This window comes from Microtus pennsylvanicus, chromosome 7 (genome assembly GCF_037038515.1).
Source record: "Microtus pennsylvanicus isolate mMicPen1 chromosome 7, mMicPen1.hap1, whole genome shotgun sequence".
Classification (NCBI taxonomy): domain Eukaryota; kingdom Metazoa; phylum Chordata; class Mammalia; order Rodentia; family Cricetidae; genus Microtus; species Microtus pennsylvanicus.
Genome location: NC_134585.1, coordinates 111486697 through 111730489, shown reverse-complemented (window position 1 = coordinate 111730489; position 243793 = coordinate 111486697). Strand labels below are relative to the sequence as shown.

General features: G+C 43.7%; 6 protein-coding genes and 1 pseudogene across 14 annotated transcripts; 6 read left to right on the top strand and 1 right to left on the bottom strand.

The window, feature by feature from the left end:
- Window positions 1–5387: 5387 nt before the first annotated feature.
- Window positions 5388–17623, bottom strand: LOC142854055 (uncharacterized; annotated as a pseudogene).
- A 7268-nt stretch (window positions 17624–24891) lies between these two features.
- Sike1 (suppressor of IKBKE 1) lies at window positions 24892–36983 on the top strand. 2 transcript variants are annotated; one of them, XM_075981770.1, is made up of 5 exons: window positions 24892–25130; window positions 25334–25439; window positions 26423–26565; window positions 27640–27753; window positions 36114–36983. In XM_075981770.1, exons 1-5 carry the CDS (start codon window positions 24972–24974, stop codon window positions 36255–36257), a joined length of 666 nt encoding a protein of 221 aa, XP_075837885.1. In that variant the 5' UTR covers window positions 24892–24971; the 3' UTR covers window positions 36258–36983. The 2 variants fall into 2 exon arrangements, with proteins under 2 accessions (XP_075837885.1, XP_075837886.1); XM_075981771.1 differs by lacking the exon at window positions 36114–36983 and adding an exon at window positions 29658–31540.
- Window positions 36984–51666: 14683 nt separating this feature from the next.
- Csde1 (cold shock domain containing E1) lies at window positions 51667–90087 on the top strand. Of its 5 annotated transcripts, XM_075981765.1 has the most exons (21): window positions 60815–60948; window positions 65416–65509; window positions 68928–69068; window positions 71219–71417; window positions 72429–72538; window positions 72931–73023; window positions 73635–73732; window positions 75877–75958; window positions 76280–76408; window positions 76511–76636; window positions 77249–77461; window positions 79180–79320; window positions 79409–79573; window positions 82413–82520; window positions 83111–83286; window positions 84007–84119; window positions 85765–85884; window positions 86652–86830; window positions 87278–87441; window positions 88267–88399; window positions 88811–90087. In XM_075981765.1, the coding sequence occupies exons 3-21, from the start codon at window positions 68937–68939 to the stop codon at window positions 88856–88858; spliced, it is 2529 nt and encodes an 842-aa protein (XP_075837880.1). In that variant the 5' UTR covers window positions 60815–60948; window positions 65416–65509; window positions 68928–68936; the 3' UTR covers window positions 88859–90087. The 5 variants fall into 5 exon arrangements, with proteins under 5 accessions (XP_075837883.1, XP_075837882.1, XP_075837881.1 ...); XM_075981767.1 differs by lacking the exons at window positions 65416–65509; window positions 68928–69068 and adding an exon at window positions 51916–52013 and having other exon boundaries at window positions 60545–60948; XM_075981766.1 differs by lacking the exons at window positions 65416–65509; window positions 72931–73023 and adding an exon at window positions 51916–52013 and having other exon boundaries at window positions 60545–60948.
- A 144-nt stretch (window positions 90088–90231) lies between these two features.
- Nras (NRAS proto-oncogene, GTPase) lies at window positions 90232–101169 on the top strand. The gene is made up of 7 exons (XM_075981769.1): window positions 90232–90342; window positions 90812–90939; window positions 92124–92302; window positions 95660–95819; window positions 96937–97060; window positions 97551–97592; window positions 97668–101169. The coding sequence occupies exons 2-5, from the start codon at window positions 90829–90831 to the stop codon at window positions 97054–97056; spliced, it is 570 nt and encodes a 189-aa protein (XP_075837884.1). The 5' UTR covers window positions 90232–90342; window positions 90812–90828; the 3' UTR covers window positions 97057–97060; window positions 97551–97592; window positions 97668–101169.
- A 6846-nt stretch (window positions 101170–108015) lies between these two features.
- On the top strand, window positions 108016–130200 carry Ampd1 (adenosine monophosphate deaminase 1). 4 transcript variants are annotated; one of them, XM_075981760.1, is made up of 17 exons: window positions 108016–108112; window positions 109459–109470; window positions 111799–111876; window positions 112970–113150; window positions 113713–113878; window positions 117107–117272; window positions 119419–119638; window positions 121394–121523; window positions 123065–123259; window positions 123517–123648; window positions 124383–124546; window positions 126003–126129; window positions 126310–126473; window positions 127234–127354; window positions 128949–129122; window positions 129285–129395; window positions 130024–130200. In XM_075981760.1, the coding sequence occupies exons 1-17, from the start codon at window positions 108091–108093 to the stop codon at window positions 130180–130182; spliced, it is 2322 nt and encodes a 773-aa protein (XP_075837875.1). In that variant the 5' UTR covers window positions 108016–108090; the 3' UTR covers window positions 130183–130200. The 4 variants fall into 4 exon arrangements, with proteins under 4 accessions (XP_075837875.1, XP_075837874.1, XP_075837876.1 ...); XM_075981759.1 differs by having other exon boundaries at window positions 111796–111876; XM_075981761.1 differs by lacking the exon at window positions 111799–111876.
- Window positions 130201–132878: 2678 nt separating this feature from the next.
- Window positions 132879–209458, top strand: Dennd2c (DENN domain containing 2C). The gene is made up of 19 exons (XM_075981758.1): window positions 132879–132982; window positions 169167–170164; window positions 171074–171204; window positions 171577–171689; window positions 173843–174013; window positions 177815–177911; window positions 186441–186485; window positions 188738–188925; window positions 192039–192148; window positions 195645–195714; window positions 196521–196598; window positions 198291–198431; window positions 199382–199530; window positions 200250–200427; window positions 202319–202360; window positions 203293–203398; window positions 205225–205461; window positions 206153–206239; window positions 207522–209458. The coding sequence occupies exons 2-19, from the start codon at window positions 169353–169355 to the stop codon at window positions 207551–207553; spliced, it is 2787 nt and encodes a 928-aa protein (XP_075837873.1). The 5' UTR covers window positions 132879–132982; window positions 169167–169352; the 3' UTR covers window positions 207554–209458.
- Window positions 209459–210837: 1379 nt separating this feature from the next.
- Bcas2 (BCAS2 pre-mRNA processing factor) lies at window positions 210838–220630 on the top strand. Its single transcript, XM_075981757.1, has 7 exons — window positions 210838–210993; window positions 211076–211168; window positions 214293–214363; window positions 214833–214994; window positions 217092–217142; window positions 218859–218939; window positions 220146–220630. The coding sequence occupies exons 1-7, from the start codon at window positions 210901–210903 to the stop codon at window positions 220270–220272; spliced, it is 678 nt and encodes a 225-aa protein (XP_075837872.1). The 5' UTR covers window positions 210838–210900; the 3' UTR covers window positions 220273–220630.
- Window positions 220631–243793: the final 23163 nt, after the last annotated feature.

Here is a 243793-nt window from a genome sequence, read left to right as displayed (position 1 = left end):
TGAAATCACTGATTAACAGAGGTGGGAAAATCTGTGTGACCCACACAGGCAGGTGGAACAGGTGTAGAATGATCAGCCCCAGATTTAGGGTGTAGTCAAAAGACCTAGATATCTAGCCGCGTGGTCTGCTTCTGCCTTGACTGTATGGTTTCTTCATACGCACCACCTCAAGGGCATCATGAACCCTGCAGAAGCAAAATGAAAACACAGAGGATGGAAAATGCTGGACTTCTTTTCCCAGGGAAATAAAATATACATATAAATAAAATGCTTTGTCAGAGACCAACTTCGACAAAAATACCACTTACCAGGGTAGGGGCTTGGGGATTGGAATAAGAAGACATGAGTGAAAAATAATAAAACAGAATACTGGGGCTGGAGAGATGGCTCAGAGGTTAAGAGCATTGCCTGCTCTTCCAAAGGTCCTGAGTTCAATCCCCAGCAACCACATGGTGGCTCACAACCATCTCTAATGGGGTCTGGTGCCCTCTTCTGGCCTGCAGGCACACACACAGACAGAATATTGTATACATAATAAATAAATAAATATTTATAAAAAAAACAGAATACTGAGTCTGCCACGTTTAATTTTCCGTACACTGGGCTGGAGAGATGGCTCAGTGGTTAAGAGCATTGCCTGCTCTTCCAAAGGTCCTTAGTTCAATTCCCGGCAACCACATGGTGGCTCACAACCATCTGTAATGAGGTCTGGTGCCCTCTTCTGGCCTGCAGACATATACACAGACAGAATATTGTACACATAATAAATAAATATTTAAAAAAAAATTTCCGTACACTTTTATTTGTAGTAATATGAAGCTGCAGCGGGGTTGCGGCCCCAACCCCCAGCCGCCTGCCCGGCTAGCTTATGCCCCGAAATAATTACACGGACACTGTATTCTTTTAAACACCGCTCTGGCCCATTCCTATCTAGCTTCTTCTAGGCTAATTCTGATATCCCAATCAACCCATCTCTAATAATCTGTGAGCACCGGTCTTACCGGGAAGATTCTAGCCTAAGTCCATCCTGGGTTGGAGCTGGGGCATGGCGTCTCTCTGAAGCGTCTGCTCCGGAGAGGAGAGCTGCGGAGTCTGACCCTCACTTCCTCTTCCTCCCGGCATTCTGTTCTGTTTACTCCTCCCACCTATCTCCTAACCAATGAGAGCCAAGCAGCTTCTTTTATTTTAACCAATGACCTTCCTCCATCATTTATACCCCAACACAAAAAGGGAAGAAGACAAAAGATAGCCTTAACAGGATACAAAGGGCAACTAGAACAGTTATTTGCTTCAATACTTGAGACATCAAGTCATTAAACCGTGGGAAAAGCATTCTGTTGTTTAGGCAGTGAACCCACCCTAGACCAAGTATCCTAAAGGCAGCCATTCCCTAGGTCAAACCGCCTATTTCAAAAGAAGGAGAAGAGGTAAGACAGAATTTCCTGACCTTTGGTCAGGGTGGAGTGGATCTACCTGTGTGGGCCATCTTAATGTCAAAAACACAAAGCAACTACACCCTACCCAGGTCAGGGTGTGTAGCCACTCCAGTCAACGACTTTGAACCAGCTGAAACTCTCTGACCTTTAAACAAGGTAGAAACAGGCTCAATTTTTGGACCTCCACAATGCCTCAATGGATACCTAACATTGAAAAAAATAACGAACTTATAGTCCTTGGTTTGCTTTTAAAACAATGTCTAATTTCATAAATATTTATTTATATTGATTCATTCCCATTTTGTTTGTCGTTTGTTTTAGACAAAGTCTAGGCTGTCCTTGAACTCATGATCTTTCTGTGTCGTCCTCACTGGTGCTAGGATTATGTGTGAGCCTCACCACATTCAACAGGAACACTTCTTTGTTGAACAAAATTATTTTTTAAAAGGAACTTTAATTATTAATACAAAAACATAAGTATTAACTTCCAAATTATTTTATTTTGGTAATTATCAATTTCAATCTCTACTGAGAAGAATTGTTTGTTTTTGTATGAAGGTAATACAAAGTAATTGTAATGGTCTGTTCTGTTCCTTTAAGGGACAAGCCCTACCTACCCACTCCTTCCTGCTTACAGCCCAAGTCTTTTCCTTTTCTTTGTTTTTTATTTATTTATTATGTATACAATATTCTATCTGTATGCCTGAAGGCCAGAAGAGGGCGCCAGACCTCTTTACAGATGGTTGTGAGCCACTATGTGGTTGCTGGGAATTGAACTCAGGACCTTTGGAAGAGCAGGCAATGCTCTTAACCACTGAGCCATCTCTCCAGCCCATCTTTTCCTTTTCTTGAAGAGGTATCTGCTGCCATGACTCCATTCCTCCACCCCCTCCTCCCTCCCTCCCTCCTTCTTTCCCTCTCTCTCTCCCTCTCTCTTCTCTTTTCCCTTCTCCCTTTCCCTTCCCTTCCCTTCCCTTCCATAACCCACTAAATAAGTACCCACTTACTCTGCATGGTGTGCCTATCCATCAGTCTCTTACCTGCCAAGGCTACCACTTTTCATGCCGAGGTCTCTCACCCACCATGTGCCTCTGTGCCTGGGATCTGCTGCCTCTCGTGACCCACAGCCCACTTGGGGGCTCATTGCCTGGACTGGCTGCCTTCGCTGACCACTGCTGCCACTTGGGGACCTGCAGCATTTTATTTAAATCATTACAACAATGACACATGTCTGTTATCTCCTATCACTCAGAAGGTGAAGATGGTAGAAGTACAAATTCAAAGACAGTCTTTAAATACATACATCATACATACATACATACATACATACATGGCTGGTAAGATGGTTCAGTTAGTAAAGGTGCATACTACCAAACCTGATGACCTAAGTTTTATCTCTGAGACTTACATGGCAGAGGGAGAATGTTGACTCCCACAAGAAGCCCTTTTTATACATATGAACTTCATATACAGTCATATTTGAATGAATTCCTATTCATATGCATGCATGCATACACACAGAAATAAGAATATGTAAAGGAAGCAGGGCAGTGGTGGTGCATGCCTTTTAACCCAGCACTCGTGAGGCAGAAATAATTGGATCTCCATGAGTCTGAGGCCAGCTGCCAGCCTGGTCTACAGAGTGAGTTCCAGGACAGGCTCCAAAGCTACAGAAAAACCCTGTCTCGGAAAACAAAAGCAAAAACTAAACAAAGCAATATATATGGGAAGGATCTGGATGTAACAGCTGAAGGCATGGTTGGCACACAGCACCTGGACCTGCTTCTCTGCGATTTCCTGTGACTTAAAATTTGCTCCTGACTCAATCCCTACACAGCAAAAAGGTATAGATCCAGTACCTCATGCTCTCTTATCGTATGTAACAAAGCTTGAGGTGAGCCCAAGCAGAGCCACGTCTGCAGATGTAAGTGGGACCCCAGGGCTCCTCTTCCCTGAGGTTTCCTGCAGGGGTGGGGTGAGTATAGCACCGGAGCTAAGGCTCTAAGAGCGATCAGAGCCTGACTGGAAGTGAGCGGCTGAAGATTGGGCACCGGGACTGTTGGGAAATAAGTCCAAGGGAGCTCTTTTCTCTTTCTTTATTTTTTTCCAGAGACAGGGTTTCTCTGTAGCTTTGGAGCCTGTCCTGGAACTAGCTCTTGTAGACCAGGCTGGTCTCAAACTCGCAGAGATCTGCCTGCCTCTGCCTTTTGAGTGCTGGGATTAAAGGTGTGTACCACCACTGCCCTACAGGAGCTCTTGGAAAGCTTGAGTAATCATACAGAGTAAAGTTATATTACCAGAGACTGGCTAAAATGGCAGGTTGGAGACACTGGGCACCAAAGCTGAAGAGTCTCGAACAACACACGGAGGAAGCACACAGCTGTACGATGTGAGAGGTAAAGAAGCCTCGGGAGTATGACAGTCAAATGGGTATAGTTAGGGGCCAGGTGAAAACCAGGAATGCTGGGCTTTAAATCTGCATAAGGAACAACAAGCTTCGAGGGGAAACAGGAGAGAAGAGGGTCCCTGCCACCATGCAAAAGGAGAGCCAGTCCATGCACACTGCAGGATGGCGTTTGAGTAATACCAGCACGTAGGAGACTTAGACAAGAGGATGTCAAGTTGTGGTCTGGTTTAAGACAAAAGATCTTGTCTCAAAAAACAACAAAACCAACAAGACATCGGTGATCTGTTCAATAGAGACAGATGAGAACCCCTACACACACACACACACACACACACACAAACATCCTGGCTTGCTCTGTGTCACAGAGGGCACCCATCTTCAGAGAATCTCAGAGTCAAACTGTGCCTGGCAGAAACCCCTGTGATTTTTACATCTCCAAGCCCCAAAGGCCTCTACTGGGGCTTGAGACTGGTGAAGTGATCGTCCACACTGAGAGTCAACATGCTTGTAACTTGGACACAGAGTTACAGCCTTAGCTAAGTCCACACAGTGAGAGGCATGGGGACACTGAAGAGGGAAGCAGAGGTGCCTTCAGCAGGAAACTGGTCCTCACCTCCGAGAAGGGAAGGGGGACACCGGTTGTGCACATCCAAAACAGAGCCGGGATAAGAAACCTTAGGCCTTGGGCTGGAGAGATGGCTCTAGTGGTTAAGAGCATTGCCTGCTCTTCCAAAGGTCCTGACTTCAATTCCCAGCAACCACATGGTGGCTCACAACCATCTGTAAAGAGGTCTGGCGCCCTCTTCTGGCCTTCAGGCATACACACATATACAGAATATTGTACACATAATAAATAAATATTAAAAAAAAAAAGAAACCTTAGCCCTAGGGCAGCAGGCCAGCTGAGTGCCCAGGCCTCATCTCACCCCTACTGACTACAATCTTCACTCTCTTCACTCTCAGGGTTCCAGGGACACTTGATGACATAAAGCTGCGGCTCGGGCATTTCTCACGCCCACAGGCCCAGTGGCAGCACACCTCTGCCCAACCCGCTAGTCCACAGGCTTAGTAGGCACAGACAGTTTGAGGGCAGCTGCTACACCTGCCGCACTGTAGGTCCTACAGAGTCAACGCTGGCAGGCTTCCATCCCAGCAGCAGCCACAGTAGCACAAGGGCTCTGGCTGGAAAAGTAGGGCAGGGCAGGCTTAGCATACCAACAGTCCTTTCTGGTCTGGCCTGTTTGGACTCTCTATTCCCATCCCACCCACCACCCACCCCCACGCACACATCAGATAAACTATAAGCCTGAGAGGAAAAGGTGAATCAGCTCCATCTTCTATCTCCCCAGCAAGGATGGAATCGCCTGCATTCCAGACGTAATCTTCCTTCCACTGCAGAAAAGCAATCCAGTTTCCCCGTGGTAATCTGGACCAATTACCCCTCCTAACACTGTTAATCCTTCCCTAGCCTGTTGGCTTGGAAGTCAATGGAAAGTTTGTTGTGGCTCCTAGCAGGAGCACTCCCTGCTCTGAAACCAAAACTTCTATGGTCGTGGGAACAGGAAGCCAAAGTTTCCTAGTGGGTCCCTAGGGGTGATAGTGAGTAGAACGATTCCCTTTTCCACCCCTTGATTCCTGGACCCAAGGACCCTGGCTATTGGAGAAACCACACCATATACTGGACATTGATTCAAAACATTAACCACCTTCTGGCACTCAGCAGCAGTTGTAGCCAGGTCAGCCGTGGTGAGCAGAAGTCCATGTTGTCGAGCCCATGCATGACTTCATCTCTGCCATGATGGCCACTTTGTCCATGGGCCTTTTGGGCAATGACCGGAATGATTGGGGAAAGAGGCTGACTGTCCACAGAACGGGTCATCCTATCTACTTGATTAGTGAACGCCTCCTCAGCTGAAGTCACTTTTGATGGGCATTTACATGGGATACAGTATCTTCACATCATTTGACCATTTGGAGAGATCTAGCCACGTACTTCCTCCCCAGATGTCTTTCTCCCCGACTTTCTAGTAATGCTCTTTCCAAGTCCCTGACCGTCCAGCCAATCCATTGGCTCCAGTCATGGATCAGTGAACAACTGCATATCTGGCCATTTATCCTTCCAAAGGAAGCGTATGACTGTGTGTACCGCCCGAAATTTGGACCCCTGTGAAGATGTCTCTTTGCCAGTATCCTCCAGGGTTGTTGCAGAAAGGGATTGGAATGATGCAGCTGTCCACTTCTGGGTGGCAACTGCATAGCGTGCAGAACCATCAGTCAAACCACACCTACTCTTCTCTTTCTCAGTGAACCGATCATAGAGAGCACCCCAGGGGGACCGAGGTGCCTACTTGGCAACAGACAACATTGTAATGGGGGTAGAAACCATAGGCATCTGGGCAACTTCTTCACGTAACTTGCTTGTGCCTTCGGGACCTGCTCAGACCCGATCACATATATACCACTTTCATTTGATAATAGATCGCCACTGTGCATGTCCTATTTGTTTTATTTAATGGGTCAGATAACACCCAGCTCATGATGGGCAGCTCAGGTCGCCTGGTAACTTGGTGGCCAATTGTCAAACATTCAGTTTCCACTAAGGACCAATAACAAGCCAAGAGCTGTCTTTCAAAGGGAGAATAGTTGTCTGCAGATGATGGTAGAGCCTTGCTCCAAAATCCCTGTGATCTCCTCTCTGATTCACCAACAGGGGCCTGCCAAAGGCTCCAAACAGCATCCCTAGCTGCCACTGACACCTCAAGAACCATCAAGTCTGCTGAATCATGTGGGCCAAGTGGTAGAGCAGCCTGCACAGCAGCCTGGACCTGCTGAAGAGCTTTTTCCTGTTCCAGGCCCCACACAAAGCTAGCAGCTCTCACAGTTACTTAGTATATGGGCCAAAGTAACACACCCAAGTAAGGAATGTGCTAGCTCCAGAACTCACGCAAGTCCACTAAATGGTGTGCTTCTTTCTTGGTGGGAGTGGCCAGGAGCAATGACTTAGCCCTTCACATCAGAAGCAATGTCTCTGCACACCCCATACCACTGGACTCCTCAGAATTTCACTGAGGTAGAGGGTCCTTGGATTTTGGTTGGATTTATTTCCCATCCTCTGATGTACATATGAGTGTTGGCGATGAGTCCAAAGTGGTTGCTACCTCTTGCTCGCTTGGTCCACTCAGCATAATGTCATCAATATAGGGCACCAGTGTGACATTTTACAAAAGAGACAGATGATGGAGATCCCTTCTAACTAAGGATACAGGGCTGGAGTGTTAATACATCACTGAGGCAAAACTGCAAAGGTAAGCTGCTGACCTTGCCAACTGAAAGTTGGTTGCTTCTGGTGGTCCTTGTGGACAAGTACTAAGATAAAGGAATTTGCTAGATCAATTCTGTGTACCAGGAGGTGTGGTAATGTGCTCAAGTAAGGACGCCACATCTGGTACAGCAGCTGCAATTGGAGTCACTACCTGACTGAGTTTCCGATAGTCGACTGTCATTCTCCACAATCCATCTGTCTTCTGCGCTGTGCTGGCCAGATAGAAGAGGTAAAGGGAGATGTGGTAGTAACCACCACCCCTGCATCTTTCAAGAGACACCAATTTCTGCAGTTCCACCAAGGATGCAATAGTGCTTTGGATTCAGTATTTTCTTCGGCAGAGGCAATTCTAAAGGCTTCCACTTAGCATTTTCATCAGAATAGCCCTCACTCCACATGTGAGGGAACCAGTGTGAGAATTCTGCCAACTTCTAAGTGTATCTGTCCCATTTTACATTCCAGGACTGGAGAAATAAACACAGGATGAGTCGGGGACCCACTGGACCCACTGTGACTCAGACTAACCAAAACTCCATCAATCGCCTGACCTCCATAAGCCCCTACTTTAACTGGAGGATCACAGTGTTTCTTGGGGTCTCCTGGAATCAGTGTCAATTCAGAACCAGCATCCAATAGACCCTGGAAAGTTTGTTTGTTTCTTTTCCCCCTGTGTACAGTTGTAAAAAGCCATAGATCCCTCTGGGGAAAGACTGGAGAGAGACTAACTGTAAAACTTTTAGGTGTTTTATCAAGGTCCTTCCTTAGAGGAACCTGGTTGTCCCTTCATTCAAAGGGTTCTGGGTCTGCACACTGGTTCACATCTGGAAACTGATTCACAGACTGAGATTCCCTTTTGCCATGAACCAGTGTAGCCTTTCTTTCAAAGAGCAAATGCTTCCTTCTTCGCGTCCTTACCTAGGCTTCCAGCAGAAGGCGTGGTCTAGATTAATGTCTTCCCACCTCAAGGTCAGGACTAGAAGCAGACATTCCTACTTAAAACTGAGCCAAAACCCTCACAGCTGTGTCCTTCAGTTTGGGATTTTAGTTAGTTCCAGATATAGCCAAGTTGCCAACCAGAATAGTCATCACAAATACATTCTAAACCATAAAATAAATCATTATAAATATAAAACAAATGGAAGAATTCATTATATCTTATCAGATATTAATAATAATGTCAGATAATAATCAGAAGAAAAACTAAAATTCAACAGTAAGAGAATCAAATATATGAAGCTATAACAACATATTCTGAGGGGAAAAATTAGTGGACATAGAACTTTCTAGAACCAAATGAAAATACCACTTTCCACAGTCTGCGGGACACAACCCAAGAGGAATGTTTACAGCAAGAGGTGCTTACATTAACAAATCAGAGAGATCTCAAACAAATAATGCAGAAATGCAGCCCAACTTCTTAGGAAAGCAAAAACAAAGCCTTGCTTGGTGGCTCATGCATTGAATCCCAGAACTCAGGAGACAGAGGCAGGCAGATCTCTGTGAGTTTAAGGGCAACTTAGTTCACACAGTGAGTTCCAGGCTGGCAGAAAGGAAGAAAGAAGGGAAAGAAGGAAGGAAAACAAGAATAAAGCAAACCCGGGCTGGAGAGATGGCTCCTTGGTTAAGAGCATTGCCTACTCTTCCAAAGGTCCTGAGTTCAATTCCCGGCAACCACATGGTGGCTCACAACCATCTGTAATGAGGTCTGGTGCCCTCTTCTGGCCTGCAGACATACACAATTACAGAATATTGTATACATAATTAATTAACTAATAAAAAAATCCATGGCCTTAAAAAAAAAGAATAAAGCAAACCCAAGACTAGTAGATGGGAAGAAAGAATAAAAAGAGCTAGAATTAATGAAATGGAAGCCAAATAAAAAATACAAAAGATCAGTAAAAAAAATATGGTTGTTTGAAAAGACAAACAAGATTTAAAAGCCTCTACTTAAACTAAAAGGAAGATCAACCAATAATACTAGACACAGCACAAACTGAGTAGAGCCAACTCCCAGAGGGTAGACAAGGTGCCTGCCCCATGCCTTCCTCATCATGATGGACTGTATCTCTTCTTAAACTGAAAACCAAAACAAACTCTTCCTTCTGCCTGTGGTAGTTTGAAAGTGAATGAGCCCCGTAGGTTCCTATGCTTGAATATTTGGTTCCCAGCAAGCAGAACCATTTAGGAAGGATTCGGAGGTGTGGCCTTGTTGGAGGAGGTGTGTCACTGGGGTGAGTTTTGAGGCATCTGAAGACTGATGCCATTTCTCATCCCTCTCTGCCTCTTGCTTATAGATCAAAATGTGTCCTCTCAGCAGTTCCTGCCACCGTGTCTTTTCTCTCCCACCACGGACTCTGAACCTCTGAAACTGTAAGCCCTATTCAAATGCTTTCATTTCTGAGTTGCTTTGGTCATGGTGTTTTGCCACAGCATCAGGAAAGTGACTAAGACAGTCTCCCCCAGAATGAGATTGAACTGATTTCTACCAGGTATTCTAAGACCACTCACCAGAGAAAGAGTAGTTGCTTTAACACAGTGCAAGGACCAAAAACCAAGATTGGAGCCCACCTCATAGTTATTAAAATTAAGAGCTAAACTGTGGCCCTCTTAGAAGAAAAGACAAAGGTGCTCTTGTATGTGCACATGGTTTCTTGGTTATACAATTAAAATGTGAACAACAAAGGTAAGCGTAGAGAGAATGAATGTCATCAAAACTGAAAGCCTAGGCCAGAAAGATGGCTTATCTGGTAAAAGCGCCTGATCTGCAAGGCTGATGACCTAAATTAGATCCTCACAACACACAGGGGGAGAATTAACTGCAAAAGTTGTCCTTTGGCCTCCACATGCACACCATGGCTCACACACACCTGAACTCATGCACACAAAGAAAGTAAAATAATGAGAATAATACGTAAAATAAAAACAAAAATTAAAAACCAAAACATTTAAAATATGATAAAGAGAAGAGACGATATAGGTACTAAGAGAATATTTGCAAATAATAATATTCAGAATATTAAAGAACTGTCAAAAACAAAGACAATCTAATTTTTCTTTAAGATTTTTATTTATTTTTATCTATGTATACGAGAGCCACATTCACACAGTGCCTGAAAGAGCTAGAAGAGGGTGTCAGATCCTCCAGAGCTGGAGTTACAGACAGTCGTGAGCCACCTGGTGTGGATGCTGCAGATCAAACCTGGTTCCTCTTAAAGAGCAGCCAGTGCTCTTAACTTCCAAGCCATCTCTCCAGCCCCAAGACAGCCTAATTGCATAACATGGTTAGAGAACTTTCATAGATATCTCTCTAAAGATATACAAATGGAAAAATGCACACCCGTAAGAATATGCTCAGTACCACTAGCAGCTAGGGGACTCTAGATCAAAACTACAGTGAGGTTCCTTTATAGCCCATAGGATGTGCACCAGGAAAGAATAAAGACAAATTACAAGCTCAGTGTTACTGATAGGAATGCAAAATGTTCAAAAGCAATTTGGAGGTACCTCAAACAACTAAACATAGAATCTCTCTATGATTAAGCAGTTCCACTCCTAGAAATATAACCAAAAAAGCTTAAAATAGATGCTACATGTTCTTAACAACACAATTCAAAAGATGGAAACCATCTCTGGATAGAAAGAAACAGGCCAGATTGGATTCACAACACCCACATGGCAACTCCTAACCATCTGTAACTCCAGTTGAAGGGGAGCCTTCTTCTGGCCTGCAAGGGCTCCAAGCATGCACATGCATAGTAAAAACAGGCAAAACACCCACACATGGCAAACACTCATACACAGAATAAAAATAAAGACACTTTTTAAATGGTTAATTTTATATTTTATAAATCTTAGTTGAATTTTTTTTATTGTGAGCCAGGCTTTGTAGACAGTTCATATTAAGTAACCAGAAAGGACGTATCTAACAATACTGGTTCACCTTTTGTTCAACTCAAGCAGATTCCATTTTGTTTCAAAGTTATTTCAGTGGACTTGAAAACAAAACTAGATGCAACTTCCAATGCTAAACAAAACGCTGTGAATCAGAGTTAAAGTGATTTAGCTGGCTTTTTCCTTAAGTGTTTTGAAACATATCAGAGGATTTTAATAGTGAAAGGAAACCATATTAAATACAGCTGGATCATTTCTATATAATTGGCTTTCCAATCTTAATCTGAGTCTGAGCTGTTTATTCCACTTTAGTAATTAACCATTATCAACCTCATTAATGCAACAGAAACCACCAATCATTAATAAAAAGCTTGTCACACAGAATTTAAACAAAGAACAAGATTTGGGCAAGCCATAGACTGTTAGAAGTGGCTTCTCCTAATTACATGAGTATTTAAGTTATTTTGTGTTGTTTTCTGGAAACCCACAATGTTTCTTTTGGCATAACTGTCCAGCAGTCTGTCTGAGTTCTTTTATACAAGAATAATAATTTGACAGAACCTTTTTACGCAATACGTGAAAGGCTGCATTTCTGGCTGCTTGTCTACATATGTGAGCAACAAAAATGGGGTTCCCTACTTAATCAAGCCACTCTCAAGACCTTGTTTTCTACGCAGCTAATTTCCAATTAAAGTTAAAGAAAACCTAAAAGATATATTTCTTAATCTAAGATGTATTTCTAAGATAAAAAACAGAAAGTCACATTTCTCATGAGATTACACGGCAAAATTGTTGTGTATACACTAGAAAACAAAACTAAATTTTCAGTTATAAAATTTTGTTTGCTATATCTGGGCGGTAATGATGCCCACCTTTAATCCCAGCACTCAGGAAGTAGAGGCAGCAGATTTCTGTGAGTTCAAGGACAGCCTGGTCTACAAAGTGAATTCCTGGACAGCCAGAGATACACAGAGAAACTTTGTCTTGAAAAACCAAAAACCACAAAAAAAAATTATTTGCTTGGATTTGAGAATGCTACCAAGTTTTAGTAATGAGTAAGAAAATAAGCTTCACTACTGTGATTATTTTCCCCCAAAGTTTAACATCGTATAAGGTTAAGGGCATTAGTATTTTAAGATAAGGGAAAATATTGCAGTGTAGCTCAGAACACATGAGATAATAAGGAGAGGCGAGCTCTGTCCACGTAGCAGTAGGGACTGATCACCAGCTTAGTGTGACCTTTGAGCTATTTTTTTTAAGTTCATTATCACAGTTGGCTGGCTTAAGGGACAAATCTGTAACCAGAGAGTAAGAAAAAGGCATGAGATGGCTCAACTGGTAAAGACACTTGCTGCCAAGCCGGATAACTGAATTTAATCCCCAGAGTCCTCATAGTGGAAGACAGAACCAGCTCCTACACATTATCTTCTGTCCTCCATGTACAACACACACCATGATGTGCAGATGTGCGCGCATACATTAATAAATGTTATTTTAAAAAATGTTTTTTAAAAAGAGATAAGCTCCAATATATAGATGGAGATCAAATCATGCTCCTTTTTTTCATTGTTGTTTCATCAGTCTCTTGGTTTCTATCTTCTTCATGACTGACTGAGTTTCCAGGACCTACAGGGCCTGCCTCATGGTGAGCTCAAAGTTGTAAAAAGGAATAGATGTGTGCCAGGCTTTTTCTCTTGGGTCAACCAGCTCCCAAATTATGACACGGATACTTAATATTAGTTATCAATGGTTGGCCTTATCTTATGCTTGTTTCTTGCTAGCTCTTATAACTTAACCTGTTTCTCTTCATCTATATGTTGCCTCTGGGCTTTTTAGCTTTCGTTCCTTCTGTATGTCCGACTCCGTGTAGCTGGTTGGCTGGCCCCACAGGTCTCCCTCTCTTTCTCCCTTGTTTTCTTCTTTTTCTTTTTAGATTTCTCCTCCTAATTATTCTCTGCCTGCCAGCCCCTCCTATCTTCTCCTGCCTAGCTATTGGCCGTTCAACCTTTTATTATGATTCAGGTGCCTTAGAGCAGGCAAAATGAAACAGCAACAGATCTTACATAGTTAAACAAATACAGCATAAACAAATGTCACATGCCTTTACACAGTTACAGTAATATTCTGCGGCATAAACAAATGTAACACATCTTTGCCTAGTTAAAGTAATAGACCACAATATATATGTGTGAATGAGGAAGAATGGTCACTGTGACACCCAGCTGAGCTGCCTCTAGCACCCTAGAAGCAACACTCAGTTAAGGAGTTCATGACCCAGCTCTTCCATTTGGAACTCAAGGTCTATTTATCCTAGTTGTACAGGAGAACAACTGAACACTAGCAGTTAGCAATTTGTTTGTGCAATGTCTCCATTTACACTTGTCTAAACTAATGAGTTATGTGTATTTTATAAAGGAGACCATCTTTATTTCCCTGGCACTTACTACAAAAACATTTGTGTAAATAATAATCAATAAATGCTTGTTGAATCCACAACACATCTTCTGAAATATTTTCCTCTTCTTCAATTTTTCATTTTATTAATTATTCTTGTTGGAGTGTGAGTGTGTGCTTGCCACAGCATGAGCCCCTATGTTTTTTTTTTTTTTGTTTTTTTTTTTGGTTTTTCGAGACAGGGTTTCTCTGTGGTTTTGGAGCCTGTCCTGGAACTAGCTCTGTAGACCAGGCTGGTCTCGAACTCACAGAGATCCGCCTGCCTCTGCCTCCCAAGTGCTGGGATTAAAGGCGTGCGCCACCATTGCCCGGCCTGAGCCCCTATGTTAGAATTTGTTCTCTCCTCTTATCATGAGGTCCAGGAATCAAACTCAGGTCTTCCGGGTGCATGAGAACCACTGCTACCTACTGAGCCGTCTCACCAGCCTCTTCCTCTTCACTTCATCTTGTTCCTACTACATTAAAATAATAAAGACTTTTCAGAATAATCAATGGAAATGTCAAGGATGTTTCTACCTGATTTCTTCTTGACCAAAAGCAGCTTGGGGAGGGAAGGGTTTATTTGGCTTGCATTTCTCAATTCCAGTCCACATTGAGGAAACTCGGGGCAGAGACTGAAAAGGGGCAAGAGTCGGGAGGCAGGAACTGAAGCAGAGACCATTGAGAGGTACTGCTCACTGACTTGCTTTTTTTATAAACCAGGATCATCTGCCCAGTGATGACACCATTCATTGTGGTCTGGACCCTCTCACATCAATCATTAACAACAACAACCAAGAAAAAAGCCACCATTTACTTGTCTACAGTCAAGTCTGATGGAGGCATTTTCTCAACTGAGATTCCCTCTTCCCAGATGACTCGCAAAAACCTAACCAGCACATAATAGTTTTCAAACTATTAAGGGTTACTTTGTTTGATTTACGCTAAGTGGAATGTTGCTGTTGTTATTGGGGAGTGGCTTTTGTAGTAGTAGAGATACAATCCAAGGCCTCAAACATACTAGGCAAGTGCTCTATCATCAAGTTATGTCCCCACCCTCAAAAACTGTCTTCATTTTCAAAATGACTCAAAAGACTATGGCTTCTAAATAACATGAGATGACATTTTAATGAAATTGATCTAGTGGTTTTTTACATATATATTCCTAACATATCAATGAAATCAGCGTGAAGACTGGAACTATGACCTAAACTCAAATCCCCAGTGTTGGATGAAGCCAGCATCATGGTACCTATAAGGAGAACTGTGTCCAGACAGTTTAGCCAATCCGTGAGCAATGGGGCCAGTAAAAAACACTGCACCAAAAAAACGAGGTGGAGCAAGCCAGATGGTAAGTGGGTAAAACACTTTGCCTTGCAACCCTCCCAACCTGGTTTGTGTTCCATGGACATAGATAGGGATGGGAGAAAAGAACAGATTCCAAAAACCTGACTTCTGACCACCTCATATGCATGGTGGCATGCTCCACACAGCACACACACACACACACACACCATGCATGCACAATAATAATAAAAAGAAAAGTGGAGAGTGTTACAAGACACTCAAACACCCACTTCTGGCCTACACACACACACTCATACACACACCTTCACAAAAGGGTTTTGGAGGTTTTTTTGTTACATGTATGAGTGTTTTGCCTGTATGTATGTGTGTGCACCACAAACATGCCTGTTGACTGTAGAAGTTAGAAGAAGGCATCAAATCTCCAGGAACTGTAGTTACGGATGGTTGTGAGTCACCATGTTAGTGATGGGAACTTAAGCAGGGTTCTCTGCATTAGCAATACGTGCTTTTAATCATGGAGCCATTATTACACCCTACACACACACACACACACACACACACACATTTTAAAATAAAAAGATTTTTAACCACCACTTGTCCTGGAACTTGCTCTATAGACCAGGCTGGCCTCAAACTCACAGAGATCCATCTGTCTCTGCCACCCGAGTGCTGGGATTAAAGGTATACACCAGCACCACCTGGCTAGTAAATTTTCTAATGTAATCGCAGTACAGTTTTTCCATCTATAGAATTAGGAAAACGAATACTGCCTTTTTCAAAACAGTAGTCAAAAGTATATAAGCACTTAACAGGGCTGTAACAATAGCTCAGCTGTCAAAAACACTAGCTGCCCTGGCAGAGTACTGGGGTCCAGTTCCCAGTATCTACCTGGCATCTAACACCCATCTGCGACTCCAGTTCCAGGAAATCCAACACTCCCTTCTGACCTCCACAGGTACAGGCACGCACGTGGTGCACACTCACACGCAGGTGAAACACACAGACAAAAAGAAAAAATAAAATCGAAATATAAGAGCACATATTAAGAGAATTCGCCTTAGAAACAAAAGCCACGGGATGAAATGACCAAATAAACTGCTTTTGTGTGTTTTAAAGAGCTGAATAGTATCAGTGAGAATTTGAGATCCTGACATTTTACTTAGAAATCGCATCTTCGTTTTTAGACTATGAGATCTTTTGTATACTTTATAGAAAGCTGGTTACTACTGCCGTTTCATTGTGTTCCCTAGTCAATCGTGTGTTTGGCAGAATGGTGTAGAAATGCACGTGATTCCTGGTTCAGGCAGCATTCTCTCTTTCCTTTTGTGTCTCTGCACAGCTGGGAGCTTTCTTTTGGGGGCACTGACAGCTTGCTTTGTGTGATGGGCAGGGCTGGATCAGCCTAGGCTCTGAGTCTCAGGGGGAGAGTGCTCACATTTTGAATGCACTGTTTATAACAACCAGGCACTTTTATTTATTCTAATGCCAGAGTCTGAATGGGCATTTCAAAATTATCTACGGAGACGAACGCTTGCCTTGACTGTTCCTATTTTTTTTAACTGAATCAACGGATCCTCTCTAGGAGCACTTCTGGCTCCTGCCACACTGGGTGAGAGGCACTCTGACGAGACGCAGGCGTGCTGCTGATAGTTATTAAAAGCATTAAGGCATTAACCTTTAGCAACCTCATTTTTCACTTGGTACACACATTTAAGTATTTTTATCAAGCTGAAGCTAAACACTAAGAATTCAAGTTAAAAAAACGATCTGTTCTCTTTAGTCTAATAGAAAAACATATGATAAAGAGTGAAGGCACTGGAAAGCGAGGCAGGGTAAACAGTTGTTTCAGGGTCCCTTGTGACTGTGGAAACGAAAATGCCAGTGATGAACTGACTTAGAAAATCCGCAATTATTTAATCTTCAGAATTCAAGATTAAAGAATTGTAAACATCAAGAATTTCTTTGTTATGTATTGAATATGAACGCCCTAGTTTTAAATTTCTCTTTTTTAAAAAATTTTTATATCACAATATTTAGAATAGAAAGATCCATTGAAAATGTAACTTAGTAGAACATGCAGTTATTCATAGCATTTCTCAACAGTAGGCTCTTAACAACAGATATTAATGTCTAGCCCAAAGCCCTTCCCAGTTGATAATAAACAAGGAATTTTATTGGTTACTAAAGGAATGCAAAGATAAATAAAACATAATTCCTTTCAGGGTGAAAAGTAAAACATGTATACATACATACTACACAGGGTGGAGTGGGATAACCAGTGTATAAACAAAGACTCATAAGGACTGAGCCAAAGAAATCATTGGTATTTCCCACAATAAATGTTTATAGCTGATATTATTCACTTTATCTACTTAGTATCAGATCTTTTGACTATTTTCATAAAAATTTCCCTGCCTATTATTCTTTTTTAAAAAATATTTATTTATTTATTATGTATATAATATTCTGTCTGTATATATGCCTGAAGGCCAGAAGACGGCACCAGACCTCATTATAGATGGTTGTGAGCCACCATGTGGTTGCTGGGAATTGAACTCAGGACCTTTGGAAGAGCAGGCAATGCTCTTAACCTCTGAGCCATCTCTCCAGCCCCATTGCCTATTATTCTTATACAGTATGGCCCTACATTCTCTATAGAATTTTAACTCTCCTCCCTTCCGGCTGAAACACAGGCCTATGACTTACGTTCAGCTGATCAACGTCACCACCCTCCCCCCAATCCTGTCCAGTGACAAAAGCTGTGCAAACTCTGCCCATCACACTAGATGCAACTGCACATAAGGTTTGGAAGTGGGCATTGCGCATGCGCTTGACCACTGAGCACAAGAATGGCGGCTGGAAAGTCCTTACTGGACAAAATCTAAAAGAAGATTTTGAATGTTCCTTTGGGTCTCAGAATTTTTTGTTGTAAACTTGATCTTTCAGCTTTCCTAGCCATTGTGTAGGTGATACATAGCCTTGAAGTGAATGATCCTCCACCCCAACCAGAGGTAGTTACTAGCCATTAACAATGGCGGCTGGGTTTTCTTCTCCCATAGCTCTACCTGTTGACCCAAGCCAAGATGTTAAACAGCACCCTCTGCCACACCTATTGGAGTCACGTGAATTACCTCCAAAGTAGACTCAGCTCCAAAACAAGGAGCTTTCGAATTCAAGCTATAGGCATTTACTTAGAAGGTCCAGGGATGACAATCCGTTCTTGGGCAATGTTAATTGAGTGTCTACTACTTTCCAGGCATACTGCAGGTGCTAGAGATCAACGGTAGTACATCTTCTCTTGTATTGCACTGTTTCTCCTTTTGTGTAAATCGTTATCTCATGTGGAAAATTAACCTCATAACCATCCCGATAAAAAGCGTGATTATAAACAAAATAAACATTCTAAAAGCACAATTGATGACAGTTGGCAATAAAGTAATTAATCAGAACTGCGGGTGTCAGGGTTTTGTTTCCTGGTACTATGATAAAATACCTTGACAAGAGCAACATGGGGAAAGATTTAGTTTAGCACACAGTTGGACCACAGCCCACTATAGCAAGGAAGTCAAAGCAGCAGGACTTTGGAAGCAGCTAGTCACATCCACACTCAAGAGCAGAGCGACAAGTAATACACACATACTTGCTGGTGCTCAGTTCACTACCTTCTCTCCTCTTTTTTTTTTAAATTTTTAAATTTGAGTATATGCATATTTGGCTTGCATGTATGTCTGTATGCCTGTATATCCCCTGTGTGCCTGGTGCCCACAGAGGCCAGAAGATGGCATTGGATCCCCTAGAACTGGAGTTACAGATAGTTATACAGATGTGTACACTAGAAGTTGAACCCAGGTCCTCTGCAAGAGTGGCCCTTGCTCTTAACCTCCGAGTCTTCTTTTCAGTCCCTCCTCCCTCCACTCTTATACAGCTCAGGAGTCCCTGACTAGGGAATGATGCTACCCACAGTGAGTGATTCTTCCCAACTCAATAAATGCAATCAAAGATACTTCCTCACAGACATGTCTGTGGGCCAAACTGAACTAGATCACCCTCCTTGGGACTCCCTGGATTTTTTTAGATTTTGTCAGTTGACAATTAAGATGATCACAGTGGGGTTACAAAAGCTTTCTCCGATGAAAGATGTTTGGATTGTGGTTTAAAAATGAGAATATTTGAGTTGGGCTTTAAATGGATCACAGTCATAAATAAAAGAATACATCAGGGTAGCATGCAGAAAAAAAATGTATTATTTCCTGAAACTGTAAGACAAAGAAAAAAATCTGCTGGGCATGGTGGCACACACACTTAATCCAAGCTTTCAGGAGGCAGAGGCAGGAGGATCTCTGTGAGTTTGAGGTCTACTGTTGTGAAATATTAGTTAAAGATGTGTTACATCTGTTTATGCTGTGGAATATTTATTTAATGATGCAAAGATGAGTTGCATTCTTTTATGTTGTATTTTTTTAAATATTTTTTATGGTTTATTTAACTTTATTTTATGTGCATTGGTGTGAAGGTGTCAGATCCCCTGCAACTGGATCTTCAGACAGTTGTGAGCTGCCATGTGGGTGCTGGGAATTGAACCCGGGTCCTCTGGAAGAGCAGTCAGTGCTCTTAACCACTGAGCCATTTCTCCAGCCCCTATGTTGTATTTGTTTAACTCTGAAGCTGTGTTACTTCACTTCACTTTACTTGAAGCTGTGTTAAAACACCTGATTGATCTAATTAAAAGCAGAACAGCTAATAACAAGGCAGGAGAAAGGACAGGTGGGTCTGGCGGGCACAGAGAATAGATAAGGGGAAAATCTGGGAAGAGGCGATTGAGGAACAAAAGAAAAAAAAGGAGAAGAGGACATCAGGGGCCAGCCACCCAGCTACACAGCAAGCCACAAAGTGAGAAGTTAAGAAAGGTATATAGAAAGAGAAAAGCCCAGAGCTGGAGAGATGGCTCGGTGGTTTGGAGCGCCGGCTGCTCTTCCAGAGGTCATGAGTTCAATTCCCAGCAACCACATGGTGGCTCACAACCATCTGTAATGAGATCTGGCGCCCTCCTCTGGCGTGTGGGCATACATGGAGGCAGAATGTTGTATACATAATAAATAAATAAATCTTTAAAAAAAAAAAAAGAAAGAAAGATAAAAGCCCAGAAGCAAAAAGTAGACAGGATAACTTTGTTTGTTTGTTTGTTTTTTGTTTTTCGAGACAGGGTTTCTCTGTAGCTTTGGTGCCTGTCCTGGAACTAGCTCTTGTAGACCAGGCTGGCCTCGAACTCACAGATATCCGCCTGCCTCTGCCTCCCGAGTGCTGGGGTTAAAGGCGTGCGCCACCTTTGCCCAGCTAGACAGGATAACTTAAGAAAAGCAGGCTAGAAATAAGTAAAACTAAGGTCGAGCATCGTAAGACTCTGTCTACAAAGTGAGTTCCAGAACAGCCAGGGCTACATGAAGGTGGGGACAACAGCCTCCTCTTGATATTTTAAAGAGAAATATTTTCAAAAGAGAGAGAGATGGAAAATATATTTGAAGAACTTAGAAAGCCAAGATTCACAATAGAAAGATGATCTTAAGAGAACAGTGCACAGTAATCTCCAATCTGATACCAACCCTGGCTGTTTAACACATGCCTAAAACACTGAAAATAGTCAAAGGGTACCAAATATTGCTGTGATGGTGATGACAAGGATGATGATAAAAGATACTTTAGGGGATGGAAGGATGTCTCAACTGTCAAGACCACTTGCTGCTGTTCCAGAGGACTTGGATTCAGTTCCTAGCACCATATAGCAGCTCACAACTATCAGCAGCTCCAGCTCCAGGTGGATCTGATGCCCTCTTCTGGCTCTGGCGGTACTGCAGGCCCATGGTACACATACATGCATGTAGACAAAACATTCATAAAGTTTAAAACTGAAAAGAAAAGGGGGGGTGGCACACACCTGTAATCCCAGCATGTGAGAGGCAGAGGCAGGTAGATCTCTGTGAGTTCGAGGCCATCCTGGTCCACAGAGCAAGTTCCAGGACAGTCAAGGCTATACAGAGAAACTAACAAGCCAGGCGGTGGTGGCGCACACCTTTAATCCCAGCACTCGGGAGGCAGAGGCAGGCGGATCTCTGTGAGTTCGAGACCAGCCTGGTCTACAAGAGCTAGTTCCAGGACAGGCTCCAAAACCACAGAGAAACACTGTCTCAAAAAAACAAAACAAAAAAAAAAAAGAAACTAACAACAGCAATAATAATAAACAATAATTAAAAAGGTACTTTGGTGCTTTGGGTACATACACTCAATTTAAGCTTTAATGCTACTTTTCTACTTTTAAGTTTTTTTAATATTTATTTATTATGTATACAATATTCTGTCTATATGTATGCCTGCAGGCCAGAAGAGGGCACCAGATCTCATTACAGATGGTTGTGAGCCACCATGTGGTTGCTGGGAATTGAACTCGGGACCTTTGGAAGAGCAGGCAATGCTCTTAACCTCTGAGCCATCTCTCCAGCCCTACTTTTAAGTTTTATTAATATTTATTTTCTGTTTGAACACACGTTGGGGGACACAGATGCCACAAAGTGCACGCTGAGGTTGGAGGATAGTTTGCCAAAGTTCTCTCCAGTCACATGGATCTCAGGATTGAATTCAGGTTGTCAGGCTAAGGAGCAAGAGCCTTCACCCTCTGAGACTCCTCACCAGCCCTGCTTTTATTCTGTTTAATAAAGATGACACATAGTCACACCTACCAAAAAATCCCTCCTTTACTTTTACTTTTTAAAGGGGGGGAAGATGTTAAAAAAAAAAGATACCCCAAATGCTCACATTGTGTAGGAGTCATTTGACATTCCTTAACTTTTACTAAAAATACTGACAGTCTTGAAACCATGCAGAAACATTGGCAACAGTCCAGAAGTGGAATTCAACTACACAGCCGCTGAAGAGCCGCATGGGAATAGCAAAGCTGAAGTCATAACCCTGCCAGCATGCCCCACATGTACATATAAGCAGTCACAATTCCGTAAAGTTTATTTATTTATTTATTTATTTATTTATTTATTTATTTATTTAATGAAAGAGAGGGGAGAGAGAGGGGGAGAGAGAGAGAGAGAGAGAGAGAGAGAGAGAGAGAGAGAGAGAGAGAGAGAGAGCGCGAGCGAGCTCAAGTGGCTGCATGGAGGTCAAAGAAAACCTCCTGGGTATGGTTCTCTCCTACCAATTTATAGGATCCAGGATTCAAACTCAGGTCGTCAGCCTGTGTACAAGAACCTCTATCTGGTTGGTGGCGCACGCCTTTAATCCCAGCACTCGGGAGGCAGAGGCAGGCGGATCTCTGTGAGTTCGAGACCAGCCTGGTCTACAGAGCTAGTTCCAGGACAGGCTCCAAAGCCGCAGAGAAACCCTGTCTCGAAAAACCAAAAAAAAAAACCTCTATCTGCTGAGCAATCTCACTCATCTTATTTTTTTTTATCATTTATTGATTTATAGGGGTTTGGGGACAGAGGACAACTTATGAGTGCATCCTTATGATTGCGATAGAACTCAGACAAGCGCCTTTAAGTTAAGCCCTCTTGCTGACCCCAAAAGGTTTTTATAAAAGAATAAAATAAGTGAATAAACTTATTCAATGCAATTTTCCAATTTATTAAAAGTTAAAGTTGAATTTGTTCTTTTCATGGAAATTGTTGTTTATATTGGGTTTTGTTTGTTTTGTTGTTACAGTTTTAGATTATTGTTTTTCTTTTGAGATAAGGTTTCTCTTTGTAGCTTTGGCTGTCCTGGAACTCGCTCTGTAAACCATGCTGACCTCGAACTCACAGAGATCTGCCTGCTTCTGCCGAGTGCTGGGATTAAATGTGTGCACCATCATCACCCACCTGTCTGTTTATATTGTATACTGAATTAAAAATTTAGCGTATCTCTCTGGCTTTGTCCTCACTTACTCCCACAAGTCCCCTGCCTTCTGCACTCATATTTATGGCCATCCAAAACAACAAAAACAGCCGGGCGATGGTGGCGCACGCCTTTAATCCCAGCACTCGGGAGGCAGAGGCAGGCGGATCTCTGTGAGTTCGAGACCAGCCTGGTCTACAGAGCTAGTTCCAGGACAGGCTCCAAAGCCACAGAGAAACCCTGTCTCGAAAAACAAAAACAAAAACAAAAAAAACAAAAACTAGTAAAAGATGATCTGGAGTCCATATTGTTTTTTTCTTCTATCCACTACAGAGTAACAGTTCTTGGGTGTGTTCTACTAGATAAGGGAACTGCCACCCTCAGCTGTGTGTCATTATATCCCTAGGTCTCACATTCCTGAGTCCAGTGCCACCTGGGAAGTGTACTCTTCCGGAGTTTTGCATACAGTCTCAGAGCTCTACAATAATAAATCTAATCTAATCTTAAGGCGTTTACAGCATCCCAAAACATAGTGTGTGTGTGTGCGCGTGCGCGCGCGTGTGTGCACCAAACCCTTGAAAGAAGGCAGAGTTCAACAGGTACAACCACAAATAGAAATATAGTGCCAAATACATAAGAAACAAATCAACTAGCCTGTCCCCAAGTTTGATATTATCATACATTGCAGTTGGCATCAAGGAAATTCCTCACCTTCAGACCTATACTGTTTGTTGGCAAACTGAAAACCTGTCCCCAGACAGGCAGTGATAGTGCACACCTTTAATCCCAGCACTTGGAAAGCAGATCTCTGAGTTCGAGGCCAGTCTGGTTCTTCAGAGTGAGTTCCAGACAGGCTCTAAAGCTACAGAGAAACCCTGTTTCGAAAAGCCAAAAACCGAAACGACAACAAAAAACTACTGTCCCCATCTCAGCCCTTTCAAATGTCCTAAGCTATGCTTTTATGCCTTCATTAAGGTCTTTTAGGCTACTTGCATAACCATCAAATGTTCCCCCAACTTCTCCAGAACCAAGGGAATCTTTATCCCTTAATATCCAACTCACATGATCTAAGCCCTCATTTCGTATGACTTCAAGGGAGCTGTCCACTCCTCAAGTATTTCTAAGAACCCTGGGAAATACTCCCTACAAAAATATACAAATATATCCTATTCTTTGTTGCAAACTTATTCGAGACTATTATTGCTTCTTAAAAGTTCTCTTCCTTCTGCATGAAAATTATTCATGAACTCATTTTCCCAGAGACAACCTCTTTACACATTTTTACAAGTGTAAAAATTTTGCAATAGGCACCCTCCCAAATCTCAAAGTATAGCTAACATCACGTTTGTAAATTTCACTGCTGAACTCGAGATAACACTGGGGGGGGGGGGGACGGAGACAAAACATTACTATTATTCTATTTTCTTAGAATTTCTGCTGAACTTTATCCAAGAATTCTCCTCCAGCCACGGTGCTGCTCCTTCCTCAAGCCAAGAGACTTCTCCGCACTGCATTAAGCAACGCTTTCCCATTTGTGTGTGCGTGTGAGAGACTGTGCCTATTAGAATACACGGTGCAGGGGGCTGGAGAGATGGCTCAGTGGTCAAGAGCATTGCCTGCTCTTCCAAAGGTCCTGAGTTCAATTCCCAGCAACCACATGGTGGCTCACAACCATCTGGAATGAGATCTGGTGCTCTCTTCTGGCCTGCAGACATACACACAGACAGAATATTGTATACATAATAAATAAATAAACAAATATTTAAAAAAAAAGAATACACGGTGCAGTTGTGTATGTGGAGGTCAGAGGACAACCTCGGGGGCCAGTCCTCGGTTACTGTTCACCTTTTAACGGAAGGAGAAGCGGGGAGGGAAGACGAGAGCAAAGCGGTGGAGGAGAGTAAGAAGGGAAAGGGCGATGGGAAGAGGAAGGACACAGAGGAAGGGAGGCGGAAGTGAGAGCTTCAGTGTATTTTATCGCTTTGTTGGAGGTGTTCGTTTCATCAACTTGTTGAAATCCCATGGCCAAACAAACCACATCAATCAACTCAGAAGAAAAGGAGAACTAAGACCGGAACAGCTGTAACATCGTGAAGAACCAGGATGTGGCACCGAGCCGAGCTCTGCTACTCCACCCAAGAGAGGCTGTCGCGAATCCAGGACTGCGCAGGCGCCGACAGTGCTGCCGAGGCGCCTGTAAAGTGTGCCCGGAAGTGACGCGAGTCGTGCTGGTCGCAAGCTAGGGAAGGGTTGAGCGAATCGCTGAGGCTAGCGGGCCCGGCGGGCGTCCTCGGCCACTATGAGCTGCACGATCGAGAAGATCATGACAGACGCCAAGACGCTGCTGGAGCGTCTGCGCGAACACGATGCGGCGGCCGAGTCCCTGGTGGACCAGTCGGCCGCGTTGCACCGGCGGGTGGCGGCGATGCGGGAGGCGGGCGCCGTGCTACCCGAGCAGGTCGGGCCGGGCCGGGCCGGGCCGGGCCGCTCCCTGGGGTGGGCGCGACAGGGCGCGGGAGGGTGGGGTCGCCGTCTGATTTATCCTGGTCCGGAGGGCAGGGCGGGCGTGAGAGCTTCCTGTGCGATGGGTGGGACTGCGGCCGCCTCAGCAGAGCAGTACCTGCCCTTGTTTGCAAAGGCTTAATCTGTCTGTCTGTCCAGTATCAAGAGGATGCACCCGACGTGAAGGACATGTCTAAATATAAACCTCACATTCTGCTGTCCCAAGAGAATACCCAGATTAGAGACTTACAACAGGAAAACAGAGGTTAGTCGGGCCTCTGTGTGTGCGTTTGTGTACGATTTTTTTTTTCCCGTGTCTGGTAATACTTTGGACGTTCTTATACAAGGGCCTGAACAGTTCACAAGCGTGCCTATCTCATGTCTATATCTAGGGTCATCTGGTAACAGTAAAATCTATTCGATTATTCCTTTTTAAGTCTTCTGATGACTTTGAAAGAGTTGTTTAGTAGAGTTGAGTTGTTAGATTCTAGGAGCGGGGTACATACCCGATGAAGGCTTACATAACTAAAGTACAGAGTCTTAAATGTAATATTTCAATATTAATTAGAGTGAACACTAAAGTTAAGATTGGGGTTTTTTTTCTTTTTTTGGTTTGGTGTTTTGTTTTCTGTTCCTGTGCAAGACAGAAGGCTAGAACTTTGTCTCCAAAATATCCATTCTTAGGGTTGGTAGTGACAACAGTGTGGCAGTTGTCTTACGGAGACCTTTTTACATCTTCCATCCCACTATATTCCCCTGGCATCATTTTGAAGTCGACAACCCGAGAGTATTTACACAACGCAATTAAGAAACAGGTTCACAGGTGCCAGCAAGATGGCCCAGCAAGTCATGGCCCCAACCAGGAGGCCTGAAGAGCCAGGCCTGAGGACCCAGGTGGTGTAAGGAGAGAATCGGCTCCTGGAGGTTGTTCTCTGACTTCACATCTAAATCAACAAAGTGTAATCATTTTTATAATAGGCTTGTTTTGCTTCTGAATCTTAAGCAAGTAAATTAAAAACCTGAATTCAAATCCGTGTTTTGTGATTACGTATCCCATGTTACTGCTACAAAACTCTACCACCCAGAGCGTTTTTCAGGTGACGTCACCCACTTCTGTGGGCTTGCATACCGATTCCCCAACTTTGCAGTCACCGGATCCCGTGGAGTCTCAGCAAGCCCCAACTATTAGGAGGTTTGCCTTGAGATCTGCTATACACGTCATTGCCCAGATGTTTGCTTTTTTGTTAGAGCTGTGGGTTTCCTTGGAGGAACACCAGGATGCTTTGGAACTCATCATGAGCAAGTACCGGAAACAGATGTTGCAGTTAATGGTGGCTAAAAAAGCAGTGGATACCAAACCGGTTCTGAGAGCTCACCAGTCTCACTCTGCAGTAAGAACACGCTGATAAATAAATTCCGAATAAAACAAACCGAAACCTTGAGGTTGTTGTTTTGTTTGCAGAAAAGCATGTTCCTCTTTCGTGGGTTTCATAGTCACTCTGTCTGCCAGAGGCTTTGTGAAGATAGGAATGAAAGGGGATCAGAGGCCTCACATCCTTTTGAGCGGCATCACCTTCCGCACCACGATCTTTTTCAGCCTGAGACAGGAAAGGTTAGAGTTCTAGGCCAACCTGGGCTACATAGCAGGCTAGATAGCAAGCATGATAAGAGCTAGCATTGAAGGCATTCAGTGAATAGTTGGCTGGTTATTACCTGTATATTCTACTAAGCCCTAAGTTTGCAGTTATGGGGGCATGAGTCCAGTTTCATCCATATCTTCCACGTAGCCAGCGCTCACTAACTTGATTAAATTACTCACGAAACGTTACTAGGAGTGTGGAGGATCTAGTTTGTTTTATGGCCGTTCCTATATTTTAATTACTATTTAATTTGGAAACCCGGTAGCTATTTTTCAGTTTGTAGAGTGCTTCCTTGTTACCTATTTGCATGAGTTATGCATTAAATCTCCAGTGCTGACGTCGGAAGCTGCTGCTAACTGCAGTGGAAAAGGCCTTGTGTCCCACCTTCCGTTCCATCGGGGGCACTTTACTGACTTACAAGTCTTAGGAAACTGGGATGTTTTAAATAGTTGAATGTTTTTAATCTCCAGATGTTTGGGTTATTGTCTTTTTTGTTTTGTTTTGTTTTTGTTTTTCTTGAGTACAAGCTGGCATTTTAACTCCTAATCCTCCCTCCTCAGTCTCCCAAGGACTAGGATTACAGATGTGTGGCACGTGGATAGCAACTGCTCTTTGAAAGATGGAAATTATTTGAAATACCACAGATTAATATTATTATGACTCAAAGTATAGTGTAATTGAAGTGTAACTAATATAACAGCTACTAATCGAACTCCTCCCCGTTTATTTCTGCAAGGTTTTTAATAGTCGTAAAATTCATAATGCACATGCTTTTTGTGGTCTTCATAACGAAAACCTATTTTTCTTTTCCTCTTGTTTCCTCAGGAAATTGAAAGTCAGATTGATCGAATCTGTGAAATGGGGGAAGTGATGAGGAAAGCAGTTCAGGTGGATGATAACCAGTTTTGTAAGCTTCAGGAGAAACTAGCGCAACTAGAGGTAAGGTGGTTGCTGTGTTAAGTTCACCCTTCTTTTTCTCTTTTATTTATTTTGTTGATTTACCATTTTTTACACAGTTCTTATAGGTCTCACATATGTCATCACTATACTATCACTACAGTTTATTAATATAATCCTTTTTACAAGAATGTCTCAAGCCAGGCAGTGGTGGCACACGCCTTTAACCCCAGCACTCAGGATACAGAGGCAGGCGGATCTTTTGTGAGTTTGAGGCCAGCCTGGTCTACAAGGGCTAGTTGCAAGATAGGCTCCAAAGCTACACAGAGAAACCCTGTCTCAGAAAAAAAAAAAAATGTCTCAAAAAAGAGGAAGGGAGCTGTCTCAGAATGTGGCCTGGTCTGGCCTAAAATGCAAAATTTTCCTGCCTCAGTCTCCTGTATTGCCTCAGTAGTATTATGCTAGCAGTAATACTAACAGTGTTGATGTTCTCTGTGTCCTAATGATTTAAAATCACAATTTCTGCTTTATACCCTTTTCTGGAAAATAAAAAAGTGGAGTCAACAGCAATCAATGGAAATGTCAGTTGTGTTTGAGACAGAGCTCAGTCGGTAAAACCCTCAGGTTTGACTGCTTATTTCAAGTGCTGTTGTGGGACCTTTAAGAAATTTTGAACGGAAAAAGAGAAGGTCCCTGTCCAAACCTAGTGAAGGAAGGACAGAGCAGGGCTGGTGTCTGAATGTCCCAGGAGATTCAGAAGACCGAGGCTGAAGAGACAGCTCAGAACTCAAGAGCACGTACTGCTCGTGCAGAGGACCCAGCTCCCAGCAGCCAATGGTGGTTCACAACCATCCAAAACTCCAGCTCCAGGGATCTGATGCCCTCTTCTGACACTCAGATGGTGCGCATACATAGGTGCAAGCAAAACACACACACACGTAGGTAACCCCGACTCCAGAGTCCCGAGAGAAGCAGTTTATGTGATGGAGGGTTTGTTGATCATGTTCTTCAATCTTTTGGTGAAACTAGAAACGTTGTAGTTTGTCAGTTTGTCCTGCAAAGAGCTGGACATGATGGCACACACCTGTAATTCTAGCACTTAGGAGGTAGAAACAGAAGGATCATCCAAGTCAGCCTCCATGACATCAGACCCTATCTCAAAATAGAAGAGAATTGTCTGCAGAGATGGTAAAGATGGAGTGTAAGGTGGCCTATCCAGATAGAAATTAAAGGAAGTGATAGGTGTCAAAAAGTGCTAGCTGAATTATGGAGTTAGGAGCACTTGTTGCTCTTACAGAGGCCCTGGGTTCAATTCCAAGCACCCACATGGTGACTCACAACTCATGTAACCCTAGACCCAGGGTATCCAGTGTGCTCTTCTGACTTTCTAGGGTATTTACGTGGTACACAGACATACATGCAGGCAAACATCCATATATATATATGGATATATATATATATATGGATATATATATATATGGGTATATATATATATATATATAAATAAATTTAAAAAGAAATGTTTTTGATCTTTCAAGACAGGGTTTCTCAGTGTAATCTTGGCTGTCCTGAAACTCACTCTGGAGACCAGACTAGCCTCAAACTCCCAGAGATCCACCTCCCGAGTACTGGGATTAAAGGCATGTACCACCACTGCCCAGAAAAAAAAAAAAAGTTGTAATTGTTTAAGATCTAGGTGTGGTGGTGCATGCCTCTAATCTCAGTACTCAGAAGGCAGAGACAAGTAGTTAATCTGTGAGTTTAAGGCCAGCCCAATCTACATATCAAATTCTAGGCCAGCAAAGTCCATTTAGTGAGAATCTGTCTCAAAAATATTTTTTTTAATCATTTAAAACTTTAAAAATATTTTTCTTCCTTCTGGCCCTAAATAATATGTTCTGATACAGTTTAGCATTTAAAATACAGAAACTATCTTTTTTCCCCAGCTTGAAAATAAGGAACTTCGAGAATTATTGTCCATCAGCAGTGAGTCTCTTCAGGTCGGAAAGGAAAGTTTTGTGGATCCTGCTTCTCAGCCCATCAAATAACTGAACTTCTGAACGCAGGCTGCAGATGGTCCGTCCAGGAGAGAAGTGACGACCTCTCCGTAGGACGTGTCCCTTCAAGAGTCCTGCCACAGACTTGACTTAGTGTTGATTAGAGGTTTGAGATGGCAGTCCAAATTTGCCACTTGCTAGTCATTGTCCACAGAACAGTTTGGGGTATATTAGTGAACACAGAGGCGTCTCCCATTCCTTTGTCAGAGACTACATTTAGTTTTGACTCTGGGACCTGAATTTATATAAACTGTTGTTTTCAGTTCATGTTTGTTTTCACATCTCTGAAATCTGAACATTTTATTATAAGTCAGTGATTTTATTTTATATAGGATTATAAAATTGACTTCTAGGAATTTTTAAGAGATCGAATTTTTTAAAAGTACTTGTTTGGCATAAACCTGATTTCATTTCCTTTTTCCACTTGCAAAAGTGACATGATTCCCAGAAGCAGACTGGCAGCCCCTCTGAGTTGAGCCACTCATCTGTGGAGTTTGAATTCTCTCTGGTGCTAGGAGCTGGCACCTCGTGGTCGGGTGTCTTTACTCTTAATTTGAGAGAATCTATTCCTAATCGCTGGGAAGTATACTTGAAATCAAGTCATCTGGGTTTGGGTTGTTTCTCCTCCTCCCCCAGGATCACACAGTCATTCAGAGAGTGCTGAGGAACTTGGACCTGCCCTGTCACGTGCGGTCCCATGTGAGCACTTGATTTAAATGCCAAAAGTAGTTTTTATTTATTTGATCAAGTAGTCAGTTTCCCATCTTGTTTGACTAAGGAATCTTCGGCTCAGGTAGTTTGCCGGCTATGAAGAACACATCAGAGTTTGCAGGCACTGTGCCCACTGTTGAATTGATAGGGCTGCGGCGGTGAAGAACGGCTCTGCTTGGCTGGCTCACGCTGGCAAGTGTGGTCTGCTGTCTTAGATGTGTTTGGTTTTTACATGGAAGCACTTTTATCACTGACAGAAAGTTACTCCATTCCCGGTGCCACGCAGGCAGTTGAGAACAGCACTAAGATCTGGCTGCATAGGGAGGAGGCAGAAATCCTTAAATAAATAAATTAATTAAAAAAAAAAAAAGATCTGGCTGCATGGAGGCTCTGCTAGTTGCCTTGTCGGCCTTTCCCTGTCCTGGTTTGCTCTAATTTATACATAATTTCTTCTATGCTATTTGTTTGCCCAGAGTGGCTGAAAAACCTTAACCTTGTCAATATTTGTCACAACTCAGCCCCATACCACATGAGAAAGGTGGTATTAAAAATCTAGTGTTTTATATGTCATAAAGCTTCTTTTGTATCCAGAATGTTTTGAGTCCCTCGGATCCCGTTAGTACCTATTGACATAGAGCTGTGAACAGCTCCAGCTGTTGGCCTTGCAGTGTCCCCTAAGTGCCCAAAGTGTGCCCCACAAGCCCATCAGGAGCAGGTATTCTGTACACGGGACAGCTGTCAGTCAGGTTCCACTGAAAAGGGTAGTGTCAGCAGAGTCTGCTTCAGCAGTGGATCTGCCTGTGTTTCCTCTGTACATCTTAGCCACCAGAAGAATCTCTTCCTTTTAGCCCTGGGGATATACTGAGCTTTCAGTGCCCTACGCCATACACAATCTGCCTGGTGTTAATGCTGTGAAGGGAATATAGAGCTAGTGTGTTGAATGGAGAAGGAATGTTCTTCACTGTGTGTGAAGATGGTAATGTCTCTTGCAGTGGATGGAAGAATTTAGTGTATGAAATTATCTTTGCCAATAAACAAGTCTTTTGGGAAGATTTGCTAATTTTACTGAGTAATGAGTCTAACTAAGAAGTATAGAGGGCCAGGCAGTGATGGCGCACGCCTTTAATCCCAGCACTTGGAAAGCAGAGGCAGGTGGATTTCTGTGAGTTCAAGGCAAGCCTGGTTTACAAGAGTTAGTTCCAAGACAGCCAGGGCTGTTTCACAGAAAAACCCTGTCTCTTAAAAAAAAAAAGAAAGAAAGAAAAGAAAAGACAAAACAAACAAAAAAGAAGTGTAGAGGGACCGGGCAGTTGTACACACCTTTAATCCCAGCACTCAGAAGGATCTCTTGAGTTCAAGGCCAGCCTGGGCTACAGAGCAAGTTCCAGATCAGATCTTTGTACAGAGAAACCCTGTCTTAAGGAGGGGGGTGGGGAGTGTAGAAAGGTCTTTTTCACATATATAACAACCTTGTCATAGATTTCATAAGCAATTTGCAGTTAGCACAATATAGTCTCAGTATAACCCTGCTAATAACATATTAGTAAGGTATTCATTGCAGAAATACCATATGCATAATTTATTACTGAAATCTAGTTCCATGTTCCTTAAAATGTTGTTCACTCACCTACTGAAACAAATTTATGGATAGAGTCTGGAATTTACATTTTAATAATCATCCCAGAAGATGACAGTACTAGTTGAAGAATATGTCTGTTAGAGCCAGCGAGATGACTCAGCAGGAATGGGCACCTGACACGAGGCCTAATGGCCTGAGTTCCATCCCCAGAACCCATAAGGTGGAAGGGGAAACTGACTCCTGCAAGTTATCCTCTGACCTCCCACACACACAACAAGCAAATTAAGTTCCTGGTCTGTGCAAGGCCTAGACTTCACTGGGAGTTACATGAGTTGGGGAAACAGACTGAGACTTTGAAAAGCATGGCAGAGGGCGTCGAGCAAGTATGCACGAAGTGGAGATGTCACGGCTGCTGTACCTGCCTGCCGTTCACAGAGCACTTGACACTCAGCACCAGGGAAACTAGGCTTGGTGGCACATGCTTCCAATCCCAGAACTAGAGGCAAAGGCAGGAAAATCAGGAATCTACAGTCATTCTTCGCTACATAGCAAGTTCAAAACCAGCCTGGGCTACGAGAGACTCTCTCAAAATACAGAACAAAATGTTGTGCATATAGTTATGATGAATTTGATATAAGTATGTGTAGGACACAGGAAGGACTGTTATACTTGAGAAGCCAGCAGTTGACAGAGGGGTGGCTGGGAGGAGACCTAGAAAACAGCTGCAGAAGGGAAGTCTAGATAGTTCTGCAATGCTTATACTTTCTGCTGAGAGCTTTCCTGCATCAGATACTGACACCGAATCTCCATTTCAACTCTACAGTTCCTCACACACTAGAAGGTTCTTATTTGTCCAAAGTAGAGCCAAGATTCACACCCAGGCACTCTGCGGTACATTTCTTAAGCGCGAAGTTAAGGTGCCTTTAAATGCCAAATATTTTGTGGCGCTCACAGGTTTTGATCTCTTCTTATTAAACAAGGGCAAGAGAAACATCATAGCCTGTGTACTGGGAAATACCATGAATTCAATTTAGTTGAATCAACAAATAGGAATGTATTGTTGTTGCGTGTTTCCTAGAACGCTGTGCTTATGAATGTTCTTACTGTGGAGGGAAGTGGGTGCATTCCTCTACAGGGTGTCATCTTGCCATGGTGTTGTGTGATATTTTATTCTTTTGCCTCTTTGAAGGGTCCACCACCGAGCTCCCAAATAAATCACAGGCGGAGGCTTATTCTTACTTATGAATGCCTGGCCTTAGGTTGGCTTGTTTCTTGCCAGCTTTTCTGAACTGAAATTATTCTAACTACCTTTTGCTTCTGGGTTTTTATCTTTCTGTATTTTTGTACACCTTTCTTTACTTCTTTCTCCGTGGCTTGCTGTATTGCTGGGTGGCTGGCCCCTGGCGTCCTCCTCTCCTTGTTCTCTTGCTCCTTGTTCTCCTTCCTCTCAGATTTCTCCTTCTATGTACAGTCTACTCAGATTTATTTTCGCTGCCTGCCAGCCCTGCCTATCCTTGCTCCTGCCTTGCTGTTGGCTGTTCATCTCTTTATTAGGACCATCAGGTGTTTTAGACAGGCACAGTAACACGGCCTCATAGAGTTAAACAAATGCAGTGTAAACAAAAGTCACACACCTGAAAGTAATAATCCCCAACAATGGCATCTCCCCAGATTATCTGATAAAACAGGTTTTTTCCCTGATAGACTCCCGAGTTTTTACTGATAAAAATAATAATTAGATAAATGTTTCACCTGGCATCCAATGCGTGGCATTAGATCACATGGAAACAAAGCTGTACCACCTCCACCCACCCCCACCTCCACTGCAGACGCTGCTTGGGTGGCTTTTCCCACCCTCCCTCCAAGCGAGGGAGGAGCGAGTTTCTCCCACTGCAGTCTTCCTGCAGCAGTCTCGGGCTGTCACAGCCACCTGCTGCCAGCCACACCTGCTCACGCGACTTGGGCTTCTATTGCTGCCACCACTGCTCTCCCTCCGCCAACAGCTGCAGCTAGCAGCTGCAGGTGCCCTCAGTCTGCACGGAAGCAGCCCATTGCGACCCAGGCACCCAAACTAGCCTGGCTGACTGGTCACCTCCATCCCCGCCTCCCCACACAGCTCTGCCATTGATATCGTCACTGCTGTGGACAGACTAAAAACGCATATGCTCTGGTGAGGCACCTGGGAATTCCTAAGGGGAGAATTAGGTTTTATTTAAAACAAAACCCAAAACAACAAAAACTTTCCCACATTATGAATGGGAAATAGCACTCTGGAGGCAGAGGCAGGTGAATCTCTGTGAGTTCCAGGCTGGTCTAACAAGAGCTAGTTGCAGCCGGGCAGTGGTGGCGCACGCCTTTAATCCCAGCACACGGGAGGCAGAGGCAGGTGGATCTCTGTGAGTTCGAGACCAGCCTGGTCTACAGAGCTAGTTCTAGGACAGGCTCCAAAGCCGCAGAGAAACCCTGTCTCGAAAAAAACAAAAAAAAAAAAAGAAGAGCTAGTTCCAGGACAGGCTCCAAAGCTACAGAGAAATACTGTCTCAAAGAAAAGAGAGAGAGAGAGAGAGAATGAAAATATTACAATGTATGGAGTTAGGACTCTGTAGGGTTCCACAATGAATGGTTTAAAACTGAAACAAAATAAATGAATACCGACATATCTAGAATTGACATGTCGATTATAATTATTATCAGTTTGGTAATTCATGGTTTATCCTTTAAAAAGTGGTTTGATGGGCCGGGCGGTAGTGGCGCACGCCTTTAATCCCAGCACTCGGGAGGCAGAGGCAGGTGGATCTCTGTGAGTTCGAGACCAGCCTGGTCTACAGAGCTAGTTCCAGGACAGGCTCCAAAGCCACAGAGAAACCCTGTCTTGAAAAAAAAAAAAACCAACCAAACAAACAAAAAGTGGTTTGATATCCATGCCAAATATAAAAAGTTGACTGATAAGATACAAGCCTTAGAAAAACATACCAGTGAAACAAACAAAAAATTTGCCAGGTGTGGTGGCATATGCCTTTAATCTCAGCACTCAGCAGAGGCAGGCAAATCTCTGTGAATTCAAGGCCAGCCTGGTCTACAAAGCAATCTCCAGGACAGATAGGGCTGTTACATAGAGAAACCGTGTCTTGAAAAAAAAAAATATTCACACACAGACAGAGGAATTTAGATCAGAACCTACCGCAGCATATGAGTGGCCCACGGTAATTAGAAAAGGAACTTTAGTTTATCAGTTACCATACAAGAACGACCACCAGTTATGGCCATCATGGGAATACCCATATAAATTAAGACTGACAATTCTCTAATATATATCTCCAGTAATGAAACAGTACTTTGCATATTACAACATAAAGCATATTACAGGTATACTACACAATCCTATAGAACAAGTTAGAGAAAGATTTAACTGCACTTTAAAGATATGCTTAATAAACAAAAGGGGTAATAAAGACCCCCTGATAGATTACACAAAGCTTTATTAACCTTATTTTTTAAATGCTAATGAGAAAGAAATGACAGCTGGGGAGAGAAATTGAATGAAAAAAAAACTGCTGAAGTAAATATGCATGTATACTTTAAAGATCTGTTGACCTCAGAATGAAAATCAGGATATGTGTTACATTGGGGAAGAGGTTTTGCTTTTGTTTCCACAGGAGGAAAAAAATCTATGGATACCATTAAAATTGATAAAGATTAGGTATAAACAGGAAAGACCTCTTTATTAGAAGAGGTTATAGTTTATCCAACAGCATGGCCATTCAATCTAAAATAACTTATAAGACTAGCAAGTTAGCCAGGTGGTGGTGGCTCATGCCTTTAATTCCAGCACTGGAGGGGGGAGGGAGGCAAAGGCAGGTGGATCTCTGTGGGTTCGAGGCCAGCTTGGTCTACAAGAGCTAGTTCCAGGCCAGGCTCTAAAACTACAGCAAAACCCTGTCTTGGAAAAAAAAAAAAGACTAGCAAATGTCTTTTATTTGATCAGATATAACTTGACAAAAATGGAAACTTCCCAAAGTTAGGGTTGGGATAGGGTTTTGTTTTTATCTTTCCAGGAGAATGAAGGCATCAACCTAAGGAATCTGAAGCCCACTGGACAAATGAGACATCTGAAGAAAAAGGACGATTCATTCAGAGAAAATGTCCCAAGAAAAAAGAGTAAATTGGTCTATTGCTATATCACACTTCCAACAGGATAAAATGTGGGAACATCCCCCGGGCTACACTGCTGGGCTCTGGAGTGCTAGCATACAGCCGTAATCCACCTTCTGTTTAACAGATACCTTTTTATTTCTCTTTGTGCCCAAAGAAAATCTCTTTGAGAGTTTCCCAAGGATTAAAAAAGCATATGCAAAACTTAGATAGAGGGAAACCCAGAAACCTCCCCATTCTCCCCTTATCGAAAATTTGCACTTGAAATTGTCTCTTTGGAACCTTAACCGGGTTGTTTTGAGGATATGGAAATCCACTTATTTAAATATAAATATAGAGAACAGTAAGAATGCACTGGGCTAGCCAGGCGGTGGTGGGCACGCCTTTAATCCCAGCATTCGGGAGGCAGAGGCAGGCGGATCTCTGTGAGTTTGAAACCAGCCTGGCATACAGAGTGAGTCCTAGGACAGGCTTTAGGGCTACACAGAAAAACCTTATCTCAAAAAAAACAAAAACAAAACAAAAAAACGCCAAACAAACAAACAAAAAAATCCATTGGGCAAAGAAAAAGCATTTCAGTCCTTACAGACTGAATCCCACCACAGCCAAAATAGGTTATTTTGTTTTGTTTTTTATAGACAGGGTTTCTCTGTGTAACAGTCCTATCTTTCCTGGAACTAGCCCTCATAGACCAGGTCGGTCTCGAACTCAGAGAGCTGCCTGCCTCTGCCTCCTGAGTGCTGGGATTTAAAGCATGTGCTACCACTACCTAACACTAAATTCTTTTTTTTTTTTTTTTTTGGTTTTTCGAGACAGGGTTTCTCTGTGGCTTTTGGAGCCTGTCCTGGAATTAGCTCTGTAGACCAGGCTGGTTTCAAACTCACAGAGATCTGCCTGCTTTTGCCTCAAATTCATTCTTAAGGTGTCTCTGAGTCTTCCTTCCACAGACCCAGGTAAACCCAACACCCACGCTGCAAAAATTTAATAAATCTTCTCATATATTTGTTTCTGCTGTTCTCTGCAAACATATACGACAAATGGTCTTTTTGTAATCCCAATTCAATTAAAATTTAAAGCTGGCTTTGAAGCTGCAGTGTGATTCTCTTTCTCTAAAGCCAAGCATGCTTGTTAAAGAAAAAAAATCTAAAATCTCTAATGTCTCGTGTCAGAAGAGTCACCTGATATAGGACAGAGGAAAAATCAAAATTAAAGGACTATTTTATTGCCACTAGTGTCATAATCCTTTGGTTTTATTTTGACTCTTTAAAATTTACCTTAAGCCGGGCGATGGTGGCGCACGCCTTTAATCCCAGCACTCGGGAGGCAGAGGCAGGCGGATCTCTGTGAGTTCGAGACCAGCCTGGTCTACAGAGCTAGTTCCAGGACAGGCTCCAAAGCCACAGAGAAACCCTGTCTCGAAAAAAAAAAACCAAAAAAAAAAAAAAATAAAAAAATAAAATTTACCTTAAGGTTTCCTCAAAATTTATAAGATTTTTATATTTGTTTAAACTTTCTGCCATATTAATGGTCATATCAAGTACTAACTCTAGAAATAGGCTTTATCTTGCTTCCTGTTTGTGATTCCAGGCTTGAATCTAAAGCAGGTAACTAGGAATTAAGTTTGTGTACACCAGATGTATAACAAACTGTAGCCCTTTACCTCTCCAAGATCTGCTGCATACGACACTTAAAATGTTTGTTTTCTGCAGTGAACCATAACTGTGCCTAACAGCAACCTTTGACGTCTCCAGAAGGATGATGGGTCCCCAGAACTGTAAACAGAGACTGCGCTTTCTTTTCCCAGACTTCCAAACCCAAATAATCACACAAAAACTACAGGCGGTGGTGGCGTATGCCTTTAATCCCAGCACTTTGGAGGCAGAGGCAGGAGGATCTCTGTGAGTTCGAAGCTAGCCTGGGCTACAAGAGCTAGTTCCAGGACAAGCTCCAAAGCTACAGAGAAACCCTGTCTTGAAAAACAAACAAAAAAAAATATTAATTACAACACTCTTTGGCCAATGGCTCGGGAATATTTCTAGCTAGCTCTTACATTAAATTAACCCATTTTTATTAGTCTATATTTGGCCGTGTGGCCATGGCATTACCTCATTTACTACATATCTTGTTTCCTTCGTGGTTGACTGGCATCTCCTTGACTCCATCTATTCTCTACATATATCTTTGTTCAGATTTCCCATCTGGTTTTACTCTGCTGTTATTGGCCATAACAGCCTTATTCATCAACCAATAAAAGCAACACATATACAGAAAGACACCCCATATCACAGAACAACAATTCCACCTGGATCGTAGTAATGCCACTAAGTTGAAAAACCACGCAAAGATCAGCTTTGGACTACAGACTGCTCAAACACCATGAAAAGGATTAGCTAAGATGGTCCAGCCTCATAGACTACTCCAGCCAGGACATCAGATAAGCCCTGCACATTCCCATCACATCGAGACTGGACAACAGCTAACTCTCCCAGGATTTGATCATTATTTCAGTTTTTCAGGTCCCCTAAAGATGCCATCATCCCAGACAACAGGAACTAATTTTAAGAACACAACACCCACATTCCCAAGAGGTAGGGTGGGTGGTTTGTGGTTGTTTCATGGATTATGGATGATTATCATCATTTAGAGAGTATTATTTGCAAGTGTTGTTGGTCATAGTCAGGGAGAAAACTAAGCAAAGGAGATTAGATTCAGGAATCTTGTTCTGAAAAGAAAATGAAGGTATAGGAATAATAGGATAAAGGAGCAGGTTATTGAATCTACTTTTAAACTAAAAAAGCAATTACTGGTCTTAAATATTTTACATCAGTATGAATTTTGTATATTGATACAAATTTAAGGTTATTATTGTTATACTGTATATATATTTCTACAAATTTGAGGTTATTTTTGTTATTCTATATGTGTGTTTCTATTCTTGTTTAAGGTATTGTACCCATGCAGTTCATTTAACAATGTAATATAAATTTCTAGTCCTTAAAAGTTATCATTACAAACTATTTAGGATGATGAAGTAATGCAGGTTACTAATTAGTCTCCTATAACAATCAGACTTGTAGTCACATTAGGTGTGTCTTCAAGATCAAACAGATACAGTTTAGATAGACAGGTAGTCTTCAAACACTTCAGAGATCTATGTTTTAATAGCACAAGGCTTTTCTTGACAATGAGACACATCTGCTTTTGGAAGCACCAATATACTTCAAAAAAGGATGATGGGCATTGAAGAACCTCCACATGGAGTTTGCTTTCTTTATTACAAATGCTAGCCATTTGGGCAAGAAACTGCCCTTGCCTCAACTGCTGACAGTATGCTGTCCAAACTGGACCAGCACGACACACAAAAAAGTGATTGCTGGACTTTGCCAAGACAGGATGGTCCTTCAAAAATGTTTACTTCCCAGCAAAATCTGTCAGATATTCTAGGTCTGTAGACCAGAGACGGATGCCCCAACTTTACGAGGAAACTTGGCCAACTGTCCATGCAGCCAGCTGTTTTTGTTGTTTCTTTTAGTTTTGGAAGTTGCTTGTTCTCCACTTCTTTTTTACTAAGGTAATGTTATATCCTTCTGGGGTCTTTAATTGAGTTGAAAACTAGATAGTCATAGTTTTCATTAGTTATAATAGAAGATAAATTAGGTACAGAGCTTTGGACTCATCCAGATAGAATACATAATGGAGTATTTTCACACCAAATACAAATGACAAATACAAATTACAAATGATTGTAAATGTAATTCTTACCTGATAATTATTCTTATTGTTTATAGTTTTACTATGTTAGAGTTAAAACCTTATCTTCTTATTTAGACAAAAAGGAAATGTTGTGGAATAATCATTTTGTACTCTGTGAAGACGTGTCACTTTGATTGGTTTAATAAAAAGCTGAACGGCCAATAGCTAGGAATGATTTTCAGGGCAGAAAGAATGCTGGGAAGAAGGTGGAGTTGCCAGTTACACAGAGAAGGAACAAAACATCCAGGAGAACAGATAAATGTCATGAGTCACATTGTAATACATAGATGAATAGAATTGGGTTAATTAAAATTATAAGAGCTAGTAGGACAAGCATAAGCTATTGGCCAAGCTTTCATAATTGATAAGAAGTCTCCATGTGAGCCGGGCAGTGGTGGCGCAGGCCTTTAATCCCAGCACTCGGGAGGCAGAGGCAGGCGGATCTCTGTGATTTCAAGGCCAGCCTGGTCTACAAGAGCTAGTTCCAGGATAGGAACAAAAAAGCTACGGAGAAACCCTGTCTCGAAAATCAAAAAAAAAAAAAAAGAAGTCTCCATGTGGTTATTTGAGAGCTGGCTGTTGGGACAGAAAAATCCAGCTACAGGGAATGGTGGCTGCATAGTGAGACCCTGTCGTTAAAAAACAAATTCTTTTGAGTGTATGTGTACATGTGTGGAAGGGCAGGAGGCACTGTGTGCCATGATGCACATGTGGAGGCCAGAGGACAGCCTCGGGTGCTTGTCTTCCACCTGGTTAGCTGCAGCATCTCTTGTTTCCTTCTGTGTACGCCAGGATAGCTGACTCCAAGGTTTCTCCTGTCTCCTCCCAGCTCACCACAGAAGAACTGGGTTTAAAGATGTGTTGGTACCTCTCTGTCTTTTTTATGTGGGTTCTGGGGATTCGACATCAGGTCCTTGGGCTTGTGTTGTAAGCACTTTACCCACTGCTTGCTCATCTCTAAATGGCTTTCTGGGACTGGTGTGTGTGAGAGACCAGTTTAGAGAGACTCTCAGAAGCTGGGGCTTTTGCCAAAACTCTGATAACAACTTATTGTAGCTTCTCAATACAGTTGAGAGACAGGAAAAACAAGTATGAAGCTGCTGCTCAATAGTAAGCTTTGTATAAATATGAGTATGCTACCGTTCAAAAGCACAGATTACTACATGACTGGTAACAGGCATTTCTTTTCATTATCAGTTATGCACTTTACATAATTGCATTGCTGTGCTCTTACAGGACCAGCACTGCAGGTTTGTCTACACCAGCATCACCATAAAGACAGGACTAATGCACCTCCCTACAACTTCACTACCTCGTGACATCACTAGGCAATGGGAATTGTTCAGCTCCTTTGCAACACAATCACTTTCCCATGTGTGGCCTAACAGACCAACGGTCATGTGGGATAGAACTATCATATAGAATCTCTGTCTCATCAAGAGGAACTATCAGACAAACCAAAATTGGGAGACATTGACAAAATAGATGACTGACATTCTTCCAAAGAACTAGAGACAGAGGCCTAGAAAGATCACTCAGCTGTTAAGAGCACATGTTGCTTTTGGTTTGGTTTGTTTTTTTGTTTTGTTTTTTTTTTTTTTTTTTTTGGTTTTTCGAGACAGGGTTTCTCTGTGGTTTTGGAGCCTGTCCTGGAACTAGCTCTTGTAGACCAGGCTGGTCTCGAACTCACAGAGATCCGCCTGCCTCTGCCTCCCAAGTGCTGGGATTAAAGGCGTGTGCCACCACCGCCCGGCTCACGTGTTGCTTTTGAAAAGGACTCAAGTTTGATTCCCAACACACATATTAGGCAGCTCACAATTAATTGTAATTCCAGCCCTGGCTTCCATGAGCAGCCACACTCATGTGCAGTGTGCATGTAAAGGCACACTCATACACACACATATTTAGAAACATCGAAAAAATAAAGACAAAGATAAGAATGGAAGAAACTGAGGAACTACCATCGACTGAGAGCTGTGAATGGAGGCAACGGATAGTCCTACAGTGGATCCTGAGAGAGAAAGTGGGCATTAAAGAAAAGACTGGTGAAACCCAGGCTGGTTTCATTGTTGACTTTGTTATGTCAAGGTTAATTGCCCAACTTTGAAAAAAAACATTCTTTTGTTATGTAAAGGGACATAGGAGCAGCTGGTTGAAGTGTTCCTGGGAGCTTCCTGTTCTCAAAACTGAGTCCTCTGGAAGTCTAAAACTACCTCAAAACAAATGCATTCCTGATGTCTGATAAAGATTTGCATAGTTTTCTGTGTTTACTTGCCTATATTGACTGCTTTTTAAAATAGACGTGCACGCCGGGCAATGGTGGCGCACGCCTTTAATCCCAGCACTCGGGAGGCAGAGGCAGGTGGATCTCTGTGAGTTCAAGACCAGCCTGGTCTACAGAGCTAGTTCCAGGACAGGCTCCAAAGCCACAGAGAAACCCTGTCTCGAAAAACCAAAATAAATAAATAAATAAATAAATAAATAAAATAGACATGCAAGTATTTCCTCCATTTTTCCTTTGTTTGGCTTTTTCTTAGTAGTGCATATTAACTGTTAAATATTCATGTTTCTAATATATTGTTTTTTATATGTAGTTACTTTCCTAATCTGTTGGTCTTGAAAAAATAGACTTTTTTTGGCTTAAAATGTTCTTTTTTCATTTCAGTTTATGTGCATGTGTGTTTGCACACATATATGTCTACTTACCATAAGTGACCAATACCCAGAGTGGTCAGAAGAGGGTGCCAGGTACCTTGGGATTGGAGTTACAGACAGTTGTGAGCCTCCATGTAGGTGCTAGGAATCAAATCACTAGGCCAAGACAGGAAAGAGGCAATGGGTGACAGAAAGTTTTGGTAGCCCATGAACATGAATGGAGACAGATTTCAGTGAATCAGCTCAGTTTTATTCTAGAGTATAAGAAATATATGGGATTGGGGAGCCTGGGGACAAACCCTCATTTGCATTAAGTGGCATGCTCCTATCAGAAGGCTTAGTATGTGGCAGCAGGGTCCCATAGTAGAGTCCCTAGCAACAAGATCTGTACCAAGGGTCAAGCTAAAGATAAAACAGACTTCTGGTTTAGAAACAGCTTTCAGATAAGGGACATTCTCGGATCTAGATGAGGGCAGGAAGCTTTGTTGGAGGGAGGGAGTTCCATGCTGTGAAGATAAGCTGCTAGGCTTGGGGAGGCTGCAACCTCCGACCAGCCAGCAACATCTTCCAACATCTCCCCCATTGTACTTTTTAACGGAGAGGTGTCAGTTTAAACCTTGAGGAACCCGTCACCTGTGTCAGAAGGGTCCAGGGTAACTGTAGTGTTGGTGGTCTGTCACCAGAAAAAATGAATAAGGCAGGGGGCAAATATCAAAATAAAACATAGCATAATCTGATAAAGGGCAGGAGCCAAGAGAATAGGAGGTTATGGAACCAGCTAATTTGCTCTATGGGTTTCTCCGCCTGTTTTAGAACTCACTCTGGAGACTAGGCTGGCCTCGGAACTAACAGAGATCCACCTGCCTCTGCCTCCTGAGTGCTGAGATTAAAGGCATGCACCATTATCACCACTACCAGGTGAAAACTGGCAACATACTTATTGATCACACATAAATAGTGTCACACCGTCTATACAACCTTAGATTCAGTACATGTTACCCATCCTGCTAACATTATTTACTATATATGAAAGTCACTGATGAAAATGATCTTTAAGGATATAGTGATGAACCACACAGAAAGCGGAGCTTTGTGCTATAGTTCATGAAGATGGACAATAAACAAAGTCTCAGATATGTTAATTTTGGATAGTTATATTCACTGAAGACAATAAATACCATTGTGCAGAGTGGAGGTTGTAAGCAGTGAGCCGGTGGCAACCGTGCTGAGTCCTGAGTGATGAGAATAGGACAGGTAAGTGATGATGCAGGGAAGCTTCCCAGGCCGGGCAACAGCAAAGCCAAGGTTTCGGAAGAAGGAATGTACTTGCAGTGTTGGGAAGGTCAAAATGGTAGTAGAGCCAAATCACAGTGAACAAGGGTCCTAGAGACTTAGATGGGATGTAGATCATGTAGAGCCTGTAGACAGTTTATTATAAGTACAGCTGGGTTTTGTCAGGATCTAAGATGAGCTTAGTTAAAAATACGTTAGAGTTGGCTGTGAGAGCATACACATTTAATCCCAGTTCTCTGGAGCAGAAGCAAGAGGATCTCTGTGAATTCCAGGACAGCCTGGTCTATCGAGTGAGTTCCAGACATCTAGGACTATTCAGAGAGAACCTATCTAAAAAACAACCCCAAAACTATATATGTGTGTGTGTATATATATATACACATATATGTGTGTATATAAATGTGTATATACACACTCATATATATGTGTGTGTGTACACACACACACATATATTAACATACACATATATACACAATAAGTTATTATATTAATATATGACAATATATTTATAATAAATGTACTGTATGGTAAAATAATATATAATAAATAAAATCTATAATATGTAGAAAAATGTTATATTAATATCTGATACACTGATACTTTATATGTGTGTGTTTGTATATGTAAAGGGCAGCTAGATGGCTCCACAGTTAAGAGCACCCCCTGCTCTCCCAGAGGATCCAGGTTCAGTACTCCGCACTTTTCAGTACCTGCACCTGCTTTAGGTGATGCACAAATGCTCTAACGGTAGCTCTAGCGATTTCAACATGAGTCTGGGTCCCCCAGCAGGAGCTCAGGAGCACACAGACACCAAACAGATAAATAGAAACAAAATTTTACCCCACCCTCCTTCAGGTTAATTGGCTCTCTGAGCTATAATCTCACAGTGACTAAAGGTGTTAACGGTTTGTGCATTCACACAAGCCTTCCTTTAAGTACAATGCTGAGGTTTTGTGATCTTTCTCCCTCACTGTTACTTACGTTATTACTTTTGTTCTTTGAGACAAAGTCTCGTTTTGTACCCTTGGGTAGCTTTGTCACATAGGCTGCCCTTGAATGCCAGATCTTCCCGCCATAGCTCCCCGTGTTAGCATTACAGGTATACTGTACCATATTTGGTTAATATTTTCATATTAGCGTCATTCTTTGTTTGCTCTTTTTGTTTTTCCAGAGTTTCTGTGTAGCCATGGCTGTCCTGGAACTCACTATGCAGACCAGGCTGGCCTCACACTCAGAGATCCGCCTGCCTCTGCTTCCTGAGCGCTGGGATTAAAGGCGTGCGCCACCACCGCCGGGAGAGTGTCATTCTTATTATGTTACTATCAACATGACTTATAATTGGTATGTTAAGTTGGGCGGTGGCAGCAGTATGTTAAGGAATAAAAATATTTGAATTGTAGTGTTCTAGAACAAAATTATAATTACTTACATCAATTTTATTGTTTTTGTTTCTTCTCATGATGTAGCCTTGGCTGGTCAACCAGGCTGACTTTGAGCTCACAGAGATGTGCTTCTGCCTCCTAAGTGCTGGGACTGACAGCATGCATGACCACACCCAGTTTGTTTTCACTTCTTTTGAAACAGAGTCTTTGAGGCTCAGTCTGGTCTCAAACCCAGTGTGAAGATGAGGCTGCCCTTGACTTCCTGGTCTTCTGGCTTCAACCTCTCTGGTGGTGGGATGTGTTCCTGGTGTGTACTGGTCTGTACCACCGTCAGTCTCAATTGGCTTAGGGGACATTTTCCTCTAGTTTCCTCTAGTGTCTGAAACCGTCCTCTAGCAGCAGGGGTCACAAAAGAACTCCACTTTTTAACTTACCCACGTAAGAATGGCATACTGTCCCTGCAAAAGTCCTTAAAAGGTTGAGAAAATTAAACTTTATATGAAAAAAATAAAAGGGTTCGCCCCACTGACTTAATTTTTCTCATCTGATGGGAAACTGACCAAAAACCAAAGCACCTGCTATATGCTATACTCAAGAAAACCTATAATCCAGGTGTAATGCATGCACCTTTGATCACAGCACCTAGAGGCAGAAGAAGGTGGATTTTGTGAGTTTGAGGCCAGGCTGTTCCAGGATAGATAGAGCTACAAAGAGAGACCCAGTCTCAAAGAAAACCTACAGGGGCTGAAGAAATGGCTCAGTAGTTCAAAGCACCTGCTGGACTCAGGTTCTACCCACATGGGTCCAGGATCAGGGGTTATGATTCCCTCTCTAGTCCTCTTTGGGCATCAAGCATGCACTTGGTTCAAAAACATACATATGCAGGCAAAACACCAATACACACTTTTTAAATTTATAATAGAATTCATCTACACATGTAAGCAATTATGTTGTTCGTCTATTTGGCTCTTATAAAGCAAATTACTTTTGATTTTCAGATCCCAGAGCTCAGGTGCTTACTGATAACTGCAGGGACAAAAAGCAAGGGCCATAGCCAGTTTCCTTGTCTAAGTTTCTAAGAACATAAAAATGAGTCTGATAAATGAGCAAAAGCAATTAATCCGTTTTTTCTTGAGCATTGTTCCGTCCTTAGACAAAATATCTCCCCTAAATTCATGATTACTCCATTGTACAGATGATTTTCCAAGTTTCATCTTCAATGTATATTGTTTAAGAAATAATAAAAAATTGTTATTTTTTTCAGTTGACTTCAAAATTCACCTTTTAAAAAATCATTATCTCAAAATATAGTGATCTTCTGGCTAGGAAAGATACTTCCACTTATGTGTTATAATTGATTTTTTTTGTTTTTTTTTTTTTGAGACAGGGTTTCTCTGTGGCTTTGGAGCCTGTCCTGGAACTAGCTCTTGTAGACCAGGCTGGTCTCGAACTCACAGAGATCCGCCTGCCTCTGCCTCCCGAGTGCTGGGATTAAAGGCGTGCGCCACCATCGCCCGGCTTATGTGTTATAATTGTAGAAAGAATAAATCATTAAAAATTTCAAATCATATTACTTTTACTTTTTTCTTTTGTTTCTTTTTAATTTTTGCTTGTTTTTGCTTTTGAGACAGTCTTAGTCTGTAGCAGACCAGGTTGCCCTGAACTTAAATATATCTCAGGCTGTCCTTAGTCCTGCCTGAGCCTCTCTTGAAGAGTAAGTACCATGATCTTGTGGCAAAGATACCCCACTACCATCCGTCTGAGAAAAGGTATTTTTCTGTAACTCACAATCCTTCTGCCACAGAAGCTAAAACTTATAACCCTGCGTTTAGTATATCTTATACTTTGTGTTAAATACAAATTGATAAAGAAATTGGGGCATGGTCAGAGTAAGGTGAAGTGACCATTTAAGGCATAAAGCCTCCTGTAACTCTAGAAATCACATAATTATCTTATTTTATCCACGTGAATTACACCAACAGAATATAGTGCCACTATTATGTCTAACATTTCCCTTTGCTGTGATGTTTCTGAGTGTGTGCTTCCAGACCTAATTCTTTTAGTCCAGTTTCACATGACCTTGCACAAGAGCCCAAGTCGTTTCCTTTGTAAAGTTAGATGAGAATTTCTAAACTGCGTAGCCAAGGAAAGGATAAAATATATGTATTTAAAAAATAGGCAAATAAAACAAAACAGTTATTTTGAAATGTTTGCAGTCTATACTTCTCTAGGAAGGTATTGGGTTTGATTTGTTTAGTGTGTGTGTGTGTGTGTGTGTGTGTGTGTGTGTGTGTGTGTGTGTGTGTGTGTGTGCGAGAGAGAGAGAGAGAGAGAGACAGACAGACAGAGACAGAGACACAGAGAAAGAGAGTCTTACATACTCTTTGGCATGCTTGAAATTTGTTATGTAGCCTTAACTCTGATTCTCCAGATATGGAGTGCTGGGATTAGAAGCATGCACCACTGTACCCAGCTCCCAATTTCTTTTTCCTTTTTTGTTTTGTTTTTCGAGACAGGGTTTCTCTGTAACTTTGGAGCCTCTCCTAGAACTCACCCTGTATACCAAACTGGCCTCAAACTCACAGAGATTCGCCTGTTTCTGTCTCCCAGGTGCTGGGGTTAAAGGCCTGGATCACCACCACCTGGCCTTGAATCTTGGTTGAACAGGAGATATACTATTTCTTTTTTGTGGGGGGGGGGGTTGGTTTTATGGTTTTTCGAGACAGGGTTTCTCTGTAGCTTTTCCAAGTGCTGGGATTAAAGGAATGCACCACCACTGCCCAGCTCAGCTCCCAATTTCTAACACCTTCCCTGCTATCCGATGGACAACTGCCCAGTTCTATTTCTTCAAGCCTTTCAAAGATGTCTAGGTTAGGCACAGTCAGCAACCAGGGATGTAAAATGACTGGCAGCAGTCCTGTCCTGAAGTACCTATCACTATGTGGTACGAACCAATAATTACAATAGAGTATCTGTGCTTAGAAAAGTACAGCAAGACATCAAAGAGGGCACTGAGGTGGTGTTAATCCCATAAGTCTCCAGAATAATACTACCATAATTTATTTTATTTTTTTTTTTTTTTGGTTTTTCGAGACAGGGTTTCTCTGTGGTTTTGGAGCCTGTCCTGGAACTAGCTCTTGTAGACCAGGCTGGTCTCGAACTCACAGAGATCCGCCTGCCTCTGCCTCCCGAGTGCTGGGATTAAAGGCGTGCGCCACCACCGCCCGGCTAATACTACCATAATTTAAAGCCAGATTTGAAGCAAGCTTTAATTAAATACTGGCCAGGTAGATGGACTCTGGCCAGGTCCATCTTTGGTTCCCCAGAAAAATGGCCCCAGCTAGGTTGTAGCTGTTTAAGTATTTCCCATCAGGTCCAATTAGGGACAAGCGTACCTTCTGACACACATTTCCTGCCTATGAACCTCTCACCCACATGTGATCAAGTGCATCCAGTGCAGATGGGTATCGGCAAAATTTTTTAGGGGAGTGAAAAACATGTGGCTTGTTATCCCCTATAAACAACAGCCTCTAGCATTTCAGGAACTGTCTGCCCTTGGCCAAGAGGCTTGCAGATCAGAGGCATTTTTGTTTTATGGATCTCTTAGGCTTAGTAATTAAAACCTTTGTTTGTTTGTTTTTGAGACAGGGTTTCTCTGTAGCTTTTTTTTTTTTTTTTTTGGTTTTTCGAGACAGGGTTTCTCTGTGGTTTTGGAGCCTGTCCTGGAACTAGCTCTTGTAGACCAGGCTGGTCTCGAACTCACAGAGATCCGCCTGCCTCTGCCTCCCGAGTGCTGGGATTATCTCTGTAGCTTTTGAGTCTGTCCTGGAACTAGCTTTTGCAGACCAGGCTGGCCTTGAACTCACAGAGATCCACCTGCTTCTGCCTCCCGAGTGCTGGGATTAAAGGCATGTGCTACCACTGCCCGGTTTAAATTATTTTTTATTTTATGTGCCTTGGTGTTTTGCCTGGCTATATGTCTGTGTAAAGGGTTTTGGATCCCCTGGAACTGGAGTTACAGACAGTTGTGAGCTGCCATGTAGATGCTGGGAATTGAATCTAGGTCCCCTGGAAGAGCAGCCAGTTCTCCTAACCAGTAAGCCATCTCTGGAGCTCAGTAACTTAAACTTTAAATGTAACTTTGGCTCTCACAGTGGAATGGGTGGAACTGCACCAACAGTAACAGAGATGAAGAAATTTTCCAACACGGGGAAGAGACAGAAATCTTTAATAAATAAATAAATAAATAAAATAAAAAAAAAAAGAAATTTTCCGACAGAAAAAGAATACTGGCTCCTCTTATATCTCCAGATGATTTGCTCATAACTGGAGGTTATTCGAATACTGTGCATCTTTCCTTTACCACACTTACACATTTATATTTGCTTTGTGATTATCTAACGAAGTTAAGCCGGAAGTTCTTTGCGAACAGTACCATATCCATTTTTCTTTTTCCTTTTTGTGTGAACCTAGAACCATCAAGGCACATCAACTTCTTTCTTGTTTTTATTTTTATAGAAAAATCAGAGTCAGTTTATTAAGAAAAGATATGCTGATAGGAGCAGAGAGGAGTTAGCAACTCAGTCTCTTAATTTATTTATTGATTTTTAGAAAGGGTCTCTATACATTGCCCTGCCTGTTCTTTTTTTCTTTTCTTCTTTTCTTCTTTTTGGTTTTTCGAGACAGGGTTTCTCTGTGTAGCCCTAACTGTCCTGGAACTCACTTTGTAGGCCTCTGATTTAGAGATCTGCCTGCCTCTGTTTGCCAAGTGCTGGGATTAAAGGAGGAGACATGTGCCACTACCACCAGGCTGCTCTGGCTGTTCTGAAACTCACTATGAGTTCACAGAGATCCACCTGCCTTTACCTAAAGAGTGTTGGGATTAAAGGCATGCACTGACTCTTATCCATATCTATCTATCTATCTATCCATCTATCTATCTATCTACTGTCTTGAGGCAAGTTCTCACTACATTGTCCACCCTGGTCTCCCATTTTTCTCTTTCTTTTTTGTTTTTCGTTTTTTCTAGACAGGGTTTCTCTGTAGCTTTTGAGCCTGTCCTGGCACTTGCTCTGTAGACCAGGCTGGCCTCGAACTCACAGAGATCCGCCTGCCTCTGCCTCCCAAGTGCTGGGATTAAAGGCGTGCGCCACCACCGCCCAGCTTGGTCTCCCATTTTTCATACTGCTAATTCAGTCTCCTAGGTAGCTAGGATTACAAACACGTACCACAGAACCTAGCATTCCATTTTCCTTATTGCTGTATACATTCCAACAATCAAACAGACCAGATGTTGAATAAAACTGAAGGTTTGATAATTTTGCTCTAATAATAATTAATGGTAGATAAATAGAAAAGCTACATTTATTATATGCATAGAATATGGTAGCCACATACAAAAAGATAGTTGTGCAGGAAGTAATCTCAGCACTTGGAGGCAGAGGCAGGCAGATCTCTTTGAGTTCTAGGCCAGCATGGTTTACATAGTGAGTTCCAGGACAGCCAGGTCTATGTAGAGATTGTGTCTAAAAAAAAAAGGCTGGCTGGGTGGTGTTGTATACCTTTAATCCAGGGAGACAGGCAGGTCATCTTTGACTTCCAAATAGGCCTGGTCTACAGATCAAATTCCAGCACAGCCAGGGCTACACAAGAGAAACCGTTTGTCAAAAAAACAAAAACCAAACAACCAATAAGCAAAAACCAGTAAAAGCAAAAACCAGTAAGACAGCCACTGAACCTGTATAAAGTACTTCTTTTACTAGCGGGTTCTTATTATCTGAAACCTACTGATGTTTGCAGTATTCAGATTTAACCATTACATTCCTCTACTTCAATCAGAATCCCTTTTAGCGATTTCAGCCGGTTAAATATTTATTCAGACTGGCATACTACAAATATCTTCTGGTAATTGAAAAGGGCAGTTACAATGGCTTGGAGAGTTTTTTGACTTTTTTCTTTTTGTTTTTTCCTTGAGACTGGGTTTCTCTGTGTAGCTCTGGCTGTCCTGGAACTAGCTCTATAGTCCAGGCTGGACTCGAACTCAGTGATTTGCCTGTTTTGCTTCTTGAGGGTTGGGACTGAAAGCGTATGCCACCACTGCCTGGCTAGCCTTGCTCATTTTTGTCTGTTGCAAGCAATGTAGTTTCTGTAAGACAAAAGGTCTCAGTTAAAATTTATAAATTACTTTGTTAAAAACTTGCCTCTAAACCAATGAAATCCATTCTAATGTAGGAGTTAGGAGACAGAATGTCCGGTGACTAAAGAGAAGCTGTGATTTGAGGACTCCCGGATTTTTGTTGAGGAAAAGTGAAATCCTTTTTTTCATGACATTCCCGGATATGCCCTCAGAACTGTTCCTGTTCAAGGTTTACTCGAGCCTTCCTGCCTAAAGCATTCGGGCTCCCGAAGCCCAGAGACGCCTAAAGTCACTTGGCACTCCGCCCACAGCGTCCCAGCGGAGTCAGTAAACGCCGAGATTGCTCCTGGCCGTAGTCAGGAGTGAGACTATAAAAGAACAGTTATCATCTTGCTCGTGGATAAATGCTGGTCACTCGCTAGCGTCACTCAGGCCTTGCGCGCAAGCGTACTGAGAGCACGCCCCCTACCTTCCCGTGCACGCGCTCGGAGCCCGCAACTCTCGCGAGAGAAGCGAGATTTATTCCTACGTACCGGGCCGTGCTGCTTATGGCGGCGCTGGAGAGGGGGCGCTGAGCTGTTGGGGTGAGTACGACCTCGGTGTCCAATGGGGGTTAGCAAGAAGCCAGATTAAGGACAGGTGAGGAGACCCTGACTAAGGGGTGAGACTTCTGAGTCAAGGTGGGCACTCTTGGAATTCCGGGTAGAGGAGCGCTCTGTGTGAGTTCCTATTCAGGCTTCCTCATTCGTCCCCGGTTCAACCGTCCGGGCCTCATGGCAGGCCCCGGAGGCTTGGTGAGAAGTTGAGGCCCGGAGACGCGCGTGGTTGTGGTGGTGGTAGTGGTTGTGACTGAAGTGGGGGGGGGGGGAGCGAAAATGGAGGCTCCGGCCGCAGCCAAGATGGAGGCAGAGGGTGCGGGGCTTGAGCGCGGGGACTGCCGGGAGCTGTAGTCTGTCTTCTTCCCCCTCTGCGGCTTGGCTGGGAGAAAGGGAACTACAAGTCCCGGCGGGAGGGGCAAGGGGGTGGTGGCGCGGTCCTTTGTGTGCTTTTGGAAGAGGCCGGGGCGAAGGGCCTACTTTCTTCAGGACCTTGTCTTTCTTGGCCGTCACTTGCTTTGGGGATATGACTACGACTACCAGAGCGCAGTGCGGCAGTGGCGCCTTCTTTGTGTGTGGGTCGAGACCCCGTTCCTTCTAGGGAAAGTGCTTAGGGACACCTCTTTTTCCCCAGCCGTATCTGACCCTAGCGCGACAGAACTGACATCTTTACTCAGTCACTCACAGTTGTGTCTCCACTCCTAACTTTGCCCCTTGACATGTGAAAGGGGAGCGGGGTCCCAGTCTAGGCACGTGTCTCCTGCCGTTCTGTCTGGGGGCAAATGGCATGCGTTTTGAGAGTTCTGTGATGCTCTCCCTACATGGTGCAAGCACTGGCCCACGTTGTGCAATGAACGGCTTGGCTTTGTCGTGTTTGCAGTTTTAGAACCCTAGTCGGAGATAAAATGGGAGGGTTTTTATCATTGACTGTTTGGGCAGTTCGAAATCTTAGTGCTACGGCTCCTTTGCTTTAAAAGAGTTTCTCTTAGGAACACCTGTGTGGCTGGTCGCCAACTGGCCTCACAGGTGAGTGTAGAGTACTCCCTAAAACACACTCCCCACTCCAAAAAATTTGAAAATTATTAGGACATTTATTTTGCAACTAAAATGGGCAAAAAGATAGTGCTAGTTAAGCAGTTGAGGGGCAGGCAGAAAAGGACTAACGGTGGTAGTTGAATTTGGACAATTACATTCTGTTAGGCTACTGTGAACTTGAACTTGTAGTTCACAGAGCTGCCAAGTATGTTTTTCTTTCGTTTATTGAGACAGCTAGGCAGTTCAAGCTGGCCTTGAACTATATAGTGTGCGTTGGCCTTGAACTGGCTGTCCATTCTTCACCTCTGGACTGCTTGCTCTAACCTACTTTTTTAAAAAGTTCCAAATTATAGGGCATTAATTCAAGCTACCAAAATACTCGGTAAACCACCCCCCCCCACCGTCTTTTTTTGAGATAGAGTCTGTGTACCTTGGCTGGCCTTATAATTCACTTTGTAGACCAGGCAGGCCTTGAAGTCAAAGATCTGCCTGTCTCTGCCTCCCAAGTGCTAGGATTAATGGCATGCACCACCATGCCTGGTGCTCATTTTTATTTTGAGGTACGAGAATGCAAACTCAGTACTAAATTGAGTGGCAGTATAGTTGTTAATGTGGATAAGAGGATTAAGTATATAAGCAGTCGAACACCCCTGAGTCCTAGGATTTAGGTGATAACACACACCTTTGATCTCGGCACTTGGGAGGCTGAGACAGGCGGATCTTTTAAATTCAAGGCCAGCCTGGTTTACAAAGCTATAGACAGCTGTTTCAAGACAGACAAGGCTACACAGACTGTCTAGAAAAAAACTGAAGAAACAAAAACAAACAAAATTTAGATATAATATTTATCTTTGTTTCTTTTTAGTTTTAGAGCTGAAATAAAAAAAGTGGTAGGTTGATTTGTGCAGCTGCTCTGGATGTTTACCATCGAGATGAGTATTTATAGCAGCTGAGTTGAAAAGCAAAGTATTTGAAGTACAGAAGATAGGTTTTCTTGTTTTATAAGTAAGTTTTGACTTAAGTGTAACCTTTAAAGGTGTGGTTGAGAATTGTGGTAAATTTCCAGCAAATGAAAATTGTGAAAACTGACTCTCTTTTACCCATTTTCTCCCCCCCCCCTTCAAGTAGCCCCTCAGTCATCCCTTTTTTATCTAAAGTAAACCTTAATTTTGACCTTTTTTGAAGTATAGTTCAGTGGCACTGAGTATATTCATATTGCTATGAAGGCTATACTTTTTACAATAAAGTAGATGGAAATTCCTTTTGGGTGAATTTGAGTAGTAAAATAATTAGGACTGTGTTGCAAAGTCAAGTAGAAATGATGGTATTTTGTAAGACACAAAGAATTGCTGAGCCGGCCGGGCGGTGCTGGCGCACGCCTTTAATCCCAGCACTCGGGAGGCAGAGGCAGGCGGATCTCTGTGAGTTCGAGACCAGCCTGGTCTACAGAGCTAGTTCCAGGACAGGCTCCAAAGCCACAGAGAAACCCTGTCTCGAAAAACCAAAAAAAAAAAAAAAGAAAGAAAAGAATTGCTGAGCCTTTGAAGCTTTTATTTCTAAAAACAAAAGGAGAACCATTTTAAGATCTTTTGCTTAAACTTTGTTCCTGCACTTGGGAAGCTTAGAGAGGAGGATCTGGAGCCGGAAACCATTATAGGCTACATAGGGAGAGCTGTTCTCACAAAACAATGAATTCAGAACTTTCACAGTGGTTACAACTACAAGAACTTAGTTAATGGGAGTGGGTTACATGGTGAAACTGCTGTGTTGGGAGTGACTTGTGTTTCTCTTGGTTTGTGATTATTTATTTAAGTTTTTCCAGACAGGGTTTCTCTGTAGCTTTGGAGCCTGTCCTGGAACTAGTTCTTGTAGACCAGGCTGGCCTCAAACTCACAGAAATCCGCCTGCCTCTGCCTCCCTAGTGCTGGGATTAAAGACGTGTTTTTCTTCTTGAATCTTATCATTCCGGAACAGGGTCTCATTGTAAACAAGTCTGGCCTCAATTCAGAGAGATCCGCCTGCTTCTGTGAATATTAACATTTTGAATATAATTAAGTTATATAAGCCAAGATTTTTGTTTTTAATTTTATTTTGAGAAAATTATAAATTAAAAATGTATCAGATACTGGAGATATAGTTTAGTGTTTGACTGGTATGCTCAAAGTCCTGGGTTCAGTCCCCAGCACAGAGTAAAACTGAGTGTAGAGGCATAAGCCTGTAATGCCAGCACTTGGGAAGGAAGGCAGGAAAAAGTATTATAAGTTCAAGGTCATCTTGGGCTATACGAGACGCCATCTCAAACATGTAGCATTAAGTAAGTTTTTGTTGGATAATAATTTCTTCAGCTTCCCACCCTGACTGTTGAATTTAATAGCAGTTACATGCTAGATAAATAATTTTAAGTGTCCTAGTATCCAGGTCATTAACAACTCAGCACAGTTGTTATTACTAAATATATACTAAAGGATAGTTGAATCAATATCAGGGTTTTTTTTTTTAATTCCCCCTAATAGATGATGACTTAGTCGTTTTCAGTTTTGGGGTGTTTTTGTTTGTTTTTGGTTTAACCCTGTCTGTCCTGAAACTCTGTAGACCAGGCCGACCTCAAAGTCACAGAGATCTGCTTGCCTCTGCTTCCTGAATGCTGAGAATAAAGGCTTGCTCCACCATAAGACAGTTGGGCTTTTCAAGACAGGGTTTCTGTCTTAGAACCCACTCTGTTGACCAGGCTGGCCTTGATCTCAGATCCCCCTGCCTCTGTCCAAAAAGAGTCAGGTTCAAAGGCATGCAAAACCATGCCCAACGATTTAGATTATGTTGTTTGATCTAAGGTTTATCATTAATCTTAGTTCCAAAATTTAAGGGAGTAGGGGTATAACTCAAGAGCAGAGCTTTTGCTTAGCACAAGTAAGATTGCGAGTTCAGTTCTCAACACCACAAAACACATAGGAGGAAGAAAACAGGGTCAAAACAAATTAGAGCTTGGGTGCTTTATTTGTGTTATATGCGATGTATTTGAAGTTAAAAGCAGCTAATGCATCACAGCTTTGAACTGTGAAGGCAAGGATTTTATTCATAATCACACCTAAGGAAAATGTTCTAAGTATGGAATTCAGTGAAATGTCTGGCCTTGGAGATTGTAACCAATTTGGATCTTTGTTTTTTCCTCTTAAAAAAAGATGTACTTCCTTCTGGAAGTGGGTTAGGAGATGCTCTACACACTGGTTTAGTCTTTTAATTTTCCCCAAGTATATACTGTCATATACTCAGTAATTTGTCAAAATTATAAACTGAGTGGGCGCAGTGGCACAGTCTTTTAATCCCATCACTTGTGAGGCAGAGGGAGGCGGATCTCTGTGAGTTCAAGGCCAGCCTGGTCTACAAGAGCTAGTTCTACTACAGTGAAACCCTGTCTCGAAAAACCAAAAAAAAATTAACTCTTAAAATAACATTGTATAATATCGATAAATAGTGCTACTTACTGTTTTCCTGTGGAACAATGGGGGAAAGAGTTGAATATTCATCAACAAATAGACTCTTCATTTGAGTCCTGCTCTTAAATGTCTAGCTTAGGAGGAATAAAGGGAGATGAATTTGTTTTCAGAGAGTTAACGGCGTCAACACCACTGATGAATGATATTATTTGTAGTAGCTAGCTAATTTTATATAATGCTTGACCAATAAACTATGAGTTCTTCAGACTTAATTCTGTTACCTATAAATATTATAAACAAGAAGATACTATTTTATCTACTCAATTCTTGTTGTAAGTTTGTGCTTAATATATACTACCTGGTCTTATTCAAGATGAGCTCTGCAGTGCTTCTGGGGTGTAGATTGTAGGAGCCTTTCATTATTAGTTATTGACATGATTTATCACCCTAGATTGAGTTAATTTAGTTCAAATTTAAAGACATTGTTTTTGAGATAGGGTTTCTCTGTGTATACCTGGCTGCCCTAGAACTCGATCTATAGACGAGGCTCTGTTTAAACTCAGATTTCATCTGCCTCTGCCTCCTAAGTGCTGAGCTTAAATGTGTGTGCCACTACCTTTAATTGTTTTTTTTTTCCAGTAAAAAATGATTTTGTTGAAGTTTGTTCATTTTTGCTTTGGAGTTTTAGTTGCTGACAATCATAACTAGGTATCCCCAACCCCTGCTGTAGTTTTTAAATTTGAAAAATTGTTTTATGAGGCTAGGCAGTGGTGACACCTTTTTTTAATTCCACCACCTGGGAGGCAGAGCCAGGTGGATCTCTGTGAGTTTGAGGCCAGCCTGGTCTACAGAGTGAGTTCCAGGAAACCCTGTCTCAAAAAAAACTGTGTGTGTGGGTGTGTGGGTGTGTATGTAGGGATAGATGGATGCTTTGTTTGAATGTATGTCTCTATACTATATGTGTGCCTCTTGCTCATAGAGTCTAAGAGAGAGTGTAATTCCCTGGAACTGAAGTTGTAAGTTAAAGGTCATTGTGAGCCACTGTGTGTATGCTGGGAATAAATAGAACATGAATCCTCTGACTGGAAGAGCAGCCAGTGCTCTTAACAACTGCTGGTAACTGTCTCATTGCCTTCCTCAAAAGTATTCCTAATTTTCAGTTTTGGGGTTCTATAATATATAAGTAATCTTTTTGGTTTTTCAAGACAGAGTTTCTCTATGTAGCTTTGGAGCCTGTCCTGGAACTTACTCTTAGACCAAGCTGGCCTTGAACCCACAGAGATCTGTCTTCCTTTGCCTCCCAAGTGCTGGGATTAAAGGTGTGCACCACAACCATCTGGCTCTATAAATAATTATAAGGTGTTAAGATAAATCTGTATGCCAAATTTGTTTTTCTTTTGAAGATGAGATAATTTTTGATTGCATAATTAAGGCCTAATATTGTTAGAACTATTTTTACTTGAATTTTGAGGTCATTTTGTCTGTTGTGGGTTAGCTATCTTTTTATTTAAATTGCTGCTGTAGTTAAGCAGCAGTGGGTTAATTGCCTCTCAGAAAGAAATTTGAAATATAATTAGAAGAACAGGATGCATAAACATTGACATAAGCTTCAGAAATGATTTGGTACCAAAAAAAAAGATTGAAGGTGGCCCTCGATTCTTCTGTTTTAGGGGAGATTAAGGCTAAGAGGCAATGAATGGAGCTGAGACAAAGCTCAGTGGTAGAATGACTAATGTGCCTAAAGGGCTAGATTCAATCAATCCCCAGTACCACTGGGAGAAAAAAGGAATGAAAGGCATAGATAGGTGTTGGCAGATGATGTGGGATATCCTTCTGTGTATGTGTTGCTTTTGTTGGTTGATGAGTGAAGCTGTTTTGGCCAGTGGCTTGGCAGGGTACAGCCAGGCAGGAGATCCAAACAGAGTTGTAGAGAGAGAGAGTGGGCTGAGTCAGGGAAACACCATGTAGCTATCCTAGGAGACAAACACTGGAACCTTAGGCCACAGCCTCATGGTCATGCACAGATTAATAGAAATGGGTTAATTTAAGATATGAGAGTTAGTTAATAAGAAGCCTGAGCTAATAGGCCAAGTAGTATTCGAATTAATGTATTTTCTGTGATTATTCAGGTCTGGGCAGCTAGAAAACGAAACATAGTCTATGACTATATAAACCTAGCATGTGGGGGTGAAAGCAGGAAAATAATGGCCATCTAGTGCTACATAGTGGGCTTCAGGCCAGACTTCATCCTTTCTCAGAGCAAAAGGTGAATCTCGGGAGATCATGTTTGGGGGGTTAAGGGGCACCTGCTGCTAAACCTAACCTGAGTTTGATCATATAACCCACATGTTGGGAGGAAAGCTGGCTTCTGGTTGTCTGACCTATACTGCACACACACATGCATGTGTGTGCGCGCGCACGCACACACACATTCTCCCCACACAATGACAACCCCCTCCAGCAAATAAATGTAGTAATAATTTTTGTTTGTTTGTATGAGACAGGGTCTCTGTATAGTCCTGGCTGTCCTGGAATTGTGGGCATGTCCCACCACATCCAGGTTACCTTATAGTCATTCTTTTCTTAATTAGTGTATGTTGATTATGACTGTGCCAAAGTATAGGTATGGAGATCAGAAGACAACTTTGGGAGTTTTTTGTTCCATCACTTTTCTTTTTTGGAGGGGAGGTGTCAAACTAGTGTTTCTCTGTTGCTCTGACTATCCTGGAACTTGCTCTGTAGACCAGGCTGGCCTGGAACTCAGAGATTCGCCTGTCTCTGCCTTCCAAGTTCTGGGATTAAAAGCATGTATCACTACTGCCTGGCTCCATTCTCCTTCGTTGGGGCCCAGGGATTGGACTCAGGTTATCAAACTTGAGCACCAAATTAACTCTTACCAGCACCATCCTGGCACCATTCTTTCTTGTGGTAGTTTTCAAATGAAAGTATTATTTTAAGCCACGGTGGTGGCACATGCCGTTAATCCCAGCACTCAGGAGACAGAGACAGGTGGATCTCTGTGAGTTCTCAGCCAGCCTCATCTACAGATTGAGTTCCAGAATAGTCAGGGCTCCAGAGAAATCTGTCTCGAAAAATCAAAAATAAATAAATATAAAAATAAAAGATCTCATGATGACCAACCAGATGGCATAGTGGATAAAGGTACTGGGTTAAACGAAAACCTAAGGTGGAAGAATTGACTACCCCCAAAAAACATCTGATGTCTACACCTGCATGATTGCCACTCATACACCTTACACACACAATAATAAAATTCTCTCTCTCTCTCTCTCTCTCTCTCTCTCTCTCTCTCTCTCTCTCTGGGGGGGCGGGAGACAAAGTTTCTCTGTAGTTTTGGAGCCTGTCCTGGAACTAGCTCTTGTAGACCAGGCTGGTCTCTAACTCACAGAGATCCACCTGCCTCTGCCTCCCGAGTGCTGAGATTAAAGGCAGGCGCCACCACTGCCCGGCTAATAAGGTTCTTGAAGAGAAGTCATATAATACCGCAATGTTCCTGATTTCCAAGAACTTAGAATTTCGTGGCTATTTAGACTTTTTTTAGATCATGTTTATGCATAGGATACTTAGTTGTTTATTTTAGCTTTCCAGATTCTGTTCAGATTCCCTATCTTAGTCTGTACTCAGCATGCTGCTTTGCTGTTCCTACAGTGGTGAAAGGAGTGTGATTTCTAGCATAGTATGTGGCATGCAGCACCCAGCTTAGCAGCTAAATTTTGTGTCCTGTGCTCTAGTTATCTCCAGTGTAAACTCCAATGGTGAGTTATGTTATCTTTTCCTAAAACCTAACATACTGCTGGGTTTAGTTTCTGTAAGATGCTTGTCCTAACTGAATACTCTGTTGTGTAATTTGCAGGTGGTCAGGGTGGGAGTTAGCAGGACTTTGGAATAATTTGGAGTCTTGGCAGAGGATGGAGGCAGTCCTCACTTGAGCTCTCCAAATTACCTGCATCATGGGACAGTGATTCTAAGCCGCCAGCCGTCTTCCCCGGTTCTCTACTAGCTGTACTTTGTCTTTGTTTCTGTCTCCAGTATGAAGTGTAACGGAACAGACTTTACCACCTGAAACTGCTGCTTCAAGTTCAGATCAGGCAAAGAACAGACCCGGAACAACCAGCAACACCAAAGAAGAGTACACAAGTTGAAGACACAACACTTGATCTGAAACAAGAAGTTTGTGCCTACTCAACAGCTTTGAAAGAGCACTTCCCAACGCTGCTAGTAGTCTTTGTTTTCTTCAGTGCTGTACTGTGAGATTGCCCGGTGCAGCAGCAGTTGTATTCTTTATTAGCTTGATAGATCATTTCCTCTCGCTCTTTTTTTTTTTTTTTTTTTTTGAAAAAAAAAATCTAGCAACTTTCAACCTTTGGAACTTGTGCTGCAAAAGAAAGTCAGCAAATACTACTGAAAGTGCAATATTTGATTATCACTGCGAGGTAGGTTTGTATTTTCATTGGTTAAGAATATAAAAGCTCGACATGGTGGTTCATGGATGGTTTACATAGTGTATTGTTATGAATTGCTCATGCTGGAGTATGGTAGTGAATAAAGTGTTCACGGACTTGAATTTAAGCATTTTATTGCAAAATACCACTGTTGAATGTAAACTAAAAGAAAAGGTACTAAGTGCTGAGACTATAAGGGGCAGTGGACAAAGCAGCACTTTGTCAAGAGAAAGGATTCTTCCGCTAGAGTACAGAAGTAACAGTTCTCAGATTGTGAGCACAAGACTGTATTGAGCAGTCTAGTTACATACAGACTAGAGAGTACAGTTTTGCGGGGTGTCATAGAGTAACTGGACAGAGAAGCTTTTCGGATCCAGGCTGTGAAAGGTACAGTATAGTATATTGACTCTGTTCTATATGAATGGGAGCTATTGGATGACTATTAAGAGCTTTAATGAATTTTGCTTTTCAAAGGTAAGATAGCTTGATTCCTTTAGATTCATTTGAGAGATAACTTGAAGATGAGAACATCTGCTGAGAGCAAATAGATATTTAAGACAGGCTGGTGTATAGATGGAGAAACAGGCAGACAGTAGGGTTCTAATGGTCAGTGAGTCTTGTAACAGGTTCAGTGTGAAGATAAATCTAGGGAGAACAGAGTTCTTAGTTTCTAGAGTTTCTAAATGCAAAGTCTTGGAATTGAGAAGGGACCATTAGTTTATAAGTGGTAAAGGAGAAATACTGTGAAGAAATCATTAAAGAAAAGCAGCACAGCCACATAGGAAGGAGCACAGAGGAAGATGATTTCAAAAAGTTGACAACCATATTTTAAAATGTTGCAAATGAAGTTGAATGGAAATAATTTGGCTTATTTAAAGAAGCACACAGGCCTATTGTTGAGCAGTTTCTTTTTATTGTGTGTATGTGTCTGTCTGTCTGTCTGTTGGTGTCTGAGTGTATATTTATGCACTATGTGCTTACAAGATTCTTCAGAGGCCTGAAGAGACGTTGGATTCCCTGGAACTTGAGTTCCTACGCCCTTAGCAAGAGCAGCAAGTAAGTGCTCTTAGCTGCCACCACCACCACCACCACAGATATGTTTCTTTTCTTTATTTTTCTTTCCCCCAAGACAGGGTTTCTCTGTGTAGTCCTGGCTGTCCTAAAACTTGCTCTGTAGACCAGACTGGCCTTGAACTCAGAGCTCCATCTACTTCTGCCTCCTGAGTGCTGGGATTTAAGGCGTGACACACCACCCTGGCTCCTGTATTACCTTTTTTGTTTGTTTGTTTGTTTGTTTGTTTTTGGAGACAGGGTTTCTTTGTAGCTTTGGAGCCTGTCCTGGAACTAGCTCTTGTAGACCAGGCTGGCCTCAAACTCACATAGATGACCTGCTTCTGCCTCCCAAGTGCTGGGATTAAAGGTGTGCCCCACCACCAGCCGGGCTCTGTATTACTTAATTGATGACTACTCTTAGTGATAAATTTATCTTCATGACCAGCTTTAAAGTATTTGTTCTAGCATGTCTTCTGTCTTTTTCTTCCTCGTCTGATTTTAAAGAGTAAGTTTAGGCTATTGTTTGTTCTGTTGGGCTATCACAAACTGAAGCTTCTTACAAGCTAAAGGAAGAGTCTGAGTAGGTTCAGTTTCTTGGCAGGCTAAGGAAGAACTGATCCCCAAAATTGAGGACAATATGGGTAGCAGCAAGACTGTATCTTAATGACTCAGGGTAATTTATGAAAGACTTTTTTTTTTCTTATTTTCCCATTTTATTTCACTGATCTGAATTACAGAGACAGAGGTAGATGTAGATTAAAATTTTCATTTGCTACAGCTTGATCTAATCTTTGTATTCTGAATATTGCTACATGAACATTTTCAGTACATAGATAAATATACCTTATGTAGCCCCCATTAACTAAAAATTGAGCTACATTTGCAAACAAGATAAAACTCAGGTAGATAATTGCTATAAAGCATGTCCTGATTGTATACTTGTAAAATGCTTAGATGAAGTGTGTTTAAGGAAAAATTGGGTAATGTAATAGCACCCTTGGGAATTGTTAATTTTAACTTTTAGGTTAGCATACAATGAAGCAATGGGTTTAACTCTTCATTTACAGACTTGATTTATCTTTGGGACGCCTAGTGGATGTTTTTGTTGTGGTTTGGTTTGGTTGGTTTTTTCAGACAATGTTTCTCTGTGTAGCCCTGGCTGTCCTGGGACTTAATTTATAAAGAGTAGTACATATATAAATATGAGTAAATACAGGAGATGGAGAGATGGCTCCAAGGTCCTGAGTTCAATTCCCAGCAACCACATGGTGGCTCACAACCATCTATAATGAGATCTGGTACCCTCTTCTAGCATGCACATATATATATCGAATGCTAGCAGAACATGTATACCATAATAAAATTTTTTTTTAAGAATATGAGTAAATAGATACAAGAAACAAAAGGCTTGGGAAGAGATTTTGGGGGCAAGTGAAAATACACATGAATTAGTTTGAATCATTTGATTAAAGCAGTCTAAAGATAAAAGAAAAACAAATAGAAAATCCTGTTTTGTTTGTTTTTTAAGATAATTTTCATATTCAAGATAATAGCAGCGCTGGGCTGTGGTGGCGCACGCTTTTAATTCCAACACTTGGGAGGCAGATGCAGATGGATCTCAGTGAATTCGAGGCCAGCCTGGTCTACAAAGTGAGTTCCAGAACAGCCAGGATTGTTACGTAGAGAAATCCTGTCTCAAAAAAACAAGACAATAGCAGTAATATCAAGAGAAAATTGAAGCTTTTAATGGCTGAGATGGTGACAGGATAACTTGTTAACTGCTAGGGGCATGACAATAAAATAAGTGGAGACTGTGACCTGAGACTAAAGGCACAGTTTTCAAAGTCAGCACAACACGTGGCTTATTCTTCATTACTAGTGAAAACAAAGAAAGCAGTGGATAAAAATAAGGCATCCGCAAGGACATTGAAAACTGATATCATATTAGTTATATGGGAAATGGCGTTCTGATAACAACTTCTATGAAATTTAACAGTCTGATTTTTAGGAAGGTAACCAGGTATGTGTTTCAGATTCTATTATGCCCTGTTTTTCTTAAAGACGCCTAATAATGAGCAATTATGCTAGCAAAATTCTTAATCTAAACTTTTTATGTGAAGCAGCCCTTTGAATTGTCCCAACATCCTGAGATGGTCATGAATTTAGAACAATAAAAGAGTACAAACTTTAAATTTAAGCTTGACCTCTGTAAATTGAACAGGCTCATCAGCAAAGGGCACTGAAGGGTGATGAAACGATGCTTAGAGGTTAAGACTGTTTATAGCTGCTTCAGAGGACACTTTCCTCCCTAGCATCCACTTTAGGTGGTCAACTCATGGTGACCTAGTGCAGACATGTATGGCATATCCATACAGACACAAATAGATTTTTTAAAAATAATTTTTAAAAAGGTATTAATGTTTTATTTGGTTGGTTTTGTTGTTTTAAGACGGCCTCAAGTAGCCTAGGCTGGTCTCCAACTAGTGAGGATGACCTTAAGCTGATTGCCTCTCCTTCCCAAGTTCTTGATTACAGGCATATAGTGGTTACAGGGTTTTTGCTTGGTGTGTTGCTGTTGTTGTGGTTGGTTGGTTGGTTTTGGTATAAATGCATTCTAGAGGAACTAAAAGGAAAAAACAAATTTCCCTGATGTGGTTTGTTGAGAAAGTATATATATTGGTGTTTTGCCTGCATATATATGTCTGTGTGTGGATGTTAGATCCCCTGGAACTGGAGTTAACAGATAATTGTGAGCTGTAGTGTGGATGCTAGGAACTGAACTCCAGTTTTAGAAAATCCTAAAACTCCTTGGGGCTCCCTCGGATACTAGCCACTCAAATGGTACACATATACATGCAGTAAGACACTCGTGCAAAAATAAAAATGTTTAAAAAGTATGAGCCGTGGAGTCAGATTTGGATTTTCTTTTCATTTTTGCTAGTTTTTAGGCTCTTTTCATCTGTGGCATCTTTATTTCATGTGCAAGAGGTTTGCCTGCATATATATGTGTGTCTGTGTACCATGTGTGCCTGGTGTCTGAGAAAGTCAGATGAGGATTTCAGATTCCCTGGAACTAGAGTTATAGATGGTTGAGCTAATATGTGGGTGCTGTAAATTGAACCTGAGTCCTCAACAAGAGCAACAAGCACTCTTAACCACTGGAACAGCTTTCCAGTCCCAGTATAATTTTTTTTAACAGCATAAAATTTTTGTTCAATGTGTCATATAGCTCAGACTAATCACAAACTGACTATGTAGCTGAGGATGGCCTTAAATACCTGCATCCATCTCCCAAGTGCTAAGATTGCAGTCATGTATCATCACACCTAGCTCTGTGTATCCATCCATCCATCCATCCATCCTCCCTCCCTTCTTCCTGCCTCCCTCCCTTTCTTCCTACTACAGGTGTTCCTGACTGACCTGGAACTTTGCTGTGTAGACCCAGCTGATCTCCAACTCATAAATCATCCACCTTTGCTTCTTAGTGCTGAGATTAAAGGTCTGTGCCACTACACCTGATTTACATATCTTTTCTGATGCATGACCATTATTGAACTTGTGTCAGAGCCTGTGTATGATAAGACTGTAACCCAACCCTGTCTCCCCATTTTGATAAATGCTACCAAAGTGGGTATCAAAAAGCTTACACCAGTTTACTACCATGAAAGTATATGAATGTGTTAGCTCTATCAGAGGGTTTTATTTATTTTTGAGGCAGAATTTCTCTGTGTAACCTTGCTGTCCTGGAACTTGTGGACCAGGCTGGTCTCAAACTCAGCTGTCTGACTGCCTCTGCTTCCCAGGTGCTGGGATTAATGTCATGAGTCACCATAGTATGACTGTCGGAGGGTATTTTTTTAATTGATATTTATTGAGCTCTACATTTTTCTCTACTCTCCTCCCTGCCTCTCTCCCCTCCCCCCTTCAATGCTCCCAATTTACTCAGGAGATCATGTCTTTTTCTACTTTCTACTTCCTATGTAGATTAGATCTATGTAAGTCTCCCTTAGTGTCCGCAAGCTCTCTGGGATTGTGCTTTGTAGGCTGGCTTCTTTGCTTTGTTTTAAAACCACCTATGAGTGAGTACATGTGATAATTGTCTTTCTGTGTCTGGGTTACCTCACTCAAAATAATGTTTTCTAGCTCCATCCATTTTCCTGCAAAATTCAAGCTGTCGTTATATTTTTCTGCTGTGTAGTACACCACTGTGTAAATGTACCACATTTTCCTTATCCATTCTTTGGTCGAGGGGCATTTAAGTTGTTTCCAGGTTCTAGCTATGACAAACAGAGCTGCTATGAACATAAGTTGAGCACATGTCCTTGTGACACGATTGAGCATTCTTTGGATATATACCCAAAAGTGGTATTACTGGGTCTTGAGGAAGGTTGTTTCCTAATTTTCTGAGAAATCGCCACACTGACATCCAAAGGGGTAATCTTGGCCATTCTTACAGGTGTAAGATGGAATCTCATAGTTTTGATTTGCATTTCTCTGATGACTAAGGATGTCAAACATTTCCTTAAGTGTCTCTGTCAGAGGTATTTTAATCTTTGACAAAGCTCAACTTTTCTCAAAGTCTTCAAAATTAATTCATTGATTTGTTCATTTGTTGTAGAACCTTTTAATAGTTCAAACAAGTGAGTATCTACACTTTGGGCATCCACTGTTGAGACTCCAGGGATTTAGTTGAACAAAAAGTCATAGTTCTCAAAGTCATGTTCTGGTAATTTAATTCTACAGATTTATTTAAATTCTTTAATATTTCTATGAAATTAACTGCATAAAACTTTGCAAATACAAAAATCAAAGGCCTTTTGAATTTTTAAAAATTGATTTCAAATTTAGAAATTGTGATGTCACCCCCCCTTTTTAGTTTTTTTTCATTCTTTCTGAGCACTTTGCATTACATAAGTGTTGGCTTTTGTGGGTTTTTATATTGAATATTCCATTCTGTTTACTTCATCCCTCTTCCCTCTCCAAGCTAGCTATGTGGACCAGATTGTCTTTGAACTCACAGATCCTCCTGTCTCCTTCCAAGTGCTGGGAATAGGGTTTTGGCAATGTTGGTGAAGAAATAAGTGTAATTACATAAAAGTATATAATTTACTCAAATTATTAGGAGTTCTTTGAAAAAAAAAACATTTCCAAAATTGTATTTTCAGCACTCAAAAAAAGGCAGAAAGACTGCTATTTCAAGTCTAGCCTATGCTACATAGTACAAGGCCAACTAGAACTATATTACAAGACTGGTTTAAAACATCAAAACTAAATAAAGTTGAGTATATGTTTTCCTACGAGGGATTAAACAGTCTCTAAAGTGGTTAAAGGGTACAGAAAAGAGCACAGGTCAGTGGAGATTTAGAGAGAAGATCAAAGAGCAGTATAGCCTGGATCCCAATATCTTGCTACTAAGTAAGTCTTTCTAAGGACCATGTGGTAAGATTAAGATCTAAATATAAAGAAATAGGACTTTGTAGTTCATGATCTAAGTCGGTAGCCTAGAATAATGGTCCTCAAATTAATTTGATTATATGTCAGTAAGAAGCCTATGAAAGTTTATTTATGGATTGTGTTATTATACTGTGATTGTCTTGGAAGAGTACATATAATAAACATGAGAAATGTTATGAAAATAGGCTACTGTTAATGCAGATTTCTGTTATCTTCACAGATAAGTATGGTTTGTATACTCATTTGTTTTGTGGGCAGTATTTCTTGATTCTTTGTTTCTAAATTTTTTGGTAACAAGTCTTTACTTACTAGGTGCTGGGATTGAAATCATGTATTACCATGCTTGGTTTAAGTATTTGCTTTGTTTGGGAGCACTGGTTCTCTTCTGCAATCCTTTAATACAGTTCCTCGTGTTGTGGTGACCACAACCATAAAATTATTTTCATTGCTATTTCATAACTAATGGTTTTAGGTGACCCCCTCTCCCAAGGGTTGTGACCCACAGCTTGAAAACCACTGTTTTGGAGGATTGTTTTTGTTTGTGCTATTTTATCTTCTTTTGTCAAACAGGATTTCATTGTAGTTCGTGCTGGCCTTCAACTCAGTCTTCCTGCTTTATGCTGTCAAATGTTAGTTATACACATGAACCACCATGCTTGGCTTTTTTGTTTTGGTTTAAACTTCATCCTATTGTGAATTGATATCACAGGGATATTATATATGTAGTATGTTTTTTTTTCAGCTAATATAAGCCTGACATACTCATTAGATCTCATTATGTAGTCATTTCTTTCATAATGAGGTTGAATAGCTAGTACTGGGAATAGAAATGTCAACTCCCATGTGCTTATACTTACCTTCCACATAAGTTTCTGCAGAAAGTGCCTCTGCTGTGGAGTTGGCTGGATAACCTAATGTGTAGGGTCATTCAGTTGGGTATATTTAAACTGTAGTGGGCTGAGAGCAAATGAATAAAGAAATAAGGACTTCACTGTCAGCCTAGTGGGTTGTAGTTTAATTTTCAGAACATTTGAGTTATCTGTGAAATTTAACTGCTACATCAGCTTAATGGGGGCTGATCTGTAAATACAGAGAACCTACAGGAACTAATTTTTATCTCAGGCAGAAATGTAATTGCAGCATTTTTATTCTATTTCCCATTGAATTTTTTTTCAACACAGGGTTTTTGGTGTATCTCTAGCTGTCTTGGAGCTCGCTCTGTAGACCTCTGTCTGTAGGCCAGGTTGACATTGAGCTCGCAGATCCACCTTCTTCTGATTAAAGAAGAAGCACTAGGATTAAAGGCATGGGACCTCCACTGCCTGGCTACCACTAGAGTCTTATGACATTTTCAAAACTATGTAGAGCATAGGATGATAATTGTTTAATGTGTCTGAGAATACTTTTCAGTTTGACCTTTTTGTACGGATCATACTTGTTAACATTATGCTATGTTGCCACAGCTGTTTGTTATGGAGAACGTATTTACCTTGTCATCAGATCCTCAACCTATTCCTGCAACCCCTCCTTCACTTTCTTTACCCTTGTCTTCTACCTCATCTGGGACAAAAAAACAAAAGCGGAACCCCACTTACCAGAGATCTGTAAGTCAGGAAAGGAGTGATGCAGTTTGTCGTGCATCATGTTAAGCATGGCTTATAGAGGGCTGCGTGGTCTTGTTGAAATGCCTACAGACTCACTATAACTTTCTAATCATTTCGTTCACTTTGAATTTCAAAGGTAACTTTAGTAGTTTAGGCTGCTGCTCAAAGAAAGACTAAGAGTCTGAAACATTCATATTGCTTGCTTAGAACTTGTTGGAAGTGGAGGATTTCAGAACCTATCTTCACTTAATATGATTCTTGTGCTTTAATTGAATTGCCAAGTGGCTTTTGGAGAGAACTTAAAGCCCATGGTTTGAGTCATCTACCAGAGGATTTTTGGCAAATGATTCTGTTTCCTCCTTGGTAAAATGGGCATAGTATATTACTTTTATGGACTTTTGTGAAAATTGAGTTGATACACTGCAGAACAATGGCTTCTGTAAAGAAAATAGAACTTAATTACTAACAGGTGCGCTTTGATTTGCGTATTTTGAGTACCACATATTATTTTAACTGTTTATCGTGTGTGTGTGTGTGTGTGTGTGTGTGTGTGTGTGTGTGTGTGTGTGTGTTTGAGTTTGAAACAGAATTTCTGTGTAGCCCTATCTGTCCTAGAATTCTGTAGACCAGGGTGGCCTGGAACTTAGATCACCTGTGTCTGCCTCCTGAGTGCTGGGATTAAAGGCATGCGCCAGCAAGACCCAGTTTAACTGTTTATCTTGCAAGAATTTTGGTCTTTGGTGCTGGAGTGACAGCTCAGTGGTTAAGAGTGCTGGCTGTTCTGAGTACCGAGATTTGATTCCTGTACCCCCATTGTCTGTTTCCAGGGGACCAGTGCTCGTCATGAACAGTAGGCAGTGTGTGGTTCATAGATATACTGCAGGCAAAATGCTCATCGTGCACATAAAATAAAAAAGAATTTTGCTAATTTGAAGATAAAGCCTTTTAATAATTGTTCAATGTTTTTATGTAAGTGAAAATGCTTGTGTCATAATTTCAGTGAAAGGGACTTTTCTAAAACCGAATGTAAAGACTTGGAGATAGTGCTTCTGTGCTAAATTACTCAGCTAGCCTTTACTAGATTCTTTTTTCCATTTTTATGCTTCTTTTAAATTTATAATTTACTTTTATGATTTATGAAATACCCAAGGTATTTGACCTAAACCGATTCCACTGTATTGTAGTTGCTCAGTTTTTCACTGAAGAATGTTTCTTTTGCTTTGTCCGATCATAGACCTGATTATAGAAACAGATGACATTATTTAGAAATGTTGTTAGGATCTGGGTACTGCTTGGTTTCTTAGTAGGGAAAAGGTCTTGAGTGTTTAGGAATTAACATTGTCAGACAACTCTTGGCTGGGGATTTTTTTTAAATATTTATTTATTTATCATGTATACAATATTCTGTCTGTGTGTATGCCTGCAGGCCAGAAGAGGGCACCAGACCTCATTACGGATGGTTGTGAGCCACCATGTGGTTGCCAGGAATTGAACTCAGGACCTTTGGAAGAGCAGGCAATGCTCTTAACCACTGAGCTATCTCTCCAGCCCTTGGGATTTTTTTTATTAGAGTTTTTGACTCAATTTTTTCAATTATTTTTTTTTCATGGACTTGAGCATGCATTGCCCCCCCCTTTTTTTTTTAGTTTGAATTAAGCATAGAATAGAAAGTTTATTTTATTGTGTTAATCTCTACTAACTATGAATTCAACCTGCATGGCTTACTAGTGTAAAGATACCTACTTTAATATAAACATAGGTGTTAATAAATTTTAGTTTTTTTATGTTGATTACTTTTGTTCTATAATTGTTTCAGAAATTGAAAGTTAATATTAAAGTTAATATCGTTGCTTTACCTTAGTATTAAGCTTCAGGAATTGTTTGTTTGTTTCTTTTTAATAAGTGAGAATTCTTTCATAAGTGACAGCAATTACTTAAAGTTTCTTCTGAAATGTTAACTAAGTATTTTGGTAGTAAAAGTCTATAAGCTAACTTTTTTAAAAGAAATCTTTTAACTTCATTTTTTTTTACCTTTCCATAACAAAGAAAAATCTTTTAATAAGATTTAGAATGCTATGGATATTATGAACAGATCTATATATATTGAGTGGTTTGTTTGTTTTGTTTGTGTTTTTTTCTTTTTAAAACAGATGAGCTTTGATCCAAACCTTCTCCACAACAATGGACACAATGGGTACCCCAATGGTACTTCTGCAGCACTGCGCGAAACTGGGGTCATTGAGAAACTGTTGACCTCTTACGGATTTATTCAGTGTTCAGAACGGCAAGCCAGACTTTTCTTCCACTGCTCACAATATAATGGCAACCTCCAGGATTTAAAAGTAGGAGGTAACCTGTTAGTTCATCTTTTAACGCACTATTGCATGTATGCTAGTTCCTGAGGCAGCTTTCCAGTGTGTTAATAATCCATAGAAGATGGAACATTTTAGTTGTGCTTACTGAAGCGTATATCCTAATTTTTATTGTGGTGGTGTCTTTTTGAGATCTGAAAGACTTTACTGGTAAAAAGATAATTGAATTTTTTTTTTTTTTACTGTAGATACTTGGAAGATTTAAAGGGATGAAGTTACATGGTTTCTGTTTCAAAAAAAAAAAAGTCAGGCTGGAAAGGCTATAGCAGTTATGACTACTTTCTGCTCTTACATAGGACCTGCATTTAGTTTCTAGCACCCACACCTCAGCTCAAATTCCAGTTACAGGGGAACTGATGCTTTCTTCTGGCCTCTGTGGGCACCAGACACAAAATTCAATAGTCTGCATGTGTACATGCAGGCAGAACTCTCATACACATAAAAAAAAAAAATCTTTGAGAAATCTTTAAACAATTACTAACATAAAGATTTGGTGTACTGGGTACTGGAGATTCGTGCTATTTTGCATTATTTTGTTTAATCCTCTAATCGGTCTTGTGTGTTAGAAATTATTTTTATTTTACAGATAAGGCAGCCAAGTATAGAAAAGTTAAAATAAGTTTCCAAATACTGTAATCTTGTATTATCTCATTTGTAATGTGTCCAAATGCCATGGAAACTAGGACTGATTCTCTGGGTCTAAGGCAGTGACTCTGAAATGCTCGGGTGTATCAGTCACTTGGAAGGCTGGCTAAAATACATATTGCTGTACTTGATCCCCAGAGTTTGTCTTTGCCTAGGTCTGAAGTGAGGCTCAAGAATTTGCATGTCTCCTAAGCGCCCAGGTAATGTTGATGCTTCTGGCCTAGGAACCACCCTTTGAGAACCAATGGTCTAAGGCAGCTCAAATACTTGAAAGTAGAATTCAGCAGCAGAATGCCATTTTTCAAGCATTAGTCCAACAAACATAACACATTCTTTATTTTAGATGATGTTGAATTTGAAGTATCATCTGACCGGCGGACTGGGAAACCTATTGCTATTAAATTGGTGAAGATAAAACCAGAAATACATCCTGAAGAACGAATGAATGGACAAGTTAGTGACTTTGATAGTTTGTGTTTCCTTCGGGCCCCATATTTGCATATTTTTCACATTAGAAAGGAAGATTGTCCCCTGCCTCCTCAGTTTGCACGAAGAGAGTTCTAGTATATAAAGATAATTTAAAATTAGATCAGAAGCACAGGCGTTTCTTGACCTGAAATAAAAACATGGTCAAGACTCATTTGGGTTTTATACATAACCCTACGTCTTTACTTACAGTCGATTTGTATACTGTAAGTTTGAAACTTGGCAGCATGACATCCTCTTGTGGATCATATTAAAATGCATCCCTGTGTATAGTATAGAGGATATTAGAACTCATTTTATATTGCAGTGCTGCTCCTGAAATGATTAGCAATGGAAATTTTTTTTTTTTTGACTGGTAGGTTGTGTGCGCTGTTCCTCACAACTTAGAGAGTAAATCTCCAGCTGCCCCGGGTCAGAGTCCAACAGGGAGTGTATGCTACGAACGTAATGGGGTAAACTTGTGTATTTTTCTTAAACCTTTGCCTGATCCATCATGTGATCTATAAGCGTACTTTAAAATTCAAAGTAGAAAACGTAAGCTAGTTGCTAAAATCATTTTTAAAGTTGGTTTTAAGAGGCTTCAAGTGCAGCATAATAAAATTATTTTTAAAGAAAAAAATCCATAGGACTTCCAAGTGTGTTAGCTTGCCCAAGTGTGACCTTAGTTAGAACATTAAGGTAAAATGCTCCTTTAAATCACTTTTTGGTGGGTTGTGGGGCGTGGGGGTTTATACTGGTTCCTTTTAAGCACTAACTCCAGTTTTTTTTATTTGGAATGCCTTATGTAAAAATTGGTTTTTTTGAAATGTAACTACAGTCTCTGGGCAAATGCTTCCACGTGTGTAAGCTTTTTGAACTTGGATTGCTGCTTAGCTGTGGACTCAGAAGTCATCAGCACCATGGAGGGGGAAGTGTGTTTATGAATAAGACAACTTGTCATACTGCATTATAATTTTAAGAATTTTGGCTTTAAAATGCCAGTATAAGAAGTATTTAAGTAAAGCACATTGTACAGTGAACATGCATCCTGCTGGGATAATAATAATAGCTTGTTAATTCACAGGAAGTGTTTTATCTGACTTACACCTCTGAAGACGTGGAAGGGAATGTTCAGCTGGAAACTGGAGATAAAATTAACTTTGTAATTGATAACAATAAACAGTAAGTGCTCTTCAATGTTTTCCTAACCTAAATGACTTTTGTTTACATTAAATTTGAAGTGAGAGCCAGGTGTGATGGTGCGCCCTCCTCATAGTCCCATAGAGCGCTGGGATTAAAAGCTACCTTCTGGCTCAAAACATTGTCATTTTCAGGGAACTACCTACTCAGTGAAGATTTTTGAAGACTGGCCAATACTTAAGATGAGTTTTGAAAGAACAATGAAAAGTCAGATAAGAAATGAGGAAAACTGTGATCAGAGATATATCATGACAATTGGGGAAAATGGCTAGAAGTTTGACTTAGCTTTGTTGGTTGGATTATAGGAATATGAGATAAGCTTCATGATCCTTGAAAGAACTGGAGGAAATAGATTATTAGGGTTGTGTAAGTGCTAGAGATAGTAGGCTCCTGGATGCTCTAGACTTGTAGTGACTTTAGTGAGAATGGAAGATAAAAATGAGCCAGGGATTTGGATATGAATGTCAAATTACATGGGGTCAGAATCTAGATACTATTTCTTTCTGATCTGGTTTAAGAGGCAGATGGTAGACTAAGGAGTAATTGAACACTATATGGATCATAGTTGTTAGAATGCTAAAAATGGAAACTGGATTGTGGGTTTCTATTATTAATTTTAGACGAAGCATCTTAATTAAATATGAAGTACAACACCAGAGAATGGATATGGCATGGGAGAGTTTCAGAAGGGCCACTGGAAATATTATTTTATCTTTAATAATTTATCTCTGTCAAAGACTTGTACTAAATAATTTTTTTTTTTTTGCCTAGTACTTTCTTATTTGAGAATGGGTCTTTTGTCTCTTGTGGAACTCACTATATAGACTAGACTAGCCTCAAACTCACATCCTCCTGCCTCTGTTTCCTGAGTGCTAGGATTAAAGACGAGCACCACCATGTCTGATATTTATTTAATGTGTATGTGTGTGTACTGCATGCATGCATACAGTGCCTCAGGAAGCTAGAAGAGGGCAACTCCTGGAACTGGAGTTTACAAGTGGTTGTGAGCCACATCCATGCCCCCATTCCCCACATGGGTGCTAGGTATTAATCCCATGTCCTCTAAAAAGAAGCAGCAAGCACTTTTAACTTCTGAGCAATTTCTCCAGCCCCTTCACTTAATCCTCAAAAGAACATTACTTCAGTTGTCTCAATTTAGATAATTGCTCTTCTATTACAACATTGACCCCCAGCAATACTATTGTGTCTTAAACAATTTATACTATCTTTGAGATTAACTTGAGTTTATATTGCTATTGTTTTGTTCAGAGATTTGGGCAGTGTAGCCATATGGGGTATTTTAAATGTTTTCAGTTCTTTTTGGTTTTTCTGTGACAGAGCTTTGGAGCGTGTCCTGAAACTAGCTCTTGTAGGCCAGGTTGGCCTCGTACTAACAGATCTGCCTGCCTCTGCCTCCCAAGTGCTGGGATTAAAGGCGTGTGCCACCACTGGCCGGCGTGTTTTCAGTTCTCTAATAGGGTGAATATCATTTTCAAAATATGGAAAAATCTGTCTCTTGGAGGGCAGGAATAAGATGGTGGTACGTGCCTTTAATCCCAGCACTCAGGAGACAGAGACAGGATGATCTCTTTGAGGCCAGCCTGGTGTACATAGTCAATTCCAGGACAGCCAGGGAGGGCTCCGTGGAGAAACCCTGTCTCAAAAACAAACAAAAAAGATAAAGGAATAGTTACTAAATTTATCACTTACTGATAATAGACCTTTTATTCTTACGACCAATACCTTACTGTGTAACTTGTCATGCTTACCTGGCTATAAAACTAGAGTTTTTCACCTTTGATGGTATTCAAGTTTGTCTGTGTTTCAGTTCTTCTGTTAGGATTGCTAAGTAGAGTAGCACATCACATACCCAAGTAAAAGTTGTATTTCTAAGTTTAAAAAAATACTTCACAAATTCATGAAAAGAATTTTGAGTTAGATAAGATGGAGCGTTTTTTCCATATAGAAGCATCAGATATCATAAACCTTAAGTATGTTTTTAATAATAACAGAAAATTTAAAACCTAGAAAAATGGTTTCTTTCTTTTTTTTTTTTTTTTTTTTTAGACTCACTAGTTTGTAACCAACTCAAATAATACAACCTTTTTGATTTCTCTCTTCTCCAGCACTGGTGCTGTAAGTGCTCGTAATATTATGCTTTTGAAAAAGAAACAAGCTCGCTGTCAAGGAGTAGTTTGTGCCATGAAGGTAAATGTTAATACAGTTGAAAGTTTTAGATTTGCTGTTTTGTTTTTGAACTGCTTTTAAGCTTTGTACTACAAACCTGAACCCGCTTGATGTTCCTGTCTTCTGGTTTAAGATTTATTCCTCATTAACTTAAACTGGAATTTCATAAACTCCTTGATTGCTAGTTCTCTAAGTCCTAGTAAAGGTAGACTTTACCAAGTTATACTGTTTGGCCTATACTATAATCTTATGATAAAGTTTACTTTTTTTTTAAGTTATCATGCATTTGTATATTGATTGGTAATTAATATTCTTGTGTTTGGGGTCTGCTTTTTGCTTTAGGAGGCGTTTGGCTTTATTGAAAGAGGTGATGTGGTAAAAGAGATATTCTTTCACTATAGTGAATTTAAAGGTGACCTAGAAACCTTACAGCCTGGAGATGATGTGGAATTCACAATCAAGGACAGAAATGTAAGATGGTTCATTCACTAACTTGATCATGGGCCTTTTACTATTAATTAGGAAGCGCTTAAAATTATGTGACCCCTTGCCCATTCCACCCTCTTGATTTAGGGTAAAGAAGTTGCAACAGATGTCAGACTATTGCCTCAAGGAACAGTCATTTTCGAAGATATTAGTATTGAACATTTTGAAGGAACTGTAACCAAAGTTATCCCAAAAGTACCCAGTAAAAACCAGGTGAGTTGTCTTTATTGGACTAGTCAGTAGTATAGTATTTACTATATATTTATAGTAATTTAGTATTACCCTAAAATTGTAATCTGCCTGGTAAATTTTGTGTAGGGAAGTAAAAACCTAAATAGATTCTAAGGCTATCTATCGCTCAATGACAGAGGGCTGTCTTATCATGCACAGAGTCCCCAAGTGCTACAGAAAGAAAAGACAAACATACTGATGGGTGTTTTTTTTTTTTTCTGAGTGATTAAGAAAGGTCCTTACTATACTGGACTGCATTTGCTTCTCCATTTCCCCCTCTTACCATTTGTTAATTTGTTGGGTGGTAGAGTGAGAGGTGTTATTGCTGGGCAAATGTGGGCTATAAAAGGCTAAAAAAGGTTTTACCCAAACATTCCATGGTATCGTAGTACAGTCTTAACTGCAGTGTTTAATTTTATGGTTGTTATGGGACCTTAGACCATGAAGCTTTCTTACTGGGTTTTATATTGTCAGCACATTTTTTTTCCTTCAGGGTGCTATATTACAAGCTATTTACCATGTGTTCTTCTTGTTTGACTTAGAGCTAAAAAGGATGAGAAATCTCCAGCTAAAATCGTTTTTCCTTCTCATCAGAATGACCCATTGCCAGGACGAATCAAAGTTGACTTTGTGATTCCTAAAGAACTTCCCTTTGGAGACAAAGACACAAAATCCAAAGTGACCCTGCTGGAAGGTGACCATGTTAGGTTTAATATTTCAACAGACCGACGTGACAAATTAGAACGAGCAACCAACATAGAGGTTCTATCAAATACATTTCAGTTCACTAATGAAGCCAGAGAAATGGTAAGTGTTTAGTATTATTGGGTTGTTGTCTAACATTTAGGGTTTAGTGATGGATTTTGATTGACACTATTAGCTGGGAACTTCTTAGGCTGATGATATAGTGAATAAAGGTGCTTGCTTCCAAGCATGACAGCCTGCGTTCAAGCCCCGGTATACATATGATGAAAGGAGAGAACCAGTTCCTGTAAGTCGTTAGAGGAACAAGTGTGAGCTAATAACTACCTTATTAAGTAGCTAAGAACTGTACATGAATTGGTCTGGGCATTTTTCTTACTCTTAGTTATCTTAGAAATGCTTATAAATTAAGTTTAGATTGGAAATGTGAATGATTGCTAATATAAGACTTCAAGAAGTATTTTCTTAAGATTTCCTCTGTGATGTTTAGTAAGCATTATGTTAAACAATGCTAAATAGAGCTTGTTTCTCTTATAATGTTTTGCATATTCTTTTTAATGAGTATATGTCTAGGAATGGTGTACCTGACATGTTACCCAAGTATAACATTCTGTGGACTGACTTTTCTCAGATACAGTTTATAATTAGTATTGTTTGGGATCATAACATCAGTAGCATGTCTCAATGTTGTCAGTAAAAACATAGTTTTTGTAAGTTCCTTGTTTGTTAAGACAGGATTTCTCTAGAGTCCTGAAGACCAGGTAGGCCTTGAACTTATATAGATCTACCTGCCTCTGCCTCCCTAGTACTGGGATTAAATATGTATGTCTCCACAGTTCTGGCCCTTGCCTTTTTTTTTTAAACTTGTTTAATGTGTATGGGAGTTTTGCTTGCATGTATGCGTATGTATGTATGTACTGTGAGTGCCTGGTACATATAGAGGACAGAAGAGGGCATCAGATTTCCTGGAATTAGAGTTACAGGTGGTTGTAAACTGCTGTGTAAATTCCTGGGATCAAACCTGAGTCCTACACATGAACATTAAGCCCTCTTTCCAAATTCAAGTTTCTCAGATGGAGTCTCTTTTATGCTTTATGCTATAAAGTATATATCCTAGTCACCATTAGGAGTTTGAAAAGGATTAAATATCAAAACTTTCATGTCATATTCAAAACTGGTAGTTATCTATTTCTGCATAAATAATCAATGTGCAGTTAATTGACAGCTATGTTATTTTAGTAAACATGAGTGTCTTGCATGTTCCAAGTTCTGTGGATACAGTAGTCCACAAAGCCTTTGTTTTCATATAGGATGAAAGAAAACATGAGGAAGAAACAAAACAATACATTTTGTCCTTTACATCTTAAGTTTTTTCTGTGTCTAAATTTATACAAGATTTTAAAATAGTAAAGGATTGCTTTTGTCATTCATGAGGTATATCAGTAAATATTTGAAATTTTTACGTTACATTGTCATTTGGCTTTTTATTAAATGTATGTATGGTTATCTCATAATCTTATAATGTACATTTGCCACAGAGTGGCACCTGGAAATTCTTAAAATTATTAGGGTCAAAAATTTTTTTGAAGGTTGGTCAGGCTCCAGTGTGTAGATAGGTAACCCAGATTTGATGTGGGGTTTATAAAAAAAACATTTTTAAGAAAAAAATACTATGTGAAATTAGTTTATATATAAATGAAAAACTCCCAAACTGATATAATATTCATATTGGTTTTTTGAAGGAATAAATTAACTTGATGGTGATTCTGAACTTTTGTTTTTGACAAACTGCATAACCAGTAAAATTGTTATTTGGGTTTCAGGGTGTGATTGCTGCCATGAGAGATGGTTTTGGTTTCATCAAGTGTGTGGATCGTGATGCTCGTATGTTCTTCCACTTCAGTGAGATTCTAGATGGGAATCAGCTCCACATTGCAGATGAAGTAGAATTTACTGTGGTTCCTGTGAGTAGTTGTTGGGGAAGGTGTTTAGGATTGGTTTTTTTGCTGTCTTTTTTTGTAATCTTAAAGTTAGTTTTTCTTTTATTTGTAGGATATGCTCTCTGCCCAAAGAAATCATGCTATTAGGATCAAAAAACTTCCCAAGGGCACGGTTTCGTTCCATTCCCATTCAGATCATCGTTTTCTGGGCACTGTAGAAAAAGAAGCCACTTTCTCCAATCCTAAAACCACAAGCCCAAATAAAGGCAAAGATAAGGCAAGTGTTATGTGATCCAGTTGGTTTGTATATCTTTTATCTTTGCTTACAAACAAATTCAATGCAGTCCACCTAATAATACATTGTCCCCTTTTTGGAGAGGGGGAAGAGGGGCATTTGAGACAGGGTTTCTCTGTGCCTTTGCTGGAACTAGCTCTTGTAGCTGAGGCTGGCCTCGAACTCATAGAGTCTTCCTCCCAAGTTCTGGGATTAAAGGTGTGTCCACTACCACCCGGTTTAGATTGTCTTCTTTTTAAAATTCTCTATACACAAGCCATGATGGTACTGGCCTAGGATTCTGACATTTGTCAGGTAGAGACTAGAATATCAGGAGTTCATTTTCAGCTATTTAGAGCATTCAGACAAGCTTGGTTTTTAAAGTATCTGTAATATTAACATTTCTTAGCTTCAGCATCAACATTTTGCAGGTGGGATGTTTTAGTAGTGTCCTAGTTTCCTCCCAGTATACCAGATAAAATGTCTCCATGAATTGCTAAGTGAACTGTGGGAGGTAAAACTGCTTCATTTAAGAACCACTCATCAAAAGCCTTTACCTCTACATTGATCAGAGTTTTCCAAACTGTGTATAATCATATTCATGTGTTTGTATTCCCATTTTCATTTATTAACAAGTGTCTTGATTACACAGAAGTCTAAATTCTGCTTTCACAAATATGTTGAGAGTTGTCCAGAATGATTCTTATGGAGTGTAAAGTTTTCTATAGTCCCAACAGCCTCCCTCCTCCCATAAATACAAAAGCAAGTTCTTAAGAGAACTCTGAAAAAGTAAATAACTTAGAAGGTCTGGGATGGTTTTATTAAGGTATTTGCATTTAATATGTGGAGATAGAATAAAGTGCATTTCTGGCAGAAAAAGGTGTAGATAAGAAAAAGGGGGAGGGAGGTTTTCTTTAGAAAGCAGCAGATAACTCATTTGAAGAAGGTAGATTGTGTGTGGATTGGTTGAGAAAAGAGCATTGATTGCCAAGTTCAGTGACGAACTTTGGTGTGTACTTGAAGATTGTCAATTTGGGAGTGACAGTCATGTACTCTAGGACCATGATGCTAGTAGTATAACTCTAAATGAGGTAGTCAATTATAAGGTACATGAAAGAGTTACCAGAAAACAAATCATTTTAAAATAATTACCAAGGGGGCATTGTGCTGGTTTGGTACTGCGGTTTATTTTTAACCTTAAGACTTCCCGGTACCTGGAGATAGTTTCGATAATACAAATTGCTTACCTGGTAAATAGCTCATGTTTAAGAAATTAATGTATAAATAATTATAAAGAATGCGAATTGCAAAAGAACATAAGTGAGCTGGTTTTGGTTATGGAATAGCAGTGAGGTGTGAAATTTAGGGTGTCCAGGCAGTCAGCGGTTTCTGTCATTTCTCACATTGTTTTGGAAGTTGCTTGCACTTCCTGATTACTCAGTTAATACTTCCTTTTTGGGTCTCTGGTGTAATTGAAGACTAAGATAGTTAAGAGTTTTCCTTCTTTATGAGAGTCAGAAAAGAAATTCACTAAAGAAGTGTATAGTATTTAATGTTGAAAGATATCAAAAGAATAGTTTTGGATGGTAATACAAGTTATGATAGAAAGTAAATTAGGTACAAGACTTTGGACTAACCAAAATAGGATAGATATGGAGTATTTTCTCTGAATTTGTCAAATGCAAATGGATTAGACATTGCTGATGTACTTATTGCCTGTATATATTGCATAGAGTTACTATGTTTATTATATATAGTTTTCTTATATTACTTACTTTTTTTATTGTAGACTAAAAGGGGAAATATGGTGATGTTTTATTTGTGTTTTAACAAATAAAGATCAGAGTGCACAGTTAGCCACACCAGGCAACCATACAGTCCAGGCAATGGTGGCATACACCCAACAGCCACACTAGTTAGCCATAGAGGCTGAGTGGTGGTGGTGCAAGCCTTTAATCTCAGCCCTAAAGAGGAATATAAGCAGAAACAGCTCAGGGTCTCAGTCTGCAGTCTGAGGTTTGGTGGAGAGCTTTGCAGTTCACAGTCAGTCAAAGGATAGGGTCACCCCTTTGTTTGTTTGAGCCTTGATAGGAACTCCTTAGTGATTTGTCTGCCTTGCTTTTCTTTTCTTCAGCTTGCACCCAAACATCTGTCTCTGGGTTTTTATTAATTGTGCTACTGTAGGGAAGAAGACAAATTAATGATGTTGACATTATTCTTATAGAAATAGTGTTAAACCACAAAAGCGATAGTTTGTTTACAGGTTATATATAAAAATATATGTGTGTAAAAATTGTTAGTGTTGAAATTTCAATTTGTGCTAGTTTGTTGTGTTTGGTTTGGTTTTTCGAGACAGGGTTCCTCTGTAGCTTTGGAGCCTGTCCTGGAACTAGCTCTTGTAGACCAGGCTGGCCTCTAACTCAGAGAAATCCACCTGCCTCTGCCTCCTAAGTGCTGGGATTAAAGGTGTGCACCGCCGCCGCCACCCAGCTTCTGCTATTTCAGCTGCTACTTATGAATATTAAAGAATCTTCTTTATGAGAAGCCTAAGTTTTATGCTGCAAAATTTTTCTCTTGGCTAGAAATGACCTATTCAACTTAATTTCTGATAAGAGTAAAAAGGCTCAGTGATATAAGTAGATTGAGGCAGCTGTAATTAAAGGCAGTCATACCTTTTATTCATGTGTTTTATTTTGAGGGTCCTGGAATAAATTCCTATCGCTCTGCCAATTCTTTGTGTTAAGGATTTCTAAGTTCTGTAGGTAGTTAGTTCTTTTTTTTTTTTTTTGTTATAATTTGTTAGTGTTCTTAAGGATATTTATTTGTATTTTGTATTTTTTAGGAGGCGGAAGATGGCATTATTGCTTATGATGACTGTGGGGTGAAACTGACTATTGCTTTCCAAGCCAAGGATGTGGAAGGATCTACTTCTCCTCAGATAGGAGATAAGGCAAGATAATTAATTTATAATTCTTCTTATTTGAGGAAAAGTTCATGGTTGATCATAAACCCTGATGGATGCTTTACATGTCGTTAAGTTTGGCTAAACATTTTTGTACTTGAAAGGTAAAATGTATAATTAAAACAGAGTCTTGTGAGCTTAAAACATACGGAATACTAGGTTTTTAAATATGAGATATTTATAGATACAGGTGTGGTGCATACACCTGTAATTCTAGCACTCAGTAGGCAAGGTGACAGCTGTTAGATAGTTTAAATACGTCCACAAGAAAACGTAAAGTACTTACTGAAATAGACCCAGTTTAAATGATGCCGGGGATTTATACTGCTTGCCTTTTCAGACAGCCTTCTTTTGGAGACATTAAGAGTATACATCGAGGAACAAATCTTAATGCTTTATGAAAAATGACTTGACAGCAAGTTTTTCTGGAAATTACTCTATTAAAATAATTACAAAAGAGATGTGGAGTAAAAAAGCATGGTTGGGGGTGTTTTAGATTTTGTTTTTAGAATTACAGAACTTGACATGGACGTGACAATGATACTAATGACTCTCTCTCTCTCTTTTTTTTAATGTAGGTTGAATTTAGTATTAGTGACAAACAGAGACCTGGACAGCAAATTGCAACTTGTGTGAGACTTTTAGGTCGTAATTCTAACTCCAAAAGGCTCTTAGGTTATGTGGCAACTCTGAAAGATAATTTTGGATTTATTGAAACAGCTAATCATGATAAGGAAATATTTTTCCATTATAGGTAAGGTAAAGTATTGGGCAGCATACTATTTATATTCTTTTGCATTAGAGTTTCAAAAATTTAATCAATTGATACTTTTTTGTAATTGTAGTTTTTGAGACCCAGTTTTTCTGTTTGTAATTATGGCAAGATGTATGTAGAAATACACTTACCTGCCTTTTTTATAATTTCTTCTTCAATAAAAGAATACTGTTTTGTTATAAATATTGATATGAGAATGTGATTTGTTATACACAGTTATAGTATATAGTATAAAGTATAGTTGAACCAGAACTAAATAATTTAGTTTCTATTCAGGTTCTACCACTTAAATATATGTTACTTCCATCAAATGAATTAACTTCTTTGTTTCTTTTCATTATCTTAAGCTAGAGATATAAGGTACCTCCTTTAATAGGTTTTGTTTTGTTTTGTTTTGTCTGTTTAAGGATTTAATGAATCAATACCTTAAAACTGTGCCCAGTATAAGCAGAGTTATCATGGCTATTAGAGTAAAGGCTGCTGGGTGGTGGTGATGTTTTTAATTCCAGCACACGGGAGACAGAGGCAGGTGAATCTCTGTGAGTTCGGGGCCAGCCTGGTCTACAGATTGAGTTCCAGGACAGTCAAGGCTACACTGAGAAACCCTGTCTCAAAATAAAAAGAGTAAAGCTGCTTGCTGCTGTTGTTTTTAGTATTAATGGCTTCTTTTAATGTCACTTTATTTTCCTTTCCCTTTAGTGAATTCTCTGGTGATGTTGATAGCCTGGAACTGGGAGATATGGTTGAATACAGCTTGTCCAAAGGCAAAGGCAATAAAGTCAGTGCTGAGAAAGTAAACAAGACTCACTCAGGTAATGAATTGTGATTCCTATTCATCCTGTGCTTTCACTGAAAGGTAGTAAATAGGGTGAGAAAGTAGGATAAGACCTACAACATTCGCTCTCGGGTGCTCAGACCATCTCCTTGGCTGTTTGTCAGAGATCCATGTTCTTATATCCCTACCTTGGGTTTCTGAATGCTAGACATGACAGTTTATTTCCTCAAGTTTTGTGATTTGGGTAACATTTAAGAGATGGCACTTTGAATTTGAGGGCTGCTGTAGCACTCTGTAACCTTGGCTGACCTAGAACTGGCTGTGTTGATCAGACTGGCATCAGACTCAGAGAACTGCTGGCTTTACCTCATTAGTGTGTGTGCTACCTACCTAGCTCACATCTGATTTTGGAGTGGGATGGGGAATTATGCATTTCTGATAATTTTCAGGAATTGTATTGGATATCTTTATTTTTTTAAAGCACCCTCCTATTTTGTTTTTAAATCCCAGAAATATGTTCTCTATATAGATACATCTTTGCTGTTAGGAAAATAGGCATTCTCCTGATAGATTGCTTTGGAGCATCATAGGTTTAAATGTGTAAACGAAGACCATCTGAACTGTTTAGAGTCTTTGGTTTGGGAGAGAGTGGCTTCTGTGTTAGGGATGAAACCCAGGATGTAGCACTTGAGAAGGACAGCTCTGGCTACAACTCCATTTTGACTTTATCTAAATTCCCCAAATAATACTTTACCTTGAAACTATTATTTGGGGAATTTAGCTAAGACCATCCATTTTGATTCCACAGATACCTAAGTATGCAGTGTGTTTGATGCACTAGAGATATTGTTGTGAGGCAAAGCAGACAGGTCCTGGTCGTTTATGCTTATTTATTTATTTATTTATTTATTTATTTATCTATTTTGTGGGTAGAAAATAGAAGTGACAAGAACAAGAATATTTATTGGGAGGTTGGTTGGTTGATTTTTACAAGGCAGGGTTTCTCTGTGTAATTCTGACTGTCCTGGAACTCGAGATCCAGCTGCTTTTGCTTTCTGAGTGCTGGGTTTAAAGGTGTGTACCACTATGCCAGGCTCAGAAGACGTGTATAAATATGAGTATTTGTGATATCTGACAGATTGAGCTATTTGCCAAGCTTAGGCCTTGTTAATGACATTTTAGAAGCATTTATGGTTAAGTAATTATTCAAGAAATAGAGCTGGCTTCAGATTCCCTGTTTCAGTTTAAGAATTTAGTCAGCTAACTAGTTGATGGTAATTTGCATCTATAATCTCAACTGGGTAAGGTTCTAAGTCAGCCTGAACTACATAATGAGATCATTGTGGAGGAGGGGAAAATGGGATAGATGGTTCAGTGGTTGGAAGCTGCATGCATGCTAATGTATGTTCTTTCAAAGAACCTGCATTCCCTCTCCTATCCTGTGTAGCCCTCAGTTTTCTATAAACCAGCTTCAGGAGATCTGTTGCCCTCTTATAGCATGAGGTACTACAGTCATTGCAGAGATACATAATATATAATCAGAAAAAAAATTAAAATTCTTGAAAATCTAAATAAAAACATTCACCTTGTATGCATATTGGGCTTGTGTTTTTTCCACTTTTCTTCCATCAGATAGAGTTTAAAATGGCTGAGTGAAAATTATGTGTGCATTTGTTTTGCAGTGAATGGCATTACTGAGGAAGCTAATCCCACCATCTACTCTGGTAAAGTCATTCGTCCTCTGAGAGGTGTTGATCCAACACAGATTGAGTACCAAGGAATGATTGAGATTGTGGAGGAAGGTAAGCACATCCATGACACAGTGAAATCTTCCATGCTTTCTGATGAGCACTTAACAACCTTTTAATATTGGATAGGGTTCATTGCATTTTTTTTCTTTCTTTCTTTCTTTCTTTCTTTCTTTCTTTCTTTCTTTCTTTCTTTCTTTCTTTCTTTCTCTCTTTCTCTCTCTCTCTCTCTCTTTCTCTCTTTCTCTCTCTCTTTTTGGAAGCTCAATTTAGAAAGGACTCCCTTTCCATGCTTAATTTTATTCTTATACTCCTTGAAAATGTGGTCAGCCTGGATTAAACTAGTCGTTTAGCTTGATACCCATTCATTTTTATGAATACTTACTTCATTTCCTGAAGTACTGTTTCTTAGCACCCAGGTATCCACTAGGTGTTGACTCTCTCCACTTTTTACTTCTGTAATATTCTCCCCCTCTTTAAGCAGTCAAAATTTTGGTCTTTATTTTTTCCTAATCGCCACCTCACAGAAAGGCCAATTTTATTTGAAAAGTGTGCATCAACTAAGTCTAATAGAAATAGTAGGGAATGGTGCATAATTAGGATAACAGGATTAAATAATGATGGAGTAGTTGAACATTTCACTCAAATGATGACTTTTCTCATAAAGAAATCCTTGTATCATCTGTAAGTCAGAAAGAATGTAAAATAAAGGAGAACAGTTCGTTTATAGTTAAGTTTTAAGGCAAAATTTTCACATTTAAAAAATTACAAGGTTCCAAAATCATTGTGTATATTTAGACTTTATGCCACTTTGCTTACAGGGGATATGAAAGGTGAAGTGTATCCATTTGGCATAGTTGGGATGGCCAACAAAGGAGATTGCCTACAGAAAGGGGAGAGTGTCAAGTTCCAGTTGTGTGTTCTTGGCCAAAATGCACAAACTATGGCCTACAACATCACACCCCTTCGTAGGGCCACTGTGGAGTGTGTGAAAGATCAGGTAATTAAGTGCTATCTATGCCTCTGGATCTGCATCTATCCTTTGATACCCCTCCTTCCCTCATCTCATAGCACTTTTAAGTGCTGGAATTAAACTGTCGTGCCCTACTCATGTAGTTTTTATTTGGACTTTATTGTTTTGGGAGGAAGACAAGGAGAAAAAGTGACAGCATTAGCAAGGAGAAAATAAGGGTGATTGTTAATTGCTGTCACTCAGTGAGGAGTATCTTAGTCGTGCTTAAGATGAATGACAATCATTTCAAAGTTGTAACTCTACTCATGAATTCTACAATACACCCAGCTGAATTTGGCTCATCAATATTAATGCCATGTTTTATAAGTCCTTTCTAATTAGAGTTAGCGTTACCTTTCAAAATGAAGTGTGTTTCCTTTCTCTAATATGTCTTCTCCATTGCAAATTTTGTGTATGTGTGTTTTCTTTTTCTAGTTTGGCTTTATTAACTATGAAGTAGGAGATAGCAAGAAGCTCTTTTTTCACGTGAAAGAAGTTCAGGATGGCATTGAGCTACAGGCAGGAGATGAGGTGGAATTCTCAGTGATTCTAAATCAGCGTACTGGGAAATGCAGTGCCTGTAATGTTTGGCGAGTCTGGTGAGTTTATTCACTGTGGTTGGATTAGTAACTGCCCTGAGTTCATTTCCCTAATTTGTTTAGTAGTATGTGCTTTGCCAGATTTCTTACCATTTCCAATCTGTCTGTTTGGGTTTATTAGGTATGTTCCACTTTTACCTCTTATCTAGTATTGTCTTTTTTACCTCTAGTCATTGGCTTGAGACAGGTCTCAACTTCATATATTCATGACTAACTTTGAGCTTGCTTACATATGCCATCTGTCACGTCCATTTTTCTACCTTTAGTATTCATTGTATGACCTTGAGGTTTTTTTTCTTTTTCTTTTTTTTTTAAATGACCTGAGAACACACTTAGATGGTGTGATATGTTAGCACTGAATGTGCTGGCCTTCAATATTAGAAGGTTATGTAATTCTTGTTTTTAAGAAATTCAGCTTATTAACTCTTTTCTACTTAAATGTCTAATTTTTATACCTTAGTCATCATGATTCATGCTATTAGGATTTTTAGGCTCGACATTGTTCTCTTTAACGGTAGGAATCTAGAACTGTTAATGTTAGACTTTTAAAGGTTTTCCATGTTACCTTGGTTTATGTTATCTGTGGAATTAGTCTTTCTGCAGACAAGTCTGGGGTCTCACTGAAACAATTCTTCACAGCATCTGTCTGGTTGCAGCTGAGCTGGGGAAAGTATATAAAACCAAACTTGTCTGTCTTGTCTTGCTAGTTGTCTAAGTTGAGTCAAGAGTCCCCCTCATTAAAAGTGAGTCATTTGAGTAGGACACCTACCAGATGATTGCCTTCTTCCCAGCAATTGTTGGTTTTTCTCACTTTCACACTTACAGTGAAGGCCCCAAAGCTGTTGCAGCTCCTCGACCTGATCGATTGGTCAATCGCTTGAAGAATATCACCCTGGATGATGCGAGTGCTCCTCGTCTAATGGTTCTTCGTCAGCCAAGGGGACCAGATAACTCAATGGTATGATTCCTTTTGGGATTTAAGGGAGATCAACTTACTTCAGCTTAAAGAACTTAGTGAAGCAAGGATTGCTTATTATTAGTTAGGGTTCCCAGACACATTGATTCATCCCTAATAGATACTTTGTGTAAGAACCTTTTTTTTTTCTTTCGTTTTTGAGACAGGAGCATATGCAGATAAGTGGCCTTAAACTCCCCACTCTACCTTTGCTTTACCCGTGGTAGGATTACAGGTGTATGATATCACACCAAGAAGCACATCTTGCTTTCAGGCCTACTCAATAAGCTGCTTACTCTTAGGAGAGAATTTGTAGTAGATATAAAATTTTAAAGTAGTATTTTCATATTTTGTTAGGATTGTGTCTTGTGATTGTTATACACTCAGTTCATTAGCTGTTTTATTTCTTCACAGGGATTTGGTGCAGAAAGAAAGATCCGCCAAGCTGGTGTCATTGACTAACCACACCCACAAAGCACATCATTAATCCACTATGGTCAACTTGGGGGGATCTGGTGAAGGGTTCTGAATATCTTTCTCTTCATCCCTCCTAAAATCTGGAATACTTATTCTATTGAGCTATACACCAGTTTTAACACCTTCCTCGTGTTATGTTTAAAAAAAAATAAATAAATTTAAGAAACCATTTTAAAATTATGCACAGTTGCAGCCTGGGAAACTTAAGGTGGCGCCTTATAGTATCAATTTAGGAGCTTTATTTGGTGCATTTAACGCAACTGGTAATTGCAAATTCCACTTCGCCTGTGTAAATGAACAATACAGACTGTTACCTTGTTGGCCCTATGAAATTCTGCACTCTAGTCAGTATATACTCTACCTTCATTACTTAGCTCAGCCGCATTCTTTTCCTTTTCTTTCCTGTTCATTATGCTTTAATTCTGAGGACCATATGAAGGTAGACTATATTACCTTTAAAAATTGCAAAAATTTATATAGCAAACGATTTTCTTAAGTTGATGGCCAAATGTTCAAATGTTATTTTCATATCATTTATAATCTTGTCACAATCCACTTAACGAGTTTGATTACATTTCAGTGAAAATTATCTTCCAGAGTAGTTTTTTTTTCCCTGGGATGGGGTGGGGGGTAAATAACTTTACTACAATTAGTATGTATGGTGCAGAATTTCATGCAAATGAAGTGTGCCAGCAGTGTGATAATTTAAACGTATTTAAACAAAAAGACGAATGCACAAAATTGCTGCTGCTTAGATCACTGCAGCTTCTAGGACCCAGTTTCTTTTACTGATTTCAAAACAAAACAAAAAAAATAAAAAAGTTGTGCCTGAAATGAATCTTGTTTTTTTTTATAAGTAGCCCCCTGGATACAATTTCCTGTTGAATACAGGCACTTGATCCTTGGTGCAGCTTCTGTTCAACTTTGTATCACGGGAATGGATTGGCCTGATTTCTCGGCCCTCGTCTTGAATTGGCCCCAAATAGGGTCTCTGGCTAGTGGAGTGAAGGCTTTTTGTCTAAAGGTGACAAGAGTCAGCTCAGGGGTTGTGGGGGAGGGCACTTTTCATCTTCCCCGTTGTCATTTGAGTATTTGATCTCTGGGTAAAGAGGCCATTTATCTTTGTAAACACAAAACATTTTTGCTTTCTCCGTTTTTCTGTTAATGGCGAAAGAATGGAAGCGAATAAAGTTTTACTGATTTTTGAGACACTAGCACCCAGTGCTTTCATTATTGAAACCGGAGTGGGAGGGACGGGACTGGGTGCGGCCAGCCACAAGACTCCTAGGTCGCCGGCCCACGTGGCCAGGGCGGGGACTTGGGCGCTCTGGGCGCTTACTGATTACGTAGCGGGTGGGGCCGGAAGTGCCGCTCCCGGGTGGGGGCTGTTCATGGCGGTTTCGGGGTCTCCAACAGTTTTGCAGGTTGAGGTCCGAGAACCTCCTGTAGCGGGGTCAGCGGAGCTTGAGGTAAGGCTCTGGTCTGAGTAGCATCGGGCTCCGCAGCGTGCAGTTGGCTGGCGTGTGCAGGAAGAGCGGAGACTCGGCGAGCTGGAGACAAAGGCCTGGGTGGGGGACCCTGGCAGGCTGGTGCTGTCCGTGGGGTGATCTTCGAAGCCGGAAAGGGGAGTTTCGGGAAGTGGTTGTGCCAGGCAGACCCCAGAGCTTAGATTTGCAAGAGAATAGGAAGGGGGTTTCCTTTCCGGTAGGTTGAGGGCGGGGCCGAGTACGATTGAAAAGTAGACGCGGGTCTTAAAATCCAAGAAACTGGCGGCACTCACCTGCAAGTGTTTTTGTGCTTGGATCACTTTGAGAACTTAAGTGGAAGGCCATGTGTATTGAACGGATGCCTTTGAAACTGACTTTAGTAACTCATAGAAACCCTTAAAGTCTGTAGGTTTGGCTTGCTAGTTTAATCGTAATTACTGCTTTCCTACAGGTTCTTGCTGGTGTGAAATGACTGAGTACAAACTGGTGGTGGTTGGAGCAGGTGGTGTTGGGAAAAGTGCTTTGACAATCCAGTTAATCCAGAACCATTTTGTGGATGAATATGATCCCACCATAGAGGTGAGGCCCAATCCACTGGCCCTGGATCCCACTTTTGGCTTTCTCTTACACACACACACACACACACACACACACACACACACACACACACACACACACATCCTCTCTAATTCTTTGAAAGTAAAGTGGAGAGAAAGCAAGAAGGTGTTTGAGATACTGTATTCTAAAAATAAATATTAAAGAGTTTGTAGAAACAAGTTAATGCTTACTAAAGCATTTTTTATACCTTTTTTAAGGTATACAGTTTTTAGCAGTTTGTAAACTGTTGGAAAAATACCGTATGGAGTTCATCCCATTTCTTCATGTATTTGCAACTGTTAAATAGGTCACAAGGGAAAAGATGTAGGAGATCATACAGCAGAAATAGAGAGCTCAGAGTTCTGGAGAGTCCAGTTTTCATTCTTGAGCTAGTCCAAACTGAGTTGGGGTAAAAAGTTGAGATTTTGAGTCATTGTGCCTAGGAATTATATCTCTGCAGTTTAGTTATGGAATATTGAGAAAAATCACCTAAATCTCCATGAGTCTCATTTTTCTTCATGATGTTAAATTTCCATAACTCTACTGGGCTCTGGTGTATATGTCTGCAAAGCTTAGCATTCAAGAGATTGAGGGAGGAGGTTCCAAGTTCAAGACTTGCCTGAACTGCAGTTGAAACCCTGTGTACAAAATACCAAAGAATTTTTTCATGTGTAAATTCTACCATACAGGGGGGTATCTACAGAGGCTACATTTTAATATATTTATGAGACCATATATAAGCATGGAACAATATATAAGCACACTTCCAGCACCACAGATAAGGCCTTTAAAATAGTGGGAATATTATACAATAAAAGTAAGATTATTACCATAAAACCATATCAGAAGTTTCTGGAGCTAGTTGTTTTTTATTAATGGTTTGTTTCTTTTTGTTCTTAACCTCATAGGCTAGCCAGGCTGGCTTTAGGTTTTGTTTTGTTTTTGAGACAGGTCTCACTGTGCTACCCTGGCTGGCCTGAGCTTACTGATACTCATTCACCTGCCTCTGTCTCCCCGGTGCACACACTGTGTGTGTGTGGGGGGGGGGGGGTTGCTACCTGTTAGCACTTTGATGGTAAGTCACATAGTCAGGCTTGTTATCCTCTAGTTTTAAATAAAGATTGAGCTTCTCCATGCCCCACCTCCACACCCTTTCACATTCCCAGGATTCTTACCGGAAACAAGTGGTAATTGATGGTGAGACTTGTCTGTTGGACATACTGGACACAGCTGGACAAGAGGAGTACAGTGCCATGAGAGACCAATACATGAGGACAGGTGAAGGATTCCTCTGCGTTTTTGCCATCAACAATAGCAAGTCATTTGCAGATATTAACCTTTACAGGTACTGGGAATATTACTTTCTAAAAGTAAAATTTTACATGTGTTCTGAATGAGGGAACACGACTTTTAAAATGTGTGGATATTTATGGATGTGGGGACATTGTGCCATGGGGGTCAGAGAACAGCTAATGAAAAGTTCTCTCCTCAGGTCCTGGGATTTTGGCTTAGCAGTAGGCACCTTTGCCCACCGACTGAGCTAGTTCACTGACACGTCCATACATACCTTTTTCTTACAGGGAAAATTACTGTTGGCTTGTGTGATAGTGAGGATTTGGGGCTAAGGAATGGAGCTAGAGCTCAGTGGTAAAGTATTTGCCTTGCATGTGTGGGACCCCAGTTTCAATCCCCAGTATTAAAAGGAAAGAAAGAATCTGGTTATCACCGACAGTAAAAGTTATACTGTTAGTATACTAGTCATATGTAAGAGAAGCATGCTCCTGAGGAGCAGAGGAGAGAGACATCTTTATTTATTCATTTTATATTTTTGAGACAGGATGTTACTATGTATCCCAAGCTTGCCTTGAATTTACAATCCTGCCTCAGCCTCTCGAGTGCTAGCATTCCAGGTAATAGATATGCCATCATGCTTAGCCAAGATTCTTACTTTACAGAGTCAGAGTTCAGAAGCACTTTGTTGGATTTTTGGAATTGTGGTTTTCTTTTTCTTTCTTTCTTTTTTTTTTTTTTTTTTTTTTTGGTTTTCTTTTTCTTTAGCAGATCTATACCCCCAAAAAAACAGCAGGCCTCTCTTAGAGCAGTATTCTATCTTCAGGCCTTAACAAGGTTGAAACTTGATTCTGTTATTAATTAGATAAGTTTTATATAAAGATTCAAATAAAGATCTAACTTTAGAACAAATATCTTATTTAAACTTTATTTTAAAGTCTTTAAAATAAAGATTTAACTTTAGGATGAAACACTAAATCTATGTTTCTCAGTTTGTAAATTTATTATGAGATAAGAATACTTCTTTCGGGGTTAGAGAAATAGCTCAAGAGAACCCAGGTTCAGTTACCTGCACCCACATGGGACGCCCAAAAGCATCTGTTACTCTAGTTACAGGGCATCTGGTGTCCTGGCCTGGTCTGTCTGAGCACTAGGCACACATATGGTGCATTGACATACATGCTGCAGAAACACACACAAAACAAACTAAACCTGAAAAAATAATACCTCCTATAGAAAGTTGCCAAGAATAAACAACACTCAGAAGAGTGCTTGGCCCATAGTACCCACTTTGTAAGCCTGCCTACGCTCTTAAATCCAGACTTATTTCCTTGTTTCCTCAGTGTTTGATGTTCTTCGTGGAGGTAACAAAATCTTGAAACTAATTATCTTTGGTTCCTGAGGGATGACTTTATTGCTGACTGAGCACTTATTTGGGGTCAGGTAGATAGCCCAGTTGATAAGGGAACTTGCCACCAAGCCTGATGACTGAGTTCAGTCCCAGGACCCACATGCTCAAAGGAAAGACCCATCCTCTGACCTCCACATTTGCACTGTGGCATGTGTGTAGTATAGCAAAATAATGTTATTTTAGAGATAGGCTTAAAAATAAATGAAGAGGAAATTCAGCGAGCTTATTCTGTAATAGCATGATACTCCAGTGATGTTCATCAGACACTGCAGACATGATAGCTGTCTAGTCAGTTTGTGTATACTGAAAATAAGTCACTTGCTTAGAATTCGTACACTGACATTGAGAAAAAATTGTGTCTGATCCTCATAGAAGGTTGAATATTTTAGGGACAGCAGTGACCAATAGGGACATGCTCCAAGTGTTTAAGCTGGTTTGCAATATCCTTAACCTAGCCAGCTAACACTGGGCACTGGTGGTACTTGGGAAGTCAAGGCAAGCGGATTGAGAGTTGAAGGCTACCCTGTTCTAGGTGGTAAGTTTACTGCCAACCTGAGCTACAAAGTTAAGGTCCTGGTTTGTTGTTTTTTTTCTTGGGGGGAGGGGGTGGTCTTTGTTTAAAGGTTTGTTTCTTTTGTTTTGTTTTGGGTTTTTGTTTGTTTGTTGTTTTAAGATAAGGTTTCTCTAACAACCCTAGCTGGAAGGAACTTGGCTTGTTGTTCAGGTTGGCCTTGAACTCAGAGATCTGCCTCTTCTGCCTCTGCACCTTCTTGCCGGCAAGCTGGGATTAAAGGCCTGCACTTCCAGTGCCCATCTTAGTTTCTGTTTAGTTTGGGGATTGGGGCTGTGGGGTGGCAAAGGATTCTGACATTACACCAAATCAGTTCTGTAGATCACCAGTAGGCTGAAGTTGGGGTATACGACTGAAATCCAAGGATAGAGTCTAGAGTAGTGCTGTGCAGTGTAATAGCCATGACCAGCTATAGTTATTTAACATTCACACAAAACTGGAGAATTACTTCTTGGCCACAGAAGCAACTGAGTAGTGGCTGTCATGTTGGGTACCAGTTCCTGTTACCACAAAAAGTTCTTTGTCAAGAGAATCTCAAACAATAACTTCTAGAATGTACCAGGTGCTATGTTGTATGTGACACCGAAAAGAAGGCTGTCTTTGCCAGGTGTGGTAGCACACAACTTTAATCCAGCGCTCAGGAGGCAGAGCTAGGTGGACCCCTGAGTTCAAGGCCAACCTGGTCCACACGGAAAAACCCTATCTTGAGAGGGGGAGCTATCTTTGATAGTTCCGGCTCTGTGCACATGCCTGCATGCAATACATTTGTTAAGAGCAAATCTGGATTTCTTGGTGTTACATATCTTGGGCTTCCAGCTGTAATTTTGTTTGAGGAAAGTAATTAGGGCACCAGCCGTCTTAAAGAATGACTCTGTTATCTTCCGTTAAATAGTGTAAAGGGAGCTTCAAAAGTTATTTAGGGGCCAGCAAGATGGCTCAGTGGGCAGAGGTACCTGCTGCCAAGCCTGACAACCTGAGTTTGATTCCCCAGGACCCATATGGTAAGAGGAGAAAACCAACTTCCCAGGGTTGTCCTGACCTCCCCGCGCATGCCATGACACACACACACACATGAATTAAGGTATAAGTTAAAAATTTTTTGAGTCATTTAGAATCTATAAACTCTACTTTTTATACTTCTAAACTTAGATTGTTTGTGGTTTCCAATGCGATCCAGAGCCAAGCTTTTTGGAAGATCTAGGAGTCTATTCAGGACATGTGTCGGGATACAAGAGCCAGCCATTTCTAGGAAGTGAATTGGTAGACACAGTCTCGTTACAGATTCTACACCAAATCTAAACTGACATTCTTAGCTTATAGGTCTATAGCTGTATCATAAGTGTTCAGAATTTGTAAGCTGAGTAATAAAAGCTAAAAGGACTTGCCACCTTTTTTTTTTTAATGATCTACTACTGTCTTCTCTGTTGTAGGGAGCAGATTAAGCGAGTGAAAGACTCTGATGATGTGCCTATGGTGCTGGTAGGGAACAAGTGTGACTTGCCAACAAGGACAGTTGACACAAAGCAAGCCCATGAGCTGGCCAAGAGCTATGGGATTCCATTCATTGAAACCTCAGCCAAGACCCGACAGGTATGCTAGAGATTTGAGCTGTATGAGTGCTTGTTTAAGCAGAGAGGTTTGGTTGGTCAAGTGTGGTAGAGGTATATAGTCCATGTTCTTTCTAAGGGTTTTCTGATGGGTTTTGCTTGATTGGTTTTGGGTTTTTGTTAATTTTCTGTGTCCATCTGTCACCCCCTTGTCCATTAACTCTATTCTGTAGCATTTTTATTCTGTGTTAACAGGCTCAACTCTTTCTAGTGAAGAACTTCAATTAAACATACTTTTAAGCATTTTTTTTTTTTTTGGGTTTTTCGAGACAGGGTTTCTCTGTGGCTTTGGAGCCTGTCCTGGAACTAGCTCTTGTAGACCAGGCTGGTCTCGAACTCACAGAGATCGCCTGCCTCTGCCTCCCGAGTGCTGGGATTAAAGGCGTGCACCACCACCGCCCGGCACTTTTAAGCATTTTCTATCAGCATTCCCCACTATTGAGGGTGAACCTTACTGAAGGGAATCCTCATGTTTGGTAATTATAGTCTATTCTGTGCCCCTGCATTGCCCTTTTCACTTTGCTGGACCATCTTTGTATTGTTTGTTTGCTTTGCAAACTTGCCATTTTTTTATCAGCCTATCAGTGTGATCCCCTAGGAATGCTGGACTTAAGTGTCATCTTTCTAGTTGTCTGACTTAGGGTTTCTGTTACTGTAAAGAGACACCGTGACACAGCAGCCCATAGAAAGGACAGCATTTAATATTGGGACTGATTTATAGTTCAGAAATTCAATCCATTATCGTGGCAGGACATAGAGACCAGGCAGGTTCCTAGAGAAGGATCTGCAGGCAGCAGAAGGAGACTGTGTGCATGTAAGATCTCAGAGTCCACCTCCACAGTGACACAATTCCTCCAAGGCTACAGCTACTCCAACAAGGCCACATCTCCTAATAGTGCCACTCCCTGTGGGCCAAGCATTCAAACACATGAGTCTATGGGGGCCATTCCTATTCAGGTGACACCAAGTCACCCTAATTTATCGACTATTGATTTAGTATTTGAATCCACACAAAGAAGTGTGAGAGCTTACCGTTTGGACCGTGGCAGTTTTTTCTTTGTTTTCTTTTTTCTTTTCTTTTCTTTTTTTTCTTTCAATAGGGTGTAGAAGATGCCTTTTACACACTAGTAAGGGAGATACGCCAGTACCGAATGAAAAAGCTCAATAGCAATGATGATGGCACTCAAGGTTGTATGGGGTTGCCCTGTGTGGTAATGTAGTACGGTGAGTTTATGTTCTCTCCTCACAACTCCTCCTATTTAACAGTAGACTCTTCCAAACAGTGTGAGCACCACTGTCTTTGGCAAATTAAGTGAGAATTTCCATGTATTTGTAGCTAGAAAATAACTTTCCTGGGAACTGGAGACATGGTTCAGTGGCTAGGAATACTTACTGCTTTTCCAGAGGCCCCAGTTCCTTTCCCAGCATCTATGTAAGGTAGCCCACAGCCTCCTGTGACTCTGGAATCCAGTTCCCTTTCTCTGGCCTCTACAGGCACCAACATACATCACACACCCACACACACACACGAATATTTAAAAAATAATTTCCCTTTCAAAGAGTTCTAGGGTCTGATTTATTCTTTCAACATTTATTCTACAGACAGTTTCCTATTTATATTATTAGGAATTTGAGACCTGTATATACCATGTTTGTGGAATAGAATTTGAAGATTCACAATATAGAAAATAAATGTCACTGTGTTCTTTTCTAGACCCTTTGAAATTTCTGACATCAGAAAAGAGCCACGTTCAAGGTAAGACAAGTTTAAAATACTTTGGTTCACATTTAGTTTCTTGCCCTTGTTTCTCATACATCCCATCTTTTTCAGCTGCACTGATGCCCTGGTTCTGACATCCCTGGAGGAGACGTGTTTCTTCTGCTCTCTGCATCTCATCGAAGCTCTGCTTCTGCTCCCCTGACTCAGTAGATGAGCACAGCCATCTAACCTGAGACCTCCTCAGAGTAACTACCTCCTCACTCGGCTGTCCAACCAGAGAAATGTACCCGTTACTCCCCGTAGTGTTCTGACCTGGCTTTTTCCTCCTTAGAAACACACACCCCTCTGCCAACCGGGTTTGTCCTCTGAAAAGCAATTTACACCTCGACAAAGAGAACTAAACTATAGATATGCAGTTCTGTTGACAACTTTCTTAAGCTCTATGGTAGCAACTGCTGGTGATTTTTTTTTTCCTTTTCCCCTAACTGTTGAACTTGGCCATGTTAGTTTGTGGGGGAAATGTCATAAATTACTGTTTCCCCGTGAATATAACTAATGTTGCTGATTGGGTTTGTACTGTGATCAGCTATATTCTAAAATCTGGCATCTGCTCTGAGTTCCTAAATGCAAACGTGTATACTGATGAGTCCATCCTCGTCTTCTCAGCTGCATGAAATTGAACCCAACCTTCACAACAAAGTGCCTTTTCCTAAAAGTGGTCTGTAGGCTTCCTTTGCCGTTTGTAAGTGGAATGAATATTTCAAGAACCATTGTATAGGAAAGTGACTGAGCCATCTACCGTTGAGGGAAAGGTGTGTCCACCTGATGGCAGATGCCATGTCTGTGTCCATAAAGATAGTTTCCCTGTTTGGGATTCTCCCAAGAGAAAGATGATACTGAAACAATTATGAATAATTTCACTTAATTTTTATCTAATATTTTTTGGTAGAATTTTACTTATAAATATTTGTAATTTTTTCTTGTTTACTGATATCCTAGCATTCAATGAACTTCCATTATAACCAAATTTGGGTCATACCAGGAAACTCTCCATCTGTAGTTAGTCAAATACTATAAAAACTGGTGTGTTATTACTTTATAGCAATGATCAGTGATTCTTCCCACCTCAAATATAGTTTATTAGCAGACAGATTGTATCTTTGCTGCATCATTTCTTCTTGGCATATATAGATAGATAGTTAGATAGAGCTGCCCTTAGTCCCCTTCTCACTATCCCCCTTCCCTCATCCTATAGCAGTTCAAGCATCCCACAGGATCTTGAATAATTCTTTCAGTTGAATAAATCATGGTGCTAATGGACCAGGGTCATGGTTTCAAAACTTGAACAAGCCAGTTAGCATCACAGAGAAAAAAATTCATCTCTATTTGCTCCCTGCCCGTTACTTCTGCTTATAGATTTTGCCTGATGCCTGCTGTTAGCGCTACAAGGATAAAAGTGTGGTCCTGTACAAGGACTGGAAATACTCAGTGTGCAGTGGAGTAAGCTTACAAGTCTTTACATTTTCAGATCCTTATTTCTAGCCACATGGAAACTAAAGCCAGAGTTCATACCTCCATCCCTCTCTGCTGTCATATAACTGTTCTTTATATAGCTTTTTAAAAGTATTTATTTAAAACATGTCGATAAGTTAGTTTGCCAAATAACAAAAGCTGATGCGTTCATTCAAATCAAGAGATACCCTTTGCTGTTTGAGAAAAGAATGTAAAATAAGTGGTTGGTGTACAGGGGCTGGGTATTCCCATTTGCAGGTCATGCCCTGGTAATTCATCGGTGAGTTTTGTTTTTCATGGTAATACTTAAAACTCAGCCCAGTTATTCTAATGAAAAGTAAAAGATATCTTGATTGAAAAAAAAAATGAAGTTAATTCCAAAATGGCCATTTTCTTTTCTGTTCTTGTAATACCTTAAAACCTACTGAGAACCTTGGGGCTCTTTTGTTTGTGACAGGACCTTGCTGTGTAGTTCTGGCTGGCCTCAAACTCACAGCAGTCCTCTTTGCTCAGCTTTCCAAGTGCTGTGATTACAGGCATGTTTCACCACATCTTCCTGATCCTTTACTTTCTAATATGAATTTTCATTGTTAAGCAAATTCCCCATCACCTTGGAACAAGAAACATACCCTGTGCTCCTCAGTGCTAATGCTGAGACCATTCACATGGGGTTTGTGCTCCTAAACGCTGCCTTTAAGAGCATTGCTCAGTCGTCCTCCCTCAGCTGCTGAGCCCATCACCTCGGCGTGTTTTGTTTTAATGTGTCTGCGTGACTGGTGATGTGTATCCAAAAGTCTGTTAAACTTAGGTGTCCGGTTAGGGAGAAAGTTACTCCTCTTTGCTTCTTTTGACCATATCCCTCATATGTATATGTCTATAGTTGGTCTCCAGTATGTCCTGAGCACAGAAGTATACAAATGGAGCCAATTAAGGCTTCAGATGCTCTTGGTAGCTTATGTTCCACGGGGTATGAATTTTGGCACAACAATGACAAACTTAAAAGCTAAGTAAGTTGAGTTGGTGTGGTATCAAAAAGTGGATTTAGAATGTGTGATTTCTAAAGATAGTTCCGGTGTACCTCAACTGTAAAGCCCCTCCCTGAATTTAAGTGCCTGGCCAGCTGTCACAGATGAACGTATTCCTTTAAGGCAGTTAGTTATTTTAAGCTTTGTTCACACATTGGAGAGTATGAAAATGAAGTGTTCGCAGAGCTCTGATACCCAATCTTGTAAACCTGTTAGATGCGCTCTGCTCCAGCATGGAAAGTATGTGAGTTGGTAACGCAGTACTGTGTTTATTGGTCTTCCCGTAAGAGTGCTGTGTATGGAGTGGTCGTGGGTTGGTTTTATTTAGCCAGCCACCTGTAGAATCAGCCTTTTAACTGCTGTGAACTTTTTCATGACTTGAATATGAAGATAGACGCAAACTTTATAAAGAGAAATGTCTGTTTTCCCCATTTTAGAATGTGTGTGAGCTTAGTCTTGTCTTCCTTTGCGTTGAGTGATAAACCTCAGCTGGCAGCTCCGCCAAGGACTGGAGATGTGCATTCCTCCCCAGACCCCGTCTCCGCTGGGCATGAGAGGCAGAGCTAACCATGGAAAACATTTGCCTGGGTGGTTTCTGAAATAAAAAAGAGAGAGAGAGAGATGATAATTCTTAAACAGTTTTTATTTTTGCTATTTCTTTAAGCTGTCTGATGTGCCACAAATTTATTTTAAGGTGGGTTTTTTTTTTTATAAGAATTGTTTTAAGAGTGTTCTCATGAGATTAGTTGTAGATATTTTTAAAAATACAACTGGGTTTTAAAAGTCTAAGTACTGCTCTAAGCAAGTATTTGAACTCTGGAGAGAAGGGGGGTGGTGGAAGTTGTATGACTTTTGTATTTCTGTGCTGTCAAATAAAGGTCAGAACATCAACTGTGCACACCTGCTGTTCCAATGAGAACTGTTGGCCCCATGGCCTAAGTGAAGGGGCTGATACTTTTAAGTTGACTGTTATATTGTAAATTAATCCATTCTAATTTTTAAAATCTTGATTGACTGTTTTCCTTGTTAAATAATTTAAAAAAAATAAAAAACTGGAAGTTCTTTGCTTACCTGTATTTTCCTCAAAGGGTCCTTAATATATATAGAAAATGTATTTTAATTTAAGATATTCATTTGCCATTTGAACAGTGTTGGGGAGACTCAAGCTCATTTGATCTCAATACAGTAAGTGATCTCCTCGGTTCTTCACTGAGACTTCTCTTTCTGTGGTTTTGTTACTCCAGGGCCCCATTGTGTTAAAGTAGCATGATGAAGTTTGACAGGGTCCTGCTCTACCCTGCTAGACATGAGTCTTCCTTTCACACCATACAGCCACACTGTTCAGTACCTGTTCTGGGGTCCCTTGTCTCATTGTATGGATCAGTCACACAGTTTATCTAAAGGTTCAACGTGAGAGCAGTGTAGCAACACATTACTAGTTTATTGTGTGAGCTGGCAGGTTCTTAATGTGTCCACTCTACAAACTAAACGTGCTTATGTATATCTGTCCAGGAAGAAACAGTGTGCACACAGGTGAAAGTTTAGGTGTTGTTCCCTGCAATTGTATGCATCCGTGGGGAGACTTGGGTTGTAGACCACATATACAACCATATATTTGGTTATATATAAGTCAAGGTTTGCTTTGCCTGGGGGGATTATTCAAAACTATTTGTCATACTCTCATTCATGAATAAGGGGGCACACATTAATAATCCTAGCACTGGGGCGGTAAAGGCAAGAGGAGAAAAGTTTAAGTGACAAAATACGGCTGAGTAGGACCACCCAGGGTAAGGATGTTTTGGACTGACAGTGAAGGCCCACCTAAGGAAGCTAAGATTCAGCTCTGCAGCTCTGTCGTGTGGGTTTCACCTCATAACCGGTAGTACTCAAGGTCATCAAAAGGCCAGCGTAGCTGCGTGAGTTACTTGATACCCATAAATACATGAAAAGAGGCCCTGTGTGACCATTTTTGCAAGACTGCCTAAGAAGGCTTTGTAATGCTTTTAAAATAACCAAGCAATAACACATGGTCCTTCACCTTACTAAATGAAAAACCAAAATTAAGAATGTACCAAAGTAGATATAGCAAGTGTGCTTTTCAGTGTCAAAAGGAGCTGAAATGGCTGGGTCAGTGAGCGGACCTACAGTACTGATGGTTCTCACTTGGAGACTTACGTCACACAGATTACTTCATACCTCATCATCATTTTAACCCATTTGGTAATGGGAACTGGTTACTTCTTAACCCGAATGGCAGAATCTAGTCTTTGCTTAGCAAGGCTAAGTTCAGCTGCCACGGCTGTGTAGGAACCTTTGTGGGTGAAAGTGTTCTCAACGGTTCTAAAGATAGAGACAGCTATGCCTGACGGGGGCAGATGTGCTTGGAAGCTAGCAGCTGTCAGCTTTTAAAGATAGGAGCCTGAGGTCTTGCCCAGTCTAGGAAAAGCATTCTTCCAGAACGGTTGCTGTGGATGTGACAAAATTGGTATTAGCATTTTCTGTAGGCCCTTGAGTCGTGCGGATTATGTATGGTAGTTAAGTCTGAAAGAAAAGCCTTACACATTATTTTAAACAGTTTGGTATGCGTAAAATCAGCTGGGAAGCACAGGCAGAGTCCTAACCACGTGTTCCCGTTTCAGGAGAGCGTGCTGCAGCTTTCTGTCGTCGCCTGTCTTATGCCTAGGCTCTGCGCTGCTCTGGACGGGGCAGGAGGGCCCCCATAGTCCACTGGGAACAGAGACCCAAAACAAGTTTCTTCATTGTAATTTGTAAACTACTTCCTTAGCCTCTGGTTGGAGCCCCTGTCTTCATGTAGTTAGTACCCCCAGCCTCCTCTGAGTTTCCTGAGGATACTGGGAACTGTCCACGATGCCCCAAATGCACTCTACCATCACTGCCATTGTTTTCCTCTTTGGAACGGCTGCTCTTCACGGCACACGCTTTAGTCCCCCAGTGATGAATGGCTCAGACCAGACATTGGACACTACCGTGGGGCCTGGAAAGTGGTATGGTTTATAGCCCCAAGGCTTAGTTCCCAAGGTAACTGGTATTGGGATGGTGGACTCTCTTAAGAGGTAAAACCTAATAGGAGCTAACTGGGTTAGAGGGCACCACCTCCAGCAGCAATTAATGCCCTTCTCAAGGGTGTGAGTGGGGTGTTGAGAAATTGGGCCTGCTACTGACAGAACAGGTTGTTAGAAAGTAAGGTAGCCCCACCAGTTTGGCCTCTTTCTCATGCAATCCTGCGATGTTACAATGCAGCAAAAGGCCCTTACCAAACTGTCTGATCATGAACTTCTCAGACTCCCAAACCGTATGTTCATACCTGCAGAGTGTCATCTGCTTCCAGAGCCTCACCTCACAAACAAGCGCCTCTAAATGAAAGACTGTTGAACAGTACGGTATTTTGTTGTATGTGCTTGTGGGAGGGCGTGTGACTGTGTGTGAGGGTCAGAGACATGTCACAGGAGGCTGCTGCTACCGTGTCGGAGCCAGTGTTGGCAGCTAACAGCTGGGCCATCCGTTTGTGTGGGATGTGGTGGCAAGCACCTGTAATCCCAGCACGTCAGAGGAGAAGCAGGAGGATCCAAAGTTTGAGGAGATAAAAGGGGTAGGGAAAAATACAGAAAAGGGAAGAAAAAAATGTGATTTTATTATTTGGACTTCAATATGATGTTCTAAACAATCTGTAGTCCATGATATAACTGGGGTATTTCACATCAACATTTTCTGTGTCTGTAGTGTGTGCAGATGTGTTTCTATGTGTTTGGGCTGTAGTGTGTGTAGACATGTTTATAGATGTGTGGGGCTTGCCATAAGTGTCTTTACTCACCAAACCATCTTGTCAGCGGCACCTCAAAAAGCAGAAAATAATAGTTATTCTAGAAACTAGTTAGAGACAGAAGGAAATGAAGACTACTTTACCTTCTTTACACACTTCAGAAAAGCAGGTTAATTAGAGCCGAGGGATGAGCAGACAAAGGCGTCCTTTTACTAAGACGTTCTGGGAAATTTCCCTACAATTGACAGATCTTATACTACATATACATCTTTGTTATGATTTTCCCTAATAAAATGCCTTGACTATTTTCCATGTTAATACATAGTCATCCACACCAGTGCTTTAATGGCTCCTGGTATTTGTTTTATAGTATACTGTACTTCAGTCAATCCCTTACAGAGATCACGGAGTTTTCCTACATTTTGGCTATAGTTTAATGTTAAAATTAGACATGGTCATCACACCTAATCCTAGCACTTGAGAGACTGAGGGCTGAGTTTGACGCCAGCCTGGGCTGCATAGTGAGATCCTGTCTCAAAAAAGCAGATTCCTGGAATACGCCTTTGGATCCTTTTGTGTAAAAAAGAAAAATATCTAAGCTGATACAGAGTGAGACTCAGTCTTTAAAAAATAAAAATAAACTGAGCAGTGGTGGTGCATGCCTTTAATCCCAGCACTTGGGAGGCAGAGGCAGGTGAATCTCTGTGAATTCGAAGCCACCCTGGTCTACAAAGTGGGTTCTAGGACATCCAGTGCTGTTACACAGAGAAACCCTGTCTCAAAAAAATAAAAACCATGTAACCCAGAGGTTGGTATATGTAGCCAAATAACTCCCAATCCTACCAAGTGATGGGATTTACAAGGTGTGTCATTGCACGTATCCAGCTACATTAGAAATCTGTGACTCTTTAATCTCAGCATTTGGGAGACAAGGGCTGGGATCAAAGGCGTGCACCACCACCATTGCCCAGCTGTTTTGTCGTCGTTGTCTTTTAAGCCAAGCATGGAAGGCAGATCTGTGAGTTTGAAGCCAACCTGGTTTACAGACCAAGTTCCAGGCCAGACAGAGTAATAACAACAAAGACAGCTCAGTAGTTGAGAGCACTTGTTGCTTTGCGGAGGACCCAGGTTTGATTCCCAGCACCCCCTCCTGTAACTCCACTTCCAGGGGATCTGACAATGACGCCTTTTTCTGGCCTCCAAAGGCACCATACACCACCCATGGCGCACATATGTATATGCAGATAAAACACTCAATATTTCTCTTTTTTAAAAAAGATGTATTCCAACCTGCATCGGCATTTCTAACCTGCATCAGGTTGGTTTGCAAAAGGAGGCATTCTCTTGAAATGTACCCATTTGTGGTTGCTTTGATTTTACATTTTCTTACATTTTCTTACTCATTTTTAAGATTGATTTTATGTGTGTGTGTTTTGCCTGTTTGTATGTCTGCACATCATATGCATGCCTGGTGCCAGAAGAGGCAGTCGGATCATCTGGGACAGGAGTTATAAACCATTGTGAGCCATCATGTGGTACTAGGAATTGAACCTGGGTCTTCTGAGAAAGCAGCCAGTGATGGTTGTTTGTTTGTTTACTTTTGTCTTATTTTCCTGTTTAGAAACACTTTTGGATATACTGGGTGACTGGTCCTTTAGATAATCTATTTCCATGCTCATTTCTTTTTTTTATGTCTAAAAGCCACTTATGAGTGAGTACATATTATATTTGTCTTTCTGGATCTGGATTACCTCATTTTCTAGATCTATCCTTTTGCCGGCAAATTTCAAGATGTCATTTTTTACTGCTGAGTGGTACTCCATTGTGTAAATGTACCACATTTTCTTTATCCATACTTCGGTTGAGGAGCATCTAGATTGTTTCCAGTTTCTGGAAGCCAGTGTTTTTTAACCACTGAGCTGTCTCTCCAGCTCCCAAGATGGTTATTTTGTGTGTATGTTTGTGGTGTGTGTGTGTGTGTGTGTGTGTGTGAATACCACATGTGTGTCTGCCAGCAAAAGGTAATGGATTCCTTGGAGTTGTTACTACAGGTGTTATGAGCCACCCGGTATAGGTGCTGGGAACCAAATTGATCCTCTGGAAGAGCAGCAAGTGCTCCTAAAGTACCTAGCCATCTCCTAAGCTGGTGTGGAGGAGCACAGCTGGCTGACAGCTTCTGGTTGCTTCATCTTTTCATCGACAGCGCTGAGACTATGTCTGTCTCTGCCCTCTGTACCCCAGAATCATTGCTCACAGAATGTGTGCCAGCCATAGGCCAAGTCCACTCTCTGTAGGAGTTCTGTAATGGGAAAACATTTTCTGGGGAATTCCTCGTGTGACCTGGTTGGAGTCAGGGGCTCTTCCTACCTACTCAGCCCCTTCGTCATTCTCTCCTATGTCAGACCTGTACTGGGTGGCGATCTGAGAGGCCTCCCATCTTCTCTGGCTCTCTCCCTTTTTATCTGCCCCCCAGAATCTCTTGGGAGTCTGATCTAATCTGAGCATTTCACTAAGTTACCCAGACTTCCTTAGGACTAGTTCTATAGTGCAGGCAGGCCTTGAGTTTATAATCCTCCTGCCTTGGTTCTTAAGTAGATTGAATTACAGGCTCGAACACTAGAACACACTTCGTTTGTTCATCCCTTTTTATTTGTTTCTTCCTTTGAGATAGGATCTTACCATGTAGCCCTGGCTGGTCCCATGCTCATCATAGCCCCGGTTAGCCTTAAATTTGTGGCTGTCTTCCTGCTTTAGCCTCCAAGTGCTGGGATAACAAGTGTACCGACAAGCCTGACCTCCAAACACCCTGTCCTAAGAACTGTCTTCAGTCTGTTGGAGCAGAAGCCGTAAATATGGCAAACAAGCTATTGCTCTTGTCATTCCGTTCTGAAAAACAGTGGAACCCAAACTGGTGGCACATAGCTCTGGAGACTGAGGAAGGAGGAGAAAGAGTTGGAGGCTGTCCTGGACTTCATAGTGAGAACAAGTCAAAATCAATGCTGGGGCTCGGGTATAGTTTAGTGGTAGAACACTTGTCTAGTCGGCACTGAGACTCTGGGTATACACGAGTGCGTGCACCCCAGGAGGCCACAAGAGGGTGTCATGGCTGGAGCTAGAGTTGCAGGGAGTTGTGAGCCATCTACTGTGGGTGCTGGGGGTCAAACGTAGGTCCTCTGTGTGCACTGTCTGAACTCCATAATGGTAACCGTTCAGAGGGCCGGTGAGAGGGCTCAACAAGCCGCCAACCTGAGTCCATTCTTGGAACTCACGCCACAGGAGAGAACTGTGTAGTGGCATTTGACTTGCATTTTCATAAATAAAACTTGCCTGAGGATCAGAAAAGTGCTCTGAACCTCGAAGCCACCTCTAGCCCCCATTTTTCTCTCAGCACCAAAGCGTGAGCTGCTTCTGCCCTAAGTCACAGAGTGAGCCTTTTCACCGTTACAAATCCACGTTTCGTTTCCTTCATAGCACTCGCTAGACCCTGACGCTACTTCGAAACTTTGTTCTTGAGATGGTGTTTAGGTAAGGATGACCATGAACTTCGGATCCTCCTGCCTCTCCTTCCTGAGTGCACGTGGTCCCTCAGGCCCAGTTCTAAGCAGTGCCTTAGAATTTCAGTAGGAGCTTTCTTTATCTCTCTGGCTTGCTATTTGCTACTGCGCAGGTCAGTCCATGGTAGCCTTTCAAATAATGAGTCTACATAGCTAGCAAAGGTGTGTGTGTGAGAGAGAGTGATGTGAGTTTGTGTGTGTGAGAGAGAGTGTGCTGAGGACTTGATGAACATACCAGGACATTCACCAAATGCAGAAAGCTCTCCTGATGTTATACACCCCTTTTCAGAAGCCCAGCAGGCTGGTGTAAGTGGGGTCAAAAATAGATGCAGGGTCACATTGTGTACGAAAGCCCTAATGATGAGCCAGCATGTTGTCTGGTGGGTGTTGAGATTAGATTTGATTTGTGGCCACTGCAGCTACCTTTTCTAAAACCCCGAGATAAAGACCGGAGGCTTCACCTGTTTGTCGCTGTCATGGCCTAAGGCTATAAATAGGTCTGAAGCTCATCTCTCCTTTTAGCAGGGAAGGGTCAGATTACAGGGGGCAAAACAAAATAATAAAATGAGTGTCTCCGTATTTCAAAGTGCCCGTCAGCCACCCCCACAGTTCCTCTCTCCTTCCTCTGCTGTGCTCGCCTAGAATCAAGGATCCCATCCACAATGCCTCTGTTCAAACTTACAGGTAGGTGTGCAGAAAGTATTTGGAGAGCTCGGGGATTTCTCCCCCGTGTGCAACCACTCCTTTAACGGCCGTGTCAGCTTCTTTATTTAGGGTCCATAATGCTTTAGATGTACACGTTGTGGAGAGGCAAAGCATTTCCCAGTTCGCTTTCTTTCTGGTTGTGGGAGGAGGGTTATTTTCTCGACTATGCCTTTGAATCCCTTAGAAAGCGGAGCCATCGACTCAATTACTCTAAGCAAAAGCTGTGCTTTCACAGACCCTAGAAGGGTTGTCTAGAGTGTACGAAAGATCCTGAGCACGGCAGAACCCTTAACCCAGGGTGTTCCAGTGCGCTACAACCCACACACACTCAGAAGGATTTCTTTAAAAAGAAATCAGTTGTATGTGTGTTTCACTCTAAAAAGCCAGGCGTGTGAAATAAAGAGAATAATTACACCAAAAGTCAAAGTAATAAACATTCACTTAGGAAAATTAGAAAACAGTAGCTTTAAAAGTCACATAGTCTTCTCAATGGTTCCAGGATCCACTCAACATTTTGGGGTTCAGCCTCTCAATCTGTCCTATGTAAAAGTAAAGATGCCTTTAAGAAAACAGGCACATTTGTGTTATGCCAGTAAGTGTAGATAGCCTTTGGGCAGGAGAACGCTTTAGCCTACTGTTAAAATATGACTTATTATGTATTTATTCCAAACACTTTCTAAAAAGCTTTTGAAATTGCTGTGTGATATTCCAGCTTTCTTAATCTGGGTTTATTTTTTTTTACCATATTTTATATGCATAAATATCTTCTTGGCCTTATGCATCTAAAACCTTCTCTGTGTGTAAAGACTATTTCCATGAAACTGGGTCTGAGAAATGGTGGTTCAGTGGGTGCTACCAGCCGGCTTACCAATGAGCTGGTTTCGTTGACCTACTTAAAGCATTGATGGAGTGCTCCGAGCCCTCTTCATCAGGATTCTTTATTTTGTTTTCTTTTAAATTTCCACCTTACAAAAAACTACCTTTAGGGGCTAGGAATGTGGGTTAGTAGTGGAGTGTGAGCTCGACAGCAACATGCACAAGGCCCCAGGTTCAAACCCCAGCCCCACAGTCCCCCCAAAGAAGGACTTTTTAAAAGAGTATTAATGTGTGCAAGGAAGGGGATGAAAGCATAAAGCAGCCTTATGTATCCCCATGACACCCTTGGGCAGCACACAGTAGGAGACCAGAGGATGCGCTAGAGAGCACTTTGTCCCACCCCTTTCTGCTGCAGCCTTCATGCTGTCTCCCAAAGCCTGGGTTCACCGTCACACTGAGTGCTCAGAGATGTTCATGTGCTACGTCTTATTCTGCTTTACTTCACACAGGTCAAGGAAAACGTGAGTATCTTGGTCTATTTGTCCTGCCATGTGCAAGTATCCATAGAAGAAATGACAGTGTTTCCTTAACTCACAATGGGGCTTATTTCTCAGCAGTGTTTGTAGATGGAACCACCAAAGGCCAGTAGCGATTCATAATAGCTGTAGTTAGCAAGCAACCATCATGGATTTCCAAAACACAAAACCCGCTATTTTACCCCCAAAGGAAACGAGCCTGACGTGATGGTGAACACCAGTAACTTCAGCACTAGGGAGGCTGAGGGTGGAAAGTTCAAGGCCACCCTGGCCTACACAGGGAGACCTTGTCTTAAAATACAACAAGACACAAACAAACAAAGACTAACCCCCAAGTTGCTACCTCAAAATAAAGCATACAGAGGAGTCAACTAAACCTTGCCTTAGACGATCCTCAACTCTAGTGCAAAAAAATAAAATAAAATTGTTGCGAATTTTTTGGCCAGATAAAACCTGATCTTAGATAAAACTAGCTTTTGTTATGTGTCCCACCCTCTCTCAGATTCTGCTGTTCTTTTGCTGACGGATGTAGTTCTGCCTCCAAGTTCCTCTGTAAGATGAGACGGGGGAGGCAGGAAACCTGCAAGCTGGCCTCCCCACACATGAATGAACTCTGCTGGAAAATAAGCCTGGGTTTCTGGATCTGTCGGGTGTAGAAGCAAGCATGGTGATCTTTTTGTCGAGCCGTGTACTTCCTGCATTAGTAATCCCAAATGTTGGGGAGAGCACTCTGCAGATTTTAAACATGTCATGTCTGATCTTCAGAGCAGCGTTCTGGGGTTGACTTGTTATTAACTTGGTATCTGATGATGAACCACGAAGCTCCTGAGGACTATGTGGCTTGCCCAAAGCCACCCAGATGTCATGGACCCTTTCTCACCTTAATCCAGTGCCTTCCTTTGCCACTTTACCTGTCTTCTTCCTATTTGTGCTATATAGATGTCCTGTCCCCCTGATACCGCCCCTCAGGTGTCCCATGATCTCACACATGCTCAGAAGAAGTCAGCGATTATCTATAGAAACCTGAAGAGATGGCGTCTCCTTCCTGATTTGGGTTGTCATCACATTTTACCTAGTTACTTTTAAAATATTAGTTCCATTTTTTTTCCTTCCCATATAGTCACCACCATGCCCCAAGTAGTTGGAAAGGCAGAGCTCTCGAATTAGAGATCAAATTTCAGCTGTGCTTGCTTGGAGTAAAAACAGCTGTTCAATTCTGCGGAACCAAATATCAACCATATCATTTTTTTGGTCATCATGTACTTGAGATTATAATGTGTACTCTCAACTGTTGTAGTGGTTTAGAGAGATACAACCTTAGTAAAAGCTATACTCTAATATATATATATATGAATGAGACAAATAGATACGAACAGTCCCAGATAACAAACGCTGTTCTAGAAGAGCCAGGGCGTCACCAGATGGGATTTGGTTTCTGTCATCAATTCCACACTGTCCTTCCTGAGGTCTTGGGAAGCACTGCCACAGACCAGCATGACAAGCCATGGCTTCCTCACCCTCATCCTCATCATCGTAACCGACTGGTCTATTTCCATTGCCCTTCTGGTGCATGAAGCCTTTCTAACCTCTGCCTGCCACTCAGCTTTGAGGGGCCTGTGATGCGCTGGGAGGAAGGGCGCTGTTTGTAGGGATCGGCTGGTGGTGGGCTGGGCCGCATTCCCAGCCATCACCTATCTACTCACTGTTTCGTTTGTCTCACCGGACTGCTGTGCTTGCCAGAGGACCACTAATAGCATCCAAACATTCTCGGTTTCTGGACGTGTTTGTGTTTACCAAGGCAGTCAGGTGCTCGAGGTTCAAGCCACACAGTCTGCCCTGTTAACTCTGCCTTGGCCAGCCAGGATTTGAAACCAGCTTACCTGACAGCATTGGGGAAGTTATGAGTCACTCACGATCGTTGCTAATGCATGCTTCATCTCATACAGTCATAACTACATATCATCCTCAGTGGCCCAAAGCTGGCCGTGTGCTTGCCCGCCACTGCCAAATTACCTCATTCAGTTTAATCTGCTGCTTTGTTTTCCTGGAAGGGTTTCTACACACATTATCTCACTAGTATGTCACAGCCGCCTTGCAAGTGAGGCTGGGTTGGTAGTGGTGCCCCCACTTAGCACACGAGGAAACTGAAACGGGGGTGTGTGTGTGAAGGAGCTGATAAGCACAGGGCAGAAGCTTGGACTCATTATACCATGAAATCAGATTGAAAATAATCCACCTCTTGGAAGCCTGCAGAGACACTGGCAACAGAGGGTCGTTCTCTCTGTGTAGTTTGCTCTGCCATCTCCATAGCAGGTTTCTGCGCCGGGACTGTTCCAGTGGCTAGCTGCTGGCCTGTCACTGCTCGCCAGAAGCCCCAAGGAGCTCTTACAGGTGTGCAGGTGCTGATGGGGTGTGAGCTGGGCACGTGGAGCAGACAGTGGGACTCAGCAAAAACAGAGTTTGGCAGCCATCCCTGCCCCCGAATGATGAGACTGGGTGGAGGTCATCCTTGCTTATTCACTTTAAGAATGGGAAAACTTTAGCCGGGTGGTGATGGCACATGCCTTTAATCCCAGCACTTGGGAGGCAGAGGCAGGTGGCTCTCCATAAGTTTGAGGCCAGCCTGGCCTACGGAGTGAGTGCCAAGACAGGCTCCAAAGCTACACAGAGAAATCCTGTCTCAGAAAATGAAAAAAAAAAAATAGGAAAACTTATGCTGTGTTCAATTCCCAGAACCCACCCACATGATGGGAGGAGAAAACTGACACCAAAGCTTGTTCTCTCTCTCTCTCTCTCTCTCTCTCTCTCTCTCTCTCTCTCTCTCTCTCTCTCTCTCTCACACACACACACACACACACACACACACACACACACACACACACGGGGGGGTAGAAAATAGAATAGGAAAACTTAGTGTGTGACAGTGGGTTGGCTTTCTAAGTCACCCCTTGTCAAAGGTCCTACCCACAAGAATGGACCCCACCACATAGGCCTAAGTTTGGCAATTCCCTTTCTCCACATGACATGTATCACAGTTGTCAGTCTTTTGAAAAATAGAGGTGGTCGTAGAGACACTTCCCTCTGAAGAGCCCTAGAGACCACATTCCTTTCCTATATCTGCTCATTTCTCAGCCATAAGCTCCATGGGGATCGGCAGTCTTTAGAACAACCAGGAAGACCCGGACAACCCAATGGGAAGGACTGTTTTGTGTGATGGCTTTGAAATCAAACTTAGCTATGCCAGGAACAAGTAATCTCATATTAAGAGTTTGTCCCGTAAGAAGCTAGCTGAATCTTTAGGGCCCTCCAGGTGTGTGTTCCATACACAGAACCCCACTAAAGTGGGGCAGGCCTGAGCTCTGGCTAGAGATCAGCAAAGGCCCACACCATTTATCCTCATCCTTGTGCCTGATATCCAGCAACCCCTGGATGGTTTTTGGATAAGAACATCAACTAATATGTGAAAAAAAAAAACCTCTTCTAGAAATTGATGATGCAATGCGTAGCTTTGCTGAAAAAGTCTTTGCCTCTGAAGTCAAAGATGAGGGAGGCCGACATGAGATCTCCCCCTTCGATGTCGATGAGATCTGCCCGATTTCCCTCCATGAGATGCAAGCCCACATCTTCCACATGGAGAACCTGACCCTGTCCACGGATGGCAGGAGGTAAGAGCTTAAAGCAACGGTGCAGCTGCTGGGGAGAAGCAGCAGGTCCTGAACGCAGGTCGGTCTGAACGCAGGTCACAGACAGAAAGGCCTCTGCTAGGCTTCCAAGTCCTTCCTCCTCCTCACTGCCTCGGTTAGGACGAGATACCAACGACACAAGAAGAAAGCAGTGGGGCCCCCCACCCTTATCTACATCTCCTCAAGCTAAATAAAGCCTTTCTGTACCCCAGGAAGAGGGCAGAAGCCTCCCAAGTGGGCTGACAGCTGCGGCAAAGCCTCTCGACATAGACATAGCTAGCAGGTGAACCGGAAGGCAAATGCCTCCATCTTCAGATGTGGCCCCTAGTCACTAGCAGTGTTCTCTGGTGTGACCCCCCTCTCCAGCCAGTCCGAGGGCACCGTGCCCTTGGGGAGACACGTCATCCCTGCCCATGCTACACCTGTCATGCATGCTTCCCTTCCCCCAGGAGTTACCAGAGAGCGTTCATGAAAAAGAATTATTTCCCTTTCTTTCTAGCACTCCTGAGAGCTAATTCCTTTTGTTTGTTCATTGCAAACCCAGAAAAAGGCGCTTCCAGGGACGGAAGACGGTTAATTTGTCCATTCCACAAAGCGAAACATCTTCTACCAAACTGTCCCACATCGAAGAGTTTATTTCTTCATCCCCGACCTACGAGAGTGTGCCTGACTTCCAGAGGGTGCAGATCACTGGGGACTACGCCTCTGGGGTGAGTCGTGCTTGCGATGCCGAGGTCCGCCGAGGTCCGCCGAGGTCTGCCGAGCTGCTGCGTGCCATCCTCCTCCCTGTTAGGGCAGATGTGGCGTTTCCCTGCAGTCAGCACTAGTGCTGAATGTCATTGCCATGCTTCTGTGCCGCTCTACACAACGCTGTAGGTGACCCAGGCTGCAGTGGACAGGCTGGGCAAAAGGACAAAGGAGAGCAGCGACGCGCAGCAGTTTGTTCCTGCAGACTGCGTCATAAAGTAGACAGAGAAGAGGGAACGAGGGACAAGGGCACTGCTAGATAGCTGCGGAGGTAAAGGTACTTGTCACCCGGGCTGGAAACCAGAGTTCAAACCTCAGGCCCCATAAGGTGGAAGGAGGCACCCGACCTCCGCGATGGTCCTCTGACTTCCACATGCACACCATGGCGCATGCCCAAAACAAACAAATAAAGGGAAATATAATGGAGGAGGTGCTGAAGGAAGGGCAACGGAGAGCTCTTGTTGCTCTGTCGGAGGATCTGGGTTCAATTTCCAGCACCCCCATGGTGGCTCATAACTGTCTGCTCAAGCGTCCTTTGACCTCCATGGTCACAGTTGTGGCGCACACACGTATGCGTGCAAAACATTCACGCATAGTAAAAATGTTAAAAAGAAAGGGAAATTCCAACGAGCTCATTGTCTTTAGGCCAAAGTCTCTGGGTTTGTTCCAGTTGCCTACCCAGCAGATGGTGCTTGGAATGGATTCTGGTATGTCACAGGGCTACTGAACTCCAGTTACCAACACTCGGCCCTGCTGGTCGATTAATAAATCTCTGCCACACAAACTTGCAGTATCAGCATCCTATTGGTGAAGCTGCTATCAGGTCCCCAGTCTCTGCTCCAAATATAAATACTGGGCCCCCTTCTCATGTAACTGACCCAGGCAGGGTAAGGCCTAAGATGCTCACAAGGCTCAGGGTGCTGAAATGCAAGCTATTCTTGTTTATCTCCTTTGGTATGGTAACCAGGGTGTTGGGTAAATGGCAGGGGCAGGTGCAGACATTAAAGAACCAGCATGAAATGTTTAATTAAATGGTACATACATGGGAATCACAATTTGGAAAACTCCAGACTTCCAAGGGCTTAAAAATCAGGGGACAAACTCGGCGCTTCTGCATTTGGCAGACATGAGAACAGACAGAAGGGCGAAGATGCAAGGAAGGAAGGCAAGAGAGACCCTATGTTGGAAACCTGGGCCACCCGTCTTTTGCTTCACTTAGCGGCTGGATATAGCTGAGCTGCTGAGCAGTGTTCCACAGGACTGTGCTTCGTAGCCAACAGGGGCATCCTTGAAATGCAAACAGAGATGGGGAAGGTTGTCTCAGGGCTAAAGTCTCCAGCCTTTAGAATCAGATGATCAATTGACTCTATTTAATTGGCCCTTATTGAGGCCAACTGCTAAGGCTTTGAATGCTGAAGTGCTGAGGATTGGGGTCGTGAGGGTGAGTGAGTGCCTTTGCCTGCGAGCAGATAGGGCTCTGGTCTGTCACAGTGCTACATGGCTGTGAACAAGTGCCACTGGAAGCTGACCCCAGACTGAGCACTTACTTCAGGCGCTCTGGCTAAAGTTTGCATCTACTCCCCCTTTCGTTTTCAAACTGAACTCATAAGATTTTATTTTATTTTTAAAATAATCTTTTATTTTACATACCCATCCCAGTTCTCTCCTCCTCTCCTCCTACTCCCTTCCACCTTCCCCCTACCCCATTTTCCACCACCTGGCTTTTATTTTGTTTTGAGACAAGACCTTGATATATAGTTCTGACTGTCCTGGAACGCCTATGTAGATCAGGCTGGCCTTGAAATTACAGTGACCCTCCTCCAGCCTCAGTCTCTTAAATGCTGGAACTATAGGCTTGTGCCATCATTCCCAGTTTCAGAGGTTTGCACTTGGAACGCACAAATATCACGTGAAAGGAAGAATACATATACAACGTTAGAATGGGTTCTCCTTAACGATGAAATCACGGGGTCTTGGGTATGACTCAGTAAGTCCACTTACAGTGAAAGAAGGAAGGAACTGAGTTCAAATCCCCAGTACTCATGGCCACACTTGCCTGTGACCCCTGTGCTGGGGGGAGCAGAGACAGTCTCTGGGTCCTACTGGCTGCCAGACCAGCTCCAGGTTCAGTGAGAGACTCTCAAGGGAATAAGGCAGAGAGTGATGGAACAGGATACTCAGTGTCGTCCTTGGACATGCACACCTGCAGCATACATACACATGCTCACACACACACACACAATCAACTGTAAAATCAGGACAGTTTCAGAATAGATGCAATTAGAAATCATTATGTTACGTGAGATAAACCAGACTCAGAAAAACAGATACATCACATTTTCCTACATGCAGAACCTGATTTAAAATTGTGTCTATGACAAAGCCAGAAATTGGAAAAGGGACCATGAAATGGAGGAAGAGATCTTAAGAAAGGGGGGAAATAGAGGACATGCAATAGGAAAGCAGGGGGACAGGGGACTTGCTGGATGATAAAGGGGAGCAACTGCAGGAAGAAGGGGCATGGGAGAGGGCAGCAGACAAAGAAATGGATAAGAATGAAGCATATTGACACATAGGAAGACGCCATGATGAACCCACGACTTTGTGTGATAAGTTAAAAACAGACAAACAAAAACAGTGATAAAAAGCAATCAGTTCTTTTAATCACTTTTCAAAAAATTTTTTGAAGCCGGGCGGTGGTGGCACACACCTTTAATCCTAGCACTCGGGAGGCAGAGGCAGGTGGATCTCTGTGAGTTCGAGGCCAGCCTGGTCTACAAGAGCTAGTTCCAGGACAGGAACCAAAAAGCTACTGAGAAACCCTGTCTCGAAAAATCAAAAAAAAAAAAAATTTTTTTTTGATAATCACCACTATGTAGCAAAAACCAAAACAGGATGTCTGGAGACTCTGTGATAGGGTATTTGGCCTTGACTTGAGTCCTAGAACCAAAATCCTCAGAAACAAATGCAAAATTCAGAGGAAAGATTCCTATCGCAGGTAAGGAATGGTAGAGAGAAAGAAAAGAGATAGAAAAACTCCAGTAGTCAGTCTGGAGAGAGTCCCTGAGTCCCAGTCAGCCAGGCAGGAGAGGTCCAGCAGGGCCCCAGAGCCCAGGAAAGCCGGAACTAGGAGAGATCAGCCTGACCACCTCCAGCTTCTCCCAGGCGTAGCTCTGACACTTTCTTGGCAGGTAACAGTTGAAGACTTCGAGGTGGTTTGTAAAGGTCTCTATCGGGCGTTGTGTATACGGGAGAAATACATGCAGAAGTCATTCCAGAGGTTCCCCAAGACTCCCTCCAAGTACCTGAGGAACATCGACGGTGAAGCCTTGGTAGCAAATGAGAGCTTCTATCCAGGTAACTTGTTCTCTCATGAACGTAAGGAATAGAGCGTTTGGCTTACCTACTAAATATGAGTTTCAACAAATGTTCTTAGATTATCAGTGGCCCAGCCTTAAGTTATCATCGTTGCCATTGGCCCCGACCTGTGATTCATATGTCAATCACTGATTCTGTCCTTACAATACCTCTCAACCTGCTCTCTCTAGCGGGTTCCAAATCCCACTTGGGCCTGCGTGTTTCCTTGTTTCGGTGTTTATAAAAGTGTCCTAATTACTGGGCTACAGTCAGTCTCACCATCTCTTGCTTCGCCCTCACATCTATCCTGGTTATTAACAGATCCAAGCATGTTATTTTCCTGATAAACAAAAAACAAAAAACTTTCACTTCCCCCATTCCCCTACAGAGCCAGTCAGGATCGGCTGCCTTCACCAAAGGGCACCTCAGCTCTGCAGGCTCCTACCTGCTCACATAACCAAGTTTTCCTTAGTCTTTGTTATGGATGGGAGTGTTTGTTTGTGACAGGACCTCAGGCTCACCCAGGTCGGCCTCAAAGTGCTCCACGGGAAGGACGTCCTTGACTCTAATCCTGCTGTCCTCGCCTCTCAAGTTCAGGCTCCCGGGCTTGCAGGTCACCCTCAGCTTTAGTTGGAGGCTGCTCCTGCTCTCTGGGTAGCACAGCACCTCCCTGAGCTGCTAGGCTGCTCTGCATCCCTGGCTGGCCTCTCTCCTTGGTCGCTCACTCTGAATTCATGTCTGGAGGCAGCCGAAGCTTTCATGGTGCAGCTCACATTCCATTGTTTTTTACCTGCCTCTGCCTCTCTAAAAGGCGTCTACAGGGCTGGTGAGATGACCTAGAGGGTAAAGGAGGCCTTCTGCTGAGCCTAAAGGCCTGAGTGTGAGCCCCAGACCCACTAGGTGGGAAGAGAAGACCGACTCTCGCGAGATGTCTTCCTACGTGCTGTGGCACACGTGCTCATATATTCATACATACAAATAAATGTAGACGTAAGTAAAAATTTAAAAAGAATAGAATGTCCTGACTCTCCTAAAGACATCTGTTTTATATAATTACACAATTTAATAATCAGATTTCGCCCAGTTTGAGCATCCCTCTTGTATAATTGTATCACAATTGGTTTAATTAACTCCTATTTTTAGGCATTTAGATTTAGAACTTTTTGTTTTACTTTGGGCTCATGTAGTCCAGATTGGCCTCAAACTTGTGATATGGCCAAGGATGACCTTAAACTGATCAATTTTGCCTTTACCTCCCAAATGCTGGGGTTACAGAAGTGTAACGCCAACCCCAAACAGATGTGGACCTGCACGTGTGTGCTGTGGCTGCGCATACTTGTTATGTGTGTGCATATGTATGTGCATACTTAGCTACAGAACAAGTTGGAAACCAGCTTGGACTGTGAGAACCAGTCTCAAAAATCCAACCCCACTCCATCTGAACTAACTAACCAAACACACAGATGAACAAATAGAAATAAGAAGTGGTGGTGCACGCCTTTGATCCCAGCACTCAGGAGGCAGAGGCAGGCGGATCTCTGTGAGTTCGAGACCAGCCTGGGCTACATAACAAGTGCCAGGCCAACCAAGGCAACGTAATGAGGCCTCAAAAATAAATTTAAAAAATGTGTTTGTAAGTAGTATATTAATTACATTACATAAATATTACTTCTAAATAACTTGAAAAACACTCTTATACTAGATAAAATTTTTTTTTTTTTTTTTGGTTTTTCGAGACAGGGTTTCTCTGTGGTTTTGGAGCCTGTCCTGGAACTAGCTCTGTAGACCAGGCTGGTCTCGAACTCACAGAGATCCGCCTGCCTCTGCCTCCCAAGTGCTGGGATTAAAGGCGTGCGCCACCACCGCCCGGCTATCATAGTTATTTTATACTTCCCATTGAGTCATTTTAAAAAAATCGCTGTAAAAATAAGCTTTATATAAAGAACATGTTAGGCTGGGCACTGTGGCACATACCTTAAGTCCCAGCACTCAGGAGGCAGAGTCAAGAGGAAAAGTTGTATAATTACAACTGATGAAGTAAGTAAGAGATGACTAGCAAGATATTGTAGTATTTCTTATTTGGATTATGTTTACATGGTCCCTCGTCCCATATGCTGATATATTGCCCTGTGTTTCATTGAAAAAGTCTTTACCCCTCCTCCGAAGAAGGGAGAAGACCCCTTTCGCACAGAGGACCTCCCTGCGAACCTGGGCTATCACCTCAAGATGAAGGACGGTGTGATTTACATCTACCCTGATGAAGCAGCAGCCAGCAGAGGGGAGCCTAAGCCCTACCCTTACCCAAATCTGGATGACTTCCTGGACGACATGAATTTTTTGCTTGCTCTAATTGCACAAGGGCCTGTGTAAGTGTTACTTGAGATCTAAATGTCAGCAATCGGTGTTATTGGTGGATGAAAAATGCCAATAGTGTGTTAAAATACTGCACTAAACACCTTTATTCCTTGTAATGGCCATATGCAATGTATCTGTCTATCATCTATCTATCTATCTATCTATCTATCTATCTATCTATCTATCTATCATCTATCTTCTCCTATCTGTCTATTATATATCTATCTATCTATCCATCTATCTCTCTCTCTATCTCTCTATCTGTCTGTCTGTCATCTATCCTAACTATCTATCATCTATCATCTGTCTCCTATCTGTCTATTATCTATCTATCTATCTATCTATCTATCTATCTATCTATCTATCTATCTATCATCTATCCTAGCTATTATCTGTTTATTTACTTGACGTGTTTCAATATCTATCTATCTATATATCTATCTATCAATCATCTATCTATCTATCATCTATCCTAGCTATTATCTGTTTATTTACTTGACGTGTTTCAATATCTATCTATCTATATATCTATCTATCAATCATCTATCTATCTATCATCTATCCTAGCTATTATCTGTTTATTTACTTGAAGTGTTTCAAATGGCCCAGGCTAATATCAAACTTGCTCTGTAGTCGTGACTGACCTTGAACTTCTATCCTTCTGCCTTCACCTCCCAAATGCGGGATTACAGGCTCGCACCACCATGCTCAATATTTATGCAATGCTGGGGAGTGAACACAGGACTTCTTTCAGGCAGGCATTCTATCAACTGAGCTACAGCCCTACTGATACACTCTTTTTTCCCCTTTAGATTTTATGATTTTATTACTATCATTATTATTTTGCTTTGTTTTTGGAGACAGAGTTTTTCTGTGTGGTTCTGGCTGTCCTGGAACTCATTCTTTCGACAAGGCTGGCCTATAATTCACAGGGATCCACCCACCTCTGCCTCCCAAGTGCTGGGATTAAAGGCGTGCATCACCATTGCCCAACTTATTTTATTATTATTTTTTCTTTCTTTTTTTTAAGATTTATTTATTATATATACGACATTCTACCTCCATGTATGCCCGCACGCCAGAAGAGGGCGCCAGATATCATTATAGATGGTTGTGAGCCACCATGTGGTTGCTGGGAATTGAACTCAGGACCTCTGGAAGAGCAGCCAATGCTCTTAACCACTGAGCCATATCTCCAGCCCCTATTATTTTTAATTACGTGTATATGCAAGTGTCTGTGTGTGGGTATGTGCATATGAGCTCCAGGGTGGCCAGAGGCATCAGATCCCCTGGCCTGGTGGTGGCAGGTGGAGCTGAGATGGAGTTGTGAGGTGCCAGAGGTTCTGGGAACCAAGTTCAGGTCTTTCTAACTAACCACTGAGCCATCTCCCCACCCCACCCTCCCCTGACTACTTCAATTACAGTTTAACAAGCTGAAGCATCTGAAAGTGGAGGAAGGCAAGTAAGTACCTCTGTGTCACACAGTGCTGAATCAGGACGGCGTCCAGGTCTACTGCCTCCACAGCTGGGGACCTCACCTTTGACCGACACGGTCCCCATAGATTTTTAAAAGCTTTCCCACATCCTTCTTCAGTATTTTGTCCAATTTTGCTGAAAAGCTGGGTAACTGTAGAGGAACAAACAGTATTTCTTCCCACAACTGTTTCCTCCTGTGGGTGAGGCGAGTCCTAGAGACTTTGAAATTGTTATCAGTTTCCTTACCTGTCCGGATAGACTGACGAATCCCGTGTGTTGACTTTCCACAGTAAGACTTACGCCCACCGGCGTCTGAAGTTCCTCTCCTCCAAGTTCCAGGTCCATCAGATGCTGAACGAGATGGATGAGCTGAAGGAGCTGAAGAACAACCCCCACCGGGACTTTTATAACTGCAGGAAGGTGAGTTCACCGCACCCAGGGTGCCCTTAAGGACAAGAAGCTGTTTGCCGATGAACCCACCGCTGCTGCAGGATGCGTGGACTTTAGTGAAGGCAGGTAGAGCATATCTAGAAGATTCCAAGAGCCATTCTGTTGTTTGTCCAAGAGGGGGAAAGGCAGTTTATTTAAAGTCGTGTGTGAGTGCGTACTTGGGCAAGGGAGACGGGAGGGATTGGCACTTAGAGCGCAGATACTCTCAGGGTCCAGACAGTATTGGAGCTCCTGGAACTGGAGTTGTAGGCAGCTGTGAGCTACAATGTGCAGGGAACTGAACTCAGGTCCTCTGCAAGAGGAAGACACCCCCTTAACTGCTGAGCCATTCCTCTAGCTTTTCCTATTGATTTTTGAGACATGATGGCTGTGCAGCCCTGGCTAGCCTGGAACTCATTATGTATACCAGGCTGCCTTCCGACCCACAGCGGTCCTCCTGCCTGTGCCTCCTGAGTGCTGGGATTACAGCACGCATGTGTCTGGCTAATATTTATTTTATAAATCGGGCGCGATAAACTAAGTGTGGTGGCCCGTCTTTAATCTCAGTACTGGGGGAGCAGAGACAGTGGATCTCTGTGAGTTCAAAGCCAGCCTGATTTACAGAATGAAAGTCTGTCTATAGATAGATAGATAGATAGATAGATAGATAGATAGATAGATAGATAGACAAATGGATGGATAGATGGATAAATGGACTACGTGTCTGAAGTCCCAGTCCTTGGGAGGTGAGGTAGGAGGATCAGGAGTTTGAACTCATCTTTAGCCGCATTTTAACTCAGGGCCAGTCTGGGCTGCGTAAAATTGCCTTGAACAGTCAAATAATATTGTACTTATAAATTTTGTTTTTATCATATCATCAATGTACCAAGACAGTTTTCAGGAGTCAGCTCTCTGTGGACATCAAGCTTGGTAGCAAATGCTTTTACCTGCTGAGTCAGTTTCCTGCCCTAATTTTGTTTGGTTTTGCTTTTTGAAGCAGGGTCTTATGTGGCTCAGTTTGGCTCAAACTGAGTTTGAAGTTTGAAGTTGAACTTTTGAAGTATATAGTTGAAGACGACTATAAACTCCTGATTTCCTGCCTCTTCCTCCCCAGGGCTGGGATGTGGCAGGGATTACTGGCATGTGCCAGTGTAGCCAACAAGCTTCCTAATGTCTTCCTTAACTTCTCTAGGTACAAAAGCTATGATAGTTACATTGCTTCTAATTGTATTTGTGGCGTAGAGAACACGCTATAAGAATTTTGCTTCAATATGTCAGAAGCACATCAGGTGCGCTGATGCTCGGGAGGGGTGAGCATCATCCCTGCACCCAGCTAAACTGCTCACAGTCTTGGACAGGTGCAGAGAGGACGCAAATGGGTCCTTACCACTGGGCCACCTCCATCAGCTGTCAGTCCACACCACCGTCTGTTCCTTCCTCCCTCCTCGGCGAAATCTGCAGGCGCTGAGGCCACTGACAGTGGAGGAAAGAAGGCTAATTGCTGGTTTTTCTCCCTCTGAATGTGCACATAGGTGGATACTCACATCCATGCAGCTGCCTGCATGAACCAGAAGCATCTGCTGCGCTTTATTAAGAAATCTTATCACATCGATGCCGACAGAGTGGTCTACAGCACTAAAGAGAAGAATCTGACCCTGAAGGAACTTTTTGCTAAATTGAATATGCATCCCTACGACCTGACAGTTGACTCTCTGGATGTTCATGCTGTAGGTTGGGAAGATGTTTAGTTTTCTCACACAGAACCCCAGATGTCCCACAGCCCTCTTCACTACCTTGGCTACTGTGATGACCGAAAGCACCTCTGATGAGTTTTGAGGTTCACCCACTATTGCTCACACTGAGCTTCGTCCTTGGAGCCCATCCTTTTCCCCTGAGATCCACCCCGTTTCACTTGGTCATACCCAGGGTTATGTGCCCAGGAAACTCTCGTAATCAAAACTTCTGCTCTTGTTTCCTGATTCAGGGACGCCAGACATTCCAACGTTTTGATAAATTTAATGACAAATACAACCCCGTGGGTGCGAGTGAGCTTCGGGACCTCTACCTAAAAACAGACAATTACATTAAAGGGGAATATTTTGCCACTATCATCAAGGTGAGTAAAAAAAAAAATACTTAGTATGGGTTCATGAATAGGGAGGAGAGAAGGGAAGACAGAAAGAAGGAAAGAAGGAAGGCAGAGGGGGAGGGGAGGGAGGTGTCTGGGGAAATGCCTCTCTGATTCTAGGGTAGAGAAGTTAAGGTGTGATTTAGGGGGTGAAGACCGGCCTTCGAGGTTTGGGTAGATCTAAGAGCATTCCCTGTGATGCTGTGTTTTAAGAAGCAAGAGTAGCAGGGCTGGAGAGATGGCTCAGAGTTTAAGAGCACCGACTGCTCTTCCAGAGGTCCTGAGTTCAATTCCCAGCAACTACATGTTGGCTCACAACCATTTGTAATGAGTTCTGGTGCCCTCTTCAGGCATGCAAGCATACATGCAGGCAGAACATTATATACATAAAAAATAAAATCTTAAAAAAACAAACAAACAAGAGAAGCATGTGGGATAGGGGTTATGCCACTGAGGAATGGGGGTATATACAGCTGTTCTTGTCTTGCAGGCCCCATGGCTATCTCTCTCTCATTATCCTTAGCCTGACCTTTTCCCGAGGTCTCTGTCACATCTTACCAGTCTTTGTCCTTGCTCAGTCTTGGATACTTCTCTTCTCACTCCCTTTCACAGTACCACAGCTCTTTGGAGGATGTATTTCCCCTCCCTACATCTCATGGTTCTTGACCTCTGGGAGGACTTGTGGGAATTCCTGGCCTCAGACCCTTCTCTTGCCTTTACAGGAGGTGGGTGCAGACCTGGTGGAGGCCAAGTACCAGCATGCGGAGCCCCGCTTGTCCATCTATGGTCGCAGTCCGGATGAGTGGAGCAAACTCTCCTCCTGGTTTGTCTGCAACCGCATCTATTGCCCCAACATGACGTGGATGATCCAAGTCCCCAGGATCTAGTACGTATTTAGGCCTCCCTGAGGGGGCCGGGCCCTCAAGTCTGTCCTCTCCTGCCTCTCCTCTCAACCTGAACCAGAATTTAGTTTAAATAAATGTCAGTTTTGTTGAAGGGGCTACACTGGGAACTAGCTCCAAAATCATCTCTCTCTCTCTCTCTCTCTCTCTCTCTCTCTCTCTCTCTCTCTCTCTCTCTCTCTCGTAAGGTCTTGCTATGTAGCCCAGGCTGACCTAAAATTTGAAATTTCTCACTATATAACCCAGGCTAGACAATCCACCTGTTTCTGTCCCCTGCACGCTGGGATTACAGAATTGTGCCACCATGTCAGAATCCAATTATCGCTGTCTTGTAACCAAACCTTTGATGCCACTTCTGGCTGATTTTGTAGCCAGAGTGTTTGTCAGCAGTGGTACCGAGGACGTCTACCCCCTCCACGGATGTGCAGGCACTCTCTGCCTGCAGGAATGGTTTCTCTCCTGTGTGCAACATCATTGATCTTTTATCTAACTTACATGCTCTCTGCCAACCTGCTTGTGTGCCCTCTAGAAATGCCAGGTTTCGTTCTGGAAATGGAGAGATGGCTCAGCTGGTAAAGTGTTTGCTCCACAACTATGAAGCTTAGATTATGAGTTCAGATCTCTCAAAATACCTAAAAATGGGAATGAGTTGTTATGTGGATTAATGTAACTAATATTTTTTGGCTATTCAGAAAAGTTTCTGGTGCTGGATGGTAGTGGCATGAGCCTTTAATTCCAGCAGAGGCAGGCAAATCTCTGAGTTCGAGGCCAGCCATGTCTACAGAGTGAGTTCCAAGATGACCAGGGCTACACAGAAAATTCCTGTTTGTTTTTTTTTTTAAAAACGAAAAAAGAAGTTTCTGGCATATATAAAGTGGTATAATTTATTGTTACCACAGATGAAGTGTGTGTGTGTGTGTGTGTGTGTGTGTGTGAGAGAGAGAGAGAGAGAGAGAGAGAGAGACTCTCCAAGAGTGTTGAAACTATCAAATTCTAGGCATGCGCCACCACTTTTGTCTGGTTCGTGGGGTACAGGGGATTGAACCCAAAAGCTTTGTGCACATCAGGCAAGCACTTTACCAATGGAGCCGCATCCCCCTCCCCAGATAGGAACTCTTGATAGCAGCTTCCCGTTTGCTGTCTTGTGACACACGTGTGTTTGATCGCTGAGATCCCTATGGCACAATTACTATATTCCTCATAGCTGGACTCGGTTGTAAAAGTTGAGTTTTCTTGCCACAGGGAGTTTATAGAAGAGCTGGGATATGTGGTCCAATGCCCGTCCAACCTAAACTCCTCCTCATGTGTGTGCAAGGAGACTGTGGGTGCAGGGTGAACACACCAGGCCCTTTTCTGACAAGTGACAGTTGGTTCTCTGGCTCCCACAGAGTGGGAGCTATGCTTCCCCTCCTCCTAAGTTCCCTTTCCTTTCACCTTTAGTGATGTGTTCCGATCCAAGAATTTCCTGCCACACTTCGGGAAGATGCTGGAGAATATTTTCCTTCCAGTGTTTGAGGCCACCATCAACCCCCAAGCTCACCCAGACCTCAGTGTCTTTCTCAAACACGTAAGTATGACCCTTGGGGCCCTTACTCCTCTTCTGAGCCCGTTGTCCTTGCTGGCCATTGCCGACTCTCCCTATTTATCTTTATATCGATCTCCCCTTTGGAGCTGTCCGAGGAACTTCTCTGCGGACAGAGCCTCTGCCCTTGAACTGAACCCACAGTATGGCTCACTTTCCTGACAGATCACTGGCTTTGACAGCGTGGATGATGAGTCCAAACACAGTGGTCACATGTTTTCCTCCAAGAGTCCCAAGCCTGAGGAGTGGACAATGGAGAACAACCCATCCTATACTTACTATGCCTACTACATGTATGCAAACATCACAGTGCTCAACAGCCTGAGAAGGTAAGTGCAGGAGAAGTGGGGTGGAAGGGCTGCCTTTGCGTGAGTGTATTTATGTGTGTGTATTAGCACTGGAGAGCACCTGCGGGGGGAGGGGTCAGAGGGCAGATGTCGGTTCCCTTCCTCCAGGTTACTGAGGCGGGCCTCTCATTTCTACCATACTACATACTAGACCTGAGTGTCTGGTGGTTCTTGTCTCAGCTTTCCTTCTCACCTAGGGGTCCTGGGGTCACAGATGCACACCACTGCCTCTTGCTTTTCTTTTTCTTTTTAAAATTCCTTTTAAAGATTTATCTATTTTTACTTTATGTGTACGAGTGTTTTGCCCGCATGTATGTCTGTGCACCATGTATGTGCCTGGTACCCAGGGAGGCTCACACTAACACTGAAGTCCCTATAGATGTACTCATTCTCCATTGCCTCCTTGTCCCACCATATCCTCTGCTGCCTCTTTTTTGAAAAATGATTGTACTTAGTAAGAATTACAATGAAGATTTGTAGTTTATGTTTTGATGGATCTGTTTGGTGGTTGTTCCCTTCCCAAGTGTTAACTCTGCCAATGGATTTTCCTGTAAATCTCTTCATTCAGAACCTGGGGTTCCCTAGCCCATCCCTCCACTCAGAACCTGGGGTTCCCATAGCCCATCTCTCTGCCCAGAACCTGGGGTTCCCACAGCCCATCTCTCTGCCCAGAACTTGGGGTTCCCACAGCTCATCTCTCTACCCAGAACCTAAGGTTCCCACGGCCCTTTCGTTTTCACAGGGAACGAGGCATGAACACATTTCTGTTCCGCCCTCACTGTGGGGAGGCGGGAGCGCTCACTCATCTCATGACAGCCTTTATGATAGCAGACAATATTTCTCACGGCCTGAATTTAAAGAAGGTGAGTTTGAAGCTTTTTAAATTTAATTTAATTTTGAGACAGGGTCTTATGTAGCCCAGGCTGGACTTGAATTTGCTATGTAGCTAAAGATGACTTTGAATTCCTAATCTCCTTGCCTCTGCTTCTGATTGCTGGGCTTTGGGATTACAGGTGAATACCACCACATCTGGCTTAGAGTCTTTTCTCCCCCACCCCCTTTTGTTTTTTTGAGATAGGGTTTCTCTGTGTAGCTCTGGCTGTCCTGGAACTCACTCTGTTGACCAGGATGGCCTCAAACCCACAGAGATCCTCCTGCCTCTGCCTCCTGAGTGCTGGGATTATAGGTGTGCACCACCATGCCAGGCCGGAGTATATTCTTAATAGTAATAATAATTCTATATTAGAGCCTGTAACAAATGAATCATTATGGTCCATTTTCAGTATGATCTGTATTTGGAGCTCATCAGTGAATCAAGAATGAGCAGGGGGCACTCCGCCTCTGTCTTCCCTGGTAGGCAGCTGGCATCTGATAGCCTGAATGCTTTGTACTTTCTCTTTAGGGTTGAAAAGTCCAAGGTATCAGGAGAGGGGGGACAGGGCAGCTCTCAACCCCCAGGAGGATGGGGAACTTGGGGTGAGGACTAAGCTAGCCTTGTGGGAAAGACTGTAACTCCTTGGAGAACCAGCCCATGACGCAAAGGGAGCAGGACATTTTCAAATCATGATCAGGGACTAAGGAAACCACAGCCGTTGCTGTCTCTTCTCTAGGTTGTTATCCAACTTTGCAAGGTTGAAAAGGAACAGCTTCAATTTTGCTACTCTGAGTCTTTAGTACCCTTATTATGAAATGAGGGTCACTGAGCATGAATCATTTGGGAGGGGTAGCTCATTCTAGGAGAGCTGCTAAGGGTTTCTCTCAAGGTCACCTTGCTAGTCGCCCTCAGAAATGAATGAACACACATCTTCCGACTTCCATGTTAGAACTCTGGCGGGTAAAATCAGAGGTTGGCTTGGCTTCCCTGCAGCTACTTTTTGCCAGGTTTCTTGTTGTAGCTTGCTTTAAAATGTCTCTTGTGATAGTCATAACTTTCATGTAGCCAAAAAAAAAAAGTTGGTTTCGGGGAGACTCTTTTGAGCTTTAGTTGTCTAGATCAGACCATCTAACTTTGATAACTTAATATTCAAGTTTAAAGAACTGATTTTATCCAATGCTTCTGGAAGCCATACCAGAACATTTAATTTTCAGTATTTACATTGAAATTACAATCAGCCTGGTTAAGAGCAGTGGCTGCTCTTCCAGAGGACCTGGGTTCAAGTCCCGGCACCCACATGGTAGCTCACAACTGCCTGTAACTTAGGTTCCAGGGGATCTGACACCTTCACACAGATACACGCGCAGGCAAAACACCAATGCACATTAAGAAGAAAGAAAGGAAAGAAAGAAAGAAAAGAGGAAGGAAGAGAAGAAGGAAGGAAGGGAAGAAAGGACAACCACTCTGTAGGATTTAAGACACCTTTGTGAAAAGCTAAACCATAAGGTTGATCAGGGACTTTTAAGATTTCTAGGGTCTATCCCTTTTCACCATCCTCACGGTCGCTTTTCCTTTCTTTCCAGAGTCCTGTGTTGCAGTACTTGTTTTTCTTAGCCCAGATTCCCATCGCCATGTCACCTTTAAGTAACAACAGCCTGTTTCTCGAATATGCAAAAAATCCTTTCTTGGATTTCCTCCAGAAAGGCCTGATGATCTCGCTGTCAACCGACGACCCGATGCAATTCCATTTCACCAAGGTACACACCGAAGCGTGAGCAATGCAAGTGTGTTTTGCGGCGCCATCACTCCCCACCCAGAAACTGAAAGTCCAATCAAAGCACTTCTTCCTTCTTTTTACATAGGATGTGTAGTGTTTCTTTTACTAAGGCACCTCTCCTTATTTACATAAATAACTGCAGGAGCCCCTGATGGAAGAATATGCCATTGCTGCGCAAGTCTTCAAGCTGAGCACCTGCGACATGTGTGAGGTGGCCAGGAACAGTGTCCTGCAGTGTGGAATTTCTCACGAGGTAGACTGGATTGTAGCTGACTGCCCTTCTGAGCATGGGGGTCTAGCGATCTACACATTGAAAAATTAGTGGAACGCCGGGCGGTGGTGGTGCATGGCTTTAATCCCAGCACTCGGGAGACAGAGGCAGGCAGAGCTCTGTGAGTTCGAGGCCAGCCTGGTCTACAGAGTGAGTTCCTGGACAGGCTCCAAAACAACCGAGAAATCCTGTCTCGAAAAAAAAATAATAAAGAAAAGAAAGAAAAAAGAAAAATTATTGGAAATGAGGGGCGTGAGGAAATCCATGAATACATGAGGAGAAGCTGAAGCACAAGCCACATACAGTTGCTATGACAGGGACTAGAAAAGACCATCCTGGGCTGGGGATTTAGCTCAAGGAGTAGTAGAGCCTGGAAGGCTCTGATTTGAATCCCCGTGCCTCCCCCACTGAGTTCTGCCCTCTGGCCATGTCTCTCAGGAAATAATACATTTGATTTCTCAGGGAACATGCACACAGAGGCACCAAATGAATGGCTTGCTGTTTTTCCTTTGGTTTATGAGTAACGTGAAGATTACGGTGGAGGATGTGATCACCGTCTATCCCAGAGGGGAAAGGAGACATTGAGCTTTCTCCTCCCGTTGTCTTACAGGAAAAAGCCAAGTTTCTGGGCAACAATTACCTGGAGGAAGGCCCCATTGGAAATGACATCCGGAGGACAAATGTTGCTCAAATTCGCATGGCCTATCGCTATGAAACTTGGTGTTATGAACTCAACTTAATTGCTGAGGGTCTCAAACCAACAGAATAAATGAGCTGGATAACTCTGTGAGCGGGGTTTTCACTGAGTCTGAAACCTGTAGTACCAGTTACCACGACCCTACTCTTAAAATAAGGCAAGCATTGTATTAAGTGTTTCACTGATATTTCATCTACTCAGTTCCTTTCATGCCTTTGTTTTTTTTTTTTTTAAATATTTATTTATTTATTATGTATACAATAGTCTGTCTGTGTGTATGTCTGCAGGCCAGAAGAGGGCACCAGACCTCATTACAGATGGTTGTGAGCCACCATGTGGTTGCTGGGAATTGAACTCAGGACCTTTGGAAGAGCAGGCAATGCTCTTAACCACTGAGCCATCTCTCCAGCCCCCCTTTCATGCCTTTGTACAGTAGATATAATTTCTATTTTGGTGATAACGAGCAAATGTGAATTAGTTAGATAAAGTCCTCAAGATATCCTTTGTGAGGGACAGCGGTGGGGACGTAAGGTTGTGTGACTCTAGAGCGGGCACGACTTTCAGGCAGGAGAGTTATCAGAGGTAGCCAAGGACACGAGCCAGTGACCCAATGCTGAGAGATGGTGGGCTTTAGGACTATAGAAACAGAACACAGTTAAGGCACCTGGATCCACTTAAAAGTTCCTTGACAAAGCTTAAGTCCACCGGGGCTTTCTTCCACAAAGTCAGACCAGTTATGCGAAAGTTTAGAAAACCGGCATTTGTGAGCAGTACCGAGGGAAGATTTGTCCTAGCTGGAGACTTCAGCTTGCTGAAGCAGGAGATGCCTGCGAGGTACGGTGGCGCACGCCTTCAGTCCCAACACTCTGAGGCAGAGGCAGGCAGATCTCTGAGTTCAAACAATCCTGGTCTACACGGTGTGTGTCAGGACAGCCAAAGCCTACACAGTGAAGCTCTGTCTAGAGAGAGACAGAGACACAAGGATAAAGAAGCTGGGTACTTCAGGTCAGGAGATGCTCAGGTCCTCCGGATTCCATTTGTTCACACACAACTGTGTTGCCATCTAGTGGTTAGGTTGATATTTCACTCAGTTTATTTAAAAAAGTGGTTATAGACCAAACTATCAGACACCAAGAGGGAAAAGATGGTTTTCATTCTCCTTCAAGCTGATCACCCTTGAGGCTACAGGATATGTGAAAAGGGAACTCCTCAAGACATCTCAGAATGTAGTGAGAGCAAATTCATGCGTGTTTTCCCTTTCTGCACAGGTAGCCGTGAGCTTAGGTGTGTCCCTTAGGACATGTTTGTACTAGCGGTGGTGTAAGACTCCTCTTCCTGGTTTCAGAAGTTAAAAATTCGGTTTGGCGAGTGTTTATTTGCTAAGAACCTGATTTCATGTTGACTTCCTAGTCACCAAAATAATACAAATCACTTAATCTTATTCTCAGCCTTACATAGTAGTAGGACAGTTCCTATCAGAACCAGCTCCATCCTATCCATGAGAGGGCAACAGAATACACACGGGAATTCATTTTATTCTGCTTGTCTTGGAATCCCAGCTTCCTTCATTCTGCCAAAGAACCTTCCTGGATGCAAAGTTCAAAACATGAATTTCAAAAACACTCCTTCAGTTCCGAATTTCATCTTGTACAACTTATCTGGGATACTTTCCAAATCGATTAGATTCAAAGTCGGTTGTGATGGCTCATGCCTGTGCTGGCACTCCGGAAGAAGGGGTGGGAAGATAAGAAGTTTGAGGCAGGCCAGCCTGGGCTACACTGTGAGACGCTATAAAAAAAATAATGTATAAAAAATAATGAGACACACATCTATGTATAAAGACGGCATTTAGGTAAGGGAGTGATGAAGTTCAGAAAGACCAGTGTCTATAATTTATTCCAAACAAGATTCACACTATTTCCTCACTAGGGTTTTTTTTTTTTAAAAAAGGTACTGTCGTTACTTCTCCCTCACCAAATCCTTTTATTGTCCCTACCTCATGACTTCACAACGGATTGGGACATGCTGCCTTTTTTGTCTTTGCTAAATTGGCTGGTGACAGTCATCCTGATGTGTAATCAAACACCTCTCTGCGGCAGTCTTCTATTTTGGTACTTCTGTGTGAACAAGCGAGGGAAACTTGGTTGCCAGACCCAAGGTCTGATGGGGTGGGGTGGGGTGGGTGGGGCTGTTAGATAGTGCTGGGAACTAGGCTCCACTCATCCCAGTCTCGCAGAGCGAAACTGGGCTACTCTTGCAGCAGGCACCGAGCCATGTGCATACCTGAGCAAGATCGTGTTGCCGGCAGGAGCACTTAAGCGTGAGTCTCAACCGGGTGTGGCGACCTGGTCGGCACGGGGAGTGGGCATCAAAAGCATCCGGCTCGGGAGTCCAAACCCGGGGCCAGGTGCGTTATTGGCATCTCTCTACTAACTAATGTTCCCAAGGAATGTTTGCTCACTGAGTTGCTTTATGGTTTTCTTAAAGGAGGTGCTGTTTGCTCCTGATCCAACTAGGCTCTCCCTCGAGGTGCGAGTCCGTGGCGTGTGGTTGGTCAGACAGCAGATCCGGAAATAGAGTTTTGGCTCCGCTAAGCTTGGGCCAAGGTCGCAGCAGGGAGCCAACGAGCACTCTGGCGCACCAGAGTCGGGGGGCGGAGAGACCGCCAGGCGTGGGTTTTGGGCAGGGTGCAGAGACCGGGGAAGGGCGGAGCCTGTGGGTGGGCGTGGGGCGTGTCCAGGCCGAGAAGGGGCGTATCCGGGGGCGGAGACTGCGATCTGCGGGGGTGGGACGAAGAGGCCAGAGTTGGATCCCAGAGGCCACAGATGCGAGTATCGGATCCTTGCGGGAGTCGGTGTCGCGGCCCAGGCAGGTAGGCGATGGGATGCGGCCGGCCCGGGAGTGAGGCGGCGGGGCCTCGGTCTCTCAGCTGTTGGCGTTGCCCCTGGGGGCGTCCCGTGTGTCAGTGGTCTCCAGGGAGCTGGGCACTTTGGGCCAAGGGAAGGCGGGTGGCAGCCTGCGTGCGAGCCGCAGCCGCAGGCGCGGTTGGGGGCGCGGGCGGAGGAGCCGGGCGCTCGCCACCCGGAGGAAACGCGCCTCTCAGGCGGTCTTGAACTTGGACGTTCCCGGACGGTGCACTTGAAACAGGGGTAAAGAGTGTATGCGTGCTCTTTGCCTCCAAACAGTCTGGCAGGCTCAATAGTGGAAGTCGTCAAGTAGTTTTTTTAAGTAAAAAAATTCAACAGTGGGCCTGGAAGTACAACTGTGGAGTAGCCAGGAGAGAAGATGATGATTAGATTATGAGTCAGTAGGCTCCACTCTGGAGCTCCGGCCCACAAACAAAACGTCGCACCTCCGCCAGGGTAACTTTTCCCAGCTTGTTTCCCCTAAGTGTAAAACTGGGACGCCCATGGGTGTTCTCATGGTCAAAGGACAGGAGTGACCGCGTTCTGCAGATGTCAGACATTGTTTGATACACATGCACCTTGGAGCTTGTCTAGTCTGTGAAACTACTAAGTGCTTAGCGCACAGTAGGCACCCTGTACACCTTTATCTCAAAGCTGCTGATTCGCCTACAGTATGTTAGATAAGTTCTAACTTCTGCCTACTATGTAAATAAGCTATTTACGCTTCTTTTCCACACAATCACCATTGTTTGGAGAGCGGATCTATTCTTAACTGAGTCATGAACTTTTCTAAAATAGCATACTATCTGTATAGTGTTGTGGAATCATTTGCCATGAAGTTTGTACCAATCAGAGAGACTCTTTTCCTCGGCCTTAGATAAATAGTCACTGTTGAAGATATCTGACCGAGTGAGCTGAGAGCATTGCTTCAAAGCAGGACTTAAATTGTTTTTGTAAATTGAGGGGCTCCTTATAGGAAGATCTGAATCTTCTAAAGCAGTTAATACGTAGCTGTGGGTTTTGTACAGTTTTTATTATAGACGGCTGTGTCCTTTCCTTGTACAAATGAGGAGGAGATGGGAAATTAAAAAAGGGAATAGCAGGCTGTAACCAGGAGGTTTCTACTAGGGCTACTGACGGGTTCCTGGAGTCGTTTCAAAGGCAGAAACCAGGAGCTGCAGTAATTGTCTCATGGCCTTCCATTAGTCTGTCGAATGTGGCAATAGACTTGGACTTTTTTTAGACTCAGAAATATCAGTGCTTTTGATGGAGAGCCATAGGCAGCCTCTTTCCTTTTCTAATTTAAAATGTAAAATTAGGGACATGGATGTAACTATTGGTGATGTATGTACCTACCACGCACAGAGTCTTGGGTGCAGTCCCAGTACTTGGTAAACTGGGCATGGCGGTTCACACCTCCCACCCCAGCATAAGAGAGGTGTATGTTGGGGTTCAAAAGCTCAGGCCACTGACGGTATGGTGAGTTTGAGGCCAGCCCGGGTATAAGTGTGACCCCACTACCGTACAGAACAAAACAAAATAAAAAATTCCTCCTATTATAGGGTTAGCGAGATGGCTTGGGGTGTAAGGGCACTTGCTGTCAAGTCTGAAGAGCTGAGTTCAGTCCCCAGGATGTGTAGAAGGAGAGAACCAGCTCCTGCAGATTGTCCTCTGACCTCCAAATGTATCCCGCCACATTGCCTCCCCCCACAAACTAATAAATGTAATAAAAATTTATTTATTATATGTGTGGGCACACAGGGCACACACACAGGGCACATATTTAGAGGGCAAGAAACAATTCGTGAGACTTAATTTTCTTCTTCTGTCCTATGGGTTCTGGGGTGTGAGTTCAGGCTCCATGGCAAGCTTCCCTCCGTGCTGAGCTGTCTCCTTGGCCCTTCTTTTCTCTTGCTTTGCAGGTTGAATCTAGGGTCTTGTGACTACTAGAACTCTACCACTGAGCCACACCCCCAGCCCCAGCTGGAAGTCATATAGTTATTACTATTTGGTTTTTCGAGACAGGGTTTCTCTGTAGCTTTGGAACCTGTCCTAGAACTAGCTCTTATAGACCAGGCTGGCCTCAAACTCACAGAGATTCACCTGCCTCTGCTTCCCTAGTGTTGGGATTAAAGGCATGCGCCACCACTGCCTGGCTGAAATCATATTACTTTTAAATGATCTGTAGCGGTCCTTTTGCTATAGGTACTGTATACCATAGTGGAATTAAGTGGAGGTCTAGAGGGGAAATTACTAGTAAATAATTTTGTGCTCTTTTAAGAGTTTTCTTTGTGAAGCTGGAGAGAAGACCCAGTGACTAAAAGCACTTGATGCTCTTCCAGAGGACCTGAGTTCAGTTTCTAGCACACATGTCTGGTAGTATACAAATGCCTGTAACTCCAGCTTCATGGGATAAGACATATATGTAGTATATGCTCACACACATATATGTATATATATAAATATATATATTAAAATTGAAAAATGAAATTTATGCCCTGGCAATGCTGAAGCCTGTATATGACAGCTCTCTTGAACTTGTCCATGTTGGGTTTCATGGTCTAAGTTGATGAGGATGACTGACCAGGTCTCTTCCTCAAGAGAGCACCAGATCTGATTACAGATGGTTGTAAGCCACCGTGTAGTTGCTGGGAATTGAACTCAGGACCTTTGAAAGAGCAGACAGTGCTCTTAAGCCATCTCTCCAGTCATGTATACACACACACACACACATGTAAATAAAAATAAATCCTTAGTCCAGTGTAATGCCTTTAATCCTAGCACATGGGAGGCAGAGGAAGTGTATCTCTATGAGTTCAAGGCCAGCTTGGTCTACATAGTGAGTTTCAGGCTAGCCAAGCTATTATGGTGAGTTTTGTTTCAAATTAAAAAAAATTATAGAAAAAGAGTTTTATTTAAACATTTTCAACGATTCCGTGGGAAAATAGGTGTTTTGAAACTTTTGTTTTGTTTTGTTTCTGAGACAGGTTGGCCTTATGTAGCTCAGGCTGCCCTCAAACATGCAGTAAATTCTATCCAGATCTGAGTGCTAGGATTGTGGTGTTTGCCACTATGATTGTCTAAAACTATTTTTCAAACCATCTTTAAGCATGTTCTGCATAATGAATTTACTGGAAGTTTATTTGTTGATCTTACAGGTCTAACTAACACCTTGTATTTGTTTTACTTACTGAGCAACTATCAAGGCATAGTTGAGAACCCACACTGTTGGCACGCAGGGGAAGGAGGCCTCCTTCCTGGGAGCATATGTGTTCCTTCTGCTTGAGGGGGCTAAGAAAGTACTGGAAAGCCATTTGGAAAGCTCAGCGCAGGCAGCGTCCTGAATTCATTTTGTGTATTAGCTTTTTAGTCCTCACAAAATGTACCATTGAGGGATGCTGTCATCATGAGAGGCACAGAGAAGATGAGTAACCGCCTGCCACCAGGTCAGGCAGCAGAGGTGTCAGGCTACAATGATCCTGAGCTCAGTGCTCAATCTCTGCCATGTATTGAGTTCAAATTCTGTAAGACACAGTGAAATCCAACAGGTATTTAAAAGACAGAATTTTTATGAATCTCAAATCAGACAGGCAGAAAGGAGAGAGAGAGGGAGAGAGAGAGAGAGGGTGGGAGGGAGAAGAGGAGGAGGGACAGACAGAAAAACTGGTATTACAAGATATAGAGGCATGTCCAAGCTACAATTTAATTATACTTTGTATGTAAAACTTTTTTTTTCTTCTGGTGAATGACATGGGATTCTCCTTGTTTTTAAACTCCCAGCCACTTAGGGCATTATCTTACCAATATAAGATGTGTCTGTTTTCAATAAGGAGTTTAAAATACCTGTTCGCAAACCATGACTTAAATGTTAGAAGCAGGAGAAGAAATGTCCCAGTCATGGTGGTTATACCTGTACTCCTAGCACCTGGAAGAGTAAGGCAGGAACCAGGAAATTTTGTAGGCTGGCTTGGGCTAAGTAGGGAAATCTGTCCCCAAACAATAAATAAATAAAGTCACTATAGTTTTAGTATGATAATAGAGGTATAAATATAATTGAACGGGAAACAATGTGGTAGGGAGGAGGGCTGTAGAAAAGGTTGAATCAAGTACCATATTTGAATTGATTTTGAGGGATGGCTAGGAGTTTGCCCAGCTCAGGGAAGGTATGGATGAGGGCCGGAACTCTTTGTGGCGTACGGTAAGTTCAAGAAATGCGTTCTGGTTACTAAAGTAAGAGGTACAGAGGTGGGTGGTTGGGCTAAAACTAATGTAGAAAAAGAAAATTGCCGAGCACGGTTATTTATTCCATTAGATCACTGCAATTGCTAGGTGAGTGTGGGGGTAGGTCCCCTGACTTGGAATAAAGAAATGACTGATTAAGTTCAGCTCTGCAAAATCTTTCACTGTAGCATATGGTATTGAAGTTTTTTTTTAAATACTTTTTAAGTAACATGAATTTTTAACAAATACATAGTTTAAAGCTATGATTCAGCAGGGGCGGGGGGATGAGTCTGTGGACACCAGTTACTGGAGAGAATCTGTGTGAGGACTTCACAACTGAGTCTGGAGACAATGGAGAGCCAGAGAAGGGTCAGCAGTAATTAGACAAGATTACACATGATGGTTCTGTGTGGTGGCTGGATTGAATGAAGCCAGGCAGAAGGCAGGGAGATAGGTTTGGAGGCTGATAAGATAGATGGGCCAAGTTTGCTATTGAAGTACTCCTGGCGGGGCAGATGAGGATCCGGAGGAAGAGGAGAGGGCAGCCATGAAGACAGGGGATAGGGAGTGTTCAAGAATCCATTAGCGGAGGAGCAAAAAGGGCAATGACTTTGTTTCTTAGCTTGGAAAACTCAGTGACTACAGAGGCTGGCTTTATTATTTTTCATGGGATGGGATGATAATTGTCTCCGTTCTGAACCTGTTGAGTTTGAAGTGTCTGTAGAGCAACGAGATGCAGATGTCAGGCAGGATCCAGAGCCCAGGATGAGGGTAATGGGTGACGGAGATCTCAGAGGTAACCAGCTGAGGTTGACACCGGTACCCAGACTCACTCAGGAAGAGAGCTTGCCAGTTGTCAAAAAGCATCCAGATGAGCTTTAATGGAAAGTTAAACAACTTTCAGGCTGAGATGCAGCCTGGGTGCTAGAGGGCCTGTGTCGCTTGGTTGAAGCCCTGCAACCAGCCTTCACTGTCACACGTAAGACTAGGTGTGGTCCTTGCCTGGAATCTTAGCACCCGGGAAGTGGAGGCCAGGGAATCAGAAATGCAAGGTCACCCTGGACTGCACAGGAGTTCGAAGCCAGCCTGAGCCTTACCCTAGCCCCCCCCCCCGCCCTTTTTTTTTAAAAAAAAAAAACAAGCCCTTTCAAGTATTTTCAACGAGAGACTGGGTGTAGCTCAGTTGGTAGCATGCCTGCCTAGCCTGCTAGAGGCTTTGGGTTTGATCCCAGATTCACAGAAGCTGGATGTGGTGGTAAAAATCTGTACCCCTAGAATGAGGTAGGTGGAGGTAGGAGGGTCAGGAGTTCTAGGGCGTCTTCAGCTCTACAGTGAGCTCACAGCCAACTAGGGCTACGCAAACAAACACTTGGGGGGCTGGATAGATTGTTGAGCAGTTGAGAACACTCGCTGCCGCCATGGAGGACCTGGCTTCCGTTCCCAGCACCCACATGACACAACCGTCCAGGGAGTGTGATGCCTTCTTCTGGTCTCCCACGGCACTGCACACATGTGGCACATTTATATACATACAGGCAAAACACTCATACACATAAAAATAAGCCCTTTAGCTGGGCAGGGGTGGCGCATACCTTTAATCTCATCAGAAGCGGATGTGTCTCTTTTTCAAGGATAGCCTAGTATACAGAGGGAGCTCCAGGCTAACCAGGGGTACGCGGTGAGACCCTGTTGAAAAAGAAATGCTTCCTCACCTATGGCGTTGGCAGGTAATTTCAAGGTTTGTTCCAGAAGACATCAAATTCTTGAGATTGGTTCTTTATTTACTCTGAAGAATGATCGTTTTGTATTGAGACTAAAAAACTTCCACTACTGAGCGTGTTGCTATTTTTACCACTTTACGGCAGCTCATTGTTTCAGCTGGGATTTTCAACCCTCACCCAATTAAATGCAAAAGAATGAAACGGACTCCTAAGTGAACCTGATAAGCACAGAGCATTGTCCATGTGTTCTCCACACTGGAGGTAGGAGAAGTTGCCTGTGTCATTACGGTGAATCTTTTCTGATTTTAGTTCTTACATGATTTATGTCGGAATTGAAAACAATGATGAGATAATATATGATTTAAACTGTATGCCGTTCTTTATAAGGTGATGGAAGTTACTGTTTTGTGAACCTTGTGTGTGTAAAACCACAGCGGCATTCTCTTCAGCTGTTGCTGCCCTTACACAACTTGCCTTTGATTTTTCCCATCCCACATCATGGCTGCCCTGTCGTCTCCCACCCCACATCATGGCTGCCCTGTCGTCTCCCACCCCACATCATGGCTGCCCTGTCCCAGCACCCACATGACACATCATGGCTGCCCTCCGTCGTCTTCCCTTTTGCTGTTGAGTGCCTCCTTTGTGTTTGCCACTTTCCCAGAACTCGCTTTCTCACCATAAACATCCCTTGTCTTAGCCCCTTAACTGAGACTTCAGATTTGCTGTTTTGAGGGCCTCCTGTAGCCCAGGATAGCCTTAACTTTTGAGGCATCCTCCTGCCTCAGCCTCCTCCAGAGCTCTGGGTTAGAGTGTGTGCCACCACCCTGAGCCCAGACTCAGCTCTTGCTGTTATCAGGTCCTTGTCTCCTTGGCTCCCCTGACGTTCTGTGTGTACTCTTGAGAAGCAAGGGGTGGTCAGTAATTTTCCTATCTTTGGTCCAAGTTTATTTTCTTTTTACTGTGTCCAGGTTCTGAGAGAGTTTAAGAATTATATACTTCATCCCCTCTATGAATCATGTTCTCCAGCGTCAGCTAAGGATCTGTCCCCTGTCTGTTCACCACAGCTCACCACTGAGCAGCTCTTAAAGATTGTATCCTGAGGTTGAGACAGGAGGCTCAGAAGTTTAAGGTTAGCCTGTGATAATACAGTCAGGGTCTATCTCAAAGTAAACAAACAAGCAATTGAGCTATTCTCAGGTAGCCAGGCCTTTAATTCTTATCATAGATACTCCCTTTTTACTATAGTAGGGTCATATGACCTGAACAGAATCAACCAATTTGGTCTCACGGCACACACATTTTCTCATCTTCCACTTCGGTAAGAACTACCACCGTTCTTTCTTTCGCGAGCCCTTCCAGAAAGGGCTTCCACCCCTTTCCTGCATGTTCTTTCTGTTAGGAATATTCTTAAGACAAGCCTCTCTGCCGACGCAAATAATTTCAATCAGACCAAATTAGACCCAATAAAAGATGCCCACGTTTAATGCAGCGCCCCCAGGTGGCTGGGGAAGCATGGCAAGGAAGAGACAGCAGGGGAGACCACTTAAAACCCAGAGACCATGTGTTCATTCTCTTGGCAGCAGTCTAAAATGGCCTGTGGGAGTAGTCCTGACCCTCCCTGGGGAGGGGTCACTGCTTGGTGGGCTTTCTGGGAGGTGGAGTCCAGACCAAGGCAATTCCCAGGGGGAGGGGGCTTCCAAAGATGGATGCCGGGTATTACATTTTCCCTTGTTCCTCTCCTTCCTCTTTCCCCTAAAGCAGCTGTTCTCAATCTGCGGGTTGTGACCCTTTCACAGGGGTCACCCAAGACCACTGGAAAACACAGATATTCACATTATGATTCATAACAGTGGCAAAATTACAGTTATGAAGTAGCAACAAAATAATTTTATGGAAAAAAATAATTTTATGGTTGGGGTCACAATATGAGGAGCTATAGATTAAGCCGTTGCAGCGTTAGGAAGGTTGAGAACCACTGCTCTAGGGATTACAGAAACATAAGCTTTCCCCCAACTTTCCAATGTTCTACTTGAAGTCGTTCCCTTATTTTTTTGTTTTCACGGTATCTTTTACTGACTTTCAAATAAACATCATATCCATACTTTGCCCATCTTCCTCCTCGTTTGCTGTCACCAGCCCAGGTCATCTGTGTTAGTTAATTTTCTCATTGCTGTGACCAGATCTCAGGCCAGAAGCAGTGGGTGAGGCATTTTAGCTCCCAGTCTTTGGGGATAGAGTCCACTGTGCTCTGGAACATGGCTGCCAGTGTGTCAGCACATGTCACACAGGTCTGCCCTCAAAAAGCAGAGACAGGAAGTCGAGCCAGGCTTACCAAACTGTAAGGCCGGCCTCCAGTGACTCACTTCCTTCACTGAGGCTCCACCTCCTAAAACTTCCATAGTCTTCAAAACTGCACCATGGTCTGGGGATGCTCAAAACTTGAGCATAGGGGGACAGTTTACACTGAAATCACACCACCATCCTTTTGAGAACCTTTATTTTATTCCCTGTGGCCACGTGCAGGACCCTGCCTCAATCCTTAGCTGTATGACATGAGTCTTTAAGGACCTTTCCTCCGGTGACAGCTGTGACCATGGCTCCCTGGCTCACGTTAACTGAATTCTAATCTGTGACAGATGTTCTTGGAGATCCCAGCTTTTACTAATGCCCTCTGTAGGGCTGGGGCTGGAGCTCAGGGGTGGAGTACTGTGCAGGGCTGGGGCTGGAGCTCAGGTGGAGCACTGTGCAGGGCTGGGGCTGGAGCTCAGGTGGAGCACTGTGCAGGGCCGGGACTGGAGCTCAGGGGTGGAGCACTGTGCAGGACCGGGGCTGGAGCTCAGGTGGAGCACTGTGCAGGGCTGGGGCTGGAGCTCAGGGGTGGAGCACTGTGCAGGGCCGGGGCCGGAGCTCAGGTGGAGCACTTTGCAGGGCTGGGGCTGGAGTTCAGGTGGAGCACTGTGCAGGGCTGGGGCTGGAGCTCAGGTGGAGCACTATGCAGGGTTGGGGCTGGAGCTCAGGTGGAGCACTGTGCAGGGCCGGGGCTGGAGCTCAGGTGGAGCACTGTGCAGGGCTGGGGCTGGAGCTCAGGTGGAGCACTGTGCAGGGCCAGGACTGGAGCTCAGGGGTGGAGCACTGTGCAGGGCTGGGGCTGGAGCTCAGGTGGAGCACTGTGCAGGGCTGGGGCTGGAGCTCAGGGGTGGAGCACTGTGTACGGTTGGGGCTGGAGCTCAGGGGTGGAGCACTGTGTACGGTTGGGGCTGGAGCTCAGGTGGAGCACTGTGTACTGCTGGAGCTGGAGCTCAGGTGGAGCACTGTGTACTGCTGGAGCTGGAGCTCAGGTGGAGCACTGTGTACTGCTGGAGCTGGAGCTCAGGGGTGAACACTTCTGTAGCATGTGTGAAGCCCTGGCTTCAAACCCTTGTATTTCCCGCGCCCCCCTCCCAAAAAAAAGCCTTGTGCCAGTGGGACCATGTGCTCTTGCTTTGTGTTTTCACAAAGCCTAATTGAGATACTCCTACTTCTCCAAGCCTTTGCTTCTCCATCTCTTCCCTCTTGGCAGATATTCATGCTTATTATTTCAAAGCAGGGAAGCTGTAAAAGCCCTCCGCTAGAAGTTCCTCATCGTGTACCCCTTAAGCCTGCAAATCTGCCAGCATCCCTCGTCCTTCGCTTGTCCATACTCCTGCTCCAGGGGAAGAGCAGCCCTGTTCCTGGTGACCGCGCACCTCTCCAGGTCCCACTGGAGGTCCCTGCCTTCTCTCCCTTCTGGGCTTCTGTTCTCTATCCTTGTTTCTTCCCCCTTCCTTCCTGATGCCTTCCCACCCGGGTTTAAATATAACTTCTTTCCTGTGCTAACGAGAAAAGCTCTCCTGCACCCAGTGTTCCTTCCCAGCCCTCACTGTGTCGTCCCCTTGCTGCCGGCTTGGGTTAACTCCTTGAATGATTGTCTACAGTTGCTGCTCCCGAGCTTCATGGCCCCATCCACTCCTAGTTCACTGCCATCTCGCAGGCAGCATCCTCCTTACCGCTCGCCCGGGTCTTGATGACCAACAGACACTCAAGTCTCAGTCTTCCTGTCTTCTTCGCTTCCATAATTCTGAACACTCCTGTGATCTCTCTGGGCTTTTGTCTACTTTTGTGATTGAGTTACCATCTATGGTACATATACACTGAGTCAGAATGCCTGAGAACTGGCCTGTTCTGAATTGGCAGTGTTTCTGGAATTTATGAGGTACTAATTTCAACAGAGAGTGATTGCTTATAAAAGCAATTAAAAACGATTGTATTTGTATAGCAATGAAGAGTCATATAGTACAGATGAATGAGTTTGAGCCAGATGTGCTGGCGTGCACATGTAATACCAACTACTTCAGAGACTGAGGTCGGAAGATTGCAAGTTCTAGCCCAGCCAGGGCTGTGTACTGGGGTTGAGAAGTTCACACAGCAACCATGAGATACCTTTATTACCAGAGGGGCTAGAGCTCAAAGGCAGCAGATCTAAGTGGTGGGGAGATCAGGAGGGACTAGATTCCTATTTGCTGCTGAGAGTGTAACTTAGTCCAACTGCTTTGCAAAAGTACTTGGCAGTGTGTTGTAGTAATAGACCCACCCCATAACATAGCAATTTTAGATAATACCAAAAAAAAGATTATGTCTATCAAAGATATATATATATATGAACTGTTGATAACAGCTTTTTATTGTGTGATGCCAGGAATCCAGTGTGTGTCTGGCACGAGCTAGGCAAGTAAGTGAGCTCTACCCCAGCCCTGCTTGTTAGCAGGGGCCAGATCTACAGACAGTCCATATAAACATCAGCAGGACAGGAGACGTAAAAAAGTAAATGCTGGCGTTTTTACCACTAAATAGAATTCTATACAGCAACAACAACAACAAAAAAGAAAAACCCTCCTATATACAACAATTAACCATACAGATATTATTTTGTACAAAAGAAACTTTGCAAAGAAGATACATACCAGAGCTGGAGAGACGGCTCAGTGGTTGGGAGCACGTTCTGCTCTTCCAAACCATCTGAGTTCGATTCCCAGCAGCCACATCAAGTGGCTCACAATTTCCTGTGACTCCAGCTCCATGGCAGTCTGACACCTCTAGCTCCGGTGAGCACCGGCACTCATGTGCATACACCCACATAAACACACAAACACACACACAGAATTAAAAATAAATCCTAAAAAAAGAAAGATGTATTGTATTTTTTAATGAAGGTTCTCTCTGAGCCTTGGTTACTTGCCAGAGTCCAGCTCCAGTGGGGTTCAGGTCTCAAAGAGAAGGTGTGGAGTTGGCGGTGAGGGGGGATAGAGACAAGATCTGAGGGTGAATCAGGATGGCTGCCCCATCCTGATTGAAAAAAGGATACACTTTTCTTTCTCTCTCTCTTTCTCTCTCTCTTTCTTTCTTTCTTTCTTTCTTTCTTTCTTTCTTTCTTTCTTTCTTTCTTTCTTTCTTTCTTTCTTTCGTTTCTCTGTAGCTTTGGAACCTGTCCTGGAACTCGTTCTGTAGACCAGGTTAGCCTCAGACTCACAGAGATCCACCTGTCTCTGCCTCCTGGGTGCTAGGATTAACGTCGTGTGCAGCCGCCACCACCACCGAGCTAAGGCTACACCTTTTATACTCTACAATTGCACAAAGGATTAAATGGGAGAAAGGGAGAAACGAGCTGGGGTGTGGCTTGTGATCAGGGATTGAGAAAGCCAGCGTTGACCTTGACAAATTAATAGGCACCAGTCACGTGTTAAAGGAGGGCTGAAAGTTCCTCTTGCCAGAGCTTTGGCTCCCTTTTTAGCAAGCAGGAACTTTCTTAAGCCCCTGAGAGAATAGGGGGGTGTCTAAATACCTGGCCTTGGGAAAAGGACTTTCTTGGACACACACACACACAAACAAGACCAGGCACTCCATTATAGAATATTGTAGGGTTTTTTTTTTTTGGTTTAGTTTAGTTTATCCAAATAGCTTAAGTTTAAAGTAAGCAAAGACAAGGTGAGACAAATTTTTCTGTGAGCCCGAGTAGACCTTAGGAGTGTATAAATCCTGTCTATCAAATGTACCTTACTATCAAGGCTGTGTCACTTACCTAAATCTAGCAGCTTGGTGTTCACTTCTGCGGGAACAGGCAGAGTTGTCACACTATATGGTTCCACGGTGGCAGAGATTTTTTTCCAAAGAACTTTTATGTAGCTTTAAAATGAAAAAATAAGAAGATACAATTATAAATACATCCTCATTACAGCTACATAAAAATAGTCTCATAAAAAAAGACCAGGAGGAAACACCAAAATATACCAGTGATTATGTAGGCGGCTAGAAGTACAGCTGTCTCTTGGCCACCAGGACTCTGGACATTTCTAAAAATAATATTAGTGTGACTTGATGACTTTAAAAAGCATTGCACGTTATTTACTTATTTATTTGTGTGGGCACCCACGGTGTGCGTGCGGTCTGAGGACAACCTATGGGAATCCGTTTCTTCCTCCTACCGCAGGGCCAGGGGCTCTGATTCAGGTGGTCAGGCTTGGTAGCAGCACCTCTACCTGCTGAGCCATCTCTCCAGTCCTACCCTGTGACTTTTCAAACTTTCTAAATTGTATCTCTGGAGTGTCTGGGGAAAATTGCAGTCTTCCAACACAGTGGAAGTGAGGGTTTTGTTGACTTTCTAGTGTTGTGTTAAGTGGCCATGTTCCAGTTCAGGGCAGCTGGTGCTGGCTTCAGAGAAAGCTTCTTAAGGGTAATTAGATAAAAAGATTAAGATTTGCTTAATTATCTTTTCTAATATTGAGTTAATGTAATGAAATTCTAAAAGCTTTATGGTATTAAAGTTACGTTGTATATAATTTCCCACCTTGTAGTTTATAAAACTTCCTGTCTGATGAAACTTCATTTGATTGTTTTACCTAAGACAAGTTTTGTTTATTTACTTGATTTATTTATTTATTTTTGTTTTTGTTTTTGTTTGAGACCGGGTTTCTCTGTAGCTTTGGAGCCTCTCCTGGAACTAGCTCTTGCAGACCAGGCTGGCCTCGAACTCAAAAGATCCACCTGTCTCTGCCTCCCTGGTGCTCAGATTAAAGACGTGTGCCACCACCGCCCTGCTCGCTCATTTTATTTTGTCTTTAAGATAGTCTTGCTGCCTGTCCTGGAACTAGCTCTTGTAGACCAGGCTGGTCTCGAACTCACAGAGATCTGCCTGCCTCTGCCAAAACCACAGAGAAACCCTGTCTCGAAAAACCAAAAATTAAAAAAAAAACAAATAAATAAATAAAATAAGATTGTCTTGCTGCCAGGCAGTGGTGGCGCACGCCTTTAATCCCAGCACTCAGGAGGCAGGGACAGGTGGATCTCTGTGAGTTCGAGGCCAGCCTGGTCTACAAGAGCTTATCTTGCTATGTAGCCCTGGGTCACCGTAGACTTGAAATCCTCCTGCCTCAGACAGTTTCGCGCTGAGGTTACATGTCTGTGCACCGTGCCTAGCTTTCCTAAGCCATTCTTAAGATTTAATTTTTATTTATGTGTGTATGTGTGCGAGAGTGCCACAGAGACGGAGAGGTCATTGGGTCCCCTACAGCTGGAGTGACAGCCAGTTGTGAGCCTCTCAAATGCAGCAGCTAGGAACCAGACTCTGGAAGAGCAGAGTGCTCTTAACCACACAACTCCTCTAGCCACACCATTTTTATTTCTTAACTTATTGCATTCTATCCATCTATCTATCTGTCTGTCTATCTATCTATCTATCTATCTATCTATCTATCTATCTATCTATCTATCTATCTATCTATCTATCCATTCATCCATCCATCCATCCATCCATCCATCCATCCATCCATCCATCCATCCATCTATCTATCCATCTATCTATCTGTCTATCCATCTATCTATCTATCCATCCATCCATCCATCCATCCATGTATCTGTCTATCTGTCCTGGAACTCACTCTGTAGACCAGGCTGGTCTTGAACTCGCAGAGATCCACTTGTCTCTGCTTTTCAAGTGCTGGGATTAAAGCCATGCACCTCCACTGCCTAGCTAGCCCTACCATTTTCCATTTTTAAAAAACTAGCTTGAGCTGGCTGTTTTTATCTGCTGCGAAGGTGCCAGATGTCAGGTCCTCCTACTTACATATCTCTGGAACCCTACTTAAGTACAGACTGGCTATCGTGAGGTTCCCTTCCCTTGCTCTCCAGGGTTCTGGGCTAGCACAGACTCCCACCCCACCCCCCTTGTACCTTTAAAGGCTTCGCCATTGTCCCTTGAGATGATGACAGTTAGTTGATGCCCACCCCTGAGAAGGGTCACGAGTGGTGTCTGCAGAGTCAGCTGTGTCCTGTTCTCAGATATGGGCGTTTGACTCCTGTTGTTTGGGCTTCGACCTGGGAGAACCCTGCTGAGAAGACAGGAAAGCTGCACATAACATCCTGGTGTTGTTGTGTCTGCCACCAGCATTACATAGGTAGTGGTTCAGCACAGGAGCCGAGCTTTTTCAACCAGTTTACCCAGCCTTTGCTTTCTTGGCTAAACAGAGAACCAACACCGATTCAGAAATAAGATGCACCCTAGAGCTGAGGGCTGTGTGCTGGGGAAAATCACCACCGTCAGATTCCTACGGCAGAAGAGAAGGCATTCCCTACCACTCTTGCCTCTGTGGATTTTAGAAATAGCAAAACATCCTAATTTACAGCGTGAGACATCCTAGTTACACAGTGTGCTCTAATAGCGAAGATATCATACATAACTAGCTAATCTACAAGATGGTATAACTCTTTATTCATTCCTTCCTTCATTCATTCACTCATTCATTGGTTTTTCAAGACAGGGTTTCTCTGTGTAACTTTGGAGCCTGTTTTGGAACTCACTCTGTAGACCAGGCTGGCCTCAAACTCACAAGTTCTGCCTTCCTCTGTCTCCTGGGTGCTGAGACTGTGCCACCACTGCCCGGCTCTTTTTTGGTGTACCTCTTTAAAGACTCACGTATTTATGTATCTGAGTGCTCTGTCTGCACATGGGTCTGCACACCGGAAAAGGGCGTTAGATCCCATTACAGATGGTGTGAGCCACCACGTGGGTGCTGAGGATCAAACCCAGGTCCTCTACAAGAACAGTCAGTGCTCTTAACCGCTGAGTCATCTCTCCAGCCCCTCAATCTTGGGTTTTCTCTGTTTACATTTTATTTGCTGAGAATTTTGGGACAGTGGTAATTTGTTTTTATTGCTCATCAGAAATGTATGAGCTGAGTTAGTCTGAGCGCTTGCTGCCACAAGAGGACACTTTTTATGGCTTTCTCTGTGAGTGAGGAATGAATAATGTGGATAATAATACATTGTATCGTTGTATTAGCAGGAAATGATTTAAAGTTAGGGAGAGTTTTTCTGGTGACTTGGAGCCCTGGCTTGGATCCTCGGTGTCTGTCTAACTGGGCCTGGTGGGAGATAGAGGCAGAGGATCCTGAGCTCAGGACATGATCATTCTTGGCCACTGAGTGATTGGAGGTTAGCCTGACTAAGACCTTGTGGTAACAAAACAAAACAAACACACACACACCCCAACATAACAACAACAAAAACAACCTTGGGAGAATTTTTTTTTAAGTATCTTTTTTGGTATACTTAGTTGAATGTCTTTAAAACACTGGTATTTGATAAAACTTGACTTTATAGGCTTATTTATTGTGTGCGTCTTTTTATCCAGTGTAATTACTGTTTATTCCCGGGAGATGATTTGATCAGTGAATTAGCTTGTGTTGTTAGTATATATAGGGCGTCTGCCTTAGACACTTAGTTTGAATTCCTTTTAACTTTTTGTTTGTTGGTTTCAGATGGGTCTTACAAGGTAGGCTGTTTGTCTTGGAATTTGCAGAGATCCTCTTGCCTCTGCCTGCTGGGATTAAAGGTGTGCACCACCAAACTGTGTATATTTTGCATTTCTTTTACTCTCACCAGCAGGAAGAGGCACCTTAGAAGATAACTCAGTGGCTTGAAAAACCAGTGGAATATTCGATTTGAATAATAGCCAGTCATCCTGGGAGCTACTTATATCTTGACCATTAGAGTGTGCGCTGTGTAAATTAAGCCGTCTCATGCTGCGTGTTGCTATTTCTAAGACATGTCTCTCATTTTCCATGAATGAGAGATTTTTGTATCTTTTCGCATCACAAATGGAATATGTTGTGTAACTCAAGAAAACCCTTCATTTGTGAGAGACCAAGGATGGCAAGAGTGTTTGGAGCATCTTCTCCAGCTGTGGTGCTTTTTCCTACACACAAAGCCCTCTGGCTTCCCGTGAATCTAATTTCTGAAGTCTGTGCTGGGCTCTAGTTCCAGCACACTTTAGAAACCAGAATTATCTCCCAGCAGCAGTTAGATGAAGAGCCAGCTCGCATTCCTGGAGGTTTTGAAGGGTTCCCTTTGGTTTCTATCTTACAACTGCTAGAGGTTGTGCCCACGGTATCACATGTGCTGCTGAGCGCTGTCACCATCTTCCAACTCTGGTTACTCATGAAGCATGACCGTTCCTGTGTTTTCTGGCTTCCATGATATGTGGACTGAGCAGAATGTCTTTCTGAATACCATTAATGGGCAGGAGAGATGGCTCAGCAGTTAAGAGCACTGACTGCTCTTCCAGAAGACCCAGGTACATTTCCCTGAACCCACTTGGAAGCTCACAACTATCTGTAATTCCAGTCCCAGGGGATCTAACGTCCTCTTCTGACCTCCACAGGTACTGCATGTACATGGTGCACAGACACACATGCAGGCAAAACACCTGTACAGATAACAAAGGTTAAACAGGCCACTTTTCTTCCTCTAACCTATGGTAATTATCTCTTTTATTTTAAAGCTTTTTGTTACACTACAGACCAGTGGGTTTCCTTGTAACATGTTCATACTTACATGTCATCACACCTTTTAAAGATTGTGTGTGTGGACTCACAGGAACACATACATGTGGGCCAGAAGAAGGTGTCAAATCTCCTGGAGCCAGAGCTCAGGTGATTGTGTTGGTGCAGGGAACCAAATCAGCTCCCCTAACAGAGCAACAAGTACTCAAGCTCTGAGCCCTCTCTAAGCCCTTTCCCTAGGAACTGGGAGCCTTGGATGAAACTGTGTGTCTGCTCTGTGTCAGACAGTAAGTATAGACAATTGGTTCTTATTTCTTCTATGTCAATTATTTAAATGAGTAATGTTGGCATTAGTTATACTAAAATATTCTAAGATGTATTCTCATTAGTATTAGTTACTTTTTTTTATTGCTGTGATAAAACACCACAGTCAAGGCGACTTATAGAAGAGAGAGTTTATTTTGGGCTTATAGTTCCAGAGGGTTAGAGTCCAAGGTTCATGGCAGAGGTGGCAGGTGACCAGAGCAGTTCATAGCTGGTCGCCAGTCTTTTTTTTTTTTTTTTTAAGATTTATTATGTATAGTGTCCTGCCTGGATGTATGCCTGCAGGCCAGAAGAGGACACCAGATCTCATTACAGATGGTTGTGAGCCACCATGTTGCTGGGAATTGAACTCAGAACCTCTGGAAAAACAACCACTACTCTTAACTGTCTCTGCTCCCTCTTTGCCCCCTTTTCTGCCTCTTCTCTCTCCTCTTTCAGTAAACCTCCTATGTGAGCTCTGTTGCATGGTACGACTGCTTCCGCTGTTTCTTTTCTAAATTATAACAGCTCTCCCCTGACTCTGGTGTCTCCAACTTCTTGGTGTTCCAAGGCAATCCTGGCTTCACCGTCACAGCTTCATGCAATGGCCTCTCTAGGCTTCCATGTAGGGACACCCCTGCCACACATCTGACCTCAGTGGCTTTCCTTAGTCATGGGGAATATTCCATAGGCCCTTTCTTGTGTCCTTGACTCGAAAGCCAGAACCCTGAGCCGAAGCTGCTTGCTCTGCTGCTTGTGGGGCTGGAACATGGCCCGATGGTTCAAGTACATCTTCACCAGCTTTCTTTTTTTCAGTGGTTTCTTTTACTGCCTAAGCTTGACTGTCCTGAAACTTGATCTATAGGCCTGACTGGCCTAGAATTTAGAATTAGTCTCTGTCTCCTGAGTCCTGGGATTAGGGGTGTGCAGCACCACATCTGGCTCTAAGTTTTTCTTTCTTTTTTTTTTAAATATTTATTTATTTGTTATGTATACAATATTCTGTCTGTGTGTATGTCTGTAGGCCAGAATAGGGCACCAGACCTCATTCCAGATGGTTGTGAGCCAGCATGTGGTTGCTGGGAATTGAACTCAGGACCTTTGGAAGAGCAGGCAATGCTCTTAACCACTGAGCCATCTCTCCAGCCCCTCTAAGTTTTTCTTTAACTCCCTTTCATAAGTTGGAAGTTTAGCTGGGTGGGATTTTGCCCTGAGATCACCACTCCTTTTATTCCATTTAACATCAGGGTTTTTACATTTTTGCTTGTCTTCTTTTTTTCTTTCTCCCCCCGAGACAGAATATCTCTGTAGTTTTGGAGCCTGTCCTGGAACTCGCTCTGGAGACCAGGCTGGCCTCAAACTCACAGAAGTCTGCCTGTCTCTGTGCCCAGTTTTGCTTATCTTCTTGAACACAGGATTTCTCTCCATTCCATTTCCTGGTGCCCCTTTTCTCAAATTGTACATTTTGTGACTTTCTTTGCTCAGTCTGCTCCTTTTCCTTATAGATTACAATAGAGTCAACACTAATCATGATCACGGGACAGAGTCGATACTAGGCTGGTTTGAAATCTCCTCTGCCAACGCAATTAATCCAAACCTCTTCACTTTAGCCTCAGGCAGAGTCTTTGGAAAGGGCGGAAAGCAACCACACCCTTCACCAAGATTCCACAAAGGTAGTCTCTAGGCCACGTACTAATGTTGCCCTCTTCAACTTCATTAAGCCCCTTTAAAAGCATTCAACTGCTTTTCTAATGCAAGGTCTCAGGGTCCGCATTCCTCCATTACAAAAGCGAGGTCAGGCCTACCACAGCAGGACTCCAGTGTCTGCCGCTGTCTTGTCTCTCGGTTAGGGTCTTATTGCTGTGAAGAGGCACCGTGGCCGTGGCAATTCTTAAAAAGAAAGACATTTCATTGGGGCTGGCTTCCATTGTCATCATGGAGGGAACACAGTGGCACACAGGAAGACGTGGTGCTGGAAAGGGAGCTGAGAGTTCTATATCTGGATCCCCAAGCAGCAGGAATTGACAGCCACACTGGGTGTGACTTGAGCCCACCCCCTAGTGATGTACATCCTCCAGCAAGCCACACCTCCTAGGAGTGCCACTCCTATGGGAGCCATTTTTATTCAGGCCACTACTCCTGCTGGACCACCTAATCACAAACTTTTCTTTAAATTTTTTTTATAGATTTATTTATCCTGTATATATGAATGTTTTCCCCGCATGCACATATGTGCACTGTATACATGCCTGGTGCCCAAGGAGGCCAGAAGAGGGTGTAGAGTCCCCCAGAATTGGAGCCAGGATTCTTTAGAACTGAAGCCACAGATGACTGTAAGGCATTCAGGTCCTAGCAAGGTCATTAAGAACTCCACACCACTGAGCCTTTCGCCAGCCCCCTCAAACTTCTTTTTCATCATATTTGGGACTGAGCCATTTATTCTGCAGATCTTCACTGAGGAATTACTGCTTGGTGCATTCTCTCCTAAGTGCTGGGGACGTAGTAGTGCAGGAGTTTATATTCCAACAGAGACCAACAGTATGTAAACAGATGCAGCATTTGAGTGAAGACGCTGCCCTGAGATGCCCACCCCATTCTGTGGTGTACTTCCTCCCCCTACCTGGAAGGATGCCTCAAGGGCTAAGAGCACTGGCTCTTACAGCCGACCTGGCTTCTGTTCCCAGCTCCCACATGGGGCAGCTCACAGTCACTATAACTCCAGTTCCACGGAATCAGAGGCCTCCTTTTGTCCACCTCAGGCACCAGGTCCATCCACATATGGCAGACCACACACACACACACACACACACACACACACACACACACACACCTTAAGGCTTTTTTAAAACACAAATAAAATCCATGTTTATTTTTAAGTAAATATGAAATGGAGTGAGAAGTGATGGTGGCCTAGGTCAGTATGCAGATAGTGAAGATGAGGGTGGTCAGCATTGGAAATGCATTTTGAAGGTGCAGTCACCAGGAATGACCATTGTATTGTAACGGGATTAATCAGGTCCATAGCATGTAGCACCCGCTAAAATAGATGAACAGTGAAGGGGAATTGGAGTCACTTGGCAGGGCTGTATGGATGACGTGGGTTACCAGCTCTATCAGCCGCACAGCGTTGTAGACTCCTTATGGGTCAGCCCCTAAATAGAATTTTCATTTATCAACTAGCATTTTAAAATTCTTTCATTTAGGCTGGTCCGAAGGTAGTGAGTTCTTTCAGTTGATTGTTCACAGTCAGCCATTTATGGCAATTGTTAGCATTGTTATACAATTGTAAACAATTGCTAATAATTGATTACTCTGATTTCACTACTATACTTGACTAGTCTTAAAAAAATAAAATAAATAAAGTTCTTTCATTTAACAAAAACCTCAAAACAGTCCCATGATAAGCTCCAGAGACCTGACTGGCCCAGGCAAGCATTAAGTTTACACTTCGAAGCAGCTTTCATTTTTCTTACTCTGCAGTTGAAAGTCATGTACAATAACTGCGAGTTCTATGTTATGTATCACAAGCACTCATTAACATTTTTTGAAGTTTCTTTGCTATATTGGGGGCCATTTCAGTTATTTACACGGCCATTCCCTCTGACGGGAGAGAGGTAAAAGGCCGAAATCCCGCTGTGCTTCTTTGAAGATTTATGATTCAATAAGTAATAATCAGGGAGATGGAAAAAGCGTGAGAAGTTTAAGCCAATTTGACTCTGGCTTTTGTTTGTTTTTTTTCTCCAGTGATTTGGTTGTTTTTCATTTGCTAGAAAACATTTTTAGCTAAATCCAATGAGGAATTTTCTTCAAGACATATTTCTGTATACTTTATCAGAAATGGTGGCACAAGCCTATAATCCCAGGACTTGGCAGAAGCAGGTGAATCTTTGTGAGTTCAAGCCCAGTCTGGTCTACATAGCAGGCGCCAGGCTACCTGGGGCTGCATAGCGACACCCTGACTCAAAGTTATCCAGGGGCTTTACAGGTTAGATAATATATACCGACATTTCAATCAATATAAATATGCTTAATAGAAAATTTTTAAAAAGAAAGGAAGTAAAACTGTGACCCTATTTTATGTATGAACTATAAAAGCAGGGGTGTTTTGAAGGCTTTGAAATTGTGTACAGTTGGCTTTTCCATTTTCTTTTTAGTTTAGATTTACTTACTTTATTTTTAATTGTGTGTGAGAGAGAAAGACACAGACAGACAGATGGACGGATGGACTAACTACAGATATGTGCATGTAGGTGCAGTGTGCAGAGGCCAGGAGACGGTGTCAGCCCCTGGTGCTGGACTCACAGGTGGTGTGAGCCACCTGATGTGGGTGCTGGCAATGGAACTTGAGTCCCCTGCAAGAGCCGTCCAAGCTCTGAACTGCTGCGCCTTCTCTCCAGCCCTGTTTTTGCCAATTTAAAAATACTTGTTAGGTATATTTCCAATTTTGTTATTATTATGTTAGTGTTGCCTCGTACCTTGAGTCATAGGAAGGGTCAAACAATTAGATTTGTTTAGGAATACGTTAATAGAGTCATCCCTTAGCATCTTGGGGTTGTTTCAGGACCACTTCGTGGCTACCAAGATTTGTGGATGCTCAAGATCCTTATATAAAATGGTGCAGTGCAGCCTATGGTCACCTCATGTGGCGAGTCCTCTCTGGGTGGCCAGAGCAGCTGATAGAACGGGAGCGCAGCTCAGATCTCTTTTATGCTGTGCCGGGTCGGGGATAATGACAAAAGACGTCTCTAATATTTAGTACAGACACATTTCCCCTCCAAGGGTTTTCAGTCCACAGTTGGTTAAGTCCAGAGATGTAAAGCTCACGATACAGAAAGGCAGTTCAAAGATCAAATGAGTTAGTAGAACTGTGCCTGTCTCATATTAATTGAGGGAATTAAGTCCACTAACTAACTTTATTTCATATACCGGAGATGATTGGAAGGTATTAATTCAATTTCGATAGCAGAACCTTGGTTTACTTCTTTAAAAAATGTGCTGCTCATTGGAAGTGTTATAGACTGTGGAACGCCCTAGTCCAGTGGTTCTCAGCCTTCCTAATGCTGTGACCCTTTAGTACAGTTCTTTGTGTTGTAGGGACCCCAACCATAAAATTGCTTTGATGCTACTTCATAACTGTAATTTTGCTAATGTTATGAAAATAATGTAAATATCTGATATGCAGATGATCTGAGGTAATCTCTGTGAGAAGGTCGTTCGACCTAGGGGTCACGACCCATAAGTTCAGAGCAGCGGCCTTGAATCTGTGACCTGTTTAGGAATAGCAGCCTAACTACACTGAGTGGCATTGGGACAGAGGACAGGTAGGCCATTAGGGTTGGAGAGATAGGATAAGGGCATACATTAATGTCGTCATTGTAAGAGGGAAAGAGTGAGATGTTCGTCAGCATGTGTGCTGGCTCAGCCCCATAGACCGTGTAGGTAACTTTCTGTAGCAGTGTGACAGCCACCATTCTCTATAATAATGCCGTAGCGTCATCACATACTTGTGCACGCTTTACATACTATTCACTCTGTCTGTCCTCCGTGTACTGACCCGACATGTCTTACTCCCTGTAGAAGTGAGACAGTTAAGACTCTTGAGAGGTTAGAAGAGTCTGTGTGCTGGGTGGCTTAAAGGGGACTTCAGTCCAGACGTCCAGCTCGGAAGCCTGTGCTCTGGGCTGTGAGCCATGACTTGGCCCCCACACATGAAATACGGAGCTCCTTGAGTGGTATAGTATCCTTTCTTCTGTGGTTTCTCTCCTTCATTGCTGAATTGAGTGATTTATTCTACTCCCTGAGAAACAGGTCACATTCAGAGAATCATCTTGTCTCTTCACTCCTAAAAGGAAAAATATATATGTGTTTTTTCCTGAGACAGGGTTTCTCTGCATAAAACCCTGGCAATCCTGGAACTTGTTTTATAGACCAGGCTGGCCTTGAACTCACAGAGATTCACCTGTCTCTGCCTCCTGAGTGCTGGGATTAAAAGTGCTAACGTGCCCAGTGTATTTATTATTTTTTAATGTTTCTTTAAAAATACATTTATTTTTACTTTGTGTGTGTGTTTTCCTGTTTGCATGTATATGTAACGTACAAGCAGTGTCTACAGAAGTTAGAAGAGAGTGGCAGATCCCTGAGACTGCCACCATGTGGTTGCTGGGAACTGAACTCCAAGAGAAACAAGTGGTTTTAACTGCTGAGCCATCTCATGACCTTAAAAAGAGATCCTAAAGATTTTTATGGGCCATCAAAATGGCCAGAGGTCAGGGTACCTACTGCAAGCCTATGATACACACACACACACACATACACACATACACACACACACACACACGACATGGGGTGGGGGGAGAAAATATGAATGTAAGGAATGATAATCTTAAAAACGAAGGAGAGAGCCAGGCAGTGGTGGTGCATGCCTTTCATCCTAGCACTTAGGAGGCAGAGGCAGGCAGATTTCTGTGTGTTTGAGGACAGACTAGTCTACAGAGCGAGTTCCAGGACAGTCAGGGCTACACAGAGAAACCCTGTCTTGAAAAACAAACAAAAAACAAAAATACAAACAAAAATAAAAACAACAACAAAGCTAAGGAGGGGCTGGAGATGTGGCTCAGTGATTAAGAGCACTGACTGGCCTTCCAGTGGACCCAGGTTCGATCCCTAGCACTCATATGGTTCCAGGGGATCTGGCACCCTCTTCTGACCTCCATGGGAAGCAGACATACAGACAAAATGCTCATACACACAAAAAAATTAAGGGAAAATATTATCAATTCAGAATTGTATATCCAGGAAAGTTATTCCCTTCTTCAGGTTCCTACTTCGGTGCTGTTACAACAGTGTAGGATACCGAATGGAAAAGGCAAGCGGGGTTAGCACATTCATATTTGAACCCGGTGCCGCCAGCTCCAGGTCCTTTGCTCTTCATTCTGGGAACATCATTTATCTATCTCCATTACAGTGAAAAGCGTGGCAGGAACCGATTAAGATGCGCCTCTGACCGGGTGCCGCACACGGGAGACGTGGGATTCATGTTATCCCTTGCACCGTGCCACGCTGCTTCCCACAAGTGACGAGTGGAGGGCTGCTGCTTTTTTCTCTCCCCCCAGAGATTTTTATCTCTTATCTTTTTCCTGAAATGCCATCCTCAGGCGCCAACAACAATTCTCTTTCCATTTGGCCGCCTTCCTTCTAGTAGCTAAGTAGCTGGCAGCTGTTTTCTTCAGATAAACAGTTACTTTGGCTCTAAACATAAAACAAGTGTTATTATAATAGCCATCTACACCCAATTCCCCACTTTTCCCACGACCCAAGAAGAACAAGAGCTTAGGTAACCACGTCATGAATGTGAAGGTGGAGCCCTGAGCTAGAATTTACACTTAGGCCCAAGGCCGTGAGTTCAACTCCAGCTGTGTATAGAGGAGGAATCAACCAAGTATCTCTGTTCCTTGAAAGACAATGCTGGCTCTGCAGAATTTAGAGTTTAAAGAGTGACTGTTGTTTTGTTTTTAAATATCTATTTATTTATTACATACACAATATTCTGTCTGCGTGTATGCCTGCAGGCCAGAAGAGGGCACCAAACCTCATAACAGATGGTTGTGAGCCACCATGTGGTTGCTGGGAATTGAACTCAGGACCTTTGGGAAAGCAGGCAATGCTCTTAATAGCTGAGCCATCTCCCAGCCCCGTGACTGTTTAGAATAATTAATACACCTTGTCTAACACAGTTACTTCTTTCCAAGGGCCTGAATTTATTACAGATGTGAAGCCTTCTATTTCTGATTTTCTTTGTTCTCCAAACTAAGAGACTGAAAATTGAGGTTATAACGGTTTTACCAGAAGTCATCAGATGATCTCCAGGGTAGTCAGGTGTGCAAGAGATGTGTGTGTGTGTGTGTTTGAGAGAGAATGTGTATGTGTTGTTTTGTGTGTTTGTGTGTGTGTTATAAGTCTGTGGTTTGCCAGTTTATTTTTCAAGCCAACATCTTTAGATGAGCTAAGGGTTTTAAGTTTTATAAAGTCTAATTTGAAGGTTTGTTTTTTTTGTGTTTTTTTTTTTTTATTTTTTGAGACAGGGTTTCTCCGCAGCTTTTGGTTCCTGTCCTGGACCTAGCTCTTGTAGACCAGGCTGGCCTTGAACTCACAGAGATCCACCTGCCTCTGCCTCCCGAATGCTGGGATTAAAGGCATGCGCCACCACCGCCTGGCTGAAGTTTTTTTTTTTTTTTAGTTCATGCATTAAAACAAACAAACAAAAACATGCTGGGTGTTCATGGCGCACACCCTTAGTCCCAGCCATCAGAGGCAGAGGCAGGTGGATTTCTGAGTTTTGAGGCCAGCCTGGTCTACAGAGCAAATTCTAGGACAGCCAGGGTTACACAGAGAAACCCAGTTTTGAAATACCAAAAAAATTAAAAATTAAATGTAAGAAATCTTTTTCAACTTTTAGGGCAGAAGATTGGCTGCAATAAAGTACTTTGAATTAAAAGGGGGAATTTTTCTTCTTCAAAGATTTTTTTTCCTGTTTCTTTATTTCTAAAGTGTATGGCTTTAATTCTTAATGCTTAGGTTTATGATGTACTTCAAGTTAATTTCTGGAATGCTGTGTGTAACCGTGTGTTTGCTGTGTGAATTCAAGGGTTTTGAATTTGTCCAGTGCTGCTTTAAGGTTTTCTCTCCTTCTTTGTGAAAAGCCATGCAGCAGACTCAGTGACCCGTGCTGTTCTCCGGCCACCAATGCACATTGTCAGGATGGCTGTAGCTTTTTTATTGCAAATCTTATTTTAACTTGAATTTATATGGGTGTTTTGCTGATGTGTATATCTGCACCGTGTGTGTGTGTGTGTGTGTGTGTGTTACGTGCTGAGACCAGACACATGGTTGTGAGCAGCCATGTGGGTGCTTGGAATCGGACCTGGATCCTTTGGAAGAGCAGCCAGTGCTCTTGACCACTCAATCCTCGCTCTAGTCCGTTACTGTATCTTTGCAATGATGTCCCCTGAGTTTTGTCCCCTGAGCTTGTTCTTGTGTTTCTGACAATCATTTAGGCCATTATAGCTCCTTTACATTTTTAAACTGTTTAAAGTTAAATAACCGTGTGGATTTCTGCAACAAAATCTGCTTCTTTCAGATTGGGATGGTTTCAAATCTAGGAAATCAATTTTGAGAGAATTTGATGTCTTATCATGATAGAATCTTCTAGTCCACTAGTGTACAACATCTAATTTTTATTTTTTCTTAGCATTATCTTGTCATCTTCATTCTCCATGTTTTATCGCTTTCTCTTTTGTTCTCTTCTTTCCTTCTACCTTCCCTCTCCCCTGCATCTAGTCTCCATTTTCTGCTCTCTTATGCATCCCAGGCTGGCGTTAAACTATTTTAGCCTTCTGAGTGGCTTCAGCTGATGTTAAAGGCATGCGCCACCACATCTTTCCTAGGTCATTTTTTTGTTTGTTTGTTTGGCTTTGAGACAGGGTTTCTCTGTAGCTTTGGAGCCTGTCCTAGTACTAGCTCTTGTGGACCATGCTTGGCCTCAAACTCACAGAGATCCGCCTGCCTCTGCCTCCCAAGTGCAGAGATTGAAGGTGTGCGCCACCACTGCCCTGCTTTCCTAGGTCATTCTTTAAATCTAGTCGTGAGCTGGCTGCTCTCCTCCAAGAAGAAGCTAGGCACTAGTCCCTGCGGTTCTGCACTTCCTTCTTAAACACTGAGTGCTTAGCTGGTTTTATGTTTTTCTGCCTTTCATACTAATGCAGTAAGTACTCTGTGTGGTGTGTACGCATGTGCGCATGTGCACGCCATTGGTCAGCATTGTGCAGCTTCCTCTATTGCTTTCTGTTTTATTTTTATTTATTTATTTATTTTTCAAGACAGGGTTTTTCTGTAGCTCTGGATGTCCCGGAACTTTGTTTACCAGGCTGACTTCAAACTCAGAGATCTTCCTGCCTCTGTCTGCTGGGATTAAAGGCATATGCTATCACCACCTGACCCTCTGTTTTATTTCTTAAATTATTTCTATTTTGTATGTGTATGGGTGTTTTATCTACATGTATGTTTCTGTACTATGTGCATGCTTGTTATCCCTGAAGGTCAGAAGAGGGCATCAGATCTCCTGGAACTGGAGTTATAGATGGTTGTGAACCACCTTCTGGGTACTGGGAATCGAATCCAAGTCCCCCAGAAGAGCAGCCAGTGCTTTTAACCACTGAGCCTTTTCTGTAGCCTCACAATCTTATTATTTGAAACAGGGCCTGTCACTGAATCTGGAGCTCACTGATATACCTAGGCTGGCTACCAACCAGCCAACCATCTCCAGGGATTCTCCTGTGTCTGCCTGCCCAGTGCTGGGATTACATGTATGTACTGCCGTGCTCACTGCCTAGTGCTGGGATTGCATGGCTGTGCTCACTGCCCAGTGCTGGGATTCCATGTATGCACTGCCGTGCTCACTGCCCAGTGCTGGGATTACATGTATGCACTGCCGTGCTCACAGCCCAGTGCTGGGATTACATGTATGTACTGCCGTGCTCAGCTTGCCCAGTGCTGGGATTACACGTATGTGCTGCCGTGCTCACTGCCCAGTGCTGGGATTCCATGGCTGTGCTCACTGCCCAGTGCTGGGATTCCATGTATGCACTGCCGTGCTCACTGCCCAGTGCTGGGATTCCATGTATGCACTGCCGTGCTCACTGCCCAGTGCTGGGATTCCATGTATGCACTGCCATGCTCACTGCCCAGTGCTGGGATTCCATGTATGCACTGCCGTGCTCACTGCCCAGTGCTGGGATTCCATGTATGTACTGCCGTGCTCACTGCCCAGTGCTGGGATTCCATGTATGTACTGCCGTGCTCACTGCCCAGTGCTGGGATTCCATGGCTGTGCTCACTGCCCAGTGCTGGGATTCCATGTATGCACTGCCATGCTCACTGCCCAGTGCTGGGATTCCATGTATGTACTGCCGTGCTCACTGCCCAGTGCTGGGATTACATGTATGTACTGCCGTGCTCACTGCCCAGTGCTGGGATTCCATGTATGTACTGCCGTGCTCACTGCCCAGTGCTGGGATTCCATGTATGCACTGCCATGCTCACTGCCCAGTGCTGGGATTCCATGTATGCACTGCCGTGCTCACTGCCCAGTGCTGGGATTACATGTATGTACTGCCGTGCTCACTGCCCAGTGCTGGGATTCCATGGCTGTGCTCACTGCCCAGTGCTGGGATTCCATGTATGCACTGCCGTGCTCACTGCCCAGTGCTGGGATTCCATGTATGCACTGCCGTGCTCACTGCCCAGTGCTGGGATTCCATGTATGTACTGCCGTGCTCACTGCCCAGTGCTGGGATTCCATGGCTGTGCTCACTGCCCAGTGCTGGGATTACATGGCTGTGCTCACTGCCCAGTGCTGGGATTCCATGGCCGTGCTCACTGCCCAGTGCTGGGATTCCATGTATGTACTGCCATGCTCACTGCCCAGTGCTGGGATTACATAGCTGTGCTCACTGCCCAGTGCTGGGATTCCATGTATGTACTGCCATGCTCACTGCCCAGTGCTGGGATTACATAGCTGTGCTCACTGCCCAGTGCTGGGATTACATGTATGCACTGCCGTGCTCACTGCCCAGTGCTGGGATTCCATGTATGCACTGCCATGCTCACTGCCCAGTGCTGGGATTGCATGTATGTACTGCCGTGCTCACTGCCCAGTGCTGGGATTCCATGGCTGTGCTCACTGCCCAGTGCTGGGATTCCATGGCCGTGCTCACTGCCCAGTGCTGGGATTCCATGTATGTACTGCCATGCTCACTGCCCAGTGCTGGGATTACATAGCTGTGCTCACTGCCCAGTGCTGGGATTCCATGTATGTACTGCCATGCTCACTGCCCAGTGCTGGGATTACATAGCTGTGCTCACTGCCCAGTGCTGGGATTCCATGTATGTACTGCCATGCTCACTGCCCAGTGCTGGGATTACATAGCTGTGCTCACTGCCCAGTGCTGGGATTACATGTATGCACTGCCGTGCTCACTGCCCAGTGCTGGGATTCCATGTATGCACTGCCATGCTCACTGCCCAGTGCTGGGATTGCATGTATGTACTGCCGTGCTCACTGCCCAGTGCTGGGATTACATGTATGCACTGCCGTGCTCACTGCCCAGTGCTGGGATTACATGTATGTACTGCCATGCTCACTGCACAGTGCTGGGATTCCATGTATGCACTGCCGTGCTCACTGCCCAGTGCTGGGATTCCATGTATGCACTGCTGTGCTCACTGCCCAGTGCTGGGATTACATGTATGTACTGCCGTGCTCACTGCCCAGTGCTGGGATTCCATGTATGCACTGCCGTGCTCACTGCCCAGTGCTGGGATTACATGTATGCACTGCCGTGCTCACTGCCCAGTGCTGGGATTCCATGTATGCACTGCCGTGCTCACTGCCCAGTGCTGGGATTCCATGTATGCACTGCTGTGCTCACTGCCCAGTGCTGGGATTACATGTATGCACTGCCGTGCTCACTGCCCAGTGCTGGGATTACATGTATGTACTGCCATGCTCACTGCCCAGTGCTGGGATTACATGTATGTACTGCTGTGCTCACTGCCCAGTGCTGGGATTACATGTATGCACTGCTGTGCTCACAGCCCAGTGCTGGGATTACATGTATGCACTGCCGTGCTCACTGCCCAGTGCTGGGATTACATGTATGCACTGCCGTGCTCAGCTTTCATTTCTAAGTCATAAGCGCTAGGGACTGGGCTCATGTCCTCACGCTTGTGTGACAGGTGTTTTACTGTCTGAGGCCCCAGGCCCTTATTTTCTTCTGTTCTTCTATTTTCAGTTATATCACTTTTTTCTTTAAATAATTAATAGATTTATGATAACTGACTTGAAGTCTGTCCGCTAACTCTGCCATGTCTGTTGCTTTTTTTTTTTAATTTTATACGTGAATATGATCAACATTAATACTACAAATTTGACTCAATGTGCCCTTGTTTTGTTTTGGTTTTGGTTTGTTTTTTCAAGACGGGTTTTTCTTTGTAGCTTTGGAACCTGTCCTGGAACTCTCTCTGTAGACCAGGCTGACCTTGAACTCACAGAGATCCGTAAGCCTCTGCCTCCTGAAGGCGCGCGCCACCACCGCCCGGCTTCAACTTGCCATTTTTAAAAGATTTATTTTATTTTGAAATGTAAGGATGTATATGGTTAGTGTCCATGAGTACAGGCGCCCAGGGAAGCCAGAGACATTGGATTCCCCAGAGCTAAACTTACAGGTAATAGCCACGTGGGTGCCGGAAACTGAACTTGAGTCCTCTGCAAGAAGAGTATTTGCTCTTACCCACTGAGCCATCTCTCCAGCCCTGTATGGTAGTGAAACTTGAACACTTCCTGGGCCTGTGTGAACTTGGCACTGGCCAGTTTTACAGTGCCCTCCTGGCTGGTCCTTGTTCATTGGCTGTTACTGTCCAGCCACATAGGTTCCCTCGCATCTGCAGCTCAGTTCTTAGCCAAGGCTTCATGTAAACTGTGTACATTGCTGGTGCTTCACCCATTCCTCCTTCTTTTTGGGTAACTTTGCCTGGAAAGTTCTGTTTACTAATTTCGCCCTTTCAGACTCCAGTCTCTTTATCTTCAGTTTAGCAAGTTTGCCACACCCTGTTGGGGCTCCCCACTCGGTGCTGTGTAATACAATGTCACCAGGGAAAAAGCAAGGCCCAGCTTCCTTCAGGGGCCACAGTCCTGCGTGCCTGATATATAATACAGAAAGCATTCATCCTTTTCTGTATGGGTTTGGAACTGTGTAAGGAAGGCAGGTCCAATCTATCATGGCTGCAGGTGAGTTTTCCTGCTTGCTTTCATTAGTTTCTTCTCTCTCTCTCTCCTCTCTATCTTTCACTCTCCTCTTTCTTTCTTTCTTTCTTTCTTTCTTTCTTTCTTTCTTTCTTTCTTTCTTTCTTTCTCTTTTCCTAGGTTTTTTCAAGACAGGGTTTCTCTGTGTAACAGCCCTGGCTGTCCTGGAACTCTCTGTAGACCAGGCTGGCCTCGAGCTCACAGAGATCCGCCTGCCTCTGTCTAAGTGCTGGGATTAAAGGCGTGCGCCACTACTGCCTGGCTCTTAGTTTCTTTTTAATGGAGGTGAAATTTATATATCATAAAATTGTCCATTTTGCCTCTTTATCACTTAGTCAACTTTTAAGATGGTCTAAATTGGAGTTTAAAAGATGGCTCCAGTGCCCGTGTAAATGCTAGGCAGGTGTGGCATCCAGTATTTGCGAAGAGGAGACGGGATCCCTGCACAAGTGACCATGCTAGGCTAACTGAACGAGTAGACTAGCTGAACGGGTAGACTAGCTGAGTGGGTAGACTAGCTGAGTGGGTAGACTAGCTGAACGGGTAGACTAGCTGAACGGGTAGACTAGCTGAACGGGTAGACTAGCTGAGTGGGTAGACTAGCTGAGTGGATAGACTAGCTGAGTGGGTAGACTAGCTGAGTGGGTAGACTAGCTGAACGGGTAGACTAGCTGAGTGGGTAGACTAGCTGAACGGGTAGACTAGCTGAACGGGTAGACTAGCTGAGTGGGTAGACTAGCTGAGTGGGTAGACTAGCTGAGTGGATAGACTAGCTGAGTGGGTAGACTAGCTGAGTGGGTAGACTAGCTGAACGGGTAGACTAGCTGAGTGGGTAGACTAGCTGAGTGGGTAGACTAGCTGAGTGGGTAGACTAGCTGAGTGGGTAGACTAGCTGAACGGGTAGACTAGCTGAGTGGGTAGACTAGCTGAGTGGGTAGACTAGCTGAACGGGTAGACTAGCTGAGTGGGTAGACTAGCTGAGTGGGTAGACTAGCTGAGTGGGTAGACTAGCTGAGTGGATAGACTAGCTGAGTGGGTAGACTAGCTGAGTGGGTAGACTAGCTGAGTGGGTAGACTAGCTGAACGGGTAGACTAGCTGAGTGGGTAGACTAGCTGAGTGGGTAGACTAGCTGAGTGGGTAGACTAGCTGAGTGGGTAGACTAGCTGAATGGGTAGACTAGCTGAACGGGTAGATTAGCTGAATGGAGTGAGCCCCAAGTTCAAGTGAGAAACCCTGCCTCAGTAAATTCTGAAGTGGAGAACAGTTGAGGAAGACTCCAGGTGTCACCCACTGGCCTCTACTCTATGGATGTAACCATGGAAAAAAATAAGAAAAGAAGAAAGGCCTAAATTAATACGGCAAATTCATCCATTTAATTCTATTGTCATAAAGGATCTGAAGAAACTCGCTCTGTGTGAGGTGTTGGGAAACTGAGCATCCGTACTGTCCTGTCCAAAGAGAATTTGTTACCTGACTGGAGTCACGTTGGTTCCTGTCATATGTGAACACACGTGATGTGTTCAGCTGATAGCTGCATTTGATGTATTTATTTGATGAACGCAAATACTGGAGAACAACAGAAAATAAAGGCAAAGAAGCCTGGTTCAGAATCCCCTGCATGCATTGTGTCATATTTTAACCTGAGTGCCGAATCTGTGTATTTCTGCTCTCCTACGTCCTGCTGGCTACGGCTGTCTCTCCCCTGCGATCACCTACTATGACCGTCCGTGTTCCTGCCTTCTCCTTTGAGTCTGACCTGACTTCAGAGGTCTTTCATAGCGCAGAAGGCCTTGGCTCTTGTGGTTTTCAGAGAAGACACCTTGTCTAAACTGTGAGATGTGCTTCTGCAAGAACTCTCTGAGCAGCTTGCAAAAGCAACCTGTGGTAAATGTGAATACGGTGGCCTCACTCAGGGAGCTTTTAAAAAGACGGAGGTTGGCAGAAACCTTGAAAACTGACAGGCATTTATGGGGTGGAGGTCAGGACAGAAGGCTGGAGGATCAGGAGTGGGGTTTGAAGGTCAAGGGAGACCTGGGACGTGGGGAAGAGGAACTAGTGGGGATAGATTTCTGAGGTAAGTTTTGTTTGACAAGTTATGGGGGGGGGGTTGTTCTTTTTTTCCTTCTTTTTTTATGAGACCATATTAGGCAAGACATTTTACAAAGGAATGAACTGATTTGAAAACCAGGTGGCTTGCACCTGCAGGCCCAATCTAGGCCAGCCTGGGCTATACAATGAGACCCTGTCTCAAAAAGAAAAATACAGAACCTTCAGTTTGCAAAATGAAATATACGAAGTGTGAAATCTTCTCTAAAGGTGTTATTGTTGTATTACTGGACAGTCGTAAATGTATTATTTATTACCATACAGTTGTAAGTGTGGTTAAAAGTCATCAAAACTTGTGGGTTTTGAGACAGGATCTCTTTCTGTACATAAGAGATTGGCCTCAAATTCACAATCCTCCTGCCTCCATCCGAGTGCTGGGACTGTAGGCGTGTATCACTACAACCTGCCTAAACTTGGTTCACCTTTTGACAGCATGCGGTGAGAACAAGCAGGCTTTCTCTCCCGTAGCTAAGCTGCCTGCCTCCGCCTGAACACCATTGTATACTTCATTTATATTTGGGCGGAAGTCTGCAGATTGAGCTATTTGTTGCCGTTAGATTTTCAGGTTTAAGTGATTTCGTAGCTCTGAAAGTTTTCCCTTTCTCCCCCTCAGTTTTACCCGTGAGGGCCAGGGAAAAGTCAGGGAAAGCTTCATCAACAAATGGAGCCTTTCAGAAGTCAAATCCATCTTGTCCATAATGAAGAAAACCCTAGTGTCAAAGACACTCGCAAGTGTCAGTGTAAGCAAAAGGTGTCTGGAGTCTCGCTCGGCAGCAGCTCGACACACTGTCATACTGCAGTGCTCCGTCAGGCGCTCTTGCTGGGTGCAGTCAGCCAGCGCTCTGCAGGCTGAGATGGGAGGGTTGCGACTACTTTGAGGCCAGTCTGGGCTCCAGAGTGAGATTTGGCCTCAGGAAAAGAGGAGAACAGACATAAGTGCATGTACACACGTACACACACACATAAACACACACAAAATGCACACATGCGCGCACACACAACTTCTGTGAGCTTTTTATGATTTTCCTCACCCATATGTGTTTAATTTCTTAATTAAAAAAATTAATTTTGGCATTAGGCCGGAGTTTCTTTTCTGGCAATGCTAAATTTCCTACAAACTTGTAAGAATGCACACAAATCAGAATGAACACAAAGACAGACGCCACATGACTTCCTTAATGTGGACGCTAGAGGGGAAAAGAGGGCATGAAACTAAAATAGGGGAGGTGGGGGAGTCGAATAAGAGAGTGGAAGAGGGAGGGAGGAGATTCAGATACCTTAGAAGCATGTATGTGGACGCCGCAAGGACTCCCAAGTATACATGCAGCAGGAAAAGTGATTTTAAAAACTGTGGACATGGTTTACATGGAAGCTGTGGAAGTTCTGAAGAGCAGTTTCTATGGCAAGAATGAAGGGGGGGGCGCAGGGGATGGGGCAGGGGGGCTGTGTACACCAGTCCAGTTTGGTCAGCTGTACGGCAGAGCCAGGCTAAGATAGTTCCCTGCTTGTTAATCAGGGCCACGCAGATGAAGCGGGAGGAAGGATGACCCTACCTCAGGAAGTTCTGAATGGATGCTATTTATAACCACTGCAGCGGAACTTGAGAGCAGGTCTCTGCTTAGTGGCAGGAAAAGTTGCGGCCAGCCTTCCTTCACATTTGAGGAAGCGGTTTGTGGAGCTGGAGGGGGGTGCCGCCTCTGGGAAGGGAAGGATGGGAACAGTGACTGCTGAGCTGAGTCCAGGGCTCCGCAGCCAAGACATGGGAAATGCAGCCAGAGACAAGATAATGGGTGCCTTTGGGTTGTGACTCTTCAGCAGTCTGTGTGAAATCCTGTGTTGCAAACAGTTCAGCTGAAGTAAGGGTGGGTGATGGGCTAATACTACGTAGTAACAGAAGACAGGAGGAGGAAATTAGCTGCCGATGTGTTTGCGAGTCGGTTCCTGTCTAGACGTGTAAATACACCTTTTAATTACGAGGTGCAGTTCTGCTTCTGTGTGGTTTTTTTGTTTGTTTGTTTGTTTGTTTTGAGACAGGGTCTCACTATGCAGCCCTGGCTGTTCTGGAGCTCACTATGTAGACCAGGCTGGCCTTAAGCCCACAGAGGTCCTCTGCCTCTACTTCTACCTCCTGAATGCTCGGATTAAAGCCTGCACCACCATACCCAGCCTTCTGTGTGATTTTTGCAATATTGCATTGGTCCCTGTTTCATTAAGAGAGCGTTCCATAGAGAACAGATCTATGAGCTGACAGTGTGTGTTGCTCAGTGAGAGCGCTTTGCCTAGCGTGTACAAGGCCCTAGTGTTAGCGTTCAGGCGCTATGCCGGCCTGTCACCTGGCAGGATGCATTTGCCAGTACTCTGTGCTCATGTCTGCTTCCATCCCTGTCTCTGTCCCCCTGCCCGTCTCCCCAACATCCCTTCTTTCCCATTCCCTTCCCCCAATAATAAAACCCTCTGTTACTACTGAGAACTCAAGAACAATGGCAATGGGTTTTTGATCCTACTGCACGTACTGGCTTTGTGGGAGCCTAGGCAGTTTGGATGCTCACCTTACTAGACCTGGATGGAGGTGGGTGGTCCTTGGACTTCCCACAGGGCAGGGAACCCTGATTGCTCTTCGGGCTGATGAGGGAGGGGGACTTGATTGGGGGAGGGGGAGGGAAATTGGAGGCGGTGGCGGGGAGGAGGCAGAAATCTTTAATAAATAAATAAATAGATAGATAATAAATAAGTAAGTAAGTAAAGAAAGAAAGAAAGAAAAGAAAAAGAAAAAAAAGAAAAAAAACCCTCTGTTGTATGATGGTGTCTCTCACCATTTCTTAAGTTATAACATCTAGTGCCACAAAAAAGAATTGACTCATTACAGAATAATGTATGTATTTTGCAAAGTATTAAATATAGCAGAGTATTAAAGCTGACCGCTGAAGAAATAGTATCAGGAATATTTTCTTAGTAGCATTAGCTTTATGGAGTTGAATTTTTTTATTCTTACAAATTCAATGTAAATGAACTGTTTAGTGCTAGGTGGGCAGGGTTGAGTGGAGTTTAAAGTCATGAGGTTGTGCTAATATTCCTGTCTCGTTTTAATAGGATCGTTCATGGTACAGTTGTAACTGTCTCAACAAAGATCAGTAATGAGAATTGTTGTTGTTAACAAGACACCTCCAACTTGAACATGAGAGGAAATGACTGGGATCCCTTCTGTTCTGACAAGATAAGGAATACAGCATTCTCCAGCTACGTGTAATGGCACCTCTCTGAGATCCGTCGCTTGTCATGCACCCCACCGGGAACATGGATGCTGGCTTCACCCGGTCCGCTCTTCAGACCCTGTCGCGAAGCCACTGCAGAAACATCAAACAGAAGATCTCCCAGTGGGAAGGAAGGGCTAACGGTGTGACTAAGCCAGCTAGGTCTCACCCGAAGGACTTTGGAGTGAGGTATAATAACTGCCACGCAGCGCTTCCTCCTCACAAGCATCCTTCTGGTGATGGAAGGAGCGACCGTCAGAATGGGGCTTTACCACCCAGGGGTGCAGATGCCAAAAGCCACGGTCACAGTGAGCGTGAAGGCGAGCAGCAAGAGTGTAAAGACGCCCACCCCTCAGAAACTGGACCGGACTCCAACTGGGTGTGTGCTCGGGTCAAGCAGATTGAAAGCCGCAAGGACATCGCTGTGGATCCAGAGGCTTCGTTACCTCCGGGAAACTTCTATACCTCACAGATACTGTGGAAAAGAATAGAAGCGCTTCCCTCGGAGAAAGTCTTAAATTTAGCTTTAGCACCTTGTGACTCTACAGAAAAAGAACCGAGTTTCAGAGTTCTGGATAGTTCTTATGGAATAACCAAGAGCTTGGAAAATATTTATTGTGAACCCGAGGGGCAAGAATACGGACCCTCTATAAATCCTTTGCCCAAACCCCGTAGGACATTCAGGTATTTGTCTGAATCTGGCGGTGTGCCATATAAAGAAAGAAACTGTGACCCAGAGTACTGTGAGGAGAACTCCTGTGCGGAGGCTTCTTTGGCCTCGTCCCAGGATCCTGAGCCAAAGAAATACGGTGGGAAGATCAGAGGGAGATCCAAGAGGTACGCCTTCCCGTCACAGGCCATGATTTGTAATCTGTGGTTCTTGAGCTGCCCCCCCTGCACCCTCCAGCTCGATCCAGACCGTCCACTGAGCAGAGGGTTGCTGACAGCATGGCGGGCGTAGGAGGGGCAGCAGAAGTGTGGAGGTTACAGGTGACGTTCCACCACCGAGGAGCACCCAGTGCTCTGCAAGAATTCCATTTCCATTATCAGGAAGGCTGCTGAGGCAGGAGGATCACCATATTTTGAGGCTAGCCTGAGCTACATAGTGACTTAGAAACCAGTGTGGACTCCATAGCAAGACATGTCCTATCCCCCCTTGCCCAACCTCCAAAAGAGCTTTTAGATAAGCAGGTTGGTTACTGACTTCATTTAGGACGTGATGGTCTCAGCCTCGCTTTTAATTAGGGAGTAATTAGGGCTAGAGAGCTGACTCAGCAGGTAAGAGCACTGACTGCTCTTCCAGGGGACCCGGGTTTTATTCCCAGCACCCACGTGGCATCTCACAACTGTCTGCAACTCCAGTTCCAGGAGACCTGACACCCTGATCTGGCGTCTATGGGCACCAGGCACACAAGTGTTGTTCAGACATGTATGTAGGCAGAATACATAAATATAAAGTAAAAACTATTTAGTTAGTTAGTTAGTTAGTTAGTTATGGTTCTTCAAGACAGGTTTCTCTGTGTAACTTTGGCTGTACTGGAGTTGTATAGACCAATCTGGCCTCGAACTCATAGAGATTCACCTGCTTCTTTCTGCCTCCTTATTGCTGGGACTGAAGGCATGCACCACCTCACCTGACCATTTTTGTAATTTTACACACAAGTCTTTTCCATTTCTGCCTTCTCTTATCGTTTAGAGATCACAGTTTCTGAAGGTGTAACCTTAAAATGTGTCTCCTTTCTTAAGGAAATCCTTTGAATTTGAAGACATTCAGCACTTTCGGCACTCACGGAAGATTCACGAAGAACTCGGGAGAAACGCTGGTTCAGCACTCTATTACACACAGTCTGAGGATAACATCTACGAGGATATCATCTGTAGGTGTCCGTGCTTCGCAGGCACGCTTACTGTGCATTTGGTGATGCCCTCGCTGTACGGCGGGCTTTTCTTTACAATCAGACGTATCTTGCTTTAACTTAACTTTGGTTTTCTAATACAGACACATTCAGCATATAAAGGTTTGCGTCATTAATGAGTTTGACAGCTAGCGTAACGGATGGCTCAGTTGAGAAGTAGATGTTTGCAGACAGTGTTTTTACAGTTCTTCAGCGTGTACACCTAAAATGCCATTGCTCTTAGCAACCTTCCACCCCGACAAAAATGTAAAGAAAATCATTTGGCTCTTTGGCGATAGCCACTGTTCCCACTTGATCGTGCTCCCCTAAGCAGTGTTCATCTGGTTTTTAAAGATCCAGCCAAGGAAAATCCCTACGAAGATATTCCAGTGCAGCCATTCCCCATGTGGAGATCGCCGTCAGCATGGAGGCTGCCGCCTGCTAAGAGTGCCTTCAGAACACCCAAGGTACAAGAGAGGCTTCACCGCGGAGCACTCCCGACTCCTGTGTTTGTCCCCTGTGTGTGCCCGTGTGGAAGGTTGTGCTGGTTTAACCGGGGGGCCCAAATAACTAGGCTCTGACATGTAGATTTTATTGTTTTTTTTTTTTTTTTTGGTTTTTCGAGACAGGGTTTCTCTGTGGATTTTATTGTCAATGGGAGTGTTTTGTTTCGTTTTAAAGATCAGGCATGCAAGCTTCTTTTTAAAATTGCTTTGCCTTTGCTATTGGTTGCTTAATCTTAGTGTTTCAAAAATAATTTAATACAAATAAGTTTAGATTAGAGCTCCTTAAGCTTTATTGCCAACCCTTTCACCCAAGGAAAAATGTATTTTGAGATAGGGTCTCACTATGTAACCCCAGGTGGTCTGGAGCTCACTATGTAGACCAGGCTAGCCATGAACTTGCAGAGATCGCAGGCCTTGTCCTCCAGAGTGCTGGGGTTAAAGTTCTGGGCCACCACACCCATCCACCCAGGAGATTTCACATGACCACAGATAATATAGGTATGTAATCGGTGTACAGATGAAACCTTTGCTGACAGTAAATCATAAAGAGATTTATTTTACAACAGTTTTATACATAGCATATTTACCATTATTAAAGACAAAAGCAAATATGCATAGTAATGAGATGGGTGTGTTTATTTTTACAAAAGAATTAAATCCTGGCTGGGTGTGTGGTAGGTGGATACCTGTGCTTTTGAGGTCAGCCTGGGTTACTTAGGGAGCTCCAGATTAGCCAAGGCTACACTGGGAGACTCCATCTCAACCCTACCTCTACCTAGCCCCCTCCCCCGAAAAGGATTGAATCTTTGCAGCATATTTGATGTTTAGTATAGAATGACAGAGTTATGGCTGTTTCGGAAATTGAAAATTCTGTCCTAATCCAAAACCAAAGTTCATTTTATGATGCTTACTTCTTTATTATGTATATGGGTGTGCACCATCTGCCTGTGGGTATATGCACATGAATGCAGGTGCCCTTGAATGCCAGCAGGATCTGGTTGCCTGGAGCCGAGTTACAGACTGTGAGAGTTGCCCAACTCAGGTCCTCTTAGAGCAGTAACTCTTAGCCGTGGAGGCGTTTCTCCAGTCCCATCCTTTAATGAAGCTTTTTTATTTTTTCTTTCTTTCTTTTTTTTTTTCTTGTTTTGTTTTTTGTGATAGAGGTGACAGGGTTTCTCTGTATAGCCTTGACTGTTCTGGAACTTGCTCTCTGTAGCTCAAGCTGGCCTCAAACTCCGAGACCCACCTACTTCTACCTCCCAAATGTTGGGATTAAAGACATGCAACACCACTGCCCAGCTCCATTTAATGCCTTTTATTAAACTCAAATTATCGACTCAAATAGCAATTTTAAAAGCAAACATTCTAACAATAAAATCCGCTGGCTTGACCCGTGCTGAGGCACAGAGCAGGGAAATATGAAATCTTTACTTTCTGTAAGTAAACCATCATGTTTGCGCAGACAGAACCCTGAGCGTGTGAGATGAAAACACCGCCGTTTCTAACATGCAGGAGTCTCCCGTCTGAGCCAAGCGTGTAGTGGTGTCGTATGTCATGACAGCGTGTGAGTGTAGAGGGCATTGCTGTGTGTTGAAAGCAGGCTGCAGTGAGGTCATGTCACGCAGCACTCGTGAGCTCTGCCGAAAACCACCTCAGATTCTGCGTGGCCTGGATTTAAATAAATTGTTGTTTGCTGCTGCTCAGAAACCTTTTCCTGTTGCGAGTTTTTTCATGATTTCCCCTCATTCGGTTACATTATCAGGCCAACAACCCACGGTTTAAGCAGCTGTGCTTTAGACAGGCCATGAGCTTTTCAGTGCTCGGTCGGTCCCAGTGCTCTGTGTTAAGTTCATCTCAGCCTGTGGCCTTAGTTACCCACCCATTTCCTGAAAGCGTTGGGACTCTTGAGTTGGTGGAGATGGGGCACTGTTGTCCCTTGGGAAGTGGATTGGATCACAGGGATAGAGGTTTGGGTTAGAAAACAGAGAAGCAACTCACAAGATGAGAAGGAACTGCAGAATCCCCATTTGGGATGGCTTTAAAAGAAAGATAAGCGTATGAAGACAGGCATTACCAGAGACGATCTTATGTTACCAGTGTGTCTCCTGTCTTAGCTTCCTCCCAAGCCCCAGTTCCTTCAGCGGAAGACTATGGACCTGAAGAACTCTGGAGCGTACTTGCGGTCCAAGCTCACAAAGGACACCACCTTGCCTGTCACCTTAACCGAGTGGAAGCTTTTCCGAGCTGGAGAAGTGGCTAACAGGAAGGCGAGGAATCTCCCAAGGGTGAGGAGTCCCGTACATTCATTCTTAAAACTTTACCCCAGCATCTTAGTAGAGGAGAACAGATAAACGTTACAACGAGCGGAATAGGCTAGACCTTCCCTGCTTTCAGTAGATCTGGAAAGCAGCCTTGGGTTTTGAGGTTTTGCTCGTTCAAGAAATCGCACACATGGCTCTTTTGACATTCTCAGTGGATTAGAAACTTCAGCTAGAGAGCCTCACTTCGGTTATCCTGGCTCTTGTTGAAAATCGGCTGCCTATCTCAAGGAAATGCCAGACTCAAACAAAAGGGGGTCTGTCTATTCCCATTTATTTCTTGTGCCAGAATTTACAGATTTTCAGTAATGATGAAGAATATGCCATTTATCAGGATTAAAATGTCCATTCAGAGGTGGGGAAAAGAAAACCAGACTATAGCTTGGTACGAGACATTATCAAAAAACATACGAAATAAACGACCTTGCCCTCAAGGGAGGGGATCATTTACAAGCAGGGTATTTTAAAAAGGTAATTTGTAGCCATGTCTTCTTTTGGGAGAGACGTTTATGAGGTTACATGAGAATATTTTTAAACTGTTAATTCAGATGGTTTTGGGATTGACACGTACAGTAACAGACAATAAACATAATGGAGAATCGGATCATCGAAATATTTTTCCTCTCGTAATGCAAGGTGAATTAGCTCAGATATTCATTGTGCTGAACAAACGTCACAGCTGTTTCTTGGTTAGGGGTTGCCGATTGGTTCCATGGAAAATCTTGTATTCCAGAATTAATTTAATTCTTCTGGTGTGTTTCCCGCCCTTGCCTTTGGGCAGGCATCCTGCAGAAGCTCTCTCCTCAGGAAGATGGCTCTGGCACCCTAAAGCCTCCCATGTGATTCCAGAGCAGCAAAGTTGTGTTTATGGAGCAAGGACGCAGCCTGAGCAGTGGGGCTCGGAACTGCAGGGTTACAGGAGACAGGAGACGGGAGAGCTAGGCTGTGGCTCAGTGTTAAAGCAGTTGTCCTAGAGCCGGGCAGTGGTGGCGCAGGCCTTTAATCCCAGCACTCGGGAGGCAGAGGCAGGCGATCTCTGTGAGTTCGAGGCCAGCCTGGTCTACAAGAGCTAGTTCCAGGATAGGAACCAAAAGAAGCTACGGAGAAACCCTGTCTCGAAAAATCAAAAAAATAAAAAAATAAAGCAGTTGTCCTACACGTGTGAGGGTTCTGTCCTCTGCTTCACAAAAGAACAAGCAAGAGAGAGCTGAGGAGAGCCTGTGGTGTTTCCTCCTTCCGCTTCCTTCCCATCCCCTTCAGCTTTGGGCTGTTTTCTGCACCCCAAGTCTGATACACTTTCTAATAACAGATGACAGGACCAACTCTTCCTTTTCTTTTAAAAAAAAAAAAAGTTGAGACAAGGTCTTGTGTATCTCAGGCTGGTTTTTAAATCAGGTCTGTAGCTGAAGATGACCCTGGACTTTTTGTGAGTGTGATTTTGTGATTTTATGACAGGGTTTCTCTGTGTCGCCATGGCTGTCCTGGAACTCGCTTTCTAGACCAGGCTGTCCTCGAACTCACAGAGATCCACTTGCCTCGGTCTCGAGTGCTGGGATTAAAGGCGCGCACTACCACCACCTGGCTATATCCCCAGATCTGTGTTACAGAATTTTCCCCAAAGGTTTTTGGGAAGTGAAGAAAAAGAAAATGGTGTTGACTTTGTTTTGCATTGTTTTGAAGACCCTCACTGTGTAGCCCAGACTGGCTGTGAACTGCCATTCTCCTGCTTTGGCCTCCTTAGCTCACTGATGAGATTGTAGGTTGGTGTCTGCCACCATTCCCCAAACTGGTGGTGTACTTCTGAGTGCCGGGCACTACCCATGACTCTCCAGAGGGTTTGGAGGGACGCTCAGCAGCTGGGAGCCATTTTCAGAGGACCCAAGTTCACGTCCCAGCCCCCACTTAGGCTGTTCACAACCACCTGTAATTCTGCAGAGGATTTAACAGCGCTGGCCTCCTCGGGCAGCTGCACTCACGTGCGCAAACCTCTAAGTGTTTGCACACATACATTTAAAAATAATAAAAATAGCCGGGCGGTGGTGGCGCACGCCTTTAATCCCAGCACTCGGGAGGCAGAGGCAGGTGGATCTCTGTGAGTTCGAGGCCAACCTGGCCTACAAGAGCTAGTTCCAGGACAGGAACCAAAAAGCTACGGAGAAACCCTGTCTCGAAAATCCAAAAAGATAAAAAATAAAAATAAATATGACAAAAGGTTTTAAGTCCTTTTAGGGTGTCCCAGATTTAATAGATTTTTTTTTTTTAAGTATCTTCAGGGACTTTTCATTTATGTCCTCTTTGATGACTGCAGCTTTCCCTGGAAGGGAAATTGCCTTCTGATCTCGTGCACATGCCTGGTCCCCACCCTTCCTTCCTTCCCTGCTGTGGAAGCCTGTGTGTGGGGTTGGGGTTGCTAGTGCCTTCCCTGGTGCTTTGGTGTTGTGGCCGGCAAGTAAGCAGCTGTTGTCCTTTCTGTCGCTCTGCAGTGTTTGCCGCCGCAGCAAAGTCGGCGTAGGCTCCTCATCCTAGCGCATAGCCGGAATTTTAGGTTGCCACTTAGTCTGATGTTCCCAGAACAGTCGTTTCCTTCAAATATGTGGGCACACTTTTGATTCTTCTTTGTAAGTCCACATTAATATTTACCCTGTCTTAGGTGTTACTGCACCTAAAACTTGCTTGCTCCCATAAATCTTTTCTCTAGTCCGTAGCAATACCTTTCTCTTTCGGATTCTCCTGCTTACTTTTTTGTAAAGGCAACGCTGAAGAACACTGGCGATTTTTTCACTTGAATGGCAGCTACAAAGCGAGCAATTTCGTCTAGAGAGTGAAGACCTGCACGTGTTTCTTGTGTGCTTTTGCTTGTAGTGGATTGATTCAGTTTGTGGCCCTCGGGATTGCTAAGTCTACAAGGACAAATGCGAACATGAGCGCCCTCCTCAACAGTCTGGACTCTCGTCTCACAGTGTCTGTTAACAGGTCTACTTAGGCAGTGTGATAACGCAAGACGATTACTTAAGCTTGGAACCTTAAGAAAAGAGAAATTTAGGCATGGCAAAGCAATCAGCTTCTTGCTTTAAAATGTCTGTATGTCTCTCGGACTCTCTTCCACACACCCGCCTTCCCCGATATTAGGGGAAAATTCTTAGTGATGCTTACTAAAGAGAAACGGCTATAGAATGATTTAGAAATAAACGATCTGATTGCAGTTGGAGGAAAGCAGCTCGGTGTGGAGTAATTTGAGAGTCTCCCATTTTTATGACATCTCTAAAATAAGTTGCGCCCACAGTGGCAAAGCGTGTACTCCTTTTGGCAAAATCTCCATCAGCGTGATTGTCTCCTCTTGGGAGAAACTCCTGGGAGCAGAAATAACCAAGCCGCACCCTGCAGTGGGTGACTGTTCCCCTTCCTGCTCTGAGCGAGTGAAGACTTGACAAAGTCTTAATCACCGTAGGGAGTGCAGTACACATTCCCTACGTGTTGTGACACGGAGTGACACAGAATCTCTGGGTTCTTCTGGAAGGACAGGGTCCTGCAGTTTCCTTCCCTGCCTTGGAGACAGTCTGAGAACACACTTCATCTAATGATACCAGTTTAGTGCAAAATTGAAAAATGTTAAGGTTTTTATTATTCAAAGAGAATTTTACATTTTAAAAAAACATTTACTGTATTAATGCTAGTCATACAGAGAACTGTGGTGGTGGCCTTGGCCACCATCTTTGTAATTTTGTAATTATACCAGCTTTGTCATTTTCTTATCTTTTTTTTTTCTAGCTTGTTTTGAAAATAAATGATACTTTTGAATCTAAGAGAGGGAAGAAGAGGGTAAAGTTACAGCCTTACACTGGAAAAGAAGCACCCTCCTCCAAAGGTAGGAACCATATTTTCTCATCTGTTTGTAGTGTTCGTGTGTGAGTCTCCTGCTGCTGTGACCAGCTGCAGGCACAAGTTAAGGATGGGGAGATTTGCTTGGCCCACAGTTTCAGAGGACTCGTCTGTCATGTCGGTTCATGGTGTGGAGCATGCAGCAGACTAGGAGACAGCGAGGAAGAAGCCAGGGCTGGTGTCACATCCTGCTTCTGCCAATCAGACCCCACCTCCTCGAGTTTCCACAGCTGCCCTGAATAGTGCCAGCTGGGGCAAGCTTTCAAAACACGAGCTTCTAGGGACATTCTGCGTTCAGACCATAACAGCATCTGAAGGGAGCATTGTTCTGTAACGTAGTGTCTGATTGGACAGGCTCCCTCGCTAGTTCCAGTTGGCCTGGAACTCACTGTGTATCCCAGACTGGCCATGTACTTGTGATGAGCCTTCTGCGTCAGCCTTCCGGCCTGTGGGAGTAGACATGAGCCACCTCATCACACTTGGCTCTTCAAGGGCCAGCTTCCAACTCCTTCTGATTTAATTCAAAGTAAGATACATTGTGTGAATAAATAAACAATTGAAAGCCAATGAGACTAAATTTCTTAAAGTCTGAGTAATTTTTTTAATATTTATTTATTTATTATGTATACAATATTCTGTCTGTGTGTATGGCCAGAAGAGGGCACCAGACCCCATTACAGATGGTTGTGAGCCACCATGTGGTTGCTGGAAATTGAACTCAGGACCTTTGGAAGAGCAGGCAATGTTCTTAACCTCTGAGCCATCTCTCCAGCCCCCTGAGTAGTTATTTTGTAATTCCACTTTGCTCTCTAGTTTGTCCTTTTTTAAAATAGAGTCTTACTGTACCCAGGTGCCAGGGTACAGACATTCATCACCGTGGCCACAGACATGTGGTACCCTATCTCTGGACCTCCGTAATTTATCATGCTGATGGCTAGATAAAACTTACTGTAGCCGGGCGGTGGTGGCGCATGCCTTTAATCCCAGCACTTGGGAGGCAGAGGCAGGCGGATCTCTGTGAGTTCGAGACCAGCCTGGTCTACAAGAGCTAGTTCCAGGACAGGCTCCAAAACCATAGAGAAACCCTGTCTCGAAAAACCAAAAAAACAAAAAACAAAAAAAACTTACTGTAGCCTAGGTAAGAAAATTGGAATAGTCACAACAAATTATAAGTTTTTTCATAAAAACACCTGTGAAAAGGGCTGGGTGTGGTGGTGCACACTTGTAACCCTGCCCTAGGGAGACAGAGGCAGGAAGATTGAAGTTCCAGGCCAGCCCGGGCTCTCTGGGGAGACGTTATTTCTTACAACCCCCCAGGGGGGCTGGGATGCCGTGTAGATGAAGAGTTCCCACCTGCCTCACTGTGTGCCCTGGTCCAGCTCCAGTCTGCATCTGCAGGACAGCCTCATGAGAGCTTAGCTCAGCTGTCTAAGAGACAGAAAGTTCCTAAGGGAGCAGCCCTGCTGAAGGACACTGTCTCTTATCTTTAGAGAGTCACAAAGAGAAATGTCTTAATTCCCTTTACAAGTCGACTCAATGTTAAAACACTTAAGTTGTAAAATAAGATCATCTGGGTCCCAAAGACTCTGTTCTGACTGTGAAGACTGGTCTTGATCCAGTCTCGCATACACACAATGAGCTGGTTGCCATGTTTAATGTGTTTTCCAAGTTTCTTTTCTTTTTCCTCTTCTCTTTGTGATGTGTACGTGTCCGTGTGTGCTCGTTTGTGTGGGTGTACATGTGAATGCCCCAGTGAAGGCCTGAGACTGATGATTTTCTGCTATCGTTCTTCCACCTTATTCGTTTGAGGCAGGACCTCTCAATCAAACCCAGAGCTCTCCGATGCAGATAGTCTCACTTACTAGGTGAGGGGTACAGGCACACACACACACACACACACACACACACACACACACACACACACACACACGGCTCTATGTCCCTGGCTCCACTCTGAGGCTAGAGTCACCGGTGGTCTGTCACAACCACCTGGTGTTTACATGGGTTCTGGGAACCCAAACTCCTGTCCTCTTGCTTGTATGATGAGTGCTTTAACTACTGGCCAGCCCCAGCCCCAGCCCCAGCCCCAGCCCCAGCCCCAGCCCATGTTATCCTATTTGCAAAGGTAAATATTTAGACACGTTTCATTTTCTTCTGGGAATGAAATGCCTTTGTCTGTTATTATCAATAACACCTGATATTTATTGAATAAAATAATTGTTTGAAGATTTCATCTCATTTGTAATGCCACATCAAGGGTAAGGGGCTGTCCTTTCTCACAGCTGGAGAAGCTGAGCCAGAGGAGGAAGTGTGGATTTGAGTCCAGAGCCATGACCGTAGATCTTACTCTCCTCTCTCACAGTCTCTCTCAAATGTTCCTGTTAACATTGAATTTTAGACATCTGCCTCCTCTGTGTTTCCTTATCTCCAGCAAAGTCACCCCCAGAGGGTTTCACCTTAGAACAAGGTGCAGAAAATGAAAACTGGTACCAGACACATTATGTTAGAGTCTTTCTAATACATTGCTACTGACTTTTTTTTAAAGGATTTATGTATTTAAAAGTATTTTATTTATTTATTTATTTATTTTAAAGTATTCTGTCTGCATGTATGCCTGCGCACCAGGAGCAGGTACTAGATCTCATTATAGATGGTTGTGAGCCACCATATTGTTGCGGGAATTTGAACCCAGGACTTCTGGAAGAACAGCTAGTGCTCTTAGCCAACTCTCCAGCTCCTATGCATTACTATGGACTTTCTAAATCCTGTGTGGCAGATACTATTGATTTATGGATAAAGAAGTAAACTTTAAGCTGCAAATTATTTAAAATGCAAAGATGCTGGGGCTAGAATGAGTGCTTGCAAAATATTGGCATTGCCCTGGCCCAGGGAAATGTCTTAGCAGGCAAAAGTGCCAGCCACACCCCCCTGATGGCCTGAGTGTGACCCCTGAGCCCACAGAAAAAGCTGAGTGATAGAAACTGACTAAGTATATATTAAAGACAGGGTCTCTACATAGCCCCGGCTGCCCTGGAACTCACAGTTTGGACCAGGCTGGCTGCCTCTGCCTCCCAAGGGCCAGAGCAGGATGCAGTAATGTTTGTCTGTAATCGCAGCGTTCCTTCAGCGAGATGGGAGGTGGGAAGACAGGATTGGGCAGTGCTCCCAGGGTTTACAGTGCTGTGGGAAACAGCAAGACCCTGTCTCGAAAAAACAAAACCAAAAGGTGGCAAGGGAGAAACAGTTCAGAGAAAGTTATTCTTCACCACTCCATGATGTTGCAGCAGACGAACATACTCACACACAGATGAAGGCTTTTAAGTATAAAAAAGCATAAAATGATTGCCATTCTGATTAACAACAGCCTAAAATTGGTAACTACTTTCTGCATACAACACTCTGAGTGGGTTTGGATCATGTCTGCGGAGCTGACTCAGCACAGCGCTCAGGTTTCCTTCCTCTGCTTTGTCCGTGTGTCAGCAACGCCTGGTGGGCCTGGATGCTTACCTGCGCCCCTCTGCTCTCGATTCCTCAACCTGAGCGTTTCCTAACTTCCAGCCTCAGTTGTTACAGAGTGACACTGCCTTTCTTCAGCTTTGTCAGTACAGTTTCCTGTGTTGAAACCAGAGAGAGACAACCCAGGGCTTTTCATACTCCTGCAGAGTCTCAACAGATTTATTTTAAATTGGGTGACGAAATACACACCTTTAATCCCAGCACTCTAGAGGCAGGGGTAGGTGAATCTCTGTGAGTTTGAGGGCAGCCTGGTCTACAGAGCGAGTTCCAGGACAGCTAAGTCTGCATAGTGAGACCCTGTCTCAAAAAACCAAAAACAAAAAATTATTTTTAATTATGTGTATGTGTGCTACATATATTCAGGTGCCTAAGGAGGCCAAAGTGGGTGTAAGGTCCTTGGAGCTAGAGTTATAGGTGGTTGTGAGTCACCTGACATGGGTACTTGGAGTCAAATCAAACTCGGAGCCTTTGAAAGAGCAGAAAGTGCTCTTAACCACTGAGCTGTCTCTCCGGCCCCTAATGACTTTTCTTGTATAAGTAGTTTTACGTTATTGAGACTTTATTTTGTGTTTTCCTTTTAAAAAGACAATTAATGTAGCTCAACAGGATCAACCCAGAGCCCGGCAAACTCTGCTGAACTTTAAAGCTCTAGAAATGAAAGTCTCCGTTGGTGGTGTGCCAATCAGCGAGACTCATTCTGTCCCCAACACCTCAAGTTTTTAAAATATAGTTGGTAGACATTTTGGTTGTTTCTAACATACTTAACCTCTGGAGACAAACCGTCTATAAAAATATACACATATACAAATTCAAATAATACTGCGGTGCTCATCCTTTTACTTATTTTCGTGTATTGTACTTATAATCTAAGTTTCTTATAGTAGACTCCCTGGGTCAAAGAATATATGGACTTAAAACAATTCTAGTACTTGAGAGACTGAGACAAGAGGATTGTGTGAATTCAAGGCCACCCTGGGTTACATAGTGAGTTTCAGAACAGCCTGAGCTACAGAGCGAGACCCCATCTCAAAAAACTAATATTAAACGTTTTTATAGCTATTGCCAAATTGTCTCAGACAGCTGGTAATAACCTGTTTCTACAAACAACATTTGAACATACTTTCCCGTAATCCTCATCAAGTAGATTAATAATTTTTTGTTAATGGTTAAAATGTATTAACCTTTTTTGTTTTGTTTTTGTTTTTTTTGAGACAGGGTTTCTCAGTGTAGCCCCAGCAGTCTTGGAACTCACTCTGTAGACCAGGCTGGCCTTGAACTCACAGAGATCTGCCTGACTTTGCCTCCCAAGTAAAGGCATGTACCACCACTGCTCAGCCTAAAATGTATTATCTTATTTTTTTTTAATTTATTTATTTTCATTATGAACTTGGGAAAGTTTTCATATTTATCACTAATTTCTATATCTTTTCTGTGTATTACCTTTTCCTAAGTATTTATCCTTTTTTTCTGCCTTGTGCTCCTTTTTTCTTCTGTGTGTGTACCAGGCCTTCTTTTCTTTTGGGCCACCAACCAGCTCCCAGATCATGACATGGAGACTTAGTATTAGTTTTGAATGTTTGGCCTAGCTTAGGCTCTTTTCTGACTAGCTCTTTTAACCTGTTTCTCTCTATCTACTTTTTGTCTCGAGACTTTTTACTTTTCTTTCTTTCTTTCCCTCCCTCCCTCCCTCCCTCCCTCCCTCCCTCCCTTCCTTCCCCTCCTTCCTTCCTCCCTCCCTCCCTCCCCTCCTTCCTTCCTTCCCCTCCTTCCTTCCTTCCTTCCTTCCTCCCTCCCTCCCTCCTTCCCTCCCTTCCTTCCTTCCCCTCCTTCCTTCCTTCCTCCCTCCCTGCCTCCTTCCCTCCTTTTTCCCTTCCTTCCTCCCTTCCTTCCTTCCCCTCCTTCCTTCCTCCCTTCCTTCCTTCCCCTTCTTCCTTCCTTCCTTCCTTCCTCCCTCCCTCCCTCCCTCCCTCCCTCCCTCCCTCCCTCCCTTCCTTCCTCCCTCCCTCCCTCCCTCCCACCCTTCCTCCTTTCCTCTCCCCCCTCTTTCCTTCTATCTTACTTTTATTGCTGTTCGTATCTGCTGGTTGGCAGCTGCCTGACTTGCCCTGGGCATCTTCCTCGTTCTCTCTTCTCATCTCTCATTCTTCCTGAGCCTAGATTTCTCCTCCTGTTTATTGTCTCTGCTCACCAGCCCCACCTGTCCTTTCTCTGCCTAGCTAACAGCTTGTTTGCCTTAGGCAGGCAAGGTGAAACAAATGCCACATATGTTTACATAATTAAACAACATCCTTACATCATTAAATAAATGCAGCAGACGCAAATGGAACACACCTTCACACAGTTAAAGCGGTACTCTGCAGCACGTCTTTGCCTAGTTAAAGTGATATTCCTCAGCATGTGTATGTACATATGTGCATGCTTCTGTGCGTGTGAACATTTGTGCACATAGATGTGGAAGCCAGATGGTCCAGTCTATCTTGTTGTTTGGCCTAGACCTCCCCAAGTAGGCTGTGCTGACTGGCTTAGTAAGTCCCAGGGTGGGGTTATGAGCTCTTACCACTGTAGCTGACCTTTTTTATTCTTGCTTTTTTTTTTTTTTTTTTGAGATAGGGTTTCTCTGTGTAACAGCCCTCGCTGTCCTGGAACTAGCTCTGTAGACCAGGCTGACCTCAAACCCACAGAGACCCGCCAGCCTCTGCCTCCCGAGTGCTGGGATTAAAGGTGTGCGCCACCACCGCCCGGCTGTAGCTGGCTTTTTAAGTGGATTCTGGGGATCAAACTCAGCTCCCCTCATGTTTGTGCTGCGTGAATTTTATGAGCTGAGCTATTTTCCTAGCCCATGTGTTCTTTTCCATTTGATTTGTAATAGCTAGTCAAATATTAAGAAACGTAGTTTTGATCCAAACATAGTGGTGCATGCTTTTAACTTTTCTACATAGAGAACAGAGATACCCTGCTAAAAAAAAAAAGAAAAGAAAAAGAAAGAAAAGTAAAAAGAAGAATAAGGAAGAAACTTGGTTTTAAGCATGGTGGTACAATCTGTAATCCCAGCACTCAGAAGGCTGAAGCAGCAGGAGGGTTACTCAAAGCTGAGGCCAGCCTGTGCTACACAGTGTGCTAGTCTGGGCTACAGAGAGAGGCCCTGTATTAAAAAACACAACAAAGAAGAAAAAAGGTCTTGTGTCTTCAGTACACTTACAAATATTTTCCCTATTTATTTTTCAGTTTTTGAGTTTGCTCAGTTTTTTATTAGATAGAAAATTTCAGGGTTTTCTTTCTGGTCTTTGAAACAGGAGGCTGTGTAGCTCAGGCTGTCCTGGACTCACCATGTGTAGCTGATGCTGTTACTAAACCTGATCCTCTTATGCCAGCCTCCAAGTTCTGGGGTACAGGTGTGGCCAGCAGGCCCGGCTACATTTCATTGTCAAATTCACAAATATTTTTGATCTATGAATGTTAGGCTCTGATTTTCCTAACACATTTAAAGATTTTTCTCTTGTTTTGCAGTTTTTAGTTGACTTTAATTTTTTTAGACCTAATCTAGAAAGTTCCTTTAAAAAAACCTATTATATTTTATTTGTTGTTTTGTGTGGGGAGGTTGAAATGCCATGGTGTTAATTTAGAGGTCAGAGGACAGTTTTTGAGAGTTGGTTATCCATATGGTTCTAGGATTAGACTCACCAGCCTGCCTCTCTCTCTCTCTCTCTCTCTCTTTCTCTCTCTCTCTCTCTCGCTCTCTCTCTCTCTCTCTCTCTCTCTTGAGAAACCTTCACTTTTGGTATACTTTCAGAATTTGGTACAGAACACTCTGTTGGTAGCCAGAGTGCACAGCTCCTACATTCAATCCCTTTAAAAGACACACAGACACATACACACCTAACACTCCCGTGTGAAAAGAGCGTAGCCCCTATCCACAAAAGTCCTAAAATGTGCGTAGGGAAAATAAGAACAGTTCAAAGCAGTGCTGTTGCTGGAGACTGGGGGGCCAGAGAGCAGGCCGTGTGGGTGCAGTGTTTAGTAGAGCCACGGCAAAGGCAGTGTGTTGCTTACTCTCGGTCAACTCACAGTGGCCACATCTCATACTCTAAATCCACGGTATCCAGGTTTTTGTTCTTCATCCTGGTGTGAGTACTTTATTTAAAGCTGTGCAGTTATTTGAATAAAAAGTAGACCTCATTCTGAACTAGACTTAGAATTATCCGGAAAGCTGGCTGATCCCAGCGCTGAGGCTAAGAGTCTCTGCGGCGTGGAAGGAGATAGAGGTGAGTTCCTCCTCTGCTTCCAGGGACACCTTCTGTAGCTGCAGCTCTCTGTGGTCACCTGAGGTGTGAAAGTATCAAATGGAAAATTCCAGAAACAGTCTGAAAACCTTGAGGCCCAGCACTGTCCTGAGCAGCATGGCGGAGCTGCCATCTGCCCTTCTCCTTTGCCCGGGGTGTGAATCCGCCCTGTGTTCTGTGTGCTCGCTAGACTGTGCCACCCGCCTGTCGGCAACCACGCAGCCTTCAGCTGAGCTTCACTGAGTCACAGAGCTTGTGTCTAAGCCTCCCATACGTAATAGCCCGGTGCGGTCATAGTGCCTTCGTCGTCCCCTTCCTTCCAGCGCACAGGCTGCAGTTCCGATGTCATCCCCAAACTAGGCTAGGTACAATATTAAAGTACCAGGAGAGCCATATTCACATAACTTTTACTTATGTATTATTATAATTCTGTATTTTGACATTAGTTATTAATCTTTTACTGTGATTAATTTATAAAAATGCTCTTACAGACTCAATACTACAAAATCCCCGTAAGATTCCATACTGCCTGTTTCAGGTCCTCTGCAGACAAGGGGGACCTCCTGGGCCTTGCCTCTCTTTCAACAGCTGTGCTAATTTGACCTTTACTAACCTGACCCCCATCCCTCACTCGAGGCCCCGGAGTGTGGCAGTTTTCCATTGTTCTCGTTCTGGTGGACGATACAAACGGAAACTCTCCCGCTCTTCCTTTCTTCCAGGTGAAACGAGTGGGAACGAGAGTGATGCCGAGAACCTGCCAAAGAGTGAGTCAGCCGGCTGCTCCGTCCGTGCTCCTGGCTTCTGGCTGCGGGTGGAGCAAGGCCTGCCCTTGTGATTAAGCGTGGTTTTCCCCATGTGGAGTTCACTTTGTAGGCCATTGCTTCATTCCCAGCCCCTGCCGAGATCTGCGGAGCTAAGTAGTACATTCAGCTGTTTCCTGAGGAGTGAGGTAAACCAGGATGGTTCTGAGGGGGCAGGGCAGCTCCGCATGCCCAGACACGTGCGGTTTGTAGCAGCCGAAAGAGCGTGTGTCATCCTCACAACAAACACTTAGCCCCAAAGAGCTGGCTTTTCTCTAGTAACTCAAGTATGACCATTAAGTGCATTTGCTATCTCTGCCATTAAGAAAGGAGACGATGTTTACATGCAGGTTCTTCTAGTCCAGAGCAGGACGCAGTTCACGTCAGGGCTCAGAAGCCATGCGTTTCTGGCTTTTCCTGTACAAGCCCCTAATGAGCTCCGAGTCCTCATCACACGATTGTCACAGCAGGCTTTGTTTTATTTCTTGTTTAACTGGCTGACACGCAGCAACACAAAGAGCAGGAGTCACAAGTTGTCAAAGCCGAGCGGAGGGCAGCCCTGGCACTGACCGCATGAGTAATAGCCGTGTGCTTCTCCACTGACCTGAATCGCTCCAGGTTTTGGATCTGTAGCCTGACTAAAGATGAGACTTGACAGCGTCATGGGGTTCAGCAGTGATGTGTAAGGGTGACTAATTTACTGCCGTTGCTAATGAGAAGCAAGACCCGCGTGAGTCTGGACTTGAACTCAGCCCTTTGGAGGGTCAGCACACCCTTTCCCAGCACATCCGCGAAACTGGGCGTTTCTAAGAACCGTTCCTGGTTGTGTTTTTAGAGTTCTTAGCATTTTGATCCACAGTGTAACTTGTTTAGTGGCAGACGTCATCATGTCTGGGGAGGCGATGGCAATCTCAGTGTGGTTGTGATTTGCCTTTTTCTCATGGCCAAGGGTGTAGAGCGTTCTTTCACGAACTTTTTGGCCGCATGTATCTCTTGGTTTGAAAAGCATCTGTTTGGTCTGTTGCCTGCTTAACAGTTGAGTTATTATCTATTTTGTTGTTGTTTTTATGTGCTCTAGGTATTCATCTTCTGTCGGGTGAAATTCAGCAGAGCTTTTCTCTTCTGTGGCTGTCTCTTCACTTTTTCTTTTGCTGCTCAGACACTTTTTAATTTCCTGCAGTCCCCTTTATCCATCTTGCTCTTACTTCCTAACTATCTGTGTCCTATTCAAAAGTCATTGTCTGTGTCTGTATCTGGAAGTGTTTCCCCTGTGACTTCATCCAGCAGGTTCAGATTCTGTCTTACATTAAGGTCTTTGATCCATTCGAATTGGTTTTTATGGAGTGACAGGGGTCAAGCTCCGGCCTTTCTTAGGTGATGGATATCCAGATTTCCCAGCATCGTCTAAAGAGGCTGGTCTCCCCCCACCCACCCAGTGTGTATTTTAGTTCTTTTGTTAAGAATCAGGTGGATGTAGCTTCTTGACTTTATTGTTAGATCTTCTGTTCAGAGATCTACCTGTTTAGTTTTTAAAAATTATTTCAAATATTTTATTTTTAGTTATGTGTTATCATTGTGGGAGTCTGTGCGTGTGAGTGCAGGTTCCTGCAGAGGCCAGAGGGGTCAGGCGACCCTGGAGCGGCAGTTCCTGGCAGGGATGAGGCATCTGATGTGTTGGGAAACAAACTCAGGTCCTCTGGACGAACAGTACATGCTCTTAGCCGCTGAGCCATCTCTTATTAGTAATGCATGCCAGGAGAAGGAAAAGGATGGGTTCTTTGATGTGAGGTTGACTTTGGTTTAGATTTGCCCTGCCTGTACTTAATCTCTGTGTAGGACTCCATTCTTCCATTAAATCTTCCCCTCTTCTATGTCTTTACAACATTACCAGAAAAAGTGGTCAGTCTAGAATTCTTTCCTAGGCATTCTGTCTGTGTCCTGGTGCACTGCATGAAGACTACATGTAGCACATGCATAGAGTGTGTTGTAAATATGCAGAACATCAGTTAGGACGCAAATGTCCATCCCCGTGCTTGCTAGAGGTGGCATAGGACCCTGAGCACTGCCCTCTCACATGCCGTAGCCCAGGCAGCAGTACTCGTGTACTTGGCTGCATTTACCCAGCACACAACCACAAAGGGTTCTCCCTGTGAGAACCATGACTCGTGGGCCTAGAGGAAAGGGCACGGGGAACCTGAAATGCGGCCTCGTTGCAGATCGCCACAAGCGCTTGGCACAGCTGCAGCAGCCCTGCAAGAGGAACCCCCACTACCAGACCCTAGAGCGGGATCTCATCGAACTTCAGGAGCAGCAGCTCTTTGAGCTCTTCGTGGTGGTTTCCCTGCAGAAGAAGGCATCAGGGACAAACTACGTCCCCCAGGTCATACAACAGTTCCCCAGCAAGGTAGGTGGCCAGCACGCGCCCAGAAGGTTCCTGTTTGCTCCTCACGGTGACTGTTGTCGCTGCCAGGTTCACCAACATTGAACAGGCTCTTACCCAAGTTCTCCTTGAATGGGCAATCCTCCTGCTTCAGCTTCCCAGGTGCTGGGAGCCGCCAAGCCCAACCTGCCTGCCTCACAGAAGCGCTGTCTGTGGCTCTGCCCTCGACCCCCTTGAACTCTGGGCAGCCTGACATTAAATAGCAAATAAAACCCATTGCAGCTTCACAGGGCACACACGAAAGGGTTTACGTTTTAATTCGTTTACGTTTGGTATTCTTTGTTTGTCTGTTTGGTTTTGTTGGTTTCTTGTTTGCTTGCCTAGTTTGAGAAGACATTTCATTGTCCCTTTGCTTTTGAGATGAGAGTTCTCTATCATGTGGTTTCCAGTCATCGGGCTTGGCGGTAAATACCTTTACCTGCTGAGCCATCTCCCTGGCCCCATGAATTTACTTATTTTATACCTGAGTTTCTTCACTTAGTGCATGAAGAGCCTTTTCTCTGAATTACACATTCAGCGTGGCTACGATGGGCCCTTAGGGGCGAACACTCACTCTCTGCTCTGTTGCCTGCACCGTATCACTTCTTTGGGTTTTTAGAGATGAAGTTTTGTTGTGTAGCCTAGGCTGGCCTGGAACTCACTATGTAGCCTAGGCTGCCTCATGCCTTATGGTGCCCATGAGCCACCATAGCCAGGTAATACCTCTTATTCCTCGTAAGCACGTGGTCACTCTAGGACTGTGGCTCTATAACCCTGAACTACACGCTTCTCCAGAGTCACTGAAGCACCACTATCCCGGGACCTAAGAGACGTTTCCTGCCTGTGTTCCCGTTTTTAAATGGCCTCAACTCAGCTAGTGTGGGGATATGCCTGTAACCCCAGCACTTAGGAGGTGGAGGCCAGCCTGGGCTATGTAGGAAGAGTGTGTTTCAAAGAAGATCCAGGGGCAGAGAAGAGGAGAACCTTAGAAACATTCCAACAATGAGTAACTATATAAATCAAATTTCTCATGAAAATTTTCAGTGTCACCTAGGAGTGCTTTCAGAATTCGTGGTGAAATGATATTATCATATTTATCATATTCTAAATAGAGAGCCTTGAGTCATCTTTGGAACCTGTCCTGGAACTCACGCTTGTAGACCAGGCTGGCCTTGAACTCACAGAGATCCACCTGCCTCTGCCTCCCGAGTGCTGGGATTAAAAGCGTGCACCACCATTGCCTGGCCTCTTTTAAACATTCTTACACTGTAGCCTAGGTGAGCCTTCAACTCGATAGGTAGCTCAGGTGAGCTCTAACCTCATGACCTGCTTACAAGTGTTAAGATGACAGACATGTGCTACCATGTCTAGTTTAGGAAGCCCTACATACGAGAGAGAGAGAGAGAGAGAGAGAGAGAGAGAGAGAGAGAGAGAGAGAGAGAGAGAGAGAGAGATTTACTTAATTTTACAGCTAAGCTAAGCTTGAATTAATAGGTATAGTACCAGAGGAGGGCGCATTTACCCTAGCAGATGAATCAAGAATGGATCTGGAAATATGGCTCAGTGGTTAAAAGCAACTACTGCTCTTGTAGCACCGGTGTCAGATGGCAGTCCAGAGCCCTCTTCTGGCCTCCACAGACAACTGCAGTCATATTCACATACCCTCACAGGATACACAGGCACACACATAGTTAAAAGTAAAACAAACAAATGAAAAAGAATGCCCCCAGGTAAATTGCTTGCTGTGTTAGTGCCTCGGATACCCATCAATTAGGGGGTGAAGCGAGTCCTATGGAGCTCTGTCTGGATTGGTGTGGAACCCTTGGCTGAAGATGATTGTGAACACACCATGTTACACTAACAAAATGTGTTAGGTGCTTTTTTTCACATCCAGTGCTGGGATCAAGGCCACCTGCATTCTAGGCAGCTGCTCTGGGAGCTAAACTCCCCGTCCTGATGCTGTCCTGCTGAGTGGGACATCCCAGGGACACAAAATAGGTGCATTTTGTTGTTGTTGATGTTTTTTTTTCCAGGTAGGGTCTCACTCTGTAGCTCTGGCTGTCCTAGAACACATACTGTAAGCCAGGCTGGCCTCCAACTCACAGAGATCCGCCTGCCTCTGCCTCTTGGGTGCTGGGATTAAAGGTGTGGTTTAGGTGCATATTTTTTTATATTTTTGGTTTTTAGCCTAACCTTTAATGGCTGAGCCATCTCTCCAGCCCTGGTACATACTTTTAAAAGAAATAAATATACAGAGAACTTTGAATTCTCTGAAAAGCAATATACTAATGATGCTTTTGTGCTGATTTTTATAGATAGTCCCACCTACTCAATTTCTGAATGTCTTTTCATTGAACTAAATTTAGACTACATTTTGAAATACAATACCTTTTTTTTGTTGTTTTGTTATTTTGAGGCAGGGTCTTATGTAACCAAGGTTGGCCTTGAATTCCTAATTCTCTTGCCCCCATCTCCCAAGAACTGGGGTTATAGGTGGACAGCACCATGCCTGGCTTACACCACACTTTTGTAAGAGTCTTCCATGCTAAAATTTTATAGGAAGTGGCAAGCCTATAATTAGGTAGCAAAAGCGAAGGGATTAATTATATACAGGGTAACACTTAAAAATAGTGTCTTTTCTAAAAAACATTCATCTGCCTTTTTAAAGCACCCTTGATTACTAATCAGAGAATGTTTTGAGCAGCTAGGTTTTTGCTGTATAGTAGAAGGGATTTTTATTTATCTTCAATTCTGTGATTCATAAAACACTGGACTCCCACCAGTTTGAGAATCCCGAGTCTCGATCCTCCTCTGGTGAGAAGCTCTTCAGCATTGCCTCCCTTCCTATGGATCACAGGGGCTTCACCCTTCCATTCTGTGTCAATGGGATTCTTTGTACACAGCATCTGTCCACAGTGCACAGGCATGGGTTTTCTGTTTTCTCCTTCCGCACTGTCCAGCAGTACTGAGCCACACTGAGGGAACCCCTGCATGACCCCTCCAGCTTCCCCAAGACCAGACTGAGCTTTGGTTTGGTTTTGGTTTTGACTTCTCTTCCCAGTTTTCATAGGTTGATGTTCTGTGCTGTTGTTTTTCAGGGTGATCACAGCTACAAGCAATCCAAAGACACCGAAGAGAGGCTCAAAGTCATCCCCAAATTTTGTTTTCCTGATTCAAAGAACTGGGTGCCCACCTCAGAACTGAAGAGGTAAATTGGCTTCTCTGATTTCAGTCTGCTGGACCTTTGCCTAGAATCGTAGTTTGTGATGGGTGGATAGAGTCAGGAGTGGGTCTCCATGAGTAGACATGAGCACCTCGAGCCGCAGTGGCTGAGGGGGCTAGGGCAGAATTACAACGTTTCTCATGAGCACTCAGGAAACAGATATTTCAGTGTCAAAGAGAACACAGGTTTGTACATCTCCTTAGTTTACGAGTTCTGCAGAGCAAAATGGCCCAAAGCAGACGGGAACAGGAATGAGACAACGATGACTACACTTGTTCCTCGGGGTTAAACCTAGAAACAAAACAGAACAACTGTCGTCATCTTATTTCTCCTCCAAGCTGATAGAAGAAGCCCCAGCCTGGATTCTGTGCTCCCTTGTGGGCCTCGTACAGAGGGAGACTCCAGCTTGATAACTGTGGGTACCTGAAGCGTTAGGGAGTGTCGTGGGGCTAGAGGGATGGCTCCGTGGTGAAGTGTAGCATGAGGGGGCCTGCTTGGTGGGGTTTCTGTCCCGCCCAGTACCCCACAGCCAGCAAGCCCCCCAAAAAATCACACAGAGATCTCCATAAGATTATAAAACTGATTGGCCCATTAGCTCAGTCTTCTTATTAGCTCTTGTAGCTTATATTAACCTACTATTCTTATATATGTTCGCCACATGGCTCAGTACCTTTCTCAGCCAGAGGTTACATCTTGCTTCTCAGTGGTCTGGGCAGGACTGGGAGCAATGGGCTTCCTTCTTCCCAGAATACTCCTGTTCTCCTCGCCCTGCCTCTACTTCCTGTCAGGTTGACCTGCCTATACTTCCTGCCTGGCCAATCAGCGTTTATTTAAAATATGATTGACAGAATACAGACAATTCTCTCATACCAGTGAAGAGCAAGTGCTACTCTTGCAGAGGGCTTGAGTGTAGTTCCCAGTAGCTATGGTCTGGTGCCTCACAGCTGCCTGTAATCCCAGCTCCTGAAGGATCCCACACCTCAGTTCTCCATGAGCATACGTTTTCTCTCTCTCTCTCTCTCTCTCTCTCTCTCTCTCTCTCCCTCTCCCTCCCTCCCTCCCTCCCTCCCTCCCTCCCTCCCTCCCTCTCTCTCTCTCTCTCTCTCTCTCTCTCTCTCTCTCTCTCTCTGTGTGTTGTGTGTGTGCACACATGTGCGTGTGTGCACACGCTTAAAAATAATAAAAATAAATCTTTAAAAAGGAATTAAGGTATCTAGAGGAAAATACCAATTTTAGTTTCTAAAAGCATTATCACTTCCAAATCCTGCTTTTTTTTGAGACTGAAAATATTTCCCTGCCTGTCTCAGAACTTGATATGAAGACCAGGGTGGCTTCAAATTCAGAGATCCACTGGCCTATGCCTCCTGGACACTGGGATTAGAGGTGTGCACCACCAAGCTTGCCTCAAATCCTGCTTTTGTAAATAGGTATCTTCATTATTCACACCTAATGGGTATATTAAAATAAGTCTGTGCTCTTAGTTACTCAGGGGTCCTAAGACAGGAGGTTCACTTGGCCCAAGAGTTGAAGGCCAGGCTGGGAAACAGTGAATCTTTGTGTGAAAAACAGACAGACAAGGGGCAGAAAAGATGGCCCAGTGGTTAAGAGCACTGGCTGCCCTTCCAGAGGACACAGGTTGGATTCTCAGCACCCACACTCAGCTGTAACAGCCAGCTGTAACCCTAGGCCTCTTCTGGCTTCTCCGGGCACTGTGTAGATGTGGGGCGCAGACACTCATTGGGGCAAAACATCTATACACATTAAAAAAAAGCATAGAAAACTAAATTGTAATTATTAATTATGCCTTTTAGGTGAAAAAGCTTGTGTAGCTGAACCACGTCATGTGTTGATTACCTATTAGATGATAGTCTCAGCTGTTGTCCTATGGTCCCGCTTCACCTCTCAACCTAACCGCTCCCTCCCATAACCAGTTGAGCCCCATGGCAGCTCTTCATCTCTTAGCGTCAGCTGTCAACATCAGTGTCCTGTGCCCGTCACATGCACTGGTAGCTCTGGGTGCAGTCTCTCCTTTTGGCCTGCTCCATGGTTGACATCTTCCTCCGGCATTGCGTATGTTCTGGAATATTTAGGAAATGCAGAAGAGTAAATAAAAAGCAAAGGCGGAGTGACTGCTCAGAATCAGCACTGCAAATACTCCTTCCCGTTGACTTCTGGCCGTATTTGAATGCAGATCCATCAGTGCTGCATGGAGGGCCTAGGGGTAAAGAGCACTGGCTGCTCTTCCACAGCACTGGTTTGACTCCAGCGCTGGTATAGCAGCTCACAACAGCTAACACTCCAGTCTCAAGATCTAAAGCTCCTTTCAGTCTCCATGGGTGCTCTGCATAGTGCTGCACCGATATGTATGCAAGCAGAACACACATACATGGAGAGTACAGATACATCAAATACTGATTCATTGTTTATATTTGAGGTTCTTTGGTTATTAAGTGAGTTTCTTTGGGGATCCTCTTTGGGTATTTTGTAAGTGATCTTTTATTTTGGTTTTTGTTGTTGTTTGATTGATTTTTGTTTTGTTGAGATAGGGTTTCTCTGTGTAGCCTTGGCTGCCCCAGAACTCTCTGTAGACCAGGCTGGCCTTGAACTCACAGAAATCCACTTGCCTCTGCCTCCCAAGTGCTGGGTTTAAAGGCGTGTGCCACCACATCCAGTTATGATGTTCATTTTTGGCTCCTATTATAATGGGGAATTAATATTTTTCCTATTGATTTGTATATGTTCAGGATATAGTCTAGCTGGGCAATGGTGGTGAGTCTGGTCTACAGAGTGAGTTCCAGGACAGCCAGGGCTACACAGAGAAACCCTATCTACAACAACAATGAAAAGGATATAAGTTTTTTTCTTATCTCTGTGTATGTATAAGGAAGAGAACTGGCATGTGTGTTCACGTGAGGACATTAAAGGACAACATGGCTCAGTTCTTGCCTCTGCCTTTTTGGAAGACAGGATCTCTCTCTTATTGTCTGTGGTTTACATCAAGCTAGCTGGCCCTAGGACTCCTGGGGTCCTCCTGTCTCTGCCTGCCATCTCACAGTAGGAATGCTAAGATTGCAGATGCATGCTGTTGCATCCAGCTCTGTGCAGACCTGTTGGACTGTGTTCACGCCATGTTTGTGCAGCCAGCACTTTCTCCAGTGAGTCTTTCTTCTATCACTGTTCGATATGGCCTCTCAGAATTAAACACAAGAATTTGCAAGGAAGAAATGACATTGCCAAAATCCTTTCTAGCTTGATTGCCTGTGTGTTTGGCTAAACTAGATGTCCGACGAAAGGAGACAGCAATACCACAGCTTACACCCACCATATCCACTCACTCCAGGACAAGGCCTGGGTATTCTGTGGGAATGTAACATGAAATAAATGAATAAATAGTTCTACTTCCTCTTAGATTGCAAAGTGACTCTTCTTGTTCTATGGGTAATGTCTTGAGCAGCTGTTTTTTGTGTTCTTTTGTTTTCAGTGAAACATTCTCCTTCGTATTGACTGGTGAGGATGGAAGTCGGTGGTTTGGTTACTGTAAGAAGCTTTTGGTGAGTGAGAGATTAGTGCCAGAGTCGGTAAGGAACAAGAAAGGCCAACTAGGAACTTGAGCAGCACTATCTTTACATGGCTTTAAGGGCTACTTAATTATGTACACATCCAAGAAACTCCATTAGGCCCAGCATGGCTCAGTGGTTAAGAACACTGGTTGGTCTTCCAGAGGACCCAGGTTTGACTCCCAGGATCCACAGGAAATGTGACTTACAGCTGTCTGTGGTTCCAGTTCCAGGGGATCTGATATCTGATGCCCTCTTCTGATACTTCATGGGCACTGCACACACATGGTGCACAAACATACATACAGGCAAAACACCTATACACATAAAACAAAAATAAAGTCTTTTAGAAAGAAGCCATGTTAGCTTGCATAGCAAGAACGAGGTGAAGGTCAGACTAGACAGGCCATGGGTTTCACTGAGTCGTTTCTGTGCAGTAGAGAAAGGACCCCCTGACACAGAGATTGAGTGTCAGGGTGGCACCGCGGAAGAAGCCAGCTCGTCACCATCTGCTTGAGGTGTCCTTCTTGTTTAGGCAAGAAGCCTGAGTAAAACAGGCCTTCCTCATTAGTGCTTCCCACCGTTGTGTGCTCCCTGAGCAGGAAAGCCTTACTCCTGCGCTGACTAAACGATGACACTGGAAGAAGCCTGCGCACACCTGTAGTCCGTCAACCTTGGTGTCTAAAGTACACGCTTGAGCCCTGAAGTACGGGGCGAGCATCTGCCACACAGGAGGGACCTGTTAAATAAATAGCAGTTAAAATGAGTAAATCCTTGCTCTTCTTGGTTTGTTTTTCCAGCCAGAAGGCAAAGGAAAGCGGCTCCCTGAGGTGTACTGCATGGTCAGTCGCTTAGGCTGCTTCAATCTTTTCTCAAAGGTGAGTGAGTGTGGGCTCTGGGGGACCTTCTAGGGCTGAGGTGACTGTCACTGCTAGGGGGGACCTTCTAGGGCTGAGGTGATTGTCGTTGCTGGTGATTTTACTGGAGAATACTGAGCGGCGTACACTTGAACATACTATTTGAGAAAACAACCCCACAAGTAGGATAAGAACCGCAGACTCAGACTCTCAAAATGGCTCAGCAGGTAAAGGCATGCTCCATCTAGGCTGATGACCTGAATGTGATTCTTGACACCCACATGGTAGAAGGAGAGAAGTGCGCCCCACACGTTGTCCTCCTCTGGCCTGTGTATCTGTGCTGTGACAGTTGCGTGCCCCTCCCCCTTTTATTGATTCTTAGGGAATTTCACATCATACACCTCAATCCTGCTTATCTCCTAGTCCTTCCATATCCGCCCTCACCCTGCAGCAACCCCCCAAAAGGACCTCCTCCCAAAATTTAATTAAAAGCAAAACAAACAACCAAAACAACCTTACCTCCTCACTTTCCAACACCTCTTCATTCATCCTAGTGATATTGGGTGCTATGGTGTGACGTATAGTAGACCCTTTTGTCCAGTTAGCTCCACCCACAAAATGTTCATTGCAATGAGTCATTGGGCTGGTTTAAGGTCTCTCGAACACAGTCATCTCCCCAATGAATTTTAAAATGAAAAAAACAACCCATAGGCTTGAATACTTAAACATAGACCCCTGATCAGGTTGTCATTGATGCTGTATTAACAACCCATAGGCTTAAGGGCTTAAACATAGACCCCCGATCAAGTTGCCACTGATGCTCTGTGAAGATTTTGGTTTGCTAAAACTCCCAAGTTTGAGTTTTTCCTTTTAAAGATTTATTTATGTTTATTTTGTATGTATGGTGTTTTGCATGCAGATGTGTCTGTGTACAACATGTATGCCTGCTACCCATGAGGGCCAGAAGAAGGCATCAGATCCCCTGGTAGTGGAGTTACAACTGGTTGTGAGCTGCCATGTAGGTGCTGGGAATTGAACCCAGGCTTCTATAAGTAATAAGTGCTCTTAACCACCGAGTCAGCTCTCCAGCCCCCAAACTCAGCAGTTTTAAAAGAACATATCTGAAACATATCTTGCCTCTTGCTTTTTTTCTAGATACAACTTGCAGGATATCATTGTTAGTGGTGTGTGTGTGTGTGTGTGTGTGTGTGTGTGTGTGTGTGTGTGTGTGTGTGTATTTTACCCTTTTGTGAAATGAAAATGGTCTTCAGGGGTTGGTGAGATGGCACAGTGGTAAAGGCAGCACCGGTAAAGTCTAAAAACCAGAGTTCAACCCCCAGGACCCACAGAGTGGAAGTAGAGAACGGACGGCTGCCACAGGATTTCTGACTTCCACACTTTTTCATTTCACAAAAGGGTAAAATACACACACACACACACACACACACACACACACACACACACACGGAATAAAAATTGTTTTTTTTTTTTTTAATTAGTTTCTAAACATAAGTTGACCCCCGTAACTTCCGGATGTAAAGACAGCCTCGGGGTGTGCTCTGAGCTTTTTGCCAGTTGCACAGCTTGTTGGTCTTGAATCTATTGCTGTTATTTATTGATAGTAGGATTTCTTTATGTTTCTGAACTGAAGCCTTAATAAGTTACCATGGGATTTGTTTGTTTGTTTGTGTTTATTTTCGTGTCCCCGTTCAGATCCTGGATGAAGTAGAGAAGAGAAGAGAAATGTCTCCAGCCCTTGTTTACCCGTTCATGCGAAGTGTCATGGAAGCCCCGTTCCCAGCTCCCGGGCGCACCATCACAGTTAAAAGCTACCTCCCTGGGGCTGGAGATGGGGTAAGTTAATTCATCTGACTGAGGTTTAGGGGCCACCTAAAAGCAAGCCTTGTGCTACTTGGGGACTGCACACAGATTTTTCTTTGGTACACCAGCTCACAAATAACGACACACAGACTTACCTTTAATTATGAAAGCTCAGCCTATAGTTTAGACTTGTTCTTAACTAGCTCTTAAAACTTAAATGAATCCCTTCTATCAAGTGGTGTTGTCTCTCTTCCATCTTGCACTTCCTATTTCCTCTTTGTGTCTCTTGGCTCCTTTGCATACCTCAGTTCATCTACTTCCTCTGTATGCCCGGAAGTCCCACCTACCTCCTGTCTAGCTATTGGCCGTTTAGGTCTTCATTAAACCAATCACGGCAATGTATCTTTACACAGTGTACAAATATCCCACAGCAAGGTACAGTTTTCAGAAACCCATATGTGGGAGGAATACTTTGCCTTTTCAAGGTAATGTGTTTTATTTCCTTGAAACTCTGAAGAAACCCTGAATGAATATGTGAGGTAGTTGATCCTCGGCCCCAGGTTTCCTACCTGGCATAGACTGGGTCCCTCTGTAGTAGCAGTCTCAACGTGATAAATGACAGGTGTGTGTGTGTGTGTACATGTGTGTGTGTACATGTGTGTGTATGTGTGTATGTATTTATCAAATGGAATGATTTTACCCGAAATTTCCAGCAACTTCATAAACTCCTTGTAGCAGACGCCCCCTACCCCAAGACAGGGTATCACTATGTTGTTCTGGCTGGCCTGGATCTCTGTGTAGGCCAGGCTGGCCTTGAACCCATGGAGGTGCACCTGCTTCTATTTCCTGAGTACTAGGACCACTACACCTGACCCAAGTAGCAGTAGCAGACCTTTTTCAGACTCCAGGAGCAAGAAGTTCTCTTACTGCCGCCATGAGGGCCTTGTCCAACATCAGCTCTCTGATTTTCTCTTGTGTTTCAGTCTGTTGAACTCTGCCGACCACTCGATTCGCGGCTGGAACACGTGGATTTTGAGTGTCTCTTCAAGTGCTTGAGTGTGTGTCATCTCATCCGGGTCTGTGCCTCTCTCCTTTTAGAGCGGAGGGTAATCTTTGTTGCCAACAGCCTAAGGTAAGAAATAAGTGGAATAGTGTTTAACTACCATGTTGTTTTTGTTTTGTTTTGTTTTTTACAATAGGACTCTATTTAAAATATCTAGAACTGGAGCCAGAGAGCTGCCTCAGTAATTAGAGCACTTGTTACTCTTACAAAGAACCCTGTAGAGACCCTGTCTCCAAACAAACAACTAACTAACAAAACAAAAAGAAATTTAAAAATATTGGTATAGCTCACAGGGCTGAATGGGTCACACTTGGGTCCCATCTACTCAGGAGGCCTGAGGCAGAAGAATCACTTCAGCCCAGGAGTTCAAGGACAGCCTGGGCAACATAGTGAGATCCTCACATCTTCTAAAAATGTCAGTATTGCTTTCTGTGTGAACACTGGTTTTTTGGTTTTGTTGTTGTTTTTCGTTTTTTGAGACAGGGTTTCTCTGTGTTGCCTTGGCTGTCTTGGAACTTACTCTGTAGACCAGGCTGGCCTCACAGAGGTCTGCCTGCCTCTGCCTTCTGAGGGCTGGGATTAAAGGCTTGAACCACCATTGCCTGGCAAACATTGGGTTTTTTTGTTTGTTTTTTAGCATGATAAATTGTGGTGAACCAGACCGAGATGAATGAATCTGCTAGTATTTAATACATATTCATAGGGTTGTTGATCTGTGAAGGCCAGTGAGGTCACTGTGTAATTCTTTAGCATAATATTTGATTCTGTGTGCTTTTTACTCTGTCCAGCACCCTGTCAAAGTGTGGCCACGCTGTGGTAGCTACGCTGTACCCATTCACTTGGCAGCACACCTACATCCCCGTGTTACCAGCGTCCATGATTGACATAGTGTGCTCCCCTACTCCATTTCTTATTGGAATCTTGTCTTGTTCCTTACCCCACCTCCAGGACCTTCCCATTGAAGAGGTAAGAGGGAATACATTGTACCTTTGGGCGATACTAGAGCACTGGGGAAGGAAACCAAACTGTCTTTTAAGAGGGGTAGAAGTGTTATGAATATAATATTATCATGTAGGCTTCAGAAATGGCTTAGGGGTTAAGACCTTTTGTTCTTGCAAAAGATCAGTTCGATTCCCAGTTCCCTCTCGGTGATTCACAACTCCCCATAGCTCCAGTTCCAGGGTGCACATGATACAGACAGATGTGCGAGCAAAACACTCATACACATGAAATAAAAATAAATAAATCTAAACATTTTAAGAATACAATAATTGACAATTTATTGCACTGTCATATTCTATATCTTTCTGAAAGTGGAAGCAATTCCATGGTACGTTTGCATCTAATGCTCTCTTTGCAGTAGTGAGTAGTGGACCCATCTATGTATAAAAAGGAGATTTTATTTTATTTTATATTTTGAGACAGGGTTTCTCTCTGTAACCCTGGCTGTCCTGGAACTTGCTCTGTAGACCAGACTGGCCTTGAACTTGGAGTTCCACCTGCCTCTACCTTGCTGTCTCCAACTTGAGGTTTTTATCAGTAATCCTGCTGTGAATATTTTTATCCATCACACTCGATCCCTGCAGCTTGAGTTCTGGGAGTATACGCTTCCAGATCGAGTTCTGAGTGCTGGGAAGAGCACACCTTCCACTTCAGAAAATCAAATCCAGCTTCTTCAAGGAATGCTAGTTCCATCATCAGCTCGTGTGGTTTAGCCACCGAGACAGATGGCTGTGGAGCTGTGTGTATCTCTCTGTAGCTGATTTTGTGTTTCCTGGTTGCTTTTGAGGTGTGTTTATTGGCCATTGGATATCATCTATTATAAATCATATTCTATCCAGAGTGCCTACTTAGATGAATGCTCTAACCCTGAACTACAGCCCAACCCAAACGCCTCCTTTTTTTTTATTAGTTCTATTTTTTTTGGAGGAGGGGGTCTTTTTTTGGAGGTCCTTTTTGGAGGGAGAGGCTCTCAGGAAGCTCAGACTGGCCTCAGACTCACTTCATAGCCCTGGATGAGTTTGAACTTCTCGCTGTTCACCTGCTGTTCCCCAGTCCTGGAGCTCCAGGCATATGACAGCACACCTGACTTGTCCAGTGCCAACTGGGCTACATCACCATCCCTGAAGCTTGGCCTTTTGTTTTCCAGAACCATGTTCTGAACTGGTTTTCTGGGGGGAGTGGGTGTTGTTGGGTTTCAGGGTGAAGGTCACGCGTTTGTTTGATACAGGGATACAGGGTCTCACTCCGCCTCCAGGCTGGGCTAGGGCTTGGCAACCATCCTGTCACAGCCTCCAGACTGCTAGTATTGTATCTAGCATCACCACACCCAGCCTAAAGTGACACTTTTAATGCAGGAGAGTTGCTCATTGTGATGTGGTTGAGATGCCAATCTTCTCTTTTGTGACTGGCATTTTCATGAGCCGCTCACATTTTCACGTTAGTTTAATGAAGAGGAAGACTTCCTCCTGCTATCTCACTGCACTTGACTTTTTTTTCTGACCCCACCTAGAACTTCATTTGTTTGCACACAGTATGGTGTAGAGATCGTTCGGGGATTTTCCCTCTGTGTAGCTGCCCACTTCTTCAGTATCGCTTGTTGAAAGGCCATTTCCCCACTGCTCCGCCACATGGACCGGGCGAGCTGTTTAATATATAATTCTGCATATCCTTTTCTTTTTCCAACTCATGTGTTGTTTTCATGGAGTAACTTTTAAATTGACTGCGACTTTGAGTTGATTTTGTTGGAAACTATTCCCATGGCCTGAAAGAATGGAAGTGCCCATCCCAGTGTAGCAGCGCCTGGTGTGTCTGTGGATGTCTCTGGTTGAACCTGCCCGTCTCCTTTATTTCTCAGGTGCTGATCGTTGATCTCTGTGCGGACAAGTTCCTGCAGGAGGTGAGTGACAAAGGAGATGCTTACATAATGCTTGGGAGGATAGGTGTCTCTGTAGGCAATTAGACAGAAAAGAGGCGAAAGTGCTTAGAGAAATGACTCAGAAAGGATTTCTGGTTCATACCCATCTCTGAGTTGACACTGTAGCTAGCCATACAAGATTGGCCTGAAAACTTTGGCTTGCGCTTATAGGTGTCCACCCCAAAGGAGGAAACAGCATAAATGTTATTCCCAAAAGAAGTAACCATCCCTTCCACTCCAGGAGGGTTGACATATAAGCCTCTAGGTTAGTTAAGTGTATTGGGCTGAGGATGCAGCTCAGTGGAAGAGTACCCATCTGCTCACAAGCTGCCGTGTCCAAGTCAGCGCCATGGAAGGAAGAGAAGAGCAGTTAACCTGGGTTGTTAGCAGGTGCTTGCTTAGGCAGTTGGGATCTAAAGAGGAGCAAGGCAGAGTCTCGGAGACTGAGGGCAGTGGGCGTTTATGCAGTGCTTTAGAGGTTTACCAGCATCCTGGGGCATCCTGGGGCGGGAAGACATGGTCCTTTCTGGTGGATGCTCAGGGGAGAGGGGAGACAGCGATGAGTCTCAGAGCAGCTCTGTGGGTGGAAACCAGCTCTTTCTCTTCTAGATCAGTTGGCTTCTCACATTTGAGCTGCCATTTATTGGGGATGGCGTTGGAGACAAAGCATGAAGCTTGTAGATGAGAGATTTTGTAAAAAAGAAAAAAGTCCCTGGGAGTTTGATAAGGTGTCACGTAATATTTAAAAGTAAAGTTACAGTACGCTGTAACATCATGTGTTCTGAGTCTGTGTAGGTGACAGAATCTCAAATGACTGTCCAGGCAGAGTTTCCACAGAGCCACCTGTGGGCTGGGGGCTTCTAGCTGTGCATGTCTGTGCTCGCCGAAGACTCACACAGTGTGCTTCCCCCAAGGTGTCTGACGAGGATGAAATCTTGCCGCCTAAACTTCAAGCTGCCCTGGTCCAGATTCTGGAAGACCGAGATGAAGTCTTGGCCCAGGAGCAGCAGTTTTCACAAGGTGTGAGACTGGGGCTGAGGGTGGGAGGTGAAGGCACTGCACACACCACAGATCCGGCGCTGGCTCGCGGGCGTGCCAGAGGAGCGAGTCTCGAGACTCTCACGCCCTTCCTTACTGATCCCGTCTGCCTGCTTCTGCCACAGGACCACTGGAAAGTTACATTTGTTGACTGCTTTCTCCCCATAGGTCTGTCTCTTTGAGTTAAGTTCTTCATCCTGTCTTAAAAAAAAAATGGCCCCTTCTTACCAGTATTTTCTGGCTTTTCCCCTTCCCTTCCCATGACTCTATATAAAGTAGGTGTCAGTGGTCACGGTGATACTTGCCTTTATTCTTGGCACTTAGAAGGCAGAGCCTTTGGATTCTTATGAATTCAAAGCCAACCTGGTCTACACAGTGCCAGGCCAGCAAAGACTACATAATGAGATTCTGTCTCAAAAACCAAAGCAACGAAAAGCAGTGTCATCATCAACATTTTAGAGGGGAAACCAAAGCTGTTTCCTGGTGGGAACATGATGGAAGGAAGAGACCTAAAGGGGCTGTAAAGCACTGGTTTGAGGCAGGGTATGTAACATGGGCCTTTAATTCCAGCATTCTGAGGTGGTCTACATAGTGAGTTCCAGGCCAGCCCGGAAAGACCGCGTCTTTAAAAAAAAAAAAACTCAAGTATTATTTCCCCAGGCACAGTAGTTCATTCTTGTAGTCTCAGCACCAGGAGGTAGTAAGAGAACCTAAGTTTGAAACCAGCCTACGTAAAAGATCCTAAAGCAAGAGGTGTGTGTGCTGGAGTCGAAATGGATGGATGGACGGACAGGCAGACAGAGAGCAATGGAAGCATGTCTGATTATTTGTTGTCTTTGTAAGAGTGCTTGGTGTAGTGCCTGACATGCACTTAATACTCAATAGATTATTTTTATTAGAATTAAGTCATAGTGCAGTATAAGGTGAGAAAGTTGAAGCTGCAAGTGATTTGTAGAATATAGTGCGTTTGTGTTCTGATATATCTTATTTTAATTGGCTGATGCCTACCGAGTTTTGTAAAGGATCTGGATATGGTAACCTCTAGACAAATGGAATTTCTGCACTTTATAAACTAGGCAGTGAATAATGACACAGCCGAATAATGGCCTCCATAGACAGCCTGAGAGCGGAAAGGGTGAAATACTGCTCTGAAGATGACGATTGGAATTGCATAGCCAGCTCTGTCTCTGTGTTTGTTGGCTGCTGCTGCTGCTGCTGCTGTTTGAGACAGGATCTCATGCAGCCCAAACTGGCCTCAAAGCTCACTGTATAGCGCTATAGTGGATAGCTATAAGGATGGTCTTGAACTCCTGACCCTCCTGCCTGCATCTCCCAAGTGCGAGGATTACAGACATGAGCCACCAGATCTGGCTGCCAATTAGCTTTTGAAGGCGTAGACTGGTGAAGAGAAGTGGTCCGGGGACCACACTCGGGAGGGGGGAGGGCAAGAGAAAATCAAATTGTCGGTGACACAGGCAAGACAGGAATCAGGAGGCCAGGGGAGGACAGAGGGCTCAGAGGCAGCACAGAAGGGAGAGGAGCGGACAAGTAGGAAAACAGGCTGCGTTTGCATGAGTCCTGAAACCATAGTGTGGAAGCCAGGCTGCAAGGTGCAGGAAGCGTACCGCGGGAGGAAAGCACAGGGCAAGACAGCAGCCATTTGCTTTGCTCAGGCCGTGGGCTGTGCAGCAAACTAGAAATGCATGCTCCTACGTTTATCCTCGGTGTCCTTGGCTCTTTAGACATGGCTTCCATAACTACTGTCAGAGTTCACAAAACAAATCTTTATTTCTTTCCTTTTCAAACAGATGTGACACTCAATTCTCTGGTGTCTGAAGCATTTGTGAGGTTTTTTGTGGAGCTCGTAGGACATTATTCTCTGAATATGACTGTCACAGAGCGCGGGGAGCGTGTTTTCCTGAGGGAGCCATTCCGAAAGTCCCACACTTCTCGGAGTGTTCGCCACTTTCTAGATCTCTTCATGGAGACACAGATGTTTGCGGGATTTGTCCAGGACCGGGAGCTTCGGCAAAGCGGAGTTAAAGGTGGGTTCTACCATAAACCAATATCTTCTTAGTTGCTGAATACTTAGAAGGATTGACTAATCTCCAAGGGCTGGAGAGATGGCTCAGAGGTTAAGAGCACTGACTGCTCTCCCAGAGGTCCTGAGTTCAATTCCCAGCAATCACATGTGGCTCACAGCCATCTGTAATGAGATCTGATGCCCTCTTCTGGAATGAGGGCATACATGGAGGGAGAATGTTGTATACATAATAAATAAATAAATCTTAAAAAAAGAATCTATGTAGACTTACAAGGGCACATCTGAGTTACTACAGGAATTATCTGTAATACTGTTTAACTACACTGGTACATCATTGTAGTAAGAACAAGATTAGGGCTAGGGAGATGGGTCATCTGGTAAAGGCAACCTGAGTTCCATCCCTGGCTCAATGTGTTAGAAGAGAACAGATACCACTCCCTGACCTCTGACCTCTAACCTCTACATGTGTGCATATGCCAACCCCATACACTTACATAAAGGCATGAACATACACAAATTAAGTAAATAAACAAGTAAAAAGGGGTATAGCTCAGGAGTAGACATGCCTAGCGTGTGCAAAGGCCAGAGTCTGCCCACAGCACTGCCAAAAAAGCAAAAGAAAAGAAAGGTTTTATTTAATTGGTTTTTAGGATGGAGTGTTGGACGGTCTCACCACTATGCCTTCTTCATAGGTTTATTTGAAGTCCGGGCTCTCCAGTATTTGGAAACAATTCCTGAGTCAGAACCCAGTGGGGTGAATAGAATTTTGCGGAGTCTTGGTGAGTTGCTTTGTTCTCCTGTGAGATAAACGACTGTACAAGACCTTTGCAGTAAACAAACCTCATCCTGAAGACTCATAATCAATCGGCAATGCAACTTCTACCTGACTGACTGGACACTGTGACCCTGGGTCCTAATGTCTCAGAAAGCCGGTCACCTCAAATGCTGGGGATTCCCCAGCAGGGTGGGCCTGGGCTGTTTCCCTTAGTGAAGCCCCTAACTAACCTTATGGTAAAACTTTCCATTTCATGATCACGAAGCTGTTCCAGGTTACATCCTTTGGGCATGCTTTTTAAAAGTGGTCCTATTTAGCAGAAAAATTTTTACAGATAAATTTTACATATAATTTTAGGGTGTCCATCGACCCCTGATTTATAAAATACCTGATCTGGGGGACTGGGAAGCAGAGAGAATGCCTTACTCTGATTTTGCATTTCCTTATGATGTTTAAATTCCAGTACGACATGAGAACAGCGGTGTGTCCATCCAAACAATGGTATCATACTCCCCAGCTTCGAGCTTCGGCATGTGTGCCTCTGGTTAGACCCTGTCCCTAACTAGCTGAGGGACCACAGGCAAACGCCGCAGGCTATGATTTCATCTGTGCCTTGGGGCTAGATTCGATCAGATGATAATCTTTAGGGACTTTAAAAAAAAAAAGTTTCCCTTGAGCTCTGAGAAATCTCCAGAGAGCAGGCCAGGTAATTTGAAACTACAGTTCGAGCTGAAAACCACTTGTATTAGATTATGTCTTGAGTTCTTTTCCCCCTCTGCAATTAGACACTCACGGGTTTTTTAGTGGCTAAACACATCAGCTGATAGCTCTCCGTTAGTACAACAGAAACAGGTGGTGGTTAAGAACGAGGCCTTGGCCTCTGGAGGCTTATTTGGGTCCTGGTTAGGGGAGTTTCAGCCCATAGCTGATTGACCCTGATGCTTTTGGGCCTGTGGCCTGGTAATACATTGTGGCGAGACGTGGGTAGAAGAAGGTAGAAGAAGCTGTTTGTGTCATGGCTGCTAGGAAGCAGTGATGGGAAAGGGCTGAGTACCTGCAAGGGCACACTCATGACCAGCTGTGCCCCCTCTGGGTCGCACCTCCTTCAGGTTCCATTTTCAAGCTTTTACATGTAGGATTTGGGGGACACTTCTCCCCACCACAGTGCTTGACAAGGCCACTGAGCTCGTGAGTGGTTCTGAGTGGCCAGCTTGTTAGTCTCTTTGCCTCAGATGTACAACGGGTGAAGATCAAACGAGGTACTCACTCTCTTCTCCTCCTTCCAGGAAGCAAAATGAGATTTCTCCACAAGAAGTGAATGTGTCTTCATTCTAAACACAATGGAAAGTGCCAAAGACAGCATGTCTCCAGGGGTCTGGACGCACTGAAGAGTCCTGGAGAGTCCTTGAGATGGTGGAAGGAGAAAGGCTGTCAGAGGAGGACTCTCCTGTTGCTGCAGACCAACCTGAGAGCCAGTGCGCTCTCTTCTGCTTCTAATTTGGGAACTTTTCGTTTGGTTGGTTGGTTGGTTGGTTGGTTGGTTGGTTGGTTTTGTTTTCTGAGACAGGGTCTCTCTATGTAGCCCTGGGTGTCCTGGAACTCACTCTGTAGACCAGACTGGCCTCAAACTCACAGAGATCTGCCTTCCTCTGACTCCCAAGTGCTGGGATTAAAGGCAAGTATCACCATGCCTAGCCAAATTATTTTTACTGTGGTGTTTCTCTTTAGTTATTGGTGGCTACAAGAAGCTCATTTTGTGCTTAGTCTATGAAAGCAGTCGTTCCGTACAAGAAAAATACTTGGAAAGACTTGGTGCTGCATTGTTTAGAACAATGCAAAGATGAGACTAAGAGAAAATGCTGAGTTCCAGGCGCTAGAGAGATTTGGTGGGAATGGAGAACACTGGGTACACCTTATGCGGTTCTCGTCAGGAGAACATTGAGCTGCTTTAACCAGGGGCTGCTTGGACTTTCAGATTCCAGTGTTCCCACCGTTGATAACCCCCTTTTGTCCCATGGCCTGTCTTAAGAGAATTTCACTCATGTTAGTACCTTAAAAAAGGCAGACACCATGCTGGTCCTCATCACCATGTGTCCTGCAGAGTAGCTCGCCTCTCGCCTGTCAGCATTCTTACGCTGTGCGGAATAGAGCCAATGTGAAGATGTCCCTTCGAGGACGTAAGCTACCTGTTTGTTGGTTTCTGGTGTTCACAATTTGCTGCACTGTGGTACATTTCCATATGTCATTTTATTCAAGTCTTCCATCAGCTTCGTGATATTTTGCAAGAAACTGGAGTTCCGGAAGGTTAAGTGATTTGGCCAGTTATGCGCTTCAGACAAAGCTAAGCAAAAACACTTGACTGACGAACACAGAGAAAGCTAGTGAGTCCTACAGATGAAAGCTGGGGCTCTTTAGTGCTATAGCAGTGTTTAAAGTTCTCCATGGAGTATCCCAGAGCGGTCTCTAAGCTTTGTTGAGACTTCAAGCTCTGGGTGTCTTCATGAGACACTGTTCTTTGTCTGTCTTTGGTGCTGGGAATAGAACCCAGGGCTTGCTCTGTGCTCCGCCCCACTGATTATTCTTACGTCGTTGTAAGTTTTTGTTCTAATTAGACTCAGTATTTCCTAAGCCTATACCTCTTCATCTTCCAGATGCTGAAAATCTAAAGTGTGACTAGTGCCTGGGAAAAAGGAGTTTGTCAATGAAGGCGCGATTTTCATTGATAGATGATAATTGTTGTGGCAAATGTCAGTTGTTTTCCTTGGGCTTTGCTAACGGCGTTCCCTAGAATGGAAAAGATTCACTCAGACTAAAGTGCTGTACATTGGGCTAGGGTAGGACTGACACTACTACCCGTCCACGCGTGTCTGAATGAATGCAGGCAGGCTGGTGCCGTGCAGTATGATTCCTAAGTGTGGGTCCAGGGAAAGAACTGGGCCTGTGTCTTTAAATGTTGGTGTCTCTTCTCACACTCCAGTCCTGAAGGAGCCATTGGTTGTTTATGAGATGGGAATAGGAGTGTTTGCTGTGGTTGGTCTTGATTGTGCCTTGGGGACGAGAATCTTACCTTCTTACAATCTAAAGCTGCTTCCTTTCCTTGAGTTTGTCGTGTTTTGTTTTTGTAAAATGTTGTGAATATTGGACATGTTTGTAAAAAGAATTGTTCAAGATTTCTATCAAATGTTTACAGATCTTTTAATGAATAAAGACATTTTAAAAGTCCCACTGATCTCCTGGAGAATTTAAAATAAATCCACTTGGGACGTGTATTAGTTACGTTCCTGCTGCAGTGATAAAACAAGCAACTGGAAGAAAGCTTGTTTGGCTGACAGGTCCGCGGGAGAAGAGCCCATCGTGGTGAGGAAGCATGGCGCCAAGCCAAAGGCATGGAGGCAGGGGTGGGGAGCTGAGAGCTCATGTCTTCAAACAGCGATTTGGAAGCAGAGTGCGAAAGCAGTGTGAGGCTTTAAACTCTCCCACCCCTAGTGGCTGACTGGCCTCTGCCAGGCTGCGCCTCCTAAACCACCGCAACAGCGCCACCAACTGGGGACCGAGTGTTCACACACCTAAGCCTAGGCGAGGCAGGTCGCATCCAACAAGTTGGGAAGCGCTTTCACTTAAACCTATAGGCCGCACATTCACATCCTCTATCCATCTTAGCCTAACCAGGCTTATAGCTGAGAGCAACTTTCCCAAAGCCCTTAACAAACTAGCCTTGGTTGAATGCACATTAGGCAGGAAATATAGTCCCACATCATTTTTTTGCATTACCTCTTCGTCTGGGAGACACTGAACAGAGAATGTATGCCAGCTATAGCCAAGGGCTTGGGAGCCAAAGAGGAGCACTATTACCACAAACTCTAAAGGCAAATGATTGGGTTTTACATAGGCCTAAAGACAAAAAACATGACAGCTTTTTAAACGAGGCATCCTGTAGATGTAATTCCAGTCCTGGAAGGGAAGAGGCGTTCGCAGCGCTGGGGATTGAAATGCGGCTCTACCGCTGAATCACATCCCCAGCTTCTTAAAGAAGGTGGTTAGATCTGAAGACTCATTTTCATTGGAAACAGGCTCCCAATTCTAGCGTCTGTAAAATAACATTCTTAAAGGGCCTGCGAAGTGAGGATAAAGCAAAGAATGCTAGAAGCTCAATATTATGTCAGTTTAGAAAGGAATTAAAATGGTGTGGGAAATATGTTTCTCTCTTTTGGTCAAGTCCAGCGACCGCCTCTTGTGAAAGCCCCACGCCCAGAATGTTTCTTGCTTTCTCGCTCTTAAATCCCTCTCTCTTCTGCTATGCGGCTGCTAGTTTGACCTGCACTGCTAACCTCCATGCCTAACTCGGAAGACTTGGCTTTCTCTCCCTCTCCCCCATGTCTTGCCTCATGCCGGACCTATTGTTTTTCTCTTAAACTCTAATAAAATTGTCGTCGGAGCTTCAGAAACACACGCACACATACGCGGTACCCACGGAAAGACAGGCAAGGTGCCAGGCCTGCAGGAACGTCAGTGGGTGAGAGCTGGCTACAGAATTTGCAAATGTGCACGCGCCCGCATAGAAGAGTCTGCGACGTGTATGACGTCAGCTCCAGGGGCGCAGGCGCCGTGGAACGGAACTGATCCTGCGCAGACTCAGGCGGCGCTCGTGGAGCCTAGTGCCGCGCAATGGCGGGCACGGGCTTGGTAGCCGGGGAGGTGGTGGTGGATGCGCTGCCGTACTTTGACCAAGGCTACGAGGCGCCCGGCGTGCGGGAAGCGGTGAGTGCGGGGGGTGTGCGGCGGGGCCGCCCGAGGCACGCTGCCCTTTCCCGCCGCGACCCCGGCCTCTTCTCGTTCTTAGGCTGCGGCCCTGGTGGAGGAGGAGACGCGCAGGTACCGGCCGACCAAGAACTACCTGAGCTACCTGACAGCCCCGGATTACTCCGCCTTTGAAGTAAGTGCGGTGTCCTGAGCCCCGCGCCCCGACCAGGCTTCCTGCCTACTTAGATTTCGGATTGAGGGCTTTAGGTGTGTGAAATGGACATCTTCCAGGTTTACTACTGCTTAATGCTCATATTGCATGTCATGTAGGGATCAGTTGGTTCAAAATAGCCAGATGAGCTTTCCTCAGGGTTCATATTACATTAACCCCAGAAATGCTTTATTGGTTTCTTTCTACAGACTTGTTTTAAAAAAATATTTTGGGTTTTTTATTTTTAGTAGAGCCCCTAGTAAATTTCACAAAAGCATCCTTTACCCTTTATTGTCTAAGGTCTACTCCAAACAGGTAGGAATCACGGGATTTTAGTATTTATAATCTTAACTACTTGTACTCTTTGCAGTCACTGGAGGGAGATTTGTGTACCAAAACTCAGGTAGTTAGCGGGTGTGTGAATCCCGAACAAACAAGTCGAACTGCAGACCATTTTAAATGCGACAGGTGCAACCAAAATGCCACTTAGCTCCTAATCACATATCAGTTACAAACTTTCTACCCTTTTCAAATGCAGCGTGATTCCTGCCTTTATAATTAGTGTTCTGGTTAATTTAATCCTTTCTTAATAGTTGCTAATGGTGTATTGGACTGTCTTCCCTAGCTCAGAAAACAGTCCTATTTTTATTCTTCATTTTTATTCTTCTGTCAGTTAACTTTGGTGTTTTCAAGGCTGTAGCTCAAGCTTCTGGAATTCACTGGGACAGGTCAGCTTTGAACTTGAAATAATCTTTCTGCTTCAGGTTTGTGGGTGTTGGAATTACAGGCACCACATCCAGCTCTTAATGTAGAAGTGTATGTGTGTGTGGTGTGTGTGTGTGACACAGTCTCAAGTAGCTCAAAGTGGCACTGAACTCAGTTTGTACCCTGGGATAACCGTGAACTGCCAATCTCTTATCTGTACCTCCAACTGCTGGGATTAAAGGCATGGCCGCCACTCCCAGATTTGATGTAGTTTTGATTTGCATTTTCTGATAACTGTTTGGCTGATTTGCCTGTCTGCTTACTATGGTACTTGTCCTTTGATGTTTAGGTTTTTCCTAGTCTCTATAGATTGTGGATATTAATCCCCTGTGAGATGAATAGCTGGCAAAGACGTTCATTCTGTAAGGTCTCTTCACTCTGGTAATTGGGGTTTTTTGGAACATACACACACACACATACGTACATGCACACATGGTTTCTTTGTGATAACCTGGCTGTCCTGGAACTCCCTTTATAAACCAGGCTGGCCTCAAACTCACAGAGATCCTCCTGCCCCTACCTACTACGTATTGGGATTAAAGGTGCACCTGTCGTAAAAAAAACTTTTTAATTTGTTGTAATTGTATGTATGAATTATTTTTCTTTCTTTGTGTGTGTGTGTGTGTTTCAACATAGGGTTTCTCTGTGTAACAGCCCTAGCCATCCTGGAACTAGCTCTGTAGACCAGGCTGGCCTTGAACACACAGATCCACCTACCTCTCTGCCTCCCGAGCACTGGGATTAAAGGCATGCGCCACTGCCCGGCTTACACACATGGATTCTTGTTGCTCCCTAGACTGCTGGACTCCTATCAGAGAGTGCTTACCTGTGTCTGTATTTTGAAGCATCTACTCTTCATAGAAGTGATGTCTATGCACGCTGAACAGAATGTATTGCACACTTTTAATCCTAGCACTCAAGAAACAGAGGCAGGCAGATCTCTGAGTTTGAGGCCAGCCTGGTCTACAGAGCGAGTTCCAGAACAGCTAGGACTACACAGAGATGCGATGGAAGCTGGGTGGCTGTCATACGTTAATTAATGGTTGAGAGAGGCCTGTGCTGAGGTAGTTGTGATACCTTCCTCGTCTAGAACTCAGGTCCTTAAATGTGTTGTGACCCCTCGTGGCGGTCTTATGACTAGTGTGGCTAGTTCAGAAATCAAGTCCCAGATCCAGGATCCTGGCAGTGCTGGTACATGTTGCATCCTGTGATTTTGTTGAAGCTGCTGGGTTGCTTTTTTGTTTGTTTTGTTTTTTGAGACAGGTTTCTCAGTAGCTAAGGAGCCAGTCCCGGAACTAGCTCTGTAGACCAGGCTGGCCTTGAACTTGCAAAGATCCACCTTTCTCTGTCTCCCCAGTGCTGGGATTAAAGGCGTGCGCCCCCCCCCCTCCCACCGTGCGCACGAAGCTGCTATTTTAAACTGGAGCATGTGGGATTTACACTGTGTCAGACCCCACGGCACCAGGGGCTTCCTGAAACATTTGGCAGATTTAGTAGGATTAAGAACAGGGAGAAGAGGAGTTCTGAAGGGTGGTACCCAGATCTTTACTGCACTGTCAGTGACTCTGGCCAGAGGCAGCAAACTGTTCCTTATGTTTTTGAAGGTCTGTCTGAAGTTGTATTTTATCCTTTACCATCTATACTTGATTGGTTAACATAGAAGCCACATTCTTCCCCAAGAGAGAGACAAAGACCCCCTCTCTCTGCTATCAGTAAATCTAACCGCTCCGATTTTATAGTGCTGCAGTGGCCAGCGAGTCTTATCTGACCCTGAAGGGTGAGGATGGTCTGAGCTACCTGTTGGAAATCTGGGTGAACTGCGAGGAAAGCCGGTGGTAAATAGTTAGGGAAGTCGTCAGTCCATGGCTACTCCTGCACTTATGCCTAGTCCCAACAGAAGGGCTGTAATCTGCGCCCTTCAGTGGTGGGAACTGACAAGGGTTCTTCAGGTACCACCCCTAATGTAGGAAAAAGGAATGCCAGGGCACAAGTCCCAGACCACCCAGCAGGTAGGCAGGTAGGTATACTTGTGTGCAAATATTGCTATTCTTTAAAAACAGGTGGGGAGGCCGAGTGGTGGTGGCCACACCTTTAATCCCAGCACTAGGGAGCTAGAGACAGGCGGATCTGTGTGAATTCGAGGTCAGCCTGGTCTACAGAGTGAGTTCCAGGATAGCCAGGGTTATATAGAGAAACCCTGTCTCAAAAAAAAAACTTAGTTAAAAGAAGGGGGGTAGTAATTGAGAGAAGCAAAAGGATCCATTATAATTAAAGTATCGAGTCTCAGTAAACATTATCTTCAGCACGATCCTGGCCTGATTCTTTGTTGTTTGTGCACCAGACGGACATAATGAGAAATGAATTCGAGAGACTGGCTGCCCGACAACCAATCGAATTACTCAGCATGAAACGGTGAGTGAGGAAAGGTGGCTGAGGTTGGGGGGGGTCCAGCTGAGTAGGCGGTGAGGGTAGAAGATTGTGCTGTAAACATGACTACCACCTGTTTTAAACCAAAATGTTAGCAAATATAATATTTTTAGCAACTTTTTAAAAAGCTAACAGACTTTACCCAAGATGGGTCATGGTGATAAGCAGGGATGAGAGACATCAGAATCTCCGAGACGTTTTAGGTTATTTAACTAGTTCATATTTATGGAAATCTTTTTGTTACAATATGCAGCTGTGTTTTATTTGTAAATTGGTTTCTAGGGTAATGGGTTTCTTTACTGCCTCAGTCACTTTTGTTCATGTGTGGGTAGGGACTGGTAATTGGTTTCTTTGTCTTTATGTAGCAGGTGTATATCCATGGGGAGTCTAGTGGTAGGAGTGATTAAAGGCTTGGCAAGATATGCTGGTTTATTTATTTGTTGTATAATTTCAGATATGAACTTCCAGCCCCTTCCTCCGGTCAAAAAAATGACATCACTGCCTGGCAAGAGTGTGTAAACAATTCCATGGCCCAGTTAGAGCACCAGGCAGTCCGAATCGAGAATCTGGAGCTGATGTCACAGCACGGGTGTAACGCCTGGAAGGTGTACAATGAGTAAGGCGCATTGGTTCCTGCGTTTTCAGTGTCTCTTCGTACGTGTGCTGTGCACACACATTCTGAGTACTTCCCAGTGTCTCTTCGTACGTGTGCTGTGCACGCACATTCTGAGTACTTCCCAGTGTCTCTTCGTACGTGTGCTGTGCACGCACATTCTGAGCACTTCCCAGTGTCTCTTCGTACGTGTGCTGTGCACGCACATTCTGAGTACTTCCCAGTGTCTCTTCGTACGTGTGCTGTGCACGCACATTCTGAGTACTTCCCAGTGTCTCTTCGTACGTGTGCTGTGCACGCACATTCTGAGTACTTCCCAGTGTCTCTTCGTACGTGTGCTGTGCACGCACATTCTGAGTACTTCCCAGTGTCTCTTCGTACGTGTGCTGTGCACGCACATTCTGAGTACTTCCCAGTGTCTCTTCGTACGTGTGCTGTGCACGCACATTCTGAGTACTTCCCAGTGTCTCTTCGTACGTGTGCTGTGCACGCACATTCTGAGTACTTCCCAGTGTCTCTTCGTAAGTGTGCTGTGCACGCACATTCTGAGTACTTCCCAGTGTCTCTTCGTACGTGTGCTGTGCACGCACATTCTGAGTACTTCCCAGTGTCTCTTCGTACGTGTGCTGTGCACGCACATTCTGAGTACTTCCCAGTGTCTCTTCGTAAGTGTGCTGTGCACGCACATTCTGAGTACTTCCCAGTGTCTCTTCGTACGTGTGCTGTGCACGCACATTCTGAGTACTTCCCAGTGTCTCTTCGTACGTGTGCTGTGCACGCACATTCTGAGTACTTCCCAGTGTCTCTTCGTAAGTGTGCTGTGCACGCACATTCTGAGTACTTCCCAGTGTCTCTTCGTACGTGTGCTGTGCACGCACATTCTGAGCACTTCCCAGTGTCTCTTCGTACGTGTGCTGTGCACGCACATTCTGAGTACTTCCCAGTGTCTCTTCGTACGTGTGCTGTGCATGCACATTCTGAGTACTTCCCAGTGTCTCTTCGTAAGTGTGCTGTGCACGCACATTCTGAGTACCTCCCAGTGTCTCTTCGTAAGTGTGCTGTGCACGCACATTCTGAGTACTTCCCAGTGTCTTTTCATAAGTGTGCTGTGCACACACATTCTGAGTACTTCCCAGCACTTGGAAAGCTGAGGTGGGAGCTACCACAGAGTTGGGGCCTGTCTGGTTTATATATTGAGTTTGAGGCTATCGTAGGCTTATATAGCAAAACCCTGGATCCAGAATAACAGCAACAACAACTATGCTAGATTTGACTTGAGATGTGTCGACCTACACCAGTGAGATGCTGGAGTCCTAGCTCAGTTCACTAGGGCTAGCCTCGTTCACATAACTAACCCTGTTCACTGATGGTATAAGAAAATGAGCTCGGAGAGTGATTGACAGTACCATACAATGCAGTCTGGTTTTTATATCCATGTGTCGTGTTCTTTAAAGTCCTGGTCAGGATGGTCCCTGTAGTCCAGCAATGCTCAGGAGGCTGAGATAGGGGGATCACCATGAGTTCCCAGCCAGCTTGGGCTATAAAGTCAAGTCTTGCCTTAAAAAAAAAAAAAAAGCCAGATGGTAGTGGTGCACACCTTTAATCCCAGAACTTGGGAAACAGGCAGGCAGATCTTAAGAGTTTGAGGCCAGTCTGGAACAGAGGCTGAGGCAAGAGGGTTTCTCCAAGTGCAGGAGTTCAGGGCCATCCTGATCCGCATAGTGGGACACCCCCTCCAAAACACAAGCCCTGAGAATTTAAGAAGAACCACGGTGGGTGGTGGTGGCACACTCCTTTAATCTCAGCACTTGAGAGGCAGAGGCAGGTGTACCTCTGAGTCTATAGAGTGAGTTCCAGGACAGTCAGGGCTACACAGAGAAACCCTGACTTTTGTTACTAACATCAGTATCCAGAATCAAGCTGTCAGTGATGTGTTGTGTTAAACAAGCTTTATTTATGAATTATCTAACATACTAGACACGGAGATCCCAGGATGTAGTATTTCTAGCAGAAAAACCTGACTTTGAATAATAAAAATAGGTAGTTTAGTTTTCGTTGGTGTTACCAGATTTCAGAGTGTATGTGCTCTTCCTTCCTTAGAAACCTCGTTCATATGATTGAACATGCACAGAAAGAACTTCAGAAGTTAAGGTAAGTTTTTTTTTATTTGAGTGAGATTTAGATGAGCCCTGATAGAGCGGGAGAGGAAAACCACTAAGACTTCATATAGTCCTGTAAAAGTAAATAGCTAATCCACTTTGGTTAAGCAGTTAATTTTTAATTGTGTATTGCTGTCAGGGTGTGTAGAATAATTGCCTTTAAGAAATAGAAATTCAGGGGGCTGGAGAGATGGCTCAGAGGTTAAGAGCACTGACTGACTGCTCTTCCAAAGGTCCTGAGTTCAATTCCCAGCAACCACATGGTGGCTCACAACCATCTGTAATGAGATCTGGTGCCCTCTTCTGGCCTGCAGGCATGGAGGCTGAACACTGTGTACATAATAAATAAATCTTTAAAAAAAAAAAAAAGAATGAAATAGAAATTCATAAATTCTCAATGGTAGATAGCTAGCAAGAGTAGCAAAGGTCAAAGTTTATATGTCGTGTGTATTGAAGGGAAACTCGGGCTAGACTTTCTTGATGTTTGCTGTTTTATGAGCAGAGGGTTGGGAAGCCCCTGAACAGTTCATACATTGAGCCAGAAGTGTGGAAGACAGCTGTAGCCCTAATGCTGTCTAAAGGGGTTTGTACCTGAGGGTACGTGGTCAGCGGGGGTCACGTGGAACAGTTGGCAGGGAAGCCTGGGAAATTGGCCTGGCCTCCAACCAGAGCTGCCAAGCTCCTTCATAGTTGGAAAGAAGAGTTAGGAAGAGCCTGACGTGCTGCACCGGAGAGCCTGCTCTTTGGCCAAAGGGCTGGTAGACTGTGGATTGGCGGGACCAAATGGCTGGGTAGCATAGAGCTTCACATACACCGTGATATATTACAAGTGCAAGAAATTGTCTTCATTTTGGATTTATATTTTTAAGTTGATTTGGTTTTCGACAGTAGATCATTTAACAAATAGCCATTTAATATGTACTAACTGATCTACTGGGGCCAGCGTCTGGCACTGAGTTTGCTGTACCTAAGCGGAGGTAAGAATAAGCTTGAAACCTGAAAGTGTGTTTGTGTTCTACAACTCATAAATCTGCAAACTTAGAAAGAACACCTTGGGTAAGTGCAGGGTAACACACTGCACACACATGCACATACAGGAAAGAATCTAGGTAAGTCTGAAAGAGAAGGTCTTTATTTTGGCTCACAGTTGTGGAGAGCTGAGGCTGAAAAAGTGTATCTGTTGACAACCCCGTTAGGGACAGATGCCAGCCTGGTCCAAGGGATCACATGACAAGAGGCAAGGTGGCTGCATGTGTGTGTTTCAGTCTCTAAAGCCACTAGTGTTCTGTTTGTGGAATTCTGTTCTGATAACCCTCTCTAATCCAAACACCTCTGTAAAGTCCGCCTCTGGGCACGGTAATTGGACCAGCTTCCACCCCCAGCACTCAGTGGTGTGAACTGAGACGGGACATTGGAAGTGCAGTGCACTGAAACTCGCACAGCCATTGCCAGGGAAAGTGCGTGGAAGGAGGGATTTGTAATCTACATACATGTTTGTAGTTAGTTGGTATTTTGTTTTCTCCCACAATGAGCGTATTTTCTGAAATTTGTAATTGAAAAATAATTAACAGAAAGTTAGTTTCTCGGATTAGCCTATAATTGTGTGTGTGAACCCTAAAGAGTTTAAAGATACTTTCTGTATTGTTTTGTTCTGTTGGTTTTTATCATATGTTATAATGTCATTGGGTTGTATAAAATATTTTTACAGGAAACATATTCAAGATTTAAACTGGCAGCGAAAAAACATGCAGCTCACCGCAGGATCTAAATTGAGAGAAATGGAGTCAAAGTGAGTGTATAATTCACCGTGTCTTAAGTTGTTTAGTTCTAAGAGCAAGAACTAAGATTACAGTAATATTCACGTGGGTGCTGCGGGAATCAAAGAAAGGCTGTTTGTGTGCCTGCTGGTTGCTGAGGAAGGCCATACAGAGAAGCCGGGACTGCAGACAGGGCTGAGCTACTGCTGAGTGGTGCGGTCTCAGCCCCCAACCTGAGGCCGGTATTCTTATAGGAAGGGGAATCCCATAATTTGCCTAACTTGTTTGTGCTTTAATTTGTTTATCCCTGCTAAACAAATTTTTAAAATATTATTCTACATATGCTTACATATATCATTTATAGAAAGGCCTAACTAAGTTGTGTGTGGCCATGAGCACATTACTCAACATGTGAGAAATTAAGGAAGGATTTGAGCTTAAAGCCAGCCTTGGCTACAGAGTGAGAGACCCCAAAAAGAGAAATTAAATACCCTACACCCTGTGGTGTTTATATGTCATTCTGTTTTTCTCTGTTCCCCTTCCTCACCCACACCATCCCCTTGTCCTTCTTCCCGTCTTTAGTGCTATGGAGGGAGGGTGTCCATATTTTTCTTCAGGCTTGCACTTTTACATTTGCCTTGAGATATTGACAGGAAATAGTGACCTCCTTTAGTCTGTGAGCTTTGTTTTTTTCTTCAGTTCTGGAATCTTGTCCTCCATTTTCTTTTTTTTTTTTTTTTTTTTTTTTGCTTTTTCGAGACAGGGTTTCTCTGTGGCTTTGGAGCCTGTCCTGGAACTAGCTCTGTAGACCAGGCTGGTCTCGAACTCACAGAGATCCACCTGCCTCTGCCTCCCGAGTGCTGGGATTAAAGGCGTGCGCCACCATCGCCCGGCTTGTCCTCCATTTTCTGAGACTCTGCCCTGTTTTCTGTTAGTCTTATACTGTCTTCCATTACTCCTTCCTGTCTCTTCTGTCTTAATTCTTTCCTATTTTGCTATTTCCTGAGGAAAAATTGTCATGAGACAATTGTAGATTCATTTATGATAATAAAATATAATGCAGAGACATCCTGTGTCTCTTTGCTGCTTTCCCATAAGTGGGCTTCACTTTTTTTAAACAGAAAGTTAAAAATGTTAGTGCCCTGAATGAAACTATATGTTTAAGATAAACTGAAAGAAATTTTGCATGAAGTCATTTTTCCTTTTTTCTTCTCCTTTTGTTTTTTTCCCTCTCCTAGTTGGGTATCCCTGGTAAGTAAGAACTATGAGATTGAGCGGACTATCGTGCAGCTAGAGAACGAGATCTATCAAATCAAGCAGCAGCATGGGGAGGCAAACAAGGAGAACATCCGCCAAGACTTCTGACCTTAGGCGAAAGGGAGGAGAAGAGGCCCCTGCAAACCTGAGGCCTGTGGACTTCCTCCAAGCCACTGTCGTGCTTAGGTGTTTAGAGCCTGGGTTGTGTGTGCTGTTGTGTTGCTTCATATGTGTGTGTCTTAGCAAAATAAAGGTTTGCCACACGTTGCTATTTTTTTAGCTATAAAAATCTGAGTTTTCAAAGTGAGCATGACTTTAGAATGGTCTTGTCATATTTTATAGCAGAAATCCTTCTTTTAAGGCTTCAAATTTTGTAACAAAGCTTTATTTAAGGCTTCCAACGTGCTCGGGAAACTGGGCACTTTGAGTGTGTGTTTTTGTTGAATAAAGTACCGTTGTAAGCATTTTTGTGGGTGGGTACAGTGAACTCTATTAATGGTTCTCATGAGTGTGGGGTTCTACGATAGAAACAGGACATGCTTGGTGTTAGGGAATGAGTTGGGACAGGACCTTCTCAGCAACTGATGGCCTCTGTCTTCCTCTCTCTCCTTGCTGTGGTGTGTAGTTCAGGGCTTCATACTTCTCCTTGAAGACCGTGTAGGCCGCGAGGCGCACCACCCTAATGCACAGCCTTAGTCAATGTCACACCAGGAAGTGAGCTTGATGATGCTGCTGAAGTGATGCAGCCCCAGCCGCTGGTGTTCTGTGATGTGCTGACCATCAGAGAAAGAGGTCACTCCAGAGTAATCCAGCCACTGGTGTTCTGTGATGCGCTGACCATCAGGGAAAGAGGTCACTCCAGAGTAATCCAGGCTCTGGTGTTCTGTGATGCGCTGACCATCAAGGAAAGAGGTCACTCCAGAGTAATCCAGCCACTGGTGTTCTGTGATGTGCTGACCATCAGAGAAAGGTCACTCCAGAATAATCCAGCCACTGGTGTTCTGTGATGCGCTGACCATCAGGGAAAGAGGTCACTCCAGAGTAATCCAGGCTCTGGTGTTCTGTGATGCGCTGACCATCAGGGAAAGAGGGCCCTCCAGAGTAATCCAGGCTCTGGTGTTCTGTGATGCGCTGACCATCAGGGAAAGAGGGCCCTCCAGAGTAATCCAGGCTCTGGCAGCAGAGGGGAAGCCGGCCTCTGATGGACTGAACCTCCAGCCCCTTCAGAGGTGTACTTATTGATTGTAAGACACGTTCCTCATACTGAAGCCATTTAGATCTGTATGTTCTCTAAAACATCACACTCCTGCAACTTCAGTCCTTACTGTGTAGTGTTCGCAGTGCCCAACATGCAAGACGCTCCAGGTGTGCCAGGACAGCTGTGACCAGTCATGCAATGAATGGAAAACTTCAGAAAAACTACTCGGAATCATAGAAAACAGCCCCTGTTCTCTGCTATGATTTCTTCAAGGTCTAAGTACCTCCAACATAACAACTGTTAGGCAGAGGCCAGCCTGGTCTAGAAAGGGAGGTCCAGGACAACCAGAGCTGCACAGAGAAACCCTGTCTCAAGCAAAACAACAAAAAAGGCGTGTAAGTGGGCATCGCTGTTGAGGGTGCCACAGGCAGCCTGCTCCTCAGCGTGACCCTGGATGCCCTTGTCATGTTTCACCACCTTGTCACGCTTGGCAACTTGAGGTGCTGTGTCTGAGCCACAGTGGACACGGGTAGGAACACGGAAGGCGATACTAATGAGTTTCCCAGGTAGGTCAGGGATGACCATGCCCACAGCCTTAGTGTCAGCGGGTGCAGGGATGTTTCAGGCAGCCCAGTGTTTCCCAGAGGCCATCTGCAGTACTCTGGGTGGTGGTGATGACATGAACTGTAGTCGTAAGTCCCTTCTTGGTGCTAAAACTGTTAGGGATCACCTTCGTGGGGCGGGGGAGGGGAGCTAAGCAGTTAGTGGTGCAAGGGACCTTGCTGAGACTCAGTTAATTGTCCTACTTACGGTTCACACCCGTTACAAACATGAGGGGCAGAGGTGCCACTTGAAGCTCCACCCTTCAAGTGGGCCTTGTTCTCCATGGTGGTACAGATAGATGCCAGTAGACCCCACAACACAATCGACATTTGCGGTGGCATCACTGCTGGAAGATGGAGCTGGTCTTTTCGTCCATGTCAGGCTTCCCATTCTGTACTTCGACTGCTATGGGATTTGCCATGGGTAGAATTGTACTGGAACGTGTACACCATGTATTTGTGGTCAATGAAGGGGTCATTGATGGCAACAATATCCACTTTGCCTCGAGTCGAAGGCAGCCCTGATAACTAGGTGTGCCCAGTACAGTCAAATCCAGTCACCCCGACCATAACCATCGTGTGTTAGGGACTAGGCTGGACTGCACAAGAAAATGCTGTCTGGAATGGGGAAGAGCAGAGGACCTAAGCATTTTCTTTATCAGCGAATGTTTTAATTCATTTTTGATGTCAGCCTGACTTGTCCATGTGGCACCTAGAAAGCTATTGCTGAGGTGGCAGTAACTCCTTCACAAGGACTGTTCAGGCCCTGGAGTTGATTTGTGATGCTGTCAGGGCCAAAGGAAACTGATTCCCCAAACTCCACAGGCAGTGCATATGTTTGGAAGACAGCCTTGACTTAGCTCAAGCTGGACTGTAGAAGGGTTTCTGGCAGTTAGGTAAAAGCCAGCGTTCCTCAGTAATTTGTGAAACAGGTTTAGCAAAAAAAAAAAAAAATAGTTTCTGCTGGACTGTGGTGGCACATGCCTTCAATCCCAGCACTTGGAAGCAAAGGCAGGCGGATCTCTGTGAGTTCCAGGACAGCAAGAGGAACCCTTCCTGAGGAGGCTGGGGGGAGGAGAAAAAGTCATGTCCCTTACCTCTGGCAGAAGGGACATCAGGCTCTTCATGACATATACCTGAGGTTGCATGTCAAAGTCCATGCTGGCCCCCAGGTACCCTCAGTCCCCTAGTCATGCATACTTGTTACACACATCAAACCCCGTCCTGACCCTCTCACCACCTCCTCCACCCTAAACTCCCTCCAGCTTCCTCCCCTCACCCTCCTGATTTTTCCACACCCTGCTTTCCTGGCCCTGGCCACCTCTAGTCTGTTTCTCTGCTCTGGACGCTTCCAGATGCCTCTGGCCATTCTCTCTTATCCACAATAAAAACCTACCCCTGATTGTGGAGTGCCCATTCTGATGGTTTCCTTATTGCACCGCTCACACGCAGTAGGAACGGGAACTATTTGGAAAAGCAATCAGAGGGGATCAGAACACTGGAAGCCGAGCTCCGTGAGCAATCCTGATGAGGGTTTGCACAGCCAGCAGTATAAGGATCATTACGGAGTTTCAGGTGGGGATATGGACTGTTAGGAACCTGACCAAAGGCCACCGCTGCAGCTTTGTGGAGATATAAAGGTAACAGACTAATGTAGGCAAAAGTCAAGGCAACCGTGCTACAGGTGTTTCCGACTCTTTGAAGCAGGTTTTTTTTTTCAATAGGAATCAAGAACAACACACTGGAGCAGAAATACTAGGAAACCCTGTAGTTTGGCCAGAAAGCATGCTGAAAAATACTACTAAGGAGTGCACACATGCTAGAGATCAGTGCTATTCAGGAAGAGTAAAAAAAAAAAAAAGCTTAGGTGTAGTTGCTCAGTGTGAGGTCCCAGCACTCGAGGGCTGGGACTTGGTGCTTGTTTGAGGCTGGCCTAGATTACAGAGTGAGACCCTGTCTCAAAGAAAGTGCTTAGAAAAGGACAGTAGAAAACAAACTTGGAAGCGATTTCCCATTATTAGCAAGACCATCATGGGCTCAATGGAAACACGGTATATTAGTTTAGAAGACTTTAGGAAGGGTCCTTGGGCATTGGCTGCACTGAGTCATCTAGGAAATTGTTTCTCTGGGGCTTTCCTCCGTATTCAGTCATCACGGCCTTCAGAGACTGTCGAGGTTGCCATGGGCCCCAGTCCACTAGCCCTACCCCCAGCCCCGAGTGCCGCTGCCACTTGCTCTTGTCCTCGTCCTGCCAGTTTTGCTGAAGAATGCTAGAGTTAGGGTTGTAGAGATTTCAAAGAAAAAGCTGAGGCCCTCCACTGTCACTGGGTTTCGTGACCCTCAGCAGCCCCTGGTGGTGAAGCATGAAGCTGGGAGCCAGGCCAGAATTGCAGTGGAGGAAGAATGCCTGCCACGTGGAGACGGAGGCAGCAGCGGAATCAGAGACTGGCTGTGTGGCCTGCTACCAGCAAAGCCAGGGAGCGCAACTATCCAAGTCCTCGGGAATTCACGTCACACCAAGGGGAACCCCATTACGAGTCACCGAGCAGTGAGTTAATGTTAGCGCTGCTGAGTTTCTGTTTCTGAGGATTCTAGTCAAATCCTCCCTTTCTGGCTCCTATTGCGGTTGGGAATGGGAATGTTCGGCCTGTGCGGCTGTGTCTTGGAAGTAAGTAACTGTTGATTTTCAGTGTCTCAGAACTGGGAGTGCTGACTACCGGAGGGACTTTGGAGCAAGGGAACTCTTAAGACTCTGGGGACTCTTGGAGATGAACGGAGTGCATTTTTGCATTATGAAGTAGACATCTGGAGCCAGAAGCAATTGCGTCTGAATGCGCATGAATCTTAAATGTTCCCTCCAGAAGTCCACGGGTCAGAGGTTCATTCCCCTAGCTCTCAAGGATGGAGATATTAGAACCATCACCCCTTCCCTTTCTTGTTTTACTTCCTGGCATCTGTGAGGTGAGCAGCCTCCTATGCCTAACTTATCTCCACAGACATGATGGGCACTCACCATAGGCTCAGAGCAACTGAGCCAGCTGTGGACTGAAAACTATGAGCCAAAATAAATGCACTCCTTCTTACGAGCTGTTTGTCTCGGGTACTTATCGGGGCGGCAGGAAGCCGACTGACAAACCAAACAAGATGGGGAAGCTGTGCTTCTGTTGTATACCATTGTTACTGCCACGAGTGGCGCACCAAAGTGAACACGCATCGAGTCGTAACACCAACCAACCTTTATGTTCAGGGAAGATCTCTTTAAGTTGCCTGGGCTGGCCCTGAATTCACCTCCTAATTATTTATATAGGCATTTATCTAGAGAAGAGGCATGCCAATCTATGGGACACAACTTACAAGCATCCTTGATCGAAAGATACAATCAGGCCAGTGAGAAGACTCTGTGGGTAAAGGCCCACATCCACGTTCACAGGGTGTCCAGCCTCTTTTGGGTCTCCCCCCCTTTAAAGTGTTAATGGAAAACTGAAGATTTCCAGATAGATAGCTGCCACAAGCCTCCATCTTGAAAGAAGAAACAAATTAAGCAGGAAATATGGAGAGAAAACCACGTATTATGACTACAGCCATGAGCTGTTCTCTTTTTTTTTTAACTAGGAAAGGGAGGGGCATTTTATTTTATTTCTTTCAAATATTTATTTATTATGTATACAATATTCTGTCTGTGTGTATGCCTGCAGGCCAGAAGAGGGCACCAGACTCCATTACAGATGGTTGTGACCCACCATGTGGTTGTTGGGAATTGAACTCAGGACCTTTGGAAGAGCGGCCAGTGCTCTTAACCACTGAGCCATCTCTCCAGCCCTCGCTGTTCTGTCTTAAGACCTCTAAGAAACATCCAGGGGTGGGGAGGGAGAGAATTCTTGATGGGCAATGTACGGTGGTGGCACACGTCTTTAATCCCAGTGCTCAGGAGGCAGAGACAGCAGGATCTCTGGGAGTTGAGGTCAGTCTGGTCTACAGAGTGAGTTCCAGTACAACCAGGGCTACACAAAGAAACTCTGGCACTGGAAAAACTAAGGCAGGAGGATCACAATTTTGAGGTCAGCTTGAGTTATATAGCAAGAGCCTGTTTCAATGGCAGAACTTTACATCAGAGTGGAAATTAAACTTAACTGAACGAAGTGTGGCGGCAAACGCCTGTGGTCACAGCTACCCCAGAGGCTGAGGAAGGAGCACCACAGGTTAGAGGCCGGTGTAAGCAACTGAACAAGATGTCGCAAGGGAAACTGTAAAGGACTTGTGGATGTAGTTATTGGTGGAGCATTTGCTTAACATATGCAAAACTAATCGTAAATAAGTAAGCGGATAACCAGGCTGAGGCAGGTGGATTACTTGAACTCAGGATTTTAAGGCCAGCAGCAGCAATCATAACAGAACTCGATGGGAACCTCCCAAAGGGTTCCAGATTCTTCTGCCCAGAACAAGGAACTGGATAAGATACATGGATAATAGCCAGGAGAACAAGGATATTTATTTTTTTCTTTTTTTGGTTTTTCCAGACAGGGTTTCTCTGTGGTTTTGGAGCCTGTCCTGGAACTAGCTCTTGTAGACCAGGCTGGTCTCAAACTCACAGAGATCAATCAGCCTGCCTCTGCCTCCCGAGTGCTGGGATTAAAGGTGTGCGCCACCACCGCCCGGCAAGGATATTTACTGAGGGGCTAGAGAGATGGCTCAGTAGACAAGAGCCCTGGCTGCTCGTTCAGAGGACCAGGGTTCAATCCCCAGCATCCACACGGCTCACAACTGCCTGTAACTGCAGTCCCAGGTGATCTGATGGCCCCTTCTGACCTCCATTGCCTCTGTACCCATGTGGTACACAGAGATACCTGCAGGCAAACATTCATACACATAAAATGTAAGTGAAGTTTTTTCTTTTTAAATACCTATTAAGAAAGAATGCTCTTCTGAAGAAGGAGGTGGGCCCAAGATTTAGGTCAGCACTCACATTGTACAAAGGGCAGGGACCTTTTTTGTCAGGTTTCTATGGCTTTTGGGGTCATATCTATTCTTTTGTTATGTGTAGTTGGTACACACAACCTCATGAATTGCGTCTCATTAGCATATTAAATCACCAATCAGGAGGATTTTTTTTTTTTTATTACAGTGAGCCACAGGCCACCGCCAGACACAGCCTCTAATGACTCTGCGCCTATGTTAGGAGTTTCCAGGATTTTCTAGGCAGCGTCAACTGTTGGCCAACTGTTTCTCTCATGTGCTAATTTTTTTTTTTTTTGTAGAAATTTATGTTTTAGCTACATGGTGGTGGCACATGCCTTCAATCCTAGCACTAGGGAGGCAGAGGCAGATCTGTGAGTTTGAAGCCAGCCTGGTCTATGGAGCAAGTTCTACAATAGCCAGAGTTACACAGAGAAATCCTAAACCCTGTCTCCAAAACCAATATACATGTTTTAATTTTCATGATGCTGAAATATAAATCATATTTAATCTATCCCAGAAAACGTTCCATCCAGCTGCCTGTGACAAAGTTACCTGTTAGTCATATTTCCAAAGAGCAACTTACAAGGTACTTGATGCGCACGGAGCATCACCTCCCAAGCTAACTTTGCAGTCTTCCTGTCGGGCCTTCGGGACTTCACCCTCTGAGCTATTCTATGTCAACAAGACTGTCTAAAAAGGAACACAGATGAAAGGACTTGCCGATCATCCCAACACGCTAACACCTTGTCTCAAACATACAACAAAAATCTTAGCAGACTTCCAAAAGATCAAACTAAAATGCAGAATGGGAAAGAGAACAAAGATAAGAAAATAGAATCAAGTCAAGAATGTCAGTATCCAAAAGACTCTGGGTTCCAGGAAAGAGGACGCAGAGGAGAGGAACTCATGAATAAGACAGCTTCAAAACTTTTAGGTCCTCCTGCTGTAAAACACAGGTCTAACTTCAAAGGTAATAAGTGAGTGTTTTTCTGAGTCATGGATGAGTGAGAATGGACCAGAAACACGGGTTCAGGTTGCCTTGAATGTCCCAATGAGGAAGTGGCAACGTGAACTTCTTACAGTGATGGAGCAAAGACAAAGACATAAATCAGGGAATTTACTGCCTGCCTTGGTGGGGACATCACATAACTGAGTTTCCATGGAGTGGGGAAAGCCTGACAGGTGTTAGTAGTGACCTGACCTGATGACGCTCTTGACTCTGGGCTGGTGGAAGTGTGTGGCCTGGTAATGCACTTTAAAGTTCTGCCCAATAGTTGACAGAATGTCAGGTCAGACATGGAGGTGGGCAGTGAGTGGCTCTAAAGGGAACCCAGAGCCGCCCAAGGTGATTTGACCCAGGATCTGCTACATTCACAGTCTCCATGCTCTAGTGAGTCATTTAGTCTCGGAGATCTTGAACATGGGTGTGACTTTTTCTGGGAGTATTACAAACTCTCCATCATGATCTCCAGATTCGAAGGTCAAAAGCCCAGTAGATGAAAATAGACTCTGAAACATAGTTGCTTGTCAGGAGCCAATTTCCTCCTAAAATCATTACAGGAACCATCACCCTGGGGAGTCTGCAGAGAACCCCACACCCCTAATTGTGTTAGGAATCAAAGCCTACCCCACACCCAAATTGGCTGTTAATGAGAGCTATCTGTTAGCGGAACCCACCCCACGTTCCAAACTATCTAGGGAGCTAGGTGTGTCAACTTCCAGTCCTACAGTGACCTGACCGAAGATAACCTCCTGCCTATGTGACCAACGAGAACCACATGACCAACGTGAACCACGCGGCAAGAGCCCAGGCCCCTGTGCCCATCCCCCAACTCTTTACCATATATAAAGCTGTATCCCATCTGTAATAAACGGAGGCTCTGACAAACTTTGCATGGCCTTCTTCCTGTCTCCTAGCCCATATCTTACAGGCAGTGCCTCTCCGGGACCCTGGAATAACTGAACTGCCAGGCGGGCTACTAACCCTAGACTGAGTAGCCCGCCGAGGCAATCAACAGTTGCTTGAATTTTCAGAATACCAAGCACACAAGATTTTACAAGCTTTCAATAAGTGGAGAGACTGTTATATAGGAAGGACCAAGAATCAGGCTACCCTATAATTTCAGCAGTTGAGGCAGGAAGACCCCAAGTTACAGACCATCCTGGCTACATGATGAGACCCAATCTTCCTTCCTTCCTTCCTTCCTTCCTTCCTTCCTTCCTTCCTTCCTTCCTCCCTCCCTCCCTCCCTCCCTCCCTCCCTCCTTCTCTTCCTCCCTTTCATGTTTCTTTCCTTCTCCCTCCCTCCCTCCCTCCCTCCCCCTCTCCCTTCCTTCTTTGCTTTATTTTTCTTTTTTTTTGTGTTTTTCCAAACAGGGTTACTCTGTTTTGGACTCACCATGATAGGATAAATAATAGAGTATTTTTCTATTATCTGACTGTCCTGAAATTCACTCTATAGACCATGCTGGCCTGGAACTCAGAGAGATGCACATGCCTCTGCCTCCTGTGGCCTGGTGGAGACCCAGTCTTAAAAACAAAAGAATCAGGATGTCCTAGGACTGCAGCAAGCTTTCTTGTTGGGCTATCTTTGGACCACCAGTTCACAAATAATGACCCAAAGACTTCCTATTAATTATGAATACTTGGTTTTAGCTTAAGTCTTTTTCCCAACTAGCTCTTATAACTTAATTTACCCATATTTTTTTAAATCAACATTCTGCCATGTGGCTTAGTTACCTCTTTTTAGTACAGTATATCTGACTTGCTTGAGTCTGCTGGTGAATTCGCATGCTTAGATTCTTCCTCCCAATTTCTCTCTCTCTGTCCAGAAATCCCATTTAATTTCTTCTGCCTTGCTATTGACCACTTAGCTCTTTATAAACCAATCAGAAGGCACCTTAGGCAGGGACACATCTTGACAGTGTAAACAAATATTCTGCAACATTTCCCCCTTTTTGTCTAAATGAAGAGGAAAGGTTTTAACTCTAATATAATAAAATTATATACAGGGCTGGAGAGATGGCTCAGGGTTAAGAGCATTGCCTGCTCTTCCAGAGGTCCTGAGTTCAATTCCCAGCAACTACATGGTGGCTCACAACCATCTGTAATGAGGTCTGGTACCCTCTTCTGGCCTGCAGACATACACACAGACAGAATATTGTATATATAACGAATAAATAAATAAATATTAAAAAAATAAAATAAAATTATATACAATAAGAACAATTATCAAGCCGGGTGATGGTGGTGCACACCTTTAATCCCAGCACTCAGGAGGCAGAGGCAGGCAGATCTCTGTGAGTTCGAGGCCAGCCTGGTCTACAAGAGCTAGTTCCAGGACAGGAACCAAAAAACCACAGAGAAACCCTGTCTCGAAAAATAAAAAAAAAAAAAAGAACAATTATCAAGTATTGTCTAAATAAAAAGGAAAGATTTTAATTTGAACATAGTAAAACTATATACAATAAGAACAACTATCAGTTAAGAATTACATTTACAATGTCCAGTCCATTTGTATTTGGCAAATTTAGAAAAACATACTCTATTACCTATCCTATCATGGTGAGTCCAAAGTTTTATACCAAAACCACTTTCCTTCATAACTTGTATTACCATGCTAAAAATATATTTTTTAGACCTTAAAACATTTTCTTAGATGAACAACTTAAACTTTATGTCTCTCAATCTTATAAACCTTATATCACTTTTGTAAGTTCATTTTCTGAATTTGGTAACAAAGAAAAGGGTATAAGTATCCAGTCTTCAACCCCATCCGAGTCCCTAGAGGATAAAATATTGCTTAAGAGAAGAGTAAACGCAGAGCAAACAACTTATAAAAATATAGAAATGGCAGAGACATCTGGCTGCCTGAACAGTTACCCAAGTTTCCTCTGAAATGCTAGAGCATCCATCTTCAGTGTACAGGCCTAGAATATCTGACAGACTTTTCTGTGAAGCAGGAATTTTGAACTTTGTCAAAAATCCTACCTTGTCTTGGCAAAGTTTGACAGTGGCCTTCTTTTGTGTCCTACTCATCCGGTTTGGGGAGCATACTGTCAGCAGTCGAGGCCAGGGCACTTTCTTGTCCAGTGGCTAACTTAGCCACAATAAAAGCTCCCTATGAAGAGTCTTTGATGCCCATCACCTGTTTTTGATTCGAGGAGCAGACGTGTCTCAGTCATAAAAAGCCTTATGTTATTATTTTTTTTTTTTTTTGGATTTTTCGAGACAGGATTTCTCCATAGCTTTGTTTTGTTTTGTTTTGTTTCCTAATTTTCTGAAAAATTGCCACACTGACATCCAAAGGGGTCATACCAACTTGCATTCCCACCAGCAATTCAGAAGTGTTCCCTTTTCCCCACAACTTATCCAGCATAAGTTGTCATCAGTGTTTTTGATCTTGGCCATTCTTACAGGTGTAAGATGGAATCTCAGAGTTGTTTTGATTTGCATTTCTCTGATGACTAAGGATGTTGAACATTTCCTTAAGTGTCTTTCAGCCATTTTAGATTCCTCTGTTGAGAATTCTCTGTTTAGGTCTGTACAACATTTTTTTTAAATTGGATTATGTGATCTTTTAGTGCCCAATTTCTTGAGTTCTTTGTATATTTTGAAGACCAGACCTCTGAGGGTTTAGTGAAGATTATATATATATATAATATATATATATATATTATAGTACACATATATATTATATATATATAGAAAAATGAATAACAGTGGCAATATTGATGAGCAATTGTGCTGCTTCCATCCCCTTCTTTTTCTCTGAAAATCCACCACCTGTAATCTGGCAAGGACCTGTTGCCTGTTTTTTTTTCAATATTTATTTATTTACTTATTATGTATTCAATATTCTGTCTGTGTGTGTGCCTGCAGGCCAGAAGAGGGCACCAGATCTCATTACAGATGGCTGTGAGCCACCATGTGGTTGCTGGGAATTGAACTCAGGACCTTTGGTAGAGCAGGCAATGCTCTTAACCTCTGAGCCATCTCTCCAGCCCCCCTGTTGCCTGTTTTATCTCACAACTTTGTTCATGGTGTTTTCTTTGTAGCCCAGGCTGGCTCCACGCCTGTCATCCTCATGCCTTAGTGGCTGGGGTGACAGGTGTGTGCCCTGTCAGCTTTCACAGGATGCTTAAACTGGAAGAGCGTAGAGTCCTAAGGTGAGTGCTGTCTGCTACTGCTGTAGTTAGTGGTTTACCGATAAGTGCAAAGTGTGTATAACTGAGATATTTGGGGGCTGGAGACATACCTCAGTATAGTGCTTGCCTGGTGTTGTAATATGAGCGGCGGGGCTGCGTCCCCGGCACCTGGCCAAACACACGGCTAGCTTATGCCCTGAAATAATTACATGGAAACTGTATTCTTTTAAACACCGCTTGGCCCATTATATCTAGCCTTTTCTCGGCTAACTCTCGTACCTGGACTAGCCCATTTCTAATAATGTGTGTAGCCCACGAGCTGGCTTACCAGAGAAGATCTTAACCTGCATCTGTCTGGAGTGGGAGAACCATGGCGACTCCTCGACTCAGCTTCTTTCTCCCAGCATTCTGTTCTGTTTACTCCTCCCACCTATGTTTGAACCTATGAGGGCCAAGCAGTTTCTTTATTTTTTAACCAATGACCTTCCTCCATCAGCCTGGCTTGCATAAAGCCTGGGTTCCACACCCACCACTGACGGGGTATGGTGGTGCAGTCTGTAATTCTAGGCCTCAGAAAGTAGAGGCCAAGGGGTCAAAGAAGTTCAAGGTCATCTTTAGCCACAGAGCCAATTTCAGGACAGCCTGGGCTACGTGAGACCCTGTCTCAAAACCAAAATTAGGTACAAGAATAAAAAGCAAATGATGTCACAATTCTTTTCTTTACCCTAAACGAGACTATGTGGAGTGCCCAGCTTTGTGAGTTCAGTTGTAGACTCCCTCTTGGTGTGGCCTCACATGATGGCTACACAGATACTGAGCATTCGGCTCTGCTACTCGAGGGTATCGCCTCCCAAACTGTAGTTACCCGTTCATCATTTTCTTTTGATTGGCCACATTATGAATGCCGGACTGATTGCGTCTGCTTCTCTACACGCATCTAACCTGATGTGTCTTGCCAAAAGGTGTATATGTGATCTTAGATATGGTGATCTTTTGGGGATGAGGCTACTGTTAATCCTACTGGATGTTAATCCCACTGATTGAGATTCAGACCACTACCGAAATTTAAAGTCAAAAACTGAAACAAAGGTTTCATTAAACACAGGCCACATGGATGGGCTCTGGCCAGATCCTTACCCAGGTTCCTTGGAAATGGCCCAGAATCACGAATCACAGTTTATAGCATCCTAAGAAGGAAAGCCCAATAATCATTGCATTTCCCATTATTCATTGCGTTTCCCATCGGGTCCAATCAGGGGCAAGCAGACATCCTGCCATATTCGCAGCCTACATCCAGTCAGGGCAAGTGTATATCCTGACATTACATCCTGACATATTTCCTGCCTGTGAACTCCTGCCCACCTGTGATCAAGCACATCTGGTACAGATGTGTCAAATGAACTTGTTTAGGAGCATGAAAAAGATGTGGCTTTTTATCCCCCATAAACAACAGCCTCCAGCCTTTCAGGAACTGTCTTTCCTTGGGCAAGGGGCTTGCAAATCAGAGGCATTTTTGTTTTGTAGATCTCTTAGGCGTAGTAATTAAAACTTAAAATGTAACTTTGGCTCTCACAGAGACTGTGAGGCAGCTGGAGGGCAGCAAGGTGACTTCCCTCCATTGAGGACTAGTCTCGGTCAGGGAAACTGGTGCGTGAATGCCTCAGATCTGGGGGCAACCCCACAACAGCCAGTAGTGGGGAACCTGGAAGCGACAGCCGGGATACCAACAGTAAGACATTGGTGCATTAAACATAGCTGGGGAAAGTGGGGGCTAGAGAGATGGCTCAACAGTTAGGAGCTCTGGCTGCTCTTCCAGAGGACCTGGGTTCAGTTTTCAGACCTCCGTGGTAGCTTACAGCCATGTGTAACTCCAGTCCCAGGAAATCCCACACCCTCCTCTGACCTCTGTGGACACCAGGCACACATGTGGTATACATAAAAAGATGTAGGCAGAATATTCATCCACATAAAATAAAATCAATATATTTAAATAAAAAAAAAGCTGGGTTGAGGATTAATTAAAGGGTGAGGGTGTTGTCACCACGTGTGGAAACCTGAATCCAATCTCTGGAATTCACAGGTGAAAGAGACCCTGCTCCCACAAGTTATCTTCTGACCTCTACACAGGTACTCTAACCTGTGTCAGACACACACATTTAAAAGCAACTGTGGTAGCTAAGCATTGTGGGGTTTCCTGCAGGCATCGCTGCAGGCAGAGAAACCATTCAAGTGAGGTAAAAATGAAACTTGGGTCAGCATGACTGAGCGATGCCTGGAGTCTCCAGGCAGCTGTTCTTCTTACACATTTAAACTAGCAAGGAGGCTTCCACATAACAACTATCACAACAAAGCTTTAGGTGTGGCTGCGTGGAGCTCCTTTGTGAAGTTCAAAGTACGGCTCTCTAGCGAAGCACCTGTGTCCTTAAACATAAGAATAAGTTCATCCTTAATGCTGAGAAACAGTGTTAAGGATAAAGCCTAGTGAGGAAGGATTTGCGATTGCCTAAAGATGGGTTTTATTAAATCCTGAGAGGATTGCTCGGGATTTGGGGGATTCAGGTGAAGGCTGCTTCCGCAGAATAGCAAAAGCTCACCAGGTATTCATTAACACTTCCTTCCATTCAAAGCCTCCTGGATGGAAAACAGGCTATGCATCCCTCTGCTGAAGAGGAAAGCCTGTGTGATTAACAATTCTGATTTCCTGCCCTGAGATAAGGATGGTGCCAGTGGTGAAAATGGTGGTGGCATCGACTTTAATCCCAGCACTTGGAAGCCAGAGGCAGGTGGATTTCTGAAAATTTGAGGCCAGCCTGATCTACAGAGCAAAATCCAGGATAGACTCCAAAACTACACAGAGAAACTCTGTCTTGGGAAAAAAAAAACCAACAGAAAAAAATCAAAAACCCAACAATTCTTATTTCTGAGTGTTTTCTGTAAATGGTGTCTTCTACAGGGCAAACATCTTTAACAGTCCTAGCACTTGGGAGCAGAGGCAGGCCAGGCCCTGTAAATTCAAGGCCAGCCTGTTCTACCTAGTGAGCTCCAGGACAACAGGATTGTGTAGAAAGACCCTGTTGATTGCCTTGGCGGGCTACTTAGTCTAGGGTTAGTAGCCCGCCTGGCAGTTGAGTTATTCCAGGGTCCCGGAGAGGCACTACCTGGAAGATATGGGCTAGGAGACAGGAAGAAGGCCATGCAAAGTTTGTCAAAGCCTCCGTTTATTACAGATGGGGTACAGCTTTATATAGAGTAAAGAGTTGGGGGATGGGCACAGGGTCCTGGGCTCTTGACGCGTGGTTCACGTTGGTCACATGGTCCGAGTTGGTCACGTAGGCAGGAGGTTATCTTCAGTCAGGTCACTGTAGGCCTGGAAGTTGACACACCTAGCTCCCTAGATAGTTTGGAATGTGGGGTGGGTTCCGCTAACAGATAGCTCTCATTAATAGCCAATTTGGGTGTGAGGTGGGCTTTGATTCCTAACACAATTATGGGTATGGAGTTCTCTGTAGACTCCCCAGGGTGATGGTTCCTGTAATGATTTTAGGAGGAAATTGGCTCCTGACAACCCTGTCTCAAAAGCAAAACAAAACAACAACAAAAACACCAAAAAACAAACGACCAACAAAAGGTGGTAGCTGGGGGTCCTCAACCTAACACTCGAGAGGTAAAGCCAAGGAGAGCAAGAGTTCAAGGCCAGCCCAGGCTACAGAAGACCCTGTTGGGCTAAATAAAAGAAAAACAAAACAAAACAAAATCATTAACAGGCGTGTAGCTAGGTGGTGGAGCACTGCCTGGCATACACAAGGTCCTGGATTCAGCTACCAACACTAATAATAGCAATAGCCAGGAACTGGGGCACTTACCTGTAATCCCAGCACTGGGGAAGTGGAGTCAAGAGGATCACAAGTCAAGGCCAGCCTGGGCTACAGAGTGAGATTTTGTCTCAACATCTCCATCCAATACTACAATACTAATAAAATTGAAATAGCTATATTCCAGAGCTGAGCTATTACTCAATGGCAGATAATGTAGTTAGTGTGTGAAAGACCCATCCCTAGGGCCAATAAACAAAACTGTGCCCTGTGTTCTAATAATAGAATCCAACCAAAGAGTCTTTAGTAGTTCTTCATATGTATTAATCCTGAAAAAGAACAGGAAAGGAAAGGACATGGCTGCCCCTAGGTATGGTGGAGTGTCAGGAGCCGTGTCTTCCTAAATCATTACAGGAACCATCACCCTGGGGAGTCTGCAGATCTGTCAGGAGCCGTGTCTTCCTAAATCATTACAGGAACCATCACCCTGGGGAGTCTGCAGATCTGTCAGGAGCCGTGTCCTCCTAAATCATTACAGGAACCGTCACCCTGGGGAGTCTGCAGATCTGTCAGGAGCCGTGTCCTCCTAAATCATTACAGGAACCGTCACCCTGGGGAGTCTGCAGATCTGTCAGGAGCCGTTTCCTCCTAGGATTATTACAGGAACCGTCACCCTGGGGAGTCTGCAGATCTGTCAGGAGCTGTTTCCTCCAAGGATTATTACAGGAACCATCACCCTGGGGAGTCTGCAGATCTGTCAGGAGCTGTTTCCTCCTAGGATTATTACAGGAACCGTCACCCTGGGGAGTCTGCAGATCTGTCAGGAGCTGTTTCCTCCTAGGATTATTACAGGAACCGTCACCCTGGGGAGTCTGCAGATCTGTCAGGAGCTGTTTCCTCCTAGGATTATTACAGGAACCGTCACCCTGGGGAGTCTGCAGATCTGTCAGGAGCTGTGTCTTCCTAAATCATTACAGGAACCATCACCCTGGGGAGTCTGCAGATCTGTCAGGAGCTGTTTCCTCCTAGGATTATTACAGGAACCATCACCCTGGGGAGTCTGCAGATCTGTCAGGAGCTGTGTCCTCCTAAATCATTACAGGAACCGTCACCCTGGGGAGTCTGCAGATCTGTCAGGAGCTGTGTCTTCCTAAATCATTACAGGAACCATCACCCTGGGGAGTCTGCAGATCTGTCAGGAGCCGTTTCCTCCAAGGATTATTACAGGAACCGTCACCCTGGGGAGTCTGCAGATCTGTCAGGAGCTGTTTCCTCCTAGGATTATTACAGGAACCATCACCCTGGGGAGTCTGCAGATCTGTCAGGAGCTGTTTCCTCCTAGGATTATTACAGGAACCATCACCCTGGGGAGTCTGCAGATCTGTCAGGAGCTGTGTCTTCCTAAATCATTACAGGAACCATCACCCTGGGGAGTCTGCAGATCTGTCAGGAGCCGTTTCCTCCTAAATCATTACAGGAACCATCACCCTGGGGAGTCTGCAGATCTGTCAGGAGCTGTTTCCTCCTAAATCATTACAGGAACCATCACCCTGGGGAGTCTGCAGATCTGTCAGGAGCCGTGTCCTCCTAAATCATTACAGGAACCATCACCCTGGGGAGTCTGCAGATCTGTCAGGAGCCGTTTCCTCCTAGGATTATTACAGGAACCATCACCCTGGGGAGTCTGCAGAGAACCCCACACCCATAATTGTGTTACGAATCGTTCTATTGACAGAGCCTACCCCACACCCAAATTGGCTGTTAATGGAGAGCTATCTGTTAGCGGAACCCACCCCACATTCCAAACTATCTAGAGAACTAGGTGTGTCAACTCGTGACTTCCTGGCCTACGTGACCAACACGGACCACGTGACCAACGTGAACCACGTGGCTAGAGCCCAGGCCACTGTGCCCACCCCCCAACTCCTTACCATATATAAGCTGTACTCCATCTCTAATAAACGGAGGCTTTGACAAGAACCCCGCTTAGCCTCCTTCTTCTCTCTTATCCCATTATCTTCCAGATAGTACCTCTCCAGGACCCTGGAATAACTGACTGCAGGGTGGGTTACAACCCCTAGACTGAGTAGCCCACCCCAAAGCAGTTTACAGTGGAGGAGAAGGTTTATTGTAGAAGAAAGGGGGAGCGTAGCAGAGGCAGAAACATGTAGGAGGGGCCAGAGTGAACATGACCAGACTGAGCTGGGCCATGTGGGAGAAGGAGAGGGGATGGTGTGGTGATATTTTGTTTATAATCTAATAATAAAAGCTTGCCTGAAGATCAGAGTTCAGAGCTAAACCACTAGTTAGCCATAGAGGCCAGGTAGTGGTGGCATACACATTTAATCCCCATACTCGGGACACAGAAGCAGGCGGATCTCTGTGAGTTCAAGGCCACCCTGGACTACACAAGCTTGATCTAGTCTAAAAGAGAAACCACTGGGTAGTGGTGGCTCACACCTTTAATCCCAGTACTTGAGAGTCACAGGCCTTTAATCCCAGCACTGGGCAAGGGGAGACAAGAAGGGATATGACTTGGTGGAGAGACAATATAAGGAGACAGGAATTTATAGTGATATTATTTATGTTTTAATAAATAAAGCTTGTCTAAAGATAAGAAGGACAAACCTAAGCCACTAGAGGTAAGGCAGTGGTGGCTCACACCTTTAATCCCGGTACTAGGGAGTTACACCTTTAATCCCAGCACTAGAGAGAATATAAAATGAGAGGACAGAGAGGTTTCAGTGGCTTGGTCTGCTTAGTCTGTGGTTTCCCAGCCTTCGTAGAGGTAAGACTTCTCTAGTGGCTTGGCTGCTTTGCTTTTCTGGTTTTCAGGTTGAACCCCAATATCTATCTCTGAGGTTTTATTATTTGTACTACAGGAGCTCAGTGGCAGTCTGAGGATTTGTAGAGATAGCTAGTCTGAGGATTCAGTAGAGGTTAAAGTTCTTCCTAGTGGCTGGCTGCACTGCTTCTCTGATCTCTCAGCTTTCACCCCCAATGTCTGACTCCAGGTTTTTATTATTAAGAACAATTAGAATTCGTGCTACAGAAGGGAGAGAGGAGAATCAGGTGCAACAGCCAGGAGGCCAAAGGTGAAAGGGGCAGGTAATCAAAATGGCCGGATTACTTAGGGAAAAGCCTCTGGGGAAAGGGCAGCCCAGCCTCTGGCCTGCAGAGTTCAGGGCAGAAGGCAGAAGCCATACCCTGTAACAAGTAGCCTATCTAAAACCCAACTTCTCATGAATTCCCAGCTAAGACCTTCAGGTTTAGTTAGTAAGTAAACATTGAGAACCTCTGCTCTTCTCTCTCACCTCAGCCTATGTCCAGTCTCTCCTTCAGGGAGCATGCACGTTCAGTACTTGGCCTTCTCCTCTGGATTTACTGCCCACAGATTGTGTCCCCAAATTCATCCCTTTGTCATAAATTATCTCCATCTCCAGCAAGGTGTGTGTGTGTGTGTGTGTGCATTCACGTGTGTGTAGACGGAAGTTTCTGTCCCATCTAGTCCTGCAGCTGTTCAGTCCCAAAGAAACACACAGAGGCTTATATTAATTATAAACTGGTTGGTCTATTAGCTCAGGCTTATTATTAACTAATTCTTACAACTTAAATTAACCCATAATTCCTGTCTATGTTTAACTACGCATCTTGGTACCTTTTCTCAGTGAGGCATTCTCATCTTGCTTCCTTTGTCTCTGGCTTGTGACTGCATCTCTGTGTTCCTCTTCCCAGAATTCTCCTAGTATGGTTGTCCCACCTATACTTCCTGCCTGGCTACTGGCCAATCAGTGTTTTATTAAACCAATATGAGTAACAAATCTTTACAGTGTACAAGAGCTTTACCCCATAGCACATGTGTGTGCTTGTGTGTGTGTGTTTGCGTGTGTCTGGCAGTGTAGGCTTCTTAGAGAAGAGGTCGTCCCTTGTGTCCTATGAGATGTCATATTAATAAGTACAGGTCAAACTCAATAGATCAAGAGGTTTTGAGACAAAGGACTTCAGAGATCAATGAGTTCAGCCAAATTTTACAGATGAGTTAACCGAGACTCAGAACTCTGAAGTGGAACTCTCCCTCTGAACTCCCACGTAACTTTGTACTTCTGTATTTATTGTGTTTATTGCTTTCTACTCTGTGTGTTAATGATCTTCTTACCTGTTTTACCGGTCTACAAATTTTTATAGGTCACTCTTCATTTACTTGTGCTTGAGTGGCCTGGTCCTCAGGCTCTGTCTTGGGTCAGCTGACCTGAGCTGTCCATTCCCACAGCTCTCGATGACTCATTCTCTGCATCTTTTGTCCAATGGGAGGTAACATTCCACCTGAAGACCCTGAAGATTCTCTGAGTCAGTAATTTCTCCCATCTAGGTCACCAGGTCAGATTCACTTACTTTGCAAATGCCACAGGATCAGTCTTGTTATGAGTTCAGAACTCATCTCCCACTGACAGACAGACTCTCTGCCCTCTCCTCTAAGCTCTCTTCCCCTACTGCCTTATCCTTGACACTGCTACCAAAGTATTTGTGCTTCATAATTAATCTAACAAGGCAATACATTGGTTTAAAAACCACCTCTGCCTCTCTGTATAGCCGTGACTAAATGCCCAGAGCTAGTGGTTGAACCCTGGCCCAAGATGAGTTAGGTCCTGGTAGAGCAACAAGCAATAAGTAAATAAGGAAATAAATAGGTTCACTTGTTATAATGGTGTCCAAAGCTTTTACAAGAAAAGCAGAAAGTCAAGTGGTTAAATTACATTCCCAGGAGGCATTTGCTGTAGAGACATTGTCTCATTCTGGGTCCCAGAAACAGGGTACCAGTGAGTGGTTTGTTATTCTGTGTGTGTTGTGCAGGGCTTATAGAAGAAGCTTGGGTGAGGCAGAGGGAGGAGAGGTAGTTCAGGTGTCCTACTCTGGATGCATCTAGCTGCTGTTTAGTTTCTGCTGTCTCCTCCTGTATATGTTCTGGGTAGTGGGGCTCTTTGGTTGTATAAAAGAAAAAGAGATATAAGAAATCAGAGCTGGAAACAGAGCCACCTCTCAGCATCTCTGGACTATGCTGCAACAGCACCAAGGACAAGAACCCAGTCCCTAGCCCACCTGAGCACCATCTATATCTCATCACACACACTTGGTATTTCCTTTGCCTCCAAATTACAATAGCGACCACCTCAAATAAGTTTCCTGACAATCTTAGCCCTCTGATTCTTTCTTAATCCACGGTGATGGGACCAAATGGTAACTCAAGCTTCAGACATTTGGCAGGGGGAGGGGAGGTTTGAACAGCTGTGCATCTCTCTATCTCCCAGTCCTGCATATTCTTTACAGCTAATTCTTGGCAACTAGTCACTGGTTCCACCCCCTGATCCAACGTTAATTTTATTAACACAGCCTTGGAGTTTCACAATGCAATGAAATATCCTGCAACATTTCCCCCTTTTTGTCTAAATAACAAGGAAAGGTTTTAACTCAACACAGTAAAACTATATATAAATAAGAACAATTGTCAGATATTTGTGGAGGCCCAAGAGGCCAAAGGTCAGAGAGTTTGGGACTTGTTTCTAGTTCATTCAAGACTATTGTGATTCTAATGAAGGTGCCACCTAGTGGTAAATCAGAGTTCTGCTCTCTCAAGGCTATTGTCAACAGGTGTGGCTAGTTGCCACACCTTGTGCTCCTGAAATAGGGAGTAGTTGGTTCTTACCTAAAACAAAAGTCTAAGAATCCAACTAAGTTCCAGTTCCCTTTATGGAAATAACTTGGGATTCCACCCAGGGAGTGGTTTGTCTACAGAGTGTTTGATCTAGGGCCTGAATCTAGGGTATGAGAGGTGAATATAGCCTGTGACTACATTTAACTACATTCATATGTTAATGCAGTCTTTTGTTTTACTCCTACGTTTTAGATTCAGGGGTATGTTAACTAGTTGGAAATTTTTTTTTTTTTTTGATTTTTCGAGACAGGGTTTCTCTGTAGCTTTTGGTTCCTGTCCTGGAACTAGCTCTTGTAGACCAGGCTGACCTCGAACTCACAGAGATCCGCCTGCCTCTGCCTCCCGAGTGCTGGGATTAAAGGCGTGCGCCACCACCGCCCGGCTAACTAGTTGGAAATTAAACACAGGTAAATTTTAAGTACTCAGTGAAAAATTCCTTCCCCATATTATCCTACATGTTTCTGTGTTTTATTATTTTTGTTCGTGTCTTCATATTCTTTACTATATTTCTAAATTCCCACGCCTCCACTCTGGAAGAGGGTATTTTTGTCGAGGCTGGCCCCCAACAGATATTGTCTAAATAAAAAGTAGAGGTTTTAATTCTAATATGGTAAAAGTATACATAATAAGAATAATTATCAAGTAAGAATTACATTTACAATGTCCAGTCCATTTGTGTTTGGCAAATTCAGAGAAAATACTCTATTATCCATCCCATGTTGGTAAGTTCAAAGTTTTATACCTAAACCACTTGCTATCATAACTTGCATTACTACCTAAAATACCTTCTTAGACCTTAAGCATTTTTTTAGATAAACAACTTAAGCTTTTATGTCTCTCAACCTTATAAGCTGTACATCTCTTTTGTAAGTTTCTTTTCTGAATTTGGTAACAAAGAAAATGATATGACTATCTAGTCTTCAATGCCTATCAGACTCAAGAAGAATAAAATATTACCTGAATAAACAGGAAGTGCAGGGCAAGCAGCTTCCAAAACTGTAGAAATGACAGAAACAGCTGGCTGCCTGGACAGTCATTCAAGCTTCCTCTGCCACGTTGGGGTATCCACCTTCATTGTACAGGTCTAGAATATTTAACAGACTTCTTTGAGGAAGACTGACCTACCTTGTCTGGGCAAAGTTCTGTAGTCACCTTCTTTTGTGTCTTGCTTGTCCAGTTTGGACAGCATAGTGTCGGCAGTCAAGAAAAAGGGCAGATTTTTGCCAAGTGACTAACTTTACCACAATGAAAGCCAACTCCATATGGAGGTTCTTGATGCCTATCATCCTTTTTTGAAGTAGATTGATGCTGCTAGGAGAAGACATGTCTCACTGTCATGAAAAGTCTTACGTTATTAAAACATCTTAAATGTCATATTTTATAGCTCTCTGATTGGAAGACCACCTATCTATCTAAAATACAAGAAGCTAAATAAAGCTTATTTCTGTTTACATCTAAGCACTTACTACAAGTTTGATTGTTATCTTAATTATTCTAAACAGTTTGTAATAGTAGCTTTTTAGGACTAGAACTTTACATAATTTTATTTTATTTTATTTAAAGATTTATTTATTTATTATGTATACAACATTCCTTCCATGTATGTTTGTATGCCAGAAGAGGGAACCGGATCTCATTATAGATGGTTGTGAGCCACCATGTGGTTGCTGGGAATTGAACTCAGGACCTCTGGAAGAGCAATCAGTGCTCTTAACCTCTGAGCGATCTCTCCAGCCCCCTATTTTTTATTTTTTTTAAAAAATATTTATTTATTTATTATGTATACAATATTCTGTCTGTGTGTATGCCTGCAGGCCAGAAGAGGGCACCAGACCCCATTACAGATGGTTGTGAGCCACCATGTGGTTGCTGGGATATCTTTAAGAGACTGAGAAAATCCAGATAATGATCAAGTCCTGGGTGAGCCAGCTGTATCATTTGTTGCCCAGTCTCGGTGTGATGGGAATTTGCAGGGCTTATCTGAAGTTCTAGCTGGAGTAGTCTGTGAGATCGGATTACTGTGGAATACTAATTTAAGATGTGATACATTTGTTGATGATGTAGAATATTTGTTTAATGATGCAATGACATGTTACATTTGTTTGATTAAATAAATTAACCTGGGGTCAGGAGACTGAGTCTGTCTAGCTGACAGGAAGTGGTAGGGAGGACCCATGTGTTAAGAGCTAGGGCTCTTTAGTAGG

Excerpts from the sequence above, each read along its gene's own strand:
- Csde1 (XM_075981765.1), top strand. The coding sequence starts at position 68,937 with ATGGAGAACGTATTTACCTTGTCATCAGATCCTCAACCTATTCCTGCA. Across the intron at positions 75,959-76,279 it reads GAGTAGTTTGTGCCATGAAG|GAGGCGTTTGGCTTTATTGA; the intron begins GTAAATGTTAAT and ends TTTTTGCTTTAG. Across the intron at positions 76,637-77,248 it reads AAGTACCCAGTAAAAACCAG|AATGACCCATTGCCAGGACG; the intron begins GTGAGTTGTCTT and ends CCTTCTCATCAG.
- Bcas2 (XM_075981757.1), top strand. The coding sequence starts at position 210,901 with ATGGCGGGCACGGGCTTGGTAGCCGGGGAGGTGGTGGTGGATGCGCTG. Across the intron at positions 217,143-218,858 it reads AAAGAACTTCAGAAGTTAAG|GAAACATATTCAAGATTTAA; the intron begins GTAAGTTTTTTT and ends ATATTTTTACAG. Across the intron at positions 218,940-220,145 it reads TTGAGAGAAATGGAGTCAAA|TTGGGTATCCCTGGTAAGTA; the intron begins GTGAGTGTATAA and ends TCCCTCTCCTAG.
- Nras (XM_075981769.1), top strand. The coding sequence starts at position 90,829 with ATGACTGAGTACAAACTGGTGGTGGTTGGAGCAGGTGGTGTTGGGAAA. Across the intron at positions 90,940-92,123 it reads AATATGATCCCACCATAGAG|GATTCTTACCGGAAACAAGT; the intron begins GTGAGGCCCAAT and ends TCACATTCCCAG. Across the intron at positions 95,820-96,936 it reads CCTCAGCCAAGACCCGACAG|GGTGTAGAAGATGCCTTTTA; the intron begins GTATGCTAGAGA and ends TTCTTTCAATAG.
- Ampd1 (XM_075981759.1), top strand. The coding sequence starts at position 108,091 with ATGCCTCTGTTCAAACTTACAG. Across the intron at positions 123,649-124,382 it reads ATTTTGCCACTATCATCAAG|GAGGTGGGTGCAGACCTGGT; the intron begins GTGAGTAAAAAA and ends TTGCCTTTACAG. Across the intron at positions 129,123-129,284 it reads TGCAATTCCATTTCACCAAG|GAGCCCCTGATGGAAGAATA; the intron begins GTACACACCGAA and ends AAATAACTGCAG.
- Sike1 (XM_075981770.1), top strand. The coding sequence starts at position 24,972 with ATGAGCTGCACGATCGAGAAGATCATGACAGACGCCAAGACGCTGCTG. Across the intron at positions 26,566-27,639 it reads CTCACCAGTCTCACTCTGCA|GAAATTGAAAGTCAGATTGA; the intron begins GTAAGAACACGC and ends TTGTTTCCTCAG. Across the intron at positions 27,754-36,113 it reads AGAAACTAGCGCAACTAGAG|GAGAATGAAGGCATCAACCT; the intron begins GTAAGGTGGTTG and ends TTATCTTTCCAG.
- Dennd2c (XM_075981758.1), top strand. The coding sequence starts at position 169,353 with ATGCACCCCACCGGGAACATGGATGCTGGCTTCACCCGGTCCGCTCTT. Across the intron at positions 196,599-198,290 it reads GCTTCAATCTTTTCTCAAAG|ATCCTGGATGAAGTAGAGAA; the intron begins GTGAGTGAGTGT and ends GTCCCCGTTCAG. Across the intron at positions 199,531-200,249 it reads TTTGTTGCCAACAGCCTAAG|CACCCTGTCAAAGTGTGGCC; the intron begins GTAAGAAATAAG and ends TACTCTGTCCAG.